This window comes from Cyanistes caeruleus, chromosome 1 (genome assembly GCF_971803275.1).
Source record: "Cyanistes caeruleus chromosome 1, bCyaCae1.hap1.1, whole genome shotgun sequence".
Lineage (NCBI taxonomy): Eukaryota > Metazoa > Chordata > Aves > Passeriformes > Paridae > Cyanistes > Cyanistes caeruleus.
Genome location: NC_141701.1, coordinates 101156001 through 101382329, shown reverse-complemented (window position 1 = coordinate 101382329; position 226329 = coordinate 101156001). Strand labels below are relative to the sequence as shown.

General features: G+C 41.6%; 2 protein-coding genes and 4 long non-coding RNA genes across 16 annotated transcripts; 3 read left to right on the top strand and 3 right to left on the bottom strand.

Annotated features, from left to right (window-relative positions):
• Positions 1–6889: 6889 nt before the first annotated feature.
• LOC111923656 (uncharacterized) lies at positions 6890–9330 on the bottom strand. Its single transcript, XR_002861205.2, has 5 exons — positions 9229–9330; positions 9056–9131; positions 8254–8331; positions 7701–7760; positions 6890–6924 (listed from the first exon to the last, which is right to left on the bottom strand). It is a non-coding gene; the product is annotated as an uncharacterized LOC111923656 (long non-coding RNA).
• A 22464-nt stretch (positions 9331–31794) lies between these two features.
• LOC147655786 (uncharacterized) lies at positions 31795–41716 on the top strand. Its single transcript, XR_015274870.1, has 5 exons — positions 31795–32026; positions 33903–34050; positions 34678–34795; positions 35304–35398; positions 38419–41716. It is a non-coding gene; the product is annotated as an uncharacterized LOC147655786 (long non-coding RNA).
• LOC111945848 (uncharacterized) lies at positions 39584–45702 on the bottom strand. Of its 2 annotated transcripts, none has more exons than XR_015274866.1 (4): positions 45519–45702; positions 44871–45078; positions 42719–42872; positions 39584–42631 (listed from the first exon to the last, which is right to left on the bottom strand). It is a non-coding gene; the product is annotated as an uncharacterized LOC111945848 (long non-coding RNA). The 2 variants fall into 2 exon arrangements; XR_002871848.2 differs by having other exon boundaries at positions 44871–45067; positions 45519–45698.
• A 54-nt stretch (positions 45703–45756) lies between these two features.
• Positions 45757–61939, top strand: LOC147655785 (uncharacterized). Of its 4 annotated transcripts, none has more exons than XR_015274820.1 (5): positions 45766–45869; positions 46750–46816; positions 47341–47415; positions 47710–47881; positions 48602–52096. It is a non-coding gene; the product is annotated as an uncharacterized LOC147655785 (long non-coding RNA). The 4 variants fall into 4 exon arrangements; XR_015274817.1 differs by lacking the exon at positions 48602–52096 and adding an exon at positions 61815–61939 and having other exon boundaries at positions 45784–45869; positions 47769–47881; XR_015274819.1 differs by having other exon boundaries at positions 45784–45869; positions 47268–47415; positions 48602–49696.
• LOC147655784 (uncharacterized) lies at positions 53463–69717 on the bottom strand. The gene is made up of 4 exons (XM_086845455.1): positions 67714–69717; positions 66132–66176; positions 56444–56546; positions 53463–56330 (listed from the first exon to the last, which is right to left on the bottom strand). Exons 1-4 carry the CDS (start codon positions 67849–67851, stop codon positions 56113–56115), a joined length of 504 nt encoding a protein of 167 aa, XP_086701581.1. The 5' UTR covers positions 67852–69717; the 3' UTR covers positions 53463–56112.
• On the top strand, positions 66988–222564 carry EGFR (epidermal growth factor receptor). 7 transcript variants are annotated; one of them, XM_086845429.1, is made up of 29 exons: positions 136621–136726; positions 136968–137115; positions 176369–176520; positions 177980–178166; positions 178825–178959; positions 180713–180781; positions 183030–183148; positions 184566–184707; positions 185395–185511; positions 186079–186205; positions 186301–186374; positions 187533–187623; positions 188358–188557; positions 189604–189736; positions 191096–191195; positions 193104–193261; positions 198623–198658; positions 199946–200087; positions 201745–201867; positions 202857–202955; positions 207436–207621; positions 210893–211048; positions 211840–211915; positions 213115–213261; positions 215620–215717; positions 216231–216398; positions 216492–216539; positions 216640–216745; positions 217767–222564. In XM_086845429.1, exons 3-29 carry the CDS (start codon positions 176440–176442, stop codon positions 218141–218143), a joined length of 3495 nt encoding a protein of 1164 aa, XP_086701555.1. In that variant the 5' UTR covers positions 136621–136726; positions 136968–137115; positions 176369–176439; the 3' UTR covers positions 218144–222564. The 7 variants fall into 7 exon arrangements, with proteins under 7 accessions (XP_086701512.1, XP_086701523.1, XP_086701544.1 ...); XM_086845386.1 differs by lacking the exons at positions 136621–136726; positions 136968–137115 and adding an exon at positions 66988–67558 and having other exon boundaries at positions 216643–216745; XM_086845397.1 differs by lacking the exons at positions 136621–136726; positions 136968–137115 and adding an exon at positions 67025–67558.
• The last annotated feature ends 3765 nt before the right edge of the window (positions 222565–226329 follow it).

Sequence of the window (226329 nt, the reverse complement as noted above, 5' to 3'; positions counted from 1 at the left end):
ATTCCTATACAAAGTGAATGTCCCATGGGCAGTAGAGCTGTTTCAATTCAGTGACTTTTTACAACCACTCCAGATTCACTTTGCATAGGGCACAAGAAGAAACTAGGCATTCAAGGACTGAGGCAACAAAGAATTAAGGAGGAGGTCACAAAATCTGAAATAAATGTCATTGTGGAAAAACGATCAAAGCATGCATCCAGGGAAGATAGATGTAGACCGCTTAAAACAGCTGTGCAATTCTTTAGGGACTGGAGTTTTCACTGGATCTATGTTGCAATTGTTCTCATGGTTCATGTTTTCTAAATCCATAGCTTGCTCTGACTTGTAGTGGTGTGAACTTGATGAACTGCTTGGGTCATTCGATATTTATTTCAGTAATTTAAACTTAGGGGGTTTTTCCCCTCAAAAAAATAAAACTGAAAAGAAACACTCCAGGCTCTTCTGCAATACAAATTTAATCCCACAGATCTAAAAATCAGAACCAAATAACAGACACAGAAAATATACTTGAAGAGATTAAAAGGATTAAATGGATAGCTTTCTACAGAAATATTTTTTTTTAACCTTGTGGGATGTGATAGAAAACTGAAGTGCAATGTGTTTGTGACCAACAACAGAGTGCAGTTCAAAGGGCTTAAGTGCATTCTGGAGGACTTTTCGAATGAGAAATTTTCAGGTTGTCATCCTCTCAGTGCTGCAGTCCCCTCTGCTTTCTCCTTGGCAGCTGTCAAAGGAGTGATTCTCTTCCTGAAATCTCTGAGTATGTTTGATTTAAGTTCCTTTAGCTCCAATTTCCTGTCTGTTTCTTGAAGGCAATTTGAGGTTTGGAGTACCTTCTTTGCCTCCCTTGCTGAGCCCACAAAAGCCTCTGAGAAAACTGGGGGATTTGCCAAAGCATACAGGCTCTGAGGGAGTCCCCAAAACCATGGCTGCCCTTGTAGAAAGAGCAAGCTTGGCATCTCTGACTGGGCAGTCCTGGGAAGCAGAGTCACTTGGTTAGGTGTGGAATCAAGAGCATACCATGAATCTTTTTTCGCATGTGTAGGATTTGCAGCCTGTCTTGCTCAGGTCAGTGGCTCCATCTCTGCAGTCTCCAAATGGTTCAGCCTCAGCAATCCCAGGCACTACACCCTGGCACTGTTGCACCCTTCCCTCATTTCTCTCAGTCCCCGCATTTGCCCATATCCCTGCAAGAATGCTGAACATTTGTTGGACCAGATGAAAAAGAGAAAAACAGAAAGAAGGGTGAAGTGATATTGCTCTGCAGTAGAGCTTCTAATTCGTTAGACATCCAAAGTCAGGTGACTGTCTTAACAGTGCATTAGAGTTTAGAAGCTTTTTAAGCTAAAGGGTGAAAGCAGATGGATTCAATATAATATGAAAATAGTCACCACCCTCTTTGCATTCAGTCATGGGACTAAGGCCCTGAGTGAAGTTCAGCAGAAGAACGATTGTCACTGTCTGAGGCTCATAATTCTTGATTAATTATCAGTAGTTAGTCTGTGTGAACTTGTGTTGGTAGGAGACATGTCCCATCCAAACATTGCCCTGCTGTGTCCCCCCTTGGAATGCACTTGATGGATTATTTCAGTTTCTTCTTTTGAAACTCTCAGAAAATGAGAACATTATTATACCTCTCTGCCTGCTGTATCGTCTAGCCATGTCCTTGCCCAAGCAGCACCAGAATGTTCAGTCTACACACAGGGCTTTGGTGTGTGCATCTCATGTGTCATCTCCTCCCATTTATTCAGGTACAAAAGACTCATGGTAACCCTTATAACTATTAGTAAACAGGGACCTTTTCATGATTGTCACTGTATAAGTGTGGAAGACTATTCTAAGCACCATTTGTGTTTTGTACCATAAAAAAACTGCCACCCAAATATCACAGTAATAAGTGTTGCACCATTTCTTGCATAAAACCTGAGTTTGAGGCTCATGGGCTGGCATTCACTTTGGACCATGCATAACTTAAATGCATTAAGAAATGTTTGAACTTAGAAAGAAAATAAAATCCATCTGCTCACACATTCATGGTATCTATCCAAACTATACTGAAATAATGTGTAAACTTTGTGTGAAGTTCATGGAGAGGGAGTGACATCACTTGAAATTCAGCCCAGATTTGGTCAGGACCTGGCCCCAGTTTATTAGGCTGGTTCAAAAACTCCAGAGACCTGGTTCAAATTGCAGCTGATGAACACTGTGTACTATTTTCCACATGTAAATTGTCACACATATTGTCTCCTCCCTCCTTTCTTAAGCTCTGTGTCACCATTTTTAGACCTCCTTTGGATGCTACTGGTGAAAACAAGGTAAAGATTGTGCAGAAAACTAGAAGAGAAGATTTAACATTTGAGGGTTATCTTAAGAACTGAATAGGAAACTCAGGTGGTAAGCTGGGAGAAACAAGATACGACATGTATCACCCAAGCCTCTGGAAATAAATGTCAGGGAGATGCATATTCTTCTCCTGTCTTTACCAGCTCAGACTTTTTGTTTAGAAGTTATATTGGTCTAAACTGTTCCCTTCTGTCATAGCTGATCCCAGCTGGCTCTTCCCACATTATCCTTCCTCATCCTACATGCACACATTTGTTTTCCAACACCAGCTGCAGCTCAGAGAAGGGCTGGAATAAACTCCTTTAAATCTTTTGCAGTATGGTTCATTCTTGTAGTTCCTGATCCCAACCTGCTTGAGTTTAGAAGTGTGATGTTATGGAGTAAGACCAGGAAGTCCCTTACCTGGCACCAGATCCATGAGACAAGGCCTGTGGACTGCTCTGAATAGCCACCTGCCCATAAGCAGATTGATTTATGTTCTGTCCCTACTCTGCTTCTCCCTAAAACCAAAAGACCTTGTGCATGACCATCCATCTCTCAGAGATGTCTAGAGGATTAAAAAACTAATACTGCTACAGACCAAGGTTTCTCAGACTGATATTAGGCTGATAAAATTGAACTGAGAACCTAAAGGGTTCCAAAATAATGCTCTGAATATTAGAAGTGTGGGATGTTTGACAATGATTGTATTGAAATAATTTATGCCCACTTCCAAAAGCCTCAACATGATTGAAGAAATCACTGCATTTCCTGATCATCTGAGCTTTCAGAGATGACCTTTGCTGCCATTATTTCCCCCTTGTCTCATAATTTGTTAAAGGAGTGAAACAAAAGTTTTAAAAGTATTCCAAATGAGTTTTTAAACAGAAAAATATAAGTCTCCTTAAAATGGGTTAGCATAATGTTTTTAAAATTTCAGATAAATATAAATATAAATATAAATATAAATATAAATATAAATATAAATATAAATATAAATATAAATATAAATATAAATATAAATATAAATATAAATATAAATATAAATAATATACATATACATGTAAATATACATATGAATATAAATCTTTGGGCATGTCATGCAAAAGAGTGGAATTACTGTTAACATTTCTCATCCAATTCTGAAAAGCAGGTTTTGTTATCTGCTATCTACTGATGCTCAGAATATCACCCTTCAAAAATGAACTTTCCCACCTGTAATGGATCAGAATCTCCCCAGCACTTTCCTTGTTCCTCTCCTCCTGCCTCTTACTACATCCAAACCAAATAAGATATTAATGAGGATTAAACCCAAGTCAAGTTAAAAACCAGTTGTTTCTTCTTCCAGCATGGTTGGATTAATTTGCAAGGCCATTGTCTCTTTTTCATCTTTATTACACTGTTTATGAGCTGACAGAGCTGTGCTTGTACTTTTGAGCAAAGACCAAGAATGGAAAACATAATCCTCAAGGTGCCTTAGGAATTTTTGGATAGAAAACCATTCCTGCTTTCCATGCACACCTTGCTGTAAGAGTCAGGATCAAATATCTGGAAGTATTTGCTTTTGACAATGAGATAAAGATATTTTTCTTTCACATAATGGAAGAGTTAATTAATTTTTTACTTAGGAAAAAAAAAAAAATCTATCAGACTTACCAGTCCACAGAACAAGACTTTCACATTTGCAAATGAAGGGGCATATGTTGTTCCCATCTTGCACTTCTGTCTGCTGCCTTTATCTTGGTGAAAGATACGTTTCAGACAAAAAATGTAGGCCAAAGTTTGGTCTTCTGATGTGTAGAGTGGGGAAAGAGTCCAGTGAAGTCTTGTTGAGTGGAGTGGGTATGAATATATAATGTATTGGCCTTAAGTGTCTAAATTGTGTTTGCTTGAATTATTGCATTTGCAGCATTTCTGTAATAAATATAAGCCTATCCTAAAGTAGAGCACTTTTATGAAGTGTAAAAAGTCAAGCAACTACTTCTAAGCAGTTCTGGGGTCATCTTAATGAAGGGCAATAATTTGCACCTTTGGAGTGCAAAAATTGGAGCCTGAGAGAAAAAAAAAAGCCTTTGTAAAATGTCACCTCTTTGAAATGAGAAAGTATTTGCAAAGTGTTACCTCTTTGAAAAGCCTGTCCTTAGTCTTTACCCCCACAATTCCTGGAGGACAGGCAGAGCAGGAGATTAGCTACAGTGACCAGCAGAGGAGGAACAGCTATGTCAGGTGGGCTGGGGACCCACAATGTGACATGACAGTACACCAGAGCCCCCTCCCTTACTGGGGATTTTACTAGATAAAAAAAAAAGAAAAATAATAATAAAAAAAAAAAGAACAAAAATAGAGATAGAAGGGAGAAAATACCATGCATGGACAGTTCATTACACTAATAAAGTCATTATACATTTTTTTGTAATTAATATTTTATGGACTTTGTAAAAAAAAAAACCTAATCTTTCTCCTCTCCATGGTTCTAAGAATAATTTGGTGATTTAACTCCTTAGAAAGATGTTTCTTTTTCATTTACTCATTTTCTCAGACTTACTTCATGAGGAAAACTTGTCAAAAATATTCCAAGAAGTGAAGCAATACAGGACAAAGGACTGAGTTTTTGGAATATAGTGATAAATTTCTTTGAAAATCCTTGACACAGATGAAATTATAGACAGAGATGTTTCACAGTAGCTTCAGTGAGAATTTTCAGAGCCTGTCACTTCAGAGCAGCTGGAGCCTTGGCACAAGCTCCCAGGTTATGTTTTTTCCTTTAATTTTTCCATAGTTCTCCCCCAAAATTATTTGTTAGCATTAAAATGAAAATATTCAAATTTATTATACACTTAGAAAAATATAAAGCCTTATCCTTGCCTTATGCAAACCTCTATTCATAGTCATAAAACTAAACTAATTTGCTTCAACTAAGGAAGTAGCCTTTACTCAGTTCTTCAACTACTAAATGTTATAATCAAGAATTATTGTCTATGTTTCAGGTGGACTTAAGTTTGAATGTACCACATATCTTTCCTCTCTCATTTTTTTCCCTAATCCAACCAGCAGTCTCTATTCTCCAAGCTTTAAATTCTCCCTGTCTTCACAGAAGTTAACTTTCCATCTGAGAGGCATGGTCTATATTCTCTTCATAAATATTTTCCATGTCTTTTGGTCATCTCACCTAAGTAAAAATAGCACAAAATAGTGTAGTCATGCAACCTGCCTGAGGATAAATTAGTTTCAGGGATTTCTTGCAATGACTATGTACTTCACTTGAGAATATTTTATGCCAAAGGAAGTTCTGATCTTTGATTCAGTATTTCACTTTTCATACCTGCATGTTTCCCACTGCTGGCTGAGGATTCAGTAGTAAATTACAATTTGAAGGCAGCAAGAAGCCTGCCTGAAACAATCAGGACTGGGCTGCTGCTCCCCTCAGTCTGCATTATTCTGTGGGATAGAGTTTAGGCAACATACATTAATACAGCTGATGCACTGCAATTAAAGAGAAAAAGGACAAGACCATGCTCACCATTGCTCTTTATTAATGATCATGTCTGTGTCAGTGGTTTTTTGGCACTTCTGCCTATTAGCTTTTGAAGTTGAACATGCTTAATGGGCTTATTTGAGGGAGGAAAGATGACAATAAGATATTGGAGAAAGCAGATCCATGAAAAAATAATGATGATGGAAAACACAGTGAGTAGAAGGAAAGTAATTCATAAGAGAAAGGGATTAGAGACCTTTCCTTGCCTTTCTCATTTTCCCCCCTGAGAGTGAGGGAGTACATCCTTCAAAACTTTTGTGCACCATTTTTCTTTTCCATTTCAAGGACAAAATGGAGCATTGCTGTAAATCAGTCTGATTTTTTTTTGTAATGCTAGCCACAAAACTTTCCCAAATTAAGCTTTGATCAAAACTGTGCGTGGAGGAGAGGACAAAAAGGAGCAAGACCATGAAAAATTAGCTGTTCTTTCTAGGTGAAATGTGCATGTGGTCCATCCCATTGTTTGAATTTGATGCAATTCAGAGCCCTGGCAAGGCAGTTGCCACTCCATCAAGATGGTAGCCACATGCTTAAGCAGTGAGACAGGAGGTGGTAAGGTGAGGGATAGTTTTGCTTTATATAAATATCTGTTGGTTTTTATGTGCCTTTTAGCTTGAGCTTCCACTGTCTGTATTTTTAAATCAGGACACTAGGCTAGACAGATCTTTCTTCAGAGGTAGTCTGAGAGATCTTACGTTCCAGGATCTAGAGTAATCCTTCCACATACATTTCAGAAATTTTGCACTGTTTTCCCCCCAAGAAACAAGTGAATCTTGCAAGTTTTATGAAAGTAAGGTTGACAGTTTTCTGGTTTTTCTTCCATGTGTTCATTTTCTTTCAGTGAATAATCTGTACAATATCCTCCACTAAAAAAAATGGTTCTGAGACTCAGAGACTTTATTCTAAGTAAGTGTATGAAACATACTTGTTCCAAAAGCTTGTTAAATACTCACTCAAAGTAGATTTTACAAAGTTAGGAGCATAATGGCAACTTGCTTTCAAAGGTGAGACTTTTCAGCATTCATAGAAAATCTTCCTGAATCTTTCTTTGTGTTGCCTTATGTGTCCTGAAGGAGTAAAGTTGAGAAGACAGATTTCATTGTTTGGAAAGCACTGTGAACTGTTGAATTTACAGGGTCTTTTGAGATATCAATGTGCAAATAAATTTTAAGTGAGAAGAAAAATATGGGCTGTCAGAGTAGATGAAGCATACAATTTTTTATTGCAGCAATAAACTGTATCTTTGCTTAGACTCCAGCAACTCTGTTGAGCCCTCTTATTTTACCCATCTGAAAAAACCCAAAGCAATGCCATAAAAACTTAGCAGTAAGTCATTCTGATATAATGAGCCATCCTGAATTTAAGGAGAATTTGGCCAGCCAGGTGAAGGTCTCCTGCTGGCACTCAGCAGCCTGTCCAGTCTTGCGTCCCCCATCTGCATTCAAACAGTATTTCCCCTACCCTTGTTGCAGTTCTCCAGAAGCTCATGAAGTGCTTGCCTGGGAAGCACACAAAAATTGCAGTCATGAACTTGAAGTATCACTTTGTAGAAACGAAATCCCCACGGAAGTTGCGGTTTCTGCAGCGACACTGACGGCGCAGGCAGGATGAGAGAGCACAGTGTGGAGGTGTGCGCGGTGCCAGCAGATCATGCAAATTAAATATTCAGTCCCTCTTATTTCACTTGTGTCAGTGATTTCCTCAGCCAGGCTTCAGTGGTTTTAAAAGTGCAAACCTGCTGCTTTCTTCATCACTGGAGGGGCCACTGGGACCTGCACTCGGCATGCTCCAGGAGAGTCAGCAGCTGCTTAAATCAGAGAAGGCATGTGGCTGATTGAATCACCTGTCACATTGATTTATGGACTTCCAAGGTCATCTCTTCCTGGCTTGTAACTGATTTTCTCTAGATGAAAAATACAAAAGAAGAAATTGTAGATAACCTCTTTATTAAGAGAAATGTAAAAATAATTAATAAAGACAGATTTTTTTTTTATTTTTTTTTTTAATATATAATTCCTGTGGGGAGAAAAAACTTTCTCCCAAATGACTTCCCTAGCTGAAAATAAATAAATATAGGGAAAAGGAAAGTCTTGGTTCCATGGACAACATCTTTACAAGTTACTGATCTATCTAGTGGTTTTTATTTAGTGGCTAAGTACATTGCCACTCCTCTTCAGACTGAACTTAGGTACTTGCTCCTGCCAAAGTTTAAAATAAACCTGTTAACAATGCACTGTAGGTGCCTGAGCTTCTTGTTCTAGTTCTGCTGTTACCATCCACCCAGCTAGCCTCCAGCTCTTCATTTCATGCTCACTTTCAGGGCATAACTTGTGGAGTAAAATGATGTACAAGAAAAGGAAAGAGGAATCTGTGCTGTAAGAATACAGCAGGCATACCTGAAGTACTACTGCAAGAGTTCTCTTGTACTTTAATGAGGAATTATTTCTTTGTCTGGAAGAATTTATCTTTTTAAGCTTTTAATTGAAAAAAAAAATAAGATTAAAAGCAAAATAAAACATATTTTCATTTATCATCATTACACAAAAATGAGTATGTCTGAAGAACCAGAGAAGGTTGGTTGGTTGGTTGGTTGGTTGGTTGGTTGGTTGGTTAGTTGGTTGGTTGGTTGGTTGGTTGGTTGGTTGGTTGTTTTTTTTTTCCTGGCATGCTAGAAGCCATGTGAAAGAGCAAAACTTAACCTATTTGTTTTATTCTTTATAAAGACTTTTCCTCATGCCTTTCATTCCTTTCACCCATCACTTCTGAGTAGGAATGTTGTTGATCACATGGATAACACTAAGAACAAAGTTCCACGAGGACTCCTAAGTGCAGAGTTTCACCCTTGGTCTCCAGGTATCACATGCATCAAATATTCCTTCTATTTTCAAGAAAGCAAAGAGCTTTTAAAGAGTGAAACTCCTGGTCACTGACTAATGTGGAAATCAGGGAAATGCCAAGGTTCTTGTCCATCAGAAAATCTCAAAATAACCAGAAATTCCCCACAGGAGACTCAGAGCTAAAATAAGTTAAAGCTCAAACTATGCAGAAAATATTTCAGAAATTCAGAGTGTAGTTTGCAGAACTACATAAATAAAGGCCATTTACTATATAAATAAAGTCCATTTTTTATGATTTTTCATCTTTTTAATGAACCAAAGTATTTTTTTGACACACACCAGGAATTTTTTTTCCACAGACCTGTGCAATTTCTGCCTTAGCAGCTGAGCTTAGGTTCAGTTCTGGCAAAGCTGCTGAGGGGATCCACAGGGAAGAACTGCAGAAATACAGAATTTATAGAACTACTTTCAGCTCTGCCACAAAACTCTGACAGCTTAAATTAAAAGTAAAGGATGGATTAATTGTATACGTACACTTTGTTAATATAGAGTAATTTCTTTATCATTTTGCAGATAAGACAAAGCTGATGATAAAAAACCAAAATGCATCCTTTCAAAAGAGCTGACTGGGAAGCCTTAGCGATTGTCCTGGCTGACAGCCCCTGGGAACAGAAAGTCAGGCAAAGTAGATGAACTGATTTGAAATACATAATAATTTTTACTTTTACAGCCAACTCAGATCAATATTTCCCTTTTTTACTTTCCAGAAATGTTCATCACAATTTTTCCATTATTCTACGCCCTTTTGAAATTCTAGATTCCAGACAGGACAAGAAGCAGAAGTGCAGCAATGCTGTGAAAGAAATGGTTATTCCAGCAATTCTGGTTTCTCAGGAAGGAAATAAGTAGTATTACGTTTCCCATATAAAAGAATAAACATATGCTTCCAGTTGCAGTGACCTTTCAGATTAAGCAAACAAGACAAGAGCAAAAAGCACTGTCTTTGTGAGAGGGTGGATGGTGTTGACCCAATTGCTGCTGTCTGAAACACTGCTAAATAATTTATGCTTGTGCAAAGTGAATGTACGGCACCACCAGATTGCAGGGGCACATTCACTTTCACCACACAGGAGTTCAAATGTCAGCATAAGGCACAAAACTGAGGAGAGGGATAACAGTGAAAGGAGCAGAGCAAAAAGGATAGACATTTTTTAATGGCAGTCGGTGTACCAAACAGTAGCTGTCTCCTGGACTTCTGCGCACATAGGGAGTCAGGAAAAACAACTTTGAGCTGCTTCCTACACTCCCTGTAGTAGTGATAACCTCATAACAGGCAATTGCCTTGGAAATTTCACAGCCCATTTGCCACAAACCCAAGAGAACTGCGCAGTTTGAATAGACCCAGACATCCAAGCACTTATCTCAAGCAAGGCTGCACTTCAGCCTTACGTTTTCAAGACTTCTTTCCTTTTATCATCTTCCATGCCATGTGCTGCAAGTGACTTCTAATAAGGACAGAAGGCCTTTCTCTGCTTATCTGCCCCTGGGAGGAGCCCCCAAGGCCCCGCTGCAGTGAGAGGGCCACCAGCTGGAGCTGCCATTAGGAGCATGTGCCTCCTAAGAGGAACCTTGCTCAGAGGCACACACTGCTCCGTTATGGGCAGGTCCATACCCCACTGGAGGTCACCATGAGCCAGCGGTGTCTTGCTTCATTGGCAACTGCTCAGCCAGACCTGATGCCTGGGATCTCAAAGCTGGAGAGACTATGATATTTTATCACAAGAGGAAATACCACTGTTCAAGATGAAATGTCAGCGGGATGAGACTCTGGCTCAGCATTCAGCAGATTGTCAGTTTTATCTACTCTTTTCCAAAATGAGCATGTCTTTAGAGGGGGAGAATCAGCAAAATTATCCCTCTTTTCTTGAGCAAAAAAATGATGCAAAGTTTCCATCATTTCTTGATCAAAATCCAAACATCAAATAACTACAGTTTGCTTTTGTTAATAATAATAATAGTAATAATAGTAATAATAATAATAATAGTAATAACAGTAACAACAGTAACAACAACAATAGTAATAGTAATATTAATAGTAATAGTAATAGTAATAGTAATAGTAATAGTAATAGTAATAATGTTGTCATGCATCGTATATTTATATTGAAATATATTTTCTGTTTGTTGCAATTATTTTAGACTTTTCTCCCAGAGAAGTTTTGCTTTTCTGATGGTAGCCAGAGATGGCTGTTCTTCAGTCTGTGGTAACATCTGTAGAGCTGCAGGTCTCCTTCTGGATTGACAGGCATTTTATATTGAGAAGAAGTTGCTATTTTCTTCCCTTTGCAGATGAAATGCAGACAGCGGCACAAGAAGGGTCAATTTTTGTTGGTTTGTTTGATTCTTTTTTCTTGGGGTTGCTCAAGGAGTTGGTGCAGGGCTGAGATTGATGATGGTGCAAAGCATGCCCAGGAGCTCAGTTCCTCCCAAATGTGTCTGTTGTTTTTCAGCCATGGGTGAAAGCAGAGGAGATTTGCTACCTCTCTGAGTAAAATACTGCATCCTTTGGCAGCAGCCTGTGTTAGGAAGAGAAAGGCATTTATTTAAGACATTTAAGGTATCAGCATAGAAATCTTGCTTACTGGTTACTACTCTGTAGTTCATGTGAGCCTGTAGAAGATATAATCTGTCTGTGGTATTTGCCATTTTGAAGCATGGCTTTTAATCAGTGACCTTAGTGGAGGGCAGTACTCCATTTCTCTGTGTTGTGGAGTTTGAGGAGAGAGGGTGGCTCTGGTTTTTGTCCTGGGAAAGCAGGAATGCCTGCAGCAGACACAAGCATTTCGGAGCAAGCGCCTAAAGCCTTACGGATGACAAGTATTATGTAAATCAAAGGCGGCAAAGATGTGACAAGATAGGAAGTAATAAACTCTGGAAATAAGTGGGTCCACTTGTATACAAAGTTTGTGTTATGTTTACTGTAGGATTTATGTTGCAGTGTAAAAGACCAGGGCATAAAATCACTTGACAAGCAGATCTCCGGGGAAGTGGTTTCAGTCTATGTTTGCCAGAGCCCTCACAGACCATGAGGAGGTTCTGAAGAGATTAATGACACGTAAACAAGAAAGCAAATTGTTGTCAATAAAGTGAAATTTCACTCATCATAGGGCTAAAATAAATTGTTAAGAGGCTGAGAATCAATTTAGTTGAAAATTGCTAACCCAGTGAACGCTGGTAGTGTAGGAGAGTAGAAAGTGGTGGGGAAGGTTGAGTTTTTCCAGGGCTAGACCATGGCATTTTTTCTCATCTTTAGTAAATGTAAGGAGCCAGTAGCTCATAAAGGCCAAGTACAGAATCTTGCTCCTGGAATTGCTGAGCTGGAGATGAAATAGGTTGGTATGAAATGGAAAGGTTGCTGCTGTACCAGGATTTGGGACACCCAGATTCTGTTTTTGGCACCATGTAATGTCAGACAAGTCACCTTTGCTTTGATTTCTTCCCTATAAACCAGAAATTATACAAGGAGATATTGTGGAGCAGGGTCACCTCAAAGCACACTTCTTACATCCCCCAGCTCAGGAAACCACAATCAAGCATTTGTCCCATGGACAGTGGGAAGAGCTCATAGCTCTGTCTTAAATATTCCTTGTCAGAATAGTAACAGTGACTGACAACCCTTCGTCATCCATGTTGTGATTCCAAATCTGACATGGCAGCTGAGGTTAAGATAGTGAATCAAATCAGCTGAAGTGAATTGATGTTTTGTCAAAGCCACATCTGACACAGTGTCTACAACTTCACTTCCCATTGCACAACCACTTTTTCTGCAACACTGTGGAGAGACAATGGCAGCCTTGAGAATGAATACTTCCATAGTGGAGCTGTAATTTCTATTTCTATAGTCGCATAACCTTGCTGTTTTTGAAAAAAAATAAAGCCCTGCTATCATGTTAGGTGTACTTGCTCCTGATCAGAAGGGGAATACTCATTTGAGTCTGTGAAGAAGAATCTGAAGAAAACTCATTTGGCTCATGTAGTAATGTGCATTTGAACTATCCTCTATGGATTTCTTTTTAATTATTATTCCTTCTCTTTAATTATTTTTATTACATTTCTTTACTTTTTCATGCAGTTCTGCCATTAAATGCTCAGATATTAATCCATGGAATTTGCACCACACTATATACCACCACAATTCCTGGTGGAGCAGTAGACAGCTCATGAGTGAGTTTTCTCCAGTAGCTGCAGGAACTGTTGATCTTTCCCCACAAAATGCAGCTATTTGGAGTACCTAATAAGAGATGGGATATGCAGACTGGAAGGCACTGCTCTGTTCTTGCCAGTCAGATTAGCTGAGCCAGAACCAATCATTCATTTTTTATGGCAAGAGAGAAGGACAGCTGAGTTGCAAGTGTCCCTGGATTGCTTGTTTTCTTCCAGGATGTCTTTGCAGTCACAAGGAAGTCCATGTGAAATATGAGATAGCTGCTTTCTATGAATAAAAAAATAATAGTCTGGATTTCAATGGATGTTTTATGCATAGGAAATAAAGATAGATAGATATAAGAAAGGGTTAAACAAGTCATTATTACCCTGTACAGTGCAAGGAACTTTTGTAGGAAGGAGTATCAGGTAGTGCTCAATATAGTCCAAAGAAATTTAAGTGAATTATGGAGTCAGTTACAAATTCTTTGATGGCACTAGCAGCAGTAAAGTTTGACCTGAGAGAAACCATGAAGCCTTTAAGCTGCGGCCAAAGATCTAATTAATAGCAAATCCCATTGCTGCAACCTCAATCTACCCTCCTGGATCATACAGCTTTCTAAGTAACCTGGTATCATAAAAGGTCAATATGTGGTTTCTTCCACACTGATATGCATTTGTCTCAGTCACAGAGCCAACCACTATACCAACTAAGAACCTACAATTCTCCTCAGCACAGGTGGTAAAGCAAAAATCTTCTCGAGGCCCTTCCTAACTGACTTTGCCAAGATTTCCTCTGTGGATGTAGCTTCTGAAGTGAGAACGATGCTTTGGCATAGATATTTGCCCCAAATTCACCTTAAGAAGTTAAGTACACGACTGGAACTTGTCACCAGATACTGTCTCCCATATCTTCAGCATATGCCTGTGCTTGCCAAAGTTTAAATGGTGCTTTGGTCATCTGCAGGCTTCACTGCACACTTCTATCTCTGAAGTAGGAAGCCCATATCCTAACGTGACATGTACTGTACATTTCACACCTAATTCAGGGAAAACAGAGGGTCTCTTTGAGAAGGTGGTAGACAGCAGTTGGTTTTTTATGTCAGTGACTGTCATAAAATGCTGCTACCATTATAGTTTCACCTATTGAAATTGCTTTCTGTGATCCAGAATGAGGCATTTCTTGTAGTATATTAATGTTACGTAATTTTGATCCTGAAAAATGGGCAATAATAGTGTAGGAAGCCCACCATTAATAAATCCAACACAATCTGCATTTTATAACCAAGTTCCAGAACAATTTGGCCAGCTTCAGAATGATGCCGTGTTAAAAGGGGACTTATCACTCCTTGTCTGATCTTAATACTGTCACTTAATAGAGTTCACCAGGTCAGTCCCAGGTTTCCCATGGCAGTGTCAGATGTCTCGTTCCATAAAGCCATTTATTCAGGGCACAGTAACACAGAAACATCCGGAGCTGCTCCCTCAGAGGAGGATCCCCAGCAAAGGAACCCCAGGCTTTTCTCCCCTCACAAATCTACCAGCTCACAAGTCTCGCTCTTCCTCCCGAGTCTCTCAGTGCGCACCCACCGGCAGTGCCAGCGCTCTTTGTGCCATTCCTTATGGGAAAGGCTGGCAGGTCACGGCCTCTTGTCTCTCTGGGCTCCCAGGCAGAGCTCCATCTGCACCTCACACTGCAGCTTGCAACTGGGCTGCCTGCAGCAGCTGTGCTCCTCAGCACCAGCTGTGCTGCAGGGTTGTAGGCTTGGGCAGAGCGGGTGGGACTGGAGTAAAATCCAAATGTTGCAGCATAAGATATTGCTCCTGGCAGATTTTTTCCAGGCTGGACACCCCTGGCTAGGGCTTCAGCCATTGATGTGTCAGACAGGGCTTCAGGAGACACATAACAATGTGCCTTGCCCAAGGTAACTGAGTTGTTCGGTGACTGACTGAGGGGATGTTGTTGCTTTGAGAGCATGTATGGCTTTAGTTGCCACAGGGATTTCTATGTAGTAACCCATCCTCTTACAGGGACAAAAGCCTTATGTGGTGCTCTGCACTCTGGGGTCCTAATTCCCACTGGGCCCTCACAAGCTTTGGTGAATATTAATAATTAAAGACACTTTTATGATATTTTTCCCCACACATGTGTCATCCCCCTCCTTCTCTAGCTGCTGTAGGCAGAACTTCAGTCTCTCCACCTCTAGGTCCCATATGGCAGGACTCTGAAAGTTCAGAAGGCTCCTTTCCAGCTGTGAGTAAAGATGAGACTGGGCTAAGCATGCTTTTCCGTACAGCCAGAGGTTTGTAGGGAGAGTTTTCCAAAGGAAGTGTGTCTGTTTTATAGGATCTGGTGTAAACTTCAGTTTTGAGACAGTAATTCCAGACTTACTGGTCATGTTGCAGTGCTATCCGGGGCCCGCTGAAGTCTTTTGGTAACCAACTGATCTGCTCTGAGAGGTTGGAATTTAACCCTGGAGACCTCTGTGATGATTTATCCAACTGTTCTTCTAGGAGAGAGGAGTGACTGTGATGTGGGGAGCCTATTGCAATTCCTTTGGTAGAAAAAGAAAAGGAAAAGGATGGATTTGCTTTCTGCAGACCTCTGGTAAAGTACTGCCCTGGGTTATTGCCCAGAAAACTGAGCATTTTTGAATAAAAAGTTACACTTTTGGAGCAGAGATTCATTATATGAGACCCTGGCTGTTTCTCCGTCACTGCCTCCCTTATCCCATGTTGATGCATGGCATGTTGATGTCAAGTCCAGCAGTTCCAATTAGGTGGAGACAGGATGGGGCTGCGTGGAGGAAGCCCTCACCAAATGAATGCCTGTTAATTCTGTGGTGTAAAGCTGCTCTTCTCTGCTCACTGCACCCTTGGTGAGGTGCTTCAGCTCATCAGTCCCCATTGCTGTCTTTGCCAGAAACTTTTATTCACTGTCTTCACCCCTAAGTTGTTTTCTAGTTGCCTGGATTGTGAAATGGGTGTCCCACAGTCCCAGGGATCTGCATATGATATTTGGTCCATCTGGAAGACCGGAGTCTTACTACTTGTTCCCTGTTCTGGGGCTTCTGTGCCTCCAGGCTATAAGACTTGAAACCTCACAGCAGCAGGACTCCAGCATTTTCAGGAACAGCTGGATGTTTCACAGCTTATTTTGCCGACTATAATTTGCTCAGTTTTATTGTGTGTTTCCAAGACCATTCAGACTCCACTGGTTTCTCCTCATACTCTCCTTTCCCTCAGCCAGTGGTCCCACCCTCTTGGTTGCCTCTGCCTGAGCAGGATATCCTTGCTCACGCAACCTTCTGCTATTTTTCCCCCAGATATTCCCTTTTTATTTCTTGGCTGCTCTTCCCTCCCCCGCACTTCATCTCTGTGTACCGGAGTGTCCTCTGCATGCAGAGGAGCTTCTGCAGGTTGGGTCCAAACTGTGTCAGTGAACACACTGAGGCAATTTTCCCATGTAATAAATGCACCTCACGTGATGCTTGAATCAGATTAGAATCAAGCCCAAGGTGTGTTTTTAATAAACAGAAGAGAATGCTATCCCCTCCTACCACCTTCCCCTCTGGTTATAAAGTATTTCTTTTAAGTTTGTCTTTCAAGACAGCTTTAAAATGGTCTTTTGGCCTGTTGATTCCCTTTCATCAAGGTGAAAGAAAACCACTCTGGTCCTTTCAATCCTGGTTAGCCCAAGTGTGCATACACAGTTGTAAATAAGGAATTTTCAGTTTTTTTGTTTTGTTTTTTTTTTAAATTTAATCTGACTTCGACATCCTTCAGTTAAATTCAGCCACAATTCAAAGCAAGGTAGATTCTTACTTAATTTCTTGGTTTAACTCTCTTGTGGGGATAGTACACAATTTTCTGTTAATATTAGCTGCTTGATGTCCATGGAAGTGTAAAGCAGGTATGTGGTACCGTAAATAGGGAAATAAGTGTCCAAAAGACCTCCAGCTGAGAACTTTTATCAGATATCTGTTTTGCCTTATTTTCTTTTTTACGTGTTAAAACTCATCTGTTACAAACTGCCTTAGTTCTGTCTGGCTCATGGCAAGGAGTAAAAGAAATATTCTCCTTTATTTCTTGCCTATGCAGAAGAGGAGTTTCAAAGCCTCAGCCACTCTGGCATCCCTGTGTGTCAGGTCCACCTTCAGGAACTGGAGGGGAAGTCAGACAGGACCCCAGGGAGAGCAGGGCAGGGGTAACTCACTGACTGGGCTGGCAAAGGTGCAGCAGGAGCACAGCCCCACATCCTCTGCCTCCCAGACAAAAGCACCTCCCTCCCCATCTCTGTAACGTGAACGCAGGTTTTATTCTGATCCCTCAGTCAGCATGGTGGAACAGCAGTCCAGCCTCATAGCAAATATGATGTGCAGTGCTTGGGCTATTCTTACTTGCTATAGCCCTATATTATTTTTTTAGGAAGTACTTCTAATTTCAAGGTGCAGCTGACAAAGCAGAGGGTGACTTTGCTGAGAGGAAGTATTCGCTACAGGAGCAAGGCCATGCTTGCTACAGCCTCAGCTTAAACATATTTGGTTTTGTGTGCTGGCCCAAGGAGGGCTGCTTTGCAAGATGATGCTGGTGGCCCTAGACTGGAGGAAGATGGGATGTTGCAGGAAGCATCACCATGCCAGCTTGAGGATTTGGACTGCAGGCAGCAGGTCCTTCACCTTCCTGGCCTAGCCCTGATAGGCAAGGCAGGACTGGGACTCTGTCCTCACTCCAGGGGACTTTTGTTGGTTCCAAGAAACCCAGGCACCTGGGACTTGCATGCCAGCCCCCCTAAGGACAGCCCATCTGAGTCCTGTAAAGAACAGGAAGAGGGGGAGGTTTGGTGAGCCATCCCATCTCCTTCCTTTATCTACCCTCAGTACTTGTCTTGAAAAGGTGCTGTGAGCAGTGTTGACAAATATTAGTATGGAAAATTTTATTTCTACATTATTTGTCTGTGTGTAGCTAAAAAAAAGTGTGATTTGTGGAGTCTCATGCTCAGGGAAGGAGGGTTTGGAAGAAAATAGGAGCTTAAAAGAGACTTTTCCAATAGTGAAGTGCTGAGGATGACTGGGGTTACCCCATGAAGATGTCCCATGGTGATATCTACACCTCTGTGCTCACACATCACCGCAACTTTGGACAGCAGAGAGCCTCCACAGCTCCTTTTCCTCCCTTGCCCAGGCTGTTCTCTCAATCTCATGCCCCAGCCCTTGTTGCCAGAGACCCTTTTTAACCCCACACCCCCAGCACTCTGGTGGGCTGCCCAGGCAGGCTCTCCTCTGCTAAGCTGGGGGAAGAAGGGAGCGTCTTTGGAGTCCCTTTCATGAAATAAGGTTTAGATGGGACACATGCAATAGTATAATGCAGGCAAGGAAAACACTGAATGAGCTCAGGGGAAAGCCCACGCATGATGGGAAGGCAGAAGGAAAGGAAGGAGGGGTGAGTTTGGGACAGATGCTCAAGCTAAGGATTTCTTGGCTATTTTTATGCTAAATTCCTATACTTAAAATGACTCAGTTGTTCTTCCTCATATGATATAATGGGCCCCATGAGAAATTTCCTTGGTTAAAAAAACCTTGTGCTTGCATAACATCACTTCTTCAATATGTGCTTCTCCCCAGTGAGCATCTGGGGGAGCAGAAAGGTTAAATGCCGTAATTGCCAAAGGATTTGTCTTGATCCAGGAGCCCAAAGAAAACAGACTTTCTTGTGTAAAGTCCCACTGGAGCACTGCTCAATATGACACAGAGAAGCAGAGGCTGAGTCTGGTTTTACAGTGCTAGAAGCAGGGGTTGAGTCGTGTGGAGAGCAGGGCGTGCTTTGACGCATGCCAGACACTCTCACGCTGGAGGAGAGCCTCATCCTTGGAAGTTTTTGGGGATGTAATGCCTTGGAGTGCACAGCCACCTGTGGGACTAGGTTGGGTTGTATTTGGCACAGCATCCTATGCCATGATGGATAGGAAGCCATAAGAAATCTTGTCTTGAGCTCCCTGTCTGGACCATCAAATATATTTTTCCACTGAAATACCATCAAAATAGGGACTACCTGTCTGCACACAGCAGTGGCAACAATCTGTTTCTTTCTTCTGTGAATGGAAATAAGGCCTTTCCCTGTAGTAAATGAAATGGGAATTACAAAGTAACTGCAGGCCTAAACAGGAATGTTTTGTTCAAGAGGAAAAAAAAGTAAGAAGAAAAAAAGAAAAAGCACTAAAAGGGATAGTCAGGGCTGGCAAAATTGCAGCGTGGGAAGAATGGAAGAGAGAATTCAAAGAGCTTTTGGTTCATTAGCAGGCAAACATGCTGTGACAGCTCATTGTGAAACAAATTCTTTTCTCCATATGAAAATGCAGGTGTTTATTTAAAACAAAGGCTGAGGCTGAAATTACTTTCTGTGGCTGGCTGCCTGGATGTATGTGGCGTCCTCAGTAATCAGTGCTTTACCTGTTCACTCAGGAGCAGGTAAATCTAGTGCCCTATAAATAAAATAAATAAATAAGTAAATGTGTGATCACTCTGTGCAGTGAGTGGCATGATGGGGACTTGGGGCTTCTAGGAACTACTGCAGCATAAATTATAACAGGAGGATGTGTATCTAGCTGTGAGCAAGCCTGGTTGGTTTTAAATTGAGAATTTTTTTTAATGGGTGAGCCATATTTTTTTATATATCTAATTTTTAGAACATTTGATTGCCCAGCTCAAACTGTGCATCTTTTCATTGCTTTCCTCTGCAAAGAGTTGATGTATTTCCAGTATTCAGTTACTCCCAAAATGATGTGCATTATTTCTAGGCATGGTTTTACCCAATTTCAATTATGAAGATACCCAGCTGCTGCTTCATAACCTGGAACCATGGAACACGCGACCCAGGCTCTAGTTATTGTATGAAGAAATACAAAGATCAATTTCTGCATCACTGTAGAAACTGAATGAAATGCAGAAGGCAGGATAGACATCAAGATTTGTTTTACCTGCCTAAACCTACAAATAGTATAGGTTGGTTGGTTTACAAAAAGCTCAAAGACAAAATTAATTGGAATATGGGTTTTTTTGGAAACTGGAAGAGTTTATGGGGATTATCTTGGTTTTATAGTGTTGCAAAGAGGAAATATTTAGGTGGATAATTCATTTTTATTTATTTGGGGGACATCAACATATTTTGCTGGTTTTTTTTCCATTTCTATTGATCTTGCAGGGATTTCTTTTAATTCATATATTCTTATTTTATAATGGTTTACCTGTTAGATCTCTTTGAAATTGTTAACCTTTGCTATAAAAAATAGTTATGGAGTGCTCCTTTTTGCAAAATATTTTTATCCTATTGCCCCATTTAAAAATGGAAAAGAGTTAAAATATCAGTATTTTCTGCGTAGTAGAATTGTGCCCTTTCTGACCTCTTATGTCCCAGGCCCATTATGCAAAGCCCTCATAAATATTTTGAAGTTCAACTCAGGTGACTGGGGATTTATGCATGTGTTTAATTACTTTGTTGCAGAGACATAAATAGAAATTAATAGCTTTACACTGTGCCAAACATGTTACTGCGGCCCCTTTCCGGGCCCATATATTATTATTGTAAGCATATTTTACAGAATTATTTCAAGTCTCCATTAATTATTTTCTTGGCACTGAGAGCAGCCCCATAATGATTGGTACTTTCTCTAATGTTATTCAGTGCTACATATATACACATACACACATAGGCATATATTTTTATACATATAAAAATGTTCATATCTGTGGATACATTTAACTGGTGAATTTGAAGGCATTTTCTTGAACAGGCTTCCAATTGTCATAAGAAAATGTGTTAGTATGGGTCTTTTTACTGTAGACTTAGGATCCATTGAATCAATATATTTACATGCAGATGAAAATTGATAGTATGACCTTAACTACACAATGCATGCTTATAAAGTGGTGGGTTTAATCCTTAGAAAAATCTCTAACATAGGTTCACTAAAAATTCAAATGGTATTTCAGCATAAAGAATAGTTGAGACCTGCTATGTGGAAAACTGTGATACCCAAAAAGCTACAGTCTGATTTAATTGATTAGATTTCCCATTGCAAATATTGTAATAAAAATAATATCTCAAAATCTAAAAAAAATAATTATGATAGTCACCAGAAGTATTTTAAAAATTGCGTACTGGAAATGAGGCAAAGGTTCAGTTTTGATTTATAAGAAGTTGTTAATCTGTGAACAGAAAAAAGCAAATGTTATGACCTAATTAACTTTGCATAAATAGATGTAGCCTATTTTGTGGAGGTCATTCAGCTAGAAAATGCTTTATTTACAACTTCAGTAGATAAGGAGAATTTCCTGTTTACAAACATGTCTACTAAATTAGCTATTTTTGTAATGATTGAGTTTCCTGCATTAATTTAAAAGGATCCAAACTTGAATCTGACAATGGGGTTTTCCTATGGTTTTTTGAAAATGGACAGACAGCAGGGGGTAACCCATAAAACACTGCCTCTGAGACTGACATTAAAGACACTGCGCGAAATTTATATTTTCAGTCCTACCAAATCCTGACAGACTTCCATGGACCATAGCCTGATGGAAAATCTCCTGATAAAAGGCCTTCTGAACTTGTGCAGTGACATAGCTAAATAAGCAAAACAAGGCAAATGCCTTAAATACAACTCTGTCTTACAGCTCCAGCTGCACTGGGTCACCATGTGGAGCTATGTAAAACACTGAAAGTGATTTTAAACCTCTGCTGCTTCAATTTGGAGGTATGAAATAGAAATAATGACTGCATCAAAATGAGTGCCTCTATTGGCTTAATGGGGGATATAATTTACAGAATCTTTATTGTTGTGCTCTACCTAATTTAAAAAAAAATAAAACTTGAGGCTCTTCTTTTGGCCACCCTTGTTGAACCAGTGAGTAAAATCATGTCCAGTCTCCAGGAAAGTACTCACATATGTTCATTGAGGATAATGGGGCTTCTCAAAAGTTCAAAGTTATGGTAAAGATATACATGTACTTTCAAGTGCATTACTGACTTCAGGCCATAGTAATAAAGGAAATAGAATGTCAGGATAACCACAACAAAATTAATGAAAATCTTGCACATTAATCTGAGGGGTCAAGTCAGGTGGCCTAAATCTCCCCACCAACCTCTCAGCTTAATGTTTCTGGCTATTGCCTGACTGTTGGCCTCGAGGACCAAATATCAAGATTATTGCTGGCCAGCCCTGCAGCCATGTTACACAAGATGGGCCATGTTACTCATGCTAAAGTTTAGAAAGGTCCCCCCACTTCTTTCCTCCTCTCTTTTAAATACTTCCAAGTTTTTTTGTTATTTAGAATTCTCTTTTCAGGAAGACACAAGATTTTGGATTAAATCTGGAGGATTTGGTATCTCTTTCTTACATTGCTCATTTCTGCATTGCAGCACTGAAATGTGAGATCTTGGGTGCTGACCACAGTAAACAAAAAGCTTCTCAGTGGTGACAGGAGAAAGTTACCTCTACACAGAACTAATGGGCTCAAATAATTAACTTCCTGCTTACTTTCTGCTTTCCTTGATCAGGCATGGTCCCCTCTGACTTGAATGAGAACCAGCTGATAGTTCATCCTGGTATGCTGACAAAACTGCTTACAGTTCTGGAGAAAATCAAGACATGTAGTACTGACAATGCCACACACCACGCAGAGGCTTGCAGGATCATTTCTAATTTTAATTCAACTTGTTTAAATTCTGATGAGAATCCAACTTTTATTTAATTTTCTGCAATCAAGCTGGAAGCTCTGCTGGCTCCACAATATTCAGAAACATTACTCTCTCAGGGTGGTTGCAAGCAGCTTCCAGATGCCCCCCTTTCCTAAGGCAGAGCTGTTGGATGAGGGAGCCTTGGAGCCAGGAGCACTCAGGTGTTAGGAGCACTCCAGTGCTAGCAGCCCTGGCAGCAGCATGGGAATGTGGCTGCAGACCAGGTACACGTGTGAGCTGCTATGAGGCCAAGGCATTCCAGGACCTGAAGACCAACGGCCTCAAGAAAACTCTCCCTAGACCCATGTATGGCCCAAATTCTTTGATTTGGTAAAACTTCAGTGAAAACAAAGTGTTTGATTAAAAACTGTGTTTTTTTCCAAGGGAACTTTTGTTTCCTTGGAAGTTATCCAACCTGTGCCACCAAAAAAAGTCTATTTATGCTTTGATTTATTACAAATTCTTGGAACACACATCAAAAGTCTTCATGGATGGAGCTACCATTTACTTTGAGGAGAATTTGTTGTATAACTGATTATATAACGAAATGTAATTACTTCTCCCAAAGTATACACAACAAAATCTCAGCATTTTTTGCCTATCAGTAGATCTTGGTTATTAGAGTTTATATATTAACTTTCATCCTTGCCAAGCACAATGTGACCAGGCCAGATGTTTTCAGACCTACCCCTATTTGAGGAATATATAATATACAATATAATATATATATATAAAGTTCCAAGCCTGTGCTCTGCATAGTGAAAATCAGGCAACAGGAGCATGGGATTTTGGATTTAATTTTTTTTTTCTTCTCTGATGTTTCTGTGCATGAATCCAAACATATATGGGTTCTTTTATGCCTTTTCAGCTGGAAGGAACTCTAAGAAGCAATGTGCAGTTGCAGTAATATCAAGACTGGAAAACATTTCAGTCTTTCTTCCCATCACACCACTCCTCTTCCCCATCATATGGAAAAGTTAGATACATACACAGATTCTTAGTGGTTCTGCTTTGAAAATGATAGTTCCATCTTTGCCAACAAGATTTACCCTCTGACCTATTGGGTTCATGCTTGGACTGCTCTGATAATAAACATCTATTTCTCTCTTGTCTCTTCAGGAAGGGACTAGAGGTCTGGGCTACAAAATGTGACCCTTTGAGTGATTGTGCATCATCTGGGGAAGGAACAATGCTGCAGAGCAGGACCACATCATTCTCCAGAGTTTCTGCTTGGACTGACAGGCCCAGGTTGATTCAGAACTTTTCCTCCTGTGTACCAAGTGCTTGCAGACACTGCCACGTTCAAACTGTAAACTCTCACAGGAGAGGCAGCTCATCGTACTGGGGTAAGGATTGGGCTCCTGAGACCACATACAAGTGACTTGGTTTATTTTTTTAAGGAATAATTTGCAATTCAGTTTCCTAATCTGGTCTGAGCCAGCACTGTTGAAGCCTAGCTTTGGAAATGCAGGAGGTGGCTGCCTGCATATTATTTCACTGGCCTGAAAGAAACATCTGAATAAATGTGTGGTGAGAGTTCAGCTTCTTTAAATGACACCCTTTGAATTGGTCTGTGCAAACTTAGCCCAAAGTTTGTTTGAAGGTAACTGGTATGTCATGCAAAGCGAGTATGCTGGAATGCAATAATGCAGGCTGAAGCTGGGGAGGCATGCTCATATTTGGAAGGCTGCAAAAACCAGACAGAGAGCAGACACACTCAGATGCCATTACAAAGCTGATGAACAAGGAGTGAACAATACCACGTTGCTCATAGAGCTGTCACTCAGGGCTAATATTCACTGATGTTCATTATTCACTCCTGTCACTCAGAGAGCAGGAAGACACTGTCTTCAACAGAGGCAATGCCCCAAAGTGAATGTGAACTTCTGATGGCTTCTGAGTTGTTTATCAACTTCTCCCAGTCCTCCCATTCTTGAATACGCCACACTACCAGATTTTCACTTTCACATCCTATGTACAAGTGAAAAGCGGTATCTAACATAAATAAACAGTTCATCTAAAGCGTAGCAACATAAGGTTGAAGAGCAACAGTGTTTTTCTCTAGCAATGCAGGTGTTAAGGACAAAGCTCCAATCCTAATCCAGGCTTCATGCAGAAGTGGAGTTGTTTAGACCACCCAAATTTAGCCACCCAATTTGGCTGGTTAAGCTAGCCAGCTGGGCTCTCCAGGTTCCCCCTGGAGTCAATGGAAAAACAGGGGGAGAGTAACTCGCTTCCAGGAGCAATTCAATAAGCCTATGTCGGGCTTCTGTTCTGAATTGCCTCTAGGAGAGCTCCTCTATTAAGGAAATTCAAGGAGGCAAGCCAGGTAACTAAACCAGCTAGGCTGGGTGCCTAAATTCAGTGCTTTATAAATCCTTTTTGTGCTGTAGAGAAACAGTGTCACGTACTTCTACATCTGTACATTATCACATGAAGCTATGAAAAAAGTCCCTTTACCCTGCTTGGCTCTAGATTTTGTGTGTGTGTTTGCCTTTCCAGAATTCTTTCCAGAATCCTTTTTCTCTCTTTCCTTGGACCCCAAGTGACCCATAGGCCATCTGCTTCGGGGCCTGGAGATATCATTTGCACACAGTTTAAATGTGGTCTAGTAGTAAAGGAAATTGGTTTTTATTCTGTTCTTTGTCTTTATGTCTTTCTACAGAATGATACTGTGGTATCCCATAATAAAAATATTTATAGGTGTAATTGTCTGGCATCGTGGAGCCATTTGGAAATCTCCCCATCAGACAGGAGACTGCTGGAAAGACTGTGAGTTGGTAGACTGACATGATCTGTTGAAACAGATCAATTTTTTGGTGTTTTAAAGGAAACCAGACACAGCAAGTAGTTTCCTGGCTCATCAGCAGGTCAGCCAGCAGGCAGACAGGTCCTGAAAGACTTTATCTGTTTTGCCAGAGCTACCAGGATGCCAGCTTATCACCATGACACTGAACATAGCAGCTCCTCAGGATTTATCACAAAGTGAAAAATCACATTCTGCTCAGTTCTGAGCTACCTAAAGCTGGGTGGTTTTGCTTTCTTCCTTTTTCCCCCTTCTTCTTCCCTACTACAAGGAAAACCAGTTCATCTGAGGATCTGTTGTTATGGTTTGTTTTGTTTTCCCTCCTCCTTGTTCCAGTGCCTCAATTATTTCCTATCTGCATGTTTATTGTTTGGAAGCAAACTTGCTTTCCTGCTCTTTCACCCGACATTTCCTTTCTGAAAGTCTATCTTTCTGGCACTTTGAGAATGTGAGTTCAGCTCCAGCCTTGCCAACAGATGAGCTGCAGGCAGCTGCTGCTAACTCCACTGCTTCCAGTTTTGCAGCACATACTCAGACACAGCAAGGAAGGAACAAATCAAGCATATCTTTCAGGTATATTTTCATACTCTAAAAATAAATTTATCAGGCTGAATCAGGTAAGTAAAAAGGACATAACATTGAGAAGATGGCAGAGCAGCTGAAGTAGTTTGCCCTGAAACCAGAGAACCAAGACACTGCAGGCACATCCCACTTGAAAGTGTCACTATTTCATCCTTCTGGGGAATCAGACTCAGCCTGGTGTGACAGCATCCCTCTCCTGTCTGCTCCTTGCTATGAAGTTGGTGTGCCTTGGCCTCCGTAGTATGATGGAGTGATAGGGCTAAAGCAGAGTTTTGTCCTGGGCCAGTGTGACTCTGTTGACAACCAAGGCAAGCCATTATGTATTGAGTTACAGCTTCCCGTGTAGCCTTGAAAAAGGAAAGCTGTCCAGAATGCCTGTATTTTTCTTGAAATCTCTACAAAATGCGTCACTTGGACTTTAAGAGCTCTCCAGAGATGAGAGCAGGAGAAGTGGTGCCATGCTGAGGGCCAAAATATACAAAAGCCCTTATTAGATATCATTTCAGTGGAACATAATCAGTTTTGCTTATCTGAAGGAAGGCAAACTATTTGCCTACCCTTCTGCAGGGAGCCCGTCTCTCTGGCTGTTGTAAATTATGAGAACCAGCTTTATTAGGAGGATCCCAAGTGTGTTTTTGGAGGTGGGGGGCAAATGGCAAACACCCTGGCCCTGTTTTGCCTCTCATCCTGGGCTTGTCCCTCTCATAATGAAACGATGTAAACGTGTGCAGGAAAAGTGTTGACAGCTGTGTATCCATTATGCCTAGCTCGACACGCAACCTTATTATCTGTGAGCCATTATTTTTTGATTGTTTTCTCTCTGCCAGGAATTCAAGGCAAGAAAATCCATTTCAATCGGAATAAAATGACAGGCTACCCCAATTTAGTGGAGATCTCATCAGTTCAGCCAGGCAGACAGTGTTAGAAAATTATACAGGGACAGGTGCCCATAATAGATCAGCTTAGGCTTCTCTGCCTTCAATGCATTTATAATGATGATGGTGATATTATGTATGTGCAGAGCACTTTTCAGCCAAAAGTCTCCCACACTTTGCAAACTATATACAACACATAATGTTACATCTGTGCAACATTGAAATACTTGCATTTTTTTATAGTGACTTTGTTCTAGAAGCCTCAGAAACACCAATGGATTTTTGTTTAAACAGGAGACCTTCCAAAAAAAATCCTCTCTGATGCAAGACAAATTCACTGCAATCACATGTTTTCAGAGTTGTGAACCAAGTGCATTCTAGCCTCCACCCCAGAAAGCACTTCAGCACACACTAAACTTGGCAAACATGTACCACCCTGTCTGAGTGCAATGCATTAGCTGGAGATAAGCATGTGTGTAAAGGCTCTCCCACTGTCCCAAAGACACTGTGAAGCTGTTTCTTAAAGATTCAAACAATCAGTGAAGAGAGAGGAGAGGTGGGGATTCTGCTCATTGGTTCTCAGATTTAAACCTATTGGCTGCTGCTGTAATTAAAGAAAAATGCAACAACTCTTGGCAGGCTAACCCAAGCTCGCTGTGCTGGCTGGAAATACACTTTCATCCTGAAAAAAATATTCTGAATGCACTAAGGTTTTTGTGTGTCACCCTGCTTCTGTGATGTGAAATGGAGAGCATGCACAGAGGCAGGACTGGAAGCACGTAGCTTGGTTTAAAATCTCCTGCTGTTACCTGTTGGAGCCCCAGGCACAGCAAATGTCCCTTTATCTGTGTGACACTCAAGAAAACACTGGGTTTAATTTAAGACCATGGAGAAGACTTCTAAAACTAAGCAGAGAAACTGGGAATGTGAATGTGAGAGTTAGATAGAATTATGTTAAGTCACTGGGTGAAAAATTTAGAGTTTAGAGTCTGAGATACAGTAGTGAATGAGGGACAAGATGGAGGTTCTAGGGTGTTGGTTTGTCTTTGCCTTTCTTCTTTCTTCTTCATGGTTTTGGATGGTATTGGGCTATTGGACAGAAAAGTACGCAGTGTGGAACACAGGTGTTTGGTTATTGGGTTAAAAGTAAAAATAAATTAGTTGGCATTTTATAATTGGATAGTTTATGCTTAAAAGGCCTTGTGGACAGAGCCCTAGGTTGCCATATGTAGCTTGTTAGGTTAGTGTGTAGAAGTGCTTACTGTGTGTAAAAATGTAATATAGATAAGAAAAATAAACATCCTAAATCCAAACATGAAAGCCATCTCTCTGCTCGTTAATCCCGATCCAGGGGAAAAGAACTGGACGCTTTTACAGTTACCCTGCCGTTTTCCCATCATTTCTTTTTTGGCACAATCTGATGCATTCCAGAACCAGACTGATGTTGAGCCCTGAAGGTAAATAGTCTCAGGTAGGAATGAATCAGCAGAAGGGAATTTTAGCAGTCCCATCATCCTTCACAGCTTTGCATACATTAAAAACAGGAACAGCCTGGTCTCCTAAAGGAGCAGTATTATCCCACCAGGCTCCTTGGGACAGGGTGCTGCCTTGTCCTCGTTGCATGGACAGGGGTGCCTCTGCTCAGTGAAAATGCAGCCTAATTTACCAGATGTGGTAAGAAAGGAGATGCCCTCAGCCTTCTTCAGATGTCTGCACCCCACACCCACGATGTGGCTGCAGCTCACACAGCACACAGGAGCCCTCTGAGGTGTCTGAGGCAGTTGTAAAGGTGAAAGGCTGGTGGTGAAGGCACCTGCCCTCTCCCACTGCCAGCACCTGTGCACTTGCTGCCTCCACTGCTGAGCAAACCCAATTAGCACTGGCATGCAGCACCACAGGCTCTGAAGGCTGAGTGGTGCAGTTGCTGAGGAGGTGCCAGTGAAGTGAATTTAGTGTCTGGTTATATGAGCACTTACGTGTTTGCTCACTTCTTGTAAACAGGAATAAGAAGATTTTTGAAGAACAAACCAGCCAGCCCCCAGATCTTTCCACATCTTGGAGTAGGAGTGAGAAACATGTCACTGAACTGAAACTGCAGGAAGCTTCCAGTAAGCAGCATGCAGTCCTGGCCTGTGGCTTGGCTGGAGCCTTGGCCTGATGCCTCCATTCCCACCACAGCTGTTGTGATCCTGGGACACTCCTTGGCAAGGTGCTTAAACTGTTTGACACCCATCATGCCCAGAAAGACCAATTCAGCCAACTTAGCACAGCTACTTTTAATGAGACATCCCTCTCTTTACCGTCCTGCATGCCCACGTGAAAACCAGCATGCAGCTAGCCTCTCCCCTCATCTAGTCTTCAGGTGTGCCTCCCTCTGAAAAAACTTTGGCCCCGTTATTTAACATTTCTGAGTCTAGGAATGGATGTAACTTCACAGCTGCACATTCTTCATAGGTTTGGACTTACGGCAAGTAGTTTTATTTGGATGGAAATACAAAAGTAATTGGAGTTTGGCTGAAGATAGACACAGTCTAAAGCGACTTGGATTTTCTTATAGCACAAAGCTACCCAAGATAAACAGATCTAAAAAAAGCCCACAAGGAACACAGATATTTTCTCTCTCAAGGCTTCTTGAACACTGAACTTCTAATTAAACAACAAAGGTGCAGCGATCAGCTTGTGACACCCACTAGACACAGCCGATAACTCAGACGCACCCAAACACCAAAACACACACAGATGTAGGAGGCTAAATTTGGAATAGCCTGAGTACAGTTTTCTAGAGTGCTTCACCAGTGCACGTCAAATAAACACTGTTGCCAGGATATGAGTCAAGCATCATTTTTAGCAGGCAAGCTGGACTGATCAAATGTCTGAAAAAAATCAAACTTGCATAGAACTATTTTATGGAACCACATAGGATTAAAACATTAAAGGAAATAATTGGCAAACCGTTAAATCATGAGCAGCATTTCCAACAAAAGTTGGCAATTTTCATGGCTAAACACATGGTGATATTAAAGGCATTGGTTTTACAAGAATGTTTATAGAGAAATAAAAAGGAGGGGAAAATTAAAAAAAGAACCACAGAGCCTGTACATGAAACCCTAACATAATGTACAATTTTTCACATACGTGTGTGAAGTGTTAAATGATGTGTGAGAGCCCTTTAGGTGTTTGTGATAGGCTTCCACTCAGAAGAATGAGACATCCAAATACTATTTAAAAACAGAGTTTGTGGCAGGACTGAATGTGCTCCACCTTGCAGGTATCATGGCCAAGGAGGATGAGCATGTACCTTTACATTGGGAACTGGCCTTCCTTCCACCCCTTTTAGGGTGGGGATCTGGTCTTCCTTCTACTCCTGCTTCACATTTTCCAGTAACAAGAAATGGGATAATAAAAGAGAGCTGTTAGTGTCGCTAAAGGTGTTTAGCATTAATCCTCACATGCCAATAAATGTATACACAGAAGCACTTACTGTAGTCAGGGACTCAAGCCTTGCAGGCATCATCTAGGCAGTGGAAAAGCTAACCCTGAGGTTACTGACCAGCTACAGAAATGAATGTATAAAAGTGCAAATATGCTGGTATATAGGAAATGTACACTGTTTGGTCACAGAACTACTACTGAATTTGGTTTGGTATTCATTTTAATCTAACAAGATGACTTAATTTTTTTAAAAAAAAGTATTAAAAGCTTAAGGATGCATCTCTTTGGTGAATACAATCCTCCAGGACATAGTTTAAATTTGTTGTTCTTTCTAATTTTTTCTGATCCCAGACAAACTCACTCTATGAAATTAATGTATTTTTCAAGTTCTGTTCAAAAGGATGTTCTGTAAAATGCTTTTCTTGGGGCTTATACCAGCACAAAACATTATGACATCACACTGATTTCATGAGTATTGCTGTATCAAATTATGAGCATCACATCCTCACAGCCAGCAAAATATCCCAAAATATCTCAGAACTTGTTCTGGAGAGCATTCTTCAGAACTTAATGTCTTGTACAGATATTGAAAATCTTTCATCATTATTTTTCCTCTTCTCTTTCAAAAGCATTTGCAGTTCTCTGGAAGTATGTAGCAGGATGGGAAAAAAACCCAGTGAATCCTTTCCGTGATGTACCTCAGCCTTGTCTTCAGCTCAGTGAATTTTGATCCTGCTCCTTATGTTATCTACAACTAGGTGAACATCTGCAAGTGCCAAAAGGGTTCTGGAGAAGTAGATGTACCTGAGAAGTCAGGTGAGGCTTCAAACACTGTTGTACACATTGCAAAGGCATGGGGTAACCCTGCCTGTGCAGAAGTTCCTTCCTTGATTCCTGCACAGCAAACAGCACTTGCTAAGAGGGCTCCAGAGCCTACAGATCCCCACGTGTCTTCTCTAGTATTTGCAGCAGCATGATGGCCTGTTGAATGCTATGCCATCCAGAGAACTTGTGGTATGCATGTGGTATCCCTTTCCTTAGAGCTAGCATGCTTTGCTCTCAGGACACAGGAATATTTCATAGTAATCTGTGGGCTTTATATTTAATATTAAACATGGATGGTATATTTTGCATTATTTAAATATTTCATTTATCACTTTGCAGTACATGCAAATTGCATTTTCTCTTGACTCCTGCTTTCTGGAGCAATACAGAATGTTTCCACACAAGCTATGCAGCCCTGAGCCACCTGCCAGATTCCCATGTATTATAACATTTTCAGCCAGCTGCTGTGGTAGCTGTTCATGCCAAGGGCAAGAATTCCCCTGCTCTGGTTTTAGCTTTCATGCAGTCCAGAGCCTGCTTTCACCCAGTGCCGAACTGTGAGTGTGCAGCCTGAGTCAGTGAGAGCCAAAATAAAATGTGAAACGTCACAGAGCCCATAACCAGTTGGTGGAGCCCAGGTATTGTGCCCTGGTCCCAGAGACAGTGCAATGCCTTCTCTTCCTCCCCGCCCCCCAGTGCACTATCCCAGTCCTTTCCTGGGGGCATTCTAGGCAGGATAGCATATGTATAGGCATAGTGATCCCAGAGGAGATATTTGGCAGCAGATACTAAGTGGCTGATTGCTGGGAGCTGGTGTTGTACCTCTGGCTGGGTCACTATTAACCCCAGTTCTGCCGGGGGCATGCTGCTGAATAATGTGAGTCAGAATTTTTTACCATTTTAAGAGCTAATAACGTGTTTTATTTTATTTTCGTGGAGCTTTTCTGCTTGTTTGGGGTTTAATTTATTTTTTTTTCTTTTTCAGTTTACGATTGGATATCAAATAGGCTTTTCTTATTGTTCCTTTCAGGTGGTTGGCATTTCTGAATGGTTTGCAGTTTTCTGGTGGACACCTCACTTCCTCATCAGAGTACTCAGAGTTATTTGGGAGTGTTCAGGAAACAGGAGTCTCCTTACAAGAGTCCATTTGTTTTGGGTGCCCAGTTCAAATATATGCTGGGCATGGGGTTTTGATTCTTCAGAAATTCCTGACATTCTCCTCTGGAAGACAGACGTCTCAGATGGGACATCCAAGATCATTAGCTGATTTTCTGGAAAATAAAATTCAATTGGCAGTGGCCCATGAATATATTTAATCACATTCTTGTCCTTAATACAGGCAAAATACCATCACTGCCTAAAGGGTTTGTTTCTGCTGATTGCAGATAGAAAAGAAAGTCACAATCTGTGACTCTGTAGGTACTGTCAGAAAGCATTGTAAACATGCACACAGAGAAGTTTCCTTCCCAAAGCCAGCTTGTATCTGAGAAAAGTCATCTTTCATGCTAGCACAGCTTAGTGATTATTTCTGTCTAGGTTCTGATCTCAGGAAAGGTACAACAGTTCAGAAAAAAAGAAATCCAAGTGGAATAGGTGGATGAACTATTATGTGGAAGGAAAAAAACACTCTGATGAAATTATGCTGTGAAGAAACTCTGAAGATCTGATCAGGAGTTAAAAACCTTAACTCTTACTGAAGAGCTGGGAAAAAAGGATGTGCTCAGCCATGGAAAGGGCACAAGTGTAGAAAAGGACCTCTGGGAATAAGTGATGTACTGCCACTTGTAGCTGGTAGTTGGAGAGGCTCTGGTGTTGTAGAGCTGGACTCCCAGCAACACATCTGTGAGCTGTGAAGAAATGGTAGAGACATCATGTATTCTGGGAGAGTTTACATACAATTTCTTTAGTATCTCTGAATTTTGCAGGATGTGGAGGATCTGAATGTGTAGGATTCCTGTATATGAAGTTGTGAAGAAAAAATACCACACCTTATAGTCACTGGGGAAAAAATATTCTCCCTGCAGAATTAGAAGATTCATAGTAATAGTGCTTCAGTTTTTGATATTGTATGTTGAAATATTCATGGCTAGCCCCTGAAGAATTATAGATTTGATAATGAATTACAATCACATTCCCTCAGACAGCCTTAACTTTTGAGTAGAGTACCTTGCTGCTCTTCAATGGAAGAGAGCAGATAAAGAAATATCACCTGCAATTTCACTTGCTTTCTAGAGCCTGTAGAGCAAGAGCATGACTAATTAATGCTCATCAGCACCTGGCCAGTCTTATCTACCCCAGAGAGACAAGGGAAGTCCTGGGGTAAAGCTGATCCAAGGGCAGGTCCAGCTGTTCATTTATCTGTTGATTTTTTCAATGAATGGTCAAGTGCTGGACAGCTTCTGCCTGTTGAGGGCCTTCTCAGGCGGCACAGATTGGGGCACAACAGGAAAATTTTGACTGTGATGAGCAATGCACTTTTGATGAGTATGTGTAGTCACAGCAAAACTACACAAAAGGGAGAGATGCCTCTGAAGTAGAAGGGTTAAAGGCCCATCCCTTTTTAAAGTGGTTCCTGAAATGGGCGATTCCCCACTTGCTCTTTTGTATTGCTTTGGTGCTGATTGACTCAGAAGTTGACCTGGGGTGCTCTGCTGCTGGGCAGAGGAAGTTTGGGGGAAGTGGCTGTAACAAACAGCTGGGCAGGCTTCACATACCATGTGCGTGCTTCACAAACTCTCATTCCTGTTTTCCAGGCCCTTTCATCTCAGTAGATCTCCTTCAGCATTCTCTTTGCCTGAGCTCTTTGCCACTTCTGCAGCAGCTTTGGAGATACCCTTTCTGTGAAAGCAGCACAGAGCCTTCTGCAAGGAAGGTTGAGCACTTGGACTGTAAACACAAACGGTATCCTTTTCTTTCTTGGGGGTATGTTAATCCAAAGAAGCCATTAAAGACCTGAGACAGTTCTCACATACTTAATTGGGTGTCTGATTTGGGGTTTGTTTGGGGTTTTTTTGCTCTGCAAGTCTGAACAACTTGTCCTGCTCATTCTCACCTAATTTCCTGTTCATGCTGGTCCTGACTTTTTCCTAAGAAGCTTGTCTTCCTTCTGAAGTAAGTGGTATTTTGAAGGGAATTCATCAGAAGCTCAAGGGCAAAAACAGTACGATCATTTATCTTTATAAGCAAAAAGAAGTTCCAATGTCACCTCTGGAGAAATTCTGCATGTTTGATTGCTTTTTCCATGTAGTATTTCTTTGTGTCCTTCTCTTCATATCTACCCCAACCCACCTGTTTTATTAAATGCATGCCAAAGTATTGTGTTCTTCTTGTACAGCCAAAAAAGCAGTGCATGTCCTAATAATTGTATGCCACAAGTGTGATACTTGAATAGAACAGAATATAATACTGTATTACATTATATATATATATACACATATATATATATATAATATTTATATTACATAGGAGTAAAAACCAGAATAACTTTGAAAGTGAGTACATTTTTCCATCAGTTTCCACATATTTTAGGTCAAAGCAAAAAGATGTCTCTCTGCTGATGTCATAGCTCATAGTCATAACAAACTCATGGCAAACTGGACTGGATTCTTTGGGGAAAGAACGTGTTTAGCCACAGAGTAACTGAAAGGTAAGACACCTGCTCTCATCTTGCCAACCTCCAAACACAGAGTGTTTGTGGTAGAGCAGGGCACTAATATGCATTACTGCATTTTAACAGCACATCTTGAATCCTATGACACTCTTACTCACCTTGAGTAGGACTTCACTCCATCAAGAGTCTTGCTAGTTTTGACAAGGTTTTGGGGTAAGGAACTAAAGGACACAAGTAAAACTAAAATACAGATTCTTCATCTGTGTTTTGAATGTGCATGGAAGCACAAAATGAACCTCATAGAACAAATCATTGACACAGGATGACTTAAATTGGAACTGATCTCTGGAGGTTATCTAGCCAAAAAAAAAAAAAAAGCCTAGGTAGCATTTTGTTGTACAGTTTTAGCTCTGACTTCATTCTAATTTCTCAGTTCCTAGAAAAACTCAGGTACCCCATTATTTGGAAATACCATGCAAACTACTAAATGAAGGCACTTCAAACCAATTAATTAGAACTTATTCCTACCTGTGTTTGATTACAGTCTTAGGTTGGGAACACAAGAAAAGAAAAGAAATTTCTATCTTGATGAACTACATCAAAAAATGTGGATTGACTGTAACTCTTCTACATCAGAAAGTAAGTTGAGAGCTTGAGGGCTCTAAGAAGTTTCAGATAAAATTATAATACCATAATTGCAAAAATTAGTAGTAATTCTGTTATTTAGTCCTATGTGTGATGATAAGTAACACAGAAAGCCCATCTCATTTCGAAACTGAAAGACCTTTCTGCTGGTCCTCTTTAACTTGCAGTGAGGACTAGAGAAACCTTCTGTTCCACTCCTCAGCACATATAATTATAAGACTGTTCTTAGTTACAGTGGTGCAAACCAGGGCTGGCAGTAGAGTTGTGCATCTGAAAAGTGTTCGACCACTGTTTCTTCCCAGACTTTCCTGAGAATACCAAACTCTTAAATTGACAAGTGCAGCCCCACATCTCCAACTTCTGTTTGAGTACTAACTTTTCTTGCCTACTGCCAGGATTTATTCCTCTGCAGCACAAACATTCCTGGGCAGGAAGGTTCATGTCTGCCCAGGCTGTGGTTATTCTGATTTGTATATGAAGTACTAGAGGGACTAACTGGTTTGATGGATGAGAGGTGTCAACATTAGACCATATGGACTGCTTGGTCTCTGCCTGTGTCTGTGAATATAAGCAAAAATACACTGGAGTTTTTCTCCCTTTGGAGTTCCTTTCAGGGATTCCATTACAGACTCTTATTTTACGGAGGCTATGATAAGGGAGAGCCAGTTAAAATGAGCCCTTGGTATTTAAAGCTGGCAGCTATAGTTTGCCTATACAAAGAGCTGTAAGAGAACTTGGCTTCCTTCTTGGGCTCAGTGACATGATAGCAGCTGAGGACACAGCACTTGCAGCCCTCCTCCTACCCCAGATTTCTTCTGGCACTCCAGCTTTAGTTCACTCAACAGGGATGTCTCTGATCAGATCTTATTTTTTCATCATAGATCTGTCTCATATGGACAGTGCAAGATGGTCAAAGAGTATGCAAAGAAGTTTATAAGTAGCTGTCCAGCTTACAATGCTGATTAACTCATTTGCATCTTTTTAAGGCAGAATGAGACTTCCTGAAATACAGCATTGGGCAGTCTTGCCTCAAGAGCTTAACAGAACTGTGGTGGTAGCGAGCATAGAGCCGCAACCTCAAAGATGAGAGGGCAGGTTGTCTGGGTAGCATAGACCTTCTGCAAGACTTTAACTACAATTTAGTACATAATAATCCATGTATTATGGGCTTTCCTGCACATGCCAAGCAGTGGCTGTGAACTGGCCATTAAAAAGATACCATCTTAGTGTAACAGAGACCTCTCCATTGGATGCTGTTTATGTGAAAACAGGCACCATGCTGGAACAAAAGAATTAATTCAAATCTTTACAGTTCTCTTTGATTTGCACCAGAAATATCCAATACAGTATCTCTGAAATGATTATATTTTAAGGCTTAGCTCGTCAAGCATTTGGTCTCTGCACTGTACTCCCAAAAGGCAAATGAAAGCTCAGTACTCTTTGGGACTTTACTTGTATCAGCATCTTTACTATAAAATCACCTATTACTTGGCAAAATTGGTGCTGCTTACTGTACCCAAAAGAAGGTGTTTTCATTTGAAGAGAGTGTAATTTGTGATAACTCCATCCATCACTTTGTCACTTACCCAAAAGATACAATTAAATATCTATTAAAGCTTTGAGTTTCTGGAACACTGATCTTCCACAGATCATTTCATCAAAAGGCTCAAATAACTAATTTCTTGTAAGGAGGATGAGCCAAAGCTTCTGGTTGGTATATATGCATGTATGGAAAAATGAACTGTATGGGATTCTCATGCTTTGACAGGCAGAGTTTAAAGGCTTTTCTTTTGCAAAGGGTTAAACATATAATTAAGTTCAAGTGTGCTTGCATGTTGTTACATTAAATAAAAAATAAAAAGAAGGTCTCAAGGGAATATTTTTCACTCAGATCCAATAATTTTTAAAAATTACTGACTTTTCATCTCTTAAAGGTTTACAAGCAGATGTACTTAAAACAGTCTGTTTTTCTGCTACAAGAAACTATGTACAGATTTTAGTAAAATATTTCAGAAACCTGTATATCTGAGGAAAAAAAACCCCTCAACATGTTAAAGAGCTATTATCACTTAAAATTTACAGAAATTAAAGAAAGATCCATAAAACATTCTTTACAGTTTTTCAAATTCATGTATTTGAGAGCACATCATCAGAGTTTCTTGCATAAGTAATAGAAAGATCTAAGATGTGTTAATATCCATGTCACCAAGTAGAAATTCCTTCAGTACTTTTGCTACTTTATAAACGTACTTTACTGGTTAGAGTCCAAAGGAAACAAGTGGTGTTAATGATACTTGTTCCTCTAAAAAAAAAATTTCCTCTGCACTTACATGTATGTACCCATGTCATGGATCTGATCCCTTTCCCAGTGTTTGCTTACAAAGACATGCGCTGTGCATGTAAACACACATGCAGGCAGCAGTGCACAGAAGGGGGAGGCAAACACAGGAAAGGGATGTTTCAGAGGTGCCAACTGTTTGAGCTACAGCCTTTTGGGAACCTGGCAACCCAATGCAACACCTGACTGATCTGTTTTTGCAATGGAAGTTCTGCCCCAGTGCCTGAAAGTGAGATTAACATCTACTTTGCATAGATATCTTGATTATGATCACAAAAACAATGCAACATATTTACTTGTGTGAGTATGTGCATAATAATGCAATTCAGCACACATACACTGCAATCTCTGAGTACAGCTGTTGCCATGTGACTGGGAGTTGATACACTTCTCACAGGAATGCACCAGGCATCACAATATATATTTTCTCAGTGCTGTGCTCAGTGACAAATAAATTAGGGAAGAGCTGGTCTTGGTCCCACTCTGGACACCATTAAAGAAATGGTTCTCCCCATTTAGAACAGGAAGACTGACATTGTCTCCTATGACTTATTGCCGTTTGAAGGTGTTGCACTTGACACAGGGCATGAGGAATGTAGGAAAGAAGGGAAATAATTCCTTTAAATTATTTTTTAGAAAACATGGGCCTGAATTGCCAACTTTGATGTCTTTTCAGGACAGGAATCTCTGAAGGTGCAGGAAGTGCATCTGCCTACTGAGAGGAGAGAGAGTCAGAACTGGTGGAGAGTTGTACCACCTCCCAGCAACATCGCGTGTCTCCTTTCCAAAGGGAAACTCTTGTACCTCTGCCTGTTTAAGGGCAAGCCTGCAGGTGCAGATGTAGAGAGACATCCACACTTTCAGTCAGCAGAGCATTCAATGCCCTCCTGACTGCAAGCTGTCATTTTTTGTGTTCAGAGTGAATGAACTAATGTGAGTACTGCATTGTGTTGCTCCAGAGCATGTAATGCATCTGAGGGCATTTGTTTCATGCCCTGATAAATGGCACAGGGATGTGATAAAATAGTTAAGGGTAAAGACCAGATGGGATAGTGCAGAGTGAAAGGAATCAAAACTAGAGCAACCTAATACATTGGTATGTATTGTGGGGGACACCCCTACCCCAAACCTTAGGGACACCTGATTGCAGTAGAACAAAACAGAGCCATGCTAAGGATCTGCTGCTCAGGTTTGCTCCTGGGACTTCTTACACTTGTTTCTTAGGAAATATGTCTGTAGCATTCACTTCAGGCCTTGTCTAAGCCTCTCTGTCTTAGACATTTCACAAGCCAGGGTAATGTCACTGTCTGCACCTCAGACTGGAGATAACCTTCTGCCAGCCAGATGTAAAAGCTTTTGAGACACAGCATTGTCTGTTCTTCTTCTGACCCTCCATGAGGATGTGCTATGCTTGTGTGGGGGGTCTCCTTATTCAGGCTCGGTTCTGGTGTTCTCAGGTTTTTTTAGAGCACCTTTGAGGCAAGTTAAAGGCCTATTTTGAGAGACTTCTCTTTATACATGGAAGAATAACCTCCTTTAAAGCATCTCATGGTAGGCCAAAGCAGGGGTAGAGCTTCCACCTTACATTCTCTTCAGGCACAAGTTAGGCGAATTTTAAAATTACTTCAAGATTACTTAAACACCTATTTTATAAGAATCTTGAGTTATTCAGCTTTGTACACTTATTAAGACCTGTCAAATCCAAACTCTCACCCTGAAAGGCATTCAGAGCCCAGTCCAACATGCTCTTGAATGCTTTCAGGGATGGGATATCTACAACCTCTCAGTTAACCTGTACAAGTATTTCACCAAACTCATCACAATTTGTTTTTCCTTAAATCTAGTCTGAATCTATGTGGTCTTTTAGTCTACAGACATTACATCTTGTATTATCACAACATGCCCTAATACTAAAGACCTCATCTTTCATCTAAGCCTCCATTTAAGTATTGAAAGGCCAGAATAAGGTTTTCACAGAGCCTTTCGTTCTCCAGGCTGAACAGCCCCAACTCTCAGCCTGTATTTGTAGCAGATGTGCTCCAGCCCTCTGATCATTTTTGTGGCCTCCTCTGGACTCATTCCAACAGGTGCTTGTCTTTTGTGTGCTGATGACCCCAGAGACAGCACTCCAGGTGGGGTCTCAAGGGACCAGAGCAGAAGGGAAGGATCACCTTTGATGTGGTGGCTTCTGTTGATCTGTTGCTGCAGACCAGGACAAAATTTGTTTTCTGGGCTACAAATGCACATTGTCTGTTGTTTACTTCCAAACTGGAGAGCTGTCAGCTTCACTGCTGATTTGGCAACTGAGGTGACATTTATCTTTTGTCTACCCTTGCTCTTTTCCCTAGAGTCACAAATCCATTATTTTCCCTAAAAGCTCCATATACCTTCCCTCCCTGATATTCCAGCAGCCACTATTAGCCAGCTTGAAGTCCTGCTCTCCAGAGCTATCCTTGTAGTCTCTTTGACTCAGGTGTGGTGCAGTGGTCCCCTGGCACAGGTGTCCCACTACAGACATCTGCTCCCATTAAGGCCAGCCAGTTTCCCTGCTGCAGTATTGTTTAGCTGCAGGATGCTCTGACTCCCTCCCTAATGTGTCTGATAACTAGCACAAGCCATCTGACAAACTACCAAGATCACTTGCTTCTAATCTGCCTCAGAAAAGCCTGAATTTGACTCCCCTTACCCTAAACTTTATGCTATATTCTAGTCAACCTGTTCTGGGGGATTTTGTATTTTTTTTCTTCATTAAAGTTCAAGGAAAGGAAAGAAGAAAGCTTGTTCTCTGAAAAGGCTGACAGCCAGTCTCATGGGCATAGTCTGAAAGTACTTTGTACACCAGCAGTTCTATTACTTACACATTTAATGAATGCACAAAGGTTACATGGTTTCAGATTTCCCAACCATAACCCTTTCTGGGAACACAAAATCAAATTTTAGTCTTTGGCAGGTCACTCATCCCCCACAGAAGTCAATGCATTTGGAAATGGAACCAACATTTGACCTACCTCCTATGACTGCTTTTTATAAAGAAAGTAACTTCTCAGGTATTATGTTCATCTGAATTTCTCTATTTAAATACACATCTAAAAAGCAGAAGAATACAAAAGTAACTTCAGGGGAAAAATACTCCTTGTATGCTTCTGCAAATCTGAGGGAACACTGGACATGTGCCCAGCAATAACTTCAGACTCTTTAAGCAAATTGGGTCCTTACAATGTTACTCAAGCTTCCCTAATGAATGATGATTTGCTTACGTATTACTTGGCAGTGAGCTACCAAGGCCCTATTAAACAAAATGCATATTAATATTGTCTTAAGTAATGGTTTTTACAGTCCACTGTCATTATGCTGAATTAGCTCTGCAGAGAAAACTTGAGGAAATACATGTTCAACAAAGTAGAATATAATGTGTGCAACCTATGTGCAGCAGATACCTGAAGGGAGAGCCTCTCAGTTCAGCAACATGCCTTCACATCAGAACAGGAAAGTTCTGGAAACTCTAGGGCTCCTATACTGGCATTTATTTTCCATCAGCAGTATATATCTGTGTAGATCCTGGCACTACGTGTTTGTAAATGTGTGTGTGTGTGTGTTTGTGAAAGATAATAAAGGGAGAAAAAAGTGTCAGTCTCCAAAGGCCCCCAGCTTTAGAAGGGGCAAATAACTGGTAGTGAAGTTTTGAGTGATTCGTAAGATCTGTCATGTACCACCCTTCAGGACATGTATTTCCAGTTATTTCTGATCACCCTGTTTGGTAGCTTTCATGTTTTTTCATGCTTTGCCTCAAGGGAAAAGATTATTCAACTATTAGGTCATCTTGTACAACTGCTTTTCTTTCTCAAGAGTCCTCTTTTTCCAGAAAGGTACTCCAATGGTAGTTGTAGCAGAGATTCCTAAAGGATGAGATACTGCAGATAAGATTACAGCCAAGCCAGCATGACCTGACACTGTGTCACACCATAAAAAGAAAATAAGGCACATTTCTTCTGCAGTTTTTCTATATGGCATCTTTTTTGAGATTTCCTAATAGATAAAAGGGGGAAGCATTTTTTCTCTGCCTTTCCAGTGCTTACATTCACACAAATATTTTTGTACCATTACCTATAGTGGCAACAAAGGTCCAACACAGAGACTAATTCTGGGGGAAAAAAATATAACATAACAACATAACATAACATAACATAACATAACATAACATAACATAACATAACATAACATATCCATTTAAATGTATGGCTTTGTCATTCAAAGTTCTGAGTTAGAAAACCCCTTCATCACCAGGTGAACATGACATTGCCAAAAGGTTAATTCCTGCTCTGGCTTTTAACCTCACAGCAACATCTCTTTACCTATGATAGCTTAATGTTCAAACACTAAGAAGAATCTTGCGGTGATGCTTCAGGGTGTGGGAGGTATCCAGTAGGTGCCATCCCTCACTCTGTGTTGATATGGTATCAAAGAACAATACGTAAACTCATTTTCATGAGCATTTTCTGGCCCTCCTATTGACTTTGGAGATTGGATAACCACAACTACTGGGTACGTTGTGGTTGGGCACCTGTGGTTTAGGAGGCAATACTGCAATCAAATTTGGTTTATTTCTTTGCTGGTTACTCCACCCTGGTTGTGCTATCTGTCATGGAATTAGCTGATTCTGCATGTTTTGCTGTTCCTGGGACTATGATCTATCTCCCTGGGGTGGGCATGAGCTCTGGACAGGTCCTGACACTGAAACATCCGTGCATTCTTCCCCCAGTTCTCCCGTACCTCACATCTCCACACTGCTTTCTACTGCATGAAAACCTGGGTGTGCAGGCTGGATCATCTTCAAGCTGAAGAGCTGATCAATTAGCAGGAACTCTTTGCAATAAACCTGCTTTGCTGACCTAGAAACCAAAAAGCATTTAGTTTATCAGCCACAGATTTGCCTTTGTCCTGCAGGTGGTTCCCAGTGCTGGGTGGTGATCCGTCACCTGTGAATCATCCTTTCCCAGGTGTCACTGTCTGTGGCTCCACCCATTGTGTTGCTAGTGGCTTTTCCTGGGTGCAGGTGCACACTGTGATTACTCCATCACATCCTGTTAGTCTTGGATCAGAGAAGGTTTTGTGGAAGCTTCTTCTGGGGGCCTTGACAGACAGACACAGAGAAGACTGAGTGAACAGCTGAAGTTGTTTACTTGATACCTGACTATGGGTAAAATTTTAAGCTCTTCCCAGTGCCCTTAGGGCACTATTAGACCTTAACAGCCCAGATGAGACTCACCTAGGCCTCTCCCACACCCTTTGCCAGAAGATCAATGCAGGCACAGTTCTGAGCTTTGTTTTTTGTCTGACAGATATTGTGGGTATGTTTGCACTCAGTGCTGTCTCTGACTGTTCACCTAGTTGGACCTATAGCTCTGTCTCCTGCTCCCTGTGATTGGACTCTGAGATGTCCTCTGGACCTGATCCTTTAACTTGCTCTGTAAGGGATGGTTACTTAACCATATTATTCCTGCCCTGTGGGGTGGCACCCTAGATGGTGATGGCATTTCTTATACTGGGATCATACTTGGGCTCTGGCTTGTCCTCTCTTGTGAAGCAACCTTTCTCTTGTTGATGTCTGACGTGGTCAGAGGCTTTGGCAGAAATACCCATTTGAAATTTTGGTAAGGCATTATTTTGTGTGCTGTTTGGTTATCTAATTTTCATGCCTCTTGTTCAGAAAAGACACAAGTTATGCTTATCATAAAGCAATATTTAGTCTCCACTCATCCCATGTACAATAGGTACAAGCCTCTGGAAGTCAAAACAAACACTGATGAAGATGATGGCTCACCAAGGTTGGAGGGGTTGCCAAGGTTAAGTGAGCAGCTGTCACTGGGCTTGTTCAGTTTAGAGAAGGCTGAGTGGAGACCTCACTGCAGTCCATGACTTTCTCAAGGGGACAATGGGGAGGGAAATGCTGATCTCCTTCTGGTGACCAGCAAGAGGATGTGAGGAGATGGAAGGAAGCTTAATCAGGGGAAGTTCATATTGAACATTAGGAAAAGCTTCTTCACTGAGAAGTTGGTTGGGTGCTGGAGCAGAGTCCCCAAAGAAGCAGTTGTAGCACCAAGCCTGACAGAGTTTAAATAGTGTCTGGAGGATGCTGTCATATATTTTAGTGTTAGTCCTATGAGGAGCAGGGAACTGGGCTGAATGATCCTTATGGATCTCTTCCCATTAGAGATATCTTATGATTTACAAAGCCCAGAACACTTCCTCCTGGCTCTATGAGGGCACTGCTATTATAGGAACAAGGCATTCCCAGGTGGAAAATGAGCAGTATGGAAGGCTACCTTTGCTGATCCACCCTAATCATCATTTTAGAAAGACAGCAATTTGCAGGCAGTTGGGTATGAGGAAGTAATGCTGCTTGATGAGTTGGCAGGACCTGCATGCTCTTTTTCCAGGTTTGTCTGCCTGCTGATGGATCAGCTGTGCTGCTGAACAGACAACGTGGCCACAGGGGGAGCAGCCCAACAGCACAAAGGTGTGCTGTTGCAAGCTGATTAGAGAATTGGAAAAATGATGTTTCACTGACTTATACTCAGGGCCTCTGTAGCCTTGATAATGTAGTCAATTCCCTGGGCTGCAGAAAGAGTGGAGCCCCACAGGTGAGCTGTTTGTAGATCTAAGCTATTAATAGCTATCCTCAGCTAAGGCAGACTGGGTCAAGGAGCTCTCCTCTCTCCTGTACCTCTGAATTCACAGTAACTTAGAACCTGCTATAATTGCACAGGCAGCAAATCACTGAGCACCTTAAATAAAGATGAAAGAAAACAGCATGTACCATCAGAGGTTAATCTGTGAACCATGATGGCCCTGTTGCCTACAGAAGGGCTCCACATCTTCGGGGGGTACAGGGAACTTTTCTTGAATGTTCAGTAGACACTTCAGTGATGTAAAAGTTGAGTTAGGGGTGTCCTGAATGAGGAATGTGGCAGTGGCCATGTCTCAAGAGGCAACCTAACCCTTAACCCATATTTAGGTGGTGCCCAAGTAATCCGAGAGCTGTGGAGGTGGTGGAGTCTGGTTTCCTATGGTATTGTCTTGTGGTGTGTTATCTGCTATCTCATTAGATGGAAAATCCCACTGTCTTACCAGGAATAGAGTTCAGGACATTTCACTCTTTGCACCCATCAAGGGCAACCATGCTGTAGCCTTCTCAGTGGGGGAGTTGATGGAGGTTTTCTTCTCACCACCTGCTGGTTTATTTTCCACGCTGGAGGAGCTGAAGATATCTGAAGCTGCCATGTGTTTGTTACATTGGACTGGCAGGCCAGCAGGATTGAAGGTTGCTGGGAGGAAACTGAGTGAAATTATGCATACACATAAACATGCACACACAGTGCACTATTACAGTAACCTCATTGCCTTAGGAAACCAAGCTTCAAGTAGCACGAGCTGTAGTAGGATTATATGAAAAATGGTCTTTTCTTCAAATAGCAAGGGAGTCACTAAAGTTTGGACACCTAGTGGTTCAATGACATCTGAACATGGACATACACAGAGAGAGAACAGAAGAACAGAACGAAAAGTGACAAAAAAAAAAATCTCAAAAATGTACACAGTTCACTAAGATATTTTTGAAGTATGAGTGTGCTTGTAATACAGTATACACACACAGCTGTACTGAGCAGTGGACATAACTCATAAACTTTAAAAAAAGTAGAATTGTTTTTATTCTTCTTGCAGAAATAGATCACAACATATTCAAGGCTGATGGTGTAAGTCCATTTTTAAACCTACCTAGTGGAGTACTGTCCCAACAAAAAAGTTGTTCTGCAGTGTTTTCTTTCAAAAGAAAAGAAATCCATTCAAAATAACCGTCAAGCTACAGTCAGGTTTTTGTTTGGTTTGTCCCAAGCAGCCCCTTGCAGATGATTATAAGCTATATTTGTCTCTGTTTCTTGTTCCACATGGAACCACGTGTAGAGGTCAGAGGAGCTGTGACTGCTCTTCTGATCTCTACATGGTCATAATGGTCACAGCACAGTTACAGAATTCCCCACTGCTACAGAGATGCTGTGTGGATGGTAGAGAAGGGTGTGATGCTGCTCCCAATGCTCAAGTTTTGCTTCACAATAAGGCTATTTTTGGGTGAGTTTGTCCTCCATAGGGAATTTCTCCCCATGTTCAATACGCTTCAGTGATGTAGGAATTAGGTGTCAGGTGAAATCCTGTCTGATGTAACTGTAAATTACTGAGGTTAGGTTGTAGATGACAGGAATCAGCTCCTTAAATTAATCATGACATGTACAATACTTGGTAGGTAGTGAAATAATTACTCATAATAGCAAAGATGGCTGAATTATATCTATGGAGCTATTTCTTTCCTTTAAAGTTTAAGTATTGAAAGCACTAAGTACTTGTGCACAGTTCAGTTCAGTGTAGACACTTCTGAAGGCAGCTATAAATATATTTACCTCTCCAAGTTTGAGTAAGCCTCTGGCAAGTGCTAAATATTGTCAAGTCTGTTTTGCATTCTCTCAATGTTTTGATGTCTGGCTTCTGCTTTATGCTACCACAGAGTTGGCAAGGCACAGACAAAGCATTTTTCCCAGCTCCCAACCATATCATAAACTCCACAGGCTTATAAAGCAGTGTATACTCTGGTGGCATTAGCTAATGCTGCAAGTATAAAGATGCCTAACCAGAGAAAAGAAATACTTTTGGTACAAATAACCGCTAATAGAAAAAGTTTTACAGTACTGTGGTAGAAAATTGCCAAGGGCTAAATGGCCACAAATTGCAATTTTTCTTGCAGAAAAGCTGCTTTTGAACTATGCATGGGAATCTGACTCTATCCTTGGGACTGCTTGAACTGAGCAATGACCAAGTGATATTCCCCAGGGAACCTTTCTTGGCATGGCCTGTGCTCCAAACCTATCTTTCACAGAGAACTGGAGAAAGAAATAGGGTAGAGGCATCTACAAAGCGTTCCTGATAGCTTTCCTACAACTTAATTAACTCTGTGCAGGACGTGAAAAAGCCTCTCTGTGTGGAAGATGACAGGGAGCATCCCCAGGTCCCAGGGATGAGGCTCGGTAGGACCTTTTTCCTCTTCTTCCTCCCTGTGTCTGCTCAGATACATTTGTATCTGGTGTTGCAAGCCACAAACATTCAAAACTCTGTCACTCAGAAACAGCATGGTTTGTTTTAGTAATCAGGTCATCTTCATAAATATGGTTTTGCTTCTTTGCCCTCTGGTGTTGCATCTACAGATCACCACCTTTTATGGGTTCTTTTACTTATTTCTCATTTATTTATTTGCCAGTTATTTCAATATAAATTTTTAAAGTTTTCATGCAGCACCAATGAGCATGACATTTTCCTTAAAATATGTAGACTGGAATTCTCTGTTAAACCAAGGCAGAGGATTTAAGAAAGATGCAAAATATCACAGGTTCAGACTAGAACAGCTGTTGTCCAAACTATTATTTATAAACATGTTGTAAGTGACCAGTCCAATGATTAGCAAAAACACAACCTCAACAGCATGTGTCAGTCAGACAGGCTTCAGAGAAAGGTGCCAATCAGCAGGATAGAAAACAAATCATTCCCTTATCAGAAGATGCTCTCAGAGAAGACCTTCATGACCGTGGACTACTGAGCATCCCTGAAAAGTTTCAAGGTTGCAGGAAGGGTAAGGAAATACTTCTCTAGAGATCAAAAGTCCCTAAGGAAAATTTGGCTTAGCCAACCTAAAAAAAATATTGATTAGAAGCTGGATTGTCTTCATATGCTACAGACTGCATAAGTCAAGACATAATTTGCACCCTCTGAGAGTCACTCACTGCAGTTGAATTGTAGTTTTGGATTGAACGTGGAAGTTTTAGTGGTTTGTACCACTTGAATTAATATTTTTGAATAGCCATGCAACTGACAGGTACTTCTGTAAATCGTGACATGGAGAAGAAAACTCTCTTGGGCCTCACAGGCTGTGGTTCAGCCCTCAGAACACCTCAGCATCTCATTTGCCTGCTGTCCTTTCTCAAGCTGGACTTCCTGAAGAAGCCATGATAGGCGAGCATCTCTGTTGTCCCAGAGCAAGACCACCAACACTCAACAAACGTGCCTGCCTCACCGCAGTCCTTTCAACAAGAAGCCAGGTAAGGTCTAAATTTCCTCAATGAGGTGGGTAGGGCTATTGGCTAGTCCTGTGCAAGAGTCATAAGCATTCCTTATTCGTAAATCATATGCCTTGGGTTCTTGGAAACACATTATTGGTCTGTGCTGGTCATGTAATAACCTTCTAATCAAGTGACTGAAACTTCTATTTTGTTATTTAGAAATCTGGGCCTGGTAAGGAAATTTACTGATTCACTTTTCAGGTAAAAGTCTCAAGTAGCATCCTTGAAAGTTCCCAAAAGTCCCAAGAATGTCTGCCTCTACAAATGGGTACATTTAGCTCTCGAAAGGCAAGAGGCCAATTCCATACAGACAACTAGAACCTCATGGCACCTATAAACTTTGGCAAACATGAGCTACATTAATTTGCCCACAGAGGGAATGTGGGGTGACTGGTGGCCAGTTGCCCAAGTGTTCTGCCTGCTAGCCATAGTCTTTAGCCACTGGGCTCTTCACCTGGTGTGTCTGACTGCTGTGGTCAAGGCATGCTGCAGGCTATTGCAAGTTAGTGGGACATGGGCTCTGACTCAATGCAGCCTGGCTTTTGTTTGTTTTCTTCCTCAGATGGCTTTTTCCCCTGGTCTCTGGCTATATCTAGGCAGTGAACAGAGTGAAATGAAGAGCTCCTAATAACAGTCACATTGGACTGAAAAAAACCACCAGCTTTAATCCTTTTTTTTCTGTGTCTCTTCATTTTCCAGCATCTATAAAACCAAAATATTAAAATACGGCAGATGTCAGACAAGCATTTCTACAAACTTAAAGCTATGCTTCCATAACCGTCTGTTGCCTCTGGAGTGAGAAACTGGGGAATGGTTAAGCTTTCTTGAATGTTCTGTAAAGTCAGTAATGTGAGCTTTTTTAAGAGCGAGTCCTCTGTCAAGATGTTTAGTGGGGAAAGCCTCTGTACACTGAGAGTCCCTGCAGTCATCCCATCTCTTGAAGTTTGTGGTCTTAGCACTTGGTCTGATGTCATTTGGGAATGTTTGCCTTTGTTTTTGGCAAGCCCATTTGCTAAGTCCATTTTACTTGAGTTCTTGCAAGATAGTGTGTGTGCACTGTCTCCTTATGCTCTTTGTACCATGGTCACCATCTGATTTCTTCTAAGAGTGCATCAAACAACTCCACTGGTTATCACATTTGTACACAGTAATATTTGAGGGGAGTTTTATTTCTCCAGACACAAATGTTAATCTAGTCATTAAATGCATTAAAAAACCCCAAAAACCCAGCCCCCCCCCAAAAAAAAAAACCAAAAGAACATGAAATTATTTTATGCTAAGGTGTATGTAAGAACTGTTGGTGAATTTGATTACTTTTTTCCCTTAAAATCATGACCATTTATATTCCTATATAGAAAAAGCCAATAATATCTACAGAGTATGTTGAATATGTCTAAAGCAGACTCTTAGAGGATTCTCTTTTCCTTTTTCTGTGTGCAATGTGCTCTGTGCTCTTAAGGCACTGTTCTTGTATGTACAGACTGAGTCATCCATGAAGGGAATAGAAATCATGTTCCTGTGCTGAGTCATGCTGGCCAAATACAGAGTATCAAGCATCAAAAAATGAAGAGCAGCCTTTGCCTCAAAGAGCTTTTGGAAGTGGAATGTGTCTTAACTATTACAAACATTTGCTGAGCAATTCTGCAAATCTATAAAATTCATTACTATCTTGAGAGTAGGAAAAGGAGTAGTTCCAAGGACAGATGAACTAAAGAAACCTAATTTCCTGTAAATCTGTTTCATTAAAGAAATATGTAGAAATCCTATATTAATCTAATACATTATTTAAATCTATTTCTATATCTTTTCTTTCTTTTGAAAAGGATGAGAAGTTCAGTGGAAGTCTCTTTCACTACAAAATATTTATCCCCCTCTGAGGGGACTGTCTAGTATCCAACAAGACTCTTTCATCTCAGAAGCCAGGTTAAAAGAATCTCCTATTTTTGGGAACTAGCAGTCACCAAACTGGAAGCAGTGCCTGAAGGGTTAGTAGTAGCAAGGAAGGAGGTGCTGCTGGGGTAGAAACTTAGGAAGATCCCATAACATCTAATGTGTTGAAAGACAAAGCAATAAAGCAAGTCAGGTGTGATAAAGTTATTTGACTGCATATGAAACACTTTAAGTCTCCTATAAGTACACCTAGGATTGCATTGCCTGATAAGGCAGTTTTACTCAGGGTCAAATCCAACCTGGGAGCTTGCAGAGTGGCTTCCTGTTTGAATACACACAATGAGACATCAGACTCATTTGTTTGGTTATGGAACAGCCAAAAGCATGCTGAGGTGCTTGAGTTCGGGCATCGATCATTGTCTTCGTGCTTTTGGTTTTGGTTTGATTGTACAGAACTCCCATAAACAGCTTCTCAATTACTTCTGAACTTGAGCCCTTTTTATGAGGTAGGATGGGTCCAAAGTTTCACCCACTCTTTTGGTTCTCTAACAGTGCTGTTCACATGTGACTGAACTTGTATCTGGGCAAGATCTTAGGTTAAGGGGAGCAATGTGTGGTAAGCCTCTTCCTCCTGGGATGAAGTAAATTTCAGTTTATGATTCTAGCCAGAACACTGTGGATGCAGTAATTTGACTGGTGCTGTTCAGCCTGTGCTAAGGGCTTGGCAAGGACAGCTTGAAAAACCTTGCTCCAGAATGGACAGAACCTTGCACAAAGTTTGGAGGAAGGGCTCCACTCCTAGAGAGCAGGAGCAACACCAGAGCTTTTTCTTTTAAGGAACAACAGTTTCACTTCACAAGTTTGTGGGTGATGTAGCAAACAAAACATGAAACAAGACTCAGTTGTGACCCACACATGAGCTGCTGTAAGACTTGAAGCTGACAGACGGTGAAGGAGTTATTGTGTGGCTTAACCTCTCAGCAGAGGGAGGTGCAGTGCTGGGTACTGAAAATATGATATACCTGTGAATTTTTTTTATGGAAAAATAATATTAATAACCTGATATACCAAGGGAGAGCTCTGGATGTTTGAAAATTACAAAGTGTGGGCCCATCTGGAATGAACTATTTCTGATATCTTCAAAATTGCACTTAAAATTGGGGAACTAGAAATTCTTCACAACTGATTTTCCTTTTCTTGCCCCTCTGAAGGCTTTTCCTTTTCATACTACCAAATAAAGCAATTTTAACCTGCACAGGAGAGGCTAGGCCCTTCACCACTCTTTGAAGCGTTGAATGAGGGACACTTCTGAGACTTCACCACCAGCTGCACCACATCTAATCTAGCAAGGCTCCTGATAAATACATGTGGGCTTTAAATGAAATAGCAGCTTTGATAAATAAGTAAATAAAACCCCCAGCTCTCTAGAAAGTGGGAGCTGTTCTCCCCTTTCCTTACATGTGACTATAAGCTCTGCCCTCTGAGGCTAGAGAAGAGCCAGCAGAGCTGCCTGCCCAGCAGCATCCCAGCAGCTGCCAGCTACCCCAAATGGCTCAGCATGCCTGGGAACATCCATGCTAGCCAGCCTCATGCAAAAGGGCTCTCTGGCTGCCTGTGCAGACCTGCACAGCTGTTTGAGTGTGTGCTCTGCAAATGCCAGCAGTACCACCCAGACTCCAGTCATTAGCCTAAGGTCATCAGTACATTTCTCTGCATGGGAGTGTCTGCATTTCATATAGCACTATGGCTTGTCTGGGTGTGTGTGTATTTGTGTGCTTGTTCTGTAATGATCCAACCTATCTTACATGTATATTTAAAAGCATTTTTTTAAAAAGAAGGTAGATCTCATAATCTAAAGGAAAGAGAAGTGCAGGGTTGGAGGTTATGCCCTTTGCTGAAGGATGCAGAGCAGAGACATGCACTGGGGCACCAGGTTTCTGACACAAAGCCTGCAGTCTCTACTAAGCCATGTTACATTTTTTGCCTCTTCTGTGTAGGAAGCATTCTGAATTGTAGATTATCTAACAGGCATTCATGCTGCTGTGCTTCAGAAAGCCCTGTGGCAAAGGAGAGAAATTCTATTTCTTTACCTAAAAGCCTTTACTACTCCTGGAATTACTGACAGCAAGACTTAAGCTCAGCAACAATTTACACTGACTTAAGCCTGAACAGCAACCAGCTGCCAACAAGAGCACTCAGTTCATCCTTCAGCAAATGTCTGATAGAGTGACCAGCCAAGTCCAGCTGCATTCATTTCCAGTGACCAAAGCAGGTGCTCAGGGACCCAATTATGACCTTGAGCACTAAACCAGAGTCCTGCAGATTACCTGATCCAACATTTAGTCCAGCCCTTTGCTTTGCTGTGGGTTTATTCACAATGATCACTCTTTCTTGAAATTATTATAGTCTTGTTTATTGTGGCAGAGTTTACCAAACAGCAGACTGTTTGGCAGCTTTCAGGTTTGGAATATTTTTCCTTCAGAACAGTTTTTTCCCCCAGAATTTTTCCCTAAAACAAAAATGTAGGAAGAATCACTTCTGGAAGTGACACATTTTGTCCATAAGATCTTTGATTTAGCCATATTATTCAAAGAAGTCTAGAAATAAAATTTATTCTTAACCAATAAATTAAATAATTTCAACTTCAAAATGTCTGAACAGACAGGAGATTTTTTTTATTTTATTTTTCAACCAAACACAATTTCTGGACTCAGCATATATCAGTATGGCCTATTCTGTGATTCTCACAGAAACTAGAATTTACATGACAAATGTGCCCACCTTCAAAGTAGACTATAAACTCAGAGAACCAATTGAATAAATCACTTTGCAAGAGACAAATACTTTCCTTTGGTCTTTTTTTAGACTGCAACCCCCTAGGGCAGGGATAGTCTTTATTTTCTACCATCTATCAGGCCAACCCACTGCTGAAACTTAAGAAGCAATAGTTTCCACCAGACTTGATTCACATCATAAAAATCAGCTTGTGTCCTCCTGTTGACACCTCTGTGTAGAACAGGGACTGAGCAGATATTCAGACTGGATGTTTTTTAATTTTAAGTGGAGTTAGTGAGATAATATGGTGTAGACTGAAAAATTTGCTCATTAGAATAACATGTTTGGGGTTTTTTTTATTCATTTCCCAACTCTTAACCACATTCTCACATCTCATTGTAGATTGTAGACTGCAAGCCATATATGAAACTAAAGCAGTCAAAGAACCTATGTGTATTTTTGTGATATATGACACAAGATAATTTCAACACTTACCTGTGTTGTTGCTGTGTAGTCATTGAACACTATTCTGTTACAGCAAAAATAACTAAAAGAGGTTTTTTCCCTCTTTTATTTTTTTTTTTTATGTCATGAGGACAGACAAGCTTGAAACCAGCTCTGTTCCTTCTTTCCCTTTTGCCTCCCCTGCAAAGTCAGTTTAATACATGATACACGAGGCTATAATTTGATGAATTTGGTTTCTTACAGTGGTACTAGCAGACAGGCAGAGCAGAAAATGTGCTTTCTGTATTGCCATATGCTCTGCTTTTCCACAGTAAAGCAAAAGATCAAATGCTGTCATCTTTCCTTCTCTGTCACTGTAAATTATTCTGAGGAATCTGCTGCTTGAGATTAAGGAAGGTCAAGCCACAAATATTCATGGTCCTGAGTATCCACACCTTTGGTGAGACTTCTCTAGAATCTGTGGAAGAATATATGTACCTATAGAGGCTGGTCTCTTTTCTTACTGTTGTCCAAAATTACAATGCCTCTACACATGGATGGACTTAAGGACAGGTTTGATAAGTTCTTGGAGGAACACATTCCTTAGATAACTTGTCAGCATCTTGTTCCTGCAATTTGTTGGAACACAAGATCGAGAGTTTGTCCCTTGGCTCTGTAAATCAGCAGCTTGAATGTAGACTGAGGTGTTGAACACGCTTTCCTTATTTTGCTCTTTGTTATGCAGTGTTTTCCTAATGCTATGCACATAAGGTACACAGCAGAGATTTACATATTCAGTCTTGCTACCATAGTGTTCCACACTAGAGGCAGGATTCCAAAGCCTTTACTCATGGTGAGCAGGTCCCTCCTCCATGAGTAATGCCTTGGCAATCAGAGAAGCTCCTAGTGAAAGGAAGAGTTACTTAACACATGGTCAAGCTTTGGAGCCTTTCCTTGTAGCATTAGGGACACGTATTAGGGTCTCTTCCCCTCCTGTGCTCTGGGTCAATGTGATCCCACACAGATCCTGGGTAGGTTTGTGTCATATGGGAGTAAGGTCAACAACCAGAAACACACGGGCAACAGCCTGGTGTCAGAGTCAAATCAGGGGAAATCAACCCAAATGATCACCCACCTCTATGGATATCTCAGAGATCTGTCAGTCCCTATATATCCAAGGCTCCACAAGTATTTTTAGTAGCTGGACAGAATATGTGTCCCATTCCATGAGCTCAGGGAGAGATCAGCCCGTGAGTTGACATTGGAAAATCCTCCTCTGCTGTTTAGAAATAGCTCCAGTGGTGGTGGATAAAGGCTGTTCACTCCCCAGGGGAAGGAGAAGAGGTGTTCTCTATATGTAAATGCCTCAAAAACTGGAGAGCAGTGCCTAAGGACTTCCATTTTTGCTTGTTTAATTAAGGGGAGAGAGGCTGTACTGTATCAAACTAAAATCAATGTTTCTATGACACCTCTCTTTATCCCAAACAATCCCAATTGCTGCTGTGGTGTCACACTGTTCCTGAGTCAACAATTATGTTTGTGTCCCAGTATTTAACAACCCTCAACGAACTTGAGCTCTTTTATAAATTGCTCACATACATCACCTCATCCTATGGCAATGTTGTTCCCAGCAAACTGGGCACTGAGGGGAAAAGCACAGTTTGGGTAAAATAAAGTTTTTGCAGAGTGTGGGCTATGAGGCCTGCAGGAGATGGCCAGTGCCTTCTGCTCTTCTGGGCTGAGTGTCAGTGGAGCAAGTTTCTCAATATCCTGGCCCTGTCTCCAGCAAAACTGGTGTCTCTTAGCAATGCCATTGCTATTTGGGTGGGAGGTAGTTATATGTGTTGGGCCCAGATTTATACAGGCACTGCAGTATTTAATTCGTAAAAGGAAGAAAATCTCTGTACTGTGTTGACTGTGAAGTCTAATCTGCCAGCTTTGAGTAGAGTGAATTGGTGAAACATTGGAAGAGAACTTGCCGAACCTGTTATACTTGTTCTGTGAATAACACAAGGCTTTCTATTTCCCATACCCTTGTTCTGATGAATTTTACAGGCACTAAAGTAAACAAATGCCTGTCCTAGAGAAATGTTGCTATTTAAAATACTCAGGCTGGATTTTTCTTTTAAAATGGAAAGAAAGCAAATACATCATTCCACTCTGATTACCAAGAGCTGTGAATTTTTTGTGTGTTTTGGACCTGCCTAGAGGCACATACACAACCACAATGCAGCAAACCTCACCTGACTTCATGGTTTCTCATTGGGCTCCAAGTAAGTCTACATGGGCTCCACATCATGGGCAAAAGGTAGGGTTGAAGAATTTATACTGGCTCAAATGGTTCAAGCCATGGACCTTCCTGCTCATGGCCTCTGTTCCCTCTACCTTGACCTATACATACAAACAAGTGGCCTCCCCCAAGGTTTTACCTTTGTCTTAATCCCTTCTAAAAAAGGGATTAAAGTGTCAGATGTTCATATTAATGTAGAGGTTAACCAGCCTGTGGTAAGATCTCCTGGCTGGACTGGCTTGATTTATACTGCTCTTGTCACCACACCAGTAATTAAGAGTGAATAGAGCAGCAATGCCAATGCTGTATCACATCAACCTGGACATCTTTTTTATTTCAGGGAATAACCTTCACTTAAAAAGTGAGAGTGCAGCTGGTCCCTGAAACAGAAAACACCCCCTTGCAGATACCAAGCCAAAATCATTGTGGAATGTCAAGATTTTAAGAGTATTTAGCATTCCTGAAGCCCTCCCCGCACGTAAAGCACCATGTGGTTACTAAGTTATTAAGCTGTTATTCTTAAAAATTGTCTAGGTATTAGTGCTACTTGTTATCCCCATTTTACATGGGAAAGTTGGTCTTACACAGATTTACAGCTTTTGAAGCTCTGGCTCCTACTTCAGCATCTAATTTTTCAGGCCACACGTAGAAATTTACTTCCTTTGGGACAATATTTTTTCCTTTTTGCATTAATAAAATGCACAGGTGTCCCTGGAATGCAGTGACAGGCTCACATTTGTCTTTTGGGACTTTTTCATTGTAGTTCTTATTTCCCCTTACTTCCTTCTCCATACCCAGAAAACACTTTTGTTCACTTTTGGTCAATCTTTTGGTTCTTGAGAAACTGCAAAACAGATACAACCTGCTTGTTTTCTTTTCCTGAGGGAAGTCCTTGTGAGCCAGCAGCCAACTCTCCAAGGAAGCCCTCTGACTTCTGTGTGGGTTTGCTCAAGTAGACCTGGCTTCTGTTGCACTTAATGTTAGCTTCAGGGTGAGATGCAGAGATAAAAACAAAGGTCAGGAGCAGATCTGTGAATGACAAACATCAGAATCATGGAGCACATATGCCTCTGCCACGAGCCAAAACAACTCTGGTAACCTTGGACCACACTGAGGTCCTGATAGAGACTCTCTAAACTTACCAAAAAAAGTCTGCAGAGGGCTGTTCAGACACACTGTAGCATGCTCCAATTCAAATATGGTCACAGAGTTGCACTCTCGAAGCCTTTCGCTATTCCTGAGGCACTAGAAAGGACATCAAGGACACATTTCAACTGTTTCAAGTCTCACAATCACAGCTTCTCGCTTGGAAGAAAGAATCATGCAGTCATTCCATCTATTGATCCCCATCCCTGTTAACTAATTTTAACCAAACACCATGGAAGAGCGGGGACCTCCCAAGCTTTGTGAAATCAGGTGGTAGGTAAAGAGGAGATGCTGCAGCTTCAGCAGCTGTTATATCACCATCTGCCCATGTGGCTAATTACCATGGATACATCTCCATACCAGCTGTCTCTAATCCAGCTGGTGTTGGAGGGCACAGGAGTGTACTGCAGATGACAGGCAACAAAGGGAGAAAGAAAAATAATGTGTAGAAAAACAGTCTCCAGTAGTTCCACTGCTGGGAGGCCCAGGCATTTTTTTGCCTGCTTCATATAGGAGAAGTATTTCTATATCCTGCAACCATATAGAAAACAGGCAAAGTTTTAAATAGCTCATCAATTTGCAGACTTATTAATTCCCACAAGACCCTCGTCTCAAATTAATGGATTGTGTAAGGCACATAATGAAAAGGCAGTCACGCAAATAAGCCAGAAAAGCCAAAGTATTGGTTTGCATGAGCATGTGCTGCCTGGATAAGCAAGCACTAGGCAATGTAGCATGAACCCATGAAGGAAGAACATTATTGAAGTTCAAATTGATAAAACCTTGAGGAAGCTTGAGTCATTGGTGATAAATTTCTATCTTCAGAGGAAATTAGGCTTAAAGGAAAAGGAGCTGGTTTAAAATATATTTAAAGTATCAAATTGCATGTATTTATGCCGAAGTCGCTTTCCCACTCCCACAGACTGGGAATAGAAATTGTGGTCCACGCTTGTTTCTTTGAAAACTGCAGCATCAGTTGTTTTACAGTCAAATAAGCAGTGAGGTCAGGAAGGAAGCAGGTCTGGAAAAGTTAATGCTCTTGCACTGGGTCTCATTTTTTAAATGAATTTGGTCTCTAGTTCTGCAGAAGCGGCTGGGAAAGGAAGTAATGCATGAAATCAAATGATGAGGAGCTTGTAAATTTGGGGAGCTGCTTATGAAGATGGGATGATGGAGAATGTGAAGTAACCTATCCAATCTGACCCATTTCAGAAAAAAAATTGGCAGGAGGCAGGTCTCTTTATCCTCATATATCCCTGGGCTCTTTTGTGGTCTGCTTTCTATTACACCAGGATATTGTGCTCTTGCCAGCAGTGCAGGATATCACACACTGGTAGCTGGGGGTCTGATGGAGGTGGGAGTGTGCACACGGAACTGATTAGAGGTTCACATCCTCTTGCTGTCAAGTCACATGAGGATTTTAAGGACTGACTCTGAGTTTGGAGAAGAGGAAGCTACAGAGACAGCTATATCTTAATTACCTCTGGAAGGTTTACTGAAATGCCCGAAGAATTGCTCATCTGTCTGAACAGAAAGGGAGCACTGCCATCAAAGCTGTTGGGAGCTCAAGAAGTAAATACCAGAGAGCTGAGATCAAATAGATATCCTGAGGTGTGTTGGGGACCATGCTATAAAAAGGAAGGAGGAAAAAGCTCAGAGCATTCAGGTGGCCCCTCACAACCCCTTTTTCTAGCCCTGTCTTGACAGCACCTAAAATGTGATGTCACCTCTTGATTATCTGGTTTGTGAACTAACTTTGTCCTAAATGAGTTGCAGCACTTGATTTCTGTGGATGCAGTGGCCAGCCCGGGTTCCCACCCTGCCTGCCTGCTGATGTGTACCACTGGAATGGCTCCCTGAAGAGCTGTCTGGCTGCTCTTAGCCTGTTCTTTTCATTACAGGCCCTATGTCTGTTGTCTACCTTGCAGTATCACTGGGTAACAGGATGTGTTTGGCACTCTCATCCCATTGCTATTTTCATATCAAATGGTTTTCTAGGTAACCAGTGAAAGACTGGGTCTGTTTATGTTCTGGGTTTGGGATCAGCCCAGTTTGGAAACCTCAAAGATTGAAGTTCCAGGTCTTGCCGTCTAAAGATTGAAATTCCTACTTCTGTAGGAACTAAAGTTTTATTGTTTCTCTTTTTTTCTAGAAACTGCAGATTGTGGAAAAGCATTTGTAAATGCATTTTGGTATGGATTGGGAGTGTGCTTCTGAGGCTGATCCTCCTCATGCCGTGGGCTTTGGGTGCAAAGTCTGTGTTTCTTCCAAAAAGAGCTAAGCTGAAAGATGTGGTCCAGGGGCATATGTAGCATACCCCAATGAGTACATGAGACACTCAGTCCACAGTATCACAAGAGGCAGTCTGAACTAAAATGCCCAGAAATACATGGAGTGACAGTGACAGGGCTTATATTGCCAATGTTTTACTTCACAAATCCAATCCTCCAACACCAAGTCACTTACCCAAATCTCAGTCTTCAATATTGTACCTTGCTATGTTGGCCAAACTGCCTTAAGGCCTTCCTCAGGGATATTTGCACTGGTTACTCCTCATTAGAAAAGATAGATGCTGTTGCTGGAAAGTCAGGTACTTTGTCACATCTCTGATTTCCAGAACATGCTCTCCTGCTCTGTCACATTTTTTGACGGTCTCTAGTATGCTGCAGAAAACTTTTACCTGAGAAAGATTTTGAAAGTCAAAGTTATGACAAAGCAAAAAAGTCAGCTGGTCATCTGTCCATGTCCTGTGACATTTTTTTCAGTGCAGTTGCAGTATCTCTGGGATTTAGGTTACATTAATCATATTGAATTGACCAGACTTTGCCATATATGTCTTTATTATTTAGTTATGCAGTGCTGAACAAAACATGATAGAATTTTTTATAAAGCATTATGACTTGGTTTAAATAAAAATTATCACCTACTCAATATTAAAACCCTTGGGGGACAAAACCTCAAAGAACATGACAGAAAAATGCTTTTCCTCTTCTCTTCAGTGACAGTTTTGCTATTGGCTTTTGGTTATTTGCTTAGTTTTCTTGTGGCAAATATGCAAGGTAATGATTTCAGTGGCATATCTCTGGGATCACAGAGAAGGAAGAAGCAAGGAAATGTCTGTAAACGTAAGTGTACTTACTAACAGGGCTGGGAGAAGAAAACTGTTCCTTACTCATCTCTTTTATTTGGCTAGAAAGGAAAATTTACCTACTCAGATACTGTAGTTATTGAATCAGTGTGCACAGAGATGAGTAAGGAACAGAACTGCTGACTTCAAAATATTGGGAAATAGCTATGACCATGTTCATGTTGGTCAATTGTGGAGGGAGTGTTCCCTGCACATTGTGCTAGATCATCTGCATTATTCATTTATACAAACAGTCCCAGGCTAGACTGGCTAGTGCTCTTCTACATACAGTTTGAGAGGCAGCAGTGGGCAAGGAATGCTCCTCATAGGTAGTCTGGTTGCAATCACATCAGTCTGTGGGCTGAGAGACTTTAACATTTTGAAGGATACAATCTACTCTGTGACAATTCATTTCATACTGGAGAATGGCCCTGTACAGTTACTTGTATAGTCAGCCTCTGTGTAGTTCTGCTTTAATTTGAGTAACATACAGGAATTAATGTAGACAAGTCAGTTTAGGTAGAGACAAATAGTACAAAACAAGGAGTGGATATAAGGGAAGGCTGACTTATTTTATATTTGCTAGCCTATGTAAGGACTGGTTGCTGTAGTTTTCCAGAAGAATCACAGTGTTGCAATGTCTTATATTCCAGTCTGTGTCCGCTTTGGATGCAAGCAACAGGAGATGGCTGAATCTTAAGAAACCCCCATTAGCCACACCCCTTATGCAATTTTCATTCTTTGTGAGTTTACTCAGGGCTACCAGCTTTCCTCACTCTCTCTCTGTGCCATAGTTTTCTCAGCACTACAAACACCTAAGGAGACAGTATTATGAGCAACCACTTGCAGTATTTGCACGTGGTATTGAACTTGGTGTGGGAAAAGGGAAGGGAAGGGAAGGGAAGGGAAGGGAAGGGAAGGGAAGGGAAGGGAAGGGAAGGGAAGGGAAGGGAAGGGAAGGGAAGGGAAGGGAAGGGAAGGGAAGGGAAGGGAAGGGAAGGGAAGGGAAGGGAAGGGAAGGGAAGGGAAGGGAAGGGAAGGGAAGGGAAGGGAAGGGAAGGGAAGGGAAGGGAAGGTGCAGGATAAACTCAACCAATCCAAACCAACCACCACACCTGAGCTTGGCTCCATGGCACTTTTATTCTTCCTGAGTAAAAGTTCATGGCATGGGCTTGTGCCTTGTCGTCCCCATCTCTTTGTCACTGTGGACATACATGGGCTGTGACAGGCTATGCAGTGGGTCAGGAATTAGGTGGGCAAGGGCATAAAGTGCAGAACAGACAGTGAGAGTAATGCAATTAGCAGTATTAGTGTTCATAATCAGACAACTCACATTACTGCTCACACATCCTGAATACAGTGTGCTCTGATAGTGTCACCAGACACCAGCACAGGCTGGGGGCTGACCTGCTGGAATGGAGCTCTGTGGAGAAGGCCCTGGGGATCCTGGTGGACAAAAATCTGTCCATGAACCATGTTCATGAGAGGGGACTGTATGAATGCATGTACATATCTGAAGGGAGGGTGTCAAGAAGATCAATCCAGGCTCTTCTCAGTGGTGCCAAGCAATAGGACAAGAGGAAATGGGCATAAACTGATGCACAGGAAACTCCATCTGCATTATGAGGAAGAATTTCTTTACCGTACAGATGACCAAGGAGATGGGCCACAATTGCCCAGAGGTTATGGAGTCTTCCTTACTGGAAATTTTCAAGAACAGTCTGGATGAAATACTGTGTCATTTGCTCTAGGATGACCCTGCTTGAGCAGGGAGGCTGGACCAAGTGACCCACTGTGGTCCCTTCCAATCTGACTCATTCTGTGATTCTGTGTTAGCTCTACTTCCTCTGACATCTCATTAACTGACAGCCTGCTCAAACTGTATTTGCTGCAAAGATACAGAGTTTTATGGTTTCTGGTTGAATGAAGGTATGGTATATAGTACCATACTAGTATCAAGGTGTAAGTCACCTCAACAAAGTACAGAAATGAGGCAGGAGCTTGTTTTTATGTAGGAAAGTTGTACTGTTTAGTGACAAAGATTTTGGATATAATATACCTCATTCCATCATAGTCCTTTTGTCCTCAGGGACTGTAAAACTTACTGAGGTAAGAAATGCTTAGTTTTGGTACTTGTTAAAGTTTGTGAGAAGCCACAGTCATCTCTAAATAAAGCTACAACAAAATGACAGATGCTTTTAAGCAGGAAGCGCATTCTACCCTTTGAAATTATCTCCTAGATGGCAACGGAGGCACCACATTCCCCAGGAGCTCAGCAGAGATTTGCGAGAGGGGAAAGAACAACTACACCATGAGTAAATCTGAATAATAGTTTTGTCAATACAGTGTAGTTATTCCTATGAAACCCTGATAACGTTGTTCAGTTTATCTTATCAGTTTCTGTGTTTATCTTCCATACTGAAAGAATTTGCCATACCTTTTTTCTCTTGTAATTACTTTAGATGCTAATCGAAATGCACAAATCCAATTTTTTACCCTGCTTTAAACTGGACAAAAATTGTGAGTCTTTTCAAAGGGAAGCCATAATACAGAAAATAGATGGCTCACACTTTCTCCCATCCAATGGGTGCAATTAATCTTTGGGTGCTAAAAACCACTACAGCCACACAGGTTTTATTTCTAAACTGATTTTTTTTGTTGCCTACTTTCATTAATGTATAAGCTAGTGCTGTGAATCCCTAACAGAGGTTAAATGATTTTAAAAGTCTGTTCCTGATTTCAGAGAATTTCCACTGAAAAGTACCACAGTGAACTTGGTGACTGAGATGATAGATAAATCTAACATGTATATAAAAAAAAAAAAGAAAGAACATGTAGGAACCCTCCTGAGATAACACCTTGGTCATGTGTTGAAATACTGACTGTGCAATTTATTATAATTAAGGTTTAATTTCAACACTCGTGTTTGTTGGTGTTGTCCTTTTTAAGTGCTGTTATTCAAACAAACAAACAAACTTCTGGATTCTGCACCTCGGATAGGGCAGCTTGGGATGTATGGACAGGATGGAGAATGAGATGCTGGAAGGCAGTGCCACAGAAAGGGACCTGGGGGTCCTGGTCGACAGAAAGTTGAATGTGAGCCAGCAGTGCCCACACAGCCAGGAGGGCCACCCATGTCCTGGGGTGCATCAGGCACAGCATGGCCAGCTGGACAAGGGAGGGAATTGTCCTGCTCTGCTCCGCACTGGGGTGGCCTCACCTCGAGCACTGGGGGCAGTTTGGGGTGTCACAATATAAGAAAGATACAAAGCTATTAGAGAGCACCCAAAGGAGAGCAACAAAAATGGTAGAAGACCTTGATAGGAAACCATATGAGGAGATGCTGAGGTCACTTGGTCTGTTCAGACCAAGTCTGGAGAAGACTGAGGATAGACCTCACTGCAGCTACAACTTCCTCATGAACAGAAGAGGAGGGGCAGAGACTGATGTCTTCTCTGTGGTGACCAGTGACAGGACCTGAGGGACTGGCTTGGAGTTGTGTCAGGGAAGGTTTAGGTTGGGTATTGGGAAAAGGTTCATCCCCCAAAGGGTGGTTGGGCACTGGAACAGGCTCCCCAGGGAAGTGGTCACAGCACCAGCCTGACAGAGTTCAGTAAGTGTTTCGACAATATTCTTGGGAACATGGTGTGACTCTTGGGGTGTCCTGTGCAAGGCCAGGAGTTGGACTCAATGATCCTGATGAGTTCCTTCCAACTCAGCATATTCTGTGATTCTGTAAACAGTGTTAAGCAAAGAGAAAGATAATCCATGTAAAAATGCATCCATTTTCATCAAGGACACTCTCTAGAAGTAGCATGATCCAAGGTTTAAAGAGACCTCTTGAGTGATAACCCTAGCTTTGCTACTAACACTCCGCCCAAGGCAAATTATTTTACATCTGTAAAATGGAAATGATAGCTACTAACCTGCTTTACAGGAGATTTGCAAAGATAAATTAGTTAATGTGTGCAATATTTTCAACATGCAAAGTGCCATAAAGCTCCATGAATTTTTATCTCAGCCCTTGCTTTAAAACCTGAATGAGGAGTCATAGAATACAAACTACAATGCAAAATACAAAGTCGACAATCTCAAACACCATGCAAAATCTGAGCAAACCAGATTGTAAAACTCCGCTAATTCATCTCTAATTAATTTCTTCTCTTCCAGTAAAAGGCCTGCCCTTTAAAATCCCTTTTGCAACTCGCAGAGAAGAGCAGCATTGTCATTGAAGAATGGTTGCTGATAATTTTTTTTGAGGGACAAATGCTGACCCACTCTTGATGGATAATGAAAAGCAACACTGTTTTTTTCATGTAAAGAAAGGATCCAGCAGCAGGGATTTTTTTTATTCTTGAGAGGATTTTGAAACTCTATTCTGTTTTGAGGGAATGTGGAAGAGATAGGAGAATTAATCCTGCTTTTTCCACTGGTAGGGAAATCAGTTATTCATCCTCTTAGAGACACTTCTCTCCATGTGTGGCAAAGTAGCCAGCTCAGGGAGACAGGCAAGTGGTGGTGAGCAACTGCAGTCATATTCTGCAATCCAGAAGTATCTTCATGTGGAAGAACTACCAGACTACATGATCTTCACTTCATAGGTCAGATGTTTATGTTGAATATATAGAAGACAAGATATATATTTATATACATATATACACATACTATAAAGCAAGCAAATCAAAAGAAAGCTGAAGACAGATGTTGCATTGAGTATTTTCACTATGAACTATTAATTTAAAAATTGGTGATCTAGAGGCTGGCCTTTGTTCCACGACCTTTGATCCATGCACACATGCAGCCAGTAATAAAATTTTGCAACATGAATGTTGCATGCCCTTGGTAAAATTCATGTTTGCTTCAAAGGAGTTATACCAAAGGCAATCACTGGGTATGTGACCAGCTGTTTGAATGTTTGAATTCAAACCATTTCAGAAATTGCTCAGTTGTGTAAAAAAGGCCTGAAATTCCTGCCTGTGGTAAGCTTCTCAAACTTCAGTCTTAGAGTTCCTTTACATGTCTCATGACCTTGGCAAGCAGAGCACAATGCTACAAAAGTAACACATTTGTGCTCCAAAGGTGGGAGGGTGGAATTTATGGCAGCTTGCTGTGCAGCTCCTTCAGCAGTATTGCACTGCCAGCAGCAGATGAGAGTCTCCTGTAGTGGATATCTGCAGCGTGGGAAGAAAATGTAAAGGGGCATTTGCCTAGTCTCTCCTTGCTCACCCTGTCAGCAATGAAGGAGGTGTTTAGTTAGGATCGAACAATTGAATTTATGTGCATTTATGAAAGGGCAGTACTTGATTGGGGAGAGCTGGGGGGGCAGGTTGGTGAAGTAAGTATGAAATGTTCCTGCTCAGTATAGCAGGTAGAATCACAAAAATTCTGCAAAACAAGTATTTGTTCTTCAGCATGTTAGGATTTAGACCAATTTCTCCACTGAATTCATATGCAAAAAATGTGTTGGATTTTTTTTTTCTATGTTTAGTTTGGTTTTCATTTGCCACTCTGAATCCTTTCTTCTAATAGATTTTAAAAATCCTATTGCCTTCTACAAAGATAGCTTGATACCCTATACATAGTGGATGTATAGGGGCACATTTTTATTTATTATTTACCTACAGAACTTATTTGAAGTTCATTTCTTGGTTGCCTTAATTGAATTTCCTTTATTATAATGCAAGCTAATCAGTGTGTGATGAGGATGTTTTGCAAATCTTCCCTCCCTATAAACCGATCTCTTTTTCCTAGGTCTCTCTCATTTTAAAGTGCCTCCTATTTGTCTAAATAAATGAAAATGAACTATATACAGATAGTGTTTATGAGGTAGCATTGTGTGAGACTCTTTGAAGAAAATTTGTACTAATATTGTATTGAAAGCTCAGGTTCTCCCCTCAGTTACAGCCATGAAACCAATCATATGAATAGAATTCCTCGGATGTTATTAATGTCTGAGTTTACTTCAAAATACATCTTTCACATTGTTTACAAAAAATATAATCGAACCAGACTATCAGCTACAGCATGTGAAAGCTGTCTTATAATGCACCTCATCTTGATAAATGATTAAAGGCATGTGGTCAGGCATCGGGCTTTGAGCTAGGATGTGTAAATGGGATGGTGGCTTTCTTTGCCTAGTTACGACAGTGACTAGTCAAACTATCAAAAAAAAAAAGATTTTACAGAGGAATTTGGGTGGTAGGACATGGGTGATGCATCTCTCAGAGAAGCATGCATAACAGAGAAAAGTCAAGGTACACTCAGTGGCTATTTTGCAATCTATTGTGTTCCAGTGCCCTGTGACTGACACAGACATTCAGCACGGAATTTCCCAAACCTCATGCCATCATTGGCTTTCCCGCTGGAGTTCCCACTTAATCACAGCAGTTTGAAGTCTTCATATCCTATTGGCTGTGTAACCTAAGCCCTCACAAGAGCTTTATGAAGAAATTGATAATGAATTGACCAGCGTTCAGCAAGTTTGAAGTGTTGAATCACGATTTACCCGGAGAAACCCCAGTCCAGACAAGTGGCACGTCTATGTCCTTTTTACACACCTGAGTGACAAGACAGTGCTTCCTCCCACTTTCCAGAGAAACAGCCTGTTAAAAAAACACAGGAATATTTTAATGAATACTGAATAGCTTGGATTTTCCTCGTGGAGGAAAGGAGCACCATACAGGTACTCTTCTTTCCTTAATGTCTCTGGATGTACTTGTAGCACCTCAGGAACACTTGTGCTGTTTTGTGTTTATTAAGTAACTTGCTATGCGGAGCAAGGAGCGCTTTCTCAGTGCTGGTGGCAGGGGAATAGAAGCGGTACCGGCAGACGTGGATTTTGTTATCCGTGTGCTAAATACGCGTTAAAAGTACTCTGCTTCATTCCAAGCACACACTTGGCCTTACAAGTATTGGGAATAAAATGACCAGAACGAGAGCAGGGCTATCCGCAGAGGACGAGTGGGCTCCGCACATTTGGGGGGGGGGGGCAGAAACGAAGCCGGAGCCCCGGAGATGCTGCTCGCCGTAAAACGCCTCGGTTCTCCCGCACTCCCCTCTGGGGACAGCTCTCCCTGAGGGACGGGACGGGACAGAGCCTGTGCTGCGATGCCCCCGGAACACCCGCACTGCCGTGAAACCTCTGCCCCCCGCCGCTCCGGGGACACGGAGGGCAGAAGCTGCGCTAAGGCCACGCCGCTTTTTTGCGAGCAGTGGCGCAAATGCACGCTCATGCCTTTGGCAGCTGCCGGCCAGAAACTGCCGGGAAGTAGAAAATCCACACGTACACACCTTTCCGAGCAAGGAGGAAAGGCTAAACTATCTCGTCCCCGCTCCCACCTCCTCTTATCCTATATTCCGGGACAGGTGGGGTGCCCGCCCCTTCTCCACCTGGGCGGGGAAGGCGCTGCCGGTTTCTCCTCCCCTCTCCTCCTTGCTCCCTCCCCATCCTCCTCCTCCTCGGCGTCCCCAGAGGGAGCCCCTGCGCTCCGCGACCGAGTGGAGAGCGCAGCCGGGCGCACCCCGTCCCACAGCCGGCTCCAGCCGCTCCGCAAGCCCTTGTGCACCCGCCGCCGCCTGCAGCAGGAGGAGCAGAGCTGGGGGGAGGAGGAGGAGGAGGAGGAGGAGGAAGAGGAAGGCAGCAGCCCGCCCGCAGCGGGGCACGCACGTGTGCGCGCAGAGCTCGACGGCCGCCCTCCAGCATGCTGCTCGGAGCCGCGCAGGGCAGAGCGCCGGAGAGGAGCTGATCGCTGCGGCGGGAGCAGAGCAGAGCAGAGCAGAGCAGAGCAGAGCAGAGCAGGAGCGACTCCGCGGCATCCTCCGTGCGCCCGTCCCGTCCGACCCCCGGGCACTCCGCCGAGGGAGCGGCGGTCCCGCAGCATGGGCGGCCGCAGCCCCCTCGCTGCCGCCGGGCCCCGCGGCGCCGCTGTCCTGGTGCTGCTGCTGGGGCGCCTCGCTCTCTGCCTCGCCGTGGAGGGAAAGAAAGGTAGGGGGGCACCGGGGTCCCGCCGCCCTTTGCGTCCCGGGGGAGCAGGGAGCCGGGGGAGCTCCGTGCCGCGGCCTCCCGCGGGGAGAGGCGGAGGGAAAGTCCCAAATACTTCTTTCCCTAAGAAAAAACAAAACAAAACAAAAAAAACTCACCCCAAAAGCAGGGAGAGAGGAGAAACGGGGAGAAAAACCAAACCTATAGCAGCGACCACGCAGCCCTGACTTCCTGATTCTTGGCTTATTTTCTTTTGTGGGGGTGGAGGAAATAAAAGGGAATAAGCCTTGGCACATCTCATCGGTTTGCGCTTCTCTCCTTTAGTGTTTCTTTTTTTCTTCTTCCCCCCTTCCCACCTTGCCCGGTCGCTCCCCGGGAGCGCTCCCCGGCTCAGCCCAGCGCAGCCCTGCCCGGTGGCGGCGGGGAAAAGCCGCGGGCTTCCCGGGAGAGCAGCGCTCCGGTGACCCGCTGCCGTCTGACCGGCCACCTCCGCTCGTCCCGTCCAGAAATAGTCACAGGAATCATAGAAAGAGGTGTACACCTGGGGAGGGGTGGCTGAAAAGAAGGGAAACTTCGTGTGCTTTCCGGTGCCCCAGTTATCAGAAAGAGGAGCGATTTATCCCTGCCCGACCCGGCGCGGAGGAGCTGCCGTCCCGTCCCTGTCCCGTCCCTGTCCCGTCCCTGTCCCGTCCCTGTCCCGTCCCTGTCCCTGTCCCGTCCCTGTCCCGTCCCTGTCCCGTCCCTGTCCCGTCCCTGTCCCGTCCCGTCCCGGCCGTGCGTGGGAACAGCAGGGCAGGGCTGGCTGTGGGGCCGGCCGTGGGGCTGCCGCCGATGCTTGGGCTTTCCTGCTCTATTGGAGAAGCTGTCTCAGAGGGTGAGAAGTTTCTGGCCGGTCAGACCCGTCGCTTTTTCTCTGTGTGTGGTGTTCTCTTTTGTGAGTTTGGAAAGCAGGCCCCGGCTGCTGTTCCAGCCGGAGAGCAGTCCTCTTTATCTTGGAAATCTGCCAGCCAGAGGAAAAAATGCAGATTTGGGTGGTTTGGTTTTTCTTCTTTTTCCTTTGATTCTTTTTAAAGAAAAAGCGGGAGAAGAGAACTATTACTTTCTAGAAGGGCTGACTGCATGGCTTAGAGCAGCTGAGAGTCTTTCGTGACTGGGGACTGTAAAGCCGCCCTAAAAGTGAGGAACACCCCATCCAAAAGAACTAGTTGCACAACCTTTAAAAAGCGGAAAGATTCTCTTGTTCCAGAAATCAAGTTCATACCTGTTGTTGATGTAACATGGGCAGTTTTTCTCTCCCGGTTTTCTTTTTATTTATTTATTTTTCCTCACCCTTTGAAGCCGATGAGAAGTAAAGTGCCTCCCATCTGCTCTGCCTGTCTTTTGAGATGCAGTCTCAGGTGCACATGTCCTATATAATATGTAAAGAGTGAGGAGAAATACCTTGTTTATAATGTTTAATTCTGCGTTTCGTGAGCTTAGGAGGTTGCTAGTTGTTTGAGGACTACTAAATAATCAGAAGCTGCATGATAAATCCAGTAAAGGTTATTCTCAGAATGTTGTGGCAGAAAGTAACTGTTCCTCTGGTAAGAGTTGGAGGCTCAGTGGCAGAGATGAAGGCAGAAGGATTTCTTCAGAAAGCATTAATCAGTTGATTTGACTTTATTAGTTTCTCCCCACACTTGAAGATAAGCAAGAAAATTACTTATAGGCACAAAATGAAGCAGTATCTGAGAATGGTGAGAGACTGATTTCAAGCAACAGGTCCAGCAGGTAATAGAGCAGTGTATGTTGGGGACTGCCTCCTTGTTAAAATGATAAGAACTAGCATCACAATTCAGAGAAATGCTGAAAGAAAACTTGCTGTCATAAATAAATGCAACACTTCTGCAAGTTCAAATTGCATGTGAAATGACACTTCTTAAAACTTCAGCCTGATTTGTTCTATTACCAAAAGGAGATGCCTGAAAAAAAGAAAAGGCACCTAGGCAACTATTAGAACATCAGAATCAGCCTATAAAATCCAATCAACATAATGTTTGAATGGAAATTTAAATACAATTGTGTCTTCTCCCAAAACTATAGAATTAATTTTCTTGAAGATGGATGAGGAAAAACTGATTTTGTTATAACACTGTGCTCATTATCATTAAGATACAAAAAAAAAAAAACCCTAATTGAACATACTCCAGGACCAAACAGCATTGCTCAAAAGTGAAGTACTGTCATCTCAGGGATCAATACCCGCCTCTATCTACCTGCTCTGATGTTGACCCACATTAAGCACAGTGGAACTAATCCAGATTTCCACTAATGTACCCTGGGAGGCCTAATTGGTGGTACCTGAGATAAATACCTGTGATAGCTGGCATGCCACTTACGCTGGATGCATTTGACCCATGTCCTCTTTGTGTGCCAGTGTTTGGTGACAGTGCTACGGTCCAGCAAATTGCTTTTTGTTGCTATATGTTGTTTTTATATCTCTAGTTTGGGTCTGTAGCTGCAGCTGTTGTGGGTTGGGAGTGTGCTGCTCCATGTCGGGACAGGCGTGCTGGGCTGCTCGGGAGCTGCCGGAGTGGACTGTGGTAGCTTTCTGTACTCGGAGTCTTATACAGAGTACTAAGTTCTTCAAGGGTATTGAAGTATTCATGTCCATGTGAAGAGAAAAACCTTTGTCTAATATCCTGTGCAGTGTTTACGTGTGGGTTCTGTGTGTATTTATATTGAGTATTGTTGCCCTTTACATTGTCTTGTAGTTTCTGTGCTGTGTATTACTCCCTGCTTACTTGTGGCAGATGTGTACAAGTAGACGAATCTTTGTGGATTGTGCAGAGCTTGATCCAGCTACATGCAAGCATCTAGTGCCTTTTTAGCTGCACTCCAGTGTAACCTGGCTGCTGCTCTGTGGAGCAGAGATCTGACAGGAGAAGCCTGTGAGTTGTGCCTGCCATGGGGGAGTCCCAAGAGCAGGGGGCTGCCCACACATCCACAGTTTGGCTGAGCTGGTACACTGTTCTCTCATTCCTGTGTATTACCACTGACAGAAATAGAATTTTCTATGTGGATGGGAGCTAGTATGTTTGTGTAGGTATTCGTTATGTGAGGTCTTGTCTATGCAACCATTTAGTATTTTCTATTCTCCTTGATAAATGACCAAACATTCCTGGATTTTTAAATTAAAATAAATCAGTGCAGTCTTGATGGTAAATACAGTTAGAGAAATGGAAACTTAGATACTGATACAGCTCAGCTTGGTGAGATAATAGAAATAAATAAATAGTGTTGGGTGTAGAGCTGCTTTTACTCCAGTGCCTCAGTGTGTGAATGCATAAGAACAAAACCAAAAACCATCATTAAGATCAGCGAAGGGAAGGTAAAATGCTAGCAGTCATCTCCTTAATTCAGGCAGTCTGCAAAATATAGTGACTGTGCAAAATTTTACAAGGGAGATTGGCCTCTCAGCAAAGTGTGTGTATATGGTGAGCAAACTAGATGCTGAAGTGCTACTAAATACGAATGTGTTATTTCTTGCATCAAGAGTATATTAAGAGATTTGCAGATAAATAGGAAATCAAGATCAATGCCCTGGAGACTTTACAATCAGAGTAGTCCGTTGTAATTTATTTGTTAATTTATAAAGAGAGACTTTTGGGGAGTGTCGCACAATGCCATTATGGTCCTCAGGGCTGACTTTTGCATTTAGGTATCCATGTATCACTGAAATCACTGGGTTATGCTAGCTTTAGCAGCAAGATAGCTGACTAGCCAAACCAGTTCCTTCAGAAAGTGTCCTTATCTTCCTTGAACACAAACTGCCTTTGCTTAATTGCTCTTCAGAAACAAGCCCGGTGGAAGGTTTACTTCATTTTCGGGAGGATGACAGTACCTTCATGGAATGGTTTTGCATAGAAACTGTTGATGTTACTACAAACTCTTGCTCTAGTCCAGGTTTCAGTAGTATGTGTGCATCAGAGAGTACAGTCACACTCTGTATGTGAGTGGATTATCCCAGAAAGAACTGATACTCAAAATTGGTGTCAGCATGTTACATTATAAACACCAGCATTTACAGGTATGAGAACTTGCGTTAAATCTCATGTTAGACTTGGATCTGTGTTGCAGAAGGGTTTGTGTAACACAAATTTGACTTGTAGAACTTTTATTTGGGAGCCAGAACTGGCTGTACTCAAAAAAGCATTTTCTGGCTGTTCTATATTAGGAATGCTTCCTGGGATGACCTGGCTGACAAATCTTTATAAATCTAGACTGGTCAAATTATGTAAAAATATTACTTGCTAGGTAGATTAATTGTCATTTTGGAATTCTGTGAATTGCATTAGGCATCTTCTAATTGTTTTTATAATTTCTCAAACCTCCATTCTGCTGTACAGATGTCCTTGGACATCTACTAGTGGAAAATGAATTTCTGTCAGTCAGGGCTCATCTGGCATAAGAATCACATTCAGCTTGGCTGGGAAATGACTAGCTTTATCAGAAAAAGAAAGTTCTTAGGAAATGCAGCAGAGCTGTTATTTGCTTCTCAGTGGAAGGGTCGCTCTCACTTTTTGGTTCCTGCATTTGCTTTGTGGCAGCTGTAGGAGGTGTGTAGCCTGCGATGAACACTCGAGCAGAGCTTCTGCAGTGACAGGGGTAGTCGCCTGTCTCGCACTTGTCTTGAGGTCAGCTTGAGCAACACATCTTGCTCTAAGTGCAGAGCTTGCCTCTCTGGGTCCTGAGCACCTGTGATAGGGACCATGGCCAGGAGCTGTGTGATGCTGAGCTCTATGGCAGAGGAACAGGGATAGTAATGAGGGGCACTGGGATGCGCCCTTCAAACAAGGCTTCTGCAGTGCCACACACCTCTGGTGATGAGGGTGGTCTAAGAGCTGTATTGGATGTGACACATCAAAAGTCCTCTGTTCCTGAGAACCTCTGCTACTCTTGGCTTTAGAGAGCTTGTGAAATGCATGAGGACATGGAGAGCCCACACTATGGGTTTATGTAGGTGTTGGTAGAAAGTGTTCAGGTGAATTATGTTTTTCCAGGGGTTAATGGTACACAGTGTGGAAATCCACTGCTTGATGTTTTGTGTGGACTTTGACAGTCCTTGTTCAGCTTAATACAGTACATACTGATCCTTTTAGGTACATATGGATTTGACCTTCTGTCCCCCTTCTTCCAGGAACTTCTAGGAGCACTATTAGTAGGTACAGTATGAGACTTAGTGGTGTTTCAGTCCATTCTGGTTTTGTTACTTCTTGCCTTCCAACTATGGCAAAAAGAACTGTAATGCTTTTTTATGGCTGCATTCTGCTGACCTAACAGAATTGAGTAATAGTGTATTTTTTTTTCAATTTCAGAAATAGTTACAGAACATTTGGCATTAGTATGAGCAGAAGAAGTCATTCTTAAAGGAAATGTGGAAAAAAAAATGTACTCCTCTGCACAGAGAAGTTGGAGTAAAATAAATGTCTATTTCTGCTGAAGCAAGATGTTACTTATTAGGAACTGTGACATGACTTTGTAGTTTGTCTCACAGGGGGAATGTGTAGGTGTGGGTATTGTGCTCTCTATGCTTAATTTTATTGAGGGTTGCTCAAAGGAAGAAACATAAGAAACCTACCTGTGAGATTGTATGTTTAAACAGGAAATCTTTCTGATGACCAGAGAGAAAAGATGTGGGAAATGTGGGCTGGCCATTGAGCTAACAAGTGCAAGTGCTACCACACCTTTCAACATTATTTTTTAACGAACAGAAGGCATAGTTTAGTAGAGAGACGTGCTGGATTTATGTATCCCATAGGGATGTGTGAGCTTTCCTTTGGAAGCTCCAGTGCAAAGTGTGTTTTGCCTGTTGACAGATCCATGCAAGGCAGATGCAGGGATTCTCCTTCTGCCAGCGTTCCTTCGTCTGCCCAGCACATCTGCACACATGAAAGTAAACATCTACGTGTTCACATGCATGTTCTACTTGCAGAGTGCATTGAATCTCATGGGTGGCTTTTGTTTGTTTCAGTGGGTGAAGAGGGAAAAAAAAACCCTAGAAAAAAAGAAAAATTTCCAGTCATACTGAAACAAGTATGTCAGGGGTGGTTTTAGTGAAGTGAAGAGGAAAAAAAAAAAAAAGGCAACAAAACCTCGTGAAAAAAGCCCTGTTTTAATATAATCTGGAAGATCAAATTTGACTTGAGACGATTTCTTTTCAAGTTGGGTAAGAAGCTAAATGAAATGTTGTTTGAAATGAAAATTTGCAGGTTTATTTTGAAAATACCAGAATACCACTTGATTTTCTTATACCTCCCTCCCACTTAGTTTTTTTGGCCGAGGCATGTTTGCGGAGCTTGGCTCAAAAAAATAAGGTTTTGGGAGTGAGGTAAACTGTCATTTGTATACACATTAATAGTTCTGCTCTGATCTCTGTGAACACTGAGTTAAATGAAGCCCAAAATGCTTGTGATCGCTTTTTTCTATTTTCATAAATTGAAATAATGAAATAGTAAAAATAATGAAATAGGGGTAAATAAGTATGTTTAAATTAAAGGAAGCTTGGTATCCATTACCTCCCTGGCATCAGCGTGCAGGGTGTTTTCAGCGGTGAGCTCCAGAGGAGGAGCCCAAGGCTTGCAGGCTCGTTGCTGGAGGTGCAGGAGCCAGGTGGGCCGGGGCTCTGAGCAGGCAGGGTGACACTGCCGAGCAGTAGCAATGCCCCAAGGGCCAGCAACGCTTCTGTGTGGGTTAAAAGCCTTCTTGTCTAGCGGTTACCTCTCTCTGGTTGCTTTACCTTGCAAAGGTGCTGTGTGAAAGGTGGGTAGCCTCCCCGGGAGTATCCTCCAGCTCCCTGGAAAAGTGGGGGATTTGCAAGCCCCCTCCATCCCAAACTGGAAAATTGTAAATATTCAGGACTAGCAAAGGCAGTCATGCCAGAACCTCTCTGCCAAGGTAGATGGCTCCTTCCTGGGTGCAGAGATCAGTAGGGTTGGATGAGTCGGCAGGGACCGTGCCAGACAGGATGTTTTCTGGGTAAGAGGTGGAAGGAAGAAGAAGAGGATATAAACCAGCTGTCTTGATGACAGGATAGTAGTATTTTAGCTCTGGCTTTTATAAGAAGAAAATTATCATTTTGTGGGAACAGGGTTTGTATGTTTGGTAATCAGGACACGGTGGCATAATGCCTCCCTGCCTTCCTATCCCCAGATTCTCCAGTAAATATAAAGATAACCAGGAAAGCCCTGGAAATCAGCCAGTCTTGGCACTGGGGCACTGGGAGCTCACAAAACACTTTTCCTAGATAGGGAAAAGTATTGTTTTACCTATCGTGATTCAAGGGATCGAAGCCACAGATACTTTGAATGCTTGCCTGAGGCAACACATCTGGCCACTGATGGAGTTGTCTGCTAGTATTTTGGCCTCTCACCCTCTCTTGGTTTTAGAAGACAGGTGTCTGCTAGGGGAGAGCAGGAGCCTCCCTTGGAATGAAAGAATGTAGACCCCCTCCCTCCGAATTATTTTGAAATCAAGGGGCTCTCAGGCAGAGGTCTGGGGATAGGAATAACAGTTCTTTACTAATATAACCAGGCAAACAAATAACAATAACTACAGCATTAACAAGAACACAGAACCAGGGGCCCTGTGACAGCCTTCTCGGCTGAGATGGGATGGAGGAGAGGCTTTGTTTTCACAAACCCCCTCGGGCAGTCAGTCCCAGTGCTCCTGCAGGGCTCCGAGGAACAGCCGGCTGGAACAGCAGGGATGAGCAGAGATCCTGGGCTGGTGGATGAGGTGTATCAGCAGGGATGAGCTGAGATCCTGGGCTGGTGGATAAGGTGTATCAGCAGGGATGAGCTGAGATCCTGGGCTGGTGGATAAGGTGTATCAGCAGGGATGAGCTGAGATCCTGGGCTGGTGGCTGAGGTGTATCAGCAGGGATGAGCTGAGATCCTGGGCCGGTGGCTGAGGTGGATCAGCAGGGATGAGCTGAGAGCCTGGGCTGGTGGCTGAGGTGGATCAGCAGCTCCATGGCGGTGCCTGGCACTGCCACACTCCCGGCAGGACAGGGGGTGCGAGGCCACCAACAAAGAGGGGAGAAGGAGAAGAAGCAGCAGCTCCGTCTGGGGGATGGCGAAATTCCCTTCTCCCCACCGCAGCAGCTCCGCGCCCGAAGTGTCCTTCTCCAAAGCTGAAAAAAGCCCTCCAAACTGTCCCCACCCTCCTTTTTTCCTGCCCCCTTCCCCCCCTGGGCCCGGCCAAACTCTGTCTTCTCTCATGCACCCACCAAGTACCCGCAGTTAGGTTTTTCCGCCCCGTAACTAATGGGTAAAAATTCCACGGGCAAGCCAGAACTAAAAAAAACCCCAAAACACCTAACCCCCAACACACCCCATGCCCAAGCCGATGATAAACACAGCCTGGAGTTGAAGGTAACCAACATCCTACTTGGGACCTATTTGCAAGCTTTGAAAAAATATCTCATGCGGACCATCATTGTTTCCCTTTCCTGCAGGCCCTTCTGAGCACCCTTCCCTGGGGACATGTCCCTTGATGGAGGCTGGCCAGAGCCTGGGATGAGGTGACCTGTGGTGGCATGCATCTGCCTGTGGTAGGGCTCAGCGTGCCTGGCCCCCTGCTCCACCGCCCTGGGGAAGCCCCAGCACCTCCTGAAATAACAGCAGTGTGAGACAGTAGCTGCAAATCAAGGTTGGGTGCAAGCAGATGCAAAGTCTGAACTGTTTCCTAAATTATGCTTTCTATGTAGCTGCAGCATAGTTATGATGGCGATTTTCATATTTGCAAGTCCTAACTTAAAAAAAAAAACAAAACCAAACCAAGCCCTAAAACAAACCAACCGAAAAAAAAATAAAACTGTAGCATCTTCTGTCTGGGGATATGTATTCACTCCCCCTCCCCCATTAAGATCTGAGACATATGTGTAATTCTGAAAGTTGAGTTTGATTCACATCTGAGGCAGTAGATGTTTCTTCTTGAGAGCTGTATATTTCAATTCTGCAAAGTAAAGTTATGGCTGCATATGCAGTTCCCTATTACTAAGGAATTATTTGATCTTGAAAATACCAATTTTTCCATTGCATTATTAATTTATTACATTGGAATTGGGTTTTTTTTTTAATTTTTAATTAAGTTCACAATATTTTTGAAGAACAATGATGTTTTCTGAAGTTCACTCAGGAGGTAAAACTAAAGCAGGAGGCGCAGGGTTCAAGGAAGAAGCTTGTTTTAGCAGTTGGGTCAGTTATTTCAACAATGCCTTTAGCAAAGAAGTAAGAGGCTGTTTGCACAAATCAGTAACTAGTTCCCATGATTCAGATTGAATCACGTAGCTCAAGTCATTTGAATAAATAAATGACTTCTAGTAAGTGAGACAACCTCTGCAATTAGGATGGCATGCTGCATATTTCATGTTATTTATTATGTGGTTTTCAATAGATATGATTAAGCTGGTTTACACTTGGAATGCTAGGTAGCATTTCAACACAAGCCACTTAACCAGAGCTCACATTAAAATGAGATGCACACTTGTTTTGCACAGGTGGTGTTGTGCTGTATCTTCTACACTTATATTTTCTTGTGAATTTTCTACAAACAGAAACTTACTTCATGGGAAAAAGAAGTCACCTGGCCAGGGGCACATCCATTTTCTGCAACTGTAGTGGGCAATTCTCAAGCAGCTGCTTTCTAAATATTTACAGTTTCTGCAGTCCTAGCTTTCTTTTATTTCTTGCTTGGCCATCAACTCCCATGGATGTGTATAACCAGAGGTGCAGAAAGCTGCTTTTCTCAGATGTGTTCATGGATTATTTGCTGTCCCTGGTGTTTCATGGGTCACCTGCAACTTCTGATCTTGGGCTTGGGATGAGAGCATTGCAATTCAATGTAGAAGACAAGGAAGAAAAGGTCTTCTTTCTCTTTGCTTCCTGATGTTGTTATTTTGTAGTTTGGGTTAATTTTTGGTAGCTGTATTATCAAACTGAAAAATCCCATGCATTTTTTAAAAAATGTACGGTCACTTTACTACTCTGTCGTACGTGTTTGTACCATGGACAAAGCAATGTTAATTTAAGAAAATACACCCTGGACTATCAAAGGCAATAAATAGCTCTGGTTGAAGGAGGCATGGAGAATAGGTAGGATTTGGGGCCTACTGGCCAAGTGATCCTCTGCTCTATTCAGGAGAAAACGTTGCTATCATGTTTCTTTCCAACTTTTTCAGTTAATATAGCATGAAAGGTACATTAGAGACAATGGATGCCTATTTGATAAAAGAGACTTTCAAAATCATGATGTCAGATCTTCAGTGCCAGACGAAAATGCCATTTTACAGATGTGATCACTATTTCTTCTGAGAGTGGAAGTTACGGTTCTCCTACCTGAGGCATTGGCAGTATATTTTGCACAAACTTTAGAAGCTGGGAGAAAAATAAAAACTTCTTCATTTCCTTTAATCATTGGGAAGGGACAGCTGTGATATAACCATATATGACTGTTTGACAAATTTGCTTCTCATGTGTTAAATCTGAAGGTTCACAGATCACCTACTGGGCACATGAAGACAAGGAAACCTTCCCCCATAAAAATGTGGAGGAGTTATCCTCAAGTCTGAGTGACTGGTTGGCATGATGTTTTGGAAACTGCTGAATAGTAAGGGCCTTTAGTGAAAATCCAAGTTACAGGGGTGGAGTTTTTCTCCTCCATTTTTATTGCAGCCTATTTCTCATGAATGGAATTTTGACATTCTCAATTCTTGAACAGGATTAAATTTGTTTTACAGGCTCTTCAGACTTCAGCATCAAGTACATGCTTTTTTTTTTTTTCTTTCCCATAAAAACAAACAGAAAACCCCAAGTGAAAAACCGATTAAACCAGAACAAAACAAACCAATTTTTTTGGAAGCAGAAATGTTAGTTGGCAAAATCCTGACTCTGGAAGCTGATTTGTCACAGCAAGACCGTAATTGAAGCTGTTAGGTTTCCGCATGAACATGGGTTTTGCACCACAGAGCAGTGTGTAGGATGTGGGGCCCTTGGCATTTGAGGAGAGTTGAGAAACAGTGGAAGTGTGACCTCTCTCCCTTAGTCTGGCTCTGCAAACACTCCTAAAAACCAAGCTGTTGGGAAGCCAGTAGTAACAATCACATCTCCCCTCCCCCAGGTACAGATTCGGGTCTTTCCTAATGAAGACCTGTGGTAATGTGAACAGAAGATGAATTATGTCCAGCAAGAGAGTTTTTTTCCCACCTCAGGTTCCATATTTGAATTTTGACTAGTATCAGAATGCTGACACTGTCCTTGGTGAGGCACGACAGCTAGCAGGGCACTGATTGCCTGTACTAGAGGACCATTAGGTGTTTGGCTTTCTAATGAAAGAAGCCCCTTCTCGCTGGTCCTTGTGTACCCAAACATGTTAGGGACAGAGCACAGGCTTCTATTTAAAAGCTTCACTCTTGTAGCAGAGGAAGATCAGTGTGAGAACTGAGCTGATGTCTGTGCGGCAGACTGAGTGAGGTGCTTTGCAAGGTAGTATCAGCTCCACACTTTGCCTTTATTGCCAGGTTTGTAACATCTGGATAGATACTGATGCCATTATCACTACCCTAAAATTAACAGCAGAAGTTCAGTCTTTGAGAGTAGGAGCAGTGACAAGAATTTCACAGCAGATCCGGAAGGGAAAGCATGTAAGACAAATTTATGTTGTGTGTTCAGCTTCCACCTGACTGTAAGGATAAGTAATTGAGTTGCAGCATTTTTAATTTGGAGTAAAAGTAATTTGTAGCTCCTAATTTGACCTCCTGCAGTGAGAAAGTCTGCAGTAAGAGGTGAAGTCGAAACTGAGCATCTTCAGTTTCTGGTAGGATCTCATTATTTCTTAAAACATCTGTTTTAGGCTACATCTCCAGTTAATGGATCAGTTTGATATTTGTCTTTTTGTTTTGAATTTGAAAGGATGACAACTGAGATGCTCTCTTATTTCCATCTGGTCTTCAAAAAGTAATTAATTAATTGTTGAACAATGGTATTGTCAGTCTGTTTCCTACCTAATAAGCTCTTCAAGGTGCTCTTGTTAATGATTTTATTATTTCAGATCTGCTCTTGTTCTCTTTCCCTCCTTAATGAGGCAGATCCCCTAGGCAGCACCAGTTTATCACAGTTGTCTATGGTAGATGAACTAATTCAGCAGCAAGGAAGTTTTGTGTTCAGCAGTGTGTAAGATGCTCCCATCAGTATGTGTGGATAATTCTCACTGACACATGAAAGACTTAGCATGTGCAAAAAAGGAGGAGCAGACCCTTTTTCTAAATGAGGGTCATCTTGATTTGAGCAGCAGCAGTCTGGTTTGCATCAATGAGCACATGTTATTCAGTGAATTAAGAGTAAAAACAGCTAATTAACACCTTCTCTATTTCATTTCTGCCTGGTCATTAGTTACTATGAGCCAAATTAATTCCTGATAGCATAGGCCATGGAAGGGTGTCAGTGACAAACTCGGGTCAAGAACTGAATCATTTGATGTTCTGGAGAGAAATATTACCTTTTTTATTGTATTGCCTGTATAATGTCATTTAATGCAGGTATGTTAACATCTGTGTTTCGTATTTCAATTTATGAAGAGATGATCTGTGTTGATTGTTGGAATTTTAAAGAAGGGCTGTTTTATCCGGTTTAGTATGATACCTATTGGATCCTATCTGTGGACTAAAGTACAGTTTTAAAGACTCAGATCACTTCAGAAATAGCAAACATATGACTTCTAAGTAAACAGACTGATTGTAATAGAGAGGATTGGAAAATGGATTGTTGTGGGCCAGCACTGTACTACTGAGAGAGATGATATCGTACTGGTAATCGCACTGTTGGGCTTAATGGCCCATAAAGTCTGATAAAAGCTTTTGTAAAATTGTCAACAATAATTCCATCCTTTGCTAGATTGCCAGTGAACGTCTTCAGGTCCTGGAATAAATTGCTACCATCAATGGTGTTTATGTAATTTCATGAAATAAGGCTTTCACTCTGAAGATGTAATAACTCTAATAATAAATAATAAAAAAAATACTGTCAGCTAAAAATTAATGACTCAGGTCCACAATTGCTGTAGCTGCCCAGAAGTCCCTTACCTGGCTTGGGCTGAGGTGGCTTTACATCTGAGGTTCCTGTGTGTAGGTTCCTGTGAGGTTCATGTGCCTCACTCTGCCAGTTGCTCATTAGATCAGCACAAAAATGCAATGTCAATGCAGGGCTTATATAAAAATAAAAAAAATAGTTCAAGTTTACTAGATCTCTACTCTGTTGTTAGCTTTTACTGTGGGTTTTTTGGCATTACAGTTATTAGAAAGTGAATATTAAAAAGGCTTAATTACTTTCATACACATTAATACTCCATTTAAAAAAAGAAGTGCAGAAGCACTTAAATTTTGTCTATAACATACAAGCTGTGTCAATGTATGGTTCCTTTAAAATTGTTTTCACAGCTACTACCTTCCTATCTCCTTTTTATTCCCCTCATCCCTTCCACATGATTGGTTAGATAAATTATTGGCCATAGTGTGATACAAAATGGGCTTTAATCCAAAGTGGGAAGAGAAGGAAGTTCTTTTGCAAGAAAATAAATAGCACAGGGTATTTAACAGTGCATTAAGCAACATCACTGTTAATACTGCACTGATAATGCAATGAGGACAGCAGGAAAATATGTCATTAGTTTAGTCAAGCAGTGAATTGCTCCAGCGCTGATATTTTGTTGGTGATATTCAACATATCCAGTGCATAAACATTGCTAATACAAAGCTTAATGAAGAGTTGAACATGGACTTTCCACCTCTGCAGCATGGGATAGACAGGAGGAGCTGCACCTACAGGATTACCTGCCTGTAGTTGGAGTTTCACTTTTATACTCTGGGAAGGTGGGGAACAGAAATGTTCTTTATAGACACAAGTTCTGCCCTCCTGGAGTTATTGCTTACCCATATTTATTTGCTTTATTTTCTTTACGAGGTGATGGTAGAGGTAGGAAAGTATCTTGGGGGAATATATTCTCCAGTCTCTACCTATACAGCTTCAGGAGTGCTTTACCCCAGAAAAACATAATTCTTATGTTAATGATCTTGAATTTCAATAAACTTGCTTGCTCCATCTCCACCTTCCTGATGTACTTGGCAGTGGGTGGTAAAGTGGAATTCAAGGAGGGCCTCAAAATGATTTGGCTCCCCAGCTTCAGAATGTGCAACTTTGGGAAAAAAAAAAAAAAAAAAAAAAAAAAAAAAGTATTGCAGCTACATGCATGGAAGATTATGGAAAAAGTAAAATTACAGAGAGGAAGAGGAGAGAGAAGAAAATCTGGAACTCTTGCTTCTCGGTTACAGTAACACTGCAGCAGGAACATGCATTTTCTCTTCAGGCTTAATCCAGCAAACCTTAGGCATCATATCCCTTTGAAGTCTGTGGATATTTTGCCTGCCACTGCAGGTTCAAGTTTTTTTTATTACTTTATTTGCCTAAGAAAATTCTTCTCATCTAGTTTAAAGGGAAAAACTGATATGGAATACCCCACTGTATTGTATGAACACTATGCCAAAAAGTAATTCTCCCAAAACAGAAGGTAAGATGATAATCACATCCCAAGATTTTATGGTATCAGTGTTATAACTTGCAATGAGTCTTTTGCCTAGGTAAGGCAAATCTAGTAAGTAGATATTCTCATAATTGTCCTTCCACTTTCTTTTCTGAAAAGATTGTTTCTAGATGTATTTTTGGATGTGATTAATGTGGGTGAATTCTTCAGGCTGTGTAAAGCACTGTGGCTTCAGGCATTGATTTCTGCCAGCCAAAGTGGTGGTCTCATGGATTAGCAAAAATGAGATATCTCTGAACTTGCTGGAATGAACTTGATGGAGTTGAGTGGCATTTCACTCACACACTGGATGTGTTGAAGCCAAAATTTTTACTTGGGAACTCTTGCGAAGAAGCACGCGTGAGAGAGTGTGTGTGTAGCATACACCTCTCTCTCTTTTCCTGAGAACTATTCACTATAGGCCTGAGGTGATATGTTAATATGTAATTCTTAGTATATAGAGGCCTCTGGCACTCTTGCTTTATCATTTAAGAAAAAAATGGTGTTACCACAGCAACTGCTATGCCACCCGGTACTGAAGCAGCTCCCATCTATGTAGTGCTTATAAATGTACATTAAACAGATTTTTAAAGTGCATGTAGCTAAAGTGAGAGTAGGAACTTAACACTTGGGGAGTGCGACAGTGGAAGGAGATCATGAATTTGTTCAGAAGTTGGGAAAAGTTCTTAATGGAAATAAATAGCAATAGATTGAATTCAGCAAGCTCTTTGACAGATGAATTTTTTCAAATCTATGTGCAGTCCCTTTGAAATCAGCTGAGTTCTGTGTAGGGCTAGAGTTTATACAGGTTCAAGAGTCTTGTTTTACAGGTGACAAAAATTGCATTGTGAAAGGGAGTGATGGTTTTGAGAGATTCCAGTGGTGACACTTTCATGGGGTGTGACTGGTGAGGGCAGATACCTGGCATTTCTCTCCAATGAGCCACTGAAAATGATTGAAAGGGAAGTCATGAGTAACTGTAAGTATCAGAAGTTTTGATTTATGAGTAGTTTTCAATTTTGGACAAGGTTTCATATTACATTTGTGCATCACCTGTATTTGATATAGCAAGGAGTCTGTGTTGAGTGGTGTGTATAGAAATATGTTTTGTTGTCTATTAAACGTTAGAGGACATGGTAAAAGTTTCTGTACTGTAAAATGTAATTGTTTTAGGGGAGACAAGAGACCTAGGAAAGACTAGGAAATGTTTTAAGCTAGTCTGAACCTAGTACTGTAAACCTATGTGAGTTTTCCTTTTAAGACACTGAGGTGTAAGAAGAGCCTACTATAGCTGGATGATCAGGGCTGAACCCAAGCCCTGGTGAAGCTATAGGTTGTCATTAAAATGCCTCTGAAAATTCACAAGTTTTGTATGAAAGCCATGCTGGGGTTGTAAGGCGGCTTTCCCTTCCTAGCCTGGGTCAAACACTGAGAGATCAGTTTGGGATGATTTCTGATCCTCTACCTTCTACACCTTCACTGTAGTATAATCCACAGTACTTAAAGTCATATTCCTTCTCTGTAATCCCCATTTTGATCTTTCTCATGGATTCTCTCTCTTGGTAACTATCTTTACTGTCACTCTCACTTTAGGATGGTGGAGCAGGTTTATACTTGATAACCATCCTACGGCCTCAGTATGTTTTGTTTGAACAAATGCCAAAAGCACTTGGAAGTTCACTGAGTTAAAGCAATAATGACTGTATCCTGGGACTGGAAACAGCACCTTTGTGGTGCTGCCTCAACAGTAAGAAAAACTGATTGAGAGGGTCCCTAAAAAGTTTCTTCAGAAACTCAGTTTAGTTCTGGTACACATATACCAGGGGAGTCCAATGCATAAAAGGTATCTCATGCATGTTCCCAGTACTGTATTAAATGAATAGGTGTGTAGTGAGGGTGTTCAGACACATAACATGTATGACAATTTGCCTGAGACAATGAAAATAAGTGAGTTTGTGGTCAAAAGCAGAGTTTTTAATGATGTATTTGTTATTTGTATGTAGTACTTTAAATGTGCTACAGCAAAAATTGAATGCAGGCAGTGATTTATCTCAGAAATATACATCCACCTTCAAAAATCCAGCCTGTCTGCCTGATATCTAATTAATCACTCACTTCTGATGATAACCTCGATGTTATGTTGGGAATGCTTTCCAGCACTAGCAGGTTTTTAACAAGCTGCTTGAGATGCATATTAAAAATGCTTTTGGAGACATAGAGGCAGAAAAGCTTAGAAGTCTGATGACTGTTTATCTGAAAGGAGCTCCCAGGGGCAGAGGAACTGGGTTCACCATTCCTAGTAGTTTAACCAGGTAGGAAACTTATCTGTTTGTCTGCTCACAGAGACATTGAAGGGACAGTCTGTTTTGAATTTTAAAATTAGAGGCAGTGGCATTATTTCAGTACATGAAGTTCAGGGCCTTGCCTAAAGGATGTGGTGGTAGGTAGGGTTGATATCTGAAAATGGTGTTTTGTCTATAACTCACAGCCTGTGCACAAAGTGAAAGTGAGTTACTGATGTCAGGGAGAGGTTTCATGGACTCTGTATTTCATTGCACCAGATTTATTATAATGCTTAGCACTCCCAGTTCAAAATGCATGTGTTTCCTTGTTGTGTTTCCTGGTTGTGTACAACATGATATGCTAAAGAGAGAGAGTTTGCTTTACCTGTGGACTAAGTTAAACACCAGAGGCTTCTGAAAGCCAGGCAAGTTTGTTAGCATTGTTTTCATTTATAGGAAGGAATAGCAAACATTTACCTGTGCAGCAGGCAGCAGTTATCTAAAGCTAACAGTACTTTTACATGCACAGGTATGACAAGGGGACAAGTGTAAGTATCTGCAGCACTGTGATATGGAAACATAAGGTCACATTCTACCCATAGGTAAATCTTCTGCAGCCCTGCTGAAATGCTGAGGTCCTGTGCTCAGGTCTGAAACCAGACCTGGGTCTACAGTCAGGAAAAGCAATGCTCAAAAGCAGGAATGCAAGTCTTTCAGGTTTGCTCCCAGTCTGGGCTGTCAGGTGTAAAGGACTTGTTTAAAAAAAAAAAAAAAAAAGTTTGTCCTTTATGATTTATTGTAGATAAGTCCTGTGCCATAGTCTGCCACTTACTTTTTGTTGTTTGGGGTATTTATTTCAGGCCACTGTAACTGCAGTAAGGAATTTTGCATGGAAATCATAATCTGTTGCAGATAAAGCAGGGGATTTTGGCTTAGTGTCTCAGAATAAGTGCTGGAAGAAGTAAGCCCAAGAAAAAGACACATCAAGGAGGAGCTAAAATTACCTGAATTCAAGTATCAAATCCTTAGCAAGCTCTGGATTTTGGGGAGACCTTTGTTTTTGATTTGGCATGGGTGGGTTTGGCTTGACTGCATAGGGATCAGAATAATGGATTTCCCATGAGATAGTCAAAAGAGGATTATAAAATCAGGATCTGTGTATTATAATTGTCTGCACTGTTGTATAGATTTGATATGGTCTAAGCCCCACCCCACCCCAACCCCAAGTAATTTTGCATTGTCAAGAATTATGTGCTGGAATACAAGGTGTGTGTGCTAAAGAGACTTCATTTTCTTAGACGTGAAACCAATGAGTGAAGCCACAGCAAGGTGTAAGTGCTGGGGTCTTTGTAAGTGTTAGTGTGTGCATGTTTGGAAACTGCCCCAAAATGCACCGTTTTGGGGACATGTACTGGTTACTAATTGCCTCTGACTTTGCAAGGAGCGTGTGGGCATCCTGGAGCTCCAAACGCTGCGCTGGGGCTGCCGCTGGGCGGGTGATGCCCCTGTGGGAGCCGCTGTCCCGGCACGCCGGGGGGAAAGGCTCTGCCTGCCCCATGGCTCCTGGCACTGCTCACAGCCTTGGCATGATGGCCCAGCTCTGCACCTTTGCTCTTTGGCCCCGGCTTGGCGTCTGCAGGGGTTGGAGCCTCCTCGATAAGATGGGAGGTTGTGTTTGGGTTAGGCATGATTCACCCTGTTAAAACTTCTCTGGGTGAGGGCTGTGTAACAGCTTCCTTAAGGTCCCATTAATTTGTCTGTCCATGACACTTTCTCGTGAAGTCTATCAGGGTTTCTAAGTTGTGGACCAATAGAAAACAGAGGATAAAAAGAAAAAGAAACTTTTAAAGCTTAGAACTATATATTGTCTACAAACTGTGATTGGCCATGACTGCATATTTATTAGTTCACAGCTTTAGGATATTCTGCTTTCATTAATATTGAGAATTAATCTGCACTGTGTTTTTCTGCAGCATTAGCAGCAATCCTTTGGCTGAATACAAATGAGGTTTTTTGCTGCAATCCAAATTTAACTGCGGGTAAAGACTTAAAGAGGATATTTATGAGGCACCTACATGGCATAGTGAATTCTGGTTTGGGTGTTTGCTTTCTGTTATTGTTTTTTGGCTGGGTTCTGGGTGTTTTTTTAGTGACACTACTTTCTGCAGCATGCCAGGGTGGGATATTTACATGTCCATTCTTACTTTATTTTTTTATAGCATTTGATACCGTAGAGGCCTAGGGGGTGCATAACTTATTTCAATTGAAAGAGAGTTTGGTCCATTGGCAAAATCTCAGGACAACAGCTGTTTTGCAGATCTAACAGGATTTCTAAAGACAGAAGGCCTTTATAAGGTAAAACTAGCCCTGTAATATCTGGGAAGCCTGCAAAAGGTTCTGCACAGCTTCAGCACTTAACTACTGTATCACAAGGATACTTGCGAACTGGCCAAACTGAACCATGAAAAAGAGGTTTGGACACTTCTCCTTGGCCAGAGAACCTGATGCCAGTCTTGGTCATGTTGTGTTTGCTTTATTTTCTCCTGAGGTGGGATAGGCATATTCCTTTGCCCAACCACTCACCTGTTGCCCTCACCGTAAGATTTCAGTTGACTGAGCATTCCCAGGGCTGAGCTGTGCCTCTGGACAAAACTTCATAGGAAGGAAAACATCTTATAGCTGGGAAGAGTGGAGAAGAGCACCATATGATGTCTGTCCATTCTATGATCTGACTCCCAAGGTGCTCCTTCCCCCAATTTTTAGTTATTTTTAATTGAATATTTTCTTTTAACTTATGTGCATGGGACAGGCAACACAAAATGCCCTTGATAACTTCATGGTGTTTTGAAAATGCATGTTTGTTCTTCAAGCATGTTTTGTACCTTTGTCCTGGGTTCTATTTTAATGGCAATTTAAATCCATTAGAAAGAGAAACAAGTCTCCACAGATCCTGTTGTGTACAACAGCTTCACGTTTAAATTTGAAGTGTAATCATGCACAAACATTGACTTGACCAGTATTGCTACTGGCGTTCCTGTTAAGTGGATAGTTTAAGGCTTAATGACCCCTTTGAAACCAAGTGCTTGCTTTTTGTCATGTATTGATGGTACCGTGTGAGGCCAGCAATTGAATTTCTTTATTTTCTTTTCAGCGATTTTTAGAAAACGTTTCAACTACTGGCCTGGTTTGCTCGCTCCATTTACCCTCACTGGTGAGGATCGAGCTGTTTGGACAGGGCACGTGCCATCCAGACCCGGCTGGTTCATGTAGCAACCTCAGGATTTCTTCTGAAATGTGATGAATGTTTGTTAATCTGCTTTTGTGATCATCATGGCAAGAAGTTGCCAGTTGGATGACAAATTTATATGATGCAAGGGAAGATCCCTCAGGCCTGGGGCCCTTCATAGCCCCTGTGAAAATTGTCATTGATGAGCCCAGTCACCAGGGTGTCTACTTGTGGTGAGGTCTGAAAAGTAAAGCTGGGGAGGCCTTGACACTGAGTGCTGCCCCATGTTTTTCCATAGTGTGCTGAAATGTGGAGATAGCAAAAATTGCAAAGTACCTATCTCTGCATATCTGTGATGAATGAAAAAGCAGTGCAGGTCTAAAATGCAACTGCTTGAAAATATAAATGGTTTGAGGTTTGGTAATGGAACAAATTGCTGGAAGCTTTGGGATGAAGTACAGAGAGATGTTCACTTTTTATGTCACTTAGCATTACTTTAACACAGGACAGGCTAGATGCTCCATGCTTTTTACATGGGATTGACACTTTAATGCTTTTAGCCTCCTTCTCCTACCAGAGAAAAGTCTGCATCAGCCACAGGCACTGACTGAAGCCTTGGGCTGTGGAGTGAACATCCCCAGCTAAACACCGAGGAACATGAACAAAATCAAGTGAAGCTTTTGCACCTTTTTATTCACAGTTTCTCGTCCCATTATGAATTGGAATAATTTAATTTAAAAAGGCAGCTGGTAAAACCAAGAACATACTGAACTTGGCATCAGTCCTCTTGTGCAAGTCTGGGACTCATAAAAGACTTGGACAGGGGATGAAGCACCTTCAGCGAGAGCCCCTGGCTGCTACCCAGGACAGCTGCAGGGACGCTGCAGCCTCCTCTGCCAAACCAGGGTGTTGCAATATGCAGCCACTCCTGAGCACAGAGGGTCCTTCCCGCTAGCAGCTTTCTTCCATGGAAAAATGTTTTCCTAAAAGTGAAGACTGAGCCTGGAACCAGCCTGGGGGAGGTCAGATTACATCTTTGAGAATCTCACTCTGCGCGTTTTGAATAAGCCTTTGGTTGTGTCTGCTCTTTGGGACACTTCATGGTTGCAGCACGTGGTGTTCCCCAAAGTCGAGTGTGTGACCAGAAGAAATTGGGCACTTGGGGAGAGAGAGCAAACCTCTCTTAGTTCATCCTTCATGGTGTTGAAGGAAATCCTGTTTCCAGATTGAACACAGTGCTTTCCACAGTGTTTCCACAAGATCTTTCTGCCTCTTGCCCCAAAGTGTTTCCATACCTCTTCTTGAGGAGGGGCACAAGGAAAGTTGGAGAAATCCTTGTGAAAGGCAGGGATTTGGGCCTTTCGGCAGGCCTGTTTGCAAGGAGGTTTCTGACATTCAAGTTCTACTTTTGGAAAGTTTGTTGTCATGTTATGTAGAAGGAATTCCCTCTGCTTATGAGGCAATAACTTGCTGCCCTCAATTAATGGAAATATACAGTGGGGCTGTACCCTCGGGTGGTGGATTCTATGACCAGCAAACCTACAGTTTCTTTAAAGTCTGAAATTAAAGCACAACTTTCATTTTTCTACTTAAGCTGTGCAATTTGGCTGTTTGCAGTATTCTAGGGAGGCAGCAAAATTACTGTTGGCTTTCCCACAATAAATCTTTGACCTTCCCCACCATTTAAGCATTAGCAGATTCCCTGTGCTGCGTATGGGGGTGGAGAAAAGAGCTGTGGAGTTACACGCACATGCTGACACACACGCACTTTGTTTGTTAGTAGCTCTAGCAAGCACTTGGCCTGTGAACTCAAGGCAGTGTTTGGGGGTTCTTTTCCTCCTCTCCACAATACTGGATGTAAAACAGTCATGCTGCAAAACAATATTCTACAAATTAGGGCAAAACTGTTACTCCAAGAGATTCGCATCTTGTTCAGCTCTCCCCCAAGTTCCCTGGGGGAGACCCGTAACATTTGTTGGTGTGTGTTTGTGCAACCTCCCGTGCCCAGCCCAAGGGCCTCTCGTGGTACTTGGCATCTTCTTCCGAGCCCTCAGTGTTCAGGCACTGATCTGTCATCTGGCGACGGATGCAGAAGTTGAAACTTCAATCTGTGCACGATGCTGATCGTGGAGATGTAGCGTGAAATGGAGTTTTCCCCGCGTTATGTTTCCATGAGTTTCAGTCTTCAGCAGCTTGTGAGCTTTATGCAAGCTGATGGATGCAAAAGGAGTGCTGAGCACTGTAGGCACAGGGCAGGGAGAGGAGCAGAGAGGATGGTTTCAGGGCTGCACACATCTGTTATCTCCGTGCCATGCTCACAACGGAGCAGCGGGGGCTTTTTGACACTTTGGATTTTTTTCAGTTCAGTTGCTCAATCCCAGATTTTGTTTTGTACATTACTGCAGTTTCACATTTCACTGCAAATTATTCACTCCCTGTGCCAAAAATAGGGAATTTGGAGAAAATACTGAGTAGGTTCAGAAAAGATGAGCAAATACTCATGTTGGAGGTGATTAGATCCATAAGTTACACTCGTGTTCAAATGGAGCAGATGAACCTTTGTGCAGCACGTCAGAGCCAAGTGTGACAATAACGGGTATGAATCGTATCCATGGCAGATCCCAAGCCTCTCCCTTTGAGAATAAACCAGACAAAAGGGCATCTGTACGCTTCTGATGGCTGAAAAATCTTATGAATTGAAGAACATGTCTAAAACAGAGTAAGACTATACATTGTATTACAAATCCAGAGAACTATTGCTAGTTACTGGGTTTTGCTAGGCTAGCATTTCATCCGGGATGGAAAATATGAGGCTCTCCTTAGCCTGCACGTTCTGCAATAACATTTTATCAGCAGGCAAAGTCTCATTAAATACACCCCATCGGCTGTGCTCATGCTGCCAATTTTTGAGTGGAAACATTGTATTAACTTGGCTGTTCCCTGCAGGATATTACTCTTGGAAAATTATAACAAAGTGAACAATCCCCAAATCAGCATTTTTCACTTATAGCAGGCCGTAATTTACAGTACGGTATGGATCTACGCCTGCCTGGAGAATTCCCTGTCTGCCGTGGCAGGGAAGAGCGTGCATTTCTGTATTTGCCCACGAAAGCATTTGTCTTACGTGCACGAAGTGGTTTGGATCCACATGGCCTCTGTTTTTCACTGTATATTATTTGTAATGACTCATTATCAACTGTCTAAATCCAGGATGCACATCCCTTTTAGGACCACAGTTTATCTCCTGCATGGGAATGACATGTACTTACCAGGGCCAAAGGACAGGGTTTTGTCCCTTGCCTCATCAGAACCCAGTGTGCTGCAACTTACTTGAAGCTAAGATTTTACAAGAGAAAGGAAAATAATTACTTCAAATACTAAATAAAAATCCAGCACCAACGTTTTAAAGAGGAGTTTCAGAGCACTTGACAGAGGTGACTGAGCAGCCCACCTCCTTGCACTCTAGAGGTTTATTGCTTGTAGCTTCTATGATTGCTTACTTAACTGGATAAAACCAGTGCAATGATTTCATTTAAACTCTGGAAGCTTTAAGGAAGCAATGCCCTGAATGTCAGTAAAAAGAGTGGAAAATTTTGCTGTTACAGGTGAAGGAAAAGAGACCATTTTTCTTCCCCTGTAAAGTTTTCTTTGTCAAGAGCAAAGCAGTTCACTGCGTGTCCACAGGTGCTGAGTAGTTGTTCTCTTTTGTTTGCGTAACAACTTGTATCAGCAAACGAAAACAGTTCAAGCTATTCACTTTGGCAGTTTCTTTTTGACAAATGCAAATACTAAATTGTAACATGCTGGAAAAGTCCTAAGTCCTGGGGGCAAACCAACCCTTAGTGTCCACAGAGGTGTGGTTGCTTGTGCATTTCTGTATGTATTTACTTACATGTATCCATGGAAATATATGTCTATTCTTATTTTCACACATCTGCTGCATAGAAACTCTTATTCTTTAAAAACATTACCAATGGGGTTTTTATCAGGCAGTCTTAGTCTAATTTAGTATTAGATACTTCCTGACATGTGGAGCTATTCCAGCACCAGTACTTCTGAGACTTACAGCTTGAGATACACAGTCTGTGGATGTTGTTGTATGCTAAAAGTAAAATTATGTAAAATTTACTCAGGAAAGTATAGTGCTATTTCCATCCAAAGCATTCTTTCCCTCCTCCCCCACCCCCCCCCCCCCCCCCCCACCCCTTTTCTTGCTGGAGCATTTTTCAGAGTCTGGATGGGAACGTATGCTTTCCTTAATACCATTATTGCTGAGGAGAAGGGGATAGATAGGGTTTGTACTACTGTCTTTCATTCCCATCAACTCCGGTTTCTCCCTTTCATACTCAGTCTAACCTGACTTAATATTCCGCTTCAAAAGAGGGCAATTAAACAAAAGGTCTGCATGCTTTGTGCCAGCATCTTTGAAGCCAACCATAAGACTCCATTCCCAGAGGATGAAAGATAATTTCCAAGGAGGCCTAAAATTTCTAGAGCGTAAACAAAGTAAGTGGATGGTTTCACTAAATGGCTGTATTTATTAATAATTGCATTAACTGCCTCTTATGGGTCTACACCTGTTGATTTTTTTGCATTATTATTCTGGTAACCAGCTCAGTCATTTCAACACCAGGGAGGTGTAGTGAGTGGTGGCTGGTGTTGTTTCTGCCTGGAGAACAGGATGAAAGTGAAGGTGCCCAATCTCTTTTCCACATTTTTCTTTCTGAGAAAGAGGGCAGCAGAAACAGTTAAATTGGCTCTGCACCCTTGTAGGTGATGAAATTAAATGGAATGATGTTTTGGGGAAACTGGGAAGTCACATTATTTTCATTCCTGTCCTCTGATTGTTCTGTCAGAGTGAAAGGAGGCCTTTCATGATTTTCTTCTTAAATTTTTTTTTTTAAACATTAAAACACATTCACCAAGACTAGGTTCTTCTTTCCAAATTTGTTTTAAGAGTCAGCATATTTGAAGCCTTTGTGGGTGGGCTCATAAAAAACTTGATCTTTCTTCATGTTCTTTGCATAATGAAGAAGAAAAAGTAAAAACACCTCTGGGGGATCCTGGTAATTGAAATCTAATTCCCAGGTATTTAAGCATATTAATGTCTTTAAAGACAAGGCCAGAAAATTATGGGAACATCCAAGGACTTCGTACATATTTGTGTGAGGGGGAAAAAAAATTCACAGCCTACTTCTTTTCTTTTTTTAATCCAGTTGTACTGTTTTTTCTCGAAAACATAATGTGAACTGCTAGATTAAATAAGTAGGAACAGCATATAAAATGTTGATTTGCAGCCCTACCACTCACTGAGGGGAAAGCAGATGCTTCCTGTGCAGTTTCATCTCTGTTGAAATTCACTTAGAACTCCATGGAGCTGAGAAAAAAGATATGTTTTTCTATACCTCCCAGGTAGAAGTGCAATGAATTGAAAGGCCCATGCCAGAGCTCGCTCACTTAAGCTCATGGGCTGTTCACAATTACACTTTCCAAAGTTGTTCCTGCCTCTTAAAGATATGTGGGATTACTAACTGAAGATAAGGTTGGTAGCGACCCTGGTGCAACCTGTTAGCCTGATTTGATCCTGCTGTACAAACAGAGAGTGGAGAGCTGAGGGAGGAGTCACTAATGTGAAGGTGGATCTTACTGCTTTTTCAGCTGAAAGGCATCTTTACTTTTCATTTTCCTAAAGAGAAGGTATGTTGATTTGGTTAGGGACTGGGTTAAAAATCTAGGTCTTGGGCTGTAATGAAATGTAAAATAAATAAATAAAAAAAAAAAGAAAAAAAAGTCATCAATAAAAAATGAGAGAGAACAATTGTTTCCCCAAGGCAAATTTGAGAAGTTGATTAATCTGCTTTCAAACTTGCAGTGATATAAACATGCAGTGATACAAAACAACCCCCCTCCCCATAGCAATTTAATACCAGAAGTTATTTTATAGGTAGTAGAACATTTAGAGCTGAACTGAGATTGGGCAGAGGATGTTGTAGAGAACCCGCTTTTATGTGAATTTCTGGGGAGTGAGTAGCATGGAGGAACTTCTTGATCCTGTCATCTCATGACTCATGTTTGCAGCCTTCGTTTGGTAGAAAAGTTGTTTGCTAATCTCACTGATTCACAGAACTGTGTTTGCTAGCAGGTTGGAAAGCATGTGGGATGCCATGCATCCCATGAGGATAGGATTTAAGGTGCTTCACTTCTTCCAGGAGAGAGGCAGGTTACAACTGGAGAGCTACAGGACAGTTGCAAATTTATTTTGGCTGCTTGACCATTATAGATCTTCTCTCCCACTCTTGTAAAAGGGAAAATTGTTCTGATTTTGAAGCTGTTAAACATTCCTCACTGTCCCACTGAGTTCTTGGGACTCTCCTGATCTTCTGTGTGGAAGCTGAATGCTTGCCAGCTGCACAGGCTGGTGTGAGTCATTCCCACAGGGCTCTTGCTGAAGCATCAGATATGTCAAGGCTGTCCTAACCTGTTATTGGGAAGTCTCCAAATTCTTATAGATAACATGGTTGAATTCCATGCATTTGTCTTTTGGGAGAGATTTCTGGGTCCCTTCCCACATTTTAGATTGGTGCTTGCCTGCATACAGTAAAATGCCCATGGCCAGCATTGCAGTCCATGGAATCCATTCCATGGAGGACATTCAGAGATGCATTGCTTAGACCCTGGCTAGGGGAGGAAAGATATGTGTTCTGCTTGTGTTTTCTCATCCCTTATTACTTGGGAGAGCAAGGTGTTTTGGAGAGGAGGGTCTCTTTGGTGTTTGGATTTTAAAATGCTGTTCCATGGTCAGTTGGTGTAGAATAGGGGTGCTGTTAGATATGTTTCACAGTAGCACTGCTTTTCTATTTAGGAGTTATCTTTAGGGTTTTCAGAATGTCTGCCCTGGGGTCACAGACTCCCTTGAAGACTGCTTGTGAAGAACACTCCTATCTTTTTTTGTAAACTGTAACCTATTTTTATAGAATAGGAAAAATGAAGGACACAGATTTAAGTTGCCTGAGGTAGTTACTGGCTTTTCCTGCTTTTCTCAGGAAAACCTGCATGTTGTGGTAGGAGCATCTGTCCTCTTGTCCTGAGGTGGCAGGGCTGATGGGTAACTTGCTACCTGGCAAGATCATTATATGTAATTAGGACCTAGAGTGTTACTGAGAGGAATGCTGATTCCTCTTTTGTACAGGTAATTTATTGTGTTTTGTGTTTCATCTGGGGTGTTTTTTTTGGGGTGTGTTGTTCATTCATGTCACCCTGTTTCTGTGATTTAGTCCCTTCCAGGTGATAGTGTGCTCTGTTTGCATTACCAAGCAAGCATGAACTTTCTGTAGATCAAACCTTTGGCTTAAACATAGGGTGGTTTCTCAAATCTGTAGGCTTTGTAGTCTGAACTAAAAGCCAGAAAACAAAAAAGGTTTCATACTTTGTGGTGGAGGAACATTTTACTGGAGACATTTCAGCCCAGCTGGTCATTACTCATCCAAATTCAGTGGTTGCACTCAACCCATGTGGGAGGGACATTGCAATCTGTAGACAGGAAGTACAAATAAGGGATATTGCTTGGGAAAGAAATTTAGATTATTTTCACTGTGAAACTGTGTGTGTGTGTGCGCTGTGGTCCTGATACCAATGGAAAATCCAGCTTTGACTGTTCACTTCAGAAGAATATTTTAACAGTTTCTGTACTCAGTTTTAAGATTAAATGTTTCTGCAACATATTCTACTCCTGAAATCTCTGCTCCTTTTGCACATAGACACTTAACATACATTCTACTTTACCTGCACATTGCTAAAGCTCTGGGATGTTAAACTCATCTCAGATTTGTTTAACATACATGTTTTCTTGAAGTATTTAAAATAAATTAGTGCATTTTCAAGTCTCTTAAGAGATGGAAGAAGGGATGGAGGTTTACATATGAAATTTTAAGGACACTTTTTGAACAGACCCTTTTTATTTTGAATCCATGATGTACCCAGAAAATTACTACAGGTAGAAATGATGGACTTATTAAAGCTGAAATGGAAAAACTTGTATATAATTTAAAAAAAAAAGAAAAAAAGAGTAAAAGCTATGATGAAAATGTGAGGCAGATGCTTCTTTTAGTCTTAAGGAAGAGCTTAGTCCGATTATTGTAGATGGCTGGAGAGACTTCTCATCAGAGCTGTGCGTGCTAGGCCATGTCTGAGCAGGAATATTTTCTCTCAGTTAATAAACACTTGCTCTTTGCCCGGGGTGCTAAACAACCCTGTTGTTCTGTTCCGCCATGTGGAACACCTCTGCGAGCTTTACAAAGGAGACAAAAAAACTTCAGCTTGGCTGGGGAGAGCTCCTTGTGTTTATACTGAAAGCTGGAACATGTTCCCCCTCCTCTGCCTTGAACTTCTTGATTGGTGTAACTACACCCTGCCCTCTCTGAAGAGCTTCAAGCTGAGATGGTTTTCTGCAGCAGCAGCTCTCGCCAGCAAGGTTTCAGCCCTGGGATTGCCTGTAGGAACGGCAGAGGTGGGACCCAGCTCTCCCTTTGGATGATCTGGTGGCAGGACAAAGTGGTCAGAGTAAAGGGCAACATCCACAGCCTCCATGGAGAAGGGTCTCTCTCCAGAAGGGGCCCCTGGGCTCTCCTACCCCTGTATTTATATTACATGTGGTTGCATCCTGCAAGCGCTGTCCTTGATGGAAGAGGTGTAAGCGAAGGGCTGAATGTAAACTGATGGTCAGAGTGACTTCATGTGTGGCCAGATCCACTCTGAAAAGTCAAAGCAGATTAGGAAAGCGGAAAGCTGTCTGTTTAATTGAGAGCACATAGTTCTGAAGCGCACAATATGTGGGTGGTGGTGTAGTAGAAGAGCAATCTGTATGTCTCTGTGAAGCTTTGCATTAAAGCAGCCCCACTGATTAAAACTCATATACCCTTGGATTTATTCCGTGGCATTTGGGAAGGCTTCTTCTGTTATTTTGAATGTGGCCCTAAGACACCTGATATGACATAATCCAATTTTTTTTTTTTAGCAGCACAGTGTTTTCACAAGGTATTTTTGCCTGGAAAGAAAAGAATGCTACAGGCCCATTACTTACTAATGCACCAACCTCCCCCTCCCATATACTTGTGCCTTGCATGCCTTTTACATGCAGCAGGCACTTTAACATCTGTTTTGGACTTGAATGCATTTGTTTTCAGAGGATATAAATTTGTTTGATCCTCACTTTTTTCATTCAGGAGAAGAGCTTGAAAAATCACACTAAAGAAAGGTGCTTAATGAACTTTATATAAGGCACAGACATAACATGGAAAGCTATTAATCTGCTTCTAAAAATTAGTGAATTATGTCCACTTAAAGAAAACTGAATTGTATCTTCTGCCCTGTCCTCTGAATAGCAGAGGTTTAGCATTACTTTGTTATGGTGATTCATATTCAAAAGATCAGATAACACAAGATATCTCAGAATAGATAAAAACTGTTCACTTGAGAGTACAATTTCTATACTATATTGTGACTACGAAGAGCTCCCTAGCTTTTGTTAGAATAAATAGCATCTTTTATCTAGGTATTTTTCATTAAAATAATAACAATAAAATAATAAAAATTAAGAAGGAGGGTCTGATTTCACCTCTGATTGTAGGACAGCAGTTATTCAAGTGTTATTCAAGAAAATGTAAGAATGAGGCAGTACAGCTTGGATTCTCATCACACTCAAAAGGCCTGATTTGGGTCCCTGGCAAAGCTATCAAGCCCCAAATCAGGATTTCAATCAAACCCGTGTCCACTGCTGGATGTTAAATGCCTGGTTGTCTCTCTGCCTTTCTTTTGCAGCCTTTAACAAGGGTGGGCCATAAGGTTTTTAGAGTGGTATTGCCCTTCCCCAGCTCATCAGCAAAAGTTATATTGTGATTCACAGCTTGGATAAGAAGTCCCAATGCTTCCCAGAAGGGTTGGAGGACTGCATTCCCCAGCCCACAGTCAGTTCTTGGCCGCTCTGGGAGACTCACAGTTGCTCAGGGATTGGGTAGAAGGCTTGGTGGGTTACTCGCTTTAGTTATTCTCAGTGCATCTGGAAGCATTTGGAAGGTTTTTCCTGGTTGTGCCCCAAGCTATCTGGAACAGTGTGGCTGCAGAAAGCTCTTTCAGCCATCGGATGTAAAAGCTTTGCAGTGGGAGGAAGATTTCTTCTCCCTCCCGCCCTCAGCCCTCCCTTAGGAAGTTCATTTTGGGAGCTGTGTTATTGTGTTTGGCCAAGAGGACCACACTCATTTAATAAAAAATAAAAAGTCCTGAAAATGAGCTTTACTGAAATTTTGTTGGTATCTGATACTTCTTTTATTTAACGTTTCTATTTTATTTAACCATCACCAGGCTTTCTTCTTCTGAAACAAGATTGTGATTTAAACTTTTGCCTTTGTTGCATCCCTGGAGTTAAACATCACTCCATCCATGCTGTTGGTTGAATGTTCAGCCATTAAGCAGAACTTAAGTTAATTGCTATACTGATTAAACAGCAGTTGTCACCACTCCCCCAGGTGAGTTGCCTGGGAGATATTCTTATACTGTGGCAATGATACTATTTCAGAGAAAGTGAAGGTAAATTTGTATGCACAAATATAATTAAATATAGTTATTGTGGAATCTGAAACAGGACAACACTTGAATTTGTAATTTTACCAGAGTGAGTTCTTTTCATCATGTAATTTTTTTCAGTATTTTCCCAAATACACATGAATTTTATTTCTACAAATCAGTTTTGCAAATAGGATGTTTCCTTGTTTGTTTGTTTAAAAGGAGATGAAATGGAACACGTAGCTGGATGCTCTTACATGCAAATGTTTGAATTGAGCAAGCCCAGAAAGTGTTTGTTTGCAGTTACACACATTCCTGAGCTAAAAATTCTGGCCTGTGTTTCATAAATACCCCTTGGATCTCTTAGGATAAAAGATTCTAGGTAAATAGCAGTATTTCTATAATTGCTCTGCAGCAAAGCAAAAGTCGTTATCTTCTAATCCTAAACAAGGGAATGTACTTAGAAAGATCCAAACAATTTCTTTTAAATTTCTTTTCTTCTTTGTTCCATCATTATGACTAGAGGAAGAAAAACTGCAGAATATTTTTATAAGATGGTATTTGGAAACTGTATACATTTCCAGGGTTTTGAGTTTCTGGAACAGAGCTATGTATTGTCGGAGGCTTTTGAGGCTGAAAGAGGCTCAGGTGACAGGATCCAAAATAGAAGAGCAAAATATGTGTATTCTAGCATTTCATTAATAGGTCTGTTCGCTTGATCTTCTTCCTTTGAAACTGTCTGCTATGCTGTGGGATCCAAATTCAGCTGAATACCTCTGTGAATAGGAATGTAGCATCTCTTTGAGAGTTCCCAGGTTGTCCAAGGCAGTAACAAATACCCGGTGCTCTTACAGTTAGCAAAGGGGCATTCTTCAAACATTTACACACTGCCTTTGCTTTAAGCATGCAAGGAATCCCACTGCAGCTGAGCTGGAGCCGAAATGTTTGCAGGACATTTAACCACTGGAGGCATGGCCCTCTGTCACTAATGAGTTTCTTCCTGCCAAAGGGGTTGAGACATGGGCCCATGCATTCCCATTTCAAAGCATCCAGCAATGCCTTTAGCTTTCCTATGTTTGCTTTTTCATAAATACCACGTACTGCAACAGTGCTTTGCATCCTATGTCCCATTTGACAGCTGTGTCAAGTTTTACTTAGAATTTAAAACCCTTGAACTCTCTTACCCCAGTGCTTACATGTCTTCAGAGGGCAAGCAGGGGAAATCTGTAGATTCCATATCTATCAAGTACCCTTAAATAGAACTGCATCCCTGTGTTTCAGAATTTATTTTAGTGGCAGATTGATGGAGTGATAAAAAATATCATGAAAGGCTTTTTTAGTACTTGCCTATGTCCTGGATGCTTTCCTTTGCTGCTGATACTACTGGAGCAGGGACAAGGTGGAGAGACTTACTCTTCAAATGGCCAGAAGGCTTTTACAGTCCCGAGATATGCTGAGCTTGATTTACTTAATTCTGCACAGGTTAAAATAGGGATTAATGGTATGGGCTTTGAAGGAGAGAAGAAACAGATGTATCCTTGGACATGAAGCCAGTACTGAATAAAGCTGTCCTGGCCTGTTTTTCTCACTGAGTAATTGCCAACCCAGTTTTAGCATAGTAGTTTATTCAAACACAGGACATCATAGTGGACATCAGACTAGTATAAAGTAGGGTGACTTGACAGCAGGAAGTGGATGATCAAAGCAAAGATTTTGAGGAACGGTGGAACTTGATGTCAAATTTCAGAGAATTTCCCTTCATTCTCTAGCAGTTTCCAAGAAAAGAACTTGGACTAGTTGTCCATCCCAGACCACTGTCCAGTACAACAATCCTTAATGTTTTAAACAAGATTTTGGATTTTAAAAAGGAAGCTGAGTTCAAACGTGAATTCTCTTGTGAAGTTGTTCCACTATTTCTGGTATCTGTATGGTTTATAGGATTGTGCTTTTCTTGTTCTGTTGACCTGTGGAGCCTTTGAAACAATTTGTCCATTTTAAGATGTTTTACAGTAAATGAGGACACTGCTGAGTGGACTAGAGGCTATTAATGTGCAGTTCTTCAGCTGGTTGAATGTGATTCCTGCTTTTTTGTTGGTGCTGGCTAGTGCAGTCTTCTGACCCCTAGATGCTTCTCATAGCTGCCATAAATGGTTTTGTGAAGCAGCTCCTTCAAGTTATTGATATTCCCAGGAACCAGTTTCAGTTTTCCTCTTGGCATTCATATTCAGATGGACAGAAAAAACTGCTGTTGCTTCTGTGCTCTTTACCATTTTGCATTCACTGGTTGCAGCTCCAGGAAATCATTTTTAGGATGATCATGATGTCTCTTTAGCTTAAAGCCTCTTGAATGAAAATCTCCACCTTCCACCCACTAAAAAAAATATCTCCAGGAGGGCTCTTGTGCTGCTTGTTTGTTCACTTCAAATGTCTCTGCTCATTCTTGAATGAGCATTAGTCGCTCAGAGGAGCTGAGCAAGTTGCCACTGTCTAGTTTGCAGAATTCAATAACTGCCTCAAAGAACCAGAAATGCTGATTCAGAGAGAATGTCCTGTTTGGCATCTAAGAATTTACCTGAATTGGAAGGAGACCCTGCATTTTGCCTGTACAGATTTGGAGACCCACAGGTCCATTCAGTTAATGGTGATAATAGCTAAGGATGCAGTTACTGTGGATTTTAGCAGCACCAAAGCATCTGTGCTAAAGCTGTGTTCACTGAAAACTGAGCTTTAGTCATAAAATTAGCTTCCCTTTCAATAAGACAGAAATGGAACCTGTCATGGAAATATTATCTGGTTATTTACTAACACTGTCCTGCCTGTAAATTCTTAAAAAGCAGTTAAAAGTGCAAAAATACAGCTGTTTCTTAAGGCTTTTCTGGAGAAGCTTTGAATAACTTCATCTCATACTGATTTGATAAAAGCCAATCAGTGCATGGGTGTGACTTTTGGGATCAGGCCTTTGTAAATCAGCCATCTCTAGTGTATTCATGACTATTTACTTTAAGGAAAAAGAAACATCTGTGACATATTATTTATCTCTGTGGCAACTTTTTTTTTCTTAGAACTTTTGGTAAAGATGTAACTAATATGGGTCCAGAAGCCAGTGAAAAGCCTAAAGTGAAACCTGAATCTCTGTTCTGTTTTTCAGATGAGTGTTAAGCAGTTTTTGTATGCTTCTGCTTTGTGCCTGTTCCAAAAGCTTCCTTTTTTTTTTTCCTTTAAGCAGTCAAACCACACAAACACATTGCTTATTTCAGTCATAGGATTTATATGTAACTGAAGAGATGCTTTTTGTGGTGAGCATGGTGGTAAAATCTGATCTGCTGGACAAGGTGTGTAGTGCAGTGGTGTGTTCTGCCTGTTAACATATGAATTTATGGGCACCCAAAAGCCAGAACAAGGAGTGCATGGAGCATTCAGGCTCCAGGGATGTGTCTGGAGGCATGATGCCCCTTGATAAGAGGTGGGAGGCAATCACATTCAGCCATCAATGACTGAAAAGGCTTTTTTGTAGAATGGCAGTAGAAGAATGCTATCAATGACTTGTGCAATCCCAGCACATGACGTCGAGACAGCTGCAGGGTTTTTGTTTTTCTTCTGTGTCCTGATTCCAGTCTCCAGTACATGCCAGTTAATATTGGGTCACTGGAAGCGTTCCTGAATGTACATGAACTCCGTGCGACAAAAATTACTCTTCTCAGAGACCACAGATGATTCCTTTGCTTTGGCACAAGAAGCCTGCCTGATGTGCCTTGTAGTGTCCTCCAAAATGTCAGATAAACACCCCTTGGAGAAGGCTTCACTGGTTTTGCCGGTTTTGGGGCTGTAGGATTTCCATGGTTTCCCTTGTGTACCTAGGCTCTTTGGAGAGAAATCCTTGTTTCTCTAGAACACATTCCCATAAACTGTCTAAAAAGGACAGTGGTCTGTGGTTATCAAGATCTTTCAGTTCATGCTGTGGCTGATCAGTTGATTACAAGGACACCAACTCTTGAACTTGCTCTAGACATTTCAACACTGCTGATATCTGCTAAGTTCATCACAAACAAAATAATTAGTGTTAAGTGAATAAGGATGAATTTATTGCTGCAGGAATATGTGTGAGGCGTTGGTACCCTCTAGTCGCAAAGCTCTCCTTCCTTACAGACAAACATGAGGTTGGTTCTTCACAGTTGTATCAGCAAATCCATTTCATGGATCCACCTCAGAATTTATCAGAATGAGAAAATTGTTTACCTGAGTTGGAAATACTCTTCTGATGGTAACAACATGAAAGAAAGATGGCATTCACTCACAAATAAGAGGTTTCCAAACCAGAGCAGCAGAGGAATGCAGGTCAAGATCAGCGTGTCATTGTGTCATGACATCATGTTGTGGTGGAACAAATGGAGTTCCAACACTAAATGATAGGTGATTGGACATGGAGCAGAGGAGCAGTAGTTGGTGATAGAGAAGGAATAGTCTCAATTCACCTTACATAGTATACTAAGACATCATCAGTGGCATCCCTGCTTGTTTTTAACATGTGATTCAGTCCTTAGCCGAGTTAAACTATGTTTGCAGTCAGTAGGGATAGTGATTATCGTGTTTGATCTTTCTCCAAAGCAGCAAAAGCAAGCCTTTCCCTCCATCTCTCTTTTGTCCATGATGACTTACTTTGATCACTATTTGACTTTCTGGGAAGTGTGTTTTTCACAGAATCAGAGGATATTCTGTGTTGGAAGCAGCCATAAGGATCATCAAGTTCAGCTCTTCAGTGACTGGTCCATATGTGGATAAAATCCATGACCTTGGTGTTAGTAGCACCATGCTCTAACCAACTGAGTGAATCTCAGGGGTTTTAAGAAAGGCTGTTTGTAAGAGTGGAAAGGAGTGTACCCAAAATCATGTCAGGTGAGGGTGGGCAGATTTTGAAACCATTAGGTGTGACTCGATCAGATGTACTGATGATAACCTCTGTGTATCAGTAATAAAACACTGACCAGCAGAGCGTGGACTGTGTGGTTTTATCACTGACTAAAGCAAAATACAATACTCTTGCATTTTTCTACTAATTCCAACAATGACCTGGAAAAAGATGTCTTAAGAGGAAGCCTGTGAGGGAAGAAATCATGTTAGGGAACTTATCCTGAACTACAGAACTGTAAGGAACTAGTCACATTTACTTTCTTTCTTGATTAATGCACTGTTTTGTCCATCAAGATACCTGTTCCTTCCTCTCCTGGCCTCTGTAGTTGTCTTCCTCTGTGCTTTTTGCTCTTGGGACCATTAGCTAAAGTATCATAGATAAAGATATTTTGGTCTTGATTAAATGCACTATTAAACTTCCAGACATCTTGCAGTGAAAGTGTTTTCTGTAATTACTTGCCTTGAAGGCTCACTGAGGAATGAATAATATAGGGAAACACTTGGAAATGCAATTGTATGGCAAAATAATTCTTTCTTTTGATAATCTTAATCTTTTAAGGTATTGTCACATTAGCACATGTGCAGGTCTGTGATAGATACAATGGACAGTCTTTCAGCACTGTTTTAACAAGATACAGATCTCAGCTCTAATGCATCAATGTGTTTTCTCCTTGCCAACAAGATAAATACAAGCAATTTTTGTTCTGAAGCTACTGAGTGAATAGTGCTGTCTAACCGTAAATTGCTTTAAGGGGGAATCAATACGGTGCATCCACTTCTAATAGCCCATTTGCCAATGTTTTTTTAAATCTATGTATAAAGTTTGGGCATGGATGATCATTGTTCATTTTGGTTCACAATATATTGTGTATAACTAATGGTACAATTCAAGGGCACAGTGAGAAGGTCATGAGGTTTCAAAAGAAAATGGCAACTGAGCACAACAAAGGAAAGTTTATTGTTCCACGATGTTTTGTAATTAGTCTTAATAAAGATTTGCTCTATATAACATAGCCATTCTTTTATTGAGTTGTTATGTAGTGGCTTTCACCTCTGAGGATCCCTAGAGCACCTTCTTTTGCAAGTGAAGTTTAGAGGAAAATGAGTTATTTGTTCATGCTGCTTCCTCCTTGGCAACTGCGGATTTTTCCCGCTCTTCCCTTTCAGTGTACCACGTTATTACATGCATTTCCCTGGCAAATACAACATATCAAAAGCTTTCTCAGACTTGATTTTTCTATCTTTATTTTATAACTAGCTGCATCCAACGATTGCTCCCAGAAAGTACCCCAAGAGTATTATAATTTCATCTCTATAAATTTTGTGGTCACATACAAGTCTCACTGGACCAAGCTATTATGGTTTTAGTTTTGTAGAACTCTCCATTTACTTTGATATGAAAATTGGAAAGCAAAAATTTTTACTTAAAACTTGATTGCCTGTATAGCAAAATGATTTATTTCTAGCTGCAGGGCTGAGAGGGAATGCTCTGGAGGCATTTTTCTGCAGGGTGGACAGCGCTTGGCTGTTCTCAATTTACACATGCTTGAATTTTGTGTTTCCAAAAATATAGTTTCCATCTATGTTCACTAAAGTTTTTCTAATATCTGGGGGGTTTTGGAATCTACTGAAAAGGCATCTGATTTGTGGGGTTTTTTCCTGTTCTATTTTTTTATGAGGTCTGTTGTTTTCTCAGAAAAAAAAATCTGCAATGGGATTTGTGCTTGTGTCCCGAAGCAGATGGATGCAGTAAGATAGGAGCAGCTTTCCCAAGGAGCTGGTGCCGAGTTGTTTTGAGCATATCCCCATGTCTCACGCTCAGTAGAGAAGGGTCACAGATCTCTAGAGGGGTACATGTTTGCACCTCAGCCTCTCATAAAGTGTGGGGGTATATTCCACAGTGGTCAGCACAACTAAAGGGGTGAAGGCCTTATACCTTTCCTCCTTTCTGCTTGTTCCTTGCCTTTGCTTGTGGCCGTGTTTGTGAGAACTGTGCTTCAGAACAGATGTGATGGTCTTGACCAATCTCACCAGTGCCTTAGAAACAAGCAGACTTTTTCCTACAACATCTGTGTTGTGCATGTGTTTTGTTTTTATTCCACCTTTTCCTTCAAACGTTTCTATTATGAACCTGGTGATGAAAGCTCCCTTTTTTTGAGCCCATTTTTAGAGCTGGGTACCTTTCATAGAATATGCTAGGGCAATAAATCACTTTGTGCTTTATAATTGTAATCCCAAATTAGAGGGCCAAGGTAATGTGCAAGGCTGGTTACCTTAGTTCCAAGGTGTATAGGAGAAATATGAATGATAACTTTTTTATTTTAAGGAAGAGTCTATTGTAAGTAAGTTGTGAATAAGACTTGAATCTAAAGCAAGGCCACAACCTTCAAAATGTGTATTAAAATGCAGATAACACAGAACGATTATTTTGTCCACAAAGAGGGTTTCAGTCAGTATGCACATAGCTGTTAAGATATGATACTGTCAGTTGTTAACTTTGAAAGCTTGTACCCAAAGCTGACTGGTGTAAAAGTTGAGTTTAAGAGGGGTGCCTGGGAAGAAATGCTTTGTTGGAAGGAGGAGTATGGCTACCTCAGACAAGGATTCCAGTGGGTTCAATAGCAGTCTTCAGGGAAGACCTGGTAGCATTTAGAATATTATGTTGCAGAGTTGCTGACAGATTGTTACATTTTTCATTTTCCATGTTTAATCTGAAGCGATATCAAAAGAATTATCTAGAGAGACTTTTTCTAAAATGCATTGTCCTCGGTTTGTGACTTTCTCACGATGTTGCTGATTCTCCATGGCTACCAACAAAGTTCATGTCATGAGTTGCAGTGGGATAGTTCTCTTGCTCCTTGTTGCCATGCTAGAACTGGTTTCCACAATGTACACTCCTTCGTCAGTGTTTAATCTTGGATTATATTTGGATTTTTTCTCCGTTCTGCTGTCAGTTCACTCTCATCCTACAGGTTTCTGCAAATGGTGATGGCTTGTCATGTGGTACTCCTATGGTCTTTTGAGTGGTTCCTCCTTCCACTCAGTTTTGGAACAATGTATTGATAACCAAGTCTTGTGGGAACATTGTTATTAAACTGGACCCATATTCTCTTTTCAGAGGTTGAATGAAAAAAACAGATGGGGTTAATTTACACTTTAAGAAAAAAAAAAAAACTTAACAAGTAAGTGAACAGGAAATAACCACTGCCCTTATATTGCCTTTTGCTCATTTCTGATTATTTTCCCTTCATAATTACTCCCTTGTGATGTCAAGTGTGCTTGGAGTTACTTGGGTTTGGGGCTTTATTCCTCCCAGTCATGTCCTCTCTGTTAAAGTTCCTAACTTTTGAGTCACTATAGGTGAGGCTGCCTACATCATAGCCCATGACACTTCCCCTTGCAGTAGACAAGGCATTTTGGACAGTCCTTGTAAAAGATGAGGGAGGGAACTGCAAGAGGAGGAAGGGCTATTACACAAAAACTCCTGAGATTGATTTCTATTCTTAAGCAGTTGCTGAAGCTGGGTCATCAGATGTCACTGCAACACTGCTACCCCTGGGGACCTGAACCTCATAATCAGCACTGTCAGCTGGATTGCCAGAAAAGGAATTAAATAGGGGTTAAAAAAAAGAACTGATACATAAACTATATCAAAGAGCAGGGAGAAATCATGAGTTGGAAAACTCTTTCCTCTAGTTACTGTCTTGATGGGTTTTTCTATAGCAGTGCTCTCTCCCTGTAATGGTTTTAACCTTTGGTCTATTGCTTGCTTTCTGCCACCATCTGCCTGTAGACATACTTGTGTTGGAAAACAGGGATTAACCAACCAGTGTAGGATTAACTCCATATTTCTTTAAGCATTTTCTGCTCAAGGAGAACCTCATAGTGCCTAAAAACATCTGAAATTCATACTAAAGCTCATTTAATAGCTTGAAGATTTTACTATTAAATTTAATTGGGGCTTAAATATTTTCAGATAATTTCTGACTTTTAAAGCCTAAAATTCCAAATGAGAAAAATAGTTTTTATATTATCTCAAATGTCTTTGCAGTGATGGTTTGCAGGTGAGGAAGGCCACCATATTTCTTAAATTTAGTGTCACCAAAGGAACTTTGATGGTCTCAGGTAAAATGATGAAACTCTTTAGGCCTACATTTCAGAAATACAAGGAAAAAATAAGTGGAATTTTTATTTTATTTTCTTGTAAATGGAGAAACATCTGGTGTAATGACACCAGACCCTTTCATAAAATAGGAGGTGTCCCTAAACATTTACATGCACGAGCCTGTAAGTGCATTTTCACTTTCCAATAAAGCCAGACCTAGACCAAAACTTGGATCTAGCTCTTCAGTTTAGGCTCATCACAAATTCAGCTACCTAAAATGACAGTTGTAGGAGGTGAAAAGCTTCGCTCTAGTTCATGTCCACTTCATGCATTCTCCAGCAGTGAGTCTGCACTTACAGTTTGAAGTTTGGGATTGAGACTTGGAGGAGTTTCTCTCAAACCAAGTCTGCAATCTCTTCTCTGTTCTTCTGTGTATCTGCAGCAATCTACTTTTTAAAAACGTGTACTTCCACTTCCTTGAGTCTAATTACGCTCTTTTAAAGATCCCCCAAAGAAATGCCTGAGAGTGTTTGAGAAAAAGGGAAAAAACCTCTGCTCGATGTTTGTGTTATACCTTAGCTTTGGGACCCAGCAGTAGCTGGTTATTAAGAATGCTTTGATTAGTTAAATAGAATTGTTTGAGTTAAAATGAAGAGGGACGTGTGGATTACCTTATTGTACCAGCTGAAGTAGGAGGCTCTCAAGTCTCTACAGGAGAATTTCTCTTCCTAAGATATTTTTTCTGATTAATGCTGATTAATTCTTTTAGAGCTCTTTAGACCAGGAACCACACTGGAATAGTGGAGTCAGAGGTCTGAAAACACTGAAATGTCCCTAATGGACAGGGAAGGTGAAGGGGTCATGGCACCTGCAAACTGTCCTGTGAATAGTACACACCCAGCTCCAGCAGAGGTATGGTAAGGTGGCATGTCCTGGCAATGGCAGGGAGGACTTTTGTCATGGCATCCTCCTTAGCTGCATACAAGCCCTCAGCCTCAGGCTCTCTTCAGGGAGGAGCTTCCTGATCTTCTTAAGCCTTTTGGCAGACTGGAAGTTGTTTCCTGTGGGAGGCTTTTGTGAGGCATGACTGGAAGGACAAGGGTGAGGTACAGTATTAAACAGTGGCCGAGTCTGATGGGCAGTTTGATCTATATTGTGTGGACGCCTCTCCCCAGCTTACAGTTTTTGGCTTATAATGGCTTCACAAAGAGGTAAATCCTGCTTCATTGTCCCTTGCCCATCCAGTTGCAAGACTTTTATTTAAAAAAAAAAATAAAAGCTGAATTATGTAATTTAGTGCCAGTTGGCTTGGTGCCTGAGCACTGAGCAGATACTGACTGTTCTGCAGCTGTCATGAAGGTAGTGTGAAGGCACTGAATCAAAATAAATGTCACACCACCTGCCCCAGGTAACCCAACAGAAATGCTGTCAGGTGCCTGAGGCTGATCTGAACCCCTCATATCCTCCTGGGGACTGTTTCCATGGGTGATCGAGGAGCCACAGTTTTCTAGTCCTGCTGTTCAAACCAAAGGAGGTGGAAGGGTTCAGCACACCCCACCATGGCTCTAGCAGCAATGTCTCAAGAGACAGCATCAACAAGAGCACATTTTTCCTTGTCAAACATCAGGCTTTGGCATCTCTTTTTTAACATGTCAAGGATAGGTATGCTGTGGCTCTGGAATGAAAAAGAAGCTGCTGGAAGATTCTGCCTGGTTCCTGAGCTGCAAGCCAGTGAAATTTTGTGGCAAGTCAGTTCTTGAGTGAAGGTTAAAGCGAGACCTGGGTGGGGCTCGCCTTTGCCTTTAGAAGTAATCTGAGTTGTCTGTGAAGGACCAAAGTGATTTTTGGTTCTTTGATGTAAGAACCAGCCAGTTCTTGACGGTCTTGAGTCTTTCTGCAGAAAATAAATTCAGCACTGGCACTGTTAGAATAAATGAAGAAAATAAGCAGAGTTAGAATTTTTTTCAGAGGTTGTTACACCCTTTTGTGAAGTATCTGAATCTGGTAAAATAAACACCACCAGTGCCAACAAGAACGGGGGGAAAGAGAATCTGTTTGCCCTTCTGCTTCCTGCTGGTGTCCTTGCCTCCTGCCCTGATGAGGTTTCCTCCAGCCATCGCTCCCTGCTGTAAATTTGCCTGTGCTGCATTGGTGGGAGCTGTGGTTTTCCTCCAGCACCAGTGTCCACGGTCATATAGCTGTCATCTCAGGTCAGCCCTCCTCATGGCTCTGTCCTGCACTTTATCTGCAATAACCTGGACTTCAGAACAAGGGCAGAAAACTGTCTCTGCAGTAGGAATGATGAATACAGATTGGGATCTTCATCTGTGAATTGGAGAAGAAGAAAAAGCAAGTCTTGCCTGAAGATGGATGATCAGAAATGAGCAAAACTATCAAGGTAAAGCTCCTTATGCTCATGTGATAGTCTGTTTCCCTTGTATGATACCTATAATTCTGGCTCAATAAATAAGCTATGGACACTGAACCTGCTGGGAATTAAATCCTAGGTGGTGTGCTCAGGATAGGAAGGAAATGTAAGCCAATGTTTCAGTGTTTGGTTCCATCAGCCTCTGCTAGCAGAGCTGAGGCCAGGACATGCAGGGGGAGGAAATGCTCAGTTGTCTGGGCTATTTGCTAAATAAGGGCACATCTATGGGTCTCTGCCACAGAGCAGTGAAAGTCTGAAACAGTAACTGCCCACCTCAAGGCCTGTTTCCCTTTATTTTTTAGAGAACTGCAAATAGGAAAGAAAGTTAAAACTCATGGATAGGTATTAACTTCGGCTCTCACTTGATGACATATTATCCAACCTCAGTTCAGCCTAATGCTGTGAAAAGCAAAGATAAATGAAGAGGAAAATTAAAGAGATGAAGAGGAGAAAGAGTAGACCTGCAGTAATAATTACTTTCCCCCAGTTCATAAGCCAAGAAGGCTGTAGGGGTAGGGGCAGGGTAGATATCCATCTTGCTCGTAGGCAAGAGCCACTTCTCCTTTTAAGGCCTCTTTTGTATTTGAGGTGCTTTAATGAACAGTGGGAGTTTTCTACTGGAAAAGACAAAAAAAAAGCTGAGGTCACTTGTACAGTTGAAAAGTAATATATTTTTCTGCTATACTGAAGTAAAGTTCAGACTGAGCCTTCAGTGTTCTTTTAACTGATTATTTCCATATGGACTGACTTTTTGTTCTCAACTGATGTTAATGCAGCTGAAACCCAAGCAGATCTTGATTCCTGTACTTACTGCTGCAGAAAATGCACCTCTTCACGTGCACATTAGTTACATTTTGCTCCAGCTTTATATTGTTTTGGGGGGGAATTTCTTTAACTGCTTGAGAGCAAGCTACTGAAACCACTACTGGGCTGTTGGAGGGAGTGAGCCCAGTACCAAACAGGAGTCTTTCCAGCATCCCAGAAAAAATTCTCTGCATATTGCTGATTGTTTGAAGATTCCCTTTTTTCTGTATTTAGGATACTAATGAAATTTAAATTAAACTAGTTCTAGGAAATTAATGGAAATATTTACAGTGCTAAAATAATTTGTGGTGTTAACACAAAAATAAACATTCCCAAGAAAGGATTGGAAAGCAGGATTATATCATAAAAAGAAATAGCCAGCACATTCTTTTTGTCCCATCTTCCAACCTGTCACTTGTGTTTGTCTCTCCCAAATGCCATGGACTCTTTGCATGTTTATTTAAATTAAATAAACATACAGCTCTATATCTTTTTTTTTTTTTTTTAATATTGGGTCAGAGAGCATAACTGGCTCAATCTGTAAAGCAGAAATGAAAAATATAAATATTTTAACAAGTGAGCAGCTGCTGCATTTTCACTTCTTACTGCATATACTATTCTTGAAGGTATTGGGAAGAGACATGGGGCTGGAGGGGAAGGAGGGCAGAGAGATGGTGTGTCAAGGGAGGCTGAGAAAATGCGTTAAAATGACACATCTTGAGAGAATCTGTTTGAACAGTGGAGATTTACAAAGTTTTGTCCTACTCCATGGCAACTTGGGTACACAGATCAAACATGTCATAGAAGTAACATGGGGCAGGTGAGCCCTGAGCCAAAAATATTCAAGAGGGAGCAATGAGAGGGGGCGGGTGATGCTGAAGACTTCGGAGACGTCTGTGCGCTGTGCATGAGCAGCAGGCCGGGCTGAGGAGGGAGGAGGATTTTGTGCCCGTGATGGGCTGCCATTACCTACAGCTGGAGATTTTACTTCTCTTTTAGAAGAGCAGGTAGTTACTTAATCTTTCAGGTGTTTTTAGACAAAACCTTTATTTACCAGTCCTCTAACACTTGTTGAAGGAAAAATACACATTGTTTTGTTTTGCTCTGCTTCAGGGATGAGGCTTGATTATCACTTTCCTATGGTCTGCCATGTACGACCAGAACACTTTACTCCGTGTTGACTTGCTGCTTATTTTCCAACATGCTCTAATATTTGTGTTTCAGTTTTGGGGCATCTTTTGATTTAATTTTGCTTATGTATCTTGACTTGTTTATGCCGTGATAGCACTGAACCTCCCAACCACTCACATAGTCTTTATTATATAGAAAGGTAAAACCAAAGCACTGATGTAAATTTGGTGCTTTGAGAGCTTTTCATGCAACACCAGAAACCTTAGGTCATTTCTGGTCGAGAGGGTCTCCCTGAATGGAAATTACAATGTGATACCATGCTGAGACACCACAGATTTCTCATGGCAGCTTAATGCATCCTCGGCTAAGCATAATTCTTAAGTCTTGTACCACTAAATATATGCCATTATCTTAGCCTCAGTGGGTCTATCTGAATTGACAGATTAATGACAAATTGTCTTGTTTTGTTCAATTTCATAGTAGAGTATAGGAATTAAAAAAAAAAAAAAAAAAAAAAAAAAGAGATGAGCTGACTTCTTAAATAGTCTTTATGGAAGCTAAATGTCCCCTGCAGCTAGAGAATGTGCATGCACTGAAATGGGAAAGCGTGCTTCTCCATGACGTTGTTGGGCATAGTGCAGCTGAAACAAGGATTTGTTGCATGAAATTCTGCCTATGAAAAACTGGGTTTCTGCTATCTGCAAGTGAAACAGTCGAGAGGTGAACTCCTGTTATGCTCATTCCTGGTGTGTGTTACCAGTGGTCCCAGGCATGACCAAGGTCCCCTTAGGAAAGCTGATGCTTAGGCTGATAATGAAGCATGGCCTGGAAGATCCTGTTCTAGGACAACCCATGGAAATGCCCATGAGGAAAGTAGGGATGAGGCATGCTTTATTCCAGTATGGCTCATAGTTCCTACAGCAAGTGAAAGAGCTGTGTTTCATTTCGGAGTCAATTCCCAGGGTGAATGTTGGAACTGTACTCCCCTCTCCATTCTTTTTCTTCTGGCCCATCACACATTGTACAGATTAACTTGGTTTGACCCCAGTAGCTGGGTGTGCCATATTTGGTGGCTGCCTATAAAATATCTGAGCTCCAGTGGGCTGGAGTAGAAGCACATCATAAACAGGAGCATGGATTCTCTCTATACCATCCAGCAGGGAGGGGATCATTATGGGAAAGCTACAGGACAGAAAGAGATATTCTCCTGTTACTTTAACCACTGATGGTACTCCTGAAAAACAGGGGCTTTTAACATATTCTTCTGCTTATTTTCCTTGCTGTGCTTGTGTCTGTTCATTACCAAAACATGTTTGAAAATGATAGCTGATCATTAGCTCCTCTCAAAACTTTTCATTTGATACTATCAATACCTCATCCTAGCTAAATTCCAAGGGGAAAGATACATGAAGCACTATTACTGCTTTAAAATGTGAAGTAATTAATTATAAACTCACTATTTCTCCTTAGAAAAAACAGAGGAGGAGCAAGATGGGCACCATGAGGACATCATAATTATTTCACAAACCTCTTCAGCCCCTTCATCTGGGCAGTGCTAGCACTGTAAGAGGAAATACTGTCCACTTAGGGATGGTCAGTTCAACTGGAATTTGTCTTTATTCATTCATTTGGTTATGTGAGTGTCTTTTGTTTTTTCTTGAAAGCATTGTTTGTTCAAACAAACTATGAAAAAGAGCAAAAGATGGCTCCTCTGATAAAAACCTCTGATAAAACCAAGGGGTTTGGGTTGTGAGAGAAACAGCATTCTTGCAACTCCAGAGACTAAGGCAGTTTTTAGGCAGTGAGCAGTAAGCAGGTGGTGAATGTTAAATAAAGAGATGAAGGAAGGGAGCCTGTGGTTAAAGAAGGATGGGGTGAGGCTGGGACATTTCTGCCAGGTTCTGAAAGTGGGCTATCATTGTTTAGTCTATGATGTGTCCAAGAGGCTGGGTCATTCCTGTGTGACAGACCAGCTGCTCAACTCCCTCAAGTCGCAAAGTTAGCAACATAAGTCCAGAATATTAAGGTTTTGTAAGAACAGGGCTTACAAAAACTTACTTATTTATGTAAGTTTTTGTACTTTTTCACACACTTAAAATTCTTTTGGGCAGTGGATCAAGCAGAGTGTTTGCTGCTGCTTTACAAGCAGGTTTGCTCCCCATGAATGAGTGGCTTCATCTTTTTTTTACATTTATCCTTCACTTCTGAGCAGTTAATTTTTAGCTGATTGAACCTAAGAGTAGGCAAGAAAGCATCAAAAATCAATTCAGCTTTAAAAACCAGGCACTTCCCTTGCACCTATATGGTTCATTGGAAAAACTTTGGCTTTTTTTGCCCCCTAAGACTTTTCTCAATAGTTTATCTATCCAAGACAGACCTTTATTGTTTTAATCTAAGATGGCATCTTGTGAGCTTTGGTTAGTTTTTCTGAGATTTGTTTATCTTGAGTAGTATAAATTGTAGGAACATTTCAAAAGAATGGATGATTCCATCCCATTTATTTAATACTTGACCAGGGAGGACACCTTACTTTGCTGCTTCCTAGTTTAGGGAATGAGTAGATTGAGGAGACAGCACACGCAAGTTCATCTCTATGAGAAAATGCTCTAAGCTGGTCCCAGCTGCTGGTTCCACCACTGCCCATTGATATTGCAGCTAGGATGGGCTTATTCCTGAGGTTGAAAACTCCAGGGTGACTCAGGTTTGGGAGGAAAGTGAGAGGTGTGGAGCTGATTGACTCACTGGGGCGGCCAGTATGGGTGTAGTGGACAGAGATACCCATCAGCCACTCCGTGGCCTGGCATGGCTGAGTGGGAACACTGCAGGGTGATGGAAGCAAATGTGCTCCATTGTTACTTGTGTCCCTCACAGTCACAGAATGCTTGGGGCTAGAACAGGATCTTAGAGATCATCTACTTCCAGCTGCCCTGCCATGGGCAGGGACACCTTCCACTTCCCTAAAGTCCCATCCAGCCTGGCCTTGAACTCTTCTGGGGATGGGAAATAGGAATTGTAGTTGTTGTTAAAAGCAATTCATGAGACTGGGGATATAACGCATAGCTTTAAATTATGCTCTGTGATCTCCACACTGTATTGCTGTCCTGCATTACAGTATGTTACCAGAGTCTTTTCTTCTTGCTCTTCCTTCAGTGAATGCCAAAGACTTTCACAGTTTTATTATCAGTATTTGCAGCAAATATGGCAAGCAAAGACACTTGCCTGTGTACTCAAGTCTGTCTTCTGGAGCATGTTTTTTGAGGGTAAGCACTGCTGGTTAGTACTGGTCAAAGTCAAATTGAAGATTCCGTAGTCACTTGCAAACAAGAGCATATTTTACTCAATTTTCAGTAGCGTCAGCTGATGACAATTGACATTTTCTTCAAAGCCCAGTATTCTGGAAACAAGTGATTAAATTACAAAATTATTTTTTTAAAAAAAACCCCTCACAAACCCAAACATGCCCACCCAAAATGCTGGGTTTAGTCTTCCTGCTTGTGGAGAATGTTATGAAATAAGACATCAGTTCTTCCTAGGGTTTGAAATGTAAATAAATACAGCTCTCTCCACATTTGTTATCATACATTTATTTTTATAAAACTACATTATGGAGACCTGTTTACTTTCAGACTTCTGAAAAAATCCAGGTGATTGTAGTAAACAGTTCAAACATGTAGGGGTTTTCCTCTGATTAGGCCTTACGTGTGTTAATAACATGTGTACTAATAACTCCAAAATGCCTCTTAATCCATATAATAGCTGCAGGTTCCTTCTTTATAGGTTTGAAATTTTCCCATTTGAAATTAGGTTTATTTACCTATACCTGGATTAGGATTGTGAACTGTGGAGCAGCCTTGAAGGCAAGATTTTTGTCATGCTTGGTGGTGGTATCAAGCAGGATGGTGAACCAAGCCCTGGCACAATCTCCAGAACTGGTTATTTCAGCACCATAGGATGTGTTTAACACTTTTGTATTGCCAGGCCCCCAGTTTCTCCCAGTTTGCTTGTGGTTTGGTGTTCCTGTTAGCTCTGAATATAAGCTTTGATTGCCTGTAGTGCTCAGAAGGAGGTAAGCACACTGAAACTGAGATGGCTGGGAAAGGGGATGGTTACTGAGGGAATCCAGCCTGGTGTTGGACTTCTTTCCCCCTATTTTTTGGCCGGCTCCAGCACTGCCTAGATGAGAGCAGGGCTTGGCAGCTGTTCAGGGCTAATGTGCCAGACTGTATTTTCCTTTCCCAAATTAAGCATGCTGGTACAGTGTCTGTGAGAGGTAGTGGTTCCTGGCTCCTAGCTTTTGCCGAGTTTGGAAATCACTGAAAGCCAGGAGCTACTCTGTGCCAGTGAAAACTGGCTTTGTACCGCAGCATGCCAGCTTGGTTTGGAGCATCCGGGAAATGATGGAGAGCCCTCTGTGAAGGCTCATTTTTAAGATTTTTTTACTTTACCTGTGCTCAGACTTTTCCTTCTCTGTTCCCAGTAAGCTTTAATATAATTTCTATATTTGTTCACTTAATGGCAATATACTTCTTTCCTGTCCAGATTTTTGCCTCTGAAATGAGGGTGCAGACATGATGTTATCTGTCTCTCAGCCCACCACACTGGCTAGTCAATGAGTGAGAACCACAGCTTCTGTCAGGTCTGGCAGCAGGCTGGTTTGCTTTCTGCAGGATGCTGAAGAGATGCTTTATTCCCAGCTGTTACCAAATGCACATCCTGGCTCTTTCCAATTCTTATGTTCTTATACTTTCTAGGATCTTAAAAACTTGTCTCCAAAACTCCCTTTTTGTAGCTGAAATGCAAGCTTCAGAAGTATTCTCCAGACTGCTGGGGCTTCATCTAGGTGTTCCCCTCCTAGCCCTGTGCAGTGGTATTTGCAGGCTGTCAAGGAAGGTCCTTGCTGAACCTGGCACAGCAACTCAGCGGTGGTTGCAGCTGCTCCCAGGATTCCTGGGTGCTTACAGATAAACAGTGGTGTTGGTATCTTAATCCCAGTCATCAGCCCAAACCTTTAATTACTTTGACTGAGCTCTTCTCCCTTCACTTCTCCTATCCCTGTTAAACGCCTGGCAAACAGAAGTTGCTTGGCCAATACCTGTGCCCTCCTGTTACAATACAGGGCACATGCTTGGGTCTGTGCTGCCTTCGATGCTCAGGCCAGCTGCAAATGCTATGCCTGGCTGATGTCTCAGGCTATGCTGTCTTGCTGATTGCAAGGTGTAGCTAAAAACCTTTTACTGAGTTTCTCCTTTGCTTTTTGCTTTCAATTTGCCACTGCTGTGGTATTTGGGTATGACATTTATCTGCAACTGGTTTCCTTTTATTCAAGTGAGATGCATAAATGAACATTGGTAAAGTGGGAAGTAAGTAATAGTGAGATCACATGAATTCTCCCAGCATGGGAGTTCCCTGAGCATTTTTCAGGTTAACAAAGCAAAACTGCTAAGTCCGGTTGCTGTTTTTGTAAGGATTCATCCATCCGTTCCCATGTTCTGTCCTCAAACCCTCTGAAGTTTAGTCCAAGCAGAAGCTACCTCTGATGTTCTGGGTTATCTTTTTTCCATGCAGACTTGGTCAGCCTCTTCCATAGCCATTTACAAATAAACACAGGAATCAAATTCTGCTCCATTTACAAGTAGGTCAACCTCATTGATTTCAGTGGGACTGCTGCAGACATAAGTCAGCGGAATATGTGCTCCATGTTTTGCTAAGTTGTTGGCAGAAGGTGGATTTGTATAAGCTCACCAGAGCAGAGATTGTCTTTACATCAGAAAAACAACACTTAGTACAACAGTCCCAATTCAGTTTTCTCAGAGGTGCAGCAATAACAAATACACTAGACCCGGTTACCAGCATTTAAAAGGATAACCTCATCCTTAGTTCTTCACCCAGATGTAAGAGGGAGATATATTTAGAATAAAGCCATTTCCCCCACTACCACCACATACAAACAAAGCTGTGCAGTTGCAGAAGTACTTGAGGCAACATGTGCAACTGATTCCCACTGGGTTTGGTAACTGAGGAGACACACGGTGGGAACAGCTTGGAAGATCTTCAAAGACTACATAAGGACAGTAGTGCCTTTGCAGTGAGAGCCCTACCACAAACTTTGCCTTTTATAAAACCATTCTGACACTTGTGATCTGAAGGAGAGATCTGAAGCAGGTTGAAAGGGAAAAAATATCAAAGACATCCCATACTTTTCATTCCCCTGTGTGCCCAAGTTTCCCTACTATCCTCCTGTAGAGTCATTCAACAAAAAGTGAGCAGGCTGTGGAAATTCACAAGGTAAAATTCACAGTACTTCAGGTTTTTTGCCCCTCTGCTTAGGTTTGTGCGAGCCTTGAAGATTCTCTCTGTTAGCTTGATAGCTGCTGGTTGTGTTTTGGAGCCCCTAACAGTGATATGGACTCTGAACCAGCCCTTTTCCTTCCCTGAGGCATTCTTCAAGCGCAACTGTCTGAGGTACCAATGGGTGCAGCCGCAAACAGGCTGTAGATATTCCCATCATTGCCTTTCAAACAGCTTGGGCAGTACCAGAACATTGATAGTTATCGGTAAATACCTCTGTGAGCAGAGGATAAACCATCAAGGGCTGCCAGATTTCTTCCTATACATCTTCCCAAAACATAGGTTGAAAATAGTCATTGATTATTTCCCTCTTATTTATACATCCCCTAGAAGAACTGTGCACAGAAAGCATGTAGATGATGCCTGCTTTCCAAATAGAATCTTGCACACACCTCCCCCCATCACGTTGGCAATGCTCCAAATGTGTCTTTTTCTGCTTTTCTCCTCAAGGCAAACACTCCCTGGTGTTACATCTCTGTGTGAGAGGAGCTGAGCTTGAGAGAAGTGATTGGATCATGAGTTTTCAGGAATACCCTCACATGCTTCAACTCCCCTGCCCTGAAACTGCAAAATGTACTTCAGCACTTGAGTCTGCTCCCCCCCAGCAGAGTTCAGCTTCAAGCAGCAGTGCTGGGTTAAAGTCCCTGCAAGTGAACCCACTGTTGAAAGCAACTTACACCAGCTGAAAAGATCATTAAATGAGGTGCTTGGGGCTTTCAAATGCCTATGTTCTCAGTATGCCACTGTGTAGCCTCTCTTCAAAAGGCTGTAAGAGTATTACATGCTAATCCCAATTAAATTCAAAATATCCCTGGGTGTTTACCACTGTTACCCTCTCTTTTTCATTCTTAATTGCATTGTAGCTGAATAACTCTGTATCCACATTGGATTATTCATGAATAGCATATTGAGTTGTACTCTTTTTCATTTCACAACAGGGATCTGCTGTTACAGGATTGGTGTAGTCTGAAGCAAGAAACTAATGTCTGCATTTCAAGTCCTTAATCTTGTCATGAAACAGATAATAAGAGTCGTTTGGGTTGGGTTTTTTTCCTATAGGTATGTGGTTTCCCAGTGAGATGTTCAACTTGTAGGATAAAAACATGATAAAAAATATCTATGACCTATCAATGCTGGGTTTGGAGATTATTTGAACATCTACGTATATATGTCATATATACGTTGATGCTTGGGGAGGAAAACAGTGAGAATATGTAAACATAAACAGCACCAAGTTATTTGGTTGCAATAACACTAATATATAGTGGGGGTAGGGGGGGATGGGGGAAAAGAGACATACTTATTTTTGTCTGTCTTGCAAAATATCTAGACAACCAGTTCATCCCTGTGTCACATCCCTGTTGGCTGTTGGGCCTCTGCAGAATGCAGCTGGCAGCGCTCACTGCAGCCTCTGTGCTGAGGCAGAGGAGTGTTCCTCGTTGCTGAAGGCAGGCATTAGAGTAGCTAGCTGAAGTAGCTTCTGCTACATCCCTTCCTTGCAGATTTTCTAGAGATAAACTGAATTTCAGTTTCTGCAGCTATTGTAATCTGCCAGGTGCTGCATGGCTTTTTTTCTTTCTTTTTCTAGTGAAAAAAAAAAAAACAGCTTGCTCATATGTTCTTTTTAAGTTTTAAGCAAATATTCTCAAGCCTGGTTTATCCTTTTTTTCCCCCCTGTTCAATGAGGAGGAGATATAAATACTGCCAGTACTGAAAATAATGTGCAGGTATTTCCATCAGGTGTCCATGCAGACTTGTCTCCCAGAGATTTTAATGAGTGGCACATGTTGGACAAAGAGAATAAGCATGTGTACAAGTGGAGGGTAGGCTTTGAAGAATAGAAAGAGCTGCTCTTGGGGTTAGTAATGTTAGAATGGATCAGCTTTGATTTTCTTTTATGACTAAGAATAGCCTTTTCTCATAAACAGGACGGAAACTGACAGTCCAAGGACCTTGCAAGTCCTAGTGCAATTTTAGGGTTTTGGGAGGATTTTGGAGAAGGAGGAGGATGGTTTTGTTTATTATTGACTTTCAAGTCCCTAGAGAGATGGAGCCTTGGATGCAGCAAAGCCTGCAGAGCATACCTGCATTCTGACCTGGAAATCTTCCCATACTGCCTTGGGATTTACTTGAGCCTGTGTGAGGTGGCTGCTGGTATGTGATGCTCTCAAGACAGAGAGCATTTTACCCCTTGTCCCCTTTGTTTTGAGGGATGGAGGGATGTTTCTCCTGCCCTGCTCCAAGATTAAAACGATGGGGCCACGTGTGTGGGCTCAGGCTGTCACGCGTAACCACGCACCTGGGAAGCCTGGGATGCTAAGCTCTCAGGGATATGGGTTGCTTAGTGGAGGATGGAGGGACCATGTGAGTCCAAGCTGCTTCAGCTGAAACTGAGGATTGGAAGAAAGATATTAAGCAGGTTTGCAACGTTAAGGTACCCTGGCTATGTGCATAGGTACAAAACAAACAAGTTTGTGTCAGTGGTTTATTTGGATTCTGCTTACATTTTTTGCTGAATATTTAGCACTTCATTTAGATTTTTCTAGTTTTACCTCTCGTCATCATTCTCCATTAGCAAAGTCCCTTCCTGAAATGTTTCTTGTTGCTTTTCTTTTTAAAAGCACTTTGAATTGAAGGGAAGTTGTTTTCTCTTTTCCCTTTTGCCAACCATGGCTATGTTCCCCCTATCTGACTGGAGGAAACCTTTGCTTCCTACCCAAGCCGACCCTGGGTAACCCTGCTGCAGCTGCTCACACGAAAAGCCTGGGATTCTCAGTGCAAGCTGAAAGGCACATGCAGGAAAACTCTTTTTTTTTTTCCTGACTAACAAAAACCCACTGGGGAACTGGGAAGATTTCCCATTGGTTTAATTATGGAGGTCTAATGAATTGCAAAAGTTAAAGAGGAGGAAGAGTTCTTTAAAAGAATCTCAACTGATTTTTTTTTTTTGTTTTTTTTTTAAATTGAGGGGTTTCTGTGGCCTGTCAGGAGAAGAGGGGACTCTCCAGTGAGAAATGTAGAAAGGCCTGCCACTGTGTATTACTCTACTAAGCTTTAACCAAAATGAAGCAGAAGCACCCAGGGGAGAAGGTTTTATGTGGAACAGAGCCTCGATTAAATAACCTCCATTACTTTATTTAAAACATTTCTAAGTACGATATATGAGAAGTTGATATAGGCAGTGGAGTAGAAGGTACAGACAGGGAATGAAATATACATGTATTTAGGAAACTATTTCCAAGACTGTTTTCCTCATCCACAAAGCTGGCTTAGGGAATATTTGCTTTGCCCCCTCTTTCATAGTCACCTACTGTAGTTTCCCACCACCACCCTGTGCCTGTACAGCTATTTGTGCTTAGGGCTGTACTGGAAGTCGGGTCTCTGGTCCTTCGGTCAGAGTAGTTAATTTGTGTTTAAAAACAATTTAAATAAGATTAGGGTGGGGGAGACTGGGGACTTTCAGGAGAGGCTAGAGGATAGCCCAGTGTGTTTTTGGTACCTGCTAGGGAAAACCAATATAGAACTAAAGCCAACATCATCCTGTCATGGGTGATTCTTGGGATATTAAATCCCATTAACTACCCCCCAAAATAAGCACAAACTGAAAGCGCCAGACCCCTCGTAGAGTCCAATGAGGTGGTCAGGTATGGGCTGGAAACTGGGGAAGGTTTTCTAATAGTAGCCAAGTGTTTTTTGCTTCCCCTGGTAGGTAAGCATGACTATTTTCTCTCTGCTTCTTGCTCCCCTATGCTCCTGGTATATCCCAACATAGACTTACAGGCTGTGCAGCCTCTTTCTCTGCACATGCAAAGAGTATCCAGCCAAGCATACCAGCAAAACAAGGTCGATCAGATGAAATACAAATGTTTTTTATTTTGCACTTGTTGTAGCTGCTGCCTATGGATGGAAGGATTTTCATGTCCCAGTATCCTGTGACCTACTTAGAATAGCTTATTATGGAATAGCTTATGGTTGCAGTTCATTAGAGAAAGGGATTTTAATATCTAGAAGAACATGATGACTAATACAATGTAATTTATATAATAGCAGTCATATATTCATCAGTCTTGTCTGTACACTGGTGTTTCCATGAATGTCTTTAGTATGTCCTACTCTCTCAACAGTGCTTATCATTTATCCAGTGTCTTCTGCTTTCTAAGGAGATACAGGGCCATTTCTGCATTTATACACATTTTTAGAGGCAGAGCCAGCAGCCTTTGAAGTTGAGTGTACAATGCCTATGGAGAAAGCTTGTTTAAAAAGCTTGAGTAAGTTTAGTAAAAAGAACTGAAGTTCAAGAGGCTGCTCTTAAAACATGACATTTGATAATTTCATGATAACTGTGATATCTGTGGCAGTTCCTGTAAAGAGCATTGAATATGGCTAGCTGATATGACAGTAAAATTAATTAAAGGCAAACTGCAGAGTTTTCAGAAGAGCTGACTACATATATTGTGTTTCTGGCAGAGCTTGGCAGAAACCCTGCAGGTTTGCTTGGCCATGCAGCCTGCCAGCTAATGCTTGCTCTTGCTGAAAGCATGTTAGACCCAAATTTTCTTCTGTTTTTGCTTTGCTTCGTTGCTAGCAACAATTTCAGCAGTGATGAAAGAGAAAGTGCTTAGAGGGGAGTTTCTTACAACAAAGCCAAGTAATCCCTCTTGGGATTTGACTGTCGTGAGTTTAGCCCTGGTGCCACTTGTCCACATTTCACCCTTGTGAAATGTGGACCTGGGATGGTTGGGGTGCAAATACTTGGATTGTTATTTTTGGCAAGTTTGTTGCATTTTTATGTAAACAAATAGAGCAGATGCCTCTGCTACACATCGGAATAGCCTTGTCTTTGATCTTGGTCACATTTGAGAAGTGCAAGGGGGAGGAAACAGAGAATCCATGAGAATGGTGTGTTTTTCTTGCATGTATTATTTGATATTACTCATCTCTCTGGTATGCAGGAATGTTGCTTTAGGCTGCAGCAGCTTTCTGTTTTCCAGGCAGTACCTTGTGTATGCCGACACCTGCTTTTATTTCAGATAATTTCTGTTCCACTGTTCCCGCCTTCCTTCCCCCTCCTTCAGAGGAGGCGAAGGTCAGGCAGAATGGCCCTTCCCCTTCACTGGGATTAAAATCTCTCAGCCTGTTAGTTCACAGGGACTCTTTCCAAATCCTTAAAAGGGTTATTGGCAGAGCCTTAGCTGGTGCAAATCAGCCCAGCACCGTTGCTTCTCGGTGGCCCTCTGCCAGGCTCTGTGAGCTGGAGGGCTGGCCAAGCAGCCCAAGTGATTTCTTATACCTCATTTCACCTTGCTCTTGCATCTGAAAAAGGGTTTAATTTGCAAAGGAAAGATGCATAGAAGAAGAGGGGACCTAAGAATGAGTCTGTTCAATGCTGTGTGTGACTCAGGGCCTTTTCTTACAGAGAGGCATCGACACAGCCAGAAATAAGCAAGACAGTAGCAAGGAACAGCAACTGAACTGGACCAGACTTTTGGCTCTTTGATTATAGATGAGGGATCAAGCATTTTTGGTGCTGATTTGTTCTAGTCCTGTTAGATGCATTAAAACATTAAAAAGGGGGGGGGGGGGGGGGGGGGGGAAGAAGAAAAGAAAAAAAAAAAAAAAGAAAAAGCTAACAAAAAAACCTCCTCTTCTTACCCCAAGTTTAGATAGACGGAGAGTAAGATTTTTAGTCTTGTCCAAATTAAGTTGAGGTTACCTTCTGCCTGGCTGCCCCTGAGGCTCTGCTGTCCTGGGGTGGCAGAGGTGGTGAGCACTGCCTTTGCAGCCCTTATGGCTGGCTTGATCCATTACTTGGTAGCCACCAGTCAGCAGGCTGCAGCCAGGCATCAGCCAGCCCAGCTGGCTCAGCTGCAAGGCAGGCTCACAGGGAGGAAGGGCAAAGACCAGCGGGGTTTAGTATAATAAACTATCCCAGAGAAGCCTTTCAGAGAATGGTGAGTGAGAGCCCATTGTGGCTGTCTTTCCCACAGGAAAAGAGAAGGGAGGATACTAACCACCTTCGAGGAATGTGTTTAACAGATTGCAGGAGCCCGTGTTGCTGACAACTGCAATTGCAGCTCTGGAATCAATACAGTCCCAGAAGTTTGAAGTCGCTTGACAAATTGCTTGTGAATGAAAATCTCTCCTACATAAAGTGATACATTTTCAAGCAAACACCAGGCTTAGAAAAAAATAAAATAGCAGCGAACAAAATTCCCCAGTGCTGCTTTGATAGCCTCATCCTGTTCCCAGCAAATTACAACCTGGCTGACATTGTGAAAGCAATGAATGAAAGTCTGGCTGTTCCCTGTTATCATCTTAATAGCACCAAGGGTTTGTTTGGAGCTGAAGGTGCTGTGAGCCTCTGCAAGCATCCAGTGCCTGCTACATAGATGTCAAAAGCAGGCTGGAAGGTATAGATTGATATTAAATTCTGCACTATTCATGAGCAAAAGTCAACCAAGCACAGGGGAGAGATTACCACATTTTACAGTTGAGTGGAACCAGAATATCATTCTTTGAACCAAATATCAAAATCTTTAACCAAAGAATAAATGCTACCATGAGGACTTTCCCATGAAGAGTAAAAGCTGAATGGGAGCTGCTTTTTCTTATTCCAGGTTTTACACTGGCATAAGCTATGGGAAGACTTTATGGTCACATTGAATATATGGTTGGGGAGATATGAATCAATTAGGAATGTGTATTTTAAAATCACAGCCTTCAGTCCTGAAGCACAAACTAGAACTCAGTCTGTTCGAGCACAAAAGCTTTAAATGGGAAAAAATACTTATAATCTAGTTTTCACATGAGGCCAGCTTTTGACCTTTATATTGATGGAAGGAATTTTTTGTTATGAGCACCATTTCAAGGTTGCTGGCTGATATTCAAATGGCATCCAGAGCCTATGGAGGTGGTTGCTGCCAGTGTGCTTAATCACAAATGTATGTAGCATCCCACCTGCATCACCAGAAACCCATCTGTAATAGAAGGGGTATTTTAAATATCCATTCTGATCTCTAGCAGTAAATGCTCAGCAGCTCATCTGTCCTGATGTGATGCAAACATGAAAAGTTACATTAGTAAAAACCTATAGTGAGTTAAGTCAATTTTTTTTCTTTTGTGGATTTTGAAAATTGTTTCTGCTTCCAAAAGGCCTCCAAAGCTTCTTACATGAAAGATTTAAGTGATACCTACTTCATTTCTCCACCTAAAACTGCTTCCAGGGATGGTAGTGCCAGTTCATTTGTATAAGTCTTTATTCTGACATTTGTCCAACACAGTGTCTTTCCCCAGGTATTCTCAGACAATTTCATAACACATGTGATGGCCATGCAGTGCTGAACTAGCATTTGATGTAGGTTGTGCACACTGCCAAAGAATCCTTAAAAAAATAAATCCTGAAAATTTTATGTGTGGTTTGCTTTCTTCTAGAAGCAGGTAGATTTATTTAAATATTTTTATAAGTCAAAACGTAGAAGCTTGAAGACATTAGTAGTGATTTTAAATGTCTGTGCTAACACACAGGCTAATATGATTCCAGAATCAGACCAGCCTGAAAGAAATGACAGTCAAAGCAGCAGCCATTGGGAGCTACAATGGAGGAGAAAGTTACGATGTACATTTCATTTGACAGAATCTTTCCTGGTGTTACCCACTAAAAGCATCCTCATTCTCCACTTGCCCTTACCTTGTGCTGATAAATGCCACCCCCTCACTTGTACCTGCCATGCTGTGTAACATTGGAGAATTTAAAAATAGCCTGGCAATTACAATGGTTTAGGTTGGGTTGGGTTTTTTTCCTTCTTTTGGAGCCAGACCTGTTAATCCGGTTCACAGAATGCGGCTGCTGAAACAGTTGTGGTGGCGCAATGGAGGGGGTGGCAGACAGACAGACAGACGGCATGGCAGGGACAGGAAGGGATGGAGGAACAGCAGCAGAGGACCAGAATGCATGGCTGGTGAAGAATCCACTTGGAAAGCCACAAACAGCCTTAGCATGTCCTCATTTTCTGTCTCTGCTCCTTCTCCTCCTTACCTTCCCTTCTGGGCTGCACATCCAAGCATTTGTCTCTTTTCTGAGCTGATATTAGGTAAGGGGTGATCCCTTTTCAAATGCTGCCCAGGCCTCTTACCTACTGAGTATCTGAGGAGAGCTATTTACAGGAACCACCATACCTATTTTCATACAAATTAGCCACCAGCCTGGAACTTGTGATGAATCTCAAACAGACTTCTCTTTGTCCTGTTAGATGGGTTTGAAAAGAAAATTTATGGGTTTTGAAGTTAGCACAGCGAATTAGCAGCTGCTTGTCCAGTTTCTGCTGCATAATATTGTCATGTTGCAACAGGTTTGTCCTGGAGTCGAGAGGTGCTGGTATGCAACCAACCTTCCACAATGCACAGATCCTTCCCGGGCACCTTTTCTTCTGGAAGTGTGTGTATGGTGATAAGTAAAAACCTTTCTCCCCTCCCCTTCCCGAGCCCCTCCTTTTGTAGCTTGAATGCTCCCAAAGCATGTTGAATTAGCACTGAATTTCTGGTATGCAAGCAGAAAGTTCTGAACAAAACACAACCCTACTGTAGGTAGCCTCTGCTCACTTTGTTGCATGTGTTGATGGAGTGTGGGAAAACAGATGGACTGAGCTTTACCAAATGCAATTTGAAAAGCATGTAAGCATGTAGGAACGAGTGGCATAGACAGCTATTAATACTTTAAACACTTGAGTTGTAGTTAAATAAGACAACTTTTCTTTTTAAACAAATGCCAAGGGTTTTTTTTCATAATACCACTAATTGTTAGAACACACTTGAAAGGTGTTTAACTCGCTCCAGCCATTTCATAATGGCACCTTTCCTACTACAAAAACCAGAGGGAATGAGGCAGGCTTGCCCACACAAGCTCTTCTTAATTTACTAGTCTGTAGTTTGGTTTTTTTTTGCTTCATGATCTCACCAGTCTTTCACATGGCTCGCAGCCTGTGCTCTGTTGCAGTCATGCACTGCCACTGTGCTGACAGGGGTTTGCACGGTTCTCTAGCAATTTGTTAACTTTCTGTAGCTGAGCCTGTTTAACAAGATGAAATTAGATTTCTGCCCCACAGTCCCCTCCCTGTGCTCCAGCAGGTCTCGCAGGAGGTTGATGAGGTTTTTAGGTCAGCTGGTTATTTCACAAATGCTCAGCTGTGGGGAAGAGCTATGTCTCTGCAGCAAAGCTGGTCATCTCTGTAATAAAGGAGTAATAACACTTCCCAGCTATGATCAGTGAGTGCTTTGCCGATATTAGCAAATCCAATTTTGGTTCAACTCTTCCACGCCTGGCTCTGCAAAGGTAGAGGGAAAGCAAATGACTTACCTAGCACTGTGCAGGAGGTGTGTGATGGGGCCCAGTTTGGTGCACAGAGGTAATGTTTCCTCATCTAGATCATTAACTGCAGCATTTTAGCTGCTTTTCTCCTAGGGTTGCTTAGAAAGAGGTGTTTCTTAGCTGTGAGAATAGTGAGAGCGGTAAGAACATTGGCACAAGATGAAAGTGGTGTTTGATGAGATTAAAGTGTTGGGCATAAAAAAAGCAGTGTTTTGAGTTAGGCTAGAGATAGGCACAGGCACACAGAGAAGCAGAAAGGACAAGGGTCCTCAAATGGCTGGAGGTAACAATGCTCTGGCAAGCTACATGAAAAATAGAATCCTGCATTTTATATTGTGCTACATGCTTCCATTGCAGAATTGGAAATGCTGAATAAAATTATGGCTTTTCTGTGTTTTAGACTTTAGGTGTGTTGTTTAACACTCTGGTTGACACCAAGTGGCTTCAGTGGGAAAGCATTTACTGTGGGGAAATAAATAAACACCATTAATCTTTAACTACCAAGACCAGAATCCTTATGGGCTAGTGGTGATAAAACAGTGGAAGAGCATTATAGAACTGATGTCTGATGAGCAACAGATCAGGCCTTCAAGACAGCAGGCATTCAAAGTGCCACACTGCCATTGGAATGAACGAGCAGCTGGTACATGTATAAACCATGTCTTTGCTCAGGCTGTTGGTCTCATGTTGTTGTAGCTGAAAAACTCTTATGTTCAATATGGTTTGTGAAAGAAGTCTTCTGTTTTGGGAAGAATAGGCAGAGGAGTTTTGTACCATGAAAGCTCCCCAAAATGTTTGAGGCTGTTTGGAGCCCACTGTGCCCTAGAGCTGCCTTCTTCTTGTGAAGAAGAGAGTCTGAGGTTTCCCATGGTAGTGACAGCAATGCAAACTATGAGGGGCTTTTGACATGGGCAGACATCAAAAGAAAGGCAGTCCTGCAGATTGTTCCTACCTTGCTATTTCATCAGGCATCCTTATCTTTTGCCCTCAATAATCTGGAAAATGTGGTTTATTCAGCTTTACAAGGTATGAACTGTTTCCCAGGGGATTCTGGGCACTTATGCCTCTCATTGAAACTTTCAGATATATTAGTGTACTTTATTTGTTGATAACTGACTGCATCTGCTTTTCTTGTTGCTTTGTTGGAGTTTTGTTTGTTTGGATTTTTTAATTGTTTCCTAGAGGTAAACGTGCAAGGCACGATTGTTAAAGCTTTTCTTAGCAGCTGTCTCAGCTTGATGCTAAGAAGCAGAAACATTTCAGACTTGTGCTCTCAATTTATAGCCATTACTCTGCGCTCACAGGAAGCCTTCGTACAGAGTGAATGAAAGGACTACAGTGACCTTCTGTGGCTCGTCCCCTTCTGGTTTTGTATTCAGAAACTCATTTTACATTTCTGTCCTGTTTCTTAGATTTCCATTTTCATCATCCTGGTAATACTATCACTTGGTAAAAAAATGGGATTGGGATTCATCTTCATTTGGTAGAATTATCCAGATAAATCAATGACAATCCCTGTGAAATTGGATACCTTGCCGCTGCTTCTGGGGGTTGAGGACAAGAAAAGGAAATGTGCTGATCAGATAGCTTTATACAAGAAACTAGAGTGAAACTTAAGTTTTTTCTTTCTTTCTTTCATTCATTCATTTTTGGTCGAGTTACCCAGACTAATAGGACTCAGTGGAGTACATTCTTTTCATTTAAATGAGAATAAAGGTAAATGCATGCAATCAGAAAATTTTTATTGTTAGCCAGTTAAACAACCTGTTTTTGTACTTTTCTCCCTTTCAAAGTTACTTAACTTTAACGGTGTATTGTCAAGAGTACTCTGTGCACTTAAAAGAAATTTCATTCATATGAATGCAAAGCTGCACAAAACCTTCCCACCTTGCTGGTGAGCTGCTCCCTTAAGACTGGTGTGAGTGTCCCTTGCTTGGGGATGGGTAATAAAAATAGGACATGGAAAGTCTCTGTTTTCTTTTATTTGTCTTGCATTGAAATGCTTGCATCAAGGACCAAAGAGTTTTGCTGCAAATAATGTCTCTTTTTGAGGCCATTTTTTCCAAATTTGCTTATGCCTTCTCTTTGTGGTGATACTTTCAATTCAAAACCACAACTTCAGTCATGGTGGGAATGTTCCTTCCAGGCTTGAATAGATGGACTTCATGATCAAGGTAACCCTTTCTGATAATCACTTACCATGTGATAACAGGTGCTGGCCCTTGCACTGCACTCAGCAAGTGGTTTCACCTTTATGGACAATTTTCAATAGGTGCTTCTTCAGAGAAGACAGGAACTTGATAATGGCACAGGAAAAACTAAAAGTCAGCACTTAACACAGATTTGATATTTAATTGCAATTTCTCAGCCAAGACAGTGACAACTGATTCCTAGGGTGTTTATTGGTCTGGACCCACCATTTTTAGGGCATTTTCTTTCTCAGAGCAGTCCTGAAGAGCTCTGAGTCTTCCTGAAAGGTTCAGTAGCAGCACAGGCTATTGCTTTTCAGTATGCTGCTAGAGTCCCTAGGTGAGGCTTTGCCGCTGTCGGGCGCACACAGGAGCTGGTAGAACAATGAGAGGACTTTACCTGCCAGCTCTTTAGGGGAGAAACCTCATCATAGGACCAAGACTAAAGCCAATGCACTGCATTGGCTTGGGGCTATCCATCCTCACAGGGTTGGGTCTCACAGCCTCCTGGGAGCCCCATGAATGTGTTTGCAGGCTCTGGTAGCACCTGTACCACTGAGGTGGAACAGGAGGAGCCGTGTAACAACCATTGGAACAAGTTTAACACCACAGCACCTGCTAGCCAAGCACTGGGTGCTAATTGGTGTCCTGCAGCTCACACAAGTACTCTTGGATGCTCTGTTTTACACCCACCAGACTTCAGTGATGTAAAAGCTTCATCATTGATATCTGCAAGGTCTTTCCAAGCCACAGCCCACACTGAGGCTTGATTGAAACTGACGGGATGCAGTGACAGTGCTGCTCAACGTCGAGCCAGGGCTTCCTTTCTTTCCTCACCTATTCTGTGTGTAATAGCTTTGTTTTCTCTGGAGAGGTTTATTTTCCCCAGTTGAACATCCCATCGAGGTCAGTGATTAGCTTGGAGGAGTGTGTCAGACCTTGAGTCATATCCTATGCCATTTTTCTCTTTTGCTAGGTTGCTCATTTTAGGAGTTTTTGGAATGGCTTTCTTTTTGTTCAGGCTTCAAAGATGTCTCTCTTTTCATACGTGATCCCTGTTGTTTGTTTAATGACAGCCTTTCTGGGAACAAAAAAATTAAACAGCCACTAACCAGAAAAAAAAATTGTTTATGATTACAAGGGTTCCTGAATTGACTCTTCAGTGTTCCGAGGATGCTGAAACTGGAGGAAAAAAGCTTAGGCTTTTCTTTAAGTCGCTTAAAACATCACTTTTTCCAGTCCTGCAAAATGACTTTTCTACCCCTTAACATTTTGGATGAGCTCACAGCTGGTAAATGCTTTATGTTGGCAGCTTACTAAAATACAAATGCAGAATTTGCTTTCACTCAAATTTACTTCTTTTTTTTCACCCTCTCAGTATTTCCATTTTCCGGGGGCAGTTATTATGAAGAACAATTTGAGAGAATATCAAAAAGGAGTTAGGAAAAATTAAATTGCTCTTATTTGCACCAGAAATCCATTTAAACATTTTTTTTGCCTCTTATTTGCCACCAGCTCAATTTTACACTCCAGAAAACTGTCCTTCCCCTCCTCACCTCTCTTTGTCCTTCTTAGTGCCTTCCTGTGGTCTCCTGGGTCTGGAGCTTCCTTCTGGTTTTTAAATATGTTCCCTGCTTGAGTAAGAAGCAACATATTAAGGCTGCTAGACCAAAAACGGGGCATTTAAGGGTTTGGCCTTTTGTTTCTGTTTGGACTAATTTTTTTGTTTTTTCTTTCTTTCATTTTTGTTTTTAAATTTTTTTTAATTTTTTTTTTTTTTAAATTTTTTCATGTGTCTGTGCCAGTGACATACTTCCTGTTCAGTTCTGAGTACACAGAGGTTGGAGGTCTCTGTCCAGCCAGGCTGTCCCATTATCTCCAGTTGCAGACCAGTACTTTTCAGCTGGACATTCCCATTCAGTGGCTGTTCCCAGTCGTCCCGGTGGCCAGCCTGGTGCTGCTCAAAACGGGAGCAGATGTGAGGAGTCCTGCACAGATCCACCCTTGCTCCACCACAGACGATGGTTGCTCATGGGGACTTTATATTGAATGTTGCAAGAAGAAAGGCTTTAAAGTGGTTAAGTGGGGAAGGAATGGGAAATGCCTGTGAAGAAAGTACAGAGCAGTAGGGAGCTGAGGAAGAAGTGAAAACTGCTATAGAGGTGGAGTGGTTTAGACAAGAGCAGGAACACAACAAAGAACGTGTAAATAAGTGGAAAATTCAGATGTTATCTGAGGGCATTAGCAAAGCATGCTGACAGAAAGCTGCTGTTTGGCACAGAGGTGGGTCAGCATGTTAGGGGGAGGTGAGCTTCACTTGGGAGGCAGTGTGCTGAGATGATCTTACTTGCCACATTTTATGGCAACATTTCTGTGAGTGCAGCAAGATAAGCAGCCAGAGCAGGAGCTCACAGCAGATGAGGGGAGTGCTTGATGGACCAGGAGGAGGTGGAGAGGAATGGAGAGTTTGTAACAGTTTTGGGGATGAACATCAGCTGTAACTCTGGCTCACACAACAAATGTGGTGTTGAGCAATCTATTTCTCACTGCTTTCACCTTCAAAAGAGATCAGTGAATATAAACAGCACAAGTTACTGTTTTTGTACAGTCTGGAGCATCTGGTTTGCGTCTGAGGAATTGTAATTATACATGACTGGTGTAGGTGCTTCCCTAATGAGTGTAACAGCTTTAGCACACCGACAGTATTGTACATGCAAGCTAGAAAGTTAACAACGGAATATCCTTGATTGAAGTGACTTAAGTGAGAAAAAAAGCTTCTCCAAGTTGTGAAGGAGTGAGATGTCTCTGCAGAGGTGCTGTCAGGGAGCTGCAGCTGCCAGAGTGCTGCTGGCAGGGCCCAGGGATGCTTCACCTTGCAGCCACAGTGGCTGCAGCCTGTGCCTTGCATTAAACATGTGGGGCTTATGTAAACTTAAATAGGGTTTTTCTTTGCATGGAAAGAGGGTCTTCGTGGCTTTGGCTAAGTATACAGCATGGTTTTTAAGAAGAACAAGGGAAAAAAAGAAAGAAACAAATCCAGATTGAAACTAATGAAAGGAGCGAGAAAGAAGGAAGGAAGGAAACAACCAGAGTTTTTAGTTGACTTACTGAGCACTCATCCTTGTGTTTTGTTTCCTTCAGGCAGGAACAAGAACTGTCTCTGTGTTTTTTCTAGGCCATTCAGGAAGTGTTACAGAGCAATAATAGCCCAGTTATCTAATAGTCAAAGTTTATTTAGGCTTTCACTGCTTCCCCTGCCCACTTGAGCCCTCCCCCTCACCACCCCCCCCCCCCCAACTCCTCCTCCTCCTCCCCCCAATGCAGTTTGCTGGGCTGCTCTGGACTGAGCTCAGTTTGACAGCCAAATGGGGGAGGGAAGCTGTTGCCTGCATGTCATTTCCATTACACTCACGCATATTTTCATCTGGAAACTTTTTTTTCCCCCTAGTCAACAATAACAACGGGGGAGGGAAAAAAACCTATGGCACTAAAACATCCTGTTTATTTTCTCATCAGTGCTTTGGAGACTCACCTTTGTAACGAGACCCCCAAAGCATTACATGCCTGCTTTAATCCAGCAGCACTGATCAGCTGGTACGACACTGATTGAAAAAGAAGTCTTCACAGTTAGGGCTGCCCAGAAGTTATAGATATTAAATGCTTATGGTACTTTTGTATATTTCATGAACAGGGGAATCAGATAAGAGCATTCTTTTAATAATCATTGCAAAACCCCTTATCTTTTCCTTCCTTTCCTCTGCTTTGAAGCATGCTGGAAATATTGTGATAAATTTAGATTAGGTAGTGGATGATAAACACCAAAGGGTGTTTTAGTTGGTGTGTTTGCTTAGAAGTTGTCATTCAAATGTTTCTGATGCTCAGAAGGAATAGTACATTGGGAAAATAGCTGGTGTGAGCTGTGCCATACAGTAGCAACTTCTCTGCCTCTGCTTGCTGAACTGACAGGAGATGCATGGATCTGAAACAGCAAAGACCAGGTCAGAAGTAATTCCAAGCTGCTTAGCCCTAGCCTTTCCTCTTTCCAGGGATATTGTGTATCATATACAATATACAGTATCATATACAATACTGAGAAGACCCTCAGTTGGTTGAGGCGTGGTGCTAATAATACCAAGGTCAGGGTTCAATTCCTGTACGGGCCAGGCCCTTCACTTGGGAATTGGACTTGGTGATCTCTGTGGGCCCCTTCCAACTCAGAATACTCTGTGATGCGTTATCAGGAGTGGGACTTAGAATCTGACATCCCTAATCTGATTTTGATCTTTTTATCATCATCATCTTTCCAAAACCTTAACACAATGAGAATCTGGGCCTTGGCCAGCAGATAATTCTCAGCTGCCAGTGGGCAGCTCTCAGACCAAGGTTATTCCCTCATTTTCAGGCAGTGAGCTTCTAAAACACATGTATGGTTAGTCACATCAAATGCAGAAAATTTCAGTGCAATTTCTAAGTGAATTGTGAGGTCTTTTTAACTTTAAAAATAAAATCCAAGGGTGCTATTTTGTTAAGGTAATGCTACATTATAGAGCAAATTACAGTACAGTGGGACACCTAGGAGTATGTGACATTTACAGTAAAGTCAAGTATGTGTGTTACAGTGTGAGTTACCCCTGTTATTACCACATCATCTGGCACTTGAAAGAAATGTTCCCTTATGTGACATATGTGAAAGAAAAGATCCAGTCCACTCCTTTATGCTAAATCTGAGTCTTTGCAGAGCTGCAGTTTCAACTCCCCTGCTGAAGTGCTAAAGTTTATTGCTGTATTTGGTTTATCCTGTGAAAGGACTATTTAGCAAGTAAAATACTCTTTTCTTTCTCCTTTTGTATAGTCACTGAACTGTTTGGAAGTTTAAATTGCACTTCTGAGCTCTCAAAAAAAAAAAAAAAAAGGCATGGGATTGTAGCACTTGTTTTGCAGTGTTTTTAATGCAAGCATTAATCGCCCTGTGACGTTACTTAAGCCAAAGAACTAGCTGTATACTAAAAAAATCCAGCATTCACAGATTTATCCTTTATATGTTTGCTCCTCCACATGGGTGTGGAATGTTGAATATTGTTGGGGTCAAGATAATCAGCTGCAGTTTCACCAAGGGTTATGGTCTTGGGTTGCAATGCAAGGTGCAACTGATGTGAAAGCGGGATTGCTGTGTCCAAACACACAAATGCAGGCTGGTGGAGATCTTATAGTGGATGTGCTCCCAGCTAGGGGCAGTGCTGGTGCAAGGCTGCTGGAGGCTGACCTGGTGATGGCCAGCTCTGCTGCTGGCCACCAGCCAGCTTGTGCACATGCACACTTGCTGTCTTCCACTGATGTGTGCTAGGTTTAGACTCATCCCAGTGATGCTGGCTGGCCTGGTGTGTGTGTGTACTGTCAGGACCTTTGGGGCTCTTTGCCCTGGCTGGGTTTGGAGCATGGATGCATGTCCTCTTTAAAGGTAAATGTATGTCTTTGATCCAGACTGTGCTGATAATGCATATTTGACACTCCAAGCCCACAGCTCCCTAGGGGTCTCAAGGCGCTTTGTGAACTTGTGCATCTGCAGTTGATAGCTGCAAGCAGAAGTGGCGTTTATGTGACTGCACTCTGCCTGCTTAAATCCAGCCGGGACCTGCAGCTCACATTCCTGACCCCCATGCCACCACCAGCAGCTGCCCTCAGCTCTTGGTCCAGCCATCCCCATGGGGTTCACACTGCTCTTGCTCCCAGGGCTGCAGCCAGGAGCCCCCAGTTCCTGTTCCATTCCAGCAGCAAGCTGGGGGCTTGAGAGGGGGATATTGTAGTCCAAGGGATGGAAAACCCCCTCCTCTCCTTAATCTACTATTTAGCATATATCAATGGGTTATTATTTATATTATAGGGTCTTAGTTATTTATAGAAAAGCTGCTTCAGAAGTTTGCCAGTTTAGCCTAATTATCCCCTTCTGTGGGTGCAGTTGCAGTAGGTCTTTAAAGTGCTAATGGGAGAGCATGAATGCCATTACCAATAACATGCTGGGAGTTCTGAAGCAGATCTGGAGATTATGAAGCACAGTGACTGGGGGGATGTGAATCCTTAGCATCTCTTTGGGATAACCTGTGGCTAGCTGGAATTCAGATATAAAGTAGGTAGTCCAGCCAACCTGTAGGTGAGCCTCTGGGAAAACTGTTGTGCATGACACAAATCACAGGACCTTGTTTTTGTCAGGAACTTTATGCTGATAATTGTAGTATAGGAAGGGAAGGACTGGTAGTCATCCAGGTATGGGCAGATGGGCAGGAGAAAAAAAACATGTGATCTTTGAACCCCAGATTTACCTTCCTATGGCACCACAGGTTTGTGTTCTTCAAAACTGGGTGCAGGGTGAGCAGCTGAACATTTTGGCCTGTAAAGCCTTTGCAATTGAATGGGTGCACACATGCACCAGCTCTTGCTGTACACATGTCCTCCTGTGTCAGCCACCCAAATCTGAAAAACTCTGCTAAACAAATAGCATTTATTTCTTGTGGTTTGGTTTTTTTTTTTTTGTTGTTTGTTTGTTTAGCTTAGAACATCCAAATAAAGCTATTGACTACTGCTGAATTTCAGCAGGAGTTAGATTCGTATTTCCTTAAAATGTTTTGAAAGGGCTTTATGGGAGACAGGCAAGCAAAGGGTAGATGTGTGTTGCAAGTGAGTGGGGAGTGTACTTATGGCCAGGAAGAAGCTTGTGCTGCATCATGTGGGGATCCTCTGAGCTGTGGGCATGAAGCAGGAGAGGGGCTGGGCAGCATCACTCCCAGGGTGGCCTGCCTGTCCCCTGCTACATTGCTATGTCCAAAACCTGAGTGTCTCCTGAAAGGAGACTTCATCCATCTTAAAACAGTTTTAATGGTCTTAAAAAAAAATATGTGTAAGCCCTCTGTTAATTAAACTCTTAGTCTAAGTGTTTTGGAGGCTAGGACGAATGTGAGAGCATGCAAAAAAAAAGCCTGCTTGGATTTGCTGGATGTGAAAAACAGGGTCCTTGAACCTCTTCTTTCTCTTTTATAGCTCCAAAACCATCTGAAGCACCAGTAATAGAACCACTACAGTCACAATTGCCAGTATGTTACTCTTAGAGTTGGTCTTGGCTTTTCTTAGTGCATCCAGTTGCTGTAGTGAATACTTTTATGTTCACAAGTCATGCCTTAGGACTCTTAATAGGTGCCTTCTATGTGTACCCAAGGAGAATAAGGTGAGAGGCATATTTTAGCAATCAAATGCAAACCCTGTCATTTATTAAGTATGTTTCTCAAGTTAATGAGAGAACATGCTGTCCACAATGCTCCCACATGCTGTCCACAGTGCTCTGCAGAGATGCAGCACACTGAACAGCTTTCCACACTGCAAGAGAAAAACATAATTCCTGAGGCTGAGTCCCAGGAGATAATGTCTGGTGATAACATTCATTCGCTGGAAATTCTCTTTCTGTGCAGATGGCAGTTGCCATTGATGGAAAAAATATATTGGTACAGTATCAAGCTGCACACCCACTTAGGACATAACTCATCCCATGTATTACACAAGAATATTGTCAAGATTCAGATGTCTTCTGGAAATAGCAGACTTTGGACTTCTGGGAAGGTTTGGAATTTTTTTTTTTTTTTTTTTCTGAACCAGATGCAATGATGAAATTATATAAAATTCACATGTTCTTTTCATTGTGGTCAGGTTCTATTAATGACAGCTGTCTACCCAAGCATGAATTCTCAGCTCATTGTTTAGACAACATAATTAATTTTTTGAAATTAATAAAGGTTTCCAATTAAGTAGCACTGAACTGCATGCAAGAAGTTCTGTTGCCAGGTAAAAAATCCTGTGACACAACCAGCTCAGTGCTGTATCAAACTGCTAAAGAGAGACACCAGTGCAATATTGACAAGGTGTGTTAGATAAAATGTGTGCTGCTGCTCTGAGGGCTTGTTGTGTGCATTTGTTTCATAGCCGGTAGAAAAGCATTGAAAAATGATTTATTTTGTTTATCTGCTCAGGGCATTTAAAAATCTCCTAAAACTAAAATTCATGTCATGGATATGCTATGTGGATTTAACTCACCAGATAGAAGGTCTAGATTATCTGTTGTTTGCCTAATGCAAATAAACGCACTTTATTTACTGGGTGGCTTGGATGACATTTGCCAGCAGAGAGCCCCTTCTGATGAACTGGGTGTCATTCCACTTGCCAGACAAGTGTTTTATTTTCATTTCATGGTCATTGTAATATTTTCTTACAGCAGTTGCATCTAAGCCACAGTCCAAGAATCCAAGACTTGGGAAATACAGAGTAGAAAATGGCCCTGTGCTGAAACAAACTGATGGGAATTTAATTGTTGAGTCTAATCTTGTCCTTGGTTTAAGTCAACAGGAGATAAACCTGCCAAGTAAGGGCACAAATGGACACTCAAAAGTTTCTTAGGTGATAAACACTCTTTACTTTCTTTGATTTCAAAGGGAGCTCCAAGGCCAGAGCTTACAAACATTATCATCTATACTTCATTTCATTTACTTACTTATGGGCAGGGGACTATTTAAACTTCCAAGTCAAGTGAATAAGAGCTTTCACAGCTGCAAAGCAGAACATAAATTGCTAAAATAGTCCCTGAAAATTTGTTCAACCAAATTGTCTTTTCTTTCTGTAACCTGTGTCTCTTTCTCATAGATCAGCCAATTACAAGTTTCACCAAATTATTTGGATGTCAAGGGATTTTTCTTTACTTCTTTAACAAAAGGACAGACTTATATTTTTAAATGAGGCGTGACATCAGTTATTGTTATTGGCTCTGAACCTACTTTGATTGTATGTGTAAACAGCCAGCATAACACAAATTGCAACCCTTATGATTATGCAATTATCTGAAGAGTAGTATTTTTAAATATTAGTGGTTCTCTTTGATTCACTCGATTACCATCACTTGCCATAGTTGCACTTCTTTTTTTAAAGTGTTTACTATCACGTGCTTCATTACTTTACAAACTGCATTGTACTTTGCCATGTACCTCACAGAAATACCTCTTTATAAAAATCCCATTGCACATGCAACACTGCAGAGACCATCACTAGAATGCTGCATTTTGGATGATTTTACTGACTTAATGTGTTATTTATTATTCAACACATTTTTCCCTTAGCTTTGCTGGTACCCAGTACAAGAGTAGTGACCAAGGGCAAGATGTTATCCCCTCTCACAAAATAAACCCCCCACTGACCAATAAGTTTCTAAAGAAAAGGATGGATGGACAGACCAGCAAAATGCACTGCACATTCCAGTCATAGGGATCTTCTTCCCATGCTCCTACAAAACAAGGCTTTCATCTTAGTGGGGTTTCCCCTTCACGGTTATTAATGAGATTACCATGTTTTCTCTTTCTTTAATTAAAATTCCACCTACTTACTTGGGGATCTGGTACTGCAGTGCTGCTCTAGTGAATGTATGGGCTCCTGCCTTATGCCCCAGGGTGTGATGGAGCCTGTCAGCAGAGGCAGCAGCAGGAGAGCATCCAGCGGCAAACGTGCATCTCAGCACTCAAAGCACATTGGAGTGTAACCCAGGGAGAATTCCCACCCAGGCACTTTGTGACAGCTCCTAACTTTGTGTCTCTTCTCCTACCCCTGGCACTGGCCTAAAGAATCAAAGTGTCAAGGACAACACTGGGCCCTTCCAGGCCCTGAAGGAGTCAACAGGGAATAACGTCTTCTGTCTCCCTCCAGCTGGGCCATGCAGCTGGAGTGACTTTGAAGCCAATTGAGCTTCTTTTCTTTTGTTTTAAGTTAGTCTATTTGTAAGAGGGTTGGAATTCTAGAAAAGTGAAATGCATCTCATTAAGTGTGAGATTAAAACTGGTTTTGAAAACATTAAAAGAACCTTTTGGTGTCTGATCTTTATTAAAAACACTTTGTTCAAGGCCATGTTTTATTAAAAAAAATTATATTAGTGTGTTCAGTATCTTGGAATTAAGTATATGCTTTTCATTTGAAGAGCTGAATTAATTTGCCTTCAGAATTTCCATTTCCATGTTCATGCAGAAAGAAAAGCACTAGGGAAAGAGTGCCTTCACTTTCTAGAATGGTACCCTTTTAGGTAAGGCTCACCAGATGCACAGTTGTAGGGGAGCTAACAGATGGAAAGTGTTAGTCTGACAGCCATCCAGATAGGGTGCTTAGGTTCTTCTTTTCATAAAAATGGAAAGATTTTTCCTTTCCACTGCCTTGAACAGATATTTCTGCTACTATACTTATTTTATAAGAATTTCTTAGGGGAATTGGTTGTTAGTATGGTTTGGCTTTTTTACCTGTAAACCAACAGCAGAACATCAATAGATACATTATAGGCTATTTCAAGCTACAAGTGTCTCTTATCATCCAGAATAATATAGACCATTTAACCATAGCCAGTTACTCTTGAAAGTGTTATTTCCTGGGTTTTATCTTTCCCTTCTCAGTGTATCTTTTGGGGACCATGTACTCTGTGAGTGGTAGAATTAAAGGAGCTTTTTCTCTGTTGATGTTTCCTGTGTCTCCTGGCTACGGTGCCTCATCATGGTAACCCCAGTTGCCCTCTTTGTTGGTATCTCATGACCTCCTCTTCCACCACTTCTGGCCTACCCTTCCATGACCTCACAGCTGGGTAGGAGCTGCTATGTCCAACTTGCCTCCAGTGGTGGAGGAATAGAAGAGCCAACTTTATGCTGGTGCCCAGGGAGAAGGAGAGGTTAAAGTTTTAACCCAAACAGCACCAAGGTCAATGGAAATTTTCTTCTTTGTTTTGTTCTGGCTCCCTAGAGCCGTTGTTTGCTAATTTAGGGGCCTGAGGGAGAATTGAAAGATTGTCATGTGAACCTGTGCTTTTTTTAGATCCCATATCTTTTATATGTTTTGTTATTACAGTAACAGAAGAAGTTATATATGGGGTCACATACAGCCAAGCCTGTACTCGTGTTTGATCTGCGTGAGTGACTTTGAGTGGAGACTGATTTCTCTATTGTCTTCACTACTTTTTTACTTCTTATGGGTGAAATAAAGGCAAGTAAACAAAAGCATCACATTGTCAAGTGCCCCGTGGTTTTGGCTGTCTTATTGGCCAGCTGCTCAGATGGAGATGCTTAGGGCTTCTGCTTTCAGGTGCTCTTTGGCATACCTCAGACTCTGGTATTTCTGCTGATATTTTGATTCTGTTGAAATGTAGAAAGAAAGATGCCTTGATTTTGGTGCCAAAAATGAAATCAGTCAGACAAGAATTTATGCCATAGAGGAGAAAGAGAAGCAGAAAACTTGTAGCTAAAAGTGTAGGAAATTGCTCCAGGCTTAATTGTCATTGACTTTTTCAAACCTTTGTGAATCAGAGTAGTGTGTTTATATTTTTCTGCAAAGGAAACTTAGCCAAAAATGAAAAAGTGGTCTCTTGGTTTTGTTTTCCTTATGGATGGTTTCTTTACAAGCGAAGAAATCAACAAAAACTTTAGCTACTCAGGTTTTATATTAATATCAGTTCTTCTTTCTTTAAGATTATTCTCTAAATGCCAACATCTGATAAACTGGAAATCTAAAACACCGGGAAAATCCCTGGGCAAATAACCAGCTCTTTTTCTTATTTATCTAGCAACTTTGATTTTTTTTTTTTTAGCCTTTTGAGCCCTCTGCTGGGTTTGTATTTGTAGAGGACAGTGCAAAGAACAAGTCAATATTTATTCTAGTTAACTGATAAATAACTGGGTGATTCAGAGAACCTTAGTAAGAATACCCTTGTCATGGTCATTACTGACGTCTATGGGTTTATTGCTCACTAGGTTTCTGCAGGAATCTGTAATAAAACCCCTAAGCCTAGCAAGAGCTCTGAGTGTAGGAGTTGGGTGCATACTGCATGTGGAGAGAGTTTGTGATTGCAGAAACACAGCGAAGGGATCAGAGGTTTGCAATTAAGCTTCAACCCCAGCACTTGCACCCATCAGAAAGGATTCATTGTTTATAAACTGCTCTGCTTTTCAAGGACTGGGCACATAATTAGCATCTTAACTTTTAAATTATTCACCTAAAAGGCTCCCCATCTCTTTTGAATGGGTTATTCTCTGTGCAGTCATGCGAGCAGAAAAGGTGGCATATTTGTTATTTTCATTTAGTATGCACACCCTTTGTAAAAGGAAGTTTGGGAAATATTAGTGGCTATTCTGTTTAAGTATCTGAGACTCTTCAACCAAGCTTTAACAGCTCCCTTGAAACCACCACAATCTTTTCCAGCCCCTTCTCGTTATCACCAAGAGGCCAGTACAGTACGATCTGCGAGAGAACTTCTTGCTATCTGAAAAGTCTCATGCCCTGAAGCTGCTTTGATTTCAATCAGCTGAGCTTCTAGACCTTTGTAGACCATTAGAAAGCCAATCATGGCTCTAAAAAAGCAGAAAAATTGTTTGTACTGGAAGCTTTTCAGCTGTGTATTGAAACAATATAATACAGTGTTAGAAACTGGAATGTCCTCAGTAGAATAGATCCATGGTTGGAATAAGGCTGCTACCAACTTTGGTGTTGAAGTTAAAAACGTGTGCCAGATTGTGTATGTTTAGTGTTTTTTCTTCTCTAACAAAATTTATGGTCAAGACATTGGAAAAATAAATCTATGTTTTTTTAGTACAGACCACTCTGGTTAATATTTCTATTTGTGGTATATTGCTTAGCTCTGTATTTGGAAGAAGGAAACGTGATCCTGTTATTAAAAAATGGTTCTAGACCACCTCCATTGATACGCACCTATTTGGAAACATGTCATTGAAATGCTCCTGTGATATTTTTGGAAGTTTTTCTGTATCTGCAGTAGAGACTAAAATCACGATATCCAGAATGATATCTCCTCATCAGAGTCAACACGCATTCTTGTGGCCACACCTTTTCTCTGCCCTCTTTATTACCTTCTTGATAAGTGTAAATCTTAAGTTCTGGCATGGGTTGTGTGGGGAGATGTTTTGTTTTTAATAAAACTCTACAGGGCTACTAGGTGCTGTTAACAGAGTTCAGATTTCACCTTGCCTCGAAGACAAGGGCTATCCAGATGGTATAGAATGATTTGAGTCGGAAGAGACCTTAAAGATCATCTAGTTCCAACTCTCCTGTCATGGAAAAGGACTCCACCCACTAGGTCAGGTTGCTCAGGGTCCCACCCAACCTGGTCTTGAACTCTTCCACCACTCAGATCCAGTCTGCTATCAGTTCCCATCCTCCTTGTGAATGGTTTTGGAGACATCCATATGTCTACATCCTTGCACTGATATGTTTGAGATTTTGAATCTGCCAGCCAAAACATGCCTCCATTTAAAGTAAATTGCATTTAAATTAAATTAAATTTTATTTAATAATAAATTAAATTTATTAATTTAATAAATTAATAAATTTATTTTTAACAGAGTTTCTTTACCAGCTATGGGTCCTATCTGGAGAGGGTGTATAGTAAGGGGAGTACATTGTGCAGGCTTTTGTCCACATGCAGGTTAGTCAAGGGGAAGCGTTGCTGCAGAGTTAAAATCAGTAGGTTCCCAAAAGAGCCTGATGCAGAGAGACTGTCTGGGGAGCTAGGAGGCAAGCCTGTGCTATAGAGAGAAAATACCCTGGGAAAGGAGAGAAATTGAAATGGTTTGCACTGCTGATTTGGTCTTATGCTGGAATTCTGAATGAAAACTTAATGATTTAAAAGGTTTGGCCTCAAACTTTTAGGCAGTAATAGTCTAGAGCTGTTAGAAAAGCAAAACATATGTATTTTCTGACGTATGCCATCACTTCTCATCTGTGGTCCTTCAGAGGAAACATGCCACAGAGGGGAAGACTGGGGCCACTTGTTTCCCATTTCTCATCACGCAAATGTCCTCATTTCTCCTTCCAGCTCTAAGCTTTAGGAACAACTCTGAAATTTTATCCAAATAGATTACTGCCAAGTACAGAAACATTCCTGGAAAAGCACTCACTGCCTATAAAATGTCACCTGACTTAATTTGTCTGGTGAGATATTTCCCTGAAGGTTAATGAATACACCCACTCTCAAAGAGGACTTTTGCAGTGGATTCAAAACCCTGGGGAGTTGGAGAAAAGGAAGAGGGCTCAGGTGGCTCCTGAGAGGTGGCAAGATGGAAGAGTATGACCAACAGCCTTTTTCAAGGAGCCCTCCAATGCTGCCATTGCACTGTCTCTCTGACACAGTCCTGAGGGCCACAGTTGCAAGTTATGGCTGAAGAAGTTATTACAGCACATTGGGCACTTTCTCTTTTAGAGCACAGCAGGTGTTTTATTTCACTTTCACCCTTTGAAACCCTCAGATTAGGCTTCTAACATGCCTTGTACAAGACTGGCTTGTAGTTTATCCTCCAAACAGAGTAAGAGAAGGATTTGAGTTAGATTTTAGAGTAGGTTGGGTGTGTGTTCTTTGCTGTAAATTATCCTCTTCCCTCTGGGTGGTGAGGAGAAGCTAACTTTGAGTCCTTTTGCCAGCCTCTTTCTTATTCATTCCTAATCAATATGTATCCTACAAAACTTCCATCATTTTACTATACAAATATTTGGCTAATTACATTATCTCACTTTTTTTCTAGTCAGAGCCCTCTCTGTCTTTTCTCATAGAGGTAGAATAAGATCAAGAAAAATTAATTCCTCCCCATCTGGAGACTGAGCCATCAGAGGTGATGTTTCTTTGGTTTGCTGAAGATATATATTTTTATTTCCTACAATCCAACAATCTTCATCATCAGTATATATTGTATTTCTAGGCATCTCTCTCCTTCCCTCCTGAGGGAACTGGTCATAATGTTTCTCTTTGCCACTCTTTTTTTTTTTGGCCTTGTGTGACAAGAAAGAAGGAAAAAACCTGCAATATAAGACTTTTTCTGGATAAAAGCAGTAACACGCACATCTGGTTTATTCTGGTACTGTTTAGAAGGAGGAAATCAGGGGGCGTGGGGTTAGGTTTTGTTTGTGTTACCTTTTTCTTTGGCCTCTCACCACATGGAGGCTCAGCTCCTGCCACTTGAATTGACCATACTCCTTGGACTGTCCTTATGTTGCTGATGCAGTGGGTGTTCAGCAGCTGTGTTACTGGCTGCTGCAACAGGGAAAAGCCTGAAGCCTTTTTTGTCCTGGAACTGCTATGGAAGGATGTCATAGGGCATTGTCTCCCCCGTTGTTTTCCAACATGGTACCAAGGTGCAAAATAATCAGGGTATTGGTATTTGCCTAATTTCTGTTGGTTGGCAGGAAATGCAGTGAGATTGGAGCTTCTGCCTGAGGTGATGTGCACCCAGTGGAGTCAACTGGAGTGCCAGAATCAGTCATTCAAAGTTCACTTTAGAAGCCCAAAGGAGTGTTGGGGAGGGTGTCCAGGCGTCCATGAACCGAAGAGACTTTTTCCTTTACCAGTATATCCCTTCCCTGACCTGACCTAAGATGGACATGCTCTTCAGAGGAACGCCCTGGCTGCTGCAGAGATTTGTAGATGTCTTTCTGGATCCCAAGGCCACAGAACATAGTCTGTGGCTTTTCTATTGAAAAAGAAATTTTATAAACCCTCTTAAGTTGACTAGGGCCATGCTGGTGACCCATGATGTAGGCAGGGGCAGGTGGCACTGCCTTCCAGTCCTGAAGCCTGATTTTCCCTTAGGAACAGGATTTTCTCTTTTATCCCTCCATAGCAATGGGTATTTTGTTGGTGTTTGTTGTGTAATACCACTGGCTTGTTATTAAAGGTCAGGCTTTATGAAAAGCCACTGTACACGCATTCGGTTTAATGGCATGATGTTAAAATAAGGAAAGGCTGGTCCAGAGGCTTCCACACTGAGATCTACACTGACTTAAGTGTAAAGTCACATTTTTCCCAGTTATGTTACCGTGCAGTCCACAAGATACTGCTCCTTTTGCTCAAAGCACTGCAGACACTTACAGCACTTTCTTTAAGCAACAGGCACATTATTGCTGCTTTTATTGACACTTAATGCATGAATAGAGCACTTTCCCAACTCAGCCCCACCTGGTTAAGGAGTGTGTGTGTACTGACCTTCTCCTCCATTTTTTGGGAAGTGTCAGACACCTCGCATCTCAGTGCTGGTGGGGGTTTGTTTGGAGAATCCTGTGATACACTGTCATAGCAATGCAGATAAGCAGAAGTTCCCCCAAGCTGAAGGACCCAAGTAGCAAAGAGACCTTCTTGTCTAATAAATCCTGGAGACTGATCTTGCCAGAATTTTTTTAATTTTTTTTTTTATTTTTTTTATGTCTCCTCTAAATTGAATTTTGATAACTTCAAGGTCATTGTATAGATGTAAATTTCCTTTTGTGGATCATGACATCACAATCATGAGACTGTGTGATCTCAGCTGGTTTTGCACACAGGAACCATATCTTGTTGTACAGATGTTTTCAGCACACTTACATCAGAGATATCTTGTACGAACATTTGTTATAATTTGTCTGTCTGGGTGCTGGGGTTTATTTTTTTGCTTCCCAGCAAGATAAAAGAAGAGCTGATTTGATGCATGAAAGGAATGTTGGTCCTAAACCAATTGTTTGTTATTTTCTCCAGACCAGCATGAGGGAGAAAATGAATTGGGTTAACAGCAGCTGACTGATCTGCAGTCTGTTTTTCTTCAGCATTCTCAGTCTCTGAACTTTGATCCAGTTCTTCACATTGAAAAAACAAGGATAACACCTGTGTCATAGAATTAAGCTTTTTGGCTTTTCTGGTGAAGGGGCGAAGAAGAACAGGACATTTTTGTTTATAGTTAACATTTTGTCGATGTAATGCTTATCAGTACTATTGAGTGAAGTATGAAGTATGTTGGAAGAGTGTAAGGGGTTTGCTGCAGTAATAGACACATTCAAGTAGAAAATTAGGTGGGAAAATCAGCAGTGTGTGCAGATTTCCTAGATTTTTTTTTTTTAATTGCTCTTTTGAATTTATTTTCTGTTTGTAATTTGTTTTTAACATAAGTTTTCAGACAATATGTGTGAGTTTTGTGCTATGCTGTTATGAAAACAGCAACTTAGGAAAACAATGTGAAGCTGAAACTCATGGCTGAGGTACATACTAGATGTTCTTCTTACAACCAGCTACTTTATGACTGGAATTATTGGACTCTGTGAAAGCATTTTCCCAGATTAATAGTATTTGAAGCTTAGGAGAGATACTTAGCTTTTGTTAGATGGTGCAGCTTCGTTGCTCAGCAAATACTGAGGGCCTGGTTCTGCTCTCCTTTGGGATCTTGGCTGCGTGTAAGGTTAAGTGTAGCTAGGAAGCTGTTGCATGTACATTTAAATAAGTTTCTAAAGAGAGTCTTAGAAGTTAATTCTGCCCTAGTTATTTGGTGTGAGGGAACTGGTTGTGCTCAGTATCATAATTCAAACATCCAGTAAAGAAGTCAAAATGACATGCCACTGCCTCTAGAGCCCTACCCTTACAGGAGCTTGCATTCACTGTTTTCTTTTGCAGGGTCCTATGTCATAACAAATGAGCATGTAGCATTTCCAAGTCTTCAAATAAAACTACCAGGGCCAGAAATAACTTTATTCTTTGATAGGAGAACAACTAGTTGTATTTATTTGTAGTAGTTGTATTAGAATTGCAGTTCTCATAATATGCACATAGTGGCTTTTGTAGCATAGGAGGTCTTTTCCTGATGACACATCTATAATTCAAACTTTTCTTATTTTGTGCATAAACATGTTCAAAATATTTTAATATTAAACCCTTCTTGCTCTCTTCTGTGATTATATTGTTTTTTGAAATAAGAGTGGTAAGAAATAAGGTGATCATAATTTTTTGGCAAAGAGGTTTTCTGAGGGAAACTGCCTACACCTGAAATATAAACAGATCTTCAACATTCAAATAATCACCAGTCCGTCTGGGATGTAAAAAGGATATATGTTTGAACAGACACTGCTGTTTAGGAGACTTGTGTTGATAACACAAGCAGTCTCATTTATTAGGGATTTTAATAAAATCTTTAAGTGTCTTTAACAATCTCTAGTAATAAAAATGTGCAGCAGCTGAAAGTGTGCTCTAGGTTCTTTTTAAATTCCATGGTCCCAAACCACTAAGTGCAGCTGGAGAGCACAAGCAGGAACATTTTTTTCCCCATATTACAGCATCATACCTTTTTGCTATCCCTAATCCTATGCACTTTTTCTTGTTTCTTTTAGTTCTATTAAATCCATCTGGCTTTCATATAAAGAGTATTAACATAAAAGACTTACCCAGTCTAGGAAACCAAACACATTAGAAAGCCTGGTCTATGCATTATCACTTTCAGAGCCTTCCAAAAAGTTATTTGATAGTGAGTGGTGGTAAAAAAGATAGAAAGGATTTTTTTCGCTCTGTAATTTTCATTAAGTTTAAGCAGGAAATATTTCAGCTGAATTTCTAGTAGACATGATGAGGAAAATACTATTAAGGTCCTCTGGGTGTGCTGCAGAGTGAATTGAAAAGCAAGAGAGTGGTAGAGGTAACTTCTGTTTTTCCTTGCAAATGAAAGGTCATGTTTACTAACTTGGAAATGTTTTGGAAAACTAAATGATTGTCTGTTCATCAATTCTAGGGTCATTTTGTAAGCTTTTTAATAGGCTATGTATTCTACTGCCTACAAGCAATTTTTGCATAACAACAGGATGGAAAATTCTTTTAAAATATATATTTTTTTATGGTGCCAGAAATGTACTTTCTTGTGTAGTAATATGAGTGCTGGGAAAGTGTGTGTTTCTGGTTTTGAAGGTAATCATTGCAACCCTTCTAGAAATACTGTGTCTGGGAACACACATTTCAGCAAAGTTTTTCCTCTACCCAAAATCTGGAATTCCAAGCAGATTTTGCAGGAAGTTATGGTTTGATCATCTCAGTTGAACACTAGGCAGATGTGGCCATGTGGCTGCTGTGCCCTTTTCCAGAAGCAGAGATCTTCCAGAACCCTGGTTCAGACTGGCCAAACCCACAGAGCATGGGACAGGGTGCTCAGCTGGCAAGTCTGGGAGAGGCTTCTCCTCCTGGTTTAGCAGACACTGGAGCCTGTTGACTTTCAGGCTTTGGGTTTGAGCCTGCCTGGTAGCAGAGCAGATGCTATGAAGAGATTTGAGTGTCATAGCTGGAGAAGGGATTTGAGTAATTCAGCTTGTTCCTAATTTTCTAATTTTATGATGGTCTTCTTTTATATACTCAGCCAAGCCTTATCCTTTCTGATTGAGCAATTTAACAGATTTTAACAGATAGCTGTGTGGATGCTCCAGCAGCTGTATTTTAAAGAAATTTGAGATCCTGTAGCCCAGGTTCTTTTGATGCAGACCGTGTTTGCATTTTTTTTGCTAAGGTACCCTCTTACAGGGGTTCTGTCTGTAATTTGTGCTATTCTGAGGACACCAGGATGAAAAGGTGTAAGTATAAACACATCTGAAAATAGGTTCCTTGGTGGTCCTTGAGTGAACCTGCTAGCAAACAGGATGAAAAGAGGCTTTTCTTGACTGGTGATTTACAAGAAGACATAGAGCCTACATTGAAAAGCCTCCATGCTTTTCTGGTAGCCAACCGTAGTCAATTCACTTCATTGTGATTTTAATTTCTCTAGCAGTAGCCAGTATTCTGCTCTGTGTTTTTCTAGGCAGAGAATAAAATCGGGTGCTTGACTTCAGCATTGAAACCCAATTCCTGCATTCACATTCATCATGTGAAAGATAATTTGAGCTCGGCCATGAACATTTTACATCTATACTGGCTTTTACAAAGATAGACAACATAATTACCCACAGTCAATTTTTCTTATTAAGACAGAAGAGAGGGCAAGTTCATTTCTCACTAGTGTAATTCTGAGGTTTTCTTTCAGCAATAAAAGGAGCCGGGGGAAAGCACAGGATTTTTTTACCTCAGGAAAAGAAGTTGATGTCACTTTAGCAGGAAATTGAACTTTGATTCATGATAGTAAGAGGAAAAAAATAATGTAGATATTTATTTCTTTGGACATCATACAGGTCTGTGTTGGTTATTTTCGTGTTGACTAATTAAATGCAATTTCATAACACACTGAATGCCAATTTCTCCCTAATGAGGTGAATGAAACACTGTAAGATGGTCTCTCAGTTATCTCTAAGTCCAGCATGTTGCTATTGGAAATTAGCACTGCAAATACTAATTAAGGTCCTAATGGGCTGATGCCTGCTCTGTTAGCCCTTCTGAGCATGCCACAGCCAAAGCCTTGCTCACTTTAACCCATGCTCAGAGGTGGGATGAGAGCAGGCTTTGTCAGGAGGAACAGAAGCATCTTTGTAGCCTGGTTCTCTTCTCTCTCTGTTTGCCCCTTGAGAAGACAGTATTGTTGAATGCACTGCCCAGCCGTGCCCATGAACCTTGGCAAGGAGCTAGAAAAAAAACCCAAGAAACTACAATCAATCACATCCAGCATCTTAATAAAGCAAGGAGAGGTTCTGTAGGAAGGAGGGGACAGGCATAGTAGAAGATATAGCCTTGCATTTAAAGATATCGCTGTTAAGACATGAATGTAAAAAGTGATTTATACCTCTCTGCCTGAAAAGCGTAGCTTAGCCAGAAGAAATAAAAAGGTGAAAAGCAGATCTGTTCCATCAGCAATAAAAAAGTTCATCAGTCAAACCAGTGGACGAACCTCTTCTCTGCTGCAACTGTCTTCCATGTGGGAAGGCCTGGTTTTTTTTTTTCTGAAACATCTGGTTCTCTCAAGGCAAGGGAAGATCTCATTGTTTACACAGAGCAGTTCATATTGCAAATGCTGACACTTTAAAATAGTAGCACTCTCTTTTGGTATGTTGTTCATGGAAAGGTTTGCTTTCTGGCATGGAATAAAAGGGAAAACTGTGAGAAGCAGCTAATTATTGAAGGAATATTAATAGAGGAATGACAGCTTGGACTCCCCCCCTTCCCTCTCCTGCTAGGCTCGATTGCTAAACTGAAGAGTGGACCTGAATGTCTTTATTTGAAGTATAGTATCATTTCTGGTGAGTCACCAACTCCTATGGAGCTAAAACAGTACAAATCCTGTTATTTCAGGTGGCTATGTAAACTGCTTCGTTTCTGTGTAATTCTGCCGCTCCTGGTAAACACAGGGCAGAGAGCAGAATGGGAATAACCATCCCTTCTACTCAAACCTTCCCTAAATTCTGCTTTTAATTGAGAAGACCTAAGGTGAGTGGGTTTCTTAGTAAAAAGGTACAAAATTAAGTCACCTTTTTTCACCCTTATTCCCACGAGACGGATCTGTGAGGCCCTGAAGCAAGTCACCAGCAGGCAGGATGAACTGCTTAGGAGCTAATAAAAATATTTAAAGACTATGTAAATATACAGACCAGTAACTAAATACCGACTTTCTGTTCCTGCCACAATACACTGAAAATGAGACATCTGCCTGTAACAGGGGGAAAAAAGGAGAGGTAGAGAGATCTTGTTATCCCCTTCCCCGCAGAAGCTTCCCAGAGGAATTAAAATGGTCTCACCAAGTCACTGTCACAGTTCTGAGTGCCACCAAATTCCCATCCAGTGTCCCTGTGGGCAGGTGTGTTGGATTTAAGCTGCAGGGCCAGGCTCTTGGGTCAGTCAGGGGCAATCCCTTCTGCAGAGAACTGCACACAGGTATGCCCTTCACAGTTAATGGGGCATAAATAATTTGCATTTTTATAGGTATTTTCATTAATATGGCACGTGTCATTGCAGATGTATTCATGTGCTAGTACCAACAATGAGCCCTGAAAATTTGCTAAAAAGAAAAGAAAGGTTGCAAAATATGTATACAATTCTAGGAGCAGTCGTATCTCTCCTGTTCCCCCTCTCCAGTTCCAAGCATAGACATCTCAGATCTTGGGTTCAGTAATTTTTCATCCATAAAATGGATTTTGAGGGCAGAAAGGATGGGGAAGCTGATAGGGTTATGCTAATGCTGAGAAGGGAAAAAAAATATCAGTCTTGCCACTGCTTATGCAAAGTCCCTTCTGTGTGCAGAGACAGGCTCAGCTGTGTATTTTCAAGGGGAAGAATAGGATGTGATCTCTGATACCTTTAAAAGGGAAGGTGGGGTAGTATGAACACATTGTCTATTGGTTAATAGTTGTTCTCTTCTTTACAAATATTAAGCTGCAAAGCAAGAAGGGACAGGTACAAGCAAAATAATGGGGAGCTCTTGATTTTTCCCAGATGAGTCAGTCTTCCTGGGGATATTAACTTTGTCATTTATGCAGATGATCAAAAAAGAGAGTGGATATTTAAAGAAATGTTATCAAATTCACATATGGATTAACCATACTTTGAAACCCGCTTCACACTGCCCTTGCTCATGTTCCTGACTGTAGTTTTTGCATTGCAGAAAAAAAAGAAAAGCTAATGTTGCCTATTTAAAGCAATCCTGGAATTGGGCCATAACACATGGATCTGGACAAGCACTTCCTCGCATGCTTTAGGCTATGGCCAGAGACCCTGTCACCAGGAACACTTGAGCATTCATAGGGAAAACCCCTGCAGTGTTCTTGCCAGTGCTGCAGGCACAAACATGATGTGAAATTTTGGACTGAATTGCTGGTAGCTTCAACAGGGTATTTTCCCATGGCAGCAGTTCAGGGACATGTATTTGCTTCAGGGCACAGGTAACTGCAGTTATAGTTCCTGTTACTTGCTGTGTGCTGTGGACTGTGTTCTCCCTCATGTCTTTATCCCTGCAAGTCAGAAGATAATGTTAAGTGAAGGTAGAATTTGGTATAATAATCCTAAGCATGTGGCCTGTGGTAGTCCCCTTATGCTGTCAGTAAGAGGAAGTATTAAGGGAATTATTTTATACAGACCATTTCAATTTTTTTTGTAGCTCTGGAAATTAAGAAAGGAACTGTATTGTGGTCCACAGGAAAACTCATTTTCTACTCTGTTTAATGTCAGAAACACGTGTTGGAGCCTCTTAGACAATTAGCAGCCTTGATCAGCTGCAAGGATTATCCCCTAATGCTATGATTTGCTTTGTTTCTCAGGAAGAAAAGAGATAGGTGGTGATTTTGCACAAGAGCTTTGTAAGATTTCTTTGCCATTATTCTCTTCTTGTCCTGCTTGGTGCCTCCGTATCCTGGTATATATCACCCTAGAGTGCGGTGGAGATGGAGGTGGCAGAGCTGTTGGTGTCTCCAGGGGAGCCTAAATGACTCTAGCATGTATTTCAGAGAGGCCTGAAGAAGCAATAACTTGCACTGACTTTAGACTACTCAGTCTCTGGCATCAAGTGGACCAAAGTGACCTTTGTTTCTTCATAGTAAAACATTGTGTCATGCCAGTGTGAGTAATTCCCATTTGGCCTCGCATCGTTTGCCTGTGAGTTGTACATGAATGTTAGCAGCAGCAATAATAACTTGGGCAATACCTGATATGTCACTCCCTTGTCCCTAGCTGGGCATAATTCTATTCCTAAATGAGATGCGACATGTTTATTGAGGACGGGTATGTCCTATCAAATTCTTAGTGCCTTGCTGGGTAGCAGCCAGCAAGGGCAGAGGAGGAGTGTACCTGTGGCTGGGAGAGCTGACTCCATCCTGTGTCTCCGTGATTTTGTTGCCCTGCTTTTCTCTCATCTGCTAGAATGTGAAAAGCAGACTTGAGTGGGTGACAGATCCAGTGAAGAGTCCATCCCCCAAGTGTGTGCCCGGATGTTTCTCCCCCGTGTCAAGTTTTGCTGGTTGATGTTTGGATTTTTCTGTTCACAGCCCGGAAGCTGACTTGGTGGCCATGCAAACCCTGGCTGAGTGCACCTACTCTGTCTGTTCATCACCCCCTCCCATTTGCTCTTCCCAAATCCCATATATGTTAACTCAGTATGTGAATTTAATATTATTATTATTATTATTATTATTATTATTATTATTATTATTATTATTATTATTACTATTGATTTAACCCAGCTGCAAGGCATGCTGTATTGCAGCAGAACGCTGACTTCTCAGCTGTGGCTTGGGATGGCAGGACAAGAGCTCCTGCAGCTCACAGTAACCTTGATTTCAGCCAGCTGTCATACTCGGGCAAGTTTTGTCTTGCTCCGTGATGCTTACCTGGCCTTTTGTCACAGACCAGCCCTGTGTCTCAGGAGCGTGACTACACCATGAACCACCAGATACTGGGCAGGATAGTTCTCAGCACCCTGTGGGGGCTGAGAAACCTCTCAACTTGCCTCTTTGGGGCTGGAAATAGAAAACCAGTTGTGCAGAGTGATCTGGGTTTGCTTGGCTTGCTGCAAAGGGTCTTCAGTGGCCCCAGATAAATATGAGTTATTATAAGAAAGACAAGGGTGTAATGAAGGATAAGACTTACATGTTTTAGTAATTTGAAAAGTACTTTCTTTTTTTTTTAACAATATCCACTGAGTATGACTGGTGAATTCTTCAGAAAGCAGTGATTCTGCCCTTACTGGGAAACACCCTTGCTGATGCCCAGCCAGCACCAGGAGTTGAGCTGGAAACAGCCCCAGTGCTACCAGAGGCAAGGACAGTGTCAGCTCTGCCCTCTGCAATTCACTTGGTGTCTGTGTTATGGGGCTGGGGTGCTACTCCTTACCTTCTTGCCTTCACAGATGACCCATTGTTTTCCCTTTAGCTGCCATTAACAGAACCATCAACCCCTAAAAGTAAACCACATCCTTATAATGTGGCTGTCTTGATTTTTTTGCATCTTTTTTTCTGGTATTGTTTGTGGTGGGGTTTATTTGTTTTCTCACCTGACTCAGATAATCTAGTATTTTTAATTTTTTGCGTGTGTATTCACAATGGAGTTTTTACTCGTGGCCCCTGGAAATTGGCACTTCACTAAGGCATAGTACTTTAATATCAAATATTGGCAGGGATTTTTTATTAGTGGTCACAGGGAAGATTAAATGACTCCTGAATGTGGATAAATACATGCAGACATTTTAATAAAGCAATAGGTCACAAGGCTCCACATATTAAGAAACAATAACTGCTGTTGGTTATTGAGTTTACTCTGGGTAAATGAACTGTTAGCGCAACATAGCCCTGATTTGCAGCTTGCAAATGGTTTTGGATGACGTGGATAAGAAGGCAAAAGGATTTTGCTTTTGGGAGTTTCTGGGCGATGATGTCAGGCAGTGGGAAAGGAGGCAGTGTTGGCCCTGGGATGGGCACAAGGGTGTGGGAGCAATGTCCCCTGGCCCGTGCCAACCCACCCAAGCTACAGTTCACAGTGCACTCCTCACTGCACAGTAGGCTCATGTCTTCTTCACTCCTGGGGCTTTGCTTTCCTAAAACAAAACCTTTCTCCTCTTTGCCTTTTTCTCTTAACTGTTTTGAGACAGGCTGGGGGAGAGCAGCCTTTCTGGTTCACTGTGTTCTGGCTGCTTGTTTGGAAGAAGGCGGATTGCTGAGGGTAGATCTTTGAAGAAAAAGTTGAATCTCAGTGGAAAAGCACCAAGAAAAAAAGATAAAACTGCAAGGAGCCCAGATTGAGGAAATACACAGAGAAAACCTTGATTAGCAACAGACAATGACTTGATCACAAGGAGTACAGCCCTCTTATTGATGGGAATATTTGTCTTTCCAGACTTCTGGCTCTTCAATACTATGTCCTTTTTTAGACAGGGAGCGGTGGTGATGGTGCACACCTAAAAAAATGAACCAAGACATGCAAGATCATAATTTCTTCCTCTTGCTTTTGAGATGCTGATTCTCATTTGACCTTCAGAATAGTGTGTTAAGACAGAGTTTATCTTTTCTGGTGCATTTGTTTCCCGGCATGATTCTGCCCAACTATGAATGGTACTCTTTTAAGTACACAATAAACTGTGGGATAGGTTGCATTATAGGCAGCTTTATCACAATTTTTAAACTCACTTGAGCATCTCTTTTGAGGAGAAAAACAAAACTTAAAAGCTTTCAGGTTATATGGTTCTTCTAAACAGCACTGGGTGCTGTAAACCTGTGTGTGTGGGTTTTTTGGAGCATGGAGGGAGAGGCACCAGGACAAGATGTGGGTGCTGGGACAGGTAACTGGCCACACATCTCTCCCTCCTCTGACTTGTGTACTGTGATTACATGACCTGATAATTACATAAGCAGCTCTATGTGAAATCCTCTTTCTCCCAGCACTTAAACGCCCTAAGAGCTCTGCAAAAATGAGAAATATTTAATTTCAATGGTGAAGACAGATGCTCTCACTTTCATCCAGGGGAGAATGTAGTCCCAGATGCCTTCTGTGGGGATAAGAGTAGTCACACAGGCTGTGTACTGCAGGAAGATACGACTGCCAAAGAGGTTGTTTTGACTGCAGCAGAGAAAATAAAATGTGAAAACCATTAAGCAAATAGGAGGGGGAACACAAGACTGTAGCCCTCTTAGAGGATGACTTCATACTGGATGGACCATTTAATCAAAACTCCAGATCTAGCAATTATCAAAGTTTGTAAAGTTATTATTTCTGCCGTAACTTCCCTGCTACAATGTACGTGCACATTCAGTTTTGAATTCAAGGAGGTTTCATAGTGGTTGCTTCTTGGCAATAAGACAAACATGCTAAGTCTAGTTTTTCTTCTTGCTCATAACTTTAAAAAGTGTGATGAATTTGGATTTAATTAACTGAATTGTCTTTAAACTGTTCTTTCTGGTGTTCTCCATGTGAAAGATGTAGATCTGGAATAATTATGCCCAGTCAATGTCATTACTTCTGTTTTGATGTAGATGTAACTGAGAACAAAATCTGATCTTCCCTGAGAAAGCCATCATCTACTAGTTTAAAAGGAAGAGTGAAAGCTCAGTGAGTTATGGAGAATATTCTTAATGCTCTGCTGTGAAAATCTCACAAATTTGCTCTATTAAGAAGAAAGAGTTAATTCGGTTTTTAAAAAAAGACTTTATTTTGCAGTGTTTTTTAGTTCATTGAATTGACATGGATTTTCAGAGGGTGCACCAAAAGAAGCTTGAATTTTGTCAGGTCTGGGATGTATGGTTCGTTTTATACATGTATATGAGCTTTCATCCTTCCTCAGGGGAGAGAATGCCTTTAAATGCACACTTTTTCACATTCCCCTTCTAGTGCAGCTTGATCCCTCAGATAAATCACTACTCACTGTTTATGCTATCACCGTGGAAAAGTTTGTGAAATCACAGATTTGGCAGCACTGTTTCACAAACATCCTTGAATAGGAGAACACCGTCTGGGAAAAGTGAAATGTTTTATTACAATTCGAGCTCTCAGCTTTAGATGTCTGCTGTATCTGCTGAAAACCTTCCTCCCCCAGCCAAGGAAGATGGGAGTTAGGCTGATCTGCCAACACTTATGGTATCATCTGATGGTCTCTTTTGCATTTTTTTATTTCAGCCATAGCCTGGGCCAGTTTTGGTACCATTAATACAAAATTTGGGTTTACTTGCTTTAATTTCTAGTGTTTTTTTTTAAATTTGGGGAGACAAGACTTAACCATGTGTGAGATTGGTGTCTCAAATCAGTAAGATTGTGTTACGGGTGTAAACCCTCTGGGTCTGTCCCACAGGGACACAGTGAAGGGGACAGAAGCCATCACCTCAAATGCTAGAGCAAGAAGAGATGCCAGTGGGCAGTTAGCAAAGCATGCAGGAGTAGTTGGTAGGATGCAACATCCACTGCTTTCCTGAAATATTTTGTTGCTTGCTTCTCAGGAATAGTCAGTAGGAAAGAAAAACCCCAAAATTTGTCAGTTGCATTGCAGTGAATTTCAAAATATTTTTGTCAGTGAGCCTAGAAAACAGCTCTTTTTTCTCCCTCCAATCTGGAGCTAGATTCCAAACCACTCTGCAAATAATACCTTTTTAAAAATCCATCATAAACACAAAGTTACATTTCTGATCTTCTAATCTCCCTCTAATTTTCAATCAGCAATAAGGAACAAACTACTGCATGTGGAAATGCAACTTTATTGCTCTCTATGACCTCTCTGACCTTGCCTGAGACAACATTTGCATTTGGCTTACTGAATAAGTTTTGCTTTTCTGATAAATATTTGTTCTGTTTGGAAAAAAAGCCCATCAGATTAATTGTGGTTAATAGTTAGCCAAAAAGTAACAGGTAAGTAAACGAAGCTTTACAAACAAGGTGTACAGGAAGAAGCACAGTGTTTTCTGTGGCATCACAGACAGATAATTTATCAGGTCAAAGATCTTCAGCAACACAGCTATGACTGTCTGGGTTTGGTTTTTTTCAATTATATTTCCCTTAAAAATTAACTTATATTTAAAAGATCAACCTTCCTTATTTCTCTGCAAAGGTTGTGAATGCTAGGAAGTTACATTAATTAAGAAGAAAATTAATCAGAGGTTAGCTCCAAGTTGCATCAGGTTGACTTTTGCTACCCTGAAAAGCAGTATATGGAACTGAAGACAAGACAGGATGTTTACATGTAGAGTAAAAGGTGCAGGGCCAGGAAAGATCTGCAGGAAAGTCATTCTTAATGGAATTTCACAATCTTAAATCTTCACTGAGAGAAATGTATCATCTCCACTTTTCTAATCACTTCAGTCACAGCACACCCAGGTCAAGCTCCTATTATGTATAGTTTAAAAAGAGTGATAAATATTTTTATTTGAAAGTTAGCAATATAATCTGTCATCAAGCAATCATGATTCTACATGTCTGTGCAATAAAATGAGTCCCCCATGTTTTCAAGGAATGAAGAAAGCCACATGGCTACAGAACCTTTATTTTGCCTTTGAAATCATGCTCAGTTTCAGAAAGTGCTTTGAAGGAAAGGGAAATTAAGGTAAATAAAGGAAATAGAAAATAGTCTAAAGCTTTAGTTGTATTAGCAAAGATCAGTTCTACCAGGTTGTCTTTCTTGGTAAGATGGTTGGGTTTTTGCTTTTGTATCATTTTGTGGAGATAATTAATAGCCTGAACTTCAGCAACCCAAGTAATGAAGTTAAGTTACTACCTAATTTGAGGGAGGTGAAATTTAGTATCAGAGTTTAAACTTGGATGAAGGGCTGATTAAAGAGGAGACAACAGATTGTATCAGAAAAGCTCTGGAGACAGGTATCTACTGGGTATCCTTAAGAATTGTTCTTGGGACATGTCTAATTAAATATTTTCATCAAGGATCTTTGCATAGGTGTTTCTCACAGTGATGTTTCACAGTGGAGAGCTGAGAGAGCAAGAAGGAAGAGAAAGGTTTGAATGGCATTTGAGTAGAATTGGAGGATGCTAAGAAATGGAGTAGGAGTTAAAACTGCAGAACGCAAAAGCACATACTTACTGTGCAGAAAAGTACATACTTACTCTGTTTTAATCTGGAAGAATGGGGGAACCCTTGAGTATATCCAGAAAATAAGGATGCATTGTGCAGAAAGTCACAGCAGTGATAAAGCATTAATATCATTTACAATACACTGCTAAGTCATTGGCAGGAACCCTGTGTATAGTTCTGGTCCCCAGTTTAATGGAATATGGATATTAACTGGATGGATATAATAAAAGGAAAATAAGGGAAATATGCTGGTTTATGAGACAGGGCTAAGAGAGTTGAATGAATCAAAATAATCTGAGAAACGGTATATGCATTGGAAAAGACAATATCAGACTGGGAAGAAGCTACCTTCATGGAAACAATGCTAGCACAACTTATACAAATAGTCTGAATGGCAAAGCCTGAGTTTAGGCTGAACATTTAGAAGCAAATTTCATAAATATCAGAGGGATGAAGGTCTGGAGCAACCTCCAAGAGGCACAAAGGGCCCTGCTGCCTCCCTGGGGCTCCATATGTCTCCAGAGGGCTGTGGCATGGCACATATGAGCATTGAACAGGGAACCTGTAGAAACATCACATGACCCTATAGGTTGTAATGGGTAAGAAATCTGCTTGTATCTATCACTGGTGTCATTCATTCCTATTAATCTCCTAGCTGTTTGTAAATTAATAAATCACAGGCAAGTTGGGTCTTGTTACAACCCTGATGTTCGTAGAGAAATTTGATTTATGCTGTGTCTCTATTGAAATCTTAAGCTGCCAGTGAAAAACAGGGACGTGGTATCCTATGCAGCAAGGATGAACAGTTCTATTGGTTTGCTTATCTGTGCCCGCTGCCTGCAGAGGGTCTGGCGACAGCTCACACCAGTGAGTCCTTCAAAGCAGCTGTGTCTGGTGCTTCCCCTTCCTGGGCACGAGTGACTCAGCAGCAGCCAGCTGTGAGGAATGGCGTGACACGGGTTTTCTGCCCTTGCAGAGGCAGGGCTTGAGCCCATCTGGCAGGGAAGTGGTAGGGTTTGTGTGTATGTGCAGCACAGCTGGACTCGGTGCTTGTTTGTCCGGTGGCTGTGCTGATCTCTCTCTCCGTCAGCAGTGCTCTGCATATAATGTAATTATTACAGACCCCTTCCAGGAGGAGAAATACCTCGAGATGTCCATGACCTCTTAAAGTACACATTCATGAAGGCACTTGGTGCTAAGGTAAGGTGGTCAGAGGAAGTGTCCATTTTTTAAATCCCACATGAGTGAATCAGTTTGAGAAATACCTCAGAGTTTTCAGGAATATTTGTAAGATTGCGAAATCAAAACATTTACTGCAATTAGAAGGCACTCAGAAAGCATATGTTGTATGTCAAAGCCATGACTTTTGACCTCTTAGCCCTCTTGAGCAAGAGATTCCCAGGCTATTAAATTGACTTTATTGCTCTGTCATATATTTGTAGCACGTGTTCAGTAGTAAATAGCTTATCTCATAACAGAACTAAAGCAAATACTGTGCTTTCCTAGAAAAAAAAAAAAAAAAGAAGAAAAAATCACAACAAATACCAACAACAAAACAAAAAACAAACAAACAAAAAAAAAAAAAACACAAACCCCCAAACAACCAAAAAACCCCAACTTTTCTTAATCAAGACCAGGAGCATGACCCTAGATGAAAATCCTCTGGCTGAAGAATTCAAGACTTTGTTTTGAGTCATGACATTGTGCCACAGAGGATAAAGTACATTTTTAAGTCACTGATAAATATGCTGACTACTTTTATTTAGGGACACACTGTTACATGATAGTGCTGAGAAATAATTAATGCAGTGACTTGGGCAGTTGTCACTGCAGAACATAACGCTCCACATCCCCACATAATTCCCCCACCCCCACCCTTTTCTTCCGGCCAATTGGTGAACAAGGAAAGAAATTTTTCACATCATAGCAAGGAAATAGTTACAGTATCTGGGTTATGTGATGATAAACTCCTGTGGAAATTGAGACAGGACTGTTTTTCACTCACAGTCAACTGTGTGTTAGCATCATACATATCTAAAATGTATTGAGTCTGTTCTTCTGAGGCACTCAAGAGCACTTCCTAGCTCACTGTGTCTTCAGCATCGGGATATTCATTACACAATTAGAGGGGCATTCATTCATCTGATGGAAAAACTTATTTGCTCTGTTTAAATTAAAGCTGATGATATATATTCCTTGAAAATAAGTGAGGAAGGAGTGGCAGTAGCTCTGTAAGGAGACTCCTGTAAGCATTTGCATGATTGGAGTGTTTTCTTGTTAAAGGGTCTGTGCATTAGCACATGCAGTTTTATGGGAGACAGTGATAGGCACTGTTCATGCTCAGGGAGAGACTGGAAATCAGTGTGCAGTGCTCTACCACCCCTCTCCCACAGTTCAGTCTCACCAGGTAACAGATGGTGTATAATATATATAATATATATATATATAGAGAGAGAGAGAGAGGCCGTATTTTTTAATATATATCTATATATATGTGTGTGTGTGTGTGAATATACAGTGTTGGGGGTTCAGGGAGTAAGGCAGGGTAGGAGGTGCTTTAAAGGAGTTCACACTTTATGCATACCAGTGGTTTCCAGCATTGATCAATATGCAAGTACCTACAGTAGTTCTAAGGGAGGTGGGTTACAGATCTCTCTAGCACATGTAAGCCTGCTTTTCATTATTTGGCTTTCATGGGCATGAAAATTGTCCAGGGTCTCCCAGGGTGGTGTTGAGCACAAATTGAAAATCTCTGGTCAAGGAAGCACATTAAATGATGCCTTAGAATGAATAAGATATTTCACTTCTGCATTAATAATCACAGAGATCTAATAGCATCTCTTTACTAAAAGCAAGCAAAAAATAAGTTTCCAGTGCTCTCTCTGAGAGATGTGCGCATTTAGTCACTTCTTCTGAAAATCTGTTGCCTCTCCATAAGATTTCACATAATGGCCACAGTGAAATTCTTCCCAACAAGAGACAGCCTTCCAGTTCTGTGGTACAGAGTTTCATTACCTATGGTCAAGTTTAAATCTAAAGAATTGCTTAAAACCAAAAAGAATGGGATAAGGCTTTAAGGCAGAATTTTCAAAAGCAGCAGTATCACCATCATGGCTTCAGCAGCTTCATCTTTACATGGTCACTAATCTAGGCCAATGCAGATTTTTGTATCCCAGAAGCATAAAACTTACTTTCCCTTCCGGATAGAAAGCCAAATTTTTAAAGAAATGCTCTCAAATGGAAAAAGAAAAACAATTTTGCATGCTTGAAGACATATGTTTTTAGGAACAGGTAAGAATATGTTTGGTGTTTCTGAGCATCCCCACATTTTTGGGTAGGATTATTCGTCACAAAAGTGCAACCTTCATCATGAGGTTTCAGAAGGTCAGTATTTTTCTGTGTCCTGGCATCTTGCAGAGCACATCAGTCACATCCTGTGAGGTGCAGTTGCAGAGGACTCCTCCTTGGAACAGTGGGCTCCAGCATGCAGAGGGAAAAGCAACACCCTAAACCACCACATTTGAGTTACTCTGAGGTCCAGATTTTCTTTCCTGAGCTGTGTTTAGTAGCACGTTATCTGGAATAGATGCACACTGACAGAGCTTTTTCCCACAAATATAAACTGCATCGCCATTTATTGGGAAAGTTCAATAAAGCACAGCAGAAACTTTCCATAGACAGTTTTGAGACTTTTAATGGAAACTTATTTTGGCAAAGCTCTGAAAGAACTCAATAATTTCATTTATGAGATCCAAGAGCTAAAAAAATACAAACCCCTTCTATCGGGCGCTGTCTCGTAAAAGCAAACCTGGTGACAGCAGAGACATCCTGTAGCTGTATAACACAGCCAGATCAGAAGCTCAGTTTTCCCAAGGGCTTGCTTAACTCCTGTACCAGAACCTTAGGGGAACTTGTAAGCTGAATGTGGCTGTAATGCATCTACCAGCAGCTGTTTTCTGTCCCTTCTAAGCCCATCTTTCTTTCTTTTTTTTCTTTTTTTTTTCTTTTGCCACTCGTATTTTTAACGCCATTTTGCATTCTGTGAAAAATTACAATACTGCTCCAAGGTACTGCCCAATGCAACTAAGTGAAGTCAGTGCCCTCATGCAACACTGATATCAACACAGTGATGTTGCATTTGGGGCAAAATGAGGGCTAATGTTCCTTCATGGAGGCATAGGAGGTCTTGAAAACTTTACTTCTCAGTGGCAAAACTTCCATCTTTGTTTGAGCAGTGCTGATCCATCTTAAAGAGTGGATTTTCAATAGCCAGTGCTGATGGCCACCTCCCACCACTGGCATGCTGTATGATTTACATGCCAAACTCCTATTCCTACTTTGGAAAATCTGTCTAAATCTTTTGAAGTTTTATAATGCAGACCTTTAGTTCTAGTATTGAGAACAGGATTGTTCTGCTTTATTTTTCCAAGACTGGCCATACAATCCGATGTAGTACTACACAGTCTCGCATTCAACACTGCAAAGTTCATTTCTTAGCCCATGGAAGAAATAATTTTATTTGTTCATGATGAGTATTTGTTTCCACAATTTGGGAGATGAGGACCAAGGCAACATAGAGCTGCTAAAACACGAAGCTGCTAACACACAAAGCTGCTCTGTTCTCTGGGACTGGTAGCATTTCATCACTTGCAGCGGGGTGGTTTGCTGGGCTCACAGGAGCTGCTGCAGCTCCTCCATGAAGTGGTAGATAGTGATTGAAGACTGGCGAATGCATCAAAGGCAGCCAAACAGACCTATGGCTTTATAAACTTGGTAGGTGTCATTTTCCCCAGATAAAGTGGCTCTGGTTTTAGTAAGGCTTATCAGAAGATACTTCACAAGGCAAGGGAGCAGCTTCGCAGTGGAGTAGGAGAGTTGGCTGTGTGATGTGTCCATTTGCTCAGAAGCAATTTTGGAAACTTTCTAGGATGCAGTGGCCAAAGTCAGATCTTTCCAAAGTTAATGTCATTTTCTGGGAAACAAAGTGTGATTTTTAAATCTTTTCTTTGTTTTTTCAGCTGAGGTGCATAAATGCCTGCCTCACATAATTTTTTTCCCTCATAGTTTTAGTACTGCATAAAAGTCCTTGGAAGATTCAAGCATGCAAGTTCTTTGAGTGATGGATCTCAAATCTGAACATTGCTTGCCTCTAATATCTTCCAAGGTTGCTATCCACCAATCCTTCCTTTCTTTGAATTTTCACCAAAGATATGGGCTGGAGGAAAATGTGCCATCTCCAAGCAATGTACCAGAAATACATTGGAATGTAATTTAAATTATCTTGCTGTTCAAGAAACTTCTTCCCACAAAAAGCTGATGTCAAGGGAGGTCGTTTCTCAGGCAGGTGCAGTTGTATTTTGGAAGGTGTAAGGCATCCTAGCAGCACTGGAGTAACAAACATTTACACTGTGTATGCACTTGGCAGGTGAGCAGGGCCAATCCTCCTGCAACACTGCCAAGATACCCCACAGCACTGATGCTGGTGCTGGCCTTGCACTGGGATGCTCCCAGCTCTGTTTCCCTTCATTTTCTTCTAGGAAACATAAAAAGCCAGAGACCCAAGTACAGCAGTGAGTTTCCAAATCATAATATAGTGAAAGGTAAAAGCTGATTATTTCTAGTCAGAGTGGAAGAAAAGAAAAAGAAAAAATAAAAATCCCAAACTCAATGGATGACAAAAATTCCTCCATTCATCAAAACACTTGAGTGCAATCTTTTGCGGAAGAAACGTTGCAGGAAGAGAGGAGCAGATGGGAACAGGAGCAAGTGAGATCAGTTCTACAGTCAGGCTTCTCTGGCTTTCATGTCTCTTCATGCATTTCGCTGCACTAGTAAAAAGTTTCTGGCATTTTTTTTCCCCCTCAAGACACTTTTGGCAAAGATAAGCCCAGTCCAACTGTCTGCTACTGATAGCATTTTCACATTCTGTGTTGGAGCTTAGGTTGTAGCTGATTTACCAGCTTTTTGTAGACAAGGGGACGTTTATTCCCCATGTTCACTGAACTGATGGGGCAGTTTCTTTCTGGCAGTTTTTTCTGCAGGGGGTGGAATGTGTTAAGGCAGGTTTGTGTCGTTTAGGTAAGGGTGGATTTTCTTTTAATCCTTATCTGCATGTCATCTTCTGGATTTTCATATTTGCATGTAGGAGGGGTGGTGTATTTGATAAAGCTGTGCATTGTTTTTCCTGCCTTGTTGCTTGGAAAAGGTCCTTGAGGAAGACCATCCCTCAAACATTAGGGACAAAGGACTTGCAGAATCAAATTTAGCAGCTGCAGTTATCTTTGTTATAATTTTAAACTGCTCACAATTAAACAGCCATTAATTCTGAGTATATGTGAAGTAATAATTTGACCTAAAAAGACACACAGGTCAATACAAGGCACAGCCTTTTGATGAACATGAGGTTTTGTTCTTTTCAGGAAAAACAAGTTTCACTTACCCATTTTCAATATTTGTTTTGTTAGTATTTTAAAAGACAATAAAAAAATTCCTTAAAACCCCACAAACAAACAAACTTCAGAATTTTTTTCTCTGTGACCTGCATGACTGGACATTATGATCATAGAAGCCTAAGAGTGTTAGCAGAGCTTTATCCAGTATTACATTATATTTCTGAAGTTCAGATTGCAGATTTTCTGGGCTCTATGCTAAGCCACGGAGAATTTGCTTTGCTGAAAAGGGTGAAAGGACATGAGGCAGGAACCGTGGAAATCATGAGATGGAGAGCAAACTTCTTCAGAGTTTGAACAGCATGAAATGTACGTACTGTAATCATGCATTTCAAATACCTTTTATAGTGTTCAAACTTGTTTACCTGTCTTCACAGAACTGAACTCTGGCATTGAATGTGACTGAGATTCCCTACTGCTATGTAAGACCAGCTCTAAAAGCGGTCCACTTGCTATAACATGCAGCATTTATAGCAACAACGACTAAATTCAATGTTTTTTCTTCCCAGACTTTTGAAGATAAGTTTTTCTTCATCTTCAAAACCTACCCAGGTGCTGTTAAATCATTTTGTGGCTTTTTAGCTGGGCTTTCAAAATGTAATTGTAGTTCTCTGCCTTCCAGAATAAAGGGTGGTAAACAGTCTATTTACCTCATTTATTAAATTTCACACAGTTAAATTAAGTGAAATAAGTGCTTGATTCAGATCCCATTTGTTTCAATAGCAGTCTTTCCACTGAGTTTTAGTCAAGCTTTAAATGAAGATCAGAAGATGATCCTCATTTACATCTAATATGCTCTTCTGCTATGCCTTTTAAACTTAAATATTACCAGAGGCTCTTCAAACCCAGCAGCGTGTATTAACTTGCTTGCTTGTCAACATGCACAAATAACCAAATTTCGTCTGGAAGCCCTAGAGTAAGTGTTAACATTTATTCCCATGAATGCACAGTTGTTGAAAACAAACTTTTAAAGCTTTTTTATCGGCTTGCATTTGTTCTTTGTAGTCAGTTGATAGGACATTTGCTACAGTAGTAACTTAACAGTACCTTTTATTGTTTGAAGCAGTAAATACTCTTTATCTTAGTCCTGTCTGCAGTTTTTGTCTTTGTTTTGCTCGAGAAGGTGACCTCATCCTTCAGGGACAAGATGTCCCATAGGGAACTTTGAGGCCTAGATCTTTCTGTAGCTTTCCAGTTTGGCTCCACAGGAGGCTGGAACTTACTGTAGACCAGCCTGGGAGGAAGCGTCTGGAGCGATGCCAGCTGCGCGGGCCCAGAGGCTCGGTGCAACACTCACCGTGGGTGCTGGCAGCACTTCCCGTGCCCTCAGTGGGCAGAACCACCCACAGAGGTAGATGGGGTTATCATGGAGGTGGGCAAGTGTGTAGTTCAAGGCAGCAAATGAAGCTTGTGTGGTTGCTGTTGTGTTTCAGCAGTTCTCCACGTACGTTGCATCTCTAGAGATGTCTGTCTGCTTATCTGGGAGAGCTACATATATATATATGTATGTGTGTATGTGTGATCATATATTTATTGGTGAAAAAAATAAGGTTGTGTTGTATTTGTAATAGCAAGCTTTTAGTGTTCTACTTGGAATCAGCTGTAAGTGGTTTCTCCTGTCCTTTTTGTGCCAGCCTGAGTGCTCACATAGAATTTACACCTCAGGGGATTCAGAAATACGTGCATGAGAACCACAGCTTACTGCAACATAAGACTTGATTTAATATAAATAAAGAAAAACATACGACTTTTTTCATTGGAAGGCACAAATTGGAATATGCAATTGCAGTGTCTCAAGAAATCCCACATGCTAAAATGTTCACAACGCCGTTTAATGCCTTTAACTCTCCTTTCTCAAGTTAACTCATTTTGAAACAATTTTAAACAATTCAGTGCTGATGTAACTAGCAACTGATCCCATATTTTCATGGCCACACATCTTCAGTTACTTTTTATTGTGCTATAAAATCCTGCTGCTTCATAGATGTTGCCAGAACAAACAATGAAGAATGTAGGGATTTTTAGACCATGGAACACAGGCTTATTTATCCATTGTCATCTACTTGTTTTCCCAAATATTTTGGTGTAGATCTTGAGGTGCCAGAGCCCTGCCAGACATGTGTCACCAGATTCAAGGCTTGGTGAGCCATGCCCATTGTTGGAGGTCTCTTGGCTGCTTGATGCTGTGCTCTGTGCAGAGTTTTACACCACTTACAGCAACACAGTCATACAAACTTCAACATGGATGCCAGGAGAACCATTTTGTTTCTATGAGCCATTTCCCAGGGCCTGAACCTCACATGAATGGAGCTGTGTAACAGTCCTTCTCACACTCCAGAGCTCTGCTCAGCGGATGCACACAGTTTTTTTGCAATTAATATAGTAGCTGTGCTGGTGTATGAAGCTGGAGGATGGAAGAACTGTAGCCATGGACTTCTAGCCAGGGCCTGTGCTACCTGATATCCATCCTTGGGGGAAACAAGCCACTGGAGCACACAGAGTTGCTGGGACTGACACCAGGGTCTATTGCTCCTTGCACGGTCTTGTTTGGGTACACACAGTGCAGGACAAGCTTACTTTGGTCGGTACATGGATTTCAGACAGCATGAAGATCACTGTTCTAAAACACAGGCATGGGCAATGCTTTCTCTTGGAGGAACCAGAATAAGTGGGATGGCAGAATTTCCATCCAGCATAACCAATATACCACCAATTCTGCCTTTTCCCCACTCCTTAATTTCCTCCTCAGTGGTTCCCAAATCTCATTCCTTTCCATAGCACTCAGTGGTGTTTCCCTGTACACCACTTGGGATATCTAAGCTGCAGTTGGCATTTTGTCTTGAAGAGCTCCATTTTGTATTTTGTAGCATCCAGCTTCAGTTTCTCTGTTGTGTGTAGGGAGCGGCAAGTCTAAAAATGGCAAGCTAGGGCATGAACTCATCACTTTGCCCATCCTGATATTGATATATTTGTAGAGCCAAGCTCATCACCATGAGTGATTGGACACTCATGGAAAAACTTCATTGGGAGATCTCAGAGTCCATGCTGACTTCACACAGCGCAGTCAGTATGGCTTGAGTTTCTACAAGTATGGTTAAAAGGGGAAGGAAGGTGTCTCTGTGGTTTTATGCACAAATTTTTTTAAGTGTTGTGTCTAATATTTATAAACTGTTCATTATCTTGGTGTATATATGTGTGCGGATGTTTGCATAGCGGCTGAATCGTATGAAGTTCACTTATTCTTCTTTATTTTCTCACTGACAGATTGTAGAAGCAACTCATTATTTAAGTTCACTGGTGACTGCACTTGCAATTGACCTGGCCTTTTAACCTTGAGCAATAGCTCAAAAGAGAAGGGCCCCATGAAAACTCTAAGTTACCTTTGTAGCAGCCTCTCCAGAGGGTGCCAGTGGGAAGAGCAGCCCAACAGCAGTACCCCAGCTGCTGGAGGGCAGTCTTGGGGAGCTTGTCTTTCCAGCCATCATTCTCAATAAATAGCCTGCAAAGGTCAAGGCAAAATCCTGGTGCACTGGTCGCTGGCCATGGGTCAGGGCTGTGGGCTGAAATGTAGCTTGGAGAAGGGCTGAAGCCTGAGAGGAGCATCCTGGTACCACTGGGAGTGGGAGCTGCCCCAGGCAGTGCCTGCTTTGCAGGGAGAGGAGAGCCTTCCAATGCAGAGGCCACCACCCTTGGGGCATGCCAGGGCACCATCAGGGATTAATGCCAGCACCTGCCTCCCTTCCTTCAGCATTCTGCCACTGATGGACCCATTGGATCCTGGTTTCTCTCTCTGGTTACCTCATACTATCCCCAAGTCTTTTTTGGGGCAACTGCATCCCAGGACCTCATTTTCTGTCTACTGTGTGTTTTGTAGTCTTTGATGTAACACCTTGCCTTTGACTATAGTTCATGTAATACTGTTCAGGGAGCTTATTTTCCTAAATTATGTAAACCAGCTTGTGCAGGTGATCTGTCCCTCTTTGTTATCTAGAACTACAGCAATGCTTGTGTCATCTGCAGGAATCCTCAGCAGTGATTTGAAGTCTTAGAGATCACTGTCAAAACCATGTGAAGAAAACTGATCTAAACTCAGGTTATCTTTCAGTACCTCAGTGGAAATACAGTCTCTCAAAATTCCCATCTATTATTCATTCACCTTTGGAAATCAACTTTTCCCAAAACTGTAGAAAATTGCAAGGTGACAATTCCTGTTTCTTCCAAATTTTGTTGGTATTTACAGAAAATATCTGTATCAATCACAGTTTTATCCTAAAACATTCAGAGCTTAAATATGGGCTAGGCCATCCTGTCCACGGACTTGCTACAGATTTATACCGGCAAGAGAAGAATTTAATCCCCCATCCAGTTCACATTGAAGCCGGTGGAAGGACTGATTTCAGCACATCCTGGTCTGGCCTTAATCTCTGGAGGATTAATAAACATACATGCAGAATTAAATAATGGAAACAAAGAAGAAAAATAGAAGTATTAGTAAATGATATTGGGGAGGGGAAAAAAGCACCCTGGGGAATTAATAAGGTTAAATCCCTTGTTGTCAGAAATACTGTGACTTTGGTGAGGTCTTCATCCAGGAGCGATTTGATTTCTGTGTGATTATTCTTTCAGGCAAAGGCACTCACCAGCAATCAGACCATCTGTCATGATGCCTCCATCCTTTGCAATTTAGGATATGACTTTTGACATTGAGGGGCAGGTCTCCCCTAAGTGGAGTTAGGAAGGGGAACCTAAAATTACATGTATCTGGAAAAGTTGTTTTTGTCAAGTAAATAGAAATAAGAGATCATCTGGGAAAGCTTTCCTTCAAAGCATCTTCTTTTTCTCCACTAGGGTGTTAGTTTTGGTAATTTTTGCAATAACAGTTTCCATCTAAGTGTTTTTAAGAGCTCTGTTGTTGTTTTGGTCCCAGTGTGTCTAAAAGTTGGAATTAATCTCAGCAACTGCATTACTCTAAACCACACTGTTTGAGCAAGAACTTACTAAAGCCACATGAGGTTGTTTTTCACAATGTTTTAAATTAAAGTATTTGGGTATGTGCAAAAAATCATTTTCTTCTGCAGAAGAATTTCCAGTGCCCAAATGTTGCTGTCATTTTGCTGGAACTGGACTTTTCAGGCATTCTATGGGTTTGCAAACACTCTTCTCAAGGGAAAGTGCATGTGAGCACTGTTTGTATTCCTCACCTGTTTCTTAGCTTTCCTTTTCATAACTTCCCATGGCACATTGCAACAGATTTGGTTTTTCTTTTGTGTCACATGCACTTTCCTCCCTTTTGAAATTCTTACTCAGTGTGTTAAATGCACTCAACCCAGTAATACTGAAATTTCTCCATCCCTTCTCTCTCTACAGTTGAGGAACTTGTGAATATAAGAAATATTTCTGTTTAAGTGATTGATTACATAAAATGTAATGTCACTTTCTTGTTCCAACCTCTGGTATTCCATACCCTGTTTTCTTTAGGGAAAACATTGCATGGTTCTTTCTCTTTCTAATAGGTTAGTCATGATGACAAATGTCCTGTCTGTTCTAGTACTTTGTTATAAGCTTAAATATCATTATTTTGATCATTTGACAGCTAGTAAGCTGCACCTTCCTGGTTTTCTCTGTAGATTATGTGGATCTATTTGATAGCTGTTAAAAAAATGCCTGATTCAGGGGACCTGCCCTTATATGTGCATATTTATGTTTGAATGGCAAAACTTCTTCATTTAATTTCTGAGAGCCCCTTAGATGAAGATCCTCATAAAGTGGAAACAGCTTTTCCCCCAGGGAAGATCATGGAGGTGCAGGGTATGGCCACGATCTCCTCTGTGTTGTGCAGGAGTGACCCAAGGGATACAGGGGGCAAGGATTGGGGTGGTGTGATTGCTCATACAGACCCAAAATGAACAGTATTTCCTATAAAGCTATTCCAGTTTACTTGAAAGGTTTTCCTCCCACACTCTGATAAAGGTGTATGGGGTGTGTACAGCACTGATGGTGGCACACCCAGTAGCACTATCTCCCTGGGCATTCAGTGGCAGCTTTGTATCCCAACCAAGCACCCAGCAAGGTACTGCTCTTCCATGAAGTACCTAAAAGCAATCAAAAGTGAAATTAGTGTTATTGAGTGAGGAGAGAGAAACATTTATGAATGCACTGTCAAATTAAACAAATATCCCTTATCTACAAGTTTTGTGTTATTGTCAGTAATGGCTAGAAAACATGCAAAAGTATATAAATTAATCATACCAGGGCATATATAGTTCTAAATGCCATATGAAGCATGGAAATGGACTTGCATATCTCTGAAATTGCCTTTGTGAGTTATTATTTTGATGTGTCTGTCAGAGCTGAGGGGAGACTAACACAGGCTAAGCATGGATAGAAACAGAGGATGATTTGGGGATCAGTGATAATTTGGTTTCAAAGCATTCTCTGGGCTGGGGTTTTTCTCAAGTCTGAGGCAAATATGTGTGACAGGCTTGGGACTTGAGTAATCCGAGATTTTCTGGGGAAAAGATGAAAACAGATTTTACTTGTATCAATGCAATTGCTGCAGGGACCACTTTGTTTAATCTGAGCTTGTATGGATTTGGGAAAATACTGCTGCACAGCATTACAGCTGTGTGGATGCCCTCTGTCTCCCTATGATCACTTGGGGAAAATGCCATTTAGGAAATGCTTTGGTTTCATGCTACTACTTCAGGCTGCACAAGAAAAATGTGGCCAAGGAGCAAAGGGTTGCAGAGGGTTAACCAGTTTGCATCACCTAGAAATACTTCTGGAAGTCCAAGTTTGAGGCAGAGAAGAGGAGGAACAAGCATGTCTGTGGACACACAGAAGGTTTTAGTAGCCAGGACAGCCAACCCCACACTTTTCTTAAGTACAAAATTCAACAACTTCGCATTCATCAGTATAGCGTGCCTCTTTCCTGAGCCCTTTGATTGCTGCTGCCTTATACAGCACCTGACATTTGGGCTGTTGCAGCAATATCCATATTTTTGTTAGGCTGTCTGTTGAGGTAATGCTGTAACGGATTCAAGATCAACATCACTTTGGCATTTAGGAATTGCAGCATGTGGGCTGAAATCTATATCACGTAGAATTTAAATGCTTCATGGTAGAAATCCCATGATGCTGCCCCACAGAATTCTGGGGTTGACCCCATGTCACAGGAATGGTGGCTGGGGCTCTAAGAGTCTAGGAGATCACCCTGGCTGGGGTAGGAGAACTCTGCACTCCCAGCATGCAGCCCTGCTCTCAGCACTGCCACAGACAGCAGCCTCTGGGGATGTGCCCTCTGTGTCAAAACTTTCCAGACCAGTTGTGTTTTTATTATATTAACATCACAGATAAAAGCAAAGCTTTCATCTCTCAGGGATCAGCCCATGCCCTGAAGTTCAGTTCTGGATCCTGGCTTTTCTACTGGTCAAGGATGTTCTAACCCTGAATGTTTTGCTCTCCTTTATAGCTAAAATGTGTAAGTGTCCACGTAGACCATATATTACATGGTACATGCTGCCATAGCCTCCAGCAGCGCCAAGCAAGTATCCACGCCCACCACTGGCTCCTAAACCTGGATAGTGCTGGCTTTGTTACACATTAAAACAAAATTACATATTATATATAGAATTAGAATCTGTCCTTTAGAGGGCAAATAGGTTGAGCTCAATGGAGGTTAAATCAGAACAAATTCCATCCATTCAAGCATGCATGTCCCACTTAAAACTCTGCAGAGCAAGGTGAGCACCTCATTGTCTGTGCATTAGCCTCTGGCCAGAGTGGTATTCACACTGTGGTATTATATACAGATAATTATAGTGTGTATCTTTTTAGAACACAGTTTCCAGAAGCAAAGAAATTGCAGGAATGATGTTATTCATCAGATACAAGCAGGCCATTTTCTTTTCAAATGTTCTAGTTGGAAAATTATTCTGCGCCTTTGCCTGAGTTCAGTAATACTACTACAGGGATTTACCTTGTTTTGTTTGATTAGGGTTTTATTTGCTCAGCATAATTGCTTATGACCCAGGTTCTCATTTGGTAAATATTGGTGCAGTGAAGTTCACTTTGTGGGTGTACTTAGATCTCTTATATCTCTTTGTGCAAACAAAAATTGGTGCATGAGGGAGAAGGCTCCACTGTGGTATTCGGATTGATACTCTGACATCCACACACTGTTGATTTCTTAACAGAAGCAGCCCATTTTTCTTCCACTCTCCAGATTGTAACTAACATCTCATCTACAGCTACTGTTTACTGGATGGAGGATGTGATGAGGGGACCAGTGGTTTTGCATGTAGCTTAAGACATCTTTGGTAGAGAACCATCAAAGTGCTCTCTGCTCGCAGGACAGAGGGAAAAAAGTAGGTCCTGGGGGACCAAGCTGAAGCATTTTTAGAGTTTGTTATGTTTGAGTTTCCCTCTGCAGCTTCACAAGCAGAGAAGCTCTTTCTCCTGACTATTTGCTTCTGCCTCCTTGCTGTACTTTGAGCTGTTTCCAACGCATGGAGCACCATGGTGAACCAAATCAACAAGATTTCCTGAGCTAAAAATACTCTCTGTCCAATTATTTATTTATTGTCCTATATTATTTGTAGCTTGGATTAACTCTTTGGCCTGTTTTCCTGAGAGGTCCCATGGGAGAGGGAGAGGGAGATGGAGAAGTGCAAGAGTAACCATGCCCTCTGACTGCTGCCTCAGGCGTGACCTAGTCAGCAGTGAAAAAGTCTATCTTTCTCAAGACAGCTGACCCAAGTTCAGAGCTCCAACACTTGTCTGATCCCAAGAGAAGCACATTTAAATGAGTGCAATTTGTCTTAGGGTTTGTTTCAGCCAGCTGGGCTGTTTTGTTGTATGATCTGACCAGTGCCAAGCTGCAGAGAGTCAATCAAGGGCACAGGTGGCCAGGAGGATGCCACCAGAGAAAGCTCCTCCTTACAGCCATCATCTGGTTCAGGTGTAGCATAAACACTGCAGCTTTTGCATTGGGCCTGTCTGGAGTATTAGGGCAGATCTTTGCTGGTAACCTCAGAGATGCAACAAGTGCATCAGGTCACAGAAGACCACAGCAGGAGGACTTATATGTTTTTATTTCTGTGTGCAGTCTAAACTGCACCTGCTCCTGCATTGTGTTGGAGTGCTTTCCAAAATCACACTGTTCTAAAGATCAGATATGAGATGCCTAAACTGAGCATCCAAGCTGAGGTTTTGGACAGTCTAAGAATCTGTTATTACTAGTTTTTCCTTGGTTATAGGATAACATTGCTTAAAATTCAAGATGCCCTCTGGGATGACTCCTTGACTTTTCCAGTCAGTTCAAAGACTCTTCATCCCTGTCCCAGCAACAACACATTTTCCAGAGCAGACTAGCCATATGACAGTATTTCTAACTTTCAAAATATGACCACTCCACAGAATAAGAACCTACCTGTGACTCGGATAATTTTTGGTCCTTGTACTTGAAGCAGACAGCAAATACAGATTTGAAGTATGAACACAACACAACAGTTGAGTTTGAAACTGGAACAGAAACTGAAGCAGAAAATCTTACTTAGAATTTCTAAAGCAAATGTTAAGAAATTCAAAAATTCAAAATATATACAAAATGGTCAAGCAGCTTAGATGATCTACTCGTGTACTCACAGTGTTCCCATTTACCAGCAGTTGCTGCTCTGATTCCAAACACTATAAATGTTTCCCTAGATGTATAATGAGAAATGACTGAGGAATGTGAGCGAACAGCCTTGCTTTTAACATGGTCCAGAGTATTTTAATCTGTTATCACTGTAACTCCTAATGCTGATGATTGTGCTGAGAAGTACCACATGTTAAGTGAATAGTTTTGATGACTGGTAATTGTGTTTTTATCACTGTCATTACGTTGTTTTTCCTACTAATAAAGCATCAGTTGTTCGGTAAATCTTCAACAGGTGTTATCCTTTGTTACTAGAACTGAAACATATTTCCAGCTTTGTCAAGAGTCTTTGTTACCTGCTTTCCAGCACCCCAGTTTGTGATTGGTGCTTCTATGAATTATGGCTCTATAAAAGTATTGTTTCATGTATTTATTTCTCCAAGTTAAAAGAATACAATTCTTCCGATGTGTTATGTAGAGCTGTGCAGTCAGGCTGGGGTTGCATTATACAAACAATGAGATAACAGCCTCCTTTTGCTTCCACTGAAGAACAAAGTGGAGCTGAAGGAGCCCCTGGAAGGGGTTGTGAAGCTCTTTACCACATTGTCTTCCATGTCATTCTCCTTTGCTCTGTATTAGCATAACTGAGAGATGTGTTCATTTGACCCCCTGTAGAGACAGCTCAGGGAATGAGCTGTATGAGTGCAGAATTTTTGAGGGCTGTGTCTGGTGTTTTTCTTCAGAGTAATTTTGCATTTTGCTCATTCATTTCAATCAAATACAATGGTGATAACTTCTTTCAGTTCCTCTTGATTTAATAAAGCAGAGTAATATAATTTCAGGAGGGGATTAATTTTTTCATCATGCTGTTATAAATATTTGGAATGTCAGTGGTGCTCTGTGTGACACCTCTTCCTTCCCCACCAGGCAGAAATGGTTTTGAGTGCCAAAGATGAATATGCCAGAAAATCTCCTGAATCTGTCATACTCCCAAAATGTCAGAGTGGCAAGAGATGTGTAAGCCTGGAGGTTCAGTTAGGCCTTAAAACCCGAATTTGTGGCTTAAGGATCCTTTAGGAAGCCCTCCTTCCTCCTTCTGAGCTTACAAGGAGACCCAATGCCCCTGAAAGTAACATGAAATAGGTCCTCAGGGAAATCACCTTTGGTGGTACTTGGCAGCATGTCAGTTTCAGTAGTGTTCATTGGAACTGTGTCAGTGTTCTCAGGAACTGAGTTATGCCTGTGATAGAGAAAACTTGGTGCTCCCTGTGTACAAAAGCCTCATATTGAAGCTTTTCTATAACAGAAAGTGATGGAGGGTTATTCCAGCTCTAAATTCTGGTACATCTCTGTCCCTGGGAAACACTGCATACTTCCTACACTACTGCCATTAGAGTCATGACAGATAATGTTCTTGTTTCTTATGAAGCTGATGCTTAACTTACTGTCGTGCTTTTAAAGATAAGGGAACAACAAGTTTTTGCCCCTTAGTTATTCTTCCTTTCCTTCATGGAGCTTTCTCCTTTGCTTCACAGTTTGTCAAGGGACGAATAACAAGCTGACCCAGCTGGGACATGTGGAAGACCATTTCACCAGCCTGCAGAGGATGTACAACAATTGTGAGGTGGTACTCAGCAACCTGGAGATTACATATGTGGAGCACAATCGTGACCTCTCTTTCCTGAAGGTTAGTGTTCATGGCCAGCAGGGCCTTCTCTGCTACAACAAATCCTACTCCATTTTATAAGTGCAAAGGATCAGCTGCTGATACAATTCTGTCTTGATCCAAAAGTGTAGCTAGCTAATGTGAGAAGAATTATAGCCTACAGTCTAAGCATACTTGTAGGCTGCAGGATGCACTCAACCCTACTGTACAGATCAGGTACTTTGAGAAATAGCTTTTCAAGCACTTGCCAGCCTGTGCTGGGTTCTATGCAGAGGGGTTTCTTCATATTTATAATTAGAATTACATCCTTACCTGTTGCCTCACTCAGAGAGCAAAAGGCTTTGTGGTGCTGTTGGGCAAAGCAAAGCACAAAGCAAGTGGCAGATTTTGAAGTGTAGGGGCCTTTTCCCTGCCCTCCAAACTGTCATCCTTTCCCCTGCCATGGTGGTGAGTGCCTCTCCAGCCTGAAATGCTCACACCCTCAGCAGGCAGGCAAGCCCTGTGCAATAACTTCCCACATGGATTCTTCAAGTGATCTTCCAGATAATCCCCTGTGATTGACACATGGGCTACTCCCATCTCAACATTTTTTTTGTGCACAAGTTCATGGGCAAATTAAGGCAAGCTGAGGAGGGAGTGAACAGAGGATGGATGTTAAAATGCTGCCACAGCATGGGGAGGTGCCATGGCTGACATGGGGACCTCCAGGTTCTCCACCAGCAAGCAAGATCAAAAAATCTATGGTTTGAACACATGGGTTGCAAATATGGTATTGCCATTCTTCTTTCCCAAACACAACCTGATCACGGAGCTCAGGGTTCCAAGGAACATAACAAGTGTCTTGAAAATTTACTGTTAGTCTTCATAGAAAAGGAAAATATCCTAAGTATTAGTCTGAAGGATTTTCATTTACGGTGATTTTTGTAGCGGGTAGACATGCATACACTTCACAGTGCAAGAGAAGGATTCACCCACATGCAGGAACAGTACCTCACTTGTCTTTTTGTCCTGTAAAGATATATATTATTTTAAAAGGAGAAGGTTGCCTTTTCTTCCCTTCTGATGAGTAAGGGAAGGGGCACAGAAGAGACAATGTAAAAGCCTGAATCAGGTGGCATCTGTGTGCTGCCAGTTGTTGAAGGCTAGGCAAGTGTTTATGGGAAGCATCACAGTTGCCATTGCATGCATGCTTGCTCTTTTCTCCTGCATCCCCTAGTCAGCCCCACTTACCCTTACTTGGGGACAGAACAGGGATGGCCCCCTGGTAGCTGCTAAAGGATGAGTTTATACATGCTTAACCACCAAGGTTTTTCACATATTCCCTTTTTCTTCTTACATTTATTTATTTATTTTTAATGAGATTAAGTGGTCTGTCATTCCTTAAAATTGAAAGATGGTGGATTGGAGGAGTGGGAGGAGGAAAGCAGTTATTGAAGAATTCTATGGATTAAGCATCTTGTTTCTTCTGTTGCTCTCTCAGACAATACAGGAGGTTGCAGGCTACGTGCTCATCGCACTTAACATGGTGGATGTCATTCCCCTTGAGAACCTCCAGATCATCCGAGGCAATGTGCTGTATGACAACTCTTACGCCCTGGCAGTTTTATCCAACTACCACATGAATAAAACCCAGGGGCTCCGACAGCTGCCAATGAAGCGGCTTTCAGGTGAGACACGGGCAGGAGGCAGAGGCACCTCTAAACTTCCACTGTCAGCTCGTTGTTGTCAAGATCTGTTGGAGGTTGGCTCTCTCAAAGTCATATGCCATCAAACCCCCCACCTTAAAAGCAAGGATCTGAATGCAGTTTTCTAGTTGCTTTCCTGCTAGTCAGTCTTCTGCAAAAGACAAAGAAATTTCATCAAGATTAATCTTTGTTCCCAAAACAGGCAAAGAAGCATCCATTTGTTGTTTTATATTGTTTGATTCCAGTGCATGTATGTCAATATTTTCTGTTAGATCCCAGTGGGAACTGGTGATGTGTGTGTCTCACATGGTCTCTGGCTGTGCACACCAACAGTGCCTACTCTGCTAAGCGCTGTGGGTCCTAGAGGTGGCACCAGGCAGGAAACTACACTTAGTGGCATCTTCATGGCACCCGAGAAAAGTTTGCTCTCCAGAACGTGTCAGTCTGATCCTGGTGTTGGTTACACTGTCAGGAGTGTTGATGCCCTGCTGATTGTTCTTTTCTGTCAGTATCATGTGATTAAGGTGGAGAAAGATGTAACTTATTTCTCTTTCTTTAAATCAGAGATGTTGTGGGGATTTCTCTGGGGCAAATTAGGGATTTGCATCACTTAGCAAATTTTTTCTTGTTTCTGTAACAGAAATTCTCAATGGAGGTGTTAAAATCAGCAACAACCCCAAACTGTGCAACATGGACACTGTTCTTTGGAATGACATCATTGACACAAGCAAGAAGCCTCCCACAGTGCTTGAATTTGCAAGCAACCTATCTTCTTGTGAGTATTAACTTACCAAAAGTGCTATGTGTCCCCCTCTATTTCAGAGAGTAAAATGAACATACCATCTTTCATGTAGTGGGTTCCTGGTCCAACAATTTCTAGCAAAGGCCACCTAGCCCTGTTCCAAGAGAAATGCTTTCATTTCTGCACCACTGGCCTAAGACAGAACTTTTCATGGTGGCTAGGTCCTTAATGCATAGCTCAGCAAAGTTTTTGGGAATGTTCCCCTTGGTTTAAGACAGTATCCTGAATATGTGCTCAGCTCAGAAAAACGTGCATTCATTTGCTTTCCAGCAATCTTCTGTTTACAATGTAAGGCTCTGGTCTAGAAAAGCCATATGGGTAGCTTCATGGAGTTACTTGAAGCCTTTTGGGAGCTAAGGCCCAAGTTGAATGACATAAAATTCTCCTGTTTTGGGCTACATAGATTACCCTGGAAGAGATAATAATAAACAGGTAGATAAATCTGACACTTCAGATCAACAGGGAGATGCGGGGATATTTAAAAGTTTGTACAGCATTTGCTTAGAGGAGGCTCAAGCTAATCCTTCAGCCTTATGAGTCCCTTGTAAAATCCCCAGCCATTTCACAGAAAGGAGGGTTTATTTTCATTTCTGAGCATTTCATTTCTGGCACTATAAATTGGCAGGAAAACATATTTTCTTTATCTTCTTCCAGTTGCATAATTGCCTGAGAGCGAATAGCCAACTTCTGTGTTGACTTATTTTTCTACGGAGCCCTGGCATAATCAAGGAGTTGCAAACTATACATGTCAGCACAGGAGTTTGGCTCTGTACACCACAGAAATGTTAACCTTTAACTTTTCAGCTTAAAAAAAAAGAAGTTCTTTGGTCCCACACCAAATCAATCAATTCTTGGACAAGTATTGGCATTTGTTCAGCTATTTGATGGCTGACGGGGGGAAGGAGAATCACATGCTGTTAGTGGGAAGAAACACTCCAGTAGGAAATGCCTTTTAAATGTAGTGAATTCCACATTAATCTGCTAAGACAGCCTTTTATGGCTTTAATAATGGTCCCATACTCTAAAATAAGTTGTTTCTCTGGGACTTTGCTTGTCATTAAGAGAAAGAAAAAGGAAGAACAGAGCAAGGAGAGAGAAATGGGAAAGAACCCAGCACTGAACCCTCGAGGTCAGGCAAGGTGTCTGTCCATCCTGCCCACCCCTCCATCAGTTGTCCATCTGCAGCATAGTCCTACACAAGGAGTATTTTTGGCAGAGGGTGGGAGGAGGGTGCAAAGACAAGTCAAATTACTTTGTGGTCAGAGTAGCTGGCAATTGCCCGTGAATCCAGTTGGATTTGTTTTCATTCTAGAGCTGCCTTGTTCAGAAACACTGATTTACATGTGGCCTGTAGTGAGCAGCTGGCACATGTCTGACTTCAAGCCAGTGGTGACTTGCCATTGCATGAAAACCCCAGCAGAAGGGCCAGCCGGGCAGTAGCTGAGATTCCTGTTCCTGGGAAAAATATGCCTCTTTCGTAAGCTAGACTGGCTGGGTGTTGTGCTTGCTTGCTCAAAGGTGTGGAGGTGGAGAACTGCACGTAGGAAAGCAGAGGTGAACAAAGGAAAACGAATTCAGCTCTCAAATTTTTTGAGCACTGTTATATAGGTGCTTCCTACCCTGCTTTATTGGGAAGGAAAACTCAAGTCATTGTTTTCTGTTGCTCATGGTACAACATTGCTGTTTTCTTTGTTTACAGAATATCATACTCTCTCTTGTGTTTTAGGTCCCAAATGCCATCAGAACTGCACAGAAGACCATTGCTGGGGCCCAGGCCAACAAAACTGCCAGACATGTAAGTCTGCAGATTAGTTAAGAAATAGCTTGTGTGCACTAGCATACATACTACATTTCTGTCAACTGAAAACCTAACCATAATTATGCAGGTGAGATGCTTGCCTGATAGTAAGAGAGCAGCAGAAACATCCATTTACAAGCGCCTGAGATTTTGCAACAGTTTATTTTTCCTAAAGTAAAGGTTGAGGAGGAACACCATGACAATTTGTTTCACTGCTTTTTTTTTTTCCCTCTAAAAATTTGGGAAATACACTCAGTTTTGTTTTGTGAAAAGATCAGTGGAAAATGTGCTGATCTAGACATAATGCAAATGGAAGCAACATCCTACATTCAGTTTTCTATTGCAAATATTCACCTGAACCTAAGTATTTTGTCTACAAATATCAAGCCAAATTTGTATGACTTATAGCTTGAGGAAAGAGGAGCATATGCCTTTCCTGTCTTCATTTAGGGTAGGCTTCAGTTTTTGTCAGCTGGCTCTCTGAGCACAGTTTGGCTCTCAGGGTGGACAGTGGCTGTGCATACAAAGCCCTTCCTGGGTTGGTTCCTGTAGCTGAGGCTGCACAGCTGTCCCAGGACCTTGCTAAACCTCAGGTCTCAGCCCTGCAAGCTTCCAGCATTTACAAACCCTCACTGGATTCAGGAGGTTGACGAGTGCATAAAACAAAACCTTTTGTGGGCTCTTGCTCGCCTCTCCAGGCATTTGAGAATCTGGCCAATTGAAAATGGATTGCACATCTCCATATGTGGGAAAGTTTGGGGGATATGTCTCTTTCTCCTGGAAATGAACGTGGGATACTCTATATGAAGTAAAAATGCTTGATGTGATATATGTTTCCAGCAGGAAACTCTAGTCAATAGTTATCAAAGAGATTAGGTGCTTTATTCCCCTGCTAATTCTTATGAAAAAAATTGTATCAAAATGCTGTTCATGTAGAACAATGTGCCTTTTATTCCCCTGTTTCTAGTTGAATGGAGGAATTGCTATCAGAGAAGCTAATGCATACTGTGGAAATAATCTGCTTCCTTGAAAATATACTACCTTGCTTACAGGTCTACAGGAAAAAAATAAAATAATACAGTTTGGATACAGAACTGTGTAAAGAAAAAAAAAAATATATGATTTAAAAAAGTCACTGTCATGTACCCTGTAGCTGGCTATTTTTTGAAATAATTTTCTGTTAATTAACAGCCATGGTTTTCATACTTACAGGAATTCCTGATAATATTGTAACTCATTTGTGCTAACTGTGAAGTTGATAACAGTTAGCACAGTGCACAGCTGAAATGCTCAGGGTGCTGTATGAAGCAGAGTAGCCATCAGGTTCTTCTGGCACCTTATGCCAGGTTCCGAGGATCAGTAATTTTTAATTTTTAATTTAAAATTTTTTTTTTCTAGAGAACAAACGATCCCATTTTGGGTCTCTAGTACAAAAACATGCTAGCCATTCATTTTTGGGTTTTTTTTAATATTGTTCTGATTATCCTTTTCTCTGCTTTGATATTCAAATGGAGAAGCTTTCCCAGTTCTCCACAAAATATTGCAGGCAGTTTTTGCTTATCTGCAAAAAGCTGGACCAGGGCCAGTTAGTTCTTCCTTTGGGTTGTTGCACTGGTGCAAACCCTGAGGGAGTTGTGTAATGAAGATAAAATTTGGCCAAGGATTTGAACATTAAAGAAGAAGAATTCAATGTGCGCATGAAATCTGCTTGCTGAGTCTCCCCTATCTCTGCACATTTTGGAAATATTCTATTGCATTAAAGGGACATTTTACAGCACCACACCACCAATGTACAGTTTCCAGTTATAGTACAGAGTCTTGGCAATTCTGCCACATTGTTTTTCCCAAAGTTAGCACCAATAATAGTAAATTCTCTCAATGAAATTGAGACGGATTCTACCCTGTTGCCCAGCTATAAGGCGCAATGACTCTGTCACAGAGTTTTACTTGGTCTAAGCATTGATGCAAGAGGATTATTCTTTCTAAGCAGTACGTACTTCCTGGCTGGAATCAAGACTTCTTAGCACCTCATAAGAGCCAAGATAATTACAGGCTGAACATGACCCCTTCTTACCACCACCCACACTTGCTCTCACCCTTCCCAAACTTTGGCCTTAAATGAGGACAGAACATTTTCCCATGAGGAAAATCTAGAACAGAACCTGCACCAAACCCATTCTCCATATTTCTTGATCTCATTGCAGCAAAACAGCTGATGTTTTTAATTTTTTCTTGTATCTTCCAGTAACAAAAGTCATCTGTGCTCAGCAGTGCTCTGGTCGGTGCAGGGGAAAGGTGCCCAGTGACTGCTGCCACAACCAGTGTGCTGCGGGGTGCACCGGCCCTCGGGAGAGTGACTGCCTGGTAATGATGCTAGACCACCACCATAAGGGCTTCAATCCCTGACACAGCAAGCAGGGCTTTCAGCTGCATGTCCTCTAGCCTTCTTCAGCCCCAGAAGGCCTCCTGAGAGATGCTGTCCTGGGGGGTGCTCCGGGGCTTCCCTGCATGGGTGGTTGTTTGGGAGGGAAATTGGCACGAATTTCACAGCATCCTTAGCTGGTCTTTACTGGCTCTACCCATGGACTTTCCTAGTGTGCTCCAAACCAGCATTAGTGCCTTTGACTGCCCAGTGAGTTCAGCGTTGTTGCAGAGCATCTAAGTGTTTGCTGTAGGCAACTTGCCCAGGTGAGCAGGTCCACGGGCTCACAGCTGCCCCCATGGTGCAGCAGTCTTCCAGGCCAGCATAGCTTTGCCTTGTACTCTTTAGCACTAGTGAGTAATAACCTCTGTTTACAAAAGCAAAAACTTGTACAGGAAGTAAGAAGCAAAGGATCTTCATTTTTTTGCTTTTCACCAAACTTCACACATGAAATCTGGGTTTCCCTTTCTGCCTGTGACTTACCACAAAAGCACTGTGTTTGGGGAACCCTGAGGCAGTGAAGAGAAAAGAAACCAATGGAGCTTCTTTAGGGAATAAAGGTCCCATTGCTTTTCCACAAGAGTTTCAGGGGTTTGGTGCATGCTGTGGTTTTAACTCTTCCCTGTTTGCACTATACTTCATTCAGAATTAAGTGACATCTCAGTAATCACCATAGAAATCATCCGACCTGGATTTTATTGTTGTTACCTCTATTCCTGGTTTCCTTTTAAGATGGCTATGATCCCCTTGCTAGCTCACAGAGAAGTTACTCTCTCTCATCTGGAAAGCCAAGGGAGAAGAAAGGGAAAAAGAGAGTCATTATTAATTTGATGCAGATTTAGATTGGAAGAACCAACTTGCCCTTCATAAATGCCTGTTAAATTGTTCATTACCTGCAGCCAAATATAATGGCTTGAGTTTAATATTTAGCCAGAAAAGTCAGTAATTGACAGGAAGGGACTTGATTTGATTTAGGTTATTAAAAACTGGCCAAGAAAAGTACAGTTTGTCTTGATCTGGTTGCTGCTTGTAGGGAAAATTTTTCTGTCTAAGGTATGCAGATTTACTCCTGTTCCCACGTGAATCCTAGCAGCTCTCCACCAGAGTGCCAAGGTTTCTTGTTCAGAAAAAGAAAAGCTTATGATTTCTCTTTTAAAAAATACTGAACTCAGTTTGCCCAGCCTGAAGCAATCTTTCAACTTCAAAGCCTGAGGGACCATCCCTGTAGATGCTTGGGGTTTTCATTAGAGCTAAGCAGAAAGCAGGTGAGGCCATCAGAGTGTTTTGAAGACCTTGTGTAAAATCACTGTCACTTTTTAAGGAGAAGGCAATTTAATAGGTGCTGTTGTTCAATGACAGGCATGCCGCAAGTTTCGGGATGATGCTACGTGCAAGGATACATGTCCCCCATTGGTCCTGTATAACCCCACCACTTACCAGATGGATGTGAACCCTGAAGGAAAATACAGCTTTGGAGCCACTTGTGTGAAGGAATGTCCACGTAAGTTCATTTCAGGTTGCAGCCCCAGAGGAAGTGGGGAGTTGGAGAAAAGGGGGAAGGGTTCTATGTCATCCCTCTGTGCTGTGGTCAGGTGAAAGAGCACTTGTTAATCTCCAGTGTCTCTGGGAACTGAGAACAGGTGACAAAGTGAGCCTCTTCAAACAGTCTGCATCCATCACCTTGCCTGATTTTTAATCTTTGCATTTTGACTCCTGAAATTTTTTCTCTTAGTGAAGAAAAAGGTATCTTCTGAAAACCATAAAACAATGGCTATATGAGATCAATTCTATGGATTACCAAAGCATTATCCACTCTTAACTGGTTTTTAATTAGGACTGTTAAAAATTGATTTTAACACTCTGTCTCAAGGCCTGTGATCACTGTTTTCTCTACAGATGCTTTCTTTTCCTTTCTTGCTGTTCCATTTCTGTATTCTTTTAATCCACCAAGACTTGAATGTTGTTTTATCCTTCTGTGACCATCCCCCTCTCTGTAAAATAGTGATAGCACTGTATGTTCATCTGCCTTCAAATAATGTTTGTAATGTTCATAGTCAACACCTGTACTTTCCTGAGTGTGCCAAAAGCTCAAACCCCCTTTTTCTTACAAGTCTTGAAGCGCTTGTCTGGCCCTCAAAGCATCCTTCTTGTATTATTTCAGTCACCTTTGTATCCCTTTTTTTTCCAGACAACTATGTGGTGACAGACCATGGCTCCTGCGTTCGCTCGTGCAATGCTGATACTTATGAAGTGGAAGAAAATGGTGTTCGGAAATGTAAAAAGTGTGATGGGCTATGCAGCAAAGGTATAAAAAGCATGGAATAAACCAGTAGGGCTTTGAGATGATAGAGAACTTACTAGGAAAAGTGCTGGGAGTTTTGATCTTAGTTAAGTGCAAGTTCAGTATCAATCAGATCCAGTGATAGCTTGGAGATCCGACAAGTGGTTTGATCAGAAGGCATGACTGTGGAACAGGCTCTCCAGATGGGATACACCACAAGTACAGCAGATAAATTGTGTGTTGTGTGCATGTACATCTTGCACGTCAGCCTTCTCCTCCCTTTGTCCTTCCCAGTGTCTCATCAAGGGGGATGGAAATGGGACAAAGAGAGAAGGGAATGTGCCAGAGCCTGTGTGCAGAGATGCTCAGACCAGAGCTGCACAGCTGGGCAAGCAGGAAGCAGTTATCCAGCGGCACTATCTGAAAAGCAAAAATAGGCAAAAGATCTATGAAACTCAGAGTGGTAGGTTTGACAGTACAGGAGTTCTTTCTGAACTCATGGCTCCTTCATGTTTCTACCCTGACATGTGACTGGGCTTCACTTTTGTTCCCCCCTGACTTTTGTATCTCTCCTTTATCCTTCCATCACAGTGTGCAATGGCATCGGAATAGGGGAGCTTAAAGGGATCCTCTCCATAAATGCCACAAATATCGACTCCTTCAAAAACTGTACCAAGATCAATGGGGACGTCAGCATTCTCCCAGTTGCATTTCTAGGGTGAGTTACCTGCTGGCCATCAAGCACTGAAAGAAAAGGGCCGGGGAAAATCCAGGCTAAGCCATTCTCACAATTTCTCATTCTGTTTGTTTCAGTGATGCCTTCACGAAGACCCTGCCTTTGGATCCCAAGAAGTTGGATGTCTTCAAAACAGTCAAAGAAATATCAGGTTAGCAGTGAATTTAAGCTGAGGTGTTTTTTGACTGATACTGCCAAAAACAAATGGGAAGGAGGGAAATTTTTTAAGCACATGAAGAGAAGTGCATGCAAAGTGTTTCTTGTCTCTGAGCTAACAAGGGTCACTCTTAACCAAGGTGGTCAGCAGCACCTTGCCAGCATTACACCCACATAACCCATACTAGTCTTCTATCCAAGGTGTGTGGTTTGGCCAGAATATCCCTTCTGCTGAACTGTCAGCCCTAGAGAAGAGTAAAAGCCGTGGAGATCCTCAGCCACCCAAGAAGCATGTGGTGATGCAGAGGCGTGCCACTCCAGCTAAAAAAAGCCAAGTGTGTTTCTATTTGTGGAAAACTTTTCAGCAGCTCCTTAGGGAAGCATGCTCAGTGGCTTGCGTCATCCTTATGGAGACACCCTCTCCAGCCTGAGGAACTCTTCCTTGGGGTGAATTTGTCTCCATGAGCACAAAGCAGCCAGCAGAGCACTCAGCCACTGTCTTGCACCAAGTATCAATTAAAAATGTGTTCAACCCATTATGAAATGAATGTAACATCAGGGCTAGGTCTGCAGACACGACTTCAGCTCTCCTGTTCTTTCTCCCTCACCTGTGTGGTTCCCTTCAGGGTAGCAATGACTAGCTGCAGCATACAGCAGCCTGCAATTTTCCAAATTCTCCCCTTCCTCACAGACACCTCAGCTGAGCTGGGAATTCTGCTTGCCTCAGAAAATTCACAAGTAGCTAGTCTGCTCTGTTCCCACTTTTCAGTTTTCCTCTTCCCTGAGGTCAGCAGAAAAATGGGATAGAGTGCTGCCTTTCTCCCACAGATCCAGTCTGCAGCCTCTCAGCCAGGGCATCTACTGGCAAGAGGCATTGTTGCTGGTGACCCGGTGTGGCAGGATGTGCAGCTCTGTTACACTCCTAAGCCTTCATGGTGGACTAAGAAGTAAACTGTTTATAAAACAGGGTTTAAAAATATCTCCTTGCTCTCTAAAATGTCATGTTAGACTTTGAGATCCTTCAGATAAGCATAGGGAAAGTACAAGCACCTTCTCCTGGTGCAGGATTTGCTACGAGAAGGTTCTGCTGCCAGTACTAATGGTGAGTTCATTTCCATTACAATTATTTTTTAATCTTCTTTTCCTCTTTCAGGATTTTTGTTGATTCAAGCCTGGCCTGAGAATGCTACTGATCTCTATGCTTTTGAAAATCTGGAGATTATACGAGGCAGAACAAAGCAACAGTAAGTAAATCATGTGCCACAGCCACTCTGAGGAGCCTTGTTTTGAGCTGCTCTTGTCTGAGCACACTGAGGTTTTAAGCAAGTGTGAGCTTCAGGTATCCCAAAACTGATGCAAAATGGAGCAAAACCTGCAAGAAGTAGAGCACCACCTCTGCAGCATAGATAATGTGCCCTGGGAATAAAGACTCTTAGCTCTGTGCCATGTGTAGGGGGCTGCCTGCTTTCTGGACCAGGGTCTTCCCCACCATCCTGGAAGCACAGGCAAGACAGAAAGTGCTCTTTACAGTCTGGGGTAAGTCACAATGTGATCAGAAGCACTGTGGGATTTGAGTTAGCTGGGCAGTCAGGGATGGAGGCTGCCAAGTAGTGCAGACATCAGCAATGCTTCCAAGGACCCCCCTAGGCTTGCCCCAAGGGTAAGAGTGACTTGGTGGACAAGCACAAAATAATAGCTGCTTTACCTACAACCATTGTTCCACATCATTTACTTGTCAGAACGTGTGTGTCCTGACAGCTTTAGCTTAAAAAGCCCTTGCAAAACCAGATGAGAGTATTGCAGCTGTTAAGTAATAGGCATGTCATGTATGAGGCATTAAGTTTAGAGGGCTGAGCAGAATCTTGCTTTAAGAAAATGCGGGATGCATTTGACAACTAAAAGAAAAATATGCTGAGTAAATCCTGCTTACTAATTACCTTTCTTGCATGTTTTTTCTATTTGTTCATCTCCATTTTAGTGGCCAGTATTCCCTTGCTGTTGTTAATTTGAAAATAAAGTCCCTAGGGCTGCGGTCCCTCAAGGAAATAAGTGATGGAGATGTTGCCATTATGAGGAACAAGAACCTCTGCTATGCTGACACCATGGACTGGCACAGCCTGTTTGCAACTGAGAGCCAGAAAACAAAGATTTTACAGAATAGAGATAAAAATGAGTGTGGTAAGTGAGAGCTGTGTTCCTGCTCACCATCAAAGGTCATGCTGAAATTCAAGAGTAAGCTTATATTGTCATGATTCAACTACGGCTTTTTTTGTCCATGTTCCTCTGGCTATAAAATTCATCAGTGATACTGCTTTAATGAAAGTGGTAAGGGAAGAGTGGGATGATTTTTTTTTTATTTCCCATCAAAATATGGGCTTTGAGGTGCCCAGCAAATCAGGAGCTTCTTCACTACTATGAGCATAATGAAGACACTTCAGTTGAAGGACAGAAAAGCTAACTCATAATACTGGCATTTTTTGACAACATCAAAGCTGCTGTTCAACCATACTGCTATTGGTTGCAGTAGTCCCTGGGCCAAAATCTAATTATTTCTTTTTGCAAAATATGAATTTGTTGTATTTTAGAAATTGGTCATAGAAATACAGAATGCTTTGGGTGAGAAGGGACCTTTAAAGGTCATGTAGGCTGACCCCCCTGCTGTGGGCATTGATATCTTTCACTAGACCAGGTTGCTCAGGGCCCCATCCAATCTGACCTTGAACTTTGAGGGATTAGGCATCCAGCAATTCCCTATGCAACTCGTGGCAGTGTCTCACCACCCATTGTAATGGGTGTAATTGTATCCATAAATCTATCTACCCTTTCAGTTTAAAAGCATTTCCTCTTGTCCTGTTACTACAGGCCTTGTTAAAAAGTTGTTGTAAGTGCCCTTCAAGTACAAAAAATCCACAGTAATGTTTCTCCAGCTGTCTCTTCCCCAGGATGGACAACTCCAGCTCCCTCAGCCTGATTTAACTTTATTATATGTCTGTTAAGCTGTCACAGAGGAGATCATTCTTATTTTGAATGGCCAGAAGCCACTCCATTTCAGGCTTTGGGATTTAGAGAAGCATGGTTACTCCTCTTCCACTCTACCAGAGCCATTCATAGCTGTTTTGGAACAGGTTGGGGAAACCAGTTGGTCAGATGGAGTGAGAATGGAGAGTTTGACCTCTCTTTTGTCTTGACATCCATGTCTTTTCTTGTCCCTCTTTCTCTCCCAGCTGCTGCCAAGCATGTTTGTGACCCCCTGTGCTCAGACGTAGGCTGCTGGGGCCCAGGGCCCTTCCACTGCTTCTCCTGCAGGTTTTTTGATCGTCAGAAGGAATGTGTGAAACAGTGCAACATCCTGCAAGGGTAAGGGGTCTCAGGGATGCTTTAAGTTTTGGTGATGGCATGGGGGTTTTGGTTTTTAAAATGTGTTATTTTAGCTAGAAAGAAAGCAAGAAATTTGGTCTCTGGTTGCATGGGATTTCCCCAGCTTTGCAGAGATGTTGTATGAACACAGTACCTAGCTCAGGTACCTCTCCTTCCCCATTCAGTGTTGCTTAGGAGTTTGCTCCTGACATGGTGACTGCTAAGAAAACAATTCCCTTAAGTCCACAAGGAGACTGTCTGGAGGCCCAAGGAGGCTAAGCCTTGGGCTTTCTTCCCATGAGAAAGAAAGGAGTTTAACGCCCGAGCTGTGACTGTCACACCAAGTACACTGGGTGAGAGCCATAACCATTTAGAGTCTCTGGGAGCTCAGTCGTCCCCAGACCCAGGGCTGCACTGCTTGGTAGACTTCCTTCCCCTTATATTTGCTCAGATGAGCAGCTCACTCTCGCAGTTTGAAAAGTTGCAGTCAAGGGAGAATGAACTTTCATCCAAAAACCACTGAGAGTAGCAGTTTCAGGCAAAATTATTGCCTCACTCAGGACTTGGAAAAAATATTGCTGCCTTGTATGTCAATTCAACAGGTGATGTAGGTGGAAAAAGCATGTCTAGCAGCAAAATTACAAAGTTTGACTTTTAAAGCTCCTGAGTATTAAGCAAATACTTGTCAGGGTGCTAATGCCTCTGATGTTTGTATTTCTCTAGTGGCTTGCAGTATAGCAGCTGTCTTTCTTTTAAAGTGAATTCCCTCTAGCAGCTATTATAACCTGAAGGGCAAATCAGGGCATTTTTTTGTGTCAAATGATGGGTAGATTTAGTTTAATTAATAACACCATTACTTGAAGTGGAACAGCTTTATTGCTATTAAAACCATCTGTTCCCAACTTTCATATTTTAATGATTCATTGTGTGTTGTAGAGAGGACATGAATTTAATTATCAGTGCCTTGCTGTTTAACTTTCCTAATTATTATTTGTAGCCTTGGAATTACTTGAACTGTTTTTGCTGATCTCTTTGCATCACTACCATTTAAAAGCTTCTAGAAATGGTTGTGAGTATTCTGTGACATTAGCTTAAAAGGGAAAGTAAACTAATTTGTAGTGTGCAATCTGGAGTGCCATGTGTTTCACTGTCAACCAAATTTCCCTTACTCTTACGTCCTCCTGGTTGCACTGAGCAAGTGCTACTGGTGTAGCCAGGGGGGTGCCTCATCCTGTCTCAGTACCATCATCGTCTCAATCAAATGTGGAAAAGTCTGGAAAAGGAGAGAAGACCACAATTTATCACTTGCTTTTGTTTCTGAGGTTTAATTATTTCTCTTTTTTTGTTGTTGTTTTCCAGGGAGCCAAGAGAGTTTGAGAAGGACTCCAAGTGCCTGCCCTGCCACCCTGAGTGCCTGGTGCAAAACTCCACCGTGTACAATGCAACCTGCACTGGACCTGTAAGAGCAGATTCATCTTAGCAAACCTGAGCCTCAGATCATGTATTAATATCTATTTACCATGTTCAGATAATCCTGAGGTCTCATTCTAACCCTATTTGATGTGAAGCAGAGAATGAGGGTGGTTAGAAGTCAAGATCTTGGGGAAAGGGAGAAGGATAGGAAACCTCAAGGTGTGAGTTTTATTTTCTGGTATGTAATCCAGAGTCACCGACATTGTAGAGTCTTTAATATTTTTTGTATTTTTGCAGAAAAAAAATTACTTAGTTTGGGAAATATGGCAAACATTTGAGTAACATATAACCTCTCAACTTCCAAGTCAGTGTGAACACATTAGGTCAAACTCATATCTTAATTGTAAAGGTCCAGCTCTCTTTTTTTTAAATTTGTGTTTTTGTTTTGTTTTGTTTTGTTTTGTTTTTTTAGAACAAATCTCCTGCTTCCATCACAGGTCCACCTCTGTATTATTTAACCCAACTCTTTAAACACCTCTTGCCACTGCCACCAGCCTCAGAGTGTTTGAGCCTTGCCCATTGTTGTGGGTTAGGAATGGTACTCCCCAATTTAGTACTCCCACTGAGACTCTCCAAACCACAAGACGCTCACTCACTCCCTCTCCCCCTTCCTCCGTGGCAGGCTGGAGAGGAGAATTGGAGGCACAAGAGGGGAAAATCACGGGCTGAGATAAGAACAATTTACTGGAAACAGCAATGAGATAAGGAAGGGAACAGTAACAGCAGCATCATTAGTAACAGTGTACAAGAAAGGGGAAGGATTTACACAATGCTCAGAACCAGCATTACCCCACTGTTCCCTCTATCATGCTTGCTCAACCAGAGGGAACCCCTTCCCAGAAGAAACTTCTTCCTGTGCCCCTGGCAATGACATGAAGGGGTATAGAATAACCCCCATGTCCTAGCCATGCCTCTCCTGGCTACTGCAAAAATTAACCCTGTCCTGTCAAGAACAAGGACACCCATCTTCAGTTTGAAGAGTCACTGCTCAGTAATGTGAAGCATTTCCATCCTCCCTCCTAGCACCATGGCCTCCAGGATGTTATTTACATTATAAACTCCTTCAGGCAGTGACCCTCTGGTCCATATTTGCCTAGCATCTAGTAGTCTATTATAGTGGCCCTTACACATTACAGTGATTAAAATAATCTTCCTATAGCGTGTCTTACTTTTGTCCCACTGCAACCAGCACTGTGGATCTGGTCTGGTCTTTCTCCATAGTAGAATTTGACCCACAATTGCTGGTTCTCCTGTTTTAAAATATTTAGGTCATTCATGGTGCTGTTACAGTCTTAATAAAAACAGTTCTGCCAAAAATGGCTGAAGGCAATGCCTTTAAATACAAACTTAAGTGTTTTTCAAAGTGGAAAAAAAAAATGCATGAACTCCTTCATGGGTTGCCTTCATCATCCTATGCTGCTTCTTCCGAACAGAGGAAAGAACCTGTGCTGAGAAACCAGAAAAATAATGATTTTATTCCGGTATTTCAGGGAGGTATCAGGAGGTGTATATCCACTATTTTAAACTATGTGACAATAGATTGCGCCAGGTAGCAACCAAGCTGTCTGCTTTTCAGCTAACCCTTATCAAGGTGTCATTAAATTCTTCCCCATTTAAAATGCAAAATGCAAGTTTTCCAACCAGACAGAAGGCAGAGGGAAAAAAAGAAGCAACATTGTAGTGCAAGAAAATATTAGCTTTAAGCACCAGGAGCTGTCTTTTGTATGGTCCATCCTACAAGAGCAATTATTTGCAAGAATATCAGGTAGCAAGGTGATAAAACCAGACAATGCTGAAAACTTCCAGCAGTGGAAGGCATTTAGATTTATATTCTGAATTTCCTCCTGAATAGGCTGATGTAAGGGCATTATAAACAAGTTGTTTCTCTCTGCAGGGCCCTGACAATTGCATGAAGTGTGCCCATTTTATAGATGGCCCCCACTGTGTGAAATCCTGCCCAGCAGGGGTTCTGGGTGAGAATGACACCCTCGTCTGGAAATATGCCGATGGGAATAATGTTTGCCAGCTCTGCCATCCAAACTGCACCCGGGGGTGAGTAGAACCTGGGACTGAATGGCGACAAGGAAGAAAAGAAAGACAAACAGCTTGTCTCGGGCTCTTTCTCTTCCTGATGAGATCCCATGTCAAACCACTGAGAAGAACTAGCAGGGAGCAAGAAGGTCAGGAGGACACAGTTAATGTGAGCAGAGTGTGGCAAATTTTTTAAGTAGGGAAAGGTCAGTGATGCTTTGTCTTTATGCAGAAGGAAAGGAAAAAAAAAAAGGTTTAAGGGGTTTTGAGTAGGCTTGTTTGATAACTTGAGAAAAGAATTTTACAGGACTCAACCACCAGTGGTACACCTTTTTTTTTCCCACCTGGCATGTTGCTGTGTCCTCTGGTTTTGAGAGGAACATCAGTGACATCTGGTGGATGCTGGGTTCCCAGGACCCATTTTTCTCTGCACCTTTCAACTTTCAGGAGGGAAATCCCAGTGGGGTAACACAGTGGATTTATTTTTTTCCTTCTTTCAATATGCTAGCACTTGGCCTGAGTTTAAAGCCTTGTGAGTGTGGCTTTTTTAACAGGCATCACAGTAAATCCAGTCCATATGAGCTATTGATACAATTCACCTGTATCAAGGTGTGAATTGACCTGTTTAACCTACATCACAAGTAATAGTGGTCTCCTCTCCTTATTTCCAGCCTACAGAAGATATGGGATGCACAAGAAAAGGTTTTAGTATTTGAGAGCTGGTTATTGGACTGTGATGCTTTTGGAGCAAAAAGCTAGCCCATGTTTGGTGTATTTTCCATCAGAGGCCTCTGCCTTTTACCCTGCAAGTGTGTCTGATCCAAAATCCTTCTATAATATGCTCATAATAAGTGTTGCAAGAGAGAAGTTGTAACATACTCATTGTAATATACATCACATTGTATATTAGCTAGTCCAACTGCCAGTTCCCCACCTTCATGGAAAAAAGGAAATAAAGAGTGGAATCAGCAAGTAACAGCCCTTACTAATGCTCGTAGTGGAATTCAGTGCAATGGTTTTCAGACAGTAGTTATACCAGCCTGGTGGATTTGCCACAATTTACAGCAGTAGCCCCTGTTTTTGCTATAGTCACAGACAAGGCTTATCAGGACTTCTCACTGCAAGCCCAAGAACTTTTCTCAGCTGGAAAGGGATCATAATAAGTTTTCTCTTTATTAATGACCTCAGTAGTCCCTACTGATTTGAACTGGCCACAGTGGTCCGATACCCTCCTTCTAACTGGCCACATGGAAATGCAGCTGATTAGTGGAACAGTGTAATGAGTAACAACATCTGAACATGGCTTTTTTTATACTGTGCGGCCTCGGTAGTGAGATCAAACACTAGGTTCAAATGCAGATTTGGAGAATATCATTTGCCAGACAGGGATGTAAAACAAGCCACACTGTGGCTCTTAGTGCACAAGCAAGTTCCCCAAACAGAGTTGATCAGGGAAGTCAATTCCTGCCTTGCTTTAGCAGTGGATGGGGGAACCACAAGAGTCAGGCAGGAGATGAGTTAAGGAGACTTTTTTTAAATGAGGGTACCCATGCCTCAGTGTATTTCTCCCTGTGTTATTAAGGCAGAACATAAAAAGTAGCATCAATTTCATCTTTCACATGGAAGAGCTGGGCTGAGTTTGCATCAGTTACATTGTTAACATGCTCAATAGCCCAATTTGAGTTGATGCCCGAATGTGGCAGGTGAAATAGGCTGTATCCCTGAAGGGCTCAAAGAGCTAGAAGGAAGTAGTGTTGCAATATTTGCTATACAGATGGGACATCTGTGACCATGGATGAGTAGGGAGCCAGTGTCAGGGTTATAATATGGGAGCATGCAGTCAGGCACAGCATTGTCCCTCGGAAGGCAATCCATCAGCAATGCCATTTCTCTTCACGCCTTTCCCTCATTTTGCTGTGGGAATGGATCTGTTCAGCAGTGGGTGGAAAACATCTGTCTCACAATGCTTTTGCATCCTTAGAAACCACAGTCTCAGCGATTCTTGCATGACAAGAAACAACTTCATTTCTGTCCCTGTCCAATTTCACAGCTAGAGCCCACAAAATCTTATCAGCATGATTAAGTGTGCTGACTTCAGTAGTTATGCAAGCAAAGGTTCCCAGGATCTCTCTCTGTTTTCCTTATTTGAAGAAGCTTCAAGTAATAGACTTCTCCTCCCAGTAGAAGTTTGTCACAAATTTCATTTTTTATTTTTAGGTATGCGTACTGGTCGCACACTGCTTTTTTTGTAATGCCACAAAGAATTCCTTTGAGTCTCACTTTCTTGGCTGAGTCCATTTTTCAGCCTTCATTGAGAAACAGAATGAGGGATGCTTTCTCCTGTTTAGTCCAAAAGGCCCTTTCTCTCCCAATTCTTCTGTATTCTCTTGGGGATTTTGTACACAAGCTTCCTTTTGCCCTGCCTCTAGTATAGCTGAGAATATATTCTACAATAAAGAAAGCAACATCTCAGAAGTCCTGGAATTACCCCATATGTTCATCAATTAAAGATACTCATCATCTTAATTAACCTTGTCAGTGCTGAAGGATTTGATTTTCTCTTGCCAGTTTCACAGAGTACAGGAAACAAACTCAGACACAACCACTGGGATGGATAAGGAAGGAGGAGAAGCCACCACTGTTGCAAATACCACTGGCTGGCACATCCTGCCTGCATCCACAACACTCTGTGTCTCACCCATCTTCATTTTAAATGCTAAGGGATTTCTGGGGAAGATGAGAAAGTGGCCAGGGGATCTGAGAGGGAAGGCTCCAGAAGCACAGCACAAGTTCTATGCCTTTGTCATTCTTGGAAGGTTACTTAGAAATAGAGGACAAAGTAAAATTTTTGTAAAGTGTAAAAATATTTAAAAATTATTTTCCAGTTCTTTTATGATTGTGAAGTAACTTTGGCTGTTACCATGTGAGTCCCACCTGGAAGGCCATCAATTATAACAACTTGAATGTATTACATCAAATTAGGAACTATAGGTTGAAGAGAAAGTTGTTAGAATCTTGATAAATTTGGGAAACAAACAGCTGGGTCTGCACTGGGACAAGTAATATATTTACATAGCTGGAAAAAATGTGTAGTTCAGGATGAAGCAGGTTTCAGGAGCTGTACACAGAACTAATTTTCCAATAAGTAGAGAAATATATCAAAGACTGCAACTTCTGTTATATTCATCTCATATATCCATAAGATCTTGAGTTACTTCTTAACATAAGGTCACATTTCTCATTTTGGTTTCTGTAAGCAGAAGAAAAATTATTTAGGAATGGAAAACGTGATTGTTTAGATTCCATGAAATCTGGGTTACTTATGTAGGGTGTCATCATGAAATTCCACATTAAGAGAGATAGTTATATATAGTCCTGGAGGGATAATTCTTATGGGCTTTGTTACTTCTCTGACTTGTGAAATTAATCAAGAAAACCAAGTGGGATTTGAAAAGTACAAGCTGATCTCTATTTCTTCCCAAACAACTTTTTAGTTTTTCTTATGAGACTTCATATTGATGGATTTGTGTGGGGAAAGGAAGGGGACTGACAAAAGTCTACAGGTCTCCCACCTCTACTTTGATGTGTAAGAGAAGTGGTCAGTCATTCCTCAGACTGCAGCTACAATCACCTCAGCCAGTTTTTTTTTCTGTTAGGAAGCACATAGAGAACTTGCCATCCTAAAGTAGCATGGCAAACCAGAATTTTGAGGAAGAGACACTTTGAGGGACAGTAGCCATATTCTGAAATTAGGTCTAATTTTCTAATTTCACATTCATATCAAGAGCAGCTGCACATGCTTTGTTGCATTAGAAAGTCTCATCTGGGAAGCAGACTATGACTGGATGAGGTCTGGAGTCCTAGATCAGTTTTCCATTGAGCACCTGAAGAGAGAAGATCTGGCAAGATCTGCCTCCTATGATGATAAGCAAGCTGGTGGCTCTGCTCTCTGCACGTGCAGCCTCTCTGTGCTCAGTTACACAACTGAGAAGAAACAAAGCAAGCTGTATACTGGTAAGAAAGCTAAGGAGGCTGAGGACCCGGAATCCGGGAATTGGTATGCACAGCACTTCCAGCATGTCCAGGACACCAGGATGCACATTCCTGCATGGGAGCCCAGTGAACTTACAAGACCTTCCAGATGCTGGGTCTTGGAGCACTGTGTTGGCCCAGAAACAAGGCAAATATACAAGGGAAGATCCGAGTAATGAAAACAAACAAACAAACAAACTAAAACCCAATAAAATGAGTGGTTGCTTCACCTCTCCCTTCCCCAGACCCAGACTAAGTTATGAGAGAAGATCTGCAATTCTACCTGGCATTTTGAAATATTTCCTCCTCTCAGTGAGAGGGATTCCAGAGCAGTTTTCCTGGCATGGGCTCACTCCTTACCCCCTACTTGACCTCCTCTGGAGCTGTTTTGGGATAATCCATTTTCTTTAAGTCAGCACAGGGAGCAGATACCACAAACTGGACTTTACTCTTTCCTGTGCTCTGTTTTCCAGGGGTGATGTCACCCTCTCAGTAATGCTCTCCTTCCTCAGTAGACACCACAACGACCACAATTCCCATGAAGAGCATACATCTCATAGCCCAGCAGCACTTGGGGAATGCACTGGGCCTTTCACACTCATTAGACCATCAAGTGAACACAGTCACTGTTTTCATCTGTGTTTTTTATTATTTTTTTTTGCACTGCGCTGCCAAAATTTTGAGCATTTTAAACTCAAATGGAGGGTGAATGACTTGCTAGTAGAGTTCCTGGCTCTCTGGATAATGATTGTACCTGTTTACATTACCAGTAACATAAGACTTTGGATTCTTAAGGAAAAATGCCATGGACACATGCCATGTAGCCTGAAAGAGTGCTGTCAAATCCCATTTTTCGATGAAAGTCCATGTATCTGCTACCCAAGTATTCCATTGCAATAGAAAGTCTGGAAATTAAAATCTTTACCTTATCAGGAAACAAGGATTATGCAGGAGCGTCTGCAGTGATATGTTTCCAAATGCATTTCTGTCTGTGTAGGAGGAAGCTACTTCTGTCCTCATCCACAGTCAGCCTTGGGCTCTGCACTGAGACAGGAAATCCATGAATTTTGTGTATCTGTGTCCTCCCCCACTTCTACCACATGCTAAAACATTGTTTTAAAACATTCTTTAAACTAAGAATGCAGCGTAGCTATTTCCCTTGGTTAAAGATCTTGCAGCAAGGTTGTTGACTGATATTCAATGAAGTGTATGACTATTATAAATTCCTGTGTTAACACTTGGACTGCTCTGAAACACAAACTTTAAAACTAGTAGCACTCTTCTTAGTTGGAATTACAGAAGTATGTAGGCCAGAGCTACTATGTTTGTAATGTTCATTTGTTTTTACAGGTGCAAAGGGCCAGGTCTTGAAGGCTGTCCAAATGGGTGAGTATTTCATCTGCTACAATTAATGGCAGAGCTGGAAAGAATGTGTGTGTGTGTGTGTGTGTGTTTACATTTCCACACTGGACACTTCAAGGCTGGGACTAAAGTCTTCAGCTGTTTACAGAGAAGTGACAGATACAAAAATGGTTTAAAGAACTGAGAAATATTGCTACTGGCACAAGACTTTGAAATCTTGTTCTGCCTACAATTTCTGTCAAGGTGAGGCCAGGGATCTGTTACTGAAGAATAAAAGGAGGGGATGGAAAAAGGAAGGATTAAGGGCAGAGGGAGATATATTTAGGACTGATATAGTTGCCTGTGTTACTGGAGACTCAGAGATGCAGAGGGTCTTTTCCAGCCCTGTGATCTCTAAATCTCCAAATACTGTGTGCCCAGATGGATGCTCATTCGTCACACTCAGTCTGGATCTTACATCACACTGTTAGGCTTCATGATGTGCTCGAGGTCATGCAGCAAGCAAACAGTCTTCTCTGACTGAGAGGGATTTAGTTTCTGGCCACAAAGTCATGCTATGGCATGATAAATTCAGCCTAGAAGTGCTGTTAAAAAGTGTCTGCATTTAATAGTAATCCCTGGGGCAACTTAGAAAAATGCTGGGAAGAATCTCTACAGACCAAAAAACAACCGTGGAAAACAGGTTTTTCTTTTCAACTTAAATTTGCAATTACCCAAGCTCTAATAAATCTGTGTGTACAGTGGGGATGGTACAAAATACCTGGCTTCAGACACTTGTTCTTCTAAGGAAGACAGATGATCTGATGTTCACTGCAACCCTTACAGCATGCCTTGCCCCCCACCAATAACGGGGGGATGTCAGCTGCGCTGCTGGTACCACAACTGTGTCTGTCTGTCTTTCTGAGATCCTTCTCTCCACATGCTTCTTGTCTCTGATCACACGAGGGCTGCCCACAGCTGGCTGGCACACAGAGGCATCACGGATTTGATGCTCATGTGCTTGGTGGGTTTGTCAGAGGGAGCAGAAATCCCCTCATTTAAGCTATGAGGATCAGTTCCAACTGTGGGTTTGAGGGAAGAATGAAGACTTGTGGTTTAAACCCAGATGGAAATTAAGCACCACTTTGAACAGATTACTGGATGAGGAATTTAAAAATACAGGCACCCAAGAAATCTGAAATGTCAAATAGCCTTATGTGGGTGTCCAGAGTTAGATCAAAACATAAGGCTTCCTGCAACTTCTGTAGGGCTTCTTTAAAATCTAACACCTAAGAATTTTTTTCCCTTTCTGCATCCCCTCCTGTGTTGCAGCTCCAAGATCCCGTCTATCGCAGCCGGTGTTGTCGGAGGTCTCCTGTGCCTGGTGGTGGTGGGCCTGGGCATCGGCCTGTACCTGCGGAGACGCCACATCGTCAGAAAGCGGACCCTGCGCCGGCTGCTGCAGGAGAGGGAGGTGAGCACTGCCAGCACCCCTGCCACAGCTGGGGCAGTGGCTGTCCTCCTCCTTGTACCAGAGGATTAAAGCAGCCTGCATCTGCCTTGTAACGCAGCAATCCCTTGGGATGGGAAACGCGGCGGCTACCACGCGTCTCAAGGAAGGAGTGGCATTGCACCTAACACCTCCTCAATCTCAAATCTGATCCCTCTGCATATAATTTGCAAAATATTTAAGGGATTTTGATGTCTCAATCCCAAGGAAAGTCATTGAGATTGTCTAATCAGAAAAAAACTACACCTTCAGGTTGAGGTGCAATATGTTTGCTGATCCACATTACCTTCCTGTGTAGACCTTCAGCTTCAAATTGTGTGTCCCTCCAGACAAGCCTTGAGGCTCCTGTGGCACCTTGGGGTGCTTTGGAAAATTTTACCCCCTTCATCAAGTGCATACCTGATCCTGTGGAAAAAAAGGAGAGGAGGGAAAGGAATTGAGGAAGTGTTTGTGTCTTGTCTTTGGTTTGTTTTTAGCACAAGAAATCCACAAAACCGTCAAAGTGAATGGTTCACTCTGTTGGGCACGAACAAGATTTCTGCACTGCTTTTTGGTTTTTGTATGGCTTTGTGTGCATGCACAGCATCACCCTCTGAATACCTCATATACAGCGAAATTCCTAATCCTAAGGTGGTAGCTGCTCTTTTGTGGTTAGCCCCCTCTGCTTTCTAGTCCAGTTCTAGTAAATTAGCCAGTTGTTTTTAATGTTCTGCTAAAGTCCCAGTTGCAGCTTCTTTCTGTACTTGCCAGCTTTGCAGAGTCAGCTGCTAATATCCTTAAAAAAAAGAAAGAAAAATCCAAGCTGTCTTGTTTTTCATTGCACTATGAAACTGTGTTTTACATACTGCTGTATTCTGCCGTTGTGATAGTAAAGTTCAATTTGTGCCCAGCTCATATTGCACCCTCTGGACTCCTCAAGGTGTGGATATTTCATCACAACAGAGAGGCTGCTGGTCCTCTAAAATCAAATTGAATCTATCTAAATATGGTTTTATTCGAAGAAAAAGCAAAAGGAAAACCACTAAGGAGAAAGCTGGCTTATGCATCATAAAAACATTAAATGTATTTGGAGAGCATTACCACTGTTTGCAGTACAGCTGAGATAAAATTTTGAAAAAATCAATTCAACATCCTTTTTATTTTTGAGGAAAGAATCAGTGTCAGAGTTTCAATTGCTGCTTGTACACCGCATGGTGTAGGGGAGCCACTGGTACCATGGGAATTTTATCCAGTTAAACAAGAGCAGACATGAAAGGTTGCAGGTGATTCTTGCCCATTATTTTAAACATTTTAATAATTTATTCACAAGTTCAAAACAAAAATAATCTCCTTTAGCATCTGTGGTAATTACATTATTTTTCATGCCATGTGTTTCAAGACTTTGAAGTCATAGCCTCCATTTGAGAAGAGGGCTTCATTCTCCTTCAAAATGGCCGTTGTCACTCTGTGCTTGACTTCTGGAGCAGGTATTTTTATTCCTGCAAGTCAGAGCAGAGCCATCTTCCCAAAAACTTCACTTGGAATCAAATGTTCATTATTTTAAGGGAAGGATTTATTTGCTTCCACAAAGTTTTCAGCCTTCCAGACTGTGTAACCTTTTAACATCTTCTCTCTGCACCAGCTTGTTGAACCACTGACACCCAGCGGGGAGGCACCAAACCAGGCTCATCTGAGAATTTTAAAGGAAACAGAATTTAAAAAGGTCAAAGTTTTAGGCTCTGGAGCTTTTGGCACTGTTTATAAGGTAAGATCACCATGTTTCTATTCCCTTTTTCATCTTGCTCCCTTCTGCAGAAGCTGCCCAGACAAAGCAAGAACTAGGAGCTTCAATTATTGTGTAGATTTTTTTTTTTTTAAAGTAGATTTTATAGCATGTCTATATCTGTTGAAGTGTAGAGAGATTACTCAATCATGATTAGTTTTGTTAGAAATTGGGTAATGGGAAAAGGTTTACTTAAAACATTGCCAAAGCCATACTGCTGAACCTGGAGAATAAATATCTTGCCTTAAAAACTACCACAGACAAATACACCCCTCTGTAAATATTAAGAAGAAAAAGAAATGCACTTTTTTTAACTCAGTGCAAAGCCATTTTCCTGTCATCTGGGATCTTCTTTTTATAATTTTCAGTAGTTCTTCCATTAGAACTGATTCAGATGTGTGAAAGTGTCTGCACACCTCCAGTTGTGTAGATGCACAAGTTATTTTTTCTCTTTGTGTTTGTTTATCCTCTGTGCTTCTTCATCAGGTTCCACTTTTCTGTGCTCCTCCTTTTATTCAGGATATTTGTTTCAGGCTTTTCCATTAACTGCAGGTTCCTATATTTCTTTGTGAAGCTCTGTATTCTGAATCAGGCTTCCAGCTATGATTAGGAATTTCAGGAGCACAAAAAGATGTGCACCTGCACTGCTAGGGATTTCAGCAGCATTTCCTCACAGTGCCATGCTGCTGACTGCCATCTAAATGGCCTCCTGATACTACAGACGTAGAGCACTGCACCAGTGGGACATAGACTTCCCTATCACTGCATGTATATAGGCCTGGATTATTTGTACAGCATAGGTGTCAATTTAGTAATACACACAAGACACATTTTTCTGTATTTTTGTTGTCTGTCATTTCTTTCCATTGCTCTATTTAAGTCTACTCAGAAGATGTAAAATATATATGTAACTGTGAGAATTAACTTGTTAGGTATGAGACTGAATAACTCTTTGTACTTCTTTTTGGTAGGGACTTTGGATCCCAGAAGGAGAGAAGGTTAAAATTCCTGTCGCTATTAAAGAGTTGAGAGAGGCTACATCACCAAAAGCCAACAAGGAAATACTTGATGTGAGTTTCAATGTTTGTTTTCTCAAGTTGTCAGTGGTCTGTGGATTTTCTTCTCCAACAACTAGAAGGGTTTCAGGATATTTTGTGTGGGAAGAAATATTTTGCATCCTAAACTCAATTCTTCATCCAGAAGTTCTGTACTTTGCAGCCCAGTCTGTGAAGTGCTTTTTGTGTCTCATGAACCCAATACAAGTACAGATTTTATACTCGTAGGGTAGCACCTAAGGAGTGGTTAGGACCATACATTTACAGCTAATTCTTTTTTCTTTATTCTGATTTTTCAGGCCTTAAGCTGTAGCATTCATTGTCACTATGGTGGTACAACTATGCTAAATGACAGACATAATGATTTATGAATCCTGCAGATTGTCATAAAGTAGTTGCTTGATTAAATAGGATTAAATTAGCTATAAATCCAAAACAAAATTTTAAAATCCCAGCTGTCTGATTTCTCTGCCATAGAATGCAAGAAACTATCTCACCTTCTGAACGAAGCTTGGGATTTTTATTATATTGGATATAGCTCATCCCTTCAGAAAAGAGGAGAAAGGGCTATGGGACACTGATTTAGGAGTTCACAAATGAGTTTACAACGAGTGAGCCAGAGTCCTAAATACAAAGTTTCCTGAACTGGGAATTGATGAAAATCTTAACTAGATCCAAAGCCATGGAACATGCAGCACCAAGGGTGTATAAACTTCTGTACAAGGAAAGGAGTGAGTAAGTGAGAGTGAGGAAAGGAACACTCAGAAGTTCAGTGTAACTTCAGATTTCCCATGCTGTGGCTCAGTCTTAAGCAACAAGAAGAGTGTGTCTGTCTGTCTTTCTGTCCTGTCCCTGGTATGTCCCAAATAGACCTGTTTGTCTGGAATTGATGATGTTGTTAGTCAAGCACACAAGTCCTTCAGCCACGGGGAAAATTGTGGATTTTTTTTTTATTATTATTTTGGTAGGGTCTGAATTTAGAAAGATTTTTTTTAAAAAAAAATAAAAATCCAGTTTTGGCCAGCAAATGACACCTCAGGTAGGAAGGTTCATCTCAGATGTTTGGGTCTGGTGAAGATCTTAACAAGAAGCCCATCCTTGCAGTGGGAAGTCTCAGGATAAATGTCTGTGAAGAAACTACCACTTGTGCTACTGATGATAATAAAGCTCACTGAATTTTTCAAGTCACCCTGAATAAACAGTGTTATTCCAATACATTACTCTGCTTCAGCAGATTGTGTGTTGTGCACCATATGATTTGATAGACGTATTGCAGCAGTGCAGAAGAATAGGTGGTCCAGCTCTAAATCCATACAGGAAGCAATATCCATTCTGGTTTTAGTTTAGTTAGACTCCAGACAAATTTCATGCCTTCCCCAGGTCCCTAACTATGTGACCCTCATTCCTGCCCCTCACCTGCCTGTGATCCCTCCCTTCACTGGCATTCCCTGCAGAATGCCTGGCAGAGATGCTGCTCAGCTGCCTGCCCTGAGCTCTGCCCCACGTTTTGCTCTTCACAGTGATAAGGAGCGTAACACAGTGTTCACAAAGGATGCTTTGGGCTTAACTGCATTCAATTCCTGAAGGCATGTATCCTGAAGGAAGGGCTAGTCAACAAGCCCACACTACATCACCCATCCTTCAGCAGATCAAGATCCCTGGGCAGGGCAATAGATGCAGGGACTGTGTGCTTTTCTGTGGTATCAAAGTGCTTTCTCTTCTAAAAGAAATTTCTGTAGTAAATCCCCACATTATCTTTTCCTTTGAATTAGGATGCTTAACAAAAAAACTCTTGCTTTTTCGATGCTGTTAATTTTTAGATAATTTGGTTGGTGGAATTCAGTATTTCAGAACTAAATTTAAAAAAATACAAAAGCAGTGAAAGAAGTCACAGGGATGACTCCAAAAGCACTTCTCAAAACATATTTTTGCTAAACAATTTAACAAGGTCACTGGAACCTCAAAGATAATAATGTCTAATTAAAGGTGATTTGTCTTACAGAATCACACTTGGTATAGAACAAGCACAGCAGCTTTAGCTCTTATAATCCAGGCAAGCTCTGGCTGACTTTATTAGGGTAGGGTTAATTCGGAAGGTTGTTGTTAAATACCAAGCATACTTGGAGCAGGTCAGAGCACACCCGAAGAGATTTCCAAGATAAACAGTTGAAACAAAGACCAACTTTAATGTCTTGGGCTACTTAGAAGGACCCACAACCACACAATAGCTCTGTTCTGCTTTCTGCAAGGAGGAGGCGGTGGCCTATTTTCCTTTGCAGTACCAAATGGGAGAGGCGGTGTCGACACTTGGACGCTCTCCGAAAGCTGTGTGGCCCAAACGCCCACCCCGCTCCTGCGGCGTCCCAGGGCTCAGCCCCCGGGTCAGCCCCGCGCGGGCTGCGCGGCAGATGGGCAGTGAGAACAGCTCCTGCTCTGCAGTCTTCCCCCCACACCCTGCCCTGCCAAAATGAATACAATACGGATCTGAATCCCAGCAGGAAGCAAGGCATCCTTCATCATTACAATGGCTCCGTTTGGAAGCATAGGGAAATGAAGTTGTTTTGGTCTCTGCTTATGGCTGAGTATTGGATAACAAATTTACAAGAATCTCTAAAAAACAATGCCACAAATATATAGAAACTGAATAGCAGATTGTGTTCCTGCTTTATCTTTCCTTGAGCTAGCCCACACAATCAGTGCTATGCATGGCAGAGGGCTGTTTTTCTGTGGTGTGCTCACATCTTGCAGTAGGTTGTCGAGCTCTTACCAATTCTGGTGGAGATCCTATTTAACCTGTCTGCCTGAAGGCCATTCTCATCCTGAGGGCTCCAAAACAAGGATACCAAATGCAGAACTAGTACCTCAAAAGAGGCTGCATTACATCATGTTTTGCTTAGGCTGGCACATAAAGCAACAACACAGGGCCCAGAAAGTATTGCTTAACAATTAGGATTGCTTATTTCTTGAACGTCACTGCCTTAATAGCTTTGTTTAATAATAGTTCTCACCAGCTATGGAGCTATGTAACATCTGTGGAACGCTAGCTAGATGATGAGTAAAGTGCTATGGTATTTATTTTCTTAAGCTCTTAGAAAGAGCAGCTTTGCTCTTTCCCTTGTGCCATTTGTATCTTCACTATGATTTTAGGCTTTGGGGGACTGCTGGCCTGAATTGCCAAGGGGTGATGTTACTGTAGATGCTGAATCAAGATGCTGACAGGCTCACTGTATGGAAAAATTCCCATTCATTTCCTCTTATGTTGCTTTGCAATCAAATCACTTTTAAAATATCTAAATATTGCATACTGTAAGATTGAAATACTTGAAATACTTGAATGATACTGTAAATACTTGAAATACTGTAAATCAGACACAAAGTTAGTTAAAGAAACCAAACAAATGCAGCTCTTAATTTTTTTCCCCAACTGGAGACCATTCTTTGAGCTGGCACTTGACAGTGGATTTGAGTGTAAATACAGATCTCAAATTTCAATCCATAAGTAGTTTTTGCACACAAAAACCATGAGGTTAGGAATTTTGGCCCCTTGGCCATGTTAAATAATGTATTTGAACCAGCCAGGGGTATTTCCCTTCCCACAGAAGAACAAAAGAGGAGGAGATATCTTGGGTGTTGTAGATCAGTACCTAAAGCTACACAGGGTGTACCAACATTTGAAAAAAGAGTTTTTCACATATTTATGAAACCCCAAAATTCCAGATGACCAAAGGTTCTGTAATGCATGGGCTCCCACATTTCATGTACCTTCCTAGTATCATTTACATTGCTATGTGGGTCTAAAACAGCTTTTCCAACTGAGGGCAGTATTTTCACCATCATTACTTAAAGACAAGCATTCAAGCTTCTAAAGCTTGGTGTACTGGTTATTAATCTATTTGGTTTGACATGGACTGAAGAACAACATGGTCAAGAAGAATATGGTCTCTCAAAGAATGAGACTGTCAGTCACGATTTGGATGACAACTTTGACTTTCTGGGTTAGTACCAATCTTGACAGGGGAGCGTAATTCTCAAAAATACTGATTTCCAATCAGTTTCATTCAGACATCTGTGAGGGAAAAAGCCATATGACACATGTTCACAAAATGTGTTGCCCTTGCAATTAGGTGCTTAAAATGATGAAATCCTATCAGCTTACAGTTAGTGTTCAATTTATTAATTCCTCCTTGGTCTGGAAGTTTTACTCTCCCAGGATTTTATGTCCAATGTTTGCTTGGTGTACAGTAGTGACAGACTGGCTCTTCTGTGGCATCTCAGTGATGATTTGGTGTTCAAAATCTGGACATCCATTGAACAGAAAACAGTTGGTCCATGGAGTAGGAAATACGTGTATTTTGTATGTGATATGAGACACAGAGTTTGCATACAGTATTTTAGCAACTTCCTGGATGACCACTTATTTTAAACTGCCTCCAAATATTCATGTCGTGCCAAAGGGAGTGTTTCACATTTCTTTTTTTTTTGCCTTTCTTCTCAGGAAGCTTATGTGATGGCTAGTGTTGACAATCCTCATGTGTGTCGCTTGTTGGGAATCTGCCTCACTTCAACTGTCCAGCTCATCACACAGCTGATGCCTTACGGCTGCCTCCTGGATTACATCCGAGAGCACAAGGACAACATCGGCTCTCAGTACCTCCTCAACTGGTGTGTGCAGATTGCAAAGGTAAACAGACCAGAGCTCTAGATCAGCTAAAACTCAGAGATCCGACAGCATGTAATGTGTTTATTTAATTATCTGTCTCTGCAAATCTTTCTCTTTCATCACCTGGATCCTAGGTATCTTACACATGGCAAAAAGTGGTTACTTTTTCTTGAATAATTTACTATTTTCATGCTGATGCACAAACCTTACTTACTCATCAAAACGCTTCTAGGCAGTGTAACGTTATCACCTAGACATTTATGTCCAAACCAAACACCCGGTATTAAAATGATAATGTGATGCAAATGAGATGCAGCACAGACAGCAGGGAAGGCAATAGAATTTGTCAATTCCCATAGCAAAATGCTGCTTCCATCAGTGGATTTCTTGGGGCTATGTCACAGGACAGTGCTGTTGAATACATCTTGTGTGCCTTGGAGAGTTTCATGATGAAATCTCTGAGGCCAGGGATCAAAACTGCTGACTGCTGAATACCAGCTCCATCTTTGCTCAGGCTGGCTTTCACCAAAAGGCATTCAGGCACCCCAGAGCTATTCTGTAATTCATGGGTGCTGAGCTGGGGTCTGTAATCTAACTGCAATTCCCATTAAAGACTCATTATCACACCTGGTACTGTTTGCCAAAGAGCAGCAAAGGAACTGCATACAGCCTTTAGCCTGCAGTAGCAATATGCTGTGTTTGGATGGTGGCTGGCCATTTGCAAGCATGGAAAAACGAAGCAAGACCAGCAAAAAAGCAACTGCAATTGGTTGGAAATTCATCATATGAGATGGCAGTGTCTACACAGCATGGTTGCTTTAATGCTGTTTATTTCAGGAACGCTGGCCTGCAGGATAACCGCACACTTAAAAACTTATTGGTCCCTTGAGGCCTTGTATACATCCCAGGCTTGCCCAGCCATGGTTTGCTTTCAGGAAACATGCTGAGGACCTCAGAAATGTCTCCACCAAAAGCCTACAGAGCACATTTTTCATCTCAGCATGTTTACTTTATTGTGCTCCTCAACAAGTGAAATCTAATTTATGTGTCCACCTGGGATGTGAGTTGCATTTTCTTGTAACTTTTTGTGACTCTTTTGCTTTCTTGTTTAAAATCAATTACTGCTCTGTCCTGGCTTCAGTCTCTTTGGAGGGTGACCTGGGGGCTGTATTTCCCTCCTCCTCCTTCTTCTCTTTATTAATTTTTAAGGTGGCAAAATGTATCCCCAGATGGGTCCTTGGGGCATTGCTTGCCCGAAAGGTTGCCATTCACAATTGTTGTCTTTCGTTTGATTTTTTCCGTGGCAGTTCAACGTTTGCCCATAGCAACTTCTACCCTCGCCAGTGATGCCTGACCTTCAACATATTCCTTTGTGCTGCTCTACACTGAAGTTTTCCTCAAAGCACTCATAAATCTTTTGTCCAGCTTTTTCCCACCAATGTGTCTGGTGTAACTACTCTGATAAAGTTTTGCTAGATTTTTGAACATTCTCTGACTCTTAAAAAAAATTACTTATGAGCGGAAAAAAAAAATTGAAACAAATACATGTCTGGTAACTAACCAGCAGGAGGCAAGTTCCCTGGGAAGCTTATTTTTGTTACTGTTTTCACAGCTTTGAAATAAGTTTTCTTTGCATCTTTTACAAACATTGTCTTTTCCTGAGGTATGGAGTCCTCTCTTTCAGGCAAGATGTTATGACAGAGCATAAATACTCCCTGTGCAGAAACACTGTGAAGGAACTCTTTGAACACAATGGTCTCATGCTTAGTGATGAAAAATGGATTAAACTCTAGGTCTGCACACAATTAAAAGTCTGTTGAACTTTCTAAATGGGCAGTTCAACATCTTCAGTGTACAGTTATGCACGTGCATGAGTCTTCAGCCATCAGTGCCTTAAACAGCTTAGTGACACTAATATTCTGCCTTTCAGCAGCTCCGAGCCTTATTAGCCTCTGCAGCAAGTCAATTTTAGCAGGAAATTTTTTGTCCTACTGGGGCTAGATTAAGGAATTATTATTTTTTTTTTAAAGATAGTCTGTTTTCTGTCAGCAGCTCAGAAGTTTTTGTTTCAAGAGCTCTGCTTGCTGAAGATCTATTTGTGTGATTCAGTGCACGCTCTTAGTGGCACTGCGCCAGTTTGTTTGGGTGGTTTGTTTTGGCAACATTAGCAGTGCATGGGTGAAGTTCTGCTGAGGGACTTGGAAGGAGGGATCCCATGGTGGTCCAGCTTAGAAGTGGGCTTAGGAAGCGGGTGGAGGGTGGAAGGCAATAATTCCCTCCAGTCCTCTGCCATCACATCAACATAATCATTTTGGTGCTAACTTTGTAGGTTAAAAGTAACCTTTCATCGATTCTCATCATAAAAATACAAGTGCAGAAGCTACAACCAGTAGAAATGTATGGACTAGGAATAATAGTGGGTTTTGGAAAAGATATTGCAGGAAACTTGGAAATCATGAAGTTTTTGTTTCCATATACCAAGAGACTGGTGTTGAGGGAAAGGGGAGTAATCTCTGTGGTCAGAAACACAGCTGTTAAATTTATGCTTTAGAAGTCAAACCAGCACAATTAGCTATATTCTTCCTCAAGAGGCCGTTGTACCAAATAAAGCACGTATGCTATGGCAAACCCAGCCTGATCATGGGAGGCAGTGAAACTGGGAGAACGTGCCTTTTTCAAAGAGGACTGGAAAATGGATGCAACTCTGAGTTCAGACTTAAAATGAATTTTTAAATCTTTCCCCCCATTTTTACCTTTGCAATGGTCTGCCTCATTGTTAGCAGAGAGAAGGCAGAGTACATTGCCTGTAATAAAACACAGTATGAGCAACTTCGAATGGCTGTCTAAATCCTCTCTGTAGAGTTGGTGTGTGTACATAATGGCAGGGGATAGTCAAACTCTGTACTGTGCTCTCCTGAAGTCACTGGGTTTGCACAAGTGCAGCCAAAAGAAGACTTTGTCCCTTTGAGTTCCATCCCAATTTTGTATTTCTTGAGCTAAGTCCCAAAGGAACCACATCCCCTGCTACTATCTACTCTACCCATTACTTCCTCTTTTTCCTTCATCACTCCACCAGTGCCTGGACCCATAAGAAGGTTCCTGGAGGGTAACAGTGCCAGCACGCATCCTCATGCTGCAATAACCATCATGTAATGGAGAGTGCAGGTGGGATAACTTACCACACGTTAGTGGTGGTGGTGTCAGCAGTTACCACGAAGCAGCTGAGGTTTGGTGACCTGTGTGTCGCAGCTCCTGATGCACGAGGCCTTACCAGCAGTGTGTTGCATTGCAGGGAATGAACTATCTGGAGGAACGGCGCCTGGTGCACCGTGACCTTGCTGCCAGGAACGTCCTTGTTAAGACTCCTCAACATGTGAAAATCACGGACTTTGGGCTGGCAAAGCTGCTCGGTGCAGACGAGAAGGAGTATCATGCTGAGGGAGGCAAGGTAAAAGCACGCTGCAGAACGAACTGCTGAGCATTTGCTGGTGTTTGTGCTTGCACACAAGCCTCGAACAAAGGGGGGGAAAAAGAGAGTGTGTTTTCCAAAGCTCTCAGCTGCTATCTCAGCGTGCTGCCTTTGAAGCCTGTGGAAGTCCTCTGAAATCAGCCAAAGGAGCATCAGGCCAGTGGGACTGCAGAGGTAGCAGAGCAGCAAATGCTTTTGAAATTCCCACCCAGAATGTCTGGGAAAATTAATCAGTGTAGCCAACACCAATAAGACTGTGCAGTTTATAAAGAGAAAGGGAATGTTGTATATTTATAGCAGAAGAAAGACCTGTCAGACTTGGTTCAACACGCCTTTGTGTTGTACTGCGTGCTGATGGAGGGAATGTGTCCTGCTGAGAAATTAAAGAGAAGCTGCTTGCAAATATTGCAGAGGCCATAAATAGAAACCATATGAGTGTAGATCAGTCATGTAGCCTAAGACTGGATTTGTGTCCTGTTCTGATAGAAGGCTAAAATGTAATTACTTGACTGTTAAAAATATTGTAAAACTGTTTAGTAAGAGATATTTCTGATATACCTGGTATTCCACACGCTTCCAGGTTCTTCATAATATATGAAAATAATAAAGGAGGACTCAAAAGTTGCCTGTTCTACCATTCAGATAGTTGTGTTGGCTGTTTTTGGTTTTTTCCTTCTGCAACCAAACTATTGATTTACACACCACCTGGTGGTGAACATCCCCATAAATTTTGGGTCAACCTCTTAAGGATTCTTTGTGAATTTTCCTAGGTTCCTATTAAATGGATGGCACTGGAGTCAATTTTACACCGGATTTACACTCATCAAAGTGATGTCTGGAGTTATGGTGAGTTTAAAAGCAGTTACAATTATTGCAGATGGATTGGAAAATTTCAGGATTTGCTGGTGACTCTGTACTGGCCTTTTTACTTTCTATTGTGAGAAGAACAAGGGATCAAATATATAAACACAGTGCCCAAATCACCTATTCAACAAAGTAAAATCCCCATGAAGCTACACCTGAGTGAGGTGTAAGATGTTTAACAGAATAGGCCTTGGGTAATGAGCCCTCCCCTGAAAGGGGCTGCAGGTAGGAGACTCTGGTCTGTATCCTGAAGTTCTGTTAAAGCTTTTCTTCAGCAGCTTCACATGAAGTATGATGGAGCTGGCAACAGAGCCGCATAACTAGGAGGACTTAAAATCACTGGCCACACTGTAAGTCGGTGTCAATCAGTATAACTCTGCTGAGGCCTAAAATGCTTATGCTGTCCTGGTATTGAGAGGACAATGCTAAAAGGAAAGTAGTGTGATAACCTCCTTAGAGAATTTATTTTGTATTTGGTATAGTTCATAAATCCAGCTTGAAAGAAAGGAGCAGAAAGGAAACTTTTCGAAGCAACCTATTGCAAAATTTCCCCCCCATGGGCTCTTATATTGCAGGAAAATATTTAATGCAGATGGTCAGATCCTGTGTCCTTTCTGAAACAGTACAGCCTCTGGTCTTCTTAATCCATTTATGTATCTTGGCATCCAAAATCTTGTTTTGTATCCTAAGCTACTAGACAATCACAACAGCTACATCACAGGAGTCCATGGTATGTCAGCAAATGACGCTTAGGCAGCTGGTTTACACGTCTTTCAAAAACTGCTTTTGCTCGTCTCCTGAGAGATTGTTTTCAAACAAAAAGACAACTTCCATTTTTAAAACCACTTGCTATGTTGGAGTTGGGAGACAGTAACCTGTGTTTCCTTTCTGTGGGGCCAGGAAGTTTGTGGAATGTTCAACAATAATATATTAGGTGAGATTTTAAAAAAATAAATAAATAAAGGAAAAAAGCAAAACCTTAAAAGAAAGCACGATGATTTCAAACTGTTATATTAATCTCTCTATAAAATTATGGGAGAAGATGCTTCCTCTTATTGGGGTTCTGGCAAAACAGTGCTTCCAGGGGACCCCCCTCTGCTCTCTGCCACCTCTCCACACCCAGGCCAAGAGTCCAGCTCCTGACAGTCTCTTTCATGATCTTCTCTTCCCCCCCGCTGCAGGTGTGACAGTCTGGGAGCTGATGACATTTGGGTCCAAGCCATATGAAGGGATCCCTGCCAGTGAGATCTCCTCTGTCCTGGAGAAGGGAGAGCGTTTGCCGCAGCCCCCCATCTGTACCATCGACGTGTACATGATCATGGTCAAATGTGAGTTCACACTTGGGGCTGTGGCTGCTCATCTAACTTGAATAACTAACTCAGTTGCATTTTATGCTGTGTTCCTGGTAATGGCACAGAGATAGGGTTGTGTGAAAAGAGTGGTGACAGCAGAATGTGTTCACACACCTTGAGCTTTACCTAGGATCATTGGATAAGTCACTCATTCAACCAATTCATGTTTTTTTCACCTGACTGATATTGTCAATTATTTTAAACAGATACGGTCAGGCAGTATAAATTAGCATGACACCAACCACTTTGCCTGATACTCTGGTTTTATATATCTAGGAAATAAAATCAACACTGCCTGCTCCTCCAGGCTCCCACCTCGGTTCAGCAATGTGCTTCCCACTGCAATCACACAGGTGGATTATTACTAAAGGAGTGTCAGGAGTGCAGGCACAATCATAACGTCACATACATGTGAGAATTCAGGGTTCCTTTTCAAAGTTCTTCCTCATTTTTGGCTGGTCCCTTTTTGGCATGGAGTTGTTGCAGCACAGTTCCTCAAGAGCAGAGGGTTTCTGAAACACTTCTCAGCCAGTTTAGGGTATGTCAAAGGGCTTCTGAATCTCAAACCCCCTTTCCATCTATATCATCTACTAAATGTCAGGTTACTACCTGGCTTCCTGCACATCTCTAGGCCATGACTGCCACTTCCCTGTTCACTGCTGTGAGGATGTGATAAGCAGCCCACTAGGTGGCATTTAAGACCTTCTCACTGGAGCAACATGTACCTGTTCCTGAGACAGGAGCCACGCTACCATGAGCACTCTTGCAGCACTTTTGGGGAATTCTAGAGCATACACATATTGCTGTGGTGGGACAAGCACCACACAAGCTGAGCCTGATCCTGTGCTCCAAGGAACTGCATCCAGAAGCGTGCACCTAGCCTGGGAGGTGACCAGAACCCAAAGCAATGTCCTAGGAACCCCTCCTCAGAGATTCTGAACCCTACTGATGCCTCAGCCCCTGTCTTTCCTTAGGGTCAGTCCAGATGTAGAAAGGAGGCATTTTGCCAGGCATCTAATCCAGTACTTGTTGTTTTTAAAACGTAACCAATGGAGCATCCCCATCCTTTCCATGCCATTACACTGAATTTAAATGCAAGAGTGTGAGGACCTGGGGGCTGAGCCTTCCTGAGAAGAACACACAGAACTCAATTGCACATCTTTTGCTGCTCTGGTCACCTCATGTTTTCTGGCTACAGTGCAGACCCGACTGAAGCTGTGCCATTTTACTGGAAGGAATTCAGGATTCCCAGTCACCTCTTTTACAATCAGAAAGTATAAGCTGAAATGTTCAAAGTTATTGCAAAATAATTACTAATTCTTTAATTTAAAAACTAGCATTTAAATATACACAACTTAAAGTAAGAATCAACTTAAAGTGGATTCTACTCCTGCAAGAGCAGCAAATTCCCAAACACTCCATTTTCTCTAATAGCAAGAAACATTTCTGTTTGAATTAGTGGAGAATCATACTTCTAGTATGGTAAAAAGTCCCATGGAAATGATGAGATTTTGTCTAATGTGGATATCTTTGTCTAATGCAGATTTCAGAAGGCACATTACCACTTCATTTTTCCATTAATTTAGACAGGCTGTTTCTTCTGAGTTCCTCTAGACACACTGAGCTTGACCTTTATTATTTTTAATTTTAAACACAGAAGGCTCTAGACCTGCTCATCTGTTAGTTGATTACAGTGGGTTTCCTAAGTAATATCAGATGTAAAACCTCCAGTATCTATATTTGAAATCTCTTCTTGCATTGATCCAATCTAAGCTGTAAGGACTTACTTTTGTTGAAGTCAGTTTACTAATTAAATACAGCTTAGTTGCAGTAATCTTTCAATATGTCTCCAGTGAGGATGTTTTGAATTTTAGAAGACATCTGGTACAGAGGGAGGCTTTAGACTTCCCAGGACTTAATGAAGCAGTCCAGTGACTGTTAGATGGTCAAATCCTGGTACCTCTGCAGGCATTCACTGGTGTCAATTTGCTTCCTCTCCTTCAAGAGCTTTTTTCAAAGCAAACTAATTGGGATTATCCCTCAGGTGGGACTTGCCTCCCCACATGGGGATAGGCCAGCAGGAGAGGAGACAGACTCAGCCTGAAGCTTTCCCAACATGTGGTTTTATCTCTTTCTTCTGAAAACTGCCAAGATCTGCATTTTAAATCCTGAAATTCATACCTATGGCTGGTGAATTAACTTTTTATGGTGGTCCCTTAGGGGTGGTTCCTTTATTTCTTCCATGCATGGCACTGCTCTTTTGCTATTACATTTTATTTAAACACTGTGTTTGAACATCAAAACAATTTTGTTTGTGCATTGCTTTTCCTGCAGGCTGGATGATCGATGCAGACAGCCGTCCCAAGTTTCGTGAGCTGATAGCTGAATTCTCAAAAATGGCCCGTGACCCTCCACGCTATCTTGTTATACAGGTACTGACCACAGTGGTGGGAAGATGGGCATTTCATCTGAGGCCCAAAGTAACTATAATGCATATGAGAACATATGATTTGGACAACTGAAGGACAGATTTGTTGTTGCTTTCCACGTTTTAACACATTCAGCTAGAGCCACAAACAAAATGTCAAGACGGGTGACTATTTTCTTAGTACTGGTCCCAGTCTAGGACCAGAAGCAGTCCATACTGTAATCATGAGAGGAGAACAGAATTTGATCCTCTTCAAAATGCAGTTATTTTACTGAGATTGCAGGCCTAAGTTCCCCTAAACTCTAGGTAAATTTGATTAAACACACATATCTCTGTATGGGCCATTTACTTAAGCACTGACTTGCTTTGTGTGTCCTTTCCAACTCAGAATATTCTGTGAATCTGTGAATCAAGGTTTTGCTTCTTGTGCCTCTTGTTAAATTGTCTCAGAGAGAAGGGGAGAATGGGGTCTTGAAAGGAGTCTGCAAGTCTTGTCTCATGCTGACTTTTTTAACAGGGAGATGATAGGATGCACCTGCCCAGCCCTACGGACTCCAAGTTTTATCGCACCCTGATGGAGGAGGAGGACATGGAAGATATAGTGGATGCAGATGAGTACCTCGTGCCACACCAGGGCTTTTTCAACAGCCCTTCAACATCTCGCACTCCTCTCTTGAGTTCATTGGTATGAAAATTTTCCAATGTGGAAACATCACATGAAATTTTAAGAGTGAACTGCTTCTCATAATGTCTGTGTTTTCTTTCTTTGTCTTTTAAGAGTGCTACCAGCAACAACTCTGCTACAACCTGCATTGACAGGAACGGGGTAAGCAGAATGATCTTTAGTAAAGGAGTAACTCCTCCTACGTGCATCAGCTTCTACAAATCAGTCCCTTTAATACTGTTTTTCTCCACTTTCATCCTAGCAGGGGCACCCTGTGCGGGAAGACAGCTTTGTTCAGAGGTATAGCTCAGACCCAACAGGTGCTTTCTTGGAGGACAGCATAGATGACAGCTTCCTACCAGCCCCAGGTGAGTACCTCTCCTGTTTTTCCATCCCATGGCCACTCATTCACAAGCCATTTGCTTGCAAATATAATAATTTTCCTTTTCTGTAGAAATGAAGCAACTCAACTGCTTTCTACCCTTTTGTCTCAGAAAATGGGAGTGGAAGAGTGTTCCTATATCATTTTCCTAGCCCTTATCTGCCTGCTTCTGGCCATTTCTCATTTCATTTCCCTCAGAAGCCAGATTCCTTGTGTTAGCCATGTGTGCCATCTAGGCAGGGAGTTTGCATGTGTGGTTATATGTTTAAAATTTCCTACTTGAGAAAATAGCCTCTAAAACTTTGGGTTCTTTTTTTTACCATTGCAACAACATAAAGAGCTTTATGGCTGTTTCATTGCTTTCAGAAGTTAATCCACAGAAGGCAGTTCATGGTTTCACATGAACTTACAGTGTAGGCGGTCAGAGAGAGAGAGCCAGTGAGCACGGAGGGAGATGGGGCTGGATAATGCAGTGATGATGCTTTGTGTCCTTAAAAAATCCCAACCAACCGTTCCAAGAATATGCCATAGCTATAAAGGGTGAAAGGCCCTGCAAGGAATAGCACTGACGTGAAATGTGGACTCACTGTTACTGCCAGTCCTGTATTTTCTAGGCATTTTTCTCATCTCTAAACATTTTTTTCCAGGGAAACAGCTTCTGGCAGCTAACCTCCCAAACTGCCATTTCAGAACACTATCTGGGACACAGCCACCCACACGCCACTAAAATCAGCAGTAGCTATCTCACTGTCTCATGGTCCAAGCCATCTTTCTGATGGTTGGCAAACAAAATTCTTGAAGGTGAACCTCAGGGCAGTGTGTTTGGTGCCCCAGAGTGGCAGTCCCTGCCTTTGGCTTTTTTCCCTCTGGGAAGTACAGAGACGTGCCATGTGCAAAGTGCAAGTGGCAGCTGGGTTGAAACTAAATGTCAAGTGACACCAAATGGCTGCATTAAGTTTATATCTTCCTTTTCATTCCTTCTCATTTTTATTTTCTTTTTATTCTAGAGTATGTAAACCAATTGGTGCCCAAGAAAGCATCTGCCTCAGCAGTCCAGAATCCAATCTACAACAACTTCTCTCTCACAGCAAACTCAAAGGTCCCCACAGACTCCAGCTACCAGAATTCACACAGCACAGCTGTGGACAACCCTGAGTATCTCAACACCAACCAGTCTCCCCTGGCCAAGACAGTCTTTGAAAGCTCTCCCTACTGGATCCAAGCGGGCAACCACCAAATAAATCTGGACAATCCTGACTACCAGCAGGACTTCTTACCGAAGGAAACCAAACCTAACGGTCTCTTAAAAGTTCCCGCAGCAGAAAACCCAGAGTACTTGAGGGTAGCAGCACCAAAAAGTGAATACATTGAGGCCTCAGCATGACCATAGAGAATTTCTTCTTGCAGCAAGGCAATCTGGATAAGTGAACTGTTGGCTGCTGCAAGAGTGGACTCTGGCTCAGAGCAAATGGCAACCACAATGCATCAAAAAGCACCTCTGCTTTTCAGCGTGGGGCTTTGAAACTGCAAAGCCTGTCTGATGGTAGTTTGGGTCTTTCCTTGCCCATTTCCATATAATAACTGAGGTCCATAGCCTGTGCTCGGATGCATGTTGGGATGGAGCAGGATCTTCCTGGACTGAAGAAATATGGATGCATTACTTACATTTTCAAATGGTAGCATGGTAAAAAGCCACTCTGGGATGAACTTGAGAGCTGTACACATTGTACAGTCAAATTCCTTTCTACATTCTGTATTTTTATAAATGTTTCTAACAGAATTTTTGGATCTTTTACAAGATCAGATGCTTGTACTGCTCATCTGCTAAGTGTTGCTCAGATCACCAGCAGGAAAAAGAATTATGTTCCAAATCTCCTGGAACTGAAACTGTTATTCCAAACCACCAGATTTTTTACAAATTGGCTCCATATACAGCCTTTTGGCCCAAAGGTGAGAAATGCATCTGAGGGACGTATGGGCGATTCTGCCCAGGGCAGTATGGAGTGGATTGGTCTGGGGAAAACTAGCACAAGGAGCAAAATGGCACAATGCATCACCTGCTGACCACTACTGCTACAAACTGACAAGAGGAACACGCCTCCAAGTCACCTATACATGATTATAAAGTGCTCACTAGTCTGTTTTCTGATGGTCAAACCCAAAACTATTTTTTGTTCTGATCCCTTATGCAGCTGTCAAGTTGTCAAAATGCCTTTCTTCTTCAACAACACTGTTAAAGATGTTGCCGTAACTGAAAAATGAAGTGTCAGATAATGTTTAACAGACTTCAATTAAATGTCAAGGAAATGCAAATAGTGGCAAATTGGAGCACTCATGAGACAGACTGGAAGAACTATACTAAATTGAACTTGACTAAGGCAAGAAACACAGGTAGCTCTAGCCAAGCAGCCTCATTTCCCTTTTTAAAGGGGCTCAAAGCAGAAATAATTTTCCCTACTAAAGGGGTATCTAAGTAGCACACTTCAGTCAAGAGGAATATTCAAGAGAATACTGCCAATTGCCGTCCCACACTGGGGCAAAGGCTGGGGCTGGTTACATGTCCCTTTGGGGTTACTATCCTGGCAATGCAGGAGGAGCAGTGAGAATGAATTAAGGAAAGAAAGAACAATCTGGTATGATGGAAAATATTATCTCCCTCTTCTGAAGTACAGGGTTGCCTTCTGCTTCTTTGAAATACGCAGTGTCATGTTCTGGTTAATAGTGCGGTATAGGCAGGCAAGGCAAGGCTAAGATTTTGGCTTGTTGCTATAAATCAGTCACAGCAGCAAAAACAGCTACTCTTTCCAGTGACCCATAAAACTATTCCATCACTAACATTTCTTATGAATGTAGGAGGAGTAAAATGCCTAAAGTGTGAACTTAGTCAGTCCTTTAGATGCATCCCACCAGCAGCTTGGCAGTGCTATTTTAATCAAACCACTAGATCAGAAAGCAACTTCTCATTTGGGGACAAAGGCCCTTAACTAGTTGAATGCTGGTAACTTGCTTGAAGGTAGCATAAGCAGCTGACTTGGAGAGGACCTGTAGTCTATATTAAGTAGCAAAAACCAGTCAAATTTATGCTGCTGCTGTATTTTGAATACATCATTATGTATTTCAGTTTAAGTATTGCATCTGAAGTCCAGGATCAAGCAGCAAATTCTTAGGGCAAATCTGTTTTTTTGGATTTACATAGTAAAGGATACTTTCAGTCATGTGAAATGAGCCTTTTTTTAAGTAACATGCATTAGCAGTTTGTATGTGTACAGCTCACAGGTCCCACTACAGTACAGGGTGAAGTGGCATGTTGGGTCAGAATCCAGAGATTGTTCTGTTTGGTAGAGTTGTCTCACCATGACCAAGTCCCAGACACAGCAGTGTGGAAGATGCAATGTTTGACTTGGATTATCAGTGGCTTATATTTAAAACAGTAACCAGAATTCAGTTCCCACGTCCAATTAGCAGCAGATTTCTCCTTGCATTCCTGGGAGCAGATTTGTTGTATTGCTCTCACAAGTGTGCAACATGTGCGCACAGGCAGCGCTGCTTTTCCCCACCCACCACCCTGGCAAAAATGTACATAAAACTAAAAAAAGATCTTAACAGAATTCACAGATAATTTTTCAATTTGCTGAATCTGTTATGTCTCCAAGCAGAACACTAGAAAATCACATAGTGCATATTCTCCCACAGAATCTTTCAAACACTACTGCACAAAGGAATTTACAGATTTTAATCTGTTAGCTAAAAACAAGAAAGCTGCTGACAAATAGCAATGTGTATCACCAGCATTATGTAGCATGAATAGAGGTTAACACTTGCCCTTTTAAAACAATTCAGGAGGGATTCAGTAGCAGTTCATTGCTAGAAACAAGCAGTTCATCTAAGAATTAAGCAATCTAAGTTTCAAAGAACATCTCTCTTGGAATGTGATGTTTTTGACGAAAAGAGTAGAAAAGAGGATGTAGGACCACAAACTGTTGATACAAATGTAGATTCCAGATTGGCAGTATCAACTACATATTGTGAAGTATTTCCTTTAAATAGGCATCCTGTAAGCCATGATTTGTAAGTTGACAGCTTAGTAATGATTCAAAAGCCAGCAAAAAAAAGCGAGGTGGTGCCTGCAGGGGCAGGTACAGTGGCTCTGGGAGCAGATGGACTGTGCAGCAACTGGCTGTGGCTGGAAGCACAGGTGCTATGCAGGGTGATGCTCAGGGTAACAGACAATAGCAATATACAAAATCATTTCCACCAGAATAAAAAGAAAAAAAAAAAAGAAAAAAAAAACAACCCAAAAAACCCACAAGTAAGCAGCAGAAATGTCCTGGTTTTTCCATTGCAGCTCACTGCACATTAAACAGCAAGGAGACCCCAGCAGATCGTAGGTGCTCATGCAGGAGAACATGGTTAAGCAGCATAAATCAACATCCAGAAATAACTTGAAAGGTCAACTGGAAGTGTGGGTAGAAAAGACTGATTTTAAAGACACAGCTAAATAGGGAAATGTAGCATAACGAAGCCTCTTCTAAAAGCTAACAGTCTTACCACTTGAGAAAGATAAAATTTCCCTTTTTACTGTATTTCTCAAGGAAGGCAAAATAAAACATCCACAAGTTAGTCCTTAGCATCTATCGTAAAGCACTAGTTATTACAGAACTCATTTTGCAATAATAATTTAGGGCTTTTAATAACTTCTAAGTGTATGAAAATGTAATTCAAGAGTCTTCATCTTCCTGCAATGTTTTCCAGTGATTGTGTGCAGTGTCAGCACACTTGATTTCATTGTGGGCCTTGGGTTGTTTTCTTCTGCTGAAAAGGAAGTTGACCTGGGAAATTTTCTTCATGTTGCAATTGATGTTGTTGAGTAAATTCATCCAGAGGCCAGGGGCTTGCTTTTGTCTCCATCTGACAGTCAACACCAAAGTAAGCTTTTTTTGAGAGAGTGCTTGGAACTAGATGGTGGTTTCTGGAATGCCGCAGGGTGATGCCGCATCCCACCAACCTCACCACAACTTGAAGCCTGCCCCAGCATTAGAAAACGTGGTCCTGTGGTTTGTTTGAAAGGGAAGGGCTTGCACAGTGAGAATAATGTCAGGGAAGGGCTTCAGCTGACCAGTCCATACCTGGGACAGCTGCTGAGTTTGCACAGGGACATCACTGAGGCCACTGACCGTTCCTGCAGGTACAGGTGCTCCCGTCCCCAGTCCCAGCTTGATGTGATGGGGGTTGCAGAGATTGCTTGTGTGAAAGCCAATGTACATGATATTCTTATTACGGCGATTATCTCTTCCCTGGGAGACATAGTTAGGGTTACAGCAATGTCACAGGACCCCAAACAGCTTGAAGATGTCCCATCACAAGATACCTGGGGTATTCTTGGTCTGCCTGTGGGTGCTCCAGGGTGCCGAGAAGAAACTTTGCATTTCCAGACAAGCGCTCATTTTTCACTTTCAGGGTTCAACATTTTCTGTTACTATGACCACTGCCACTCAAATGCACAGTTACGGTACTCTGCCCATTGCTTCCCCCAAAGTTTCTCTATGAGAAAACACTTGAATCAGGACAAAGTATGAAAATATACCTGTGTCCTCCTCCTTGGTGGGAACTGTATACTCGTGAAATGTCAGACTCTTTGTATAACATTTAGCAAGAGTGCTTTGTAATGTTTTATCACCACTGGTTCAGATTTTTATATTGGGATCCCATTTTCTACCTTTCTTCTTATAATTGTTCACTCTTTGTTCTGACATACAACTTTCAAGGAGCCTTTTTAAATAATAAAGAAAATAATAGAAAAAAAAATTTATACAAAAGAAAAACTTGACACCTTCAAGTAGCTTGTCAAATGGGCTGCATTAGGACCAAAGATTTAATGTCTTGTTTTCTTGCTTTAAAGGAATAAGGTATTGATCACTACTTCCACAGCCTCTTTTCATGGAGAAGAGCTACAGAGCTCCACACTTCATTGGGGTGAGGTCAGAACTATGCTGAGCCAAAGAGAGCTTGGCAGGAGGGTGAGACCTGTCCGTAGAAAACCAAACTGAATATCTGGACCATGTATCACTTCAGAGCCAAACCTACAACCTCTACTCTGTATTGCACTTAAAGCAATATCTAAACAGAGACACAGCCAAGAAAGAAAGAAGCAAATACATGATGTTTTGGCTGAGTATCAGGAAAAAATACGATGATGTTAAGATGAGACATGATGAAATAACTTTCTTGTGTGAGGAAGTGTGTAGGCAGGCAGTGAGACTTCAAAACAGTAACACTTTTGGTTATGTATTACTTTAATTATGCAGGGGAGTTGAAATCACAGAGCTTCCATGATATGCTTTGCTTTCTGACATGCCTCCTGCCTGCATTTGATGTCTGGTGTTAGGGAGATCACCACCTCTATTACCATGGCTGTGTGGACTGAGAATTGTGGGTTGGTGCAGCCCCTTCTTTTTATGCAGGGAGAGAAGAGTGCTGTCATAGCTGTACCACAGTTAGTGGTAAAGCTAAGCCCCCAATAGCATCCAAAAATGGGTTTCCCAAGAGAAAAAATTGGTAACTGAAGACCTACCTGGCAAAAGACACAGCACTTGTTGCACTGGTGCAGTCAGTAGGCTGAACACCTTCAGTCAAGATTTGGGGCTGGTACTTCATCAACTTTGCTGTCATTTTCTAAAATGGTGCAGATGGCACCTTTGGTCTCTTTCTATCGCTCAATTTGAAGTAATGGATTTTTCTGATTAATAAGGTGGAAACCAGATATCAAAAATGCCTCTAACAACTAGACTGGTAGAAGGTGGTGTTCCTACACAGCCAATAGAGTACATCATTTCCAGACAGGCTGGAATTTATCCAGACTCTTCTTCTTACCTCCCGCATGCTAGCTGGAGAGTGTTCATTTGCAACCACCATCAATGTTATCCTCATATTTCATTAAAGGGAATAATCAAAGTTGTTGTCTACAATGGTAGGAGGCTTGGCTCACATACCTACGTTGCTTTTTAATCCTACATTCCTAATAGTGTTCTCCTTGAAATTAATGGGATGTTTAAATTGATTACACTGAGAGTCTAAAACAAGGCTAATGTTGAGTGATTTTTGAAAATCCCTCACAATAATCAGAGATCCTATGGATCCATTGCCCATTTTAGGCTGCTTTGTACTGATGCAATCAACCGAATATAAAGTATGATGACTTGGTTTTAATAAACTGTCAAGCAATATATCCACAGATACAGATGGTACCCTCACAGCATTGTAAAGTTACTCAGCTATGAAAGCACTATTTGTAAAATAAGAAACTTTTGACTTTTATATGGTTTAATGGTTTATACTGTTGATCAAAGATTGTTTGTATATGAGCGATGAAAAAATGAGGTGTATATTATTCTTTTTAATTGTTTTTAATTTTTGGAGGACTTTTATTGTAATATACTGTTGTATTTGGGGGGGAAAAAAAGCAGTGGCTAGCTTGTAGCTTGTAGACAGAGGATAATTCACACTAAGGGTTCTTTATTGATGGACTTAGATTTTTTTTTCCCCTCATAAAATTTGTCACCTTGGGGATTTATTCAGAGCTTAGTGAAGCTAGTAACAGTACTCTTTCCTCTCTTCAACACTCTTCGGCTCTCTGCATGCACAGTGCTGGAGTTTCATAATGTGAGCAATAATACAGGCAACCCTTGTGACCAATGGAAGTGCAATATGAAAGCTCAGGTGCTGCTTATCAGGGCCCTAAAAAAAGCTGCTCTTTTATGTGTCAGGTTCCCACTTCACTTCCATGACAAGAGCAGAAGCAGAGTGAAAGCAATCCCTCAAAAGCTGATCCATGTGGCATATGAAACCATAGTGTTGGCCATTCCCAAAGTGCATAACTAAAGCGAAATAAAGTCTCAACCAGAGTCACACTGATGATTTAAATTGTACGATACTAGGCAGGAAGAGAAATTCTGTTAGCAAAGGCAGCCAAATGAAGCCCCAGTGTACAATGAGTATGGGTGTTTAATATCCAACTGGTGGAACATGTGGCAGACAAAGATTAAAGAATTGCAGAGTCTTCATAACAGGGCAAAATACACTGCATTGGCAAGGCAGTAAAGAAGAAAGGAGCTGAAACCATCAGTATGCATTTAGCCTGGATAGGTCCCTGGTATCACAATTAGTAAATTAAGTAATTTTTTTCTTTATAGATGAATTTTGTACACAGAAAAAAGAAAACAACAAAACCACAACAGCACCTTTCTCATTTTCATCTTTCCATCTGGTCCCTTCCAGTACATAGGCTGCATGTTTTACCAGCTCAACCTATTTTATGCAGAAATTATGTAGTCTTAATCTTCATATTACTGGTTCTCAGAAATGTCTAATGAGTATTAATGCATGATATTTTTATTTTAATAAAAGTAATTAAATAAATATTTGCTCTTTTGGCATATGATTTCCTTTCCCCCACTTCGAAATTGGCTGGCTTGAGAAGATTCTAAATAAGTTAGTATTGCTCTGAAGAAGAATAATTAATATCAAGAAGAAATTGAAATGTACATTGTACGTCTATGAACCTCCTCTGTGAAGATCAGAAAGCAGCTTTCAAACAAGATTTAAAAGTTCTTATCAGAGAGGAAACTGCTGTTGTCTGTATCTGACAGAGGCAGAGCAATGCCTCTGTATTTATCCCAGAGAGGTGAGGACCCTGACTTGCTAAATCCCACTTTCAAAGCACCAAAAGAGAGGAACTTAAAATGAAGAATGGTATAAGTATAGAATAGCGTGGGTGTTTGGGAAGGATGAGCATTCAGAAATTCCACTGAGTTCAGTGCAGTCAACTTCAAATAAACAGAAAAGTGACAGAGGGTGCAAGAATAGAAAACAGCCAAAGAAACACAGCTGCAGTTTAACCTCCCTGTCTGCCTGCACAGGATATAGCAGATTAAGACAAGATATAGAAAATTGCTATTAAAAGATAAGAGAGGAATAAAGTCTTTTCCACAGGCTGCATCATTATTAACAGCAGCCCTAAGCAAGCCTTACCCTTTGGCACTCCTGACCTTGACCCAGGAAAACAACAAAGCCAGCCTTTGGGGAACTATCTGAATGCCCAAAGATAGCATCAGAACACATCAGAAATGTACAAGGGAACCAGTAGAAGATAAAGTGCCCTGAGGAGGCCCACAGCCACAGCTGGACCACCTACCATGGCACCTGGGTCAGTCCCACATGCCTCCTACAGCACTGAACATGGAAGGGCTTCACCATCACTCTTTGAGACACACTTCAGCAGTAACTTGTTGCAAATGGCCTTGTTCATGCTTGTCCTAAGGCTGCTGACTGGGGCAATGCTGCAGCAGCATCTGATACCTGCTGTTTATACCAGACGTGGGTCTGCCAAGAAAGAGGGGCCTTGCAATTGCCAAAGGTGGGGGTGGGAACAGCAGTGAAGGTGACTGAGCTTCCTTGAAGTGGCATTATGTTTGTTGTCTGAGATGGGCTCGATTCTTTTGTCAGCACCCACCTGCATCAGACCCATGGCAGAGCCCAGGAGGGGTGCCACTGACATGGCAGACACAAAGGGAC

What these genes read in the sequence shown, in the direction of transcription:
- EGFR (XM_086845397.1), top strand. Translation starts at nt 67,453, where the DNA reads ATGGGCGGCCGCAGCCCCCTCGCTGCCGCCGGGCCCCGCGGCGCCGCT. An exon ending in ATCATGCTGAGGGAGGCAAG is followed by an intron (nt 211,049 to 211,839) that starts GTAAAAGCACGC and finishes GAATTTTCCTAG; the next exon opens with GTTCCTATTAAATGGATGGC. An exon ending in AAGTGATGTCTGGAGTTATG is followed by an intron (nt 211,916 to 213,114) that starts GTGAGTTTAAAA and finishes CCCCCGCTGCAG; the next exon opens with GTGTGACAGTCTGGGAGCTG.
- LOC147655784 (XM_086845455.1), bottom strand. Translation starts at nt 67,851, where the DNA reads ATGTGCCAAGGCTTATTCCCTTTTATTTCCTCCACCCCCACAAAAGAA. An exon ending in CCTCTCTCCCTGCTTTTGGG is followed by an intron (nt 66,177 to 67,713) that starts GTGAGTTTTTTT and finishes TTTTTTTAACAG; the next exon opens with GCTGTTTCTCTGGAAAGTGG. An exon ending in CCCTCTGCAGACTTTTTTTG is followed by an intron (nt 56,331 to 56,443) that starts GTAAGTTTAGAG and finishes TGTCATTCACAG; the next exon opens with ATCTGCTCCTGACCTTTGTT.